The sequence below is a fragment of the Ambystoma mexicanum genome, chromosome 4p (assembly GCF_040938575.1).
Source record: "Ambystoma mexicanum isolate Mex_15411 chromosome 4p, UKY_AmexF1_1, whole genome shotgun sequence".
In the NCBI taxonomy this organism is placed as follows: Eukaryota; Metazoa; Chordata; class Amphibia; order Caudata; family Ambystomatidae; genus Ambystoma; species Ambystoma mexicanum.
The window spans coordinates 92,218,417-92,506,774 of NC_090927.1; the positions used below are offsets into that span (position 1 = coordinate 92,218,417).

At 44.6% G+C, this 288,358-nt stretch overlaps 1 protein-coding gene across 1 annotated transcript; it reads right to left on the reverse strand.

Moving 5' to 3' along the window:
* Positions 1-3,148: 3,148 nt before the first annotated feature.
* Positions 3,149-241,803, reverse strand: LOC138452784 (WAP four-disulfide core domain protein 3-like). The gene is made up of 7 exons (XM_069605125.1): positions 241,785-241,803; positions 241,493-241,636; positions 199,660-199,803; positions 140,049-140,195; positions 91,491-91,631; positions 12,967-13,113; positions 3,149-3,387 (listed from the first exon to the last, which is right to left on the reverse strand). The coding sequence occupies exons 1-7, from the start codon at positions 241,801-241,803 to the stop codon at positions 3,149-3,151; spliced, it is 981 nt and encodes a 326-aa protein (XP_069461226.1).
* Between the last annotated feature and the right edge of the window lie 46,555 nt (positions 241,804-288,358).

Consider the following 288,358-nt stretch of genomic DNA (forward strand, 5'->3'; position numbering starts at 1 on the left):
GGCACAGGCCCCTGTGGTGGGGGCCCAACCCTCTGCGTTGCCTTCGGTTCAGGGACTAGCCCCTTGCCTTATATGGCATGATTTCTAGTGTTACGTTCAAGGGGGATTCTGGGAGCAGGTCCATGGTCACTTTCGTTAGATCCCGGATCGCAGAAGTGGAGGCAGACTGGACCTGGCGTGGTGTGGTCTCGGGGGGATAGCACCCCACCTGGATGCTGGGAAGAATTGCTTGGCTCTGCGCTTGTTGTTGCCCTCCGGGGGGAGGCTGTTGACTGTGGGCTCTCTTGTGAAGATGCTAGGGGAAAGCAGCCCCTCCACTGGGAGAGTCTCGTGGGACTGTCTCACCCCGTTACTCGCTGCACCCTTGCAAGTGAGGGGGAGGTGTGGCACTAGGAGTGTTGTGAGGCTTCAGTTGGGGGTGTATTTACTTTGGCCTGTGCGGGGGGCACTGAGAGGTGTCAGGGCTGCCACAGAGGGGGGGTGTTCTCATCCGGGGGGTGAAGCCTCTCCTTCCAGGCCAGCAGTGCCCTGATCGTGTGGGCCCCCGGGCACTCCGAGGTGGTGGTGCAGGGAGAGGTTAGCGTGCAGGAGCCCCCCCAGGGGGTGTGTGCAGCAAGTGTTGCCTCAGGCGGCGGCAGGCTCAGGAGGGGGGCTACGCCGGCTCGCGCTCCTTTAAAGAATAAATCTTTATGGACTTCTTATTTAACAAAATGTTGCTGCTGCTACATTCAGATGGACTTCCACTCACTCCTTACTTAATCAGTCACAACGGGATGCGTTCATGAACATCCGACTACTCTCTTTGCTTTCGATCCGTTACTAAGGTAAGCCCGCAGTTGTATCTCCGATCCGGCCCTCGGCCGGAGAACGGGGAGGTCCCCCCCCACGACCGGGGTCACGCCAACAGGCCACAGGACCCCTGCGGGAGGCACCTCGGAAGGGGACGATGTCCTCAGTGTGCTCTCGGCACTTCCCGGCACCCCCTGCGGGAAAACGTGGGACACCTACCCTCTCCGGAGCGCTGCTTTACTCGGCAGGGTTGCTGGAGGCAAATGTAGCTGTAGCGGCCCTGATCGGACGCCGCCGCAGGACGCCCACCGACTCCACTGGGGTTTTCGGGGTGGGCAGTAAGGTGGAGACTGCTCAGGGGTGCTGCAGCGTGGGCTGCACTCTCAGCGGGGGGGATGGTGCCTCGGAGCTTGTACTGGCTCAGCCGACGCTCCAACTGCTGAGTATGTGGCCGGGCGGGGGAGGCACTCGCCGCCAGCCTTTTCTCCCGACTAAGTTCACTGATGCTCGCTGGAATTTCGCTGAGCTGGTGGGGGGCTGGGTCGTACTGCCTGGGCTGGCGTTGTTGTACACGGGGGGGGGGTCAAAAGTGGGGGCTCAGGTCACTTTTGGGGCCTGTGGGTTTGGAGCTCACATGGAGGTTCTCCTCATCCAGGCAGATGGTTTTTAAGTCTATTTTTTTATTTCTTTCTTGAATGGGGAGCCATTTATAAAGCTTTTTAGTTGCTGATATGTGCTCTCTTCTAGGTATGTTTAATACAGCTCTGAGCGCATTATTTTGTAGAACCTGTAGTTTATTGATTATAGATTTGTTGGCGCCTAAGTATAGGCCATTGCAGTAGTCCAATTCGGACTGTATAAGTGTTCTGGCTAGTATCAGGCAGCTATTAGGAGACAGTAGATGTCTGCAAGCCCTAATCAGCTTGCCCGTGTAGGCTGTGGATGAGGCAGTCATATTAACCTGTTTGGTTAGATTGGTATTGGCATTGAGGTAGAAACCAAAGGTTTTTACATCTTTGGCAATGGGTATGTTGTTCCCATCGATGTGGATGCTCTTGTAATTCGGACTGAGTTTCTGAAGGTTGTTGGGTGAACCGGCTAGGAGCAGCTCAGATTTGTCATAATTCAGGCAGAGGCCATGTGTGGACATCCATGCCTGAATGATAGAGTAGACATTGTTAATCCAATAGACATCTCTGTCGTAGGTGCCTGATAGTGTTAAGAGTATGTGGGTGTCATCTGCATAGTTCGTATAGGTAACACCCAGACGGTCCAATTTGTCGAATAAGGGCTTTGTAAAGATATTGCACAAAGCAGGCGATACGCAGGAGCCTTGTGGGACACCACAGATGATGGGGATTGGATCAGCCGCATCTGCAGGTGAGAAGACCCACATGGTTCGGTTCACGAGGAAATATTGAATCGATGGAGAAGTGTACTGTCAGTGAAAAGTGGTCGCATAAGATTTTATGGTCAACCAAATCAAAGGCTGCTGATAGGTCTCAGAGTAGTAGTATGGCAACTTTACCTTTGACTTTTATTTCATGGATCTGGCTTTTGAGGTCGACAAGGGCGGTTTCCGTTCCATGCCGGGGTCTAAAGCCAGATTGACGGTTCCTAGTAGTTGATTATTCTCAAGATATTCTTGAATTTGCAAGTATGCAACTCTAGGATTTTCAGTAAAAAATGGAGTGTGGTAATTGGTCTATAATAGTGGGTATAGACTGATCTAATGTTTGTTTCTTGAGTAATGGGAGAATCCAGGATTCTTTCAGATTGCTTGGGACTGAGCTGTTAGCGAACAAAGCTTTTATTAGTTTGGTTAAGAAAGGAGATAGATCTCTGGCTGCATTCTTTATAATCTGACCTGGGCAGCTGTCACCTTTACGGTTAGATAGTTTTAGAGATGCTATAATTTTGTGTACCTCAGGTATGGATACGTTGTTGAATTTGAATCCAGAGTTGAGGTGTACAGCTGAGAGAAAGATTGGGCTGGTGAGGGTGTCAGAGGTAAGTTGGAGACGTTTGTCAGCAATTTTGACCTTGACCCCTGTGATTTTGTTGGAGAGAGCACTTTGAATGCTAGTGCACCAGGGTTAATCCTTAGTGTAGGTGTCTTCCAGTGGATTTGGGTTTTCCAGTTCTTTTAGAATGTTAAACAATTATTTAGTACTGGATCCTGCCTGGTTTATTCTGTCGTTGAAGGTTTCTTTTTTGGTACTGAGTATCTCACTTTTATATGTGGCTGTGATGTTGGTTAGGTTACTTTTATTTTCTATTGAGGGGGTTATTTTCCAAAGTGTCTCAAGTTTTCTTTTTTCTGTTCGTAATAATTTAAGTTTAGGGGTGAACTAGGAGTTCAGATGTGCTCTAGGTTTGCCTTTGCGTAGTTTAGCGGGGCAGTGGTGTCTATGGCTTTGTACATAGAGTCATTGTAGGTGTCTACCATTAGATTCAGGTCGTTAGTGGCAGGAAGCGATTTGAGAACGGGGATTATCAGGGGTATTATAGCCTCAGCTGTGATGTTACGTTTGTTCCTGGTCAGACAAGGAGGTGCATTAGTGAGTTTTTTAGACTCTGGGTTGTTGACATTGATTTCTAGGGATAGGAGATGATGATCAATCCATACACGTTGTGAGGAGTCCTTGAGGGTAAAGTTACGATTAAGGTCCGCTACCCAATCAAGTGTCCTTTTTTTTTTCTCAACACATTTTATTATTTTCCCAAAACCATAATACAATACAATACAATACCAAAAACAATGTTCACATCAATGAATCATTTCACAACACAAACAAAACCCAATATCTCCAAACCCAACCCACCCTCCACACATCAAAAAATACTAAAATATAAAGAAAGAGGAGAAGAAGAAGGAAAAGAAAAAAGAATTATAAAACAAAAGGGGGGGTGGTTTTTTTTAACAACCTTTAACTCATCCTTTCAGAACCCTATAATAATTCCAAAAAATACAAAGCCTTTTTGTAACCCTCAAATCAATATCATACGATAACATTATAATTACAAGAAATACATCTCTCTTGCAGTCCTCAAATCAAACCACTTCTTATGACATATTCAAATACAAAAAAGGCCCCCAGATCTTCTGGAATTTTGAAACTTTCTTTTGCAGCATGTAATTTACTCGTTCAATGTTGCAAATTTTGTACATTCCTTCCATCCATTTGCGCCAGTTCATAAAGCCAGCTGACTTCCATGCACTTAGTATCACTCTCTTTGCCACTGTTGCTCCTCTCATAATCCAGGTGATTTGTCCATCATTCAAGTCTTCCAGCAGTACAGTTTCACCTAGGATCAATGTTTCAAAGTTGTATTCCATCTCTTCCCCCACAACAGCATTCATTACCTTCACGATCCCATTCCAGAAATCCTTCAATTTAACACAATCCCACAGCATATGCTCCAAAGTGCCTTGCCCCAATGCACATCGCCAGCAAATGTCAGGGTTCAATAAACCATGTTTGAAAAGATGAACAGGAGTCCAAAATATTCTGTGGAGTATCTTAATCTGACGATCTTGATCCCCAACATTCAGGGAGACTCTTGATATTTGCACATATACTTGTCCATTTTTGAGAAGTCATTTCCGTTTCCAAAACCCCTGACCATGTCATCAGGATCCCTTGAGAAGTCACTTAACAGAGTGTACATTCTAGAGGCTAAATGTGCCTTTCCAGATAAACTCTTGATACTGGAAACCAATTGGAAAGCATTTGCAGATGGCAGGGTCACCACTTTCCTCAATTTCCTGTAGTCACCATATACATTTTGGGCCAGGTTCTATTCCACCCTGAGCTCCCTTTATGTCTTCCATTTCTGATCCTTGAACAAATCCCCAATTTTCTTAATGCCTGCTGTGAACCAACTTCTGCAGAAAATCACTTTCTTCCCAATTCTAATTCTGGGATTCAGCCATATCGATGATTCTGCATTTGTACCAGAATCTATTCCGGCTACTTGTTCATTGGCTCTCCAAATTGTTCTCAAGAAATCTGTCGGAGCTGAGCCGTGGGCCCTCTTGCAAGTAATGGTTGATGGAATGGTCCACATATCCAACAGCCCTGCCCTCTCCGCCTCAGCACGAGCCCACTCATCCTCTGACACCAGGAACGGAAGGATGTGCCTCAAGGTGAACGCCTGGTGGTACTGCTCAAAATGCAGAATGTTCAAGCCCCCTTTCTCTTTTTTGAGATGTAGTTTCCAAAGTTTCAACCTTGGAATTTTCCCATTCCAAACAAATGACTGAAGCATACAATCCAATTTCGTCCATTCCATTTTTCGCACTGGCATCGTAATCATTCCTAACATATAAGTTATTTTCGGTGTCAGTCATTTTTATTGCATTTACCCTGCCCCCTAAGGACAGCTGAAGTGCAGACCAGCGATCAATCTCCTGGTTTATTTTCTGGATACAAAGATCCATGTTAGTTTTCATAAGATCCTTCAAATTCTTAGTTACCCAGACACCTAGATATTTCATTTTACTAGCACACCATCTGAACCCAAAAGTTCTTACCACTTCATAAGTTGTGGTGTCTGAGCATGGTAAGATCTCTGATTTCTGCCAATTAATTCTGTAGTTTGAGATTGCGCCAAAATCATCCAGGACCTTCATCAATTCCGCTATTGAGTTTGATGGATCTTGCACCACCACCAATAAATCATCTGCATATAACCAGAGCTTTTGGCAAGTTGTTCCATAGCAAACCCCTTTGATTCTTGGAGTGGATCTGATTGCTTCTGCCAAGGGTTCAATCGAGATCACAAACAACAATGGAGACAGCGGGCATCCTTGTCGTGTCCCCCGCTGTAATTCAAATTCTCCAGACAATCTGCCGTTGGTGTTAACCATTGCCAATGGTTTATTGTATAAGACCTTCACCCATCTCAAAAACTCCACTCCAAAATTCATTCTCTCCATTGTATATTGCAGAAACTTCCAGCACACCCTGTCAAAAGCCTTTTCGGCATCCAGGGAAATAGCGACTGACTCAATTTGCGACCTTTGACATTCCTATGTCGTCAGTAACAACCTCATGTTCGTAGCCGATATTCTACCTTTAACAAAACCAGCTTGGTCAGTATGGATCAACCTAGGGAGGATTTTCTCAAGTCTGGCTGCCAGAATTTTAGACAGGACTTTACCAACCGTTTTCATCAGGATAATGGGTATGTAACTCCCAGGGTCTAATTCAGGGCGATCTGGTTTGAGTAATAAAAAAAATGGATGCCTGGTGTAAAGTGGGAGGCAAAATACCTTGAGCCTTGCTTTCCACAAACATATCCCTCATTAACTCCAGAACTCCATCAGGCATCACATGATAAAATTCAGATGGGAACCCATCTGGTCCAGGACATTTCCCAATATTTAGCGACCATACAGCTTTCTTAACTTCCTAAATATTTTGTTTATTTCAACTGGATTTCTGGTCACCCCACAGGTTTTCCATATCGCTCCTATTGCCCTCTCAGAATCCCTCTTTCTTAATCTATGGGCCAATAGCCTACCACATTCCCCCCCCCCCCTCATAATACTTGCATTTTAATCTGAATAATGCAAATTCTGCTTTCTCACTAAGGATCTTATTCAGTTTATACTTCATGTTCATTAATTTAAGATGTTTCACACTATCAAAATGTCTCATGAGCTCTTTCTCCAAAACATCCACTGTGGAGTTCAATTCTTTCAGCTCTGCATCCCTTTTCTTTTTCTTGATCCCTGACACTCTCATAGCCTCCCCACGCATCACACACTTGAACGCTTCCCAACTGGTTCCCACCCCAACTTCCCCATTCAAGTTAGTGTTCAAATACTCTGAAGTTGCATCAACTAACTCCTTTCTCAACTCATCCTCTTCAAAATTCCTGTATTAAACCTCCAGACTTTGGTCTTATCTGATGAATACTCCAATGAAACTTCCATATTCACTGGAGCATGGTCAGATATTATTATACTCCCTATTTCAGATTTCTCCACCCTTCTTGTGAGAAACCCAGATGTTAAAGCATTGTCAATTGGAGTGTATATATGATGTGCATTTGAATAAAATGTGTACTCCCTCCCAGTGGAATTCTCCAACCTCCATACATCAGACAGGGCAAACTGATCCATCAACAATCTCAAAGCTTCTATATCCCTTTTCCTTCCATCTCTGACATTGTGATTATTTCTATCCAAATAGGGGTCCACCATCAGGTTAAAATCACCACCCAACAGAATGTTGCCACTTCCAAAATCCAAAGGTTTTCTCCCCTAAATCATTAAAAAATGCATCCCCGTTAACGTTTGGTGCGTAGATATTACACAAAGTCATCTCCATGTCCTGAATCTGGATCTTAACCAATAACCACCTCCCCATCTTGTCAGCTTTATAATTCAATAGACTCCCTTGAAAATATTTCTTAAACAGAATAGAGACCCCTCTAGAACTTGAACTGTAGGTGGAGTGGAAAGCCAAACCTGGCCAACTTCTCCCAAACGCAACTGCCTCAATCTCCGTACAATGTGTCTCTTGTAGGAAATGAACATCAGCCCTATAATGTTTTATATGCGCCATAACTTTTTTCCTCTTAATATTGTCCTTCAACCCATTTAAATTCCACGAGATCACTCGCATATAGTCTCCAACAGGACCGCTCAAATTCATACCGTCCGTTACAAAATCATTGGTCAAATATACACCCACATCTACACATCTCAAAAAGAAACCCCCCAACAAAATAACAGAAAGGACAAGAAATCTAGGAACTTCTAAATGAAAGTAATTGTTCAAAAAACAAACCCCAAAAGAAACCATAACACCACTCGGAGCTGCATCAAGTGTCCTACCTTTCTCATGAGTCGCTAGGGTGTTTATTTGTGTGAAGCCTTGTTCTGCACCGGCTAAAGAGGTGGCTGGAAGGTTGTTAGGGTCGTTATAGCCAAGGTTGAAGTCACCTAGGATAATATTTTGCACCATGGGTTTAGTATTCTCAGCTACTAGTGACGTAATGTCTTCGGGCGATCCCGGGGGACCTGGAGGCCTATATATTAGGTGGACAGTGACAGTATCTTTAGGGGACGTTTGGAGCTTAACTGAGAGGAGTACACAGGATGTTGGAGTAGAAAAGGTGGCTAATCGTATGTCTAGGGTAGATTTAAAGATGATGGCTAATCCTCCTCCGCAAGCGTTGGGTCTGTCAGCTCTGAGGATGGAACATTTATCGGGGATCGCTAAAGCTAGGGACAGGCAGGCTGCGTCATTAGCCAGGTTTCTGTTACGGCTAGAAAGTCAAAGTTGTTAGTCGAAATTATATCTGCGATTTCAATTGCAAGGGCAACAAGGGACCTGGCATTTAGTAGTGCTCCTGTTTTAGGGTGTTTTGAGTATCCTTCTGGGTGTGGCTGGGGTTGTGGTCCACTGAGTTCTTTGTCCTATTGATGTGTGAGTTTTTGCGCCTGTGACTGGGATGGTTGGAGGCAGTGTGCGGTTTACTAGTGGACTTGGTGTTCGGTTTGGCTGGTAGGTTGATGTTCATGGGAAGTCTGGTACCTGTTCTGTGGTTACGCTCTGCTGTGTCGGGGTTGGTAATAGGTGTGCCTACTTGTGGGTTAAATGAGGTAGGTTAGAGTATAGGTGTATCATGATTAGGGTTGGGTATGTAGTGGCATGTCGTTCGAGATCTTAGGTGGTGGTACCTGGTCATGCCAGAGATGGGATAGGAAAGGTTGTTTCCAGTGTTAGAATATGGCTGGGCATTCTCCGTTATGCGATGCTTGGTGCATGTTTTAGTATCATAAGTGATGTCATTAGTGCTAGTTGTGTGAGAATAGTTGCTGTCAAGTGGAAATGGTGGTATGGAAGGCAGGAATGGAGTGGGGCATGTGATGGAGTGATGCCGGGGGCAGACAGGTTTATTCAGTACATTTTTGTAGGCTACATAGTGGTTGCCAAGGCATGGAACACTTTCTTGAATAATGCAATAAGGTAACATGATTAAGATAAGGCAGATTAGCATAGTGACAACAGCAAGGTAGGCTATTCCAACAGTTAGGAGTAGGGCAGGCAACAGCAGGATAGGCTATTTCAGTATTGGAACACCGGGCTTGCAACAGCAGGATAGGCTATATCAGTATTGGAACACAGGGCTAGCAACAGCAGGATAGGCTATATCAGTATTGGAACACAGGGCTAGCAACAGCAGGATAGGCTATATCAGTATTGGAACACAGGGCAGGCAACAGCAGGATAGGCTATATCAGTATTGGAACACAGGGCTAGCAACAGCAGGATAGACTATATCAGTATTGGAACAGAGGGCTAGCAACAGCAGGACACGCTATATCAGTATTGGAACACAGGGCAGGCAACAGCAGGATAAGCTAGATCAGTATTGAAACACAGGGCTAGCAGCAGCAGGATAGGCTATATCAGTATTGGAACACAGGGCTAGCAACAGCAGGATAGGCTATATCAGTATTGGAACACAGGGCTAGCAACAGCGGGATACACTAATTCCAACAGTATATAATAGGGGTAGTAACAGCAGAGTGGGCTATTTTAGCATTGGAGCAGTGCATTTTCTGATGGTATAGTCTACTAATGTGAGGGCAAGCACAGAGAGTAGGATACATGTGGTAGGCTGGGTGACAGTTTTGGCACAATGGGGGAGTTGTAAAAGTTATAAACAGTATTCGTAATAGGCTATTTCAGAATTCATAGCATATTTAGAAGATTGCGTGTAATAGGTTGGAGCAAGTGATGGTAATACAGTAGATAAATGGAGACCCATGTACACTTGGGGAGATCAAGCATTTGAGAGATAGTACTACGGTGTACACAGGACGAAGAGTGGAGGAGAAGTAAGTCAGTACTTTGGCAGAAAGTTAGAGCAGGAGGCAAGTGGCGCCCACCGGCGAACAATGGCAAACAAGGCCTTTTTTTTGGCATTTGTCTTCTGGCTGGCGTTTCCGCCTGCCGGCGGATGTTGTTCCCTGAAAAAGGGCTTTGGTTGCCTAGCATTCGGGCATTGAGGCTGGAGCCTCACATTCGTGCCGCGCTGCGCCTGACATTGCAGGGCCAGGCGGAAGTATTGGCTGAAGTCAGGCAGGGACGCTTCGGAGCTGGGCACAGAACAATGGTAGTAATGACTACGTGTGGCCGATGCCTTGCTGCAGGAGGCTGTATCGAGTGAGGGGCTGCTCTCGGTGGCAGCTCCTGGATACTTGGTTGATGCGGGTTAGGGCTCCTGCCCTCTCCCTCAGGTGGTCACGGCTTGACTGGGGACCACATGGCAAACAAAGCCCATTTCTTTGGCCTTCGTCTTCTGGCCGGCGGTTCCGCCTGCCAGCGGATGTTGTTCCCTGAAAAAGGGATTTGGTTGCCTAGCAATCGGGCATTTAGGCTGGAGCCTCACCTTCGTGCTGCTTTGCACCCGACATTGCAGGGCCAGGCAGAGGTATGTGCACCCCCTGTTTGCACTCCTGGTGGGCACCATCAAACAGCTAGCATAGTTAACAGGGGTACAGTGTTCTATGCAGGTACGTTTTCAGTTATAATAAATGAAAAGCGGTTTGCAAGAGACTAAAAAGGTAACATAGCTTCTGAATATTTGGTGCTATTGGTCTGTTGCCTATAGTTAGGCACTAATGGTCACTACTAGACAGGTATATATTGTTAGGTGTTATTGGCAATACCAATACAGCATGCAAAGTCCATGATACACAGTTCAAAGTCTACTGCACTTCTACCTGCCAAGGTAAACACCACCCCCATGCTACTTCAGGGCCCTAGCCCCATACTTCCACCTTTACTTCCCTCTGCTGAACATGTCTTTATTAATCATGTTCCTCCTTCTTATGTTCTGTCACTCCCTCTCTTCTTTTGACCCTAATCTATAACGCCAATACCTCAGCCCCTCCCTTTTTCCATTCTCCATTGTCGCTCTAGAGGGCACCCAACCATTGCTTTCCCTCCCATTCCATCTACCCAATCTAATCCACCCTAAACATCTCCCTTCGGCTACCTCCCATCCGCACAGTCACCCTGGCCCTATTGAACTCACTCTGGCATTCTGCAACATTGAATCCATCTGACTTTACTTCCTCCTCCTTCAAGCAGATCTCTGTCCAACTGCTGGCTCCCATCCATCGAACTATCCTCATATACCCACTACTAGCTCACTTAACCTCTTCTCTGCCTTTAACCTTCTGCTTGAAACCCTCCCAACTAACGTCCCTGCTGTCATAATGGGTGACATAATTCTCTCTAGCATGGACCTGGATCACAAGCTACAACTGGACTCCACCCCTTATACCCACTTGTTATTCACCCTCCACAACCACACTACCTATACCCTAGTTAATATTGCCATCCTCCATACTTGACTCTCCAGATCTCTATATTGACATCTCCCCTTCTGCCCACACACTGATGAATTCCAACCTTTCCCTCCTCTATCACCAAACAGAAATGTAAACCTGACTCTATGGTCCCCTGCATGGGTCCCTTGCATGGGTCAAGATAAGCTCTCCCACCAAGCTCTCCCTCCTCCACTTGCCTGCTATACTGAGCTTAACTTTACTGAGTTAAACACCACACTGCCTATCACCTTCAACAATCACTGTCCTGCTCACTCCTTTAACCCTCAGCTTCCTCAATCATTAATCCCCTCAGGCACTGAACCACTGAGGACTACCATGCGCCCCAACTTATTAGCACAAAGATCTCTTCCCCACCAAATGTATGGCCTACAAAGAAACTCTTCTTACCTTCACTAATGCTCTTAACTCTGCCAAATTCTCTGAGTAAACAAATCTAATTTCCTCTCTCCTCCCTCATCTTCCCTAACTGTGCATGACCCCAGAGGCCCTGCTATTCCCTCCTAAGAGCTGCTTGTTAAATCCTCGTCTCTCTGCTCATGACTTTGCCCAAATAACATGGTATCCACTTTTGCCATTATTTATTAACCCTTTAGTAATTATTGTCTGTTTACAGGGAAGTAAAGTGAATGGTTCCCGAAGCTGACAAGCAAATATAGTGTACAGATGTCAGGAACGCATACAAGTCAGTGGCGTCACCAGATTGAATAAGCAATTTTTTGTGAACTGGAAGCAGAGTCCTAAAACCAGACTTGATGGTGGACTTAAGAGAATAAAGGTGTAGAATTGAAAGTACCCTACTGTGCAACAGACTTTCAGATAAGAAGTTCCTGTAATTCATGACCCAGTTGATTAGGAACGCAACTTGTTGGGCAGGCTGTATTTGGAATTGTATGTGATGTGTGAATTTTTTGAATTCTGTATATCAGTGCAGAGACATGTTTGATTTAGAACAACATCACTATAATGCCATAAGGCTCTTGCTTTGATTAAGATCATTTTGATGTTAGAAAGTACAAAGCACTTAAAGATTGAATTGATGAGTGTGAATGCAGTGTGACAGTGAGTTGTGAATTAGTATTTTTTTTTCTTTCTCACTATAATTGTTGTCGATATTGGTTTTATGAGACACAGATAGGGTAATTGCCTTGAAGTTGTCATAAGGTGACACACTGTCACTCATCAGAACACCTTAATATAACCACACAAGTGAATACTATTTTCTTTGCAGATGCTTCTTGTATATAGTGCATTTCTCCTCAAGATTCCAGGCACTCATAGACCAAGTCACATGATCTGTGTATACACTGAACAGTCCGAGAGGTGGACTGGCCTATGGGGAACTCTGGGTGAGATCCTGGCGAGCCTCTACACCTTAGGCCGCTTTTTAGTGGGTGCCTTGTTTTCCTACTCCTCTTACACTCTCCCTCCCATTCATCCCACCACTTCCTTCCATGTCACTCCCTTCCATGTCACCTCACCCCCCGGATCCCTTTCAATCAAAGCATTGGTTATACAGCTTACATTACAATGTTTCTATTAAATATCCATTTTGTGTCATGTGTAACTACTTTGTAATCCCTCTATAGGGGCAAATAGTCTTTGAAGTCACTATTTAGAGCCATTTTTGCCAGTTTTCTTTGGTGGAGAACCCCCACATCTCACTTAGAGGGTTTAACATTGCTCACTACATTCACATGCACAGTGTAATATGGGGCCACTTTGAAAAACATTTCCAAGGACCCATTTGGTTCTCAGTCCATCCCTGTGCAGTCCCCTTACTACTGCTACTGTACCTGGCATGATGAGATCAGTACATTCAATGCTACAGGATTTCCAACAGCACTTTTGCCCTTTTGCACACTCGAAATCACAGGTGCAGGAGGTATACACTGGAAAAACATCGCACAAGTTGTCTGGCTTGGGGCAGGTACCGGGTCTCTCTGGAAATAAGAATGCAGAAGGGTGATAATTAACAGCATCACTCGGTGAATCATTAGCTGCAACTTGAATAAAACAATCCATTCCTCTAACATATTTTTCAGTATCCTAAGCCTATGAGCTCGATAACAGCAGGGGCTATTAAAATACCCCTCACTTTTGCCATCAAGACATTCCACTGCTTTTATCTCCTCTTATGGGAGGTTGCTCAAGGCTTTGAGAATTTCTGAAATGTGTGTGGAAAAGGTTTAGGTTAGGAGAGGCCTTTTTGAGGTCTTGTGACATTCAAGACCTTAATGAGCAAAACGAAATACACGCCATGTTGCCTGTTCTGCAAGGATGGGGCCACCACAGAGTCACTATTCCATCTGGTAACAGAATGCAAAGCGCTATGCGAGAGCAAAACTAAGCACCTTGGCAAACTTGTCTTGGCAAGCGCAACCCTCAATGCCACAGAGTGGTGGACCTCCCTCTGTCAAGGTGAGCACATTCCCACTATCCTATCCAAAATTGAATTCCTGGAAGAAAACACTCCTAAACCTGAAACATGTGTGCTACCCATCGACGGACCACAAAAAGCTTAGCCAAACAGCCCAATTCCAAGGTAACCTCGCCAGTCCTATAAACAACATCTTTGGGTATCGCATATTGAAAGGTTTAATACAAACCGATCAATAAATAAAACATAAAATAATAATGAGCAAAATAATTTCAGTTTTATTGCTCTAAAAGGGGTAGAGAATTGAATTCCTGGGACAAACAGATATTTTTAGCAAAGGTTTCCATATCACAATGACGAGTTTGAGAATATGGCCACAATGCCGCTAGCAGATGTAGGCCACTATAGGACATTAATAGCAGATCTACAGCAGTTATCAAGGAATGAATCAGGGAAGTGATTACTTTCAGCCCGGAAGCACATCCTTAATCATACCAAACCCTCTGTACCATCATTTTGCATTTCACTTAAATTAAATAAAAGCTCCATCTCGCCCCCAGGAAGACCAGTAGTTTCTATCTGACCACTAAGTCAATATAAAGACACGTTTCTACAATGTTTGTGTGCTACAACTGAAACCTACTTGAAGGACACCCTACCACTGATTAACGTAGTGGAAGACATACCTTTCAAACCTCTTTAAATATCATGGTTACATTGGATGTTGGAGCCTTATATATATACATCCTCGCCGGGCACCAGAGATACAGCACAACAAGAATGCACTGCGAGCCACTTCCCTATATCCAGTATCCAGATTAAATGTGTCCTTGAATGCATGAGCAACACTTTCTGTTTTTATAAAATGCTCTACCAGCAGCATAGCATAAAGGAACAGCCATGGAGTCAGACTTTTCGTGTATTATTTCCATCATATTTATGGCATCAATTAAAAACAACAAAAAAGGTTGCAGGCGCCCCTTTCTAGGAAGAACATGGCATGATAACCTGTTCCTGTGTTTTTTTTTCTACTTTGAAAACCCGCAACCAGCGCTTTTTGCTCACTGTACTTTTCACAAAGGAGGTATACCATTTGCATATAAGTCTTGATTTTGATTTTTATTTATTTGCAACACCCACCTGACGAAATTAATCGTATTTGGGCGCAGGTGTAATAAATCAACCGTCATTGACTGCTATCAGTTCAGAAATTTTGCAGGCATATAACTAAACCTCATTGTTCCTAACGGAACAATGGGTCTTCAGAGCCTACCGGAATGTAATAAGCATGTTAAGTTCTGGAATGGCTCTGGGGAGCCTGTTCCAGAGTTTAGGGCCATAAACTCCGAATCTCCGTTCTCTTTTATTCCACTACCTTGATCGTGGCTCCTGTAGTAGCATCTTATCACACGAACGCAGTTGGTGACCTGGGATATATAACATAATTTTATCCGACAAGTAGCTAGGTGCTAATTGATTGACACATTTGAAAATAACGCAGAGGATTTTAAAATGTATACGCTCTTTCACTGCTAGCCAATTTAATGATCTCCTTAGACCAGAAAAAGGGGATGATTTTGTCACCCTAAACACCAATCTAACAGCCGCAGTTTGGGCTACTTGTAGTCTCCGTAATTGGGTAGCCGATATTCCGGTCAGCAAAGAATTCCCATAGTCCAAATGTGAATTAATGAAAATTCCCACTACTGTTGCCCGGTCTTTGTCTGCTACGAATGGTAGAATCTGTCCTAACATTCGTAGGGTGTAGAACACAGATTGTACGTTTGCACTAACCTGAACCCCACTTCCCATTGTGTTGCAACTGATGTTGCGAGCCACATAATGCCACCTCAGTCTTATTGCATTTAGCAGCAACAGGTTTGCACACATCGAAGCCTCCACCTCCTTTAGATAGTGTTCTACCAATTCAAAGGTATCCTCCAGTCTCTCAACCCAAAAGAATATCTGAGTATCATCAGCATAGGAATGGAATTTAACTTAATGTTTCCCGCCTAGAAGGGCAGCCCAGCACCAAAATATCAGGCAAGCCTCCTCTGAACAAGAGTACCAACAGCAACCCCATGCACGTGGTTCAGCCTTGTTGGGCATCATCAGTGAGGTGGAGCTGTGCCACTCTGAGAACATTGAGCAAGGGGTCCACGTCTGGATTCTACTGGTAACTTAGGGTGACACCCAAAGTTACTTAATATGCAAAACAAAGGGGGTTCTGGGAGTCTCTCTACCAGCACGAACACAGCCCATTGACCTGTTCTTGGGTGGAGGACCCCTTGGAGAGTCTTAACCAAGTCTTTAGCTCACTGTCTCTTTCACAGAGAAGAAATACCCCTGCATATCAGTCTTTGTCCTGCCCAGTGGCAGTGCAGCATTGAAATGCTAGGCAATTCTCCTCTGAACAAGAGTACCAACAGTAACCCCATACACATGTTTCAGCCCTATTGGGCATCATCAGTGAGATGTAGCTGTGCCTCTGCGAGAACAGTGAGCAAGGGGTCCACGTCTTGATTCCCCCTGGTAACTTAGGATGAGACCCAAAGTTACTTAAAATGCAAAACAAAGGGGGTTCTGGGAGTCTCTCTACCAACACAAACACAGGCCATTGACCTGTTCTTGGGTGGATGGCCCCTGGGAGAGTCTCAACCAAGTCTATAGCTCACTGTCCCTTTCACAGAGAAGAAATACCCCTGCATAGCAGTCTTTGTCCTGCCCTGGGGCAGTCCAGCACCAAAATATTAGGCAATTCTCCTCTGAACAAGAGTACCAACAGCAACCCCAGACACATATTTCAGCCTTGTTGGGCCTCATCAGTGAGGTGGAGCTGTGCCTCTCTGTCCACAGTGAGCAAGGGGTCCATGCCTGGGTTCCCCCAAGTAATTGGATTATAGCACCTGTTGTTGCTGGCCTGGTTTCCCTCACTGCTCTGCCTCCATTAGCCCAAATTGGTCCTGTCCCACGGCCCTCGTGACCATGACCTCCCGTTTTAGGGTGACCAACCCCAAGTTCCTTGCAAAAATACAAAGAAGGTAGCAGGCACCCCTCTCTTCGAAGAACATGGCATGATAACCTGTTCTATGTGTTGCCCCACTTTGAGAGTCCGCAGGCATCGCCTTTTCCTCATTCTACTTTTCACAAAGGAGGAATATCCATTTGCACATCAGTCTTTGTCCCGCCCTCAAGGGCAGTCCAGCACCGAAATGTCAGGCAAATCTCCTTTGAACAACTGAGTCAACCAAGCCTAAAATATGTGATCACTGCACCATGTCCAGGTGTCTGTCTTTCACATCTTCTGGTCCTTGACATCAGACACAAACAGGGCATTCTCACATGCAGTTTTTTTCATAAAATTGCATTATGCCAGCTCAAGTCTATCAGCACAATTTGCCCCATAGCCAACTGTTAAAGATATGCAAGGGTGGTTCCTCTTCAGCTAATTATTTGACAGATGCCATCCCTCTGAAACAAGAGTGCACGCAAACAGATATCTAAAGAAACATCAGAATTAGTATCTAACAGGGGGATCTGCAACTTTTGGATCTCCAGATGTTTGGACTGCAATCACCATCAGCCTTAGCCAGCATCGTCAATAGTTTGGGATCATGGCAGTTGTAGTCTAAAACATCTCGAGAGCAGTAGGTTGCAGACCCCAGAATGTACCCTAAGTAACATGTTTTTTGGTACTCAAAACATCACTGAGATTTCACAAATGTTGTTTTGTATTACTATATTTAAATTCCAACATGAATAGTGTTGAAAAGAAATAGACACCGACTTACATGATGTTTTAATACCTTTGATTGCCCATCATGACCAGAAGAGCCTTCGCAGCACTCTTGTGCTTTTAAACATAATTTCTATGACTTGCACTCCATTTTACTTGCTGCCCGCGCTCAGGTAGGTTTGAGCTGCTAATTTCTTTGCATTCTGCATGTTTAGTATTGTGATTCACTTGGTGCTCTTGGATTCTCGCACTTGTTGTTGTCGGCCTGGTTTCCCTCACTGCTCTGTCTCCATTAGCCCTGATTGGCCCTGTCCCACGGCCCTCGTGACCATGACCTCCCTTTTCTGTGGCTCCACAGGGCAACACTACCCAGGCAGCCATCTAAGGGCTACAGTGAAGGGCACCTCCCTCTGGGCAGCTCATTTTGCAGTTTGCCCCTGTTCGCCGGCGACATCTGCCGCAGACAACCTACAGCGAATGAGAAGGTAAGTGTGCTCTGAGCAGGGGGTACAGCCATTACTGTACTGCAGTAAACCCCTACCAGTCTTATTATCTTATTACCTAATTACCATATACCTACCTTTTCTAGCCCAATTGTGTAAGTTAGCCGTATCTCACCTCTAGCCTAATTGTGTAAGTTAGCCCTACCGCACATCTAGCCTAATTGTGTAAGTTAGCCCTACCTCGCATCTAGCCCAATTGTGTAAGTTAGCCCTACCTTGCATCTAACACAATTGTGTAAGTTAGCCCTACCTCGGATCTTGCCAAATTAGCCCTACTTCGCATATAGCCTAATTGTGTAAGTTTGCTCTACCTCGCATCTTGCCCAATTTTGTAAGTTATCGCTACCTCGTATCTAGCTTAATTGTGTAAGTTAGCTCTAACTCACATCCAGTACAATTGTGTAAGTTAGCCCTACCTCGCATCTAGCTCAATTGTGTAAGCAAGCCGTACCTGACATCTAGCCCAATGGTGTAAGTTAGCCCTACCTCACATCTAGCCCAATGGTGTAAGTTAGCCCTACCTCACATCTAGCCCAATTGTGTAAATTAGCCCTACCTTACATCTAGCCCAATGGTGTAAGTTAGCCCTGCCTTGCATCTTGCCCAATTGTGTAAGTTAGCCCTGCCTTGCATCTTGCCCAATTGTGTAAGTTAGCCCTACGTCACATCTAGCCTTATTATGTAAGTTAGCTCTACCTTGCATCTTACCCAATTGTTTGTTAGCCCTATCTCGCATCTAGTCTAATTGTGTAAATTAGCCCTACCTCGCATCTAGCCCAATTGTGTAAGTTAGCCCTACCTCCAAGGTCTAACTATCGCTCAATCTACACTAACAAGAGACCCCATATCCAAGCCTGCGTCTCTGTGGCATCTAACAACTGGGCCGAAGTCTTTAAAATCGGTATCCAGTTCAAATTTCGAATCAACAATTTTGAATGAACAATTTTGAATGTATTTTTGTCGAAATAAAAATGTCAAATAAAAATGTCGAATATATATATTTTTTATTTTATGTGTTTTTTTGGGTTTAGTTAGTAAAAAAGGGCAATAAAAAACACAGGGGGTTATTGGTGGAACCCCCCATTAAAACAAAATAAAACAAAAATAAACATTCAACATTTTTCTCCCGGCATTTTTCATTCGAGAAAAAGGCATTCGAAATTGTGACATTCGAAAATGTCAATATAAACCTTTACAATCTACAAGGAGCTGGCCAATACTGCTGCAGTCTCTACCTCTCTTGTCCCCTCCCAGGACCTCAGCAAGGCCCTGGATTCTCATTTCATCTCTAAAACACAGGACATCCTGTCCATCCTCTCATCCTTTCCTCCTCTTCCCTCTACCCTCTCTTCTACCTCTTGCCACCTCTTCTCCCTCTTTCTCTTATTTTCCTCTGTTCTCCCCTGACAAAGTTTCTAGACAAGTCCGACCTATGAAAGTCTTGTCAAAACAGGATCTTCCCTGTTCTTCCAACACCATAAAGGACCACATTGACACCCTTGCTCCTGCCCTGGCTGACTTCTGCAATCACTCCTTCGCCACTGGAGCCTTTCCTTCCCTCCTGAAACACTCTCTTGTGCACCCTCTTCTCAAGAAACCCTCAGCCGATCCCTCCTGCTCGGCTAACTATCGCCCAATCTCCATCACTCCTTTCCTGGGCAAACTCCTGGAAAAGCTGGCCATCTCCCTGCTTAATCTTCACACTGAATCTGTTGGTTGTCAGACCATCAGTCCAGCCAGAAGCGCCAGAGCAGCCAGAAGCACTGAAACTGCTCTCCTGAACATCCTTGAAGACCTAATCTCTAACCTTGATTCTAATCTCCCCTATGTCCTCATCTTACTCTATCTCTCCTCTGCTTTTGACACGGTCAACCATGCCATCCTGCTCAATCATCTCTGTGATAACTTGGTGATCACCAATCAGGCCCTGGCCAGGCTGACCCTGTTCCTCTCTGATCGACCCCCCCCAGGTCCAACTTGGGCCCTTCCTTTCCTCCATCTCACTCTCTACCTGTGGTGTCCCCCAGGGGTCTAGCCTCTTCCCCTGGCTGTTCAACCAATACATGGCACCTCTCGCCCACCGCATTGCCGCTCTCTTCTCCAACTTTCAGTGCTATGCAGATGACACTCCGCTCTTTTTCAGGCTCCACTCTGCCACCTCTTCTCCTTCTCGCATCTCTGACTGTCTGCTATCCAGGAGTGGTGTGCCGCCAATGATCTCTGCCTTAATGTCAGTAAGTCAGAGATTCCCCTCATCAGCACACTTGAACCCTCCTTTCCTGTCACTCTCTGGCTGGCCTACAATGGCCCTCTTCCTGCTCCTACCTGTGAGGCTACATTTCCCCTCCCCTGCACTTGCACAATCTCATAGTCACTGGCCTAGTAAGATCGTTGTCTCTGTCCTCCTGCAGTTCCCCCTTCCTTGCCTCATCGTGCCCTGAAACACTTGTGTATATGCACGTTACAAATGCCATATCATATCATACCTCGCATCTAGCGCAGTTGTCTAAGTTAGCCATGCCTCACATCAGTAAGTTAGCTCTACCTCACATTTAGCCCAATTGTGTAAGTTAGCCCTACCACCCATCTAGCCTAATGGTGTAACTTATCTCTACCTCACTGTGAGGAATACAACCACTCGCATGGCAGGTGTGCACTCGCCTGGGCTTTTTTGATTTTTTTAAAGAAACTGAATAATGGGAGAGCAACCTCAGAAAATGTGTGGGTCTAAACTGCAGACATTTTGCTATGCTCGCCGCACAACAAACACATAGTCACATGTACTCTGGGTGGACACAGCCTACAGGTGCGGTCCTCCTGTCATGTTCAGCCGGAATGTGATGGCCATGGGTACATCAAAGCATCTCAGGAAGGGGTAAGGCAACACCTTCCTCCTGCCATGGCCAGTCTAATTAAATATCAAAGACTCCATGGATCTGCCTGTCTATTTTCAAATGTTCTGCTGGTGGCAGCGCATACTGATGAGAGTTAATTGAAGCAGGCCTGCGGGAGGTCTGATCACAGAACTGACAAAAGGGGACAGGAAACCACCATCTCTTTGATATGCAATGTGTCAACTTGAAGCTAGCTCCCATCCCTCTGTATGAAGGGCAGTGAATGGAATGTCTGGGAAAACTGTTTACATTAGGCAACCCCTGCAAAGGGACCCTCTTTTCATAGGGGAGAAGTCTGTGAATTGATGGAGACAAGAAGTCTGTTCTCGCCACAAACTTCAAGGGAGACCTGGGCTGTAATCAGGAGCCACAGAGAACTCCATAAACCAGAGAGACACTTTGATCCACAACAGTCAGCCCTTACCTTTCCTTTTGCAAACCACTCTGGTTATGACCTCACGCATAACAGAAGATTGAGAGTGGAGAGCCAGGATTGATTAATTAAGGTATGCTTAGCCTGTACCAATCACTGGGGCCCATTTGGCTAGAAAATAGTATTGATCCCGTCTTCTGGCAGATCATCTGACGACTTTGAAAGGAGTAAGAAGAAGGGCTCATTTGGACCCTGGCTAAAGGTACAGTCTGCCTTACAGCTTCTGCCAGTGAAGGAAGGCCAGAATTTCCAAGGGGGAAGCAAGATCCCTCCCATAAACATCTCACAGGAAACAGAGGGAGATACTGACCTCAGAGGACCAACTAGTACCCAGCCAGCACACAATATGCCCTACTAGGTTCTGCCCAAAGCTTCCTAGGTGGGAAGTGCCAGAGAGTCTCTGACCAAAGGACAAGGCTGTTGCCTGCAAACACTCACCTCAGCTTTGGGCCGTCCACCTTAAAGGACGGCACGAGCCCTGCCAAGAAGCTAGGAGAAGTGTCACAACAAGCATCAACCATCGTCCATCTTTTATGCATATTTTTTTTGAGGCATTCAAGCCCTCGAACCGCGACTGGCTGCACCACTGACTGTTGTCACACTGCAGTCACTGAAGCCATCCGAGACGCCTCAACCAGCATTCCAGGTTCAACCAAGCAGCACAGAGAAGACGATTCTTGACCGTGAGTCACTGTGTAGGCCAGCCTGCAGCCATCTGTCCAGCCTCGCTTGCCTAACTGCCTGCCACCTGATACCCGCAGCTGTCTCCTGTCTTGAACTTTGTCACAGGAGCTACAAAGCATCCTGGAACCAACTCGATGCTGTCAAGCATCAAGATCATCTCAAGCACCTGGTACATTGTGGTTCTGCCCCCCTGGTCCTTCTCCGAAGGACCCTAGTGACAATTATGATCCCTTGCTCCCTGGTGCTGAAGTAAAATAACCTTAACAGTTAAGACTGATTGTTTTACCTACTACACTCCTGTCAGTATCCAGAGTGCATCCCTATCCTCTGTGAAACTGCTTGTCCTCTGTGTTCCTTTAGAGGGTGGGTTGTATTTTGTAGTGTGCTAGAACTGTCTGTTTTAATAATAAAGTAGATATATTTATATAACCTTGACTGGACAGTCCCTTTTATTACTGGATAATAATTGTATTTGCGCTGTGTTGCAAATAACCAACGATCCACAACCTTGCGGAGATAAGCCTGCCATTCTGCCCACATTACCAAATTGGTCAAGGAGGTTTATAATTTACTTGTGTTTTCAATCTGCTCGGATCCCTTCTGTTGTACTAGAGGTGTGGAGCTGATTGATGGTTTAGAAACCGATATTCATCCCTGGACCACTAGTGCCCCAGAAGTTGATTCGTCACAATCACATCTAGCCCAGTTGTGTAAGTTAGTCCTACCTCGCATCTAGCCTAATTTAGTAAGTTAGCTTTTCAATGGATGCTTTGAATCAAAAGGTTTCTATCAGAAGGAAGTATGCCACAGGAGCTAGACAAACTCCCAAAATGTATTCTGACTCGCTCTAAAATACATAACTTTATGCAGCATACCTCTACTGCAACAAACCACTGGACCTTTACAAACCATTATGGACTACACACATTAACAAGAAACCAAACCATCATAAAATGCACACAAACCCACAATCACTGCAAGTCTACAACTACTAACAAAGATAGCAAACCAGCACATAGTGACCAGTGTCACCAAACCGAAGCTACCAACAGCATATCAAAGCACTTGAGCTTTTCCCACTCCATCCTACTAACAATCCCTGCCTTTAATTCCAGATCTGCCAGAGCGCCAAGAGACCACCCATGTGGCAGGAGTGTGCCGTACAAGACCAATTAACATAAAGGTCTCACAATGTTATGGATCATTTGGTCAATTCATGTTATCAACCAAAGCAAGAAACTTTTAACAACAGCATGACCATAAAACGGTGAACTCGACTGTCTAAAGAAATACATGCAGAAAACCAAATGCCCATACACATGAATATAAGTGAGCACCAATCACATGTCAGGTGTAAGACACTCACTCAGTAATGCATATAATTCAAATGAATCATACTGAAGATAACTTTGGTTGGTCATTGGGTGATTGAATTGGTACCCCACTATATATGGACTACTGACTATGACCTACGACTTGCCAGCACTGAGCAGAGATGGACAGTGCCTCATATCACATATGCAGGGCCTGAATGAACAGACAGAATGGTTTCTTAGGTCAGATGAGCTTAGCCTGCATGCCCAGAATTTGTGACTTGTGCTTTTTGTGATTTCATACTGACTGAAAAACCTAGTGACAGCCCTCCCTTCATAAGATGATTGCATGAGGTTTCAAGTATGTCTTCTGTATTTTTATAATTAACCTTTCTGAATATGTGAATAATGGTATTCACCTTTCTTATATGTAGGAGTGGCCGTGTGGCACTTTCTTCAATTAAGGGAGGAAGCACTCAGAACTTACTTGGGGAAAGGCAGGGCAATGCTGGTGAGCAAAGCAGGGACTTTATTTCTTCTCCTTAGCCACACACGAAATTCAGGGAGGCCCACGGCATAGGTTCCAACACGTGTTTGGTATTCTTATATTCTCTTCGCCACAAACACGGTAACATCTTGCCTTTGCGGCCCAAACCACAGGCACAGCAGTGCACACTTGCGGGGAAACACCTTGCATAGCTCCCTAACCTTGATTCTCTTCACACAGCTCTTATATACTAGCGCATGTTGTACACCTGAGGATCCTGTCAGGGCCACACACGCAATCATTGCAAACATTTAACATCTGAGGTGCCTCTCGATACTAAAGGGAGTCTCTACCCCCACACACGACCAGGAAATATCCAGTGGACAGGCAAGCAAGCAGTCCCTGTGCCATTTCCGGCACATGTGTTTTACAACACAACACTGAAACAACTGTTGATGACAGAGTGTTCCAAATCTGTGAAACCCCCTCTTCACTTCTGCCCAGAAAGCTTCCACACTGGCTGGAGAAGTGGCACACTACCACATGCCATCCAGCACATGACCCCAGTGAGAACCACTGATACATGATATTTTTTCAGCTTTTTATGTGCGCATTTCACATCACTGTTATGAGGGAAATTCTCATTTCTGTGCTAATTCCCTTCAACCTTCGAGACCCCCAGCTCTTTTGCTGGACTTTAGGACTTTTAATATTAATCCTGGAGTGAGTAAGCCCTTGTTCTCACTCACATGTGTTTTGACATGATTTGGATTATGTGTTTACTTTGCTTTTGCAGTCTGACAAACTCCCTAGGCATCTACCTTTTGTATCGTGACACAGCACCTTCAGTGCAGTATCACAGAGAAATCCTTTAGAATTAATAAGGTTTAAATACCTTTTCTTGGGTGAACTACTGTTCCCAAGAATAGTAAAGTGAAAATCACTTTACTTACCGTTTCTGTAGGCCCAGCACACACCATCTTATGTTGAGCGCTGGGAGTTACATAGTAGCCCCTTTTCCTACATATTCATGTAACATTTTTTATGTTACCCTCACTACTTTAAATGCCTGCTGGCAGTGGTTTAATGTTCCTACCATTGTGCTTTTTTACCACAGGCTAAATCCTCAGCTGCAGTATAGCACCCAGGGGTGACCATTGTGTCAAAATGGCCTTGGTCTTCTTTTTTCACCGTTTTGTGTTTGTGAGGTCTTTCATGGGTTTTACTGTGTGCGTTGAGACGGGTTTGAGCCTTTTGTTCATTTTGCCTTTGGCGGGCTTCAGTACTGAAACCCGCCTCTAGTTCCAGTGTGTAAGGAAGGGCAGGACGTGAGGGAGGTTCCCGAAACTCCCCTGTGCTTCGTCTGTAGGAATGCCTGAATGCAGCTGTTAGGGAGAATTCTCATTTATGGCTAATTTCCCTTACCTAGTGAGTCCCTCGGCAGCTTTGCTGGATTTCTGGGGTTCATTTTTCCCACTTGGTAAGAGTGTGAACCTTTTTCCAACTCTTACATGTGTTTTGCCATGTGTATTTCTACTTTTTGTGTGATCTTGGGCTCTGGAGCCACACCACCCCACGAGCCCAACTTCTTGTGTGTGTTACACAGCACCTTCAGTGCAGTAAAACAGGGTTGTCTCTAAGACTTCCCACTGACTCCATTTTTCTGGGGCTGACTACTGTCCCCCAAAAACAGGTAAAGTTGCCATTTACTTTATGTAGTCATTTAACCTACATACCCAGTACACACCATCTTACATGGAGTATTGGAAAGGGTGAACTCTGATCCTTTTTTGTCTTTACCTCCTGGAGCCTTGCTTCGCTCCTTTAACACTAAGGGCCTCATGACACGGTAGGCAGTAACCATGGCGCTATTAGCGCCATGGTTGCCGACGGTATTTTACTGTGTCCGCCTTGGTGGATGGCGGAATTACCGCCCTGCTCCAAGGTGAGCGGGGGCGGTAATTCCCCATTCACCAAGGCCCTTCCCCATTCCCATTTTTGCCCCCATAGGGCATAATGGGAATGGGGAAGGCGCTAATTACGGTACCGCAAATTGCGGTACCGTAATTAGCACCAAGGTCCCTTTGCGGGTTTGTTTTTTAACGCCTGCTAAAAGCAGCCGTTAAAGTACCAACCCGCAAAGGGACCTCGTAATAAGGCGGTAAGGGTTAACGGTCACCAGTAGCATTACCGGTGACCGTTAACCCTTACCGCCTTCCGTGTAATGAGGCCATAAGACTTGGCTGGTGGCAGTGGTATCTACCCGAACTTTTCTACCGCGATTATACTATATAAACGTGGTACAGTTTTAGGCTATTGTATTAGCCTCGAACATAAACCTGCTTGACCAAATAATTTTTCGTTTGGCTCCTGTCGGGTTTAATCACCATTTCGTTTTGTTAATATACTTCTTGTGTTTTACTTTGCGCGGCAAACCATGTTTGCCTTCTTTGTTTGCCGTCCTTTGGCGGGCTTCTACGAAGAAGCCCTTCTTTGGTGTCTGGGTGTCTAGGTGGGCTGAATGTGAGGGAGGGGTCTGGTAACCCCCTGCACAGGGTCTCCTTGGAGACCCAAGTCGCACTTTGTGTCCATTGGCTGAGGTGGTTTTCCGGGCTGGACAACCCCCCTGCTGTTTGATTGTCAGCCAGGCTGTGTGAATGGGGGATTTTGGCATAAAAGGCAGGACTCTTGGGCTGGAAGTCAGAGTTGCCACTGGTACTACAAGAACCAAAGAGAAGTGGAGAAGAAGACAGCTGCTGCAACTCCCGAGTCCTGGTGAAGCCCTGCTGCAGTCCTGAGCTATCTACCCTTTAACGACAGAGAAGATCCAGTCAGGAGTCTTCTTCCCTTGAGCCTGGTGGGATCAACCAGCTCACCTTTCTACAGCCAGAGAATCCTCTCCTGGGTCGAAATTGCTGCACGGAGCTGTAGTGGTCCGTATAGCCATCAGAAGAGCCCTCTCCTGTTTTAAAGGAGTGCACCTTTTATTCACTGTTGCTTTGCTGCTGCTGGCCTCATCCCTGGGTAGTGCAGATCGCTCCAGGCATCGTCCGTCTTGTCTCCACGACTGAAGCTCCAGGAACCGTGAGTCTGCAGAAACTACCTGGAACAACTGTCCTGGAACCAGCTTTCTTCATTCGAATAAGGTACTGTGTCCATTTGGTCATTCTCTACATCTGACCTTGAGGAATCGGGGTGAACCCTTTTCCTTACCGAAGGCTTGCCCTTTCTTCCTTCCCTCTTATAACTTTTGCCTCCCTTTGACGATATCCAAGTACTCCTGGCAACGTTAATCTCAAACTGTTCTAATTGTGTGATCCTCGACAACAGAGCCCTGCTCCAGTTCACACTGGTGCAGGCCTATTGACTTCAACTCTCTCTGAGAATACATCCTGTGATTCATGTGCCTTGACAAATGTATTGCCTATGATGTTTATCCCCTTTGCCTTGGTTTTTATTCAATGTGCTAAATGTGTTTTGACTATGGTTAAAATTCTCTCCGCGGGTACGCTTTTCTTTTGTAAGACCGAACTGTCATTACTGTCAAAAAGTAAGCGCTTTTAACCCACGATAATGCCTTTTGGTTCACAGCACCGGTCTGTCAAATCCTAAAGTACTTACCTTGAATTGACCGGAACCAAAGGAATTGGTTAAATGTAGTATATTTTAGAGTGTGGTTTTGTGTAATAGAAGTCAAGTATTTTGTGAACAGATGGTTTAAAGATAAATGTACTTATATTTTTTAACCAGACATCTTGAGTCAATGCTTGCTTGAGTCACAGTAATTGTAGTCCTTTGTGTAATTCCTATTACTGCTCATTTGCTCTTGAGATAAGTCTGGCTGCTCCGCTACTGCTACCACTATAACTGTGTAGTACAGGCTTGTACCAAAGGTGAAATTGTACTGCATCTTGTAGACTTAATTGTCTGTAGTGTTCCCTAAGGGTACTGCAGAGGATTCTGCATAACACTGATGTACAGCTGTGGGATTTTTAAGTATAGAGATTATACTTAAACTGCTGCTATTAACTTGGGTCAAGTAACCACAAGGCTAAACACCACAGAATTCTATAATCTAAAAACTTGTGTCAAATATGGAATTCTACAGTGAAGAGAGTCTCTTAAACTACAATGCTGAGGTTTTGAGAACTATGTGTAGAGAAAGAAGTCTCTCTGGTAAAGGAATAAAATCTGAACTGGTTGCTAAGTTAGTGGAAAAACAAAGTCTGGGGAGTGGGTCAGAAGGGCCAAAGGAAATGATTGGTATATGAGACTAAACTTGATGTTTTGGATTGGTTAGCAATGTTTGAATACAATCATGGGATTCGGGGTATCTCAGGGAATCAGTTGATTCCTTGGCTTTTCTCTAGGACCCCCCTTGTTGCAAGTGATGTTGTAATGGAGTTGCGGGATGCGGATAAACAGGATTATGAGTGTGAGGAGCTAGTTTGATAGCTAGATTTGGGAAGGCCCCTTCCCAGTACCCTAAGAGTTTAGGACCCTCAAAAAGCATGATGGTATCCCTTGGGCTACCTGGGTGTGTGACTGTTTGAAAAACTTAGATGGTTGGGTTAAGGGTTACAAAGTGAACACTTATGAAGGTTTGAGGAATCTTGTTATGTTGGAGTCAATTTATGATGCCTGCTCTCCTGAGCTTAGACAGCACATGGCTGATTCAAAGGAGATAGATCCTAAGAAGTTAGCTAAGGCTGCTGACTTGTGGGTTGCCAACAGGGCTACTCACAAGGATTCTGGGGCAACTCAGAAGGAGGATGAGGAAAAGCAGCCAAAGAAAGATAACACAGAGAATTCCAATAATTCCAATCCAAAAGAGGGCCCCAAAAAGAACCAGGGTAAGCCACAAGGGAAACAGAATCAGGCTAGTGTACCATCTGGTGCTAAACTAGGTGGAGGTCAGAGCAAGCCTCCATTCAATAGGAAATTTGGTAAATGTTTTGTTTGTGAAGCTACTGACCATGCGAAACGGGATCCCAAATGTAAGGGTAAACCTTCAGGGGTCCGCACTGTCTCCTTAGCCTTCTCCGAGGTGGAAGAAGTACCTATGACAAGTGGAAACTTTCAGTTACTGGCTGATGAACCCATGAAAGTCTCAGCTAGTGTTTCTTTAGTGTCCTTGGGTCTTTGGAAACAACAGAATTTAGAAGTCTATAACTCAATCCCAGATAATACTAAAAAGTGTTATAAAGATAGTGTTCTTGTGAATTGTCAGGAGACTCCTGCCATCAGAGACACTGGATTTAAGGTAAGGGATTTTGATAAGGCACCCAAATACCTAACCAAGGTAGCTGGAGGCCCTGTGCAAATGGTTCCCCATTTAACAGCTCTCATCCAGTGCAATGACATGACTGTCAGAATACCTGTTAGTGTGCAGAGTGAAGTACCTGGGAGAGCTCTGCTGGGTAATGACCTGAAAACTCTTGGAGTTGTGTTTAGTACCCCCAGACCTCCCAGCAAGAGGAAGCAGGAGCTCACAAGGCCTACAAGGGAGATAACCTTGAGAGGCTCTCCTGGGGACTTGATAGAAGAAACTACCACCCCCAAGTCCACAGGACTGACTTACTGCTATTGCAAGACAAAAAGAGACGAAGGGGAAAACCAAGTCTGCCAGCAAGAAAACAGCAAGCACCCCTGTGCCCACACCGAGATTGTCCAAAGCTCCACCAGCTGAGGCTGAGTGTGAGGTCCAACCCTGTGTGGTTCAACCAGAAACTGAGGAATCAGATCTGGAAGAAGATCTTACTCTGGTTGGATCTTGACCCTGTTGAACATCCTGAGCTGAAGTCTTTACTGGCAAAAGGTGGACCCAACAGGGCAGACTTCAGCAGAGGACAAAGAGTGTGTTTTTATTTTATTTGGTTGGTTGTAAAACAACCTTTCAAATAATTCATAGAAAAGAAAAGGATACAATCACATAATATATATAATGCATACATTGTTCACAAACAGTATTAACAATTAAAAGTGAAATAAACAAAGATCAAAGTACCTATTAAATACAAAAATAAGCTTTGGGTATTTTTTCTTAAAGCTCCACTAAAACTAAAAATTCTTCAAGATTTATCACACAAGACAAAATATGTTCTGTATCATTTGTCATTGTAGTCAGTAGCTTAATTACTGACTAGTTTCAATATTGACCAATGATAATATGTTTTCTAAGTATTGTACTACAGCAATTCTAATTGCCAGTTTCCTGCTAGTAAAGAATGCAAACCAAACTTTGTCTTCAGTCATTGGAGTATATACAGATAATAGACCTTAAAAGTAGTGTTTTCTTATTGAGGTTAGTTCTGGGCAGATGACAACCAGATGCGCTAGTGTTTCTAGATGTTTCTCATTAAGACAAAATCGACAATGACTTGAATATTTTGGAAGGTGACCCCTTCTTACCAATATTTCTGCCGTTGGTAATAGGTTCAATCTAAATCGCATGTACTGTTGTCTAATATGAGAGGAAGGGCATTTTAACAAATAATCGTCCATGAAACAAACAGTTGGCCGTTGAAATCTTTGTAGGTGCAACATTTAGCTCTATTACAAATCCAGTCATGCTGAAACATTTTGTTCTAACTTGATGGGTCCGACTTGATGGTCGTGCAGTTATAAAATGCCTCCGTCCCCAAGTACCGCTCGAGCAGAATATAAACACTGCCCGAGCAATCTTTGAGGCCACAGGAAGGAGTGTTGTCGTCAGCCTGGTATTGAGAACGCCGGAAGGACCCCTGAGTACTGTAAGGCAAAAGGTTATAATCAGGAATATACTCTACAATGGCAATGGGCAATTGATAGAAAGAGTTAAACAAGATGCAGTGACACCAGCTTACCTAATAGAGATGGAATGTAGGTAGAAAACCTACGCAAGGAAATCCACGGCAAGCTGGAATGATGTAATAGGCACTCCTTCCCAGTACCTCGTGGAGTGTGGCAAGATCTGTAGCAAGGCTTGAAGCAATCCGAAGGTTGCAAAACAGAAGGGCAATCCAAGAGCAAGTCCAGAGTATAACAGGGGTCGGATGTCCAGAAAATCAGAGAGCAGGCCAAAATCCAAGGGTAATCCAATAGCAAATCCGAAAAGAGTTCCAAGGTCGAAGCAAACAAGAGCAAGGGTAATGCGTGACAGTCCTCCGTAGAAGTTGAAGTAGCTGTGAAGCAAAGAGTCTTGTTTGCCGCTTCTTTTGAAGGGGCGAGTGGTATCACGTGACGTATCACGTGACTGCTCGCGTACGTTGCATGGAGCGCAACGTGGCCAGCGATTGGAGCTGCCGGCACTTCCTGGTATTCTGACGTTGCCGGCTGTGCAAGAGGCGCCATGGCAGACGCCAACGCGGAAAAGGGCGAAACGAGGCAGATCCGCCCAACATGGTATTCCGCCTGCCGTGTTTTCCCTGCTGGTGGTGTGAATGGGAAATACTACGGCGAGAGGCGCCTGAGGAGGAGAGGTGTGAAGAGGGAAAGGTCGTGTGAGAGGGCGTGACAGAGCCCCCCCTCAAAGGCCCACGACCGCGTGGGCTAGAAGGATGCTCTCGATGAAACTTGGCCACCAGGCGAGAAGCGTGAACATCTCGAGCAGCAACCCAGGAGCGATCTTCAGGGCCATAACCCCGCCAATCCACCAGATATTGTAGCCCACCCCTGTGTATACGGGAACCCAGTATTCCCTGGACCTCAAAAACATCAGGGGAAGAGACAGAGACCGGAGCAGGAGGGGCAACTAATCGGGTAGGACCAGGGCAGGGCTTAAGCAGGGAGACATGGAAAACTGGGTGGATTCGCCAAGCAGGAGGAACCGCCAGACGCATAGCCACCGGATTCAGAACCTTGGCCACCTTCTAAGGACCCACAAAGCGAGGGAGAATTTTGCGACAACCAGGAATGTGTAAATGACGAGTGGAGAGCCAAACCCTGTCCCCCACCTTGTACGCAGGAGCATCCGCCCTCTTCCTGTCAGCTGTGGATTTCATGGAAGATTGGGCCTCACGCAAATGGATCAAAGTCTGGGCATGTACTGACACTAAATCCCTAGCGCAGGCCGAGGCAGCGGGGGTATCAGAAGAGGAGTAATCTGGCAGAGGAAGAGTACGAGGATGTTGGCCATAGAGAGCGAAGAATGGCGAAAAACCAGTAGCAGAATGCAAAGAGTTGTTATAAGCAAATTCGGCAAGATGCAATAAATTAAGCCAAGTGTCCTGATATTGTAACGTTAGGCAACGTAGGTATTGCTCCAATGACTGGTTAACCCTCTCAGTCTGCCCGTCACTCTCTGGATGGTAAGCAGAGGAATAATGAGCATCAATTCCCAACAGAGAGGTGAGAGCCCGCCAGAAACGAGAGGTGAACTGTGTGCCTCGATCGGACACCAAAACATGAGGCAGGCCAAAGAGACAGAAGACAGACTTAAAGAAATGCCTGGCCAAAACCGGGGCTGAGGGTACTCCCTTACATGGTACAAAACGAGCCATTTTGGTATAGGAGTCGACAACAACCCATATAGTATCGAAACCCTGTGTGCATGGCAAATCAGTAATTAAGTCCATTGAGACCGTGTGCCAGGGACGTGGAGGAACCGGGAGAGGAAGAAGACCCAAAGGCCGGCCCCTACGTGACTTGCCCTGAGCACAGATTGGACAGGTATTGACATAATTCTGTACGTCTCGTTTCATAGCCGGCCACCAACACCATCGTTTGAGTAATTCCAGGGTACGATGCTGCCCGGGGTGACCATTAATGGCAGCATCATGAGACCATTCCAACGCCAAATTCCTGGTGGTTTCACTCGTGGGAAGAAAAAGCTTCCCATGTACAAAGGGCAGCCCATCCTGCATAACGGGATCCCATTCTGTTAGTGACTGTGGATATCGGGAGACCCATTGTCGTATGGTGGACTGCAATGAAGGTGATGGTGTGCAAACACAAACTACGTGAGACACACTCAACAAGGTTTCAGAGAAGGATGGTAGAACTTCCCCCCCAGGAGAACGAGACAGGGCGTCTGCTTTCCCATGCCCTACACCAGGTCTATGTTTGACCACGAAGTCGAACGCAGCAAAGAAAAGATGCCAACGTACTTGTCGACTATTGGTACATTTCAAGGAGGCAAGGTCTTGGAGATTCTTATGGTCTGAGAACACCACCGTCTGGTGTTTTGCTCCTAGAAGGTGATGTCTCCAGGTCTGTAAGGCGTCCTTAATGGCCAATAGTTCTTTTTCTGTGACTGTGTAGTGTAATTCACTTGTTGTGAACTTGCGAGAGTGAAATGCCACCGGATGTAGCCGACCAGTGGCAGGACATGGCTGGGACAGTACAGCTCCAAGTGCATAAGAGGATGCGTCTGCCTCAAGGACAAACGGGAGTTCAGGGTCAGGGTGTTGTAACACCGGAGCAGTAGTGAACATACTTTTCAGAGAATCGAAAGCATTTTGTTGTTTTTCGGACCAGACATAGGGGACTGAAGGACTAGTGAGCGCAGTGAGTGGTGCTACAATAGAAGAAAACCCAGCTATGAACCGTCGGTAAAAGTTGGCAAAACCCAAAAATGACTAATTGCTTGAGTGTGGTCGGAATTGGCCAATCGTTTATTGCCCGAACTTTGGACTGATTCATGGAGAGGCCTCCAGGAGAGATATGGAACCCCAAGAACTCAACCTGACTGGTATGGAAAATACACTTTTCAGGTTTAGCAAATAGTGCATTGGCTTGCAAACGTAACAACACTTCCTTGACATGTTTGATGTGTTCATCGAGAGAGGAAGAGAAGACCAATATGTCATCTAAATACACTACTACGTATGTGTTCAGGATATCGCCAAATATGTCATCCATGAAGCGCTGGAACGTAGCAGGAGCATTACAGAGACCAAACGGCATAACTGTATACTCAAACAGCCCTTGTCGTGAGCAGAAAGCCGTCTTCCATTCGTCTCCCTCTTGTATGCGTATGAGATTGTATGCACCCCGTAGATCCAATTTGGTGTAAATTGTGGCATGAGTAAGTTTGTCCAACAACGGGGTAATAAGAGGAATAGGATAGCGGTTTTTTACTGTGATGGCGTTCAAACGCCTGTAATCAATGCAGGGACGGAGATCCCCTTCCTTCTTTGCCACAAAGAAGATGGGACTTGCAGCTGGAGAGGTTGATGGGCGAATATGACCTAGACGCAGAGCCTGCTGTATGTAATCCTGAAGGACTCGCTCCTCTGTTTGGGTTAAGGAGTATATCCGCCCCTTTGGGATAGGGGCGTCTGGGATTAAATCAATGGGGCAGTCGTAAGATCGATGTGGAGGAAGGCCTTCTGCAGAGCCTTTGTCAAACACTGCCCGAAATCCATAATACTCAGGAGGTATGTTATTTGTGACCGCCCCTATCATGTGTGTGTCTGGGGAATCGGACCTGTCTTCTATGTCTAATGAAGCGACTATCCCTAGGATGTCTGCGGGACTGGAAACCTGAGGTGTCTCAAGCAGGCAGTAGTATTGACACGTTTCGGATTCAAAGAGTACCTGACCTGTACCCCAGTTAATCAAAGGATTATGCCTCTTTAGCCAAGGAATGCCCAGGATAACACCAAACTGAGGCGTAGCTATGAGGTCAAAAGACATGGTCTCTCTATGGACTTCCTGTATGACTAATTCCAAAGGGGCTGTCTGGTGTAAGATCGGTCCAGAGGTTAATGACGTCCCATCTACTGCATGAACTGGTTCGGGGTGTTTCTTTTGGACCAGAGGTAAGTTTAGAGCATTGGCTAGCGCTATGTCTATAAAGCAACCAGTAGCACCAGAGTCGATCACTATTTGTATTGCATGGGAAACTCCTGCAGCTAGGTTTAAGGAAGCTTGCACCACCACAGGTCGAACGGGACCAAAAGCAAGATCAGAGGTATTAGGTATAGGACTCGCCCCAACCCCTGATCTCAAGGGCGAGTCTTCGGAAAACCCGGAGCTTTGTTTCTTGGTCGACGGGGACACTCCTTTACAAAGTGCCCATTGAGTCCGCAGTAGTAGCAAGCGTTGTCTGCCCTCCTGCGCTCCCGTTCGGCATGTGTAATAGGACTGCGTACCCCGCCGATCTGCATGGGTTCAGGTAAGGTGCTAGATGAGGTTGAAGGTGAGCTCTGGGATATCCCTGCTTCCCCCTTACGTTCTGCCCGCCTGGCGTCGATTTGCAAGGTTAAATCTACCAGATCAAGATAAAGTGAGGGAAGGGAGGGCACTACAGACAAAGCATCCTTCATGGAACCACACAGACCCCGATAATAGATCACTGCCTTCTTATTCTCTGGCCATGAAGTCTCGGTGGCGAGTTGATTAAACTTGGTAATATACTCAATGAGAGTAGGTCGACCTTGAGTGAGATATAAGAGCTCCATGTCTCTGGATTGGGCTTTATATCTAGTGTCAAAAACCTTAGCCATTTCTTGAGTCAATAATTCGAAATCGTACAGAGCGGGATGATTGCTCTCCAAAAACGGATTAGCCCATGTGGCTGCTACACCCGAAAAATGGGAGAGTAGAAAAGCCGCTTTAGAGACTGGATCAGAGAAAGCTTGAGGACGGCATAAGAAATGTAGTTTGCACTGATTTATAAAAGTGCGATATTTCAAAGGATCTCCCTGGTACCTCTCAGGGGCTGCTAGAGGAAATGGAGTCTGAACCACCACAGACGGGACTGGCAAAGTAAGTGGAGTGATGGGGGTGTTTTGGGATGAGGCAGCATCGCCGAACTCAGCGTCAGCAGGTAAGGGATGTCGGGTGCTTTGCATGGCATCAAGACGATGGTTCAGTGCAGTGGTGGTAGAGGCTAAATCAGTGCGGAGGGCAGTGGTAGCAACTGCCATATCTGTCCTAAGCGATGTCACTGCTTGCATTAAAGCAGTCACAGGGTCCACGGCTGAAACATCCATAACTGGACGACCATAAGGCTTCACAGTCTGTTCTAACTTGATGGGTCCGACTTGATGGTCGTGCAGTTATAAAATGCCTCCGTCCCCAAGTACCGCTCGAGCAGAATATAAACACTGCCCGAGCAATCTTTGAGGCCACAGGAAGGAGTGTTGTCGTCAGCCTGGTATTGAGAACGCCGGAAGGACCCCTGAGTACTGTAAGGCAAAAGGTTATAATCAGGAATATACTCTACAATGGCAATGGGCAATTGATAGAAAGAGTTAAACAAGATGCAGTGACACCAGCTTACCTAATAGAGATGGAATGTAGGTAGAAAACCTACGCAAGGAAATCCACGACAAGCTGGAATGATGTAATAGGCACTCCTTCCCAGTACCTCGTGGAGTGTGGCAAGATCTGTAGCAAGGCTTGAAGCAATCCGAAGGTTGCAAAACAGAAGGGCAATCCAAGAGCAAGTCCAGAGTATAACAGGGGTCGGATGTCCAGAAAATCAGAGAGCACGCCAAAATCCAAGGGTAATCCAATAGCAAATCCGAAAAGAGTTCCAAGGTCGAAGCAAACAAGAGCAAGGGTAATGCATGACAGTCCTCCGTAGAAGTTGAAGTAGCTGTGAAGCAAAGAGTCTTGTTTGCCGGCTTCTTTTGAAGGGACGAGTGTTATCACGTGACGTATCACGTGACTGCTCGCGTACGTTGCATGGAGCGCAACGTGGCCAGCGATTGGAGCTGCCGGCACTTCCTGGTATTCTGACGTTGCCGGCTGTGCAAGAGGCGCCATGGCAGACGCCAACGCGGAAAAGGGCGAAACGAGGCAGATCCGCCCAACATGGTATTCCGCCTGCCGTGTTTTCCCTGCTGGTGGTGTGAATGGGAAATATTACGGCGAGAGGCGCCTGAGGAGGAGAGGTGTGAAGAGGGAAAGGTCGTGTGAGAGGGCGTGACACATTTTCATGTTCGCACGATTTGGATTTGTGAGCAATAGCTTAATTTATATGCACGTCTGACAGTACATTTAATACATGGTTTCGCCACTGAGCAGGAAAGAAATGGTCCTAGTTGATTAGATGATGAGCAAGAGCACACAAGATGTTCTTTGTTCCGAGGCCTAATAAACATTTGCGAAACAAGTTGCACATTTTCCATAACAGTTGAGCAGATAGGGATATAAGACCTAGTTCAAAACGGATTATGGGTAATGGAGTGCACTTTAGCAATTTCAACACAGATTTCCAGAACCTGCCCTCACATACATCACAGAATGTGTGTTTTAAAGGTAATTTGGTTTCAGCTCCATATAGCAAGATCGGTACCACCTTATTTTGTTAAAACATCATAGTATGTTTGCATGAAAATTTCCCAAATTTAGATGTCAGAATGTTTGCTTGAGACTTCAAGTTTTGCAATTTTGAATTCAACTTTGAAATATAAGACACATCTGAGCGTACATTGTACACCATTAAACCCAGGTACTTGTATTCAGAAACATTCATTAATGGCACAGTCTGCAAGTGCCAACTATAACTTTTTTGAGAAATGGACTTATTGCGATGACAGGCAACTATTTGGGTTTTTTCTAGATTGATTAGAGATTGTTATCTATAGAATACCTTGATAATTCATTCAGTACATTTTGCAATCCACTGGGTGTTTGGGATAACAAAATCAAATCATCTGCATATAACATCCATGCAATTCTTTGTCCACCCATTTTTGGCGCATCATTTATAGAGTTCATTAGATGCTCGCCCAGATCAAGAACAAACAGGTTAAACAAAAAGGAGGCCGAAATGAAAACCTGTTTAAGGCCTTGTTCGGTCAAAATGAATGCATATAATAAACCTTCTATCGTGAGTCTGATTTGTAGAGTTGTACTGGTATGCAGCTGCTTGATGATGGAAATTAGCGAGGAGGGACAGCCATACTGAACCAATTTGTCATATAGCATCTCGCGATTAACAGAGTCAAATGCCACCTGGAAGTCAACAAGTGCGAGATATAGTGGTTGTTTCCGGATGGCAAATTGGGATCTCAGAATATTCAGCGTCATGATGTTTGGGGATGTTCCCAATCCTGAGATTAGACCTGTTTGAAATGGGTCTCTTTTCCCTAGATCTGTTGCCCACCTATTTAAGTCCCTGAGAACAATTCGGTTGAATGTTTTCCCCGGGGAATCCAACAAGGCAAATGGCCTGTAATTTGCTGGTTTGATATATCCCCCTTTTTATAAATCGGGAGTATAATCTGTTTCCATGACTTCGGGATTTTTTGTGTTTGAATGATATTAGAAAACATAGTATACAATATTTCCGACCATAATTTAGGATGTTGTTTCAGAGTGTAGTTTGATAAACCATTGCGTCCTGCAGCGCGTGATTGACTTGCTCCATTTATATAATATTCAATATCTTCTCTATCAAAGTCCAATGTAAATGTATCAACAGAACACTCTGCATTAGTATTGTTTTTGCATGTTGGGTGTTTGAATAGATCTGTGTAATACTTGATCCAGGCTTGCTCATTAACATTTTTAGATTGATATTTGAGTTGGTGTCCAGTTGTGGATTAAGAATTGCCCAAATTTGAGCTGTGTTCTGATATCTGAGTTGGTGTCCAGCAGTGGATTGATTAAGAATTGCCCACATTTGAGCTGTGTTCTTCCCAGCTAAAGCCCTTAGCATAGAAACACCATCATTCTGGTGTATTGAAGCTTTGTAACGTTGTAACCAGTTTTTATGCCTAATACTGAGTGATAGTTTCATGCTCTTTCGTTTATTAAAAAGATAAATGGTTTTGGCTGCTTGTACCGGTTTGTTATATGCGTGTAACGTTTGTAACTTAGAAACTAAACATTTGTTCACCTTGGGTTGGAATAGTTGCATGAGATCATGGTACACAATTTCATCATGCTGCTCCTTAGTTGCTTTGGTTACCTCCAGAGCATAGAAATGATTAAACCTTTTCAAGGAATTTTCAGACCATCGTAGTCTGTTACCTCCACTATTTACTGTGACCATACTTGCTGAACAGTTGTCTCTTAGATTTGGCAGGAACTCATTTATCTGCCAATTCATAAGTAGACAATTGTGGTATCTCAGAGTTGTCAGCTGAGTGGAAATTTTACTTACATCAGCGATCGTTTCTTGACTAACATACATATAGTCCGATTGCTGTCGACGTTCCTCTATGCCATGTTGGTCTTGGAGGTATATCATCTGCAAATGTTCCATTCGGCATTTGGAGATTTTGTGACTTGATGAAATAATTCCATGCCTTGAGTCTAGAATTATGTGCAGACTTCCCCAAGCAATTCAACTCTCCCGCAAAGATGACGGATGAGACAGGGCTGTCAAGACATGCTAAATCCAAAAGATGAGCCACATCTCTCATGAAGATGGTTTCGGAAATACCAAGGGGCTTCCAGTAAGCATTGATCAAAGCATAAGTTACAGTGCCTAATTTTAGTTTTACCATTTGTAGAAAGGGATTTGGGGATATCCAGTTCTCAGATGTGAATGATACATTTTGTTTTATGGCTATTAATAGCCCAGAAGTTGGCCGACCAGAGCTCAATTTTTGGGCCAAATTTAGATATATATCGTATTTATCCCAGGTTGGGACTGTTGTTAACCATGTTTCTTGAAACAAGACGATGTCACTATTATCCAGATTTTTATTTCGATTGTTTATTAAATGCTGGAAACCCCTTGTGTTCCAACTAACAAGAGAGATGTTGGCTCTTCATGTGGAATGGCCTAGTTCATGCATGTCTTGACAGTTGCATGCTGTATTTCCATTGTGTTCCCAAACAGTTTGTTTAGCACTGTTTAAACCATTGTTCTCTAAGGAAGGTGCACATACTGAAATGCGTGATGGATGAGTTGGTGCTCTGACTTGAGCTGTTATATTATTTACATTTATAATAAATCCCAACTCATACAATTTGTTTTTTGCAAGCCAGATGGTATTTAGAACAATCCTTAAATTTATCCATAATTTAACTGATGACAAAGACTGTGGGTTCTCAAATTCAACCAGTTGAATATCAACAGAGTTTATATCTTCTAACTCAGGTATCTCAGAGAACATTGTTAAAATAGATTTCCGATTTAAATCATACTGGATACATGGGGGTGGCCGACACAAGATGACTAATGAGTACAAAGCAGGTCGTTTAGCATTCATGTTTGAGATTTTTTTTGTCAGTTGTGGTCCAGATGATGCAATCGTGGTAGTTGAAGCTGGAATGATGTAATAGGCACTCCTTCCCAGTACCTCGTGGAGTGTGGCAAGATCTGTAGCAAGGCTTGAAGCAATCCGAAGGTTGCAAAACAGAAGGGCAATCCAAGAGCAAGTCCAGAGTATAACAGGGGTCGGATGTCCAGAAAATCAGAGAGCACGCCAAAATCCAAGGGTAATCCAATAGCAAATCCGAAAAGAGTTCCAAGGTCGAAGCAAACAAGAGCAAGGGTAATGCGTGACAGTCCTCCGTAGAAGTTGAAGTAGCTGTGAAGCAAAGAGTCTTGTTTGCCGGCTTCTTTTGAAGGGGCGAGTGGTATCACGTGACGTATCACGTGACTGCTCGCGTACGTTGCATGGAGCGCAACGTGGCCAGCGATTGGAGCTGCCGGCACTTCCTGGTATTCTGACGTTGCCGGCTGTGCAAGAGGCACCATGGCAGACGCCAACGCGGAAAAGGGCGAAACGAGGCAGATCCGCCCAACATGGTATTCCGCCTGCCGTGTTTTCCCTGCTGGTGGTGTGAATGGGAAATACTACGGCGAGAGGCGCCTGAGGAGGAGAGGTGTGAAGAGGGAAAGGTCGTGTGAGAGGGCGTGACAGAGCCCCCCCTCAAAGGCCCACGACCGCGTGGGCTGGAAGGATGCTCTCGATGAAACTTGGCGAGAAGCGTGAACATCTCGAGCAGCAACCCAGGAGCGATCTTCAGGGCCATAACCCCGCCAATCCACCAGATATTGTAGCCCACCCCTGTGTATACAGGAACCCAGTATTCCCTGGACCTCAAAAACATCAGGGGAAGAGACAGAGACCGGAGCAGGAGGGGCAACTAATCGGGTAGGACCAGGGCAGGGCTTAAGCAGGGAGACATGGAAAACTGGGTGGATTCGCCAAGCAGGAGGAACCGCCAGACGCATAGCCACCGGATTCAGAACTTTGGCCACCTTGTAAGGACCCACAAAGCGAGGGAGAAGTTTGCGACAACCAGGAATGTGTAAATGACGAGTGGAGAGCCAAACCCTGTCCCCCACCTTGTACGCAGGAGCATCCGCCCTCTTCCTGTCAGCTGTGGATTTCATGGAAGATTGGGCCTCACGCAAATGGATCAAAGTCTGGGCATGTACTGACACTAAATCCCTAGCGCAGGCCGAGGCAGCGGGGGTATCAGAAGAGGAGTAATCTGGCAGAGGAAGAGTACGAGGATGTTGGCCATAGAGAGCGAAGAATGGCGAAAAACCAGTAGCAGAATGCAAAGAGTTGTTATAAGCAAATTCGCCAAGATGCAATAAATTAAGCCAAGTGTCCTGATATTGTAACGTTAGGCAACGTAGGTATTGCTCCAATGACTGGTTAACCCTCTCAGTCTGCCCGTCACTCTCTGGATGGTAAGCAGAGGAATAATGAGCATCAATTCCCAACAGAGAGGTGAGGGCCCGCCAGAAACGAGAGGTGAACTGTGTGCCTCGATCGGACACCAAAACATGAGGCAGGCCAAAGAGACAGAAGACAGACTTAAAGAAATGCCTGGCCAAAACCGGGGCTGAGGGTACTCCCTTACATGGTACAAAACGAGCCATTTTGGTATAGGAGTCGACAACAACCCATATAGTATCGAAACCCTGTGTGCGTGGCAAATCAGTAATTAAGTCCATTGAGACCGTGTGCCAGGGACGTGGAGGAACCGGGAGAGGAAGAAGAAGACCCAAAGGCCGGCCCCTACGTGACTTGCCCTGAGCACAGATTGGACAGGTATTGACATAATTCTGTACGTCTCGTTTCATAGCCGGCCACCAACACCATCGTTTGAGTAATTCCAGGGTACGATGCTGCCCGGGGTGACCATTAATGGCAGCATCATGAGACCATTCCAACGCCAAATTCCTGGTTTCACTCGTGGGAAGAAAAAGCTTCCCATGTACAAAGGGCAGCCCATCCTGCATAACGGGATCCCATTCTGTTAGTGACTGTGGATATCGGGAGACCCATTGTCGTATGGTGGACTGCAATGAAGGTGATGGTGTGCAAACACAAACTACGTGAGACACACTCAACAAGGTTTCAGGGAAGGATGGTAGAACTTCCCCCCCAGGAGAACGAGACAGGGCGTCTGCTTTCCCATGCCCTACACCAGGTCTATGTTTGACCACGAAGTCGAACGCGGCAAAGAAAAGATGCCAACGTACTTGTCGACTATTGGTACATTTCAAGGAGGCAAGGTCTTGGAGATTCTTATGGTCTGAGAACACCACCGTCTGGTGTTTTGCTCCTAGAAGGTGATGTCTCCAGGTCTGTAAGGCGTCCTTAATGGCCAATAGTTCTTTTTCTGTGACTGTGTAGTGTAATTCACTTGTTGTGAACTTGCGAGAGTGAAATGCCACCGGATGTAGCCGACCAGTGGCAGGACATGGCTGGGACAGTACAGCTCCAAGTGCATAAGAGGATGCGTCTGCCTCAAGGACAAACGGGAGTTCAGGGTCAGGGTGTTGTAACACCGGAGCAGTAGTGAACATAGTTTTCAGAGAATCGAAAGCATTTTGTTGTTTTTCGGACCAGACATAGGGGACTGAAGGACTAGTGAGCGCAGTGAGTGGTGCTACAATAGAAGAAAACCCAGCTATGAACCGTCGGTAAAAGTTGGCAAAACCCAAAAATGACTAATTGCTTGAGTGTGGTCGGAATTGGCCAATCGTTTATTGCCCGAACTTTGGACTGATTCATGGAGAGGCCTCCAGGAGAGATATGGAACCCCAAGAACTCAACCTGACTGGTATGGAAAATACACTTTTCAGGTTTAGCAAATAGTGCATTGGCTTGCAAACGTAACAACACTTCCTTGACATGCTTGATGTGTTCATCGAGAGAGGAAGAGAAGACCAATATGTCATCTAAATACACTACTACGTATGTGTTCAGGATATCGCCAAATATGTCATCCATGAAGCGCTGGAACGTAGCAGGAGCATTACAGAGACCAAACGGCATAACTGTATACTCAAACAGCCCTTGTCGTGAGCAGAAAGCCGTCTTCCATTCGTCTCCCTCTCGTATGCGTATGAGATTGTATGCACCCCGTAGATCCAATTTGGTGTAAATTGTGGCATGAGTAAGTTTGTCCAACAACGGGGTAATAAGAGGAATAGGATAGCGGTTTTTTACTGTGATGGCGTTCAAACGCCTGTAATCAATGCAGGGACGGAGATCCCCTTCCTTCTTTGCCACAAAGAAGATGGGACTTGCAGCTGGAGAGGTTGATGGGCGAATATGACCTAGACGCAGAGCCTGCTGTATGTAATCCTGAAGGACTCGCTCCTCTGTTTGGGTTAAGGAGTATATCCGCCCCTTTGGGATAGGGGCGTCTGGGATTAAATCAATGGGGCAGTCGTAAGATCGATGTGGAGGAAGGCCTTCTGCAGAGCCTTTGTCAAACACTGCCCGAAATCCATAATACTCAGGAGGTATGTTATTTGTGACCGCCCCTATCATGTGTGTGTCTGGGGAATCGGACCTGTCTTCTATGTCTAATGAAGCGACTATCCCTAGGATGTCTGCGGGACTGGAAACCTGAGGTGTCTCAAGCAGACAGTAGTATTGACACGTTTCGGATTCAAAGAGTACCTGACCTGTACCCCAGTTAATCAAAGGATTATGCCTCTTTAGCCAAGGAATGCCCAGGATAACACCAAACTGAGGCGTAGCTATGAGGTCAAAAGACATGGTCTCTCTATGGACTTCCTGTATGACTAATTCCAAAGGGGCTGTCTGGTGTAAGATCGGTCCAGAGGTTAATGACGTCCCATCTACTGCATGAACTGGTTCGGGGTGTTTCTTTTGGACCAGAGGTAAGTTTAGAGCATTGGCTAGCGCTATGTCTATAAAGCAACCAGTAGCACCAGAGTCGATCACTATTTGTATTGCATGGGAAACTCCTGCAGCTAGGTTTAAGGAAGCTTGCACCACCACAGGTCGAACGGGACCAAAAGCAAGATCAGAGGTATTAGGTATAGGACTCGCCCCAACCCCTGATCTCAAGGGCGAGTCTTCGGAAAACCCGGAGCTTTGTTTCTTGGTCGACGGGGACACTCCTTTACAAAGTGCCCATTGAGTCCGCAGTAGTAGCAAGCGTTGTCTGCCCTCCTGCGCTCCCGTTCGGCATGTGTAATAGGACTGCGTACCCCGCCGATCTGCATGGGTTCAGGTAAGGTGCTAGATGAGGTTGAAGGTGAGCTCTGGGATATCCCTGCTTCCCCCTTACGTTCTGCCCGCCTGGCGTCGATTTGCAAGGTTAAATCTACCAGATCAAGATAAAGTGAGGGAAGGGAGGGCACTACAGACAAAGCATCCTTCATGGAACCACACAGACCCCGATAATAGATCACTGCCTTCTTATTCTCTGGCCATGAAGTCTCGGTGGCGAGTTGATTAAACTTGGTAATATACTCAATGAGAGTAGATCGACCTTGAGTGAGATCTAAGAGCTCCATGTCTCTGGATTGGGCTTTATATCTAGTGTCAAAAACCTTAGCCATTTCTTGAGTCAATAATTCGAAATCGTACAGAGCGGGATGATTGCTCTCCAAAGACGGATTAGCCCATGTGGCTGCTACACCCGACAAATGGGAGAGTAGAAAAGCCGCTTTAGAGACTGGATCAGAGAAAGCTTGAAAACGGCATAAGAAATGTAGTTTGCACTGATTTATAAAAGTGCGATATTTCAAAGGATCTCCCTGGTACCTCTCAGGGGCTGCTAGAGGAAATGGAGTCTGAACCACCAGAGACGGGACTGGCAAAGTAAGTGGAGTGATGGGGGTGTTTTGGGATGAGGCAGCATCGCCGAACTCAGCGTCAGCAGGTAAGGGATGTCGGGTGCTTTGCATGGCATCAAGACGATGGTTCAGTGCAGTGGTGGCAGAGGCTAAATCAGTGCGGAGGGCAGTGGTAGCAACTGCCATATCTGTCCTAAGCGATGTCACTGCTTGCATTAAAGCAGTCACAGGGTCCCCGGCTGAAACATCCATAACTGGACGACCATAAGGCTTCACAGTCTGTTCTAACTTGATGGGTCCGACTTGATGGTCGTGCAGTTATAAAATGCCTCCATCCCCAAGTACCGCTCGAGCAGAATATAAACACTGCCCGAGCAATCTTTGAGGCCACAGGAAGGAGTGTTGTCGTCAGCCTGGTATTGAGAACGCCGGAAGGACCCCTGAGTACTGTAAGGCAAAAGGTTATAATCAGGAATATACTCTACAATGGCAATGGGCAATTGATAGAAAGAGTTAAACAAGATGCAGTGACACCAGCTTACCTAATAGAGATGGAATGTAGGTAGAAAACCTACGCAAGGAAATCCACGGCAAGCTGGAATGATGTAATAGGCCCTCCTTCCCAGTACCTCGTGGAGTGTGGCAAGATCTGTAGCAAGGCTTGAAGCAATCCGAAGGTTGCAAAACAGAAGGGCAATCCAAGAGCAAGTCCAGAGTATAACAGGGGTCGGATGTCCAGAAAATCAGAGAGCACGCCAAAATCCAAGGGTAATCCAATAGCAAATCCGAAAAGAGTTCCAAGGTCGAAGCAAACAAGAGCAAGGGTAATGCGTGACAGTCCTCCGTAGAAGTTGAAGTAGCTGTGAAGCAAAGAGTCTTGTTTGCCGGCTTCTTTTGAAGGGGCGAGTGGTATCACGTGACGTATCACGTGACTGCTCGCGTACGTTGCATGGAGCGCAACGTGGCCAGCGATTGGAGCTGCCGGCACTTCCTGGTATTCTGACGTTGCCGGCTGTGCAAGAGGCGCCATGGCAGACGCCAACGCGGAAAAGGGCGAAACGAGGCAGATCCGCCCAACATGGTATTCCGCCTGCCGTGTTTTCCCTGCTGGTGGTGTGAATGGGAAATACTACGGCGAGAGGCGCCTGAGGAGGAGAGGTGTGAAGAGGGAAAGGTCGTGTGAGAGGGCGTGACACATTTTCATGTTCGCACGATTTGGATTTGTGAGCAATAACTTAATTTATATGCACGTCTGACAGTACATTTAATACATGGTTTCGCCACTGAGCAGGAAAGAAATGGTCCTAGTTGATTAGATGATGAGCAAGAGCACACAAGATGTTCTTTGTTCCGAGGCCTAATAAACATTTGCGAAACAAGTTGCACATTTTCCATAACAGTTGAGCAGATAGGGATATAAGACCTAGTTCAAAACGGATTATGGGTAATGGAGTGCACTTTAGCAATTTCAACACAGATTTCCAGAACCTACCCTCACATACATCACAGAATGTGTGTTTTAAAGGTAATTTGGTTTCAGCTCCATATAGCAAGATCGGTACCACCTTATTTTGTTAAAACATCATAGTATGTTTGCATGAAAATTTCCCAAATTTAGATGTCAGAATGTTTGCTTGAGACTTCAAGTTTTGCAATTTTGAATTCAACTTTGAAATATAAGACACATCTGAGAGTACATTGTACACCATTAAACCCAGGTACTTGTATTCAGAAACATTCATTAATGGCACAGTCTGCAAGTGCCAACTATAACTTTTTTGAGAAATGGACTTATTGCGATGACAGGCAACTATTTGGGTTTTTTCTAGATTGATTAGAGATTGTTATCTATAGAATACCTTGATAATTCATTCAGTACATTTTGCAATCCACTGGGTGTTTGGGATAACAAAATCAAATCATCTGCATATAACATCCATGCAATTCTTTGTCCACCCATTTTTGGCGCATCATTTATAGAGTTCATTAGATGCTCGCCCAGATCAAGAACAAACAGGTTAAACAAAAAGGAGGCCGAAATGAAAACCTGTTTAAGGCCTTGTTCGGTCAAAATGAATGCATATAATAAACCTTCTATCGTGAGTCTGATTTGTAGAGTTGTACTGGTATGCAGCTGCTTGATGATGGAAATTAGCGAGGAGGGTCAGCCATACTGAACCAATTTGTCATATAGCATCTCGCGATTAACAGAGTCAAATGCCACCTGGAAGTCAACAAGTGCGAGATATAGTGGTTGTTTCCGGATGGCAAATTGGGATCTCAGAATATTCAGCGTCATGATGTTTGGGGATGTTCCCAATCCTGAGATTAGACCTGTTTGAAATGGGTCTCTTTTCCCTAGATCTGTTGCCCACCTATTTAAGTACCTGAGAACAATTCGGTTGAATGTTTTCCCCGGGGAATCCAACAAGGCAAATGGCCTGTAATTTGCTGGTTTGATATATCCCCCTTTTTATAAATCGGGAGTATAATCTGTTTCCATGACTTCGGGATTTTTTGTGTTTGAATGATATTAGAAAACATAGTATACAATATTTCCGACCATAATTTAGGATGTTGTTTCAGAGTGTAGTTTGATAAACCATTGCGTCCTGCAGCGCGTGATTGACTTGCTCCATTTATATAATATTCAATATCTTCTCTATCAAAGTCCAATGTAAATGTATCAACAGAACACTCTGCATTAGTATTGTTTTTGCATGTTGGATGTTTGAATAGATCTGTGTAATACTTGATCCAGGCTTGCTCATTAACATTTTTAGATTGATATTTGAGTTGGTGTCCAGTTGTGGATTAAGAATTGCCCAAATTTGAGCTGTGTTCTGATATCTGAGTTGGTGTCCAGCAGTGGATTGATTAAGAATTGCCCACATTTGAGCTGTGTTCTTCCCAGCTAAAGCCCTTAGCATAGAAACACCATCATTCTGGTGTATTGAAGCTTTGTAACGTTGTAACCAGTTTTTATGCCTAATACTGAGTGATAGTTTCATGCTCTTTCGTTTATTAAAAAGATAAATGGTTTTGGCTGCTTGTACCGGTTTGTTATATGCGTGTAACGTTTGTAACTTAGAAACTAAACATTTGTTCACCTTGGGTTGGAATAGTTGCATGAGATCATGGTACACAATTTCATCATGCTGCTCCTTAGTTGCTTTGGTTACCTCCAGAGCATAGAAATGATTAAACCTTTTCAAGGAATTTTCAGACCATCGTAGTCTGTTACCTCCACTATTTACTGTGACCATACTTGCTGAACAGTTGTCTCTTAGATTTGGCAGGAACTCATTTATCTGCCAATTCATAAGTAGACAATTGTGGTATCTCAGAGTTGTCAGCTGAGTGGAAATTTTACTTACATCAGCGATCGTTTCTTGACTAACATACATATAGTCCGATTGCTGTCGACGTTCCTCTATGCCATGTTGGTCTTGGAGGTATATCATCTGCAAATGTTCCATTCGGCATTTGGAGATTTTGTGACTTGATGAAATAATTCCATGCCTTGAGTCTAGAATTATGTGCAGACTTCCCCAAGCAATTCAACTGTCCCGCAAAGATGACGGATGAGACAGGGCTGTCAAGACATGCTAAATCCAAAAGATGAGCCACATCTCTCATGAAGATGGTTTCGGAAATACCAAGGGGCTTCCAGTAAGCATTGATCAAAGCATAAGTTACAGTGCCTAATTTTAGTTTTACCATTTGTAGAAAGGGATTTGGGGATATCCAGTTCTCAGATGTGAATGATACATTTTGTTTTATGGCTATTAATAGCCCAGAAGTTGGCCGACCAGAGCTCAATTTTTGGGCCAAATTTAGATATATATCGTATTTATCCCAGGTTGGGACTGTTGTTAACCATGTTTCTTGAAACAAGACGATGTCACTATTATCCAGATTTTTATTTCGATTGTTTATTAAATGCTGGAAACCCCTTGTGTTCCAACTAACAAGAGAGATGTTGGCTCTTCATGTGGAATGGCCTAGTTCATGCATGTCTTGACAGTTGCATGCTGTATTTCCATTGTGTTCCCAAACAGTTTGTTTAGCACTGTTTAAACCATTGTTCTCTAAGGAAGGTGCACATACTGAAATGCGTGATGGATGAGTTGGTGCTCTGACTTGAGCTGTTATATTATTTACATTTATAATAAATCCCAACTCATACAATTTGTTTTTTGCAAGCCAGATGGTATTTAGAACAATCCTTAAATGTATCCATAATTTAACTGATGACAAAGACTGTGGGTTCTCAAATTCAACCAGTTGAATATCAACAGAGTTTATATCTTCTAACTCAGGTATCTCAGAGAACATTGTTAAAATAGATTTCCGATTTAAATCATACTGGATACATGGGGGTGGCCGACACAAGATGACTAATGAGTACAAAGCAGGTCGTTTAGCATTCATGTTTGAGATTTTTTTTGTCAGTTGTGGTCCAGATGATGCAATCGTGGTAGTTGAAGAGATTTCTTGAATTTTTGAGTCAGTGGATTTTGCAATTGCTGTTTCAATTAGACTATAGATTTCCGGAGCTAATGTTGAGATTATACTTGAGGTGGATTATTCAGAGGTAAAGTTTGTTATGCTCTGTACTGGTGTCATTAGTTTGGGGACTATATCAGATTGTTGCTTCACTTCATCTGTTGGAATTGTGGACGCTTGGGGTAAGGTGCAACTACTAGAAAGGTCCGGTTTCCTAAGTGCTACATGCGCGCAAGCCGTTTTTGATGGTTGCGAGTAAGATTCTTGCTTTTGGAAGCTTTGTCTAGGTTCACAATGAGTGAGATTTTTGCGATGGTTGTGCTGACATGTAGGCATGAACAGCATGTCTAATCTCTTTTCTGTGCAGTTCAAGCATTTGTAAAGAGGAGGCAAATGGATTAACGAGGAAGCCGTTTTGATGTTTGCATGTCGAGTCAAGAGACGTCTTGACAGAAGATGTTTCGGAGTCCTTCAATTCGGTGATCATTTCAATCGATTCATCAACCAGTTCTTGCATGGTTGTGTTGGGAACACCACTGTTCTGGATGTTATTTAGTGTTTTTTTTAAATTTATTTTTATTTACTTGATTCAATTTACAAGACATGTTTACAAGAAAATTAGCTTTTTTTGTCTTTTCTCATCTTTCATGTGTCCAATCCCACTAAAAGTTCCTTAACGTTAAACAAGGTATTTAAAACAAAGTATTTAAAAAGAAAGAAAGACGGACAGGGGCGGGTGATACACCTCGATTTTTTGGTCTCTGGTTCTCTGTCAAATCTCATTCACAGTCTTGAAGTTTCAAGTTCAAAAAGAATTGGGAGACCGCAATCACATATGAAGTGTTATCCCCCTCTATTAATCTGTTCCACCAATCCTCTTCTCCACATATTGTCGACTCTTTGAATATATGTCCCAGATGCGTGTTTCTCAAATTTGTACATGACAATAAAGGATGTCGAAGTGTCTCAATTTGGTCTTTCTTTTTACAGAAGCAGCAACCGTTATCCAGCGATATTCTTCTTATCGCTCTGATCTCGTTTGTTGGCAAGAGATTCATTCGAAATATCAAGAAGATTTTTCTCAAAACCTTATTTGGGAACATTTTTTAGATAGTTTGGTGGATCATTTACGCTCCTTGTCGTTGGTGGCTGATGTCTTATTAATTTGCTTCTCTTTTCCAAGGATGTCGTCTGTATACAGTCTTGTTCCCACAGTTTTTGTTTAACTTTGTTTGGATTTTGGATTAGTTCTTCCTCAGAGCTGTTTATATTGTCCAGAGTTTTTAGATTTTCTTTCACCCAGGTCGTCAGCAAATAGCGTTTTTGATCTTTGAGTTCTGTGTGGATAATGGTCATTACATTTGGGCAGTTGCTGATTATGATCTGCCTGTATAGCATTATTCTATTTCTGGTCACCATCCACTCCAATGATTGCAAACACAATTCTTGGCGAATGGTTGCTGCCGGCGTTGACACTGGTAAATTCAGGGCGCTTCGCCAGAAGATACCTTCTATGCGCTTCCAGAAATCTTGCGGTATCATCAACATAGCATCTGCCCCATAAATTAAGGAGGGAACCATCTTGCCCTTATAGAATTGTATCAGGGGGATTGCAGTAAATTGACAGAATCTTCCGTCTATCGATTTGGCCTGGCTTGCCAACTTCCTCGCTCTTCCCAAAAGATGATTTTGCATTGGGCACGCTTGTTTATTATTGCTTAGGATTACCCCCAGGTATTTAAATTCCTTCACTTGTTCTATCTTCTCCCCCTCCAGGGTCCATCTGAAATTCTCAGTGCGAGTATTTTGTTTCTCCATAGTCATGACTTTACTTTTGGCCTTATTGATTTCCAGGTTGTTGTTCTTTATATAAGATACCAGTTCATTTAATTGGCGCTGAAGGCCAATTAGAGTATAATCCAGTAAAATAAGATCATCCTCATAAAGCAGTCTTCATGCAGCTTTTTGTTCTGCCAACTGTCGGTGGAAATGAGCGGATCTCCGTTTCACATTCTTTGATGTCCCAAAGGTATGAGTTGAAAAGAGTCAGAGCAAGGGGGCACCCTTGCTTTACTCCTCTAGCCGTAGGAATGTGTTCCGATAGCAGCCCTTCTCGATTTAGTCGTACCCTGATAGAGGTGTCTTGATGAAGTGCCCTGATAGGTTCCAGAAGACCTTCCGGCATCTTCTTGCTCAGAGTTTTTCCCATAGATGTTCACAGTTGACCTGGTCAAAAGCCTGGACCAGGTCAACAAAGGCCAGATGAATTTTTGGGCTTCCTTCGTGAATCTTACTTTTTAAGGCGCTGAACAGTAAGATGTTTGGAGCCGTTCCTGCGTCCTTCACGAACCCAGATTGAAGTGGGTCTTCATTACAAGAAGATCTTGCCCATTTTTGAAAGTGTTCCAGAAGTAATGAACCAAACACCTTTCCAACCACATCAAGAAGTGCTATTGGGTGGTAATTCTTTGGGACCTCTCTTGGTCTGTATTTATAAATTGGCACAATGATTGCGGTTGTCCATGAGGTTGGTATTGTCATGATTCCTGCCACTCATGTCCCCAGCCATCCAAGATGTCAGGCTGGAGCCAGGCCAGAATCACCTACATGGCCCCCAGGGGCCTCTCCATCCCTCCAAAGACCCACTTGGAGTCAGACTTGGCGCTTGTGGCACCAGACTCACTCACTCTGAAAAGATAACATTGGGGATTGGACTTGTAGTGCATTGATGGGGACAAGATGGATACCCCCCACATATTTAGGTTCCCAGAACTGCATGTGCGGTCTAATCTTTTGGGTGTGGTTCATCCCAGAGGCACCTGGGATACCCAGAGACTATTTAAGCCACATCCAGGCTGAGAAACATGCTTTGCGTTTTCTGCACCTGCAGCGTGACACTCACTGTGTTCGGATCGGTCTCCAGTAGGCCTGCATCTTTCTTCTGCGCTCAGCTCCTGCAAGAACAAGAACACCGTTAGGAACAGCCTTACCTTGCGGCGCTTCTGCCCATCAGTCATCGCTCCTTCTGTTCTGTAGGCATCTTTGGCGGTGTCATTCCCATTCCGGCACGCCGCTTCCTAGGGAAAAGAACAGAAAAAAGGCATTAGTAAGCATTATGCAAATCTTTGCTTATTTTTAAATACTGTACGAGCTTCAAATGCTTACCTGAATCCCAGCCACTCTGGGGGAACTCTGCCTCTGGAACTTCCCATCCATCTGTAAGAGGGAAAAGACACTCCAGGTTAGTGTAGAAACATCTAGAGGCGCTGCATACCACGCTTACCCTCCGCATTTGTTCTTCATAACCGGCATCCTCGCTGAAAACGTCACGGCACCTAAAAGAGACAGAAAAAGAACTCAGTTCAATGCAAATACGAAAGGGGTGCATTGCGCTCTCACTCACCTTCAGCGCTACTCATCTCAGCAGCACGCCGCCATCCCCGGACGCCGGCCATCATCAAAGGAAGGAAAGGAACGAAGTTAGAGAACTGTTCAAAAGACTCATTATACTTACCTGTCAGACTCTTGCCAGTGAAGTAACTAGGCAGCAACAAGCCCCTATCAATCAACGCGCCCCTGCGCTGAAGGCAGGATTGAGAGCACACTATCCAAGAAAACAAGGTGAGCTGTGGAAGGGGTTCAAGCACACAGAGACAATATGGATTTAAACTCTACCAATTCTGTGTTTCAGGACCACTCTCCAGTCGAATAGCTTCCAGGGAAGGGTACAAGGTCGCAAGAGGTCAGAACAGGCTGAGTGACGTCCCCGTGGATTCCCGGTGAGAGTTACAGAATGCAAAGCCTCATCAATATCCACCTGGGCTTCATGGAAACGTCAGAAACCCACCAGTTAGCCCACATGTTGGGGCAGCTACGTTCCGAAGTACATGCAGCCAGGCAGGAGACCAACACACTGAGGAGAGAGCTGACAGTAGCCAAAGAACGCACTGATGATTTAAGCCAGCAACTTCTCCAGTCACAAGAGGGCATGCACCGTTGCCGGGAAGCGTGCCCTCGATGCCAGCACCATCAGCCAATCCCGTTCAGCTAAACCTTCCTGGGGCAGTTCCCTTGGCCCCGCCCGAACGGTTTATGGGGGATCCCAAGAGGTTCATGAACCAGTGCCGCCTGCACTTCCTTTGTAGGCCATGGGCCTTTCCGAATGACCAATCACGGGTCGCTTTTGTGCTATCCTGCCTGAGTGGTAGTGCTGCGGACTGGTCTGTACCCTTTGTGGCCCAAGACGATCCTTTGCTGCATGACTTCAGGGGCTTTCAGCAGGAGATGGAAAAGCTGTTCACCCGTCGTACTCATGGGCAGGCATTAGACAACAAACTTCTGTCCCTACACCAAGGGAATCAAGACCTATTAACATACATAGCCACGTTCAATAGACTCGTAGTTGAAGCAGAATGGCCAGTGGAGAAGAGAACCACGTTATTTCATCAGGGGTTGCGGGGGGAGCTCAAGGATGTTCTCGCACAAGTAGTGAACCCCCCGAAAGACTGCTCAGAATTCATTGACCTTGTTGTTCAACTGGATCATAGGTTGCAGGACCGAAGAGCAGATCGAACCAGACCGGACCCTCACCCTATGTATGTGCGTTCAAAGGACAATACTGCCCGAACAACCGAAGGTTCAGGTGAACTAATGTAAATCGGGGGGGGGCGGGGTCAGATCCCCCTTGACTAAAGCGGAAAGGGATAAAAGGAGACAGCAGCAGTTATGTCTGTACTGTGGAAGGTCAGGTCATTTCCTTAAAGTGTGCCCTGTGAAGCCACCGAGGAGGACGGTAGGGGCCACCGACAAGGAAGATACCATCAAGGAATCGGAAAACTCCCCAGCCCGGCAAGTGTAGGGGTCCACTTGTCGAGTGAAGAAAGTGAACTACAGACCTCCCATTTTGCACTATCTGTGGTCTTCATCAATCACTAACAACCATCTCGGATGCACGCAATAAGAGCGTACATAGACAGTGGAGTCGTTGGGAATTACATTGACCAGGATCTTGCGGCAAAGATGGGGCTTCCATTATGCCCTAAATCAACCACCTACACTGTTACCACAGTCGAAGGCACGGAAATAGCTTCTGGTCCAGTATCCCAATGTACTGCAGCCTTAACCCTTCTAAGCCAGGATGGACACCAAGAATCTATTGTTTTCGACCTCATTAAGGCACCACAGTTCCGGTTAATTTTGGGAATGCCATGGTTGGTAGCTCACAATCCTTGAATCGATTGGCGAGCAAAAGAATTGGCCTTTCCCGAGACTTGCGCCCACACATGTTATCGCCAAGAGAAACAACCAATAGACACCAGAACCTCCACGCTTGCGACTGTGGCAATCGGCACCCTACCATGTGAATACCAGGACTTTCAAGATGTCTTTCAGAAAGAACAGGCTAATACCCTGCCACCGCATAGACCATACGATTGCCAAATCGACCTGATACCTGTCGCACAAATCCCTTGTGGGCAAATATACGCACTCACGGAACCAGAAAACCAGCACCTGAAGGCCTATCTTGACCAATACCTGGCCAACGGGTTCATCCGTCCCTCGAAGTCTCCAGCAGCCAGTCCTCTATTCTTCGTACTGAAAAAGGAGGGGTACTTGAGAACGTGCATCAACTATCGCGCACTGAACCAGATTACCGTAAAAAATCGCTACCCCCTGCCACTGATCCCTGAATTGCTTGATCAAGTCAAAGCTGCCCAAATCTACACAAAACTAGACCTGAGGGGGACATATCACCTTGTTCGCGTAAAACAGGGGGACGAATGGAAAACCTCTTTTCGCACCAAATACGGCTTGTACGAACATCAAGTAATGCCCTTTGGCCTTTGCAATGCGCCTGCTGCATTTCAATACTTCATGAACCATGCCCTACGGGAATTGATTGATGTCTGTGCTCCAGTGTACATCGACGATATCCTAGTATATTCCGCATCAAAGCAGGACCACGTTAAACACGTCCGATCCGTATTGGATAAACTCAACACCAGCTCTACGCCAAGCTCGAAAGGTGCTCATTCCATGTCTCCGAGGTGGAATTCCTGGGCTTTATTCTCAGCCCGAATGGAATCCGAATGGATGTACACAAGGTAGATGCTATCCTGAACTGGCCATCCCCAAATTCATTCAAGGGGGTTCAAAGTATGCTGAGTTTTGCAAACTTCTACCGCTGGTTAATCCCAGGATTTTCAGAAATCGTGCATCCCATCACGTCATTACTAAGGAAAAGCAACAAAAAGTTCCATTGGACAACAGAAGCTGAGGAGGCTTTCCAGGAACTCAAAGCAAGATTCACAACTGCCCCAATCTTGCGCCACCCTCGCTCTGATCTCCCATACCTGGTGGAAACGGACGCCTCAAGCATGGCTATGGGAGCTGTCCTCTCAAAAAAGGACCCTGAATCGGGCCAGTTACACCTTGTTGCCTTCTGGTTGCGTAAATTCACACCCCCTGAACTCAATTACACTATCACAGACAAAGAACTCTTGCCCATTAAGTCAGCCTTTAAGGCATGGAGGCACTACCTCTTGGGCGCCCGACACACAATCACCGTAATAACTGACCACCAGAACCTCCAGTACCTAAAAACGGCAAAGGCCCAATCCTCACGACAACTACGTTGGGCTCTTTTTTTTTGCTGAATATGACTACGTGATTACATTTCGACCAGGGGTGAAAACGGGAAGGCCGATGCCCATTCCTTTATGGGGGTGGAAGAGCAAGGGTATCAGACCCCTGACCCAATAGCAATCATCCCGAGTGACAAGCTCCTAGGAATCACAGCAACCATAACTCAGAAAAAATTACGTGAAGAAATCTAAAACCTGATGAGACCAGAGCAATTACAAGCGTGGAGTGCACAAGGAGAACATTACATGATAAAAGATCAGTTACCCTACTTCAGGAATCATTTATTCTTACCAAACCAAGAACTACGAGAATAAGTCATGTCCAGTTATCATGATTCCTTGATCAAGGGCCACCCCGGAATCGCTAAAACCCTAGCCAGGTTAAAATGAAATTATTGGTGGCCCACGTGGCATAAAGACATTATCCAATTCATCCTATCTTGTGGAGTGTGTGGTCAAGACAAGTCATCCAAGCAGAAACCGGCGGGCTATTACAAACATTGGAAATCCCACCAGCACCCTGGCACAAGTTGTCCCTCGATTTTATTACTGATTTACCACCCAGTCAAGGTTTTAACACTATTCTTGTGGTTGTGGACCTATTTTCAAAAATGGCACATTTCATTCCTCTTAAGGGGCTCCCAAATGCTTCCACTCTGGCAAAGGTATTTCTTGAAGGCATCGTACGGGGTCCATGGGTTTCCTTCAGTTTTGGTCTCAGACCGAGGTACTCAATTTGTATCCAACTTGTGGAGAAAATGCTGCTCTATGGCCCAGATCGACATCCGGCTATCCACCAGTCACCATCCCCAAACTGATGGTCAAACTGAGAGGACAAATCAGACGCTCGAGCAGTATCTGAGTTGCATGTTACACCAAGCTGAAGGAAGCTGGTTCGACCTATTATGGATCGCTGAATATGCTTATAATAATTCCCTACACACCAGCACTGAGCAGACACCCTTTTATACCATGTATGGCAGGCACCCACATACTTCTGAGTTGAACGTTCCTGCAACCCTGGAAATGCCAACAGTCAAAACATTGCACACAACCATTCTCAAACATTTAAAAGGGCAGCTGAACACCTACTTCAAGCTAATAAACGCAAAAAGAAGTTTGCTGATCAACACCGTGCAAAGGCCCCCAACTACCAAGTGGGAGACAAAGTCTGGCTGGCGTCTAAACACGTGTCCATTAAAGGAGCCCTAACTTTCCGTCAAAGATACCTGGGTCCATTCACCGTCACCTCCGTGATAAATCCTGTGGCGGTCAGACTAGCTTTGCTGTCAAACATGCGAATTTATTCTGTGTTCCACGTGTCTCTCCTTAAACCTGTTCAACCTGGGACCCGGGTAGCAACGCCACCGCAGCCAGTAGTAGTCGCCGGGGAGCCAGAATTGGAAGCCAAGGACATCCTAGATTCAAAGTACGTCAGATCCAATTTATACTACTTAGTAGACTGGAAGGGGTATGGTCCACAAGACAGGACATGGGAGCCTTGTGAGTACATCCATGCACCTCGCTTGCTTAGACGATTTCATCAAAACCATCCAACCAAACCAGGACCAGACAGAAGAGCCACCTTGAGAGAGGCCTTGGGGGGGTGGGGGGAGGGGGTTTGGGGGAGTGCTGTCATGATTCCTGCCCCTCATGTCCTCAGGTCTCCAAGATGTCAGGCTGGAGCCAGGCCACGATCACCTACATGGCCCTGACAGAAACAGCCTCCTGTTAGCTACCAGCTTCCACCCGCAGAGGACAATTGAAAGTGTACCGCTGAGTCAGTTCCTACGTTATCGTCGGAATATTTCAGAGGATTCAGAGTATACGAGACAATCTGTGGCGCTACGTCACAAATTCAGGGAAAGAGGCTATAAACAGGCCTCAATCTCTAGGATTGAAGACAAGGTGACAAATGTTCAGAGGGACACACTGCTCACGACCAAAACCAAGAATAAAGAGGACAGTCTGGTATATGTGACAACGCATTCTAATCAAATCAGACAGATCAGGAGTATCATCCATAAGAACTGGCCAATGTTACAAATGGACCCCGAAACTCAATCCCGCTTTCAAGAGCCTCCTATTTTCGCATACAGAAACAGTAAGGCTCTCAGGAACAGCCTAATTCGAGCCGAAGCGGGGGTAGACCCCTCAACAAGTATACAACATAAGGGTACACAACCCTGTTACAATTGCCAACACTGCAGTAATCTACTCCTGGGCAACACTATCTCTCATCCACACACTGGCAAATCCATCACACTTAAACATTCATGCACGTGCGATTCAACAAATGTGGTATGTGGGTATCACCATGAGGAAAGCTAAGTTGAAATGGACGGAACATAAATCAAACTTTCGCACGAAAAGTTTGAGATCTCTTGTGGTAATGCACTTTTTAGAAGCAAGGCACACAGTTGCCCAATTGAGATGCATTATTTTAGAACAAGTACAGGTAGGCCCAAGGGGCGGGGATGTACATAGACGCCTATTACAAAAAGAACTTTTTTGGATTGATCTGCTGGACTGCCTAGCCCCAAGGGGCATGAACTGCGAATTTGATTTGATGTGTTTTGTTTAATATTATACAATTATCTGTAATTATCTCCTGGACGCCTTGCATCTTTTAAGTTGTCTTTTTAAATGTCAAATTGCTTAGTTCTATGTCATGAGTGACCTTCATGTGCAATTTCATCTTGATTTTTTCTCTCCTTTCATTTTCCATGTGTTTTGTTGCACAATTGTATAACTGTTGCTGCATTTGTACATGCTGTAATGGCTGATGGTCAATTATAGGTATCAATGACTCACCACTATACTTAGCAAACCAGTCGGTCGACACACCGGTACTTCCTGGCGTTGTGCCTTTATCTGTCTGGTTTAGCACTGTGAACCACGTGTGTGAAGGAGGGCACCACGCAGTTCTCTAACTGCGGTGGTGCCCCCCCACACACACCCTACACACTTACACTTCATTGGGCCATGCACTCCCAGCATGCATTGGCCCCTTTTCTCTAGTTAGGCCCTTTGACCTGGGCTGATATCCATTTTCGACAGATGCCATTTACATCAGTGCTCCTCCGTGGGAGCAGGCGATGCTCTATACAGATACCCATCATTGCAAGGCTTGACTTGGTTTTACTTACCCGAGTCGATTTTTCTCTTTGTTTCTCTTTTCTTTCCGTGAAATGACTGATCCGGATTAGACGGTGCATTCTGCAGCGGCGTGTATGTTGACGATCATCACCACGACGACCTACTCGCGTTGCGAGTCTCACATGGATCGGGGGATAATAGTGTCATAAATGGCTTCGGCTTGCACCCAGAAGCGTTACACTATCTAAACTAGTAGTTTAGACTTGAGGTACGCTTAGAACACTTTTAATGTAATCCAATTCATCCCGTTCCTTATGTCCGCCCTATGCCCGATCCAATATGGAGTCTACCGCAGGACCGCGCATGCGCGTGGCTGCCTTGACGACCACTCAACAACTCGCAGTTGGGAGCCGACAGCCCGCCTGGCGGATATCGCATACACCGCGTCTGCATCATGAATGCAGGTAAGAATGGAATCCACTACCAACCTGCAGGAGCTGTATGCTCAGTCCTAATGTTACATATAATAGGTTCTTACCAGCTCACGGATCCGGGTGTGATACTCGATCCTTTCCATGAGACACTACTGATTCAGCTAAACCAGTGACTCTGAATTATACACTGTCATGAGGCGGATTCTCCCTCGCCACGGAATTCGACTGAAAAGTAAACTTGCATTTTTTGATTCTTTACAGAACACGTACTGTGCGAGCGACTGTCAATCTATCTACTCACACCCGGGGTGCCTTAGACTTGCCTCTGGACGTGGTGAGTCATGCTTTTGCTTTTCCTTCCTTCTTAAAAGTTTTGAACTCTAGGAGAATACAAACCTAGTAACTTACAAGCTGATATTATACACCTCTTGCTTCCCATACAGATTATATCACATGATTTAGAACTCTCTGCATTAAGGTTAGTGCCTATCTTTGGATGTTACATACAACCTTTACTTTTTTCGAATTCCCCATGAGCTAATTAGTTTCCTTACATTTCCATAGGAACACCCACTCTAGGAGAATACAAACCTAGTAACTTACAAGCTGATATTATACACCTCTTGCTTCCCATACAGATTATATCACATGATTTAGAACTCTCTGCATTAAGGTTAGTGCCTATCTTTGGATGTTACATACAACCTTTACTTTTTTCGAATTCCCCATGAGCTAATTAGTTTCCTTACATTTCCATAGGAACACCCACTTATGCACGAAGGAACTACACATTTCCTGCCCTGAAGATGGATTCAACAGAATCCGAAACGCGTTGGCACTTGATTACACCCAGGAGTGTTTAGGACAAAACACACTACCATTATTTATGAATGTGAATTATTTTGAATGTGTATCATTAGATGATATGTTACAACCCATCCACATTTTTGGATCTACATACACTGTATGCTAACTTGGAATCTAAATTACCATTTGTATTGTACATTTACATCAAAGGAAGGTTCCTTTGAAGTTTTTTGTTATCTGCTATTTGCTATTTGTTAATGTTGAGTTCGACCCTTAAACCAATTGTATGTTTAGACTTGGGTTTGAACTGATTTATCTCTTATTTTCATTTCATTTTTTTGTAATGAGTTTACTTACATATGCTTATATAAAAATATGTTATGCTCCTGTAGTATGAAGGTTCTCGGTGGTTCTTGAACTGACTTTACCAGGTGCACATCCTGCTTACTTAAATACATAGCCTATTTCAGCTATGAACATATACAAGTACTAAACTATCTCGCTCCTGAAGAGTTTTATATATACTATTGAGGGGGTATCTTCCACTTTCTAGGAGATTCCGACTCACAATTTGCTATTCAAATCATCAGGGGATTCTATCCCACTAAGAGTGCAATACGGGGCTATCGGTTGGCAACACCCGATGTATGTCTCTCTTTCTGTGCTCTGATCTCGAGTGGCCTCGGGATCCGCCCTGCTGCACCTGAAGTCCAATTAATTAAATACTCTGAATCTGCAGGAGTCATCACTTACATTTACACTGATCCCATGAACTGTCAGTAGTGCCTCCCACCCCATACCTCTTTCTTTTGACAAGATGGATGCCCCCACATATTTCGGTTCCCAGAACTGCATGTGCGGTCTAGTCTTTTGGGTGTGGTTCAGCCCAGAGGCACCAGGGATACCCAGAGACGATTTAAGCCACACCCAGGCTGAGAAACATGCTTTGCGTTTTCTGCACCTGCAGCGTGACACTCACCGTGTTCGGATCGGTCTCTAGTAAGCCTGCATCTTTCTTCTGCGCTCAGTTCCTACAAGAACAAGAACACCGTTAGGAACAGCCTTACCTTACAGCACTTCTGCCCGTTGGTCATCGCTCCTTCTGTTCTGCGGGCATCTTTGGCGGTGTCATTCCCATCCCGGCACGCTGCTTCCTAAGGAAAAGGGAAAAGAACAGAAAAAAGGCATTAGTAAGCATTCTGAAAATCTTCGCTTATTTTTAAATACTTACAAGCTTGAAACGCTTACCTGAATCCCAGCCAATCTGGGGGAACCCTGCATCCGGAACTTCTCATCCATCTGCAAGAGGGAAAAGACACTGCAGGTTAGTGTGGAAACATCTAGAGGCGCTGCATACCGCGCTTACCCACCGCATTTGTTCTTCATAACTGGCATCCATGCTGAAAACGTCACGGCACCTAAAAAAAGACACAGAAAAAGAACTCAGTTCAATGCAAATATGAAAGGGGTGCATTGCGCTCTCACTCACCTTCAGCGCTACGCATCTCAGCAGCACGCCGCCATCCCCAGATGCCGGCCATCATCTAAGGAAGGACTCATTATACTGACCTGTCGGACTCTTGCCAGTGATGTAACTAGGCAGCAACAAGCCTGCATCAATCAGCACGCCCCTGTGTTGAAGGCAGGATGGAGAGCATACTATCCAAGAAAACAAGGTGAGCTGTGGATCAAAGGGAAGGGTTGGATCCCAGGGAAGAAGGGGTTCAAGCACACAGAGACAATAGGGAGTTACACTCTACCAATCCTGTGTTTCAGGCCCACTCTCCAGTCGAATAGAATCCAGGGAAGGGTACGAGGTTGTAAGAGGTCAGTACAGGCTGAGTGACGTCCCCGTGGATACCAGGTGAGTGTTACAGGTATGGATCTAAATTTAGTGCAGTTCTTCTCGTGGATGAAATTTGCCCATTCTGCCTCTGTTCTTTCAAATCTGCGTTCGTAATACCATCCGGGCCGGGGGCCCTTGAGTTGTTTAATCGAACAAGTTTTCTCTTAATGTCCTCCAGATTCCACGTTGTCGCCCATGGCGTGTTTGGGACCTCTGAGTTTACTGAATTATGGCAGCCTACTTTCTCGAATAGGCTTGTGAAATGTTTCATCCAGACTTCTCCCACAAAATTATTTATTGAGTTTTTTTGGGTCCCTGACGTTATTCTGATCAGGGTCCAGAAGTCTCTTGTTTTTCTGCTGAAGACTGTCTTTAGCATTGCAGCTGCGTCTGCTTGGTCAATAGTCGCTCTTTGATGTCGTAGCCAGCTTTTATATGTCCTCACTGCGACTTTTACCTGATTTGCGGGCTCAGGGGTGTTTGCTTTACTTGCTTGTCATTTTAGTTTCCTTAATTTTTTTCTCTCTTCCACTATACATTTGCTGAATTCATGTATTAGGCCAAGTTTTTTTTTTATTTTCATAGATTTTTAGCAAAGGTTGATAGTCAATATTTATTTTGGCATTTTTCGAGCCCCTTTGCTGCTTTATCTTGCAAATAGTGATGTATGTGTCAGTCAATTCTGCCACTGCATTTGCAGACAGTCTCAGTTTTGTTCCCCCTTTACATGCCTCAATCTCGGCAACCATAGTTGGTCTGGTGCTCCTCATGTTAGTCCATTTTACCTTTAAAAGGTTGTGGTCACTATTAGTTGTTCTCACCACCTCATCACCAAAGTCGGCAACAATCTTCAACATCTCGTTTGAGACGAATATATGGTCTAAGTTAGCGCTCTGATTATTTCTTTCCCATGTCGGGATTGCTGGACCACAACTAGGTATTGATGTTTCTAGACTATGAAGGTCCAAGAAGAAATCGTTGCCATCCATAGATGTCCTCGGATCATATTTAGTGGGACTTTTTTCATCATTCCTTCATGAATTTTGAGTTTGAGGCAAACCGCGTTGAGGTCACCACATAGAATTATGAATTTCGGTGCCCATTCCAGGTATGGTCTTTCCATTATGTTATCAGGCAATTTCAGATAATCATCGTTCTTGAACGCTGCTGGATTCCAATATGTATTTATCAGAATCACGGTTTCATCCTTTAGTGTCTTTGTTATTTTCCAAGGTTAACTTAGCCCATTTCAAGGCGGATACTTGGAAGTGGATGTTTGATGTTACAGTTTTTATATATTTAATTCCCACTCCCGATCTGATGGCTGTCAGCAAACCTGATGATGGTCAGCCTCTTTCAGAGCGTATCGCTGGGGAAAGGTAAGTTTCGTAGCCTTCCAGAAATAGCTTTTTGATTAGCCGTGTCTCTTGGAGACATAAGATGTCAAAGTCCCCTAAGTTGACATTGCTTATTTCCAATAAGTGACTAAAGCCTCTGTTCCAACTTCCCATTACAATGGCATCGTTCCCCACGTCTTTGACCCCCACTCCTCGTACTTCCTCACTTCTGTCCGTCTCTTCTATGCATGGCTAGCTCATCTTTGTTAATGTTTTTGAAATCCATGACCATCTGGAAAGTTCACCTTTTTCCCCATCCTTGAGGTCGTTCGTAGTTATTTGTTCATTGTCCCTGTCTGGGTCTTCTTGTGCGAATGTAATTGTTAGGCTCTGAAGAGGTCCCTTTGGATATCTTGCATTATTTAATAGGTCCAAGTATGTAATTTCCTCCATTCCATCTGTAGTTGGTTGTACTCTTTTTACTCAACCTCTCTAAAGTGCCTGTCCGTTTCACATTCGTGGACTTGGCCTCTTTATGGATCGGGATTTTAGTTGTTCTAGCTAAAGGTTCGTTGGTACGGGCCGGAAGATTCTCTTGTTTTGACTGTGTGTTCTCTTGTGATTCCCATAGACTTTTTTCATGCTGTGCCTTATCACTTCTTGAACGGCACTTGCATAGGGCATATCCCATCATTTGGAAACTTTCCTGTTCCATTATTATCATTGCCCTAATTATTGGGGATGGGATATGCAAGTAAACAGTTTTTTTTTTACCTGTGGAAATAAATTCAACAAATCTTATATCGTCAGAGTTGGTCTGCCTCAGATTTGGGATGCACTTGATTAGAGCCATTATGTTTTTCATGTTCAAGATGAGATTGTCTCGGGTGTCACCCACACGTTCCAATTTGAAAGATCTTTCACTACCAATCTTTTTGCTATATGGGATTGGAGTGTCTTTCCCATTATCTGAATTGTTGTGTCTTTTCTTTCTTGGATCTCGTTCTTCACTTGGTTCCGGTAAGGCTTCAGTTCTTTCTTTCGGTTGTTGACAGATTTAACTTCCTCCCAGAACTGCGTTTTCATGCTTCTTTTTGTACGGGGTGATCTACTCCTATGTTTCATATCCAGAGAGTCCAATGCTTTCTCTCTGGAATCTGTCTGCCTTTTCTCTCTTCCTATTATAGACGTTTTGGCCGTTTTACTGTTCATGGAGGCCCTAGATAATTTCTCCAGCCTTTCTTTCAGGGTAAGAAATTGACTTGTTAGTTCTTTATCCACCTTTTCTTGTGTTTTTACTCTTGTCTCTTTAGTCGGGGTGCCCTGGTGCTGCGTCGTTTGTTAGGGTTCTGTGTCCAAGGTTTCTATTGAGTACACCGACAAGTCCATAAGATCAATACTGTCTTCCTGGACTTCAATCACCATTTGTTGATTGTTTAGAGGAGCATCTTGATCTATTTTTTCCAGATTAGGAGGCTCAGGGTCCCGCAAAACCACAGTTCTCTTTCTCGACTGTTCCTTGGTCTGAATTTCTTTGCTCTGGATGTTTTTTGCATTCTTCGTCATCTCTGAGTTCATTTGTTGGGCTTCTATTGTTACCACTCTATTTCCTACTTTTTTTGTATGCCTTTTTTCGTTTGCAAAGAGCGGGTATGTTACTTGTTCCTTTCTTAGTGGTTCATCGTATCTTTGCTCAGGGGTCTTTAGGGGTTTCCCCCCTTTGGGTCTTCATTTGGGGCTCCCTTTCGCCTCTGCATACAATTGGCGTCATACTCAGGACATCTTTTTCCAAAGTCAAAACCACACAGCCATTTGCCGGATGTTTCTTTATTGAGGCCTGCTGATTAAGCCCTTTGTTGGTTTTGTTGTTTTGGTTTGGGGTCCTTGTGTTCTTCTCGAACATTCAATGGTGCGCTGTGTTTCACCAGTCTGTTGACCTTCATCTCTGACTGACTTGTTCTGCGCTTTCTTTGATGTATCCTCAGTCTGAGATGCGACTGATTTTTTTTCTGAGTATGCTTCCCAGCTTGTGGTTCATGTTGTTGCCTAGTTTCTCCATTTAGCTGATTTGTTGAGGTGTTAGCCGTACAAGGCCCTCCTCCCCTTGCATCCAAAGCCGTGATATATCCTTCTACATGGCTCATTTTTGTGTAGAGCATGGCTACCAGAGTTGACTGGTCCTTTAAAGTATCGTGAATGGATTCATATAGCTTGCAGAATGGATTCATGGCAATTGTTTCTTTTTCGTTATCAGGGATCAAGGTTAAGGATTTTCTGTTTCGTATTGGTGTATCTTTCTCATTATTCACTGTTGACGATCTTCTGTTTCGTGGAGATGACCGTGACGGATGGCCTGTTGAGGCACTTGGTCTGCAGTCGTTGTTCTTCGATGGGTTTTCTAGCAGGAATTCCCCTTCCGTAATCTTTTTTATTGGTGTAATTTTTGGGTCACTTACCCCACGCAAGGACTTGCATAAGGTGTCCCTTATATTTTTTTCACCCCGAGATGGAGCTTTTTGTTCTAGTGTATTTTTCAGGTCCTTTTCCAGAGGCAGAGTCTCATATGATATATCTCTTTTGGTTGTTTCAACTTGAGACAAACATTTTCGTATATGATTATCCCGGTATTCTCGTTGGGCGTGTTATGGGCGGCCTCCTTATCACTGTCGTTTGCAACAGCTACCTGTGGGATGGAAGTACCCCCTATTGCCTGTTGCTTCTGGCTATTGGGGGAAATGTCTCTTGTTTTTTTTCCATCATGTTCTCCAGTTTTTGGTTTTTTTGCATGGGAGACTCCAAACTGGCATTCCCCCTCAGTATTTCAGGATCTTTGAAATATCAAATTCCTGTTTTTAGAGCTGGTCGTGGGGTGTCTGTTCTCATCCCTGTCCATACAAACCTTGATCCTTGAGGCGTGTGGTTTGTAGCTGAGACGTCACAGTCCAACAAGTCAGCATCCGACAGTTCATCTGCTTGGTGTATTTCTTTGGTCGACGGTTTTAGAAAAAACTGGCCACAGAGTTTGTAGAGCATAACTTTGTTTTTAGTCTAGGGGTGATTTTTCACACTACTCTTTTATTTTGTGCACTTACGGTCTTTTTCGGAGTCGATTTCCTCTTCACTGACGATATTTTAGTTCTGCTACCCCTTTGTTTTTGTAAGGGTTTTTTTTGAGATTTATTGCTGGAGATTTCGTGGTCGGTGTCACACTTCAGACCGAATGTGGTTCGTTGCAAGCAAGCGGGGAATGGTGTGATTTCTATCTCTGGTTTTATCCCCCATTTCAAGGTTCACTGTTTCCTCATTTTCTCCCTCTTGGAAGTTCTTCTTTCCATCTGATACAGATTCATCCAGCGGGATCTTTTTGTCGGGGGTCTTCAATTCAGGGCCTATCATTGCAGGATGAAACTCTATAGTAATATTTAATGATGATTTTAAACTTGAGTTTACTATAAGAGTTAACTGTGCTGGTTGGGGGGGTTTCCGTGTTAACATCGCTGTTTATTTCATTTTGACTACCATTAAGTCGGTCAACAGTACTTGCAGCTGGAGCTTCGACCCCTCCCACCACGACCTCCTCTTCGAAGCCAGCTAGGCTCTCCCACTGTGAGCACGCCTCGCCGGCCCCGGCTGACAGCGGGCCTCCCTGCATCCCTCCCCCGCCAAGTTGTCCTCCGCTCCCATGCCTGCACCCGGCTCTTCCCCTGCAGAGGTCCCGGGTACGGTCCCGCCCACCAGGAGAAGCGAAGATGGCAAAGATTGCAGCGGCCTTGGCGGCGCTGCCCCTGCTGGCTCGCCACCAGCTGCCGCCTCCACTCCTCCTCCCCCGTCAGGTAAGTGGGGCATTGAAGACTTGTAGGGAGCTGAGGGAGATTGGGGGTGCTCTTGAGCGTCAGAGACCGCCACATGTCTTATCTCGATCGCTGGTTTTTCTAGTTGACAGGGGGGTGGTATGGACATAGGAGAAACACATCAATGTTTGTGGTCGTTACTGGGCTCGTTACTAAGAGTTTAAAGTCAATTAGACCCATACCTGTAGTTTCCTGTAACCTCAACGACGTTGCAGATGTTACAGTAACAGTTTGACGCTGGCGAGATGAATTTTTCAACGGGCTCCTTAAATCCAAGCCAGAATCCTCTCGACTAAAGAGATTACTTCTCAAACGGCACCCTGAATCATCCATTCTTTCTTCTGGGGGGCGGAACGCCACCTCCCTCCACTTACTTCCACGGACTGCCACAGACTGCTTCCAACCTCAGCTTCCAAACTCCAAGTCCGCTCCACGGTATGAGGTGGTTTTTGTAGGTTTTCTCCACCCACAAGCACAGCACAGTAGCACTAAAGAGGAGACTGCCACAGACTGCTTCCAACCTCAGCTTCCAAACTCTGCGTCTGCTCCACGGTATGAGGTGGTTTTTGTAGGTTTTCTCCACCCACAAGCACAGCACAGTAGAGCTAGAGAGCAGACTGACACAGATTGCTTCCAACCTCAGCTTCCAAACTCTGCATCTGCTCCGCGGTATGAGGTGGGTTTTGTAGGTTGTCTCCACCCACAAGAGTTACACTCACCTGATATCCACAGGGACGCCACCCAGCCGGGTTACTTGCTGGTATGCTTCTCAGATTTGCCCAGATGTCGTCTGCGGGGAAGTTTCTGTCTGAAAATACAGGAGGACTGTGCTCAAGAGTGACCGCCGGGGTAAGTATCCTCCCTCCAACCTCAGCCCCTCTGGGGCCCTCTCCTCACCTGGTGGTAGAATTAGGGGTGCTCTCCGTCCTGCCTTCTTTGCAGGGGTGCGTTGTCTTTCATGGGCATGTGCGGTTCAGTTACTTCACTGATGCCGGCCCGTTTGATATTGTTCAGGTAGATCTTATTGCTGTTCTTTAGTTTTGTTGCTATCCTGCATGCCTTTCTTTGTTTAAAATGTCTCTTTTTCCTCCCTTTGGTATATGGAGCTTCAGCTTGACGAACTGGCTTGGTTGAGCCCCGCTGGTAAATGATGGCGTATTAAGAGAGATATGATGCGGTAAGTAAGCGCTATGCACAGCGCTGCAATGTCTTGCCTTTGCTAACCTATGTTTTCCTTCCTTGTAGGTCGAAGTGTTCTTCAGCGAGAGTGGAATGTCCGGAGTGGTGCCAGCCGTGAGGCGACCAGCCAGGTAAACCTTTTGAGCAGTCTGTAATTTACAAATGTCTCTACTTCTTTCTTTTATGTTGCCTCTATCTGCCTCTTTCAGGTCGTACTGTCTGGGAGGCGTGCAGATTCGAGGAAGCTGTTCTCAGTAGCTGTGAGTGGTTAAAGATTAAGAATGCAGGTAAGATGCTGCTGCCAGTGATGTTCCTGTTGTCTCCTTGCAGGTTCTGCTTCTCTGAGGTTCGAGGGAATAGCTGGACACGGTGAGCGTCACGCTGCAAGCTGCAAAGTAACGTAAAGCGTGTTGTCTTGCTCGGGTGTGGTTTAAATAGCCCCAACAAAATAGTGCAGGTAAAGTAGTCCCTAGGCTACCACACCCAAAACACTAGACCGCATAGCTTGGTTCCTAGGAACCAAGCTATGTGGATGCCTCCATGTTGGCTGACAACACAAATAAGTAGTTCCCAAGCACATGTTTCTCATGGTGTATGAGCCTGGCGCCATAGGCGCCAGGTGTGGCCCCAAGTGGGTTTTGGAAAAGGATGCCAGGCTCAAGAGGCCCGAGTCCCAACTCCACCTGGCCAATGGGTTTGCCAGAGGGGGTTTTGGGCGAGGGTCGTGACACAAGCACAGCACAGTAGAGCTAGAGAGCAGACTGCCACAGACTGCTTCCAACCTCAGCTTCCAAACTCTGTTATTTTTGCGTGCTTGTACTTGCAACTGGTATTTCTTAGAGATCGCCTTAGAAGTTAATGTGCTAGATTTTTTGGACAATCCTGTTTTCTTGTTCGATCGTTCAGAACGAGTTGCATGGACAGTGCTCAGCAGACTAACATTCTTTAAGTCTTTAGATTGACCAACTTCTCTTATCCCACTTTCGCAAGGTCCACTGATTTGGTGAGAGGTGACTTAGCCATGTATCTTTCAGTTTGCAAACCTTTTGTCTTTGACACATGATCATGTTCCTTCTGCTTTATTATTCCTTTACCCATCTTATCTACAGCTTTGTTAAGAGCCATTTCTTGACTATTCGTTGTCGTCTCACTTCATGTATGATCACACAGGTTATTGGTTGAGTTCAATTCAACCATTGTCAAATCCATGTTCACCACAGCTTTAGAGTTATTAATTTTTTTCACAGCCATTCGAGAGCAAATATTGATTTGCTTTAATATTGATTTGCTTTAATTTCCTTTGCTTTTTCAATTTTTTTCTCTCTTCTTTTTGAAAACAGGTTCTGTCTTTTCGTCGGCGTTGCCTCCGTGCTTCTCTCTTCCACTCTTTTTTTCTATTCGGAATAATGAATTGCAGGCATTTCTGTTGCGCCAAATCCTCTTGATTCTGATTTTGATCAGAGGGACAGGTTGGTTCTAGTTTATCCCGCAAGTGACCGCCTTGAAAATCCTCATTCACATTGGCAAATTGCCTAAACTCCTTCAGGATAGATTCAGATAGAGGAGTGTCATCCATTGGTAAGGAGTGGCTCTCATTGTGAGGGAGATCTGATTTCCTCTGATTTAGGAGATGTAATTGTACCAAAATCTCCTGGTATGTTTTTCTGTCCATTGCTTCGAGCTCACCTTTGGTGATTAAAGATCTTTGAATTGCTGAAAAATGTAAGCCCTGTTTCGTGATTTCCAACTTTAGGTCCTGTAGTGTCTGCTTAAGATCTATATTAACAGTGTGACAACAGCTAACCACGGCCCCATCCAGTTTTGTTACGTCTCTTATCAATTCAAGTAAGGATCCAGTTTGGGACTGAACTTCCCCCTTGAGTAATTCAAAGACAGAAACTAAAGAGTTTAAAACATAATTTATTGCATTCAAGGTATTATTAGTGGGGTACACCACGTCGTCCATAGATTCTACAGGTGCATTTCGAATGATCACATCCGAGTTTGTTGATCTTCCGTCCCCTTCATCAATGACTAGACAAGACTCTCGACTTAGTTCAGAGCGTGAGAGTTGCAGTTGTTCCATCATGTGATCCCTTGATTCCAAATCTAATTGAGTCGTGGATTTATTGTCCCGAAAATGTTGAGCAATTATTTTCTGTATTTTGGAGGTGGTGACAGTGAACTCGAGCCCCCTTTTCCAATTGTTCACTGCAAATTATTCAGCTCCTGAAGTGCCAACAGATCTTGAGGGAGTAGAATGATTATTTTCCATGTGAACTAGAGAAAATGGAAAATATGGATTCTCAACAGGTGGTGTAATGTTAGTTCTTATGTTTATGTGAGCACTTTGAGATTCATTGATGTGGATCCTGTTTGCAATTTCACTGTCATCCATTAAAGGGTTGCTGCGTAGTTTCATAATTCGGTTTTTGATGAAAGTCGGTTTTTCACTATTTCTCCTTAATGAGGGCTGGCGAGAATGGAGTTGGTTTCGTAGTTCTCCAACACTCCTATTCTCAAAGTACAATAATTTAAACACTTGGAAAAGTCACAAGGGAACCAGAGTAGGCAATGAGTGGCTGATAGATGAAACTCACATTGCAAATGACAAGCAACCAGCACTGGGCAATTTAGTGCCTTTGGTTCATGTGATTCAAAGTGGAAGAACCCACGGTCGTCACTAAAATTGGTAAAGACTACAGTTTGGTTGGTTCAAAGGCTAAATCTACTCCACTACTTAAATTCACTAGGTGAGCAATTAGAGGTTGATGAGATGTAGAGTTGTATTCCGGCGGCTCAAAGGCAAAGTGCCAGCAGTCACCGCTCAAGCACAATAGATGATCAATATGGTTAGTTTACAGCGAGCACAACAGTTATTCAATGCGAACAATTTAAACTTGGTGCAATTGTCAGAGTTGAGTATGTACTCGGGCGGCTGAAAGGCAGAACGCCAACAGTTACTGCGCGATCACAAAAGCAGCCAAAAAAGGTAAATAATATATATATATATTTTTAAATATGTAAAATTATATAAAATATGAGTCCATATGGTTCAAAAGTAGAACACTAAGAATCACTATGAGCGCGGCACAGTAAACAGTTCAAAGCCGGCTCAGCTATAACAACGGACCGGGGCTCTTGCAGCTCAAAGCAAAACGCTGACAGTCACTGCGCGAGCACAGCAGGGAAAAATACAACAATCGAGCCTCAGCCAGAATGCCTCATGAAACAGGGGTTCTATCAACAGGGACGCTGCCTCTAGCCGCCACTAGTTTAAGGCGCTTGTAGCTTATAGCCGCTTACCCTCGGCGTGGAGCATCATCACTGTCTGCAGCCCAAAATGAAACAGGCAGTATCCAGCAACTCCGAGGTACCCGTGGCCTCAGGTGTTATGCGCTTCCAGCTCTCATTCACTGTCTCTCGCCCACCACACTTTCTCCCCGGCCCACAGCTATACAAGAGCTCCAGCACTTCCTCAGCCTACTTCTGGTTAGAGGAAAGGACCACAAAGGCACGTCAAGCCTCACTGAGAGTAAACACGCAGTAAACACACAGCCGCTTCCAACGTTAAAGAGAGTGTCCTACTCTTGAAGGTCTTCTACTAAAGACAGCTTCTTAGCTCGATGGGAAAGAGCCTGGGAAGTACAGGCTACATTGGGAAGATGGCCTCTTCTACAGTGAACCGACTGAGTCAACCCCTGGAGACTGCAAAAGACTTGTAGTACCTCTATTGAACCGACTCCAGTTCCTACAGTTAGCCCATGAGATACCTTTGGCTGGTCATTTAAGTTTTAAGAAGACCAAGGAAAGGCTCTCACTTTACTTCTACTGGCCTAAGATGGGTTCAGAAGTAGACAAATTCTGTAGGAGCTGTCACACCTGCCAAACCTCTGGCAAGAGTGGAGCCAATAATGTGGTACCCTTGGTGCCTCTCCCAGTGGTGGGAGTTCCTTTTGAGAGGGCCAGGATTGACATTGTCGGTCCTCTTGATCCTCTCACATCTTGAGGTAACAGGATTATCCTGGTGGTAGTAGACCATGCTACTAGATATCTTGAAGCAATACCTATGAGGACTGTTACGGCTCAGGCTCTGGCTAAGGCCATACTTGGTATTTTTACCAGAGTAGATTTTCCTAAGGAAGTGATATCTGACAGGGGATCCAATTTTATGTCCCACTACATGCAAGCCATGGGGACAAACTGTGGAGTCACTTACAAGTTCTCTACTGCCTACCATCCACAAACAAATGGACTGGTGGAGAGATTTAACAGATCTATGAATAGCATGATTGGTGCTTTAGAAGAACCCCTTAAAAGAAAGTGGGACCTTCTACTGCCATGCCTTCTCTTTGCATATAGAGAATTCCCTCAGGAGGTAGTAGGTTACAGTCCCTTTGAATTTCTCTATGGCCATCCAGTAAGAGGTCCATTGGCCCTGATTAAGGAGGGGTTGGAGAGTGCTCCTTCCCCCAAGCCAGTCAGAGTGGTTGTCTATGTGATAGGTCTCCGGAGGAGAATGTAACACATGATGGCAGAGGCAAGTGATAACTTGAAAGCTGGTCAAGTTCTGGTCAACCATTGGCATGACAAGAAGGCTAACATGGTTGAGTTTACTCAAGACCAGCTTGTTCTTGTTTGGTACCTACAAGGCAGAGGGCCTTGCAGGACAAGTGGATAGGACCCTTAAAAGTTGAGGGTAAACTTGGAGAGGTGAACTATCTGGTGGGTTTAGGCAATCCGAAGGAGGCTCCCAGAGTCTTTCACACCAACTGTTTAAAGGCGTATGTCTCTAGACCTGAGATAGGAGCTTTGCTTCTAGCTTCAGCTGGGGAGGAAGAGCAGAGTAAACCTCTACCTGACCTCCTCAGAGGCATACCTTTAGATGAGAAAGTGGAAGGAGTTAATCTCTCTTCCAGTCTAACATCTGACCAGCAGGATGAGTGCAATTACTGTTGAATCAGTTTGCCTCCCTGTTCTCACTTTCATCAGGCTTGACCCCTTGGGACCAGCATGTCACGACCCTCGCCCATAACCCCCTCTGGCAAACCATTGGACAGGTGGAGTCAGGACTCGGGCCTCTAGAGCCTGACATCCTCTTCAAAAGCCTTCATGGGGCCAGTCCTGGCGCCTATGGCGCCAGGCTCATATACCATGAAAAACAATGTGGGAACTACTTTATTGTATTGTCAGCCAACATGGAGGCATCCACATAGCTTGGTTCTTAAGAACCAAGCTATGCGGTCTAGTGTTTTGGGTGTGGCAGCCTAGAGACTACTTTACCTGGACTATTTTGTTGGGTCTGCTGTCATGATGCCTACCCCCGGGGAACCAGATCAAGTCCAGCAGCCCCGGAAGCAGGCATCAAGTTATTCCAAGGAAGCCCAACAACCCCTGCTAGGGGCATTTTGGGTGCAGTCCTGGCGTCTATGGCACCAGGCTCATATGGAGAGTCAGTCCTGGCGCCAGGCTCATAGATTAACACTTACCTGATGCAGACCATGCTGCAAACTTACCTGATGCAGACCATGCTGCAAGAGCTCCAAGGCAAAAGAGGCTTGAAAGGGACTACTTTACCTTAGGACTATTTTTTACTCGGGTGGGGTCGGGGAGGAATACTTACCTGGGACTACTTTGGAGGCTATTTAAACCACGCCCGAAGAGCAGCACACGCTTCGCGTTATTCTGCATCCAGCAGCGTAACGCTCACCGTGCCTGCAAGTCTGCATGCCACGCCCGCCTCGAGTCGGCAGCTCCTAGAAAGAAGGACAAAGAAGGAGAAAAGGTTAGAACAAGAGCAATACTTTTGATCCTTACCTGAATTCCCGATCCACCGCGCCTTCGAGCTGGAAGAAAGAAGTTATTCTATGCGCGTCGCCTCGCCTGCTGCAGCGCGGCGCTGAACTCACCGGCCTTCGCAGCATCTTCTCTATCCACCGCATCCTTCAGCATGTTCCCGTCGCACTCCGGCATCTAAGAGAAACACAACAGCAGCAAGGTAAGCCAAGGGAATAAACAGAGACAATATTAGTTACCCCCCCATAGACTTACCTGATTTTACCACCGTGGGTACTATTCCTCTTCTCGGGTCGGCGCAGCCTCCACCGCATCCTCGCCGTACCCTGGCCCCCAAGGGGAACAAAAGAACAGCAAGGTGAAACAAAGGGACAAACAAGGGGAAACCTCCTCACCACAATAGACTTACCTAATTTTACCGCCGGAGGCATTATTCCCCGAGACTTCATACTTTCTCTCAGCACCTGAATAAGGGGAAAGCAACAGGTTACATACTGACATTATTTTATCGAACTGTGTTGGATAATACAAATCCTTACCTGAATATTATCGGTTGCCACGAGGAACTCTTCGCTAGGGTCAAGCTGCAACCTGCAAGGAATCGGACAAGAGTGAAAGTCAGACATTTGAACTCTTACGAACTAAATACTTACGGCGTCTTGCCGGAAATCTCAGAGTCAATATAGTTCTGCAACTCACCAAATCCTTCGAACCAGTGAAGCAACTGGTTATCTACGCGCCCCTGCGCTCAATGCAGGATGGAGAGCTCATCTTTCCAAACCATCAGGTGAGACTATAAGAGGGGACATCAAAGGTGATCAGTGGGGAGAACAGCAGGGGTGGTGGGTTTACGCTCAAGTCCACGGGTGGTTAATTCCCTTTCTCCATTTGCAGAAGAATACTCCTACGGCCAAGCAAACGAAGCTAGGTGGGCCAGTCCAGTCCGTCATCTCGGCACTACGCGTCACATTGGTGGAGACCGCAGCTGTCCAGTTCAGATCGACGCTGCTGTGGGAGCCATGTGAGTGTTACAGAACGCGAAGCCTACCCACAAAATCCCACCCGGGCGTTATGGATACCTCAGAAACTGACCAATTGGCCCAATTACTAGGGGAACTGAGGGCTGAAGTGCATTCCGCCCGTCAAGAAACCAATGCTCTTAGGAGAGAACTGATTTTGTCAAAGGAGCAAACTGATGACCTTGCTAGGCAACTACTGCAAAGCCAGGACCCGGGGGAAATCCAGCTCCTGTGTCATCGAGTAACCCTGTGCAAATAAACCAACCAGGAACTATTCCATTAGCTCCGTCCGAACGCTTTGCCGGGGACCCCAAAAGGTTCACTGTGTTTATGAACCAGTGCCACTTGCACTTTTTATGCAGACCTGGAGCCTTCCCAAACGATCAAGCCAAGGTAGCCTTTGTATTGTCATATCTCAGCGGCAGTCCAGCTGATTGGTCAATTCCACTAGTTACTCAGGATGACCCAATTTTTCGGGATTTTCAGGGCTTTCAAATGAGCATGGAAAGATTATTTGCTCTGCACTCCCATGGACAGGTCCTGGATAACGAACTTTTGTCCCTACGACAGGGTAACCAGGACCTTCTATCCTACATCGTGACCTTTAATAGGTTGATAGTGGAAACTGGATGGCCCAAGGTAAAACGAATCAAGATGTCTTGGTTCAAGTTGTGAACCCACCTCAAGACTGCGCTGAATATATAGACTTAGTGGTCCAGTTAGATCACAGACTTCAGAACAGAAAGGCTGATCGAGCCACGTTTGAGAATTGGGTGTTGGTCAAAACCCACACTAACCCCAAAGGAGCAGATGCTTCAGAACCCATGCAAATCAGAGGGGTTAAAGGATGCTTAACCCAGAAGGAAAGAGAAAGGAGACGGCAAATGCAATTGTGTCTCTATTGCGGAACTTCTGGGCATTTTCTACGGGAGTGCCCTGTAAAACCATCCAAGAAGGTGGTAGGAGCTGCTGATAAAAGCCATATGGAGTCAGACTCAGGAAACAACCAGGCCCGACAAGCGTAGAGGTCCGCTTGCCGAGCTTGAATGAGGATACTCAGACCTCGCATTTCATCATACCAATGGTCCTCGTAGATCCAAGGCAGCCATCGCGTATGCACACAGTAAGGCCATACATGGGTAGCGGGGCCATAGGAAACTATGTGGACTACGAATTGGCTTCCAGGATGAATCTACCTCTCTGCCGAAAAACCACCTCAGATTGTCATCACCACAGTCGATGTAACAGAAATTGCCTCTGGGCCAGTAACTCATTCCACCACAGAGATGACACTATTGGGTCAGGATGGGCATCGAGAGACTATTGTGTTTGATCTAATCAAAGCCCCACAGTTCCAAATAATACTGGGGATACCTTGGTTGGAAACACATAATCCTTGTATTGATTGGCGAGAGAAGAGAATAACCTTCCCGGATTGTGCACAAACCTGTTACCCAAAGAAAAACCTGAACGCAGGCCTGGCCACAGTAACCACATCAGTCGTGCAATTACCTCCAGAATATCAAGAATTCCAGGATGTCTTCCAAAAAGAACAGGCAAACACCTTACCACCTCACAGATAGTACGATTATCAAAACAATCTCATACCCGGTGCACAACCCCCTTGTAGCAGAATCTACGCCCTTACGGAACCTGAGAACCTTCACCTACGGCAATACCTAGACCAGTACCTTGCTAATGGCTTCATTCGCCCATCCAAGTCCCCTGCATCTTCAGCTTTGTTCTTCGTGCCCAAAAAGGAAGGTGACCTCAGAACGTGCATAGACTACCACGCATTGAACCAGATCACTGTTAAGAACCGATACCCATTGCCTCTGATCCCCCAAACTACTAGACCAAGTAAAGGACGCATGCATATACACTAAGTTGGATCTCCGGGGGGCATCCTATCTGGTACGTGTGAAAGAGGGCGATGAATGGAAGACTGCTTTTCGCACTAAGTACGGGTTATTCGAATAACAGGTGATGCCCTTCGGGTTGTGCAATGCACCAGCAGCCTTCCAATACTTTATGAACAATGTCCTTCGTGAACTCATTGACGTTTGTGTTGTCGTATATATCAATGATATTCTAGTGTACTCCTCTTCAGAATCTGACCATGTAAAGCACGTCCGAGCAGTCCTTGAGAAATTGCGCCAGCACAAACTATATGCAAAACTGGAAAAATGCCTTTTTCATGCCACAGAAGTCAAATTCCTTGGGTTTATCCTGAGTCCAAAAGGTGTCTGAATGGACTCACGAAAGGTGGATGCAATTCTTAAGTGGCCATCACCGAGTTCAGTTAAAGGAGTACAAAGCATGCTCGGCTTTGCCAATTTCTACCGCAGATTCATCCCGGATTTCTCACATCTTGTACATCCCATCACAGCACTCTTGCGAAAAAACAAACGCTTTATGTGGACTGAAGAAGCTGAAAATGCCTTCCAAGAGCTGAAAGCGAAATTCACGTCTGCACCTGTACTAAAGCACCCACGCCCTGAACTTCCATACATAGTGGAAACTGATGCATCCAGTTTAGCCATGGGAGCTGCCCTGTCCCAAAAGGACCCTGAAACTGGCCAGCTTCACCCAGTAGTTTTTTGGCCCAGAAAGTTCTCGGCACCCGAGTTAAACTATGCTGTTACCGACAAGGAGTTATTAGCCATAAAATCCGCCTTCAAGGCTTGCCGGCACTATCTTCTCAATGCCCGGCATACCATTACTGTGATCACTGATCACCGGAACTTGCAGTATTTAAAGACAGCCAAGGCCCAATCGTCACGCCAGCTCCGATGGGCATTATTCTTTGCTGAGTTCGATTTCATGATAACCTACCGAACAGGTTGCAAGAACGGTAAAGCAGACGCCTTATCCCGAATAGGGATGGGAGAGGCAGAAGTGAACCCAGAACTAGTACCTATAATTTCCGAACAAAGGATTCTTGGCATGACTACTCTACAGACACTAGAGGACATTCAGGTGAAGATCCAGCAACTCTTTGATTCCACAGCCCTGCAGGACTGGGTAAAGAAAGGCCCGGACTACTCTGTCACCAATGACCTGCCTTATTACCTAGGGCGGCTGTTTCTGCCACACAAGGAACTACAAGAGCTAGTCATTTCCCATTATCATGACACCCTAATGGAGGGGCACCCAGGTATCGCAAAGACTGAAGCTAAAATTAAAAGACAATTCTGGTGGCCCACCTGGTGAAAGGATATTAAATCATTTGTAATGTCTTGTGGCATTTGCGCCCAAAACAAAAGTCAGAAGAAAAAAACAGCTGGACTCTTACAACCTTTAGACATTCCACCTACACCATGGCACACCTTATCGTTAGACTTTATTACGGATCTACCCCCATGCAATGGATTTAACACCATTCTAGTCATTGTGGATCTTTTTTCCAAGATGGCCCACTTTATTCCTTTAAAGGGATTACCTTCAGCTTCAATCCTGGCCAAGGAGTTCCTCGAAAACATTGTTTGCATACATGGATTTCCGTCCATATTGGTCTCTGACCGCAACAGTCAATTCATTTCACATTTTTGGAGGAAATGTTGTCAATTGGCACAAATCGATGTGAGGTTATCGACCAGTCACCACCCCCAAACCAGTGGTCAAATGGAGAGGACCAATCAGACTCTTAAACAATACCTGCGTTGTATGTTACATCAGACAGAGTAATTGGAAAGATATTATTTGGATTGCCGAATATGCATACAATAATTCAATGCATTCTGGAACTGGACGAAGCCCCTTTTATACCTTATATGGGCACTATCCTTGAACCTCAGACCTTGACTCACCCCAACACTTAGAAATGCCCGCAGTGGACCATCTGCACACTACGTTTACACAAGCCTTTAAGGAAGCAACTGCACATTTAAAACAAGCGAAAGAAAAATACAAGAAAAATGCTGATCGGCATAGAAGCGATAGTCCACAATACCAGATAGGGGACCAAGTATGGTGGGCCACAAAAAACATACCTCTAAAGGGAATACAGACCTTTAACCCCAGATATTTGGGACCTTACTCTATTAAGGCCATTATCAACCCAGTGGCCGTCAAGTTGGACTTACCTGCTAATATGCGAATTCACCCCGTTTTTCATGTGTCACTTTTGAAACCAGTGTACCCAGGGACAAGACTAACCAAGCCACCAGATCCCATCCTTATAGACGGGGAACCCGAATTTGAGGTCAAGAACATCCTGGACTCCAAGTTGGTGACGTCAAAGCTTTTTTATGTAATCAACTGGAAAGGTTACGGACCACAGGAAAGGTCATGGGAACCTAGTGACCACGTTCATGCACCCCGATTGGTGCAATAATTCCACCGAATTTTCCCAGATAAACCAAAACCATGGAGAAGAACGACTTTAGGTGGGGCCTTGGGACGGGGAGTGCTGTCATGATGCCTACCCCCGGGGAACCATATCAAGTCCAGCATCCCCAGAAGCAGGCATCAAGTTATTCCAAGCAAGCCCAACAACCCCTGCTAGGGGCCATTTGGGTGCAGTCCTGGCGTCTATGGCGCCAGGCTCATATGGAGAGTCAGTCCTGGACCCATAGGCGCCAGGCTATTAGATTAACACTTACCTGATGCAGACCATGCTGCAAGAGCTCCAAGCCAAAAGAGGCTTGAAAGGGACTACTTTACCTTGGGACTATTTTTTTACTCGGGTGGGGTCGGGGAGGAATACTTACTTGGGACTACTTTGGAGGCTATTTAAACCACACCTGAAGAGCAGCACACGCTTCGCGTGATTCTGCATCCAGCAGCATAACGCTCACCGTGCCTGCAAGTCTGCATCCAGTCTTCTGCCACGCCCGCCTCGAGTCTGGAGCTCCTAGAAAGAAGGAGAAAGAAGGAGAAAAGGTTAGAACAAGAGCAATACCTTTGATCCTTACCTGAATTCCCCATCCACCGCGCCTTCGAGCTGGAAGAAAGAAGTTATTTTATGCGTGTCGCCTTGCCTGCAGCAGCGCCGCGCTGAACTCACCGGCATTCGCAGCATCTTCTCTATCCACCGCATCTTTTAGCATGTTCCCCTCGCACTCCGGTATCTAAGGGAAACACAAGAACAGCAAGGTGAGCCAAGGGAATAAACAGAGGCAATATTAGTTACCCCCCATAGACTCATCTGATTTTACCACCGTGGGTACTATTCCTCTTCTCGGGTCGGCGCAACCTCCACCGCATCCTCGCCGTACCCTGGCCCCCAAGGGGAACAAAAGAACAGCAAGGTGAAACAAAGGGACAAACAAGGGGAAACCTCCTCACCACAACAGACTTACCTAATTTTACCACCGGAGGCATTATTCCCCGAGACTTCATACTTTCTCTCAGCACCTGAATAAGGGAGAAAGCAACAGGTTACATACTGACATTATTTTATCGAACTGTGTTGGATAATACAAATCCTTACCTGAATATTATCGGTTGCCACGAGGAACTCTTCGCTAGGGTCAACTGCAACCTGCAAGGAATCGGACAAGAGTGAAAGTCAGACATTTTAACTCTTACTAAATACTTACGGCGTCTTGCCGGAAATCTCAGAGTCAATATAGTTCTGCAACTCACCAAATCCTTCGAACCAGTGAAGCAACTGGTTATCTACGCGCCCCTGCGCTCAATGCAGGATGGAGAGCTCATCTTTCCAAACCATCAGGTGAGACTATAAGAGGGGACATCAAAGGTGATCAGTGGGGAGAACAGCGGGGGTGGGGGGCTTATGCTCAACTCCACGGGTGGTTAATTCCCTTTCTCCATTTGCAGAAGAATACTCCTACGGGCCAAGCAAACTAAGCTAGGTGGGCCAGTCCAGTCCGTCATCTCGGTACTACGCGTCACATTGGTGGAGACCGCAGCTGTCCAGTTCAGATCGACGCCCCTGTGGGAGCCAGGTGAGCGTAACACTAGTTAAACCACACCCGAGAAAGACAACACGATTTGTGTTACTTAGCAGCTTGCAACGTGACGCTCACCGTGTCCAGCTATTCCCTTGAACCTCGAAGAAGCAGAACCTGCAAGGAGACAAAAGGAACATCATTAGCAGCAGCATCTTACCTGCAGTCTTCATCTTTAAACACTTGCAGCTACTGAGAACAGCTTCCTCAAATCTGCATGCCTCCCGGACAGAACGACTTGAAAGAGGAAGATAGAGGCAACATTAAAGAAAGCAGTAGAGACATTTACAAATTACGAATTGCTCAAAAGGCTTACCCGGCTGGTCGCCTCTCGGCTGGCACCACTCCAGACATTCCACTCACGCTGAAGAACACGGCGACCTACAAGGAAGGAAAACACAGGTTAGCAAAGGGAAGACTTTGCAGCATTGCGCATAGAGTTTACCGCATCATAGCGCTCTTAATGCGCCATCATTTACCAGCGGGGCTCAACCAAGCCAGTTCGCTGCACTGAAGCTCCGCACACCTAAGGGAGAAAAATAGACAGCTTAAACAAAGAAAGGCATGCAGGATAGCAACAAAACTAAAGAACACAAATAAGACCTACCTGAACAATATCAAATGGGTCGGCTTCAGTGAAGTAACTGGACAGCACTCACTCATGAAAGACAACGCACCCCTGCAAAGAAGGCAGGACAGAGAGCACGCATAATCCTACCACAAGGTGAGGAGAGGGCACTAGAGGGACTGAAATCATACGGGGTGGAGGGAGGATACTTACCCCAGTCGGTCAGTCTTGAACACAGTCCTCCTGTATTTTCAGGCAGAACCTTCCCTGCAGACCACATCAGGGCAAAGCTGAGGAGCATATCAACGAGTAACCCGTCTGGGTGGCATCCCTGTGGATATCAGGTGAGCGTAACGCTTGCATGATATACTCACTGGTGAGTGTTTGCCTTTGAAAACCAGGGGGTACAGAATGTCTGACAATGTCAGAACCCACATATGGAATGCGGTCAACAAGATGCTTGATCTCGGCATTATAGAACCCTCTGATAGTCCATGGTCTAGCCCAGTTGTGCTTGTACCAAAGGCGGATCCAAGGAGTTGAGATTTTGCGTGGACTAGAGAGCTCTAAATGTAGTCACAAAGACCGATGCCCATCCTTTACCTAGGACAGATGAGCTGGTGGATAAACTTGGTGCAGCCAAGTACCTCAGCTCATTTGAACTAATCTCAGGCTATTGGCAAATAGCTCTGTCAGACCATGCCAAGGAGAAAACTGCATTCTCCACCCCAGCAGACCCCTACCAGCTTAAGGTAATGTCCTTTGGACTAAAGAATGTACCTGCTACATTTCAGAGGATGGTCAATCAAGTTCTGAATGGGACAGAGGACTTCTGCATGACATACTTGGGTGACATTGCAGTGTTCAGCCATACATGGAACGAACATATTGATCACCTAGGGGATGTTTTGCAGGCTCCTGAACAGGCCCATCTGACCATAAAGGCAAGTAAATGTCAAATTGGTCAGAGTCAAGTGGTCTACCTTGGACATGAGGTAGGAGGAGGTGAAATAAGGCCATTGCTTAGCAAAGTACAGGTTGTACAAAACTGGGCCACCCCTACCACTCAAACCCAAGTGAGAGCCTTCCTAGGTCTCACTGGGTACTACAGGAACTTCATAGAGAACTATGGGTCCATAGCTTCTCCATTGAATGTTATCTCCTCTCCAACATTTCCTAAGAAGGTCAGATGGAATGAGGAGTGCACTCCAGCCTTTGAAGGCCTGAAGAAAGCCTTTTGTCAAGCTCCAGTCCTAAGAGCTCCTGACTACCACCAACCCTTCATTGTACAAACTAATGCTTCAATGCAGGTATACGTGCAGTCCTTACTCAAATGGATGAGAAAGGTAGGGAACATCCCATTTATTTTATCAGCAGGAAGTTAAAGGATCCTGAGACAAGGTGCACAACAATAGAACACAAATATTTTGCTATTGTATGGGCACTGAAGAAGTTTAGACCATACTTGTATGGATCTACTTTTATTACTTCCACCAACCCTTGAGACGGCTGATGCAAATGAAAGGGGAAAACCCTAAACTACTAAGATGGTCAATCTGCCTGCAAGGGTTTGATTTTACCATTGAGCACAGAGCAGGAAGTCACCACCAAAATTCTGATGGTCTCTCTAGGCTATTTATAACCAACTAGAGGTATGAGATCCATTCAGGAGTGGATTAAATCCTCCTATCCCTTAGTCTGGGGGGAGGGCGAGAGTTAGGGAGAATTCTCATTTATGGCTAATTTCCCTTACCTAGTGAGTCCCTCAGCAGCTTTGCTGGATTTCCAGGATTTATTTTTTCCACCTGGTTATTTCCCACTCTTACATGCGTTTTGCCATGTGTATTTCTACTTTTTGTGTGATCTTGGGCTCTGGAGCCACACCACTCCATGAGCCCAACATCTTGGGTGTGTTACACAGCACCTTCAGTACAGTAACACAGGGTTGTCTCTAAGACTTCCCACTGACTCCATTTTTCTGGGTCCGACTACTGTCCCCCAGAAACGGGTAAAGTTGCCATTTACTTTATGTAGTCTTTTAACCTACAGACCCCGTACACCCCATCTTACATGGAGTATTGGAAAGGGTTAACTCGGACCCCTTTTTGTCTGTACCTCCTGGAGCCATGTTTCGCTCCCTTAACACTAAGACATGGCTGGTGTCAGTGGTATCTACCCTAACTTTTCTACCACGATTATACTATATAAACGTGGTACTGTTTTAGGCTATTGTATTAGCCTTGAACATAAACCCGCTTGACCAAATGCTTTTTCGTTTGGCTCCGGTCGGGTTTAATCACATTTCTTTTTGTTAATATCCTTCTTCTGTTTTACTTTGCGCGGCAAACCATGTTGCCTTCTTTGTTTGCCGTCCTTTGGCGGGCTTCTACGAAGAAGCCCTCCTTTGGCGTCTGGGTGTCTACGTGGGCTGAATGTGAGGGAGGGGTTTAGTAACCCCCTGCACAGGGTCTCCTTGGAGACCTAAGTCACACTTTGTGTCCATTGGCTGAGCTGGTTGTCCGGGCTGAACAACCTCCCTGCTGTGTGATTGACAGCCAGGCTGTGTGAGTGGGGGATTTTGGCATAAAAGGCAGGACTCATGAGCTGGAAGTCAGAGTCGCCACTGGAACTACTAGAACCGACGAGAAGCGGAGAAGAAGACGGCTGATGCAACTCCCGAGTCCCGGTGAAGCCCTGCTGCAGTCCTGAGCTATCTACCCTTCAATGACAGAGAAGATCCAGTCCGGAGTCTTCTTCCCTTGAGCCTGGTGGGATCAACCAGCTCACCTTTCTACAGCCAGAGAATCCTCTCCTGGGTCGAAATTGCTGCATGAAGCTTTAGTGGTCCGGATAGCCATCAGAAGGGCCCTCTCCTGTTTTAAAGGAGCGCACCTTTTATTCACTGTTGCTTTGCTGCTGCTGGCCTCATCCCTGGGTAGTGCAGATCGCTCCAGTCATCCTCCTTATTGTCCCCACGACTGAAGCTTCAGGAACTGTGAGTCTGCAGGAACTACCAGGAACAACTGCCGTGGCAACAGCTTTCTTCATTCAACTAAGTTTCTGTGTCCATTTGGACGTTCTCTACGTCCGACCTTGAGGAATCGGGGTGAACCCTTTTCCTTACCTAAGGCTTGTCCTTTCTTCCTTCCCTCTTATAAGCCTCCCTTTGACGATATCCAAGTACTCCTGGCAACGTTAATCTCGAATTGTTCTAATCGTGTGATCCTCGACAACAGAGCCCTGCTCCATTTGACACTCGCGCAGGCCTATTGACCTTATCTGTCTCTTAGACTACGCCCTGTGCTTCATGTGCCTTGACAAAAGTATTGCCTATGATTTTTATCCCCTTTGCCTTGGATTTTATTCAATGTGCTAAATGTGTTTTGACTGTGGTTACAATTCTCCCCGCGGGTATGCTTTTCTTTTGTAAGACCGAACGGTCATTGCTGTCAAAAAGTGAGCGCTTCTTAACCCCCGGTAACACCTTTTGTTTCACAACACTGGTCTGTCAAATTCTAATGTACTTACCTTGAATTGACCTGAACCAAAATGATTGGTTGTATGTAGTATATTTTAGAGTGTGCTTTTGTTTAATAGAAGTCAAGTGTTTTGTGAACAGATGGTTTAAAAACTTATATTTTTTAACCAGAAACCTTGAGTCAGTGTTTCCTTAAGTCACAGTAATTGTAGTCCTTTGTGTAAATCATATTACTGCTCATTTGCTCTTGAGATAAGTCTGGCTGCTCCGCTACTGCTACCACTATAACTGTGTAGTACGGGTGTGTACCAAAGGTGAAATTGTACCGCCACTTGTAGACTTAATTGTCTGTAGTGTTCCCTAAGGGTACTGCAGAGGATTCTGCTTAACAGCACCCAGTCCTGACTGGCTGGCTGACTGTCCTTTTAGGACAGCCTCTCTGCTGTTTGAGTGACAGCTAGCCTGTGCATGAATGGGAGAAACCTGCCTATAAGGCGAGGGTTTGGGGACTAGAGGCAGAGTCGACCACTCAGAAGAACAGCCTGACAAATAAAGCATGTACGAAGCTTGCTGTATCCTCCTGGACCTTTGAATTGCCCGGTGAAGCCCTGCTGCTGTGTTGAAACTCCTTTTTCTGACCGACAAGAGAAGCTCCGGAAGGGACTACTTCTTCCCTTGGGTTAGTGGGACCAACTACCCCTGAGACAAACTCAATTGGACCATCTTCCCCGACTGGCTGTACTTCTTTGCTGCTGCAGGAACCCAGTGGCAGGGGGCGAGAAATCCATGGTCGAGTGCGATGTCTGCAATCCGGCCAGAAGCTCCAGGAGTCTCCTAAGGACTGTCAAGGGGTTTGACCCATGTTGAATCAATAGACTGGGTAGATGTGGGGATGAGCTGTCGCCGCCCATTATTCTATCCCAGAACAAACTAAATCAACAGACTGGGTAGATGTGGGGATGAGCTGTCGCCGCCCACATTCACGCCAGAATCCAGGAGAACTGCGCAGTTTGCGCACACCAAAATGGTCACCTAATCTGCCACCCACCAGTGCAAAGAAAGGTGGTTATGTTCAAAATCCATTTTTATTGATGTCAAAAAGTTGCTAAAATCATGGGCACAAGACAACTCTAAAGATGCAACCTTCTTGTGGGGGGTTCCACATCACCACTCTACTGTAAGGATGCCATCAAAACAATGTTAAGCAAGGATCCTATACTATCAAGCAAAAGACCACTCTATTGAAATGCATTAATTCAAGATAGATCCCAAAAATGGGTGCAGTACCAGCTTTGTCCACAAACCGGCGCTAGCGGTCTAAACTCTGACAGTAGGACTGTATCTCAGGAGGGCAAGAGGATCCAGCCTAACTGGGACTTCAAATCCTGTTGGTTAATTAACATTCTTAACCACCTGCTGTTCCCAGAGACCATCTGATTCAATTAACAGGCCAAGAGGCTGGGAAACCTTCTCACTCCAGAGACCCACACAACAGCCCAGGATATCACATGACCCTGGTGATTGGGAAGGAGGGGTTTTCCCTTCAGCCTGCCGGACACCACACAATTGACTCTTTCCCTTGAATGGAGTATGTTAATTTTGGGTGTGGACTGTAAACAGAGCTCTGCCTGGGAGCAGGGACATGTGAGCTGACCCACCCAGCTTTGAGGGGCGGGCCAGACTTGAGTGTGGATTCCTATTGCAGCAAATATATGTTTAAGTTAAATGCTTCTAAAATATTGTATTAAGCTCACAAAAATTTGCAATTTGGAGAACCTTAATCCAAGCAATGTACCTACAATTCAAGACTTGATTCAACTTTGTACCATGCTCTGAGGCGAAACCCCGCTATTTATTGATATTACAGACACCGGGTTTATGCTAGAAACCTAGTAAATTACTGGAATGTGTGTAGAAGGAGGGTGTACATTGGTGTAATTTTTGATACAGATGTAAAATTGGTAAACCAATTAAAAAACGAAATTAAGTTGTCATTTTTAATGCAAGCCCCCAGGAAGATCAGAGTCAGACAAGCATGGACCATAAGGAATCTGTAATAGGTACATGTAATTTCAACAAATTGTGTATCTGGCAAATATGTATTTGGATCAGAAATACGTTTGTGTGCACATTGACAAGGGGAGTGTCTTTCTGTAAGCCATAAAGATGACACACAACCCAGCTCCCCAATCAAGGAAGAGAGGAGGAACTCGCCAATGATAAGTTGAGAGAGTTGGGCATGCAGAATTAGCCGACCCACCCACTTTCTAAACACATAAAAAGAGACTGCTGGGACAGTTAGAGACACTCAATTCCCATTTTCTGCGGAACACGCTGACGGACGAATTCACATCCCGAACTCCAGAGTCCTAGACTGACTCCAGCAAGACAGAGATCAGAACTTAGAACTCTGACTCCAGAACTCAAAGCAAAGGCCTAATCCACAATCTGAGTTCTGTTCAGCAGGCCTCAAAACCAACCAAACTATTCAACAGCCGGGCAAGCTGTTTGAATTTTTGCCAAGAACTTCTGCCAGAACCAGAGACCCAGAAGGAAGAATTATCCAGAGACCAGACCCAGATCAGATCGCTGTGCAGTGCCGCTAGCAGAGCTGACCCAGATCCAGTGAGCAGAACCAGGCAGAGACCGTCCTTGGCGAGGGAACCGCAGTCCAATCCTGACCCGATCCGTGACGAAGTCGCATTCCTGTCCAAAATCTAGTGTGAGTACCCAGCTAGCACTGTGCCAAAACCAGTCTCTTAGTTTAAAATAATCTAATCCAAACTATTTTAGCCTATTAGAACTGCCTCCTAGAATCTTGTCATTCTGTCATCCTTAAACCTGAAAACTGTCATCTGTCATTCTGAGCTTTAAAATTTCAAATCTGAAAAACTACCTTTACTAAATCGGCCCTATCTCTGGAACGAGCGAGTTTTAACTGTCATCTTAAAGCTAAGATTCTAAGCTTTCCAACAAACCTAAAACCGACTTGCTACCCCTTATGGTGCCTCCGTAATTGCGCTCGATGCACGCGACTAAATGTGCCCCGATTTGACATTTTGCTTAATTTCAGCCACGTGTCAAAATATTTGTCCTTGCTTTCCTTTGCAAAAATTTGTTTGCAACCTGACAATCATTCATAGAGCATTGCTAAAGTGATCCTGAACTAATACAAAGTAGCTGTCACCCACCCTGAACCTCTAGAGGGAATTAAAATAATTTTAGCATATTTTTCACTTCTTTGCATACCACCTTTAAAGTACTTTGCCTGTGTTTAAAATCATCCCTGTTGCTCTAAGCTTGCTAGGGGGGAACTGAATTATATTTGATTGCATTCCTGAGAACTGTGTGCTTTTCTTCCATCTCTTTACATTGTATAAGGGGGGGGGGGTTAATTGCTACCAGGGGGAAAAGTGATTGCATTGTTTTGGTTGAAATCATATCAAGTTTATTTTCTGTACTGCATTTTCATTCATCATTGTATTGTCCTTGAAGCCATAAAAGCATTCTCAGTTACTTTATCCTCTCTATATCAACTTCTAAGCCATTAAAAAAGTGTACCACTATAATATTATCCATTGTTGATCAACATCATATTCTCAAGTGTGATATCAAATATTAATTTACTATAAAAGTGTGATAGATATATATTGTTTAATTTTCAAATAAACCTTTTAATTTGCAAAACAAACCTACTTCTTGGCTCAGTGGGGTCAGGGGAATTCTAAGAGAGGGGTGTTATATAAGGGTTGTCATCCTGAGTAAACGAACTGGACATAAAAATATATCAATAAGGGCTTCCATCAGCATCCCAGACTAGGCATTGACTTAGCTGTAGTGTTGAATGAAGTCCTTACAGGACCCTCTAGAAGCAAGACGACTAGAGCTCGAGTCCCCGCACCAGAGTGCAGGACTCAAGGAGTGAAGGAAGCCCAACCGGTGTCCATATCTGCGGTGGTGCTGTTTACTGAGCGCTGAAACCCTGTAGTGCCGCTGATCTAAAAAGAGCCCGTAGCTGCTGCTGCTGCCCTCCAAAGTGCTGCCTCAGGAGTCCTCCAGACATCTTCCTTGTTCCTACGACTGAGGCCCAGGAACCTAGGATCTGCATCACTGCAACCAGACAGAAGCCAGCTGGACCACTCTTCTTCTAACCAAGAGTAATGTTCGGACTTGGGGTACTTACCTCAGTGTCTGTTACTTTGCTCTTCTCAGTTGAAAATTGCAATAGCTATTTTTCTAGAGCCGATTTCAGCTCTACCCCCTGAAGTGCAACAGCATGGGACCCTACAGTGATTTTTCTTCAACAAACTCTAACTTTGTGCAAGACTTTGTTATCTAAGAAGTGCCTTAGCTCCATAGACTGTGCTCCAATTGACTTTGGCTGTCCTGTCTCCCTGCAGACTCTTTTAGTCCATTTGACTTTGATATGTACTGTCACTCAGAGGTGATAACTTGGCTTTAAACTATTATTGCTGGGAAAGGTTTTTGTCTAGACTTCATTGGAAGATTTAAGTGCTCACACGCTCTCAGAACCTGTTTAACCTTGTTCCTTCCCTTAACCTGTCCTATCTGCAAACCGCAGAATCCACAACATGTACTAGTGATGTACAAATGCCATCACTGTCCTAGTTTGTGAAGTCACCTCAGGGTGTAGGAAGCGTGCAAAAAGCATCTCTAAAGAGTATCTACTAGCTTTGTGTTGATTCTGGAAAAATTGTTTAAAGTATATTTGATTGTTATATACATTGCCCTTTTTAAAGAATGCTTATTTAAAAACTACTGTTAAATAAATAGCTATTTTAACTAAAACCTTGAGTGTGTTATTTGAATACTTGTATTTGCGAATTTCTTTGCTACAGCTCTACAGCTCACATTTACACCTCTTGAGATAAGCCTGGCTGCTCAGTCACACTACCCACTTGTGTAGCACAGGCTTTTACCAAAAGGTGGGTTACCTAATACCAAGAGGACAAGGGTTGTGTAGTCTCCCACAGGGATACTACATCAATTCTTGCCTAACAATCACACACAACCATGACCCCTCCATTCATGATGGCAAGTGCCTGTAACAATCGAGGTAAAGTGGATTGCGAGACACCCACCCTATGAAATAGGTGCTGTTGTCCTACCAGCACTCACCTGGCTGCCCATTAATGATCAAAGATATCGTCCCCTGGGGATAATGGACCCGTGTTGATGGCATTAGCCACTGCAGCGAGAACTGCATACACAAGCCTTCTGCATTAACCTCTATTGATTTGTCCAAAGATGCCTCCTCACGATGGGCCAGGTGGCTGGAACATTTTAATAACTACTTCAAAGCAGTGAGGGAAACTAATCTGGGCATGAAGAGCTCCCTACTGCACCACATCGAAGGTGATGATGACCACCACCTGTTCACCTCGCTACCAACACTGGCGATGTAGATGATTATGATGACCACCTGTCTGCACATTTCCAGCCACAAATAAATCCAGATTATGAAAGATTTATCCTTTGCCAATCCACCGAGAAACCTGGGGAATAATTTGATACATTTGACACCATAATTTGCCATCTTGCCAACTCAGGCAAACTGGTTGATTCCAATTATGAGATCTGCGCACAGTTAGCTCATCATGCTCCGTGATACACGCATCTCACTCCAGAAGATTCTGAAAATGGCACGTAACCATGATCTGGCTGTCCCCTGTGCCAGAATCTTGGATATGTTGTCTGACAGGCAAGTGGTGGGGTGCGCACATGTGGTGGACTCGGCACGAGTCATGAAGCAAAAGAGGAGTCACACACATCCAAATGGCACCCATCCGAAGGTGCCTGCAGATCACTCCCGAGAAGAGTAGAAGTTAAATTTGTTTGCATCACCAGGAGAGCATCTTGTATGACCGCTCCAAAGTATTTGCCTGACCTCCTGTGCAAATACATCCAAAGGATGTCTGACAGTAAACTTGCCCACAGAACCTTCAAACCTATGAGGTTTGGGGAAAGGATTCTGGAGCAGCAGGGTCTAAAATGTGGAACGCGACCCCCATAGGAACAGAGACTGCAACCAGGCCACCTGAAATTCTGGAAAGGAGTAAAAGGCCTCCTCTTTAGAAAAGAATTTCCAAAAGGCAGCTACCAATTGTCAGGAACAGTCCAATCTGTTACCAGGAACTGGCACCTACTTGATTGTGAAATATTAGGTCTACCAGGTGGGGAGTTTGCTGCTCTGCACATGAACGCTCTTCCAGGTGATCCATCCCAGCCAGTCCTTTGTTCCCCTTTACCCCAAACGTTTCTTTATGGACATGGAAGTATCTTTATAGCAGTGTCACTTTCTAAAACACTAAATAAACAAGCAAATAAATAAATAAATGAAATGTCCCAGTCTTGTGTTAGGTGGACTGGCAGTGCCAGAGTTTCTTTCTGGTATACAAATACCCACGAGTAGCAGTCCCAAATGCGAGCCAGACCTGGGCCGACTTGGCCAAAGTGAAAAAGATACTAACCTGCTCCTTCTTTTGGGTCTTCACACCTATATCCACAGACAAAGCAGCACTTCTGGCATTTTGGGCAGTCATGATCGGTTTTGCACTGTGGCGGGAATATCTGGATACAGTCATATAGGTCTGGACAGGTTCCATATTTCTCTGTAACAAAAAAAATCCATATTTTAAAATATTTTTATTTTGAAAATTAACAGCTTTAAAACAACAGCCTATCCATTGAAATGCTTGTCATTATACAATCGCAAAACAAAACCGTCCGTCGATACTGACATAATATAATAATGTAATACATGTGTCCTTTTTATAACCTTAACACAATTACTGCTTCTTGATTCCACCAATGAAGAGGCCAATGTCGCAAACGTCAGAATGTGTTTAGTTAGGCTGCTGGGCATTTATTAACCACACTTCTTCCATTTGAAGCTGGTGGTATTTCCTCTAGAAATGGAGGAATTACCGCGGGCCTGTTTACCACCTGTGGTAATTCCTCCAGTCCTCAGTGGAGTACCTTGGGACATAATTATGAGGAACAATAATACATCGTAAAATAGAGATTCTTACTCAGACTACGGCTGCAGTGTCAGTAAATGAGTTAATGGAATTTGTGTAACTTGTAATAAGGTGGACAAGAATAGATTATGTCCTGACCTTGAAGGGGTTCACAAAGAGCTTCTTCATTTCAGACATTGATAATATGGTGAGTTTCCACCTTGCACCAGTCATCTTTCCACTGCATTGAATTACACACCTGACATCTTTTATATATAGATTCATAGAAAACTGAAGAAACAAGGGCAGTCAGTTAATGGCATTAAGAGCTTTCGTGTACTAGACTTGACCAAAACTAAAATACGAGCTCAAAGATCTTGAAGACTTAAAAGTGCTGTGTACAGGATTACCGCATGGAAATTACCACCAAATACAGACATGATAAAAAGCAAATGCAGAGATTGGATCAGGAATTTGGAATCTGAATCCAGTTCAACGAGATCCACTTTTGAGTCACACAAACACCTCAATGACAAACCTTCAGCCAGAGTCAGCTACCTGCAATCAGTGCTCCCAATTGCTCCATTATTAACATTGTTTCCAAACATGCACTCTTCACTGCATACTTTCCTCTGACATACACGACCTCTAAGTCTAGCACTTTGGAAGTTGCCTTTGATATTTGGTGGGATGGATGTTCCTAAATGTAAGAAACGCATCTCAGCGTTCGTGGCTGGCCACAGCTATACAATGATTCATGATGTTACTGTTAAGGCAGACCATCATAGAATTCCGATTTGGAACCTAAAGCATGGATTACTACAGAGGACCACCTAGAACAGTGAAGGGCCTGCTCAATGACTTCTTACAGGATTTCTAAATGGAGGTCTCCTCGAAATTGGAGATAGACAAAACTTCTTTACCAAATCCCCAGTTGGGTCAACCATGCAATGAATGAAGGTCCATGAAAAGATGGTAGTTTGACAAGCCTTACTATCATTAAAAGTCCTGTGCTTCAAAAAGTGGTGATAGTGGTTTCTAATCAGGTGAGCCTGTCGGTCAACAGGTGGACTAAGTGAATCTATGACATCCATATGACAATGCATTACTTACCGTAAAAGCATTTCTGATTGTTGTATCTGCTTAGATTCACATGCTGTGCATAGGTCCGACATCCAGTGGTCACTGCGGAGTATTGCATTTTGTTTTTCGTAGTCGAAAAGGGGACGTCGACAAGGCGTGTCTGTAACACTATCCCTATAGTGACGTGCGTTGTACCCACAATCCCTCACGCGTCGAGGTCCCTCTGTGTATTTTTCTGCCCTGAGGGAGACTTCTAGACGTGAGTGAGTACAGAAAAGAGAGAAATATAGTAGAGGATGTCTATGTTCCTTCCATCTGAGCGGGGAGGAAGGACGGGCGCATGTGAATCTAAGCAGATACAACCATCAGAAATGCTTTTACGGTAAGTAATGCATTGTCTTCTGATGTTTGTTAATCTGCTTAGAATCACATGCTGTGCATAGACTAGCGAGCAGTACCCGGAGTTGGCGGTGGGTTATGAGAAGGAAAAGTAGAGAAAAGATGTCTTAATACTCTCTGTCCCACCTGGGAGTCAGATCTAGAGTGTGCATCTAGACAGTAGTGTTTTGTAAAGGTGTGCACAGAACTCCAGGTAGCCGCTTTGCAGATGGACTCAAGGGGAACATTTGCAATGAATGCTATGGAAGCCCCAGTGCCTCGAGTGGAATGTGCTCTTGGCTTGAAGGGTAGTTCTCTCTTAGCAAGAGTGTAACAGAGAGTGATGCATTGTACAATCCATCTAGATATAGTGGACTTAGAGACTGCATCTCCTTCTCTTCCTGCTGCCACCGAGACAAAGAACTGATTAGTCTTTCTCAGTGATCTGGTTCTTTCCATGTAGAACATGACAGCTCTGCGTACATCTAGTGTATGCAGACTTTTTTCTCCCAAGCTGGAAGGGTTTTGAAAGAACATTGGTAGTTCTATAGATTGGTTTACATGAAATTTTGAGATGAATTTTGGTGCAAACCTTTGGTGTGTGCGAAGAACCACCTTATCCTTGTGAACTGATACGAAGGGGTCTAGTACAGAAAGAGCCTGTAGTTCACTTACTCTCCTAATGGAGGTGATAGCTATTAGGAAAGCAGTCTTAAGAGTGAGGTATTTAAGAGTTGCCTTGTACATGGGTTCGAAAGGAGTGCCCATGAGTCTAGAAAGTACCACGTTTAAGTCCCATCCGGGAGCTGGGTTAGCTATCGGGGGGTGTATTCTCTTTACCCCTTCCATAAAGGCCTTGATAACTGGTATCTTCCACCACGACACTTTAAGTTGGGAAGTGGTGTATACAGAAAGTGCCGCTAGGTGGACATTAATGGAATTAAACACTAGACCTGAATCCAGTAAATGGGTCAAGTACAGAATAATGTTAGTGGCAGAGCAGTCAACCGGGTTGATGTTCTTACTTCTACACCAGATGACAAATCTTTTCCACTTGCTAGAATAGCAGTGGCGAGTATTAGGTTTTCTGGCTTCCCTGAGGATGTCCATACATCTCTGAGGGAGATGTAAATGTCCAAATTCTATGATCTCAGGAGCCAGGCTGCTAAGTTCATGGTCTGAGGGCATGGATGCAGTGTCCTGCTCTTGTCTTGTGACAGCATGTTGTACGGGCAGGGAAGTTTCATTGGGGGAGATAGGGACATCTCCATCAAGTGAGCGAACCATGGCTGCCGGGCCCACATTGGGGCTACTAGTATCATGGTAACCTGCTCTTGGTGCATCTTGTGCACCACTTTGTTGAGGAGGGGAGTCGGGGGAAAGGCGTAAACAAATTTCCCTGACCATTGAATCAACAGACCGTTCCCCTTGGACTGGTTCAGGGGGTACCTGGAGGCGTAACTTTGGCATTGTGAGTTCTCCAGGGTTGCGAACAGGTCTATTTCCGGGAAACCCCATTGCGTGAAGACGTCTAAGACGATGTTTTCGTGTAATTGCCATTCGTACTCTTTGGGTAGGGGGAAGTCTCTGCTGAGTTTGTCTGCTAGCAGATTGAGTTCCCCTGGTACATGTTGTGATAGTAGGAACATGTTGTGTTTGAGAGCCCACTTCCATATATTCTGGGACAGCTTGGACAGTCCTGGAGAGTGAGTGCCCCCTTGCTTGTTGAGATAGTGCATGGCTGTGGTGCTGTCTGTGAGGACCATCACTGTCTTTCCTTGTAAGTGTTCCTGAAAGGCTTTCAGTGCTTTGAACACTGCTAATAGTTCCAGCAGGTTTATATGCTTGGATGCTAAGCTCGGAGTCCACACTCCGTGAGCAGTCTGATGGGATAGGTGAGCCCCCCATACTGTAAGGGATGCGTCTGTGGTTAGAGTGGCTTCCACTGCGGGTGTGGCAAAAGTTTTCCCTAATAACAGGTTTTCTTTTGTCCACCACCGCAGCGAGAGAACCAAGGCCTGCGAGACCACCACCAGATCGTCCCATTGTCCGCTGGCCTGACACCACTGGCTGTAGAGCCACTCTTGCATTGGGCGCATGCGCAGGCGCGCGTGAGGTACCAAATAAATACATGACGCCATCATCCCTACCAAGCACATTGCTTTGCGTACCGTCACCTCTCGACCTGCCACATATTGGGGGATCTGAAACAGCATGTTTTGGACCCTCTCGTTGGAGAGGAAGACGAGGCCGTCCTTTGATCGAATTAGAGCCCCTAGGAATTGTTTGATTTGGCTGGGGTCTAAGCTGGACTTCTTTTCGTTGATGGAGAAGCCCAGTTGGGACAAAAGGTCTACGGTCCTTTGGGTATTGCAGAAGCATGTTTCGTAAGAATCCCCTGTTATGAGCCAGTCGTCGAGGTACGGGTAAACCGGGATGGATAATCTGCGCAGGTGGGCCGCTGCCACTGCCAGTACTTTCGTAAATACCCTTGGTGCAGATGCTATCCCAAAGGGTAGTACTCTGAACTGATAGTGTTTGGTCTCTATCTTGAACCTGAGGTATTTTCTGTGCGCTGGCAACATTAAAATATGAAAGTATGCATCTTTCATGTCTAGTGTTGTCATGTAATCCCCCTGTGATAACAGTGGGATTACTTCCTGCAAGGTCACCATACGAAACTTTTGGGGTTTGACAAAGTTGTTCGCTGGGCGCAGATCTAATACAGGGCGCATGGTTAAGTCCTTTTTGGGTACAAGGAAGTACACTGAATAAATATCTTCTGTTACCTGAGATAGGGGGACAGCCTCTATAGCTTCTTTTTTCAGTAGCTCTTCTACTTCTTGAAGAAGAATAGTGAGGTGTTCCGGTGTCATGCGTCGGTTCCGTGGGGGTCTGTATTTCGGGGAACCGTTGAATTCGATGCAGTATCCGTGGGCTATGGTGGATAATACCCAGCGGTCTGACGTTATTCCCTCCCATGCTGAAAGGAACGATGTTAGCCGGCCCCCGACCGGTGATGCATGGGAGGGGACCCGAATCTTTGGGTCATTTGTTGGTATTGGGCGTGGGGCCTTTTGGACTGGAGCCGCGCCCTCTTCCTTTGCCACAACGTTGGCCTCTTTGACTGAACTGGGTGCTTTGGTTAGAGGGCCAGTTGGTAGCAGAGTAAAATTGTTGTTGGCTTTGCTGCTGGCGTTGGCCACGAAAGGAGCGTCTATTGCCATAGCTGGGTCTGTTAGGTGGCCTAGAAATTTGGTCAAGAGTCTTGATGGTATCAAACTCCTTCTTCGCATGTTCTAGGGCCTCATCAACTGCTTTCCCAAACAGATGTGTTTGCTCTATGGGCTTATTTATTAGGGAAGCCTGAGTTTCTGGCTTAAATCCTGAATTGCGCAGCCAGACATGGCGTTTGAGAAGTATTCCCTGAACCTGGGAGCGGCCAGCTGTCTCTGCGGCATTTAAGGAGTTCTTTACGATGCCCTGGTTTACAAGAGTTCCCTCTGATATAGTAGCCAACAGGCGTGAACGCACGGGTTCTGGTGCGTCCTCTGCTTCGCTGCGCAGCTTGCTCCACTGTGCATCTGCGTAGCTAGCTAGTAGGGAATTGATATTCGCGATCCTGGTTGAGAAGGCGGCGGAGGTCGTTATTCTCTTCCCAAGTGCATAGAGCTTCTTGCCCTCTTTGTCAGGTGGTGCTTCACTAGTAGATAGTGGTACCCCCGCTCTCTTTCTTGTGTTAGTCACTACGAGAGAGTCCGGAATAGAATGTCCCCTGATGTACAAAGGGTCAGAAGACGAAGGGCTGAAGAGCTTTTCTATCCGAGGGTTGACCCCTCTGACTAAGGCCGGATTGGAAAGGGAAGGAGTTATTCTTCTCTTTATAGAAGCCAGGAGCGGAATGGACTGGCTGACCGGGGCTTTTTCTTTAATAACTTTTTCTACAAAGTCTATGGCCGGAAGAGTCTCCCCTGTGTCTATTTCAAAATGCGCTGCTGCCTCGCGCAATAGTGCATTAAGTGAAGGCTGGTCATCTATGGGGGAGGTGTTCCCAATAGGTGAGTCCTTGGGAGGAGAAGGATGAAAGACATCAGGGTCTGAGTGCACTGATGGGGAGTGCCAGGGCTGTGAGGTAGCTGTATCTTCTTCAAAAGCTCCTGCGCTAGTGTAAGGGTCTTCCTCAAACCTCTCCTCCTCAAGTTCTTCCTCTCCACCTAACCACTCCTCATCTTCCTGGAGGTATTGCTCCTCTTCAGTGAGGTCATATGCATCTGTAGAAGGGGGAAACAGCCTAGGAATCTTGACCCTAGGGTCATCCTGGGTCCATTCTCTTGGTCTTTTGGGTGTGGGTGGGTTTTGGCTACCCAAAAACCTCTCCATCTTTTCCATACAAGAATGGAGTCTTTCCAGGGTCTCATGGGGAACCCCTGAATAGTCTAGAGGGGGGAAATCAGTGTTTTCAACTTCAAAACGCTTCGAACGCTCCCACAACGTCGAAGAAAGGTTTCCGTCGCCCTCAGAAAAGCCCTCCGGTAGTTCAGAAGTGCCTTTAGATGGATGGGGCAGTTCCTGGCTACTCTTGTGCTTTTTCGGCGTTTCTATTTCCTTGGGTGCGGTATTCAACGTCTGTTTCGTCGTCCGCTTACGTTTGTCCTCGGAAACAATTCTCGCCAGACTCTCGACGACGAGTTCGTCAGTCGAGGGTTCTGGAGTCGGCGTTGCCTGCGTTGCGCGTTGTTTTTCGACGGCCGCTCTATGGAGCGTTACGTCGGATGTTTTTGGGGTAGCGCCCGTATTAGATGAAAGCCCAATCGCTGGTCGCGGCTGCGTTTGCGGGTGGGGCTTGAGACCCTTGCGGTCTGAGGTCGACGCCGGAGTGCCCTGCGTCCCTTTCGGCGCTGGTGGATCCTTCGTCCTGGACGAAGAAGAGCCGTGGGTTGTGTGCTTAGGCCTATGGGGTCTGTGTGCGTCCTTGTCGCCGGGGTGTTCATCCCCATAAGCAGGGCGTGAGCCGAGCCCGTCGGGGCCGTGGATGGACGTCGAGGAGCGCGAGCGCTCCTTCTGGGTGTTAATGACTTCCGTAACGGACGTCGAGTTATCACCCTCCTCGTCACTTTCTGTAACAGCGGCGGCGGGTGAGGAAACTGACTTCGACATAGCGTAGTCCGCCCACCTCTTAACTTTCCGTTCTTTAAGAGTTGTTGGTTTCAAGAGCTTACAGGCCGCGCAGCTGTCCTCTTTATGATCGAGGGGCAAGCAACGATTACAGAGCTTGTGTTTGTCCTTCCAAGTGTATTTGCCCCTACAGTGTGGGCAAAACTTAAAAGGTGTCCTCTCCATAGCTGAGGCAATAAAAACTGGTGATAACAACCCCAAGGGAAAGAAAGGGGAGAAAGAAAGACATTCTCGACGAGAAGGTAAAAGTTCGACACCCCCACTCTCCCTACTGTATGTTGGCCGGCGAGGCCTGGCCACGTGTTCGGCAGCGCCGAAGGATCTCCTCCGTCGAAAACTTGCTCGGCGGAGAAACAGCTTCACAGCTAACGTCGAGGGGAGGGATCTTTTAACAATAAGTATATATTAAGGACTGAGGTCCGTAGTAATTGTTTAGCAATGTCTCTCTAGGAGCTCCGCATAAGGCGACCATAAGCTGGGCGGAAAAAAACAATCTGAGGGACCTCGACGCGTGAGGGATTGTGGGTACAACGCACGTCACTATAGGGATAGTGTTACAGACACGCCTTGTCGACGTCCCCTTTTCGACTACGAAAAACAAAATGCAATACTCCGCAGTGACCACTGGATGTCGGACCTATGCACAGCATGTAATTCTAAGCAGATTAACAAACATCAGAAATAGATGTCACATATACACAATTTCTGCTGTGCAGCTCCTATTGAAACGTCAGCAGTTGATAGACAGCATTGCCACCTTTAATTAAAAGTCAATGTCATCAAAGAAAGACATGCTAAAAACAACCTGTATGTACTTTCCTTTACATGCCTACTGGCCTTAGGAAAATCAGATGAATAATTTACAGTTGTCAATTGACACAACTGACTTTAGTAGCACCAAAGGTACTACTCGGAGAGAGTATAACATACATCTAAATAATGTATAATCGTACAATTCCTTGGAACCGGCACCTTCCAGCACTCTTTGGCCGTGATGCACGGCATTGGCACAGCCCACATTCTGCGCAGTGCTGGGCCAGGTGCTTGAAGCCTTGCGGCGTCAAGTGCAATGCCATATCTCAGTGCCTACCACCCCACCCCAGGTCAATGTCATGAAGGCATAGTTCTATGCCATTGCCAAAATGCCAAATGTGATCGATGCCCTGAACTATACCCATGTTGCACTGTGGCCCTCCAGGCCCACGAAGCAGCGTGATGGTACCGCAAGCACTACCCCTCCCTGAATGTGCAGGTGACCTGGTACCCCAACCTGTACACACCCACTGCTGTGTCAGCTACTGTGGTTCCTCCCACAATGCCATGGTCCTGTGGAACAGCACACTGTCAGGATACATGGAGAGGCACAGAGGACAACAGACCTGGATAGGGGGTGAGTGGAAATGCCAGCACACATGCGCTGTGAAATGCCAGCACACATGCGCTGTGAAGAACATGCCAAAATGGGGGGCGGGGATGCAAAGGACTACACAGAGGGTGGCATGACAAGTGAATGCGAAATCCGTACTTGACCATCTCCCACACCAACGTCACAGTACAGGCCAGGGAGTATGCACATGTCGTACTTACCTGAATGGAGAATCTGATGTACACATACACAAGCTACTATAAACACCAACATGACTACAGGTACCACAATGCAACATGCCCTTACCAAGCATTGCTGACAAATGGCCACATCACCTCACAAAACAACAACCCTGTCAGTACCACAGCCATGTACCCATGTGCGCGGTGCCCACAATGGCAAGCCTGCTGCCCCAGATGATCAGGGAGTGCCCATGGGAAATCCAGAGTGCATGTGAAGCGGAATCAATGCATGACACAAGTGACACTGCATGTATAGTCATAGAATAGACACCTGCTGTGAAATGAAGGTCCATTTGCAGGCACAAGTAGTCCATTGACCTGCTAGTGTGCATGTTCACCCCCACACCTTACACCATGACTAATGCCTGTGCCTCCCCCCATGCAGGTAACTTCCGGATTCCCACAACTGACCTGGGTAATGACCCCTGTGCGTGATCCACAAACACTGCAGGATAATGCCTACAACCACGCTCACAGCAGGACCTGTGTGTGCAACGTGTGTGCCTTTCGGCCACCTGAAGCCAGGTCTTCGCTGCCTCGACCGTACCAGTGGAGCCCTGATGTACGCTCCAGAGAAAGTGGGGAAAATTGTGCATGAGTAGGCCATGCTGCACAATATCTGCCTAAAGAGAAATATTCTGCTACCCCCTGATGTGGGCATGCCACCCCCAGAGGAAGAGAAAGCAGTTCCTATAGCAGAGGCAAATGCACGCATTGTCAGAGATGACGTGAGGGATGGGAGAGTGACACACCAGGGACTGATAGACAATTTCCTTTGACACTATCACATGGCATGAGCCATGCACGACTGTGTGACACCACCTCAATCAATAAACACGACAATGACACAAACAGAATGTCCTCACGTTGATGAAATTCAACGGTTTTTATGGAATGAAGTGCCCCAACTATCGCCCCTCCCTGCTCCAACCACCAACTCCCAATCACACTATCCCTCCTTACCCCTCCAACCACCAACTCCCCATAACACTATCCCCCTCACCCCTCCAACCACCAACTCCCCAGCATGGCCACTCATGGAATTTAGTGTCTCAGAGTCCTTTACAACCGAGGCCTCTTCTCCCACTGCCAGCCCCGGTGGATTTTGGTTGCAGAATGTGCTCTTGCTGACACCTTGGTGTGCCCTGCTGTGACCCTTCTGTGGGAGTGGTTGATGTGGAAGGGATGGAGTCTGGCCCCAGGTTTTGTTGGCATTGCACCTCTGTGCTCTGCCGGATGGCCTCTGCCATTGCAGAGACACCTTCAGTCATCTCCCTGACCCTCTGGGCGTAGTGTCAGGGCGCCCATACTGGTGGTTGCCTCAGCTCTGTTCTGAGTGATGGCACGCACAGTCATGCGGATGGCCCTTGAATGCTGTCCCAAATGGCCTGACGGTGTTCGGAGTACATGTGGCCAATTGCCTCCATCTCCGTCTGTCTGCGCTCCATCTCCTCAAGCCTCTACAACAGCATGCTGCGAGTAGGGGTGCGCTGCGTGGGAGAGGGACTGTACACTGGTTGTGGTTTGAATTCAGGAGAGCCATAAGAGGGTGTGTCAGCATCCGGCTCAGGTGACTGTGAATGCTGGTGGGGTGAGGGGGTCCCCGGGATCTGGGGATGCTGGCGGCGCGGTGGTTCTCCACGGTCTGTGGACGCTGGTGGCATGGGTGACTCTTCAGGCTCTGTGGATGCTGCCAGCATGGGGGTCCCTCTGGGGTCTGTGGCCCTTCCGCATGTGGTGACACTGGGCTGGTGTCCTCCTGTGACTCCATAGTCGCCCTGCCAGCAGAAGTGGCCTCTGTGTCTAAGTCTCCAGCTGCGGCAGTGGGTGCACTGTGCCTTGTGCTGTTCCTGGTGGCCTGTGGTGCAGAGGTTGGCTTGGCCCTGCTGTGATGCGGTGTTACACGGTGGGACATCTGCCTATGTGTAGTGTGATTGGCCATATGCAGGGTGGTGGTGGTGGCAGACCTTGAGGGCCTGATTGCACTGTTCCCAGATAAGCCTGCTACCTCTTCCTCCTCTGATGCCTATGGCGATGCGCGAGTGCCTGCTGGGGACATAGGAAAAGTCATCAAGTATGGTTCGACCACGTGTGTTGGCATGCAAGACACATTTGCTATGGTACAGGGTGTGACCCCACACATATGGGCAAATGGGAATGGTTGGTCACGGGAGTTTGCATGTGGGCCCAGCATCATGGGGCTGCTTGTAGCAATGAGTGTGTGACACATGTCCAGTTGGTCTTTGGCCTGCATGTGGGGAGGGCAGAATGTCCATGCTGGGGCAGCTGACGTCTGGCATGCATGCTTTTGGCCCTTCATGCACCCACATAACCTCCCGGGTGTTACTGACATGGTGGGGGTGGTCACTTAGTCCATGGCACTGGCATGGCTCTATGGGGAGCAGCTGTGCAGCCAGCAAGGCTTCACTGTGATGCACAGTGATTGGCATGCTGGGCACAGGTCTGTGTGGGGGATGTGGACTTCCCCGTGGCTTGTCTGCTATTCCAAAATGGGGCAGGCCAACTGGGCCCGCGACAAGCTGGCATGACTACTGCACCGTGTTGTGGTCACTCACGCATTTCAATCCCGCTGGCACAGGGTGCGCCAGTATGGGTGTTGTGTGCATGGCATTTGGTTAGGTTACTTGCCATCCCTTCCCACTGCTGTGACACTCAGGGGTGCCCTTGGTGTCCTGCCTCATGGATGCTGTGGATGGTGGCTGTTGTGCCACCACGTCACTCTGCCCTGTTGGCATGCGCAGTTTCCAGGTCTGCTGACATGTGTCCCTGTCCCCCGGGGCATTTTATGCTGGGCTGTCATATGTGCATGCACATGTGTTGGGAGGGGTTGACTCACCTCCTGCCTCCGGCTGCTGGCACCCGCCTCTGCAATGCTGACTCCCTCTATTCCTTCTATGTCCAGCACCGTACTGCACTTTTCCTCCCAGGTGGTGAGGACCAGTGGTTCCGCAGTGTCTCCTCCAATAGCCAGGGACTCAAGGCAGTGTTGGGACAGCAGTCCCTGCACCCTGACCCTCAGGTCGTTCCACCGCTTGCAGCAGTCCTCTCCATCACAGGGTACACTTGCCACTGCTGTCACCCTCCGGCTGACAGCATGCCAGATGGCTGTGCTATGCTGCCCAGTGGTCTTCTGCTGCCGACTGTCATAAAGTTTGTTGCAGTGGTCAATGGCCTCATCTGTGAGGACCATCAGCTGCCGTCTTGCCTCTGATGCTCTCCTGAGACATTCTGGCTACTTTACAGGACCGGATGGCTGCAGGAAGTGGAAATATTTGATGGATTGTTTTTTTCAAAATGGCTGCCGCAATGCTTCCCGTTCTGGCAATGATGCAATTTCCACAGGCGCTGTGAGGAGATGATAGCGCTGTGTTCACCGGCAGTACTGCGAGGAGCGCAGTTTTTTTTCGCCATAGCCCCTATTTTGGCACAATTTCTTCCGGGCGCTAATAGTGCAACCACCAGAATCTAGGGGAACATTCACACCAGGTTGTGATGCAGTGCTAATAGCGCTGCATGACCCAGCATTAACGCTATTTCCACTCATCGAAATTGCACCAGATTACCGCAGGACTAGTGATGATGCCCACAGTGTCACAATAGGATTTTTCTTTGGTATAACAGATCTTATGCTATGGCAGTTAGGCAAGAATTAATGTAGTGACCCTGTGGCAGACTACACAACACTGTCTTCTTGGTATTAAGTAACCAACCTTTTGGTATAGGCCTGTACTGCACAAGTTGGTAGTGTGACTGAGCAGCCAGGCATATCTCATGTGAGCTGTAGAGCTGTAGCAATGAACTCCACAAATACAAGTAGCCCTTTCACTCAGGGTTTTAGTTATAAATAATGATTTATGTATTTAACAGTTGTTTTCAAATAAGCATTCTTTAAAAACGGCAATATATGTAACAATCAAATATACTTTAAAATACTTTTCCAGAATCAACACAAAGCTAGTAGATACTCTTTAGAGATGCTTTTACACACTTCCTACACCCTGAGGTGACTTCACTAACTAGGGAATCTTACAAAAATGTCAACCTGGGAATTGCGACGGATGAAAATGCCGACTTTCTTTTTAAACTCCACCTTACACCACATATATATGTGGGGGGTTAGAGTATAATATTAATATGGGGGTGGTGCGGGGGGTCTATATATGTGGTGTAAAGGGTGAAAACAAATGACGGCATTTTTGGCCGTCGGAATAATCACATAGGTCCCTAACTAGGACAGTAATGGCATTTATATACCATTAGTTCACTTTGTAGATTCTGAGGTTTTCAGAAAGGAATAGTTAACAAGGTCATACAGGTTCTCAGAGCATGTGAGCACTTAAATCTTCCAATGATGTCTATATAAAAACCTTTCCCAGCAATGCTAGTTTAAAACCAAGTTATCACCTCTCATGGACAGTAAATATCAAAGTCAAATGGGCTAGACAAGTCTCTAGGGAGCCAGGACAGCCAAAGTCAATTGGAGCACAGTCTATGGAGCTGAGGCACTTCTTAGATAACAAAGTCTTGCAGAAAGTTAGAGAGTTTGTTGAAGAAAAACCACTGTAGGGTCACATGCTGTTACACTTCAGGGGGTAGAGCTGAAATCAACTTAAGCAAAGTAGCTACTGCAAGTCTTAACTGAGAAGAGCAAAGCTAAGGACACTGAGGCAAGTACCCCAAGTCTGAACAGTACCTTTGGTTAGAAGAAGAGTGGTCAAGCTGGCTTCTGTCTGGTTGCAGTGATGCAGACCCTGGGTTCCTGGGTCTCAGTCATGGGGACAAGAGGGAGGACATCTGGAGGACTCCTGCGGCAGCAATTTGGAGGTTGGCACAGCTACTGGCTCCTTTCAGATCAGCGGCACTTCACGGCTCCAGCGCTCGGTAAACAGCACCACCGTGGATCTTGGACACTGGTTGGGCTTCCTTCACTCCTTGAGTCATGAACTCTGGCGAGGGGACTCGAGCTCTGGTCATTCTGCTACAGGAGGGTCCAGGGGAGACTCCTGGAGCTACTGGCGGGATTGCAGACGTTGACCTCGACTTCAGATTTCTCGACCCTGGCACTCGGTTCCTGCAGCAGCAAACAAGTACAGCCAGTTGGGGAAGGTGGTCCATTGGAGTTAGTATCTGGGTCAGTTGGTCCCATTAACGCAAGTGAAGAAGTCGCCTCTTCCAGAGCTTCTTTTGAAAAAGGAGTTCCAGCACAGCAGCAGGGCTTCACTGGGCAATTCAAAGGTCCAGGAGGATACAGCAAGCTTCGATCATGTTTTTTCGTCGGGTTGATCTTCCCAGTGGTCGACTCTGCCTCTAGTCACAAAACCCTCACCTTTTAAGCAGGTTTCATTAATTCATGCACAGCCTAGCTGTCAATCAAACAGCAGGGTGGGTGTCCTGAAAGGACAGCCAGCCAATCAGGACTGGGTGCATTCAAGCATTCCTAAAGACAAAGGACAGGGGAGTTTAATGAACCTCCCTCACTTCCTGCCCTTCCAGACACACTGGATCCTGAGGCGGATTTCAGTATCGAAGCCCACCAAAGGCAAAATAAAAAGAGGGCTCAAACCTGGCTTGGTGCGCAGAGTAAAACCCAGGAAAGACCTCACAAGTAGAAAATGGTGAAAAAAGAAGATTGGGGCCATTTTGACAAAATGGTCACCCATGGGTGCTATACTGCAGCTGATAATTCAGCCTGCGGTAAAAAAGCACAATGGTAGTGTGAAAGAGAGTCACCACACAGGAACATCTTTTTATGCTTGTTTATTAGAAGTACTGCTTTACAGTTACCCCCAGCACAGCCTCTCACCTTATACAGAAACGCATGGCTATTTCTGGAATCTATTCAATACTAAACACTTCATTACATTGTTACCTACATCACTCACTGACCTCACCTATGAACATTCTAATGCATATACTATATACATAAGCTACATTATAACACATCTCCCTTCCTTATCCAACGCAAACCCTCTTCACAATTGCAATTCTGTTCTTGTTCCAAACTTGATCACCACTTACTCTGACAGCACCGTTCATCACTGCTACCATCTGAACTGGATCAGAATACAACACATTTACTTCCCTTTTAATCAAACACTTTTTATCCTCAACCAATCTCCACATTCTACCCTCAACTCATTCTTACCTCTTCTCATATGTTCTCTCATCACATACTACCCTTTCTTCTCTTTCAACTTGTTCCTCGACTCATCAACCACACAATCCGACTCTCTTTCTCTTCCCAACCAAGATGGGCTTACCTCGGTATTAGTCTTACGCCCCCTCATCAGCTCAAATGGAAATACCTCTGTTGTAGCATGTGGAGACATCCTCAACACATAGAATTTTTCCTGGATTGCCACCTTTCTATCCATACCACAAGCACCAGCCATTCTAATTGCTTCCATGATGCACCTATTCATTCTCTCAACCAAACCATTTCCCTCAGGATGATACAATGCCGATCGCTTATGCTTCATACCAATTTTTTTGACATATCCCTTGAAACACGCACCAGTGAATTGAGTGCCATTGTCTGTCAAAATACTTCTAGGAATTCCCTCCCTCGCAAAATATATATTGCAAGAATTCCACAATGTCCTCCCCGCAAACTTCCTTAACCGCATTGAACTCACACCGCTGTGACAGTAAATCTACCAACACCAAAATGTACCTACTCTGGCCAAAACCCATCTCAACAGTATGTAGGCTATCTATTGTAACATCGTCCCACACTTTCTGTGGCACATCAGATTCAATAATTGGTTTCCCTTTTGCCACTACTCCCTTACAGCCCTTTACACACTGAACACAATCAATCAATTTCCTTTCAACCCCCCTATCAAAACCTGGCCACCAATATTCATTCTTTAATACCGCTTTAGTTTTAGATATCCCATTGTGTCCTCTGAGTGCCAAACCAATGATCCTCCCTTTAATTGATTCCGAACAACCGCAGGTTCCCACCGGAAAATTATCCCATCAACCAAACTTAATTCATCACGTACCTCCCAAAATGCTTTTTCACATTGCTGTACCTCTACTTTCTTGGGCCATCCAGCCTCTATATACACCTTTACTTTCGATAACGTCTCATCAATTTCTGTGGCACCCATCCACTCATTTTACTACAATGCCCTCATAGTTCACAAAGACTAATTCTGAAGGCTCGATCTCCTTGCATTCCTCTTGACGTTTATTCAATCTTGATAAACAGTCTGCCAAAATGTGTTTCCCACATATCACATGTATTTCAAACCTATGACATTGCATTCATGTAACCCATCCTGCAACTCGTCTTGACACCTTATCAAGACCTTTGTGTTCAAAGGATGATTCATTTGCAAGACAAAATCCGTGCCCCACACAAAATTCCGGAATTTTTCAACAGTCCAATAACACCCTATTGCCTCTTTCTCCAACACTTAATATCTCTTTTCAGTGCCCCTCAGTTCTCTTGATGTATTGTCAATTATCTCCTCCTCCCAGTCATCATTCACCTGGCACAATACTGCACCTGCAACCACATCACTGGCATTGACCGTAATCACATTTCACCTGCTGGTATCAAACTTTCCCAACAGACCTGCAAGATGAATCGCCTCTTTTATCTTGTTAAATTCTCTATCACACGTTTCACTCCATATGAACTCTTCTCCTTTCTTATGCAATCTTCTCATCTCACCAAACCATATCAGCAAAATTCCTTACAGTTGGTAGAATTTTAACATCCCTAAAAATGAACGTTACTCTCCTTTAGATTTTGGTCTTTCCACATCCTTTATAGCTCTGACTATAGAACTCTTCGGCCTTATTCCCTGCGCCGATATCGCATGGCCCAAATACTCAACTTTATTTGTTCGAAACACACACTTCTCTTCTCTCTACGTTATGTCCTTTGACCCTAGAATTTCAAGTACTTTGTCTAACACTTTGCCACACTCAACTTCATATTCCCTGCATACCAAAATATCATCCTGGAAACGGAATACCAAATTCATTTCATAAAAAATGTGACCATTATCTTTTGGAACACATATGACGCCGATACCAGCCCGAATGGCACCCTGTGGAATTGACACACCCCTTTGAGAGTTATAAATGCAGTTAACTTTCTGCAACTCTCTTCCAATTCTACCTGGTGGTATGCAGAGGCCATGTGTAATTTCGAGAACACACGGCCATCGCCAATCACAGCAAGCTTCTCCCCATATTGGGTAAAGGATGGCGTTTAATTAACACGCATCTATTCAGTTGGCGTAGATCCACACCCAGGCGTAAATCGCCAGACGGCTTCCTGACCACAACTAGACGAGACGTCCACTCCACGCCACCCTCTGTCTCAATGATGCCCATATGTAACAATTCACTCAGTACCTTCTGTACACCCTTTCCCAGCACTAGTGGCACAGGCCGCAGTTTTGCAGCAACTGGGATGCTCCCCTTTTTTAAAACAATTTGGTGTTGCATACCATTTACTTTACCCACACCTTTCGTAAACACATTTTTGAATCTATCAGCAAATGTTGAATTGACATGCAGTACTTGATCCTCCTTAATCTGACCAATAATCTTCACTGCTCTCTCCACCCAAGTAGAGCCATTCCCTTCTTGGTAATGTATACCTTCTCTTTTGGGCACATCTCACTTTGAGCTAAAATTGTGCCTAAAAATACCCAGTAAGTCGATTCTATCCTGGTTGTAACCCCCAGGATTGATGTCTAGTTCCAGTAAATTTTGGACATCCCCGTCCATCTCCTGTTCAAATACTAACTTGGACATCAAAGATATCTTTGAACCAGAATCTGCCATCATTGAAATCATTTTCCCATTTACTCATTCACTTGCAAAAGGTGTTCACATTCATCCTCATCTGCACCCTGAACCACATTAATAACATTTTCCACACTACATCTTTCCTCATCATCTGATGACCTGTAGGAATCCTCATCATTAACATATAAAACCATTCGTTGACTGAATTGAACGTTTTTGCAACAATTTGCAAAATGGCCATGTCTTTTGCACTGAGCGCACAATGCCCTTATCCCTGGACACGCCAACAATCTGGCAAAATGTGCACTGCTGGCATATCTAAAGCATAAATGCTCAGGATCATCCTTTCTTTCTCCTCTCCACTTATTATTCTTGTGATCATTGTTCTCCTTCGCTACAAGTTTTTCTCTCCCTTTTCTCTTATGTTTGGACTCTGCCATATTCATAACTTCGACATTAACTTCATTGTGTTCTTTTTCTGTAACACAGGCCAACGAGTGTTCAACCGTTTTTGCTATATCCAGGAAGACTTCTTCCAACGAGGGCTCATCCTTCAGCCATAATTCTTGCTTTATCTTGTTGCTACTACAGTGCATCATAAACTGATCCCGAATGTGTTTGTCAAAGGTGTCTCTAAATTTACATGACGGAGCCAAATGTCTCAGGGCAGCCACATATTCCTCAACGCTTTCTCCTTGTTCTTGGATGTGTACACCAACATAGTACCTTTCCAAAATTGTGCTGAATTTGGGGTTGAAGTGTAGATCTAATTGCCCTAGGGTGTTGTCCAGATCACTCGTATCACCATCTCCTTCATCTGGCAAGGGCGGCAAGGTGTCATAAATTTGTTGTCCCTCATACCCTAGAAAGTGCATTAATAACGACACCTTTCTGTCTATGGAATATGAGTTTCCACATGCAGCCCTGATATAATGAACAAATCCCTTCTTCCATTGAGCCCACTTTACTTTAGCTGGGCCCGGAAATACCATGAAGACAGGTGGTCTAGGTAATCCTGTCATTGCCATTCTGTGTACAGTAGTACTGCAGATTTTGTTGCTGGTTTATTTTGGTTTGTTTGAATAGAACTTTGTTTTATGCCTTCCTCACTTTATATTGCTTAACTCTGCTTAGTTATGTGCTTATGAGCTTTGTATCTCCATGATGTGCCTCACTTTTCGCTTCGATACAGACTGAAAACGCTCTTGAACAAACGTGCAATATCGTGCATGCACAGTGGAGGTTTGTATAGTTTTACTTGGTCAGGCAGTCTTGTGCGCATGCGTGTCTTTCGGGGGTTTCTTTCGGGGACGCGGTCTCGCGCGGATGCAATGCTTTTGTATGTGGCAACAGTTCGGAGCTCGTGCTTCCGGGGGCTACCACTGGGGATCGGGCAGCTGGATGGGAAGCCCCCAACACTGGAGAGACAGCGATATGCTCGGAGAGGAATGCGCAAGCACAGGTACTCTGTCTGAAGCCCTAGGCTCTTTTCCGTTGGCTGCTACTATGCCTGGGGAAAAGTGGAGCAGCTGCCCCAGTGGCGATTGCGACGACTACACAGTGGAGCGGCTTGGTGGACTGCAGTCCGTCTTATGCAGGCCACAGTGGTTGCAGGGGGGGTCTGTGTCCTCATCAACTAATCCTCGTCGCCAAATGTTAAAGAGAGTCACCACACAGGAACGTCTTTTCATGAGTGTTTGATTAGAAGTACTGCTGCACAGACCCCCAGCACAGCCTCTGACCATACACAGAACAAACAGCTGTTGTTGGAATCTATTCAATACTGAACACTCCATTAGATTGTTACCTACATCACTCACTGACCTCACCTATAAAGACTCTAATGCACATAATATATACATAAGCTACATTATAACACATCTCCCTTCTTTATCCAAGACACACACTATATACATAAGCTACATTATAACACATATCCCTTCTTTATGCAAGACACACACTATATACATAAACTACATTATAACACATCTCCCTTCTTTATCCAAGACACACACTATATAAATGAGCTACATTATAACAGGTAGGAAACTGCCATTTAAAGTAGTGAGGATAACAAACTTAACTCCCCAGCACTCCACATACAATGGTGTGTGCTGGGCCCACAAAGAGAAAAGGTAAATAAAGTTAATTTCGCTTTACTATTCTTGGGAACTGCAGTTCACACAAGAAAAGATATCGAAACCGTATGAGAAATCTAAAGGCTTTCACCGGGACACTGCACCGAAGGTGCTGTGTGTCACCATGAAAAAGCAGATGCCTATGGAGTTTGTCAGACTACAAAAACAAAGGAAACACATATTCCAAATCAAGTCAAAACACATGAGAGAGTGAGAAAATGTGAATTGAAGGCATGCAAGAGCGGAACTGGATGGGACCCAGACTGTGAGCAAAGTAGGGATCGGTCGGTCACAACCCTTATATGTAAACCGGAGTGATTCCTAAGCCACCCTGCTGAGTGATCTCCAAGGGCCTAACTCATTTACTGATGCTGCATGCAGTAATTAGCAGATAACAGGAAAGGACTGCATGATTGTAAGTTGTACAAACATGTCAGGTATTCCCTTTATTGGAGTGCCATAGGACTCTGCAAGGTTCGGTATCCAAACTCGTACTTGGACTCTTAATTGCCAAAGTGTTCAAAGCATAACCGTATATGTACCCCCCCCCCCCCAAGTACTCCACCAAGGTATAACCATATATCTGCTTGCCGTGCGCCATGTTGCACCATTGCTCATATTCCCAGAATGCAATGTACCGAGCTCCACTGTGCATGTCACTACTCAAGAAGAGTCCCCATCACTATTAAAGAATGTTCGCTTTCACTGATCACGCTTCTAACGTTTTGGCATAGCTAATCGTGTTTTATGCTCTCACCTTTCAGTCGGAAGCGGCTTCATCAGGTGGATGTCTCGCCTGCTCTGAGGGGAGATGGGAGGATAGTTGCCTTGAAGACACTGTGCTATTTTGCGGATAACACTAACAAGCGCTGCTGAAGGCAGCAAGAAGGGTATTGTCTCAGTCAGTAATAAAGTGCAAAGGCATGACCTTGCCAAAAACTAAGACCACCCCTTCCATTGGCAGCCATGTAATCCTGGGAGTATAAGATACCTGGAGCCAGGAGGCGCCGCAGTTTCGTATAGGCATTAGTCTTTTGTTTGCTCACTGCTTTGACTAATAAAGTGTTTATTAATCCACAGGTTAAGAGAGAGTTAAGGTGATCAGATTTAAGAACTCACATTTTAAAGATGTCCACCTGACGTGCCCCTGTTCTGCAGCGTAGGACCAGAATGATGACATTACAGGTGACATCACTATTTACATCATACATGACATCACTGATGACTTCACTGTTGGCGTCACTAATTACCTAACTGATATCACTGGTTTGATTAATTACATTTTGAATTATGCCAACTCAGTTTGGTTAAATAACATATATGTACATGTTTCATACTTACACAGTACATGGTATTCTGCTCTTGTTTCTTTAAATGGAGTTTACGGTACCCAATTGTAACTGATGACAGACATTATTACCAAGAAGAATAGTATATTTGTAATAATGTGTGTTTTCTTAATTAATATTTACCTTCTATCATAATGTATTTTCTACAGATGTAATTATGTAATATAAGCAATATATTTTCAGGTATATATGAACCCAAATTTAAACAAGGGCACCTACTACCTTTTATATTTGATTATTTTGAATTAAACTTTTCATTTAGGAAAGCATGTGTTCATGTAATGCTTTTGCAGTAAAGGGAATTGTACATTTCAATGTGAACGTTTACTATTTTCATATCACTTACTATTAAAAATGTTTCTACTTCTATATATTTTTCTTTTACTGCTACATATTCTTATTATATTATGTTTGGACTACCCGATCTAGATTAACCTGAATCTGGTACTTTCCCTGCACTGAAGTATTGTAATTCTTTACTTATAAATGAAATTCAAACCGTTGGTATAATGGCACATATCTTTGTTTTCCATTGTAAAAGTTGAAAAGTCCTACAAATGATTCATCCACACAATCATATCATACTTCTATATCAGTGTCTTGTTACATTTATTATTATTATAATAATGATCCACATATAATCATATCATACATCTATATCAGTGTCTTGTTACATTTATTATTATTATAATAATGATCCACATATAATCATATCATACTTCTATATCAGTGTCTTGTTGCTATTATAATTATTATAATGTTACACACATAATCATATCATAAATATATATCAGTGTCTTGTTGCTATTATTATTATAATGCTCCACACATAATATCATACTTCTATATCAGTGTCTTGTTGCTATTATTATTATAATGCTCCACACATAATATCATACTTCTATATCAGTGTCTTGTTGCTATTATTATTATTATTATGTTCCACACATAATCATATCATACTTCTATATCAGTGTCGTGTTGCTATTATTATTATTATAATGTTCCACACATAATCATATCATACTTCTATATCAGTGTCTTGTTGCTTAATATTATTATTATGATTATAATGTTCCACATATAATCATATCATACTTCTATATCAGTGTCTTGTTGCTATTATTATTATTATGTTCCACACATAATCATATCATACTTCTATATCAGTGTCGTGTTGCTTATTATTATTATGATTATAATGTTCCACACATAATCATATCATACTTCTATATCAGTGTCGTGTTGCTTATTATTATTATGATTATAATGTTCCACATATAATCATATCATACTTCTATATCAGTGTCTTGTTGCTATTATTATTATTATGTTCCACACATAATCATATCATACTTCTATATCAGTGTCTTGTTGCTATTATTATTATTATTATGTTCCACACATAATCATATCATACTTCTATATCAGTGTCTTGTTGCTATTATTATTATAATGTTCCACACATAATCATATCATACTTCTATATCAGTGTCGTGTTGCTATTATTATTAGCATTATTAGCATTATTATTATTATTATGTTCCACACATAATCATATCATACTTCTATATCAGTGTCTTGTTGCTTAATATTATTATTATGATTATAATGTTCCACATATAATCATATCATACTTCTATATCAGTGTCGTGTTGCTATTATTATTAGCATTATTAGCATTATTATTATTATTATGTTCCACACATAATCATATCATACTTCTATATCAGTGTCTTGTTGCTATTATTATTATTATGTTCCACACATAATCATATCATACTTCTATATCAGTGTCTTGTTGCTATAATTATTATTATGTTCCACACATAATCATATCATACTTCTATATCAGTGTCTTGTTGCTATTATTATTATTATTATGTTCCACACATAATCATATCATACTTCTATATCAGTGTCTTGTTGCTATTATTATTATTATGTTCCACACATAATCATATCATACTTCTATATCAGTGTCTTGTTGCTATTATTATTATTATGTTCCACACATAATCATATCATACTTCTATATCAGTGTCTTGTTGCTATTATTATTATTATGTTCCACATATAATCATATCATACTTCTATATCAGTGTCTTGTTGCTATTATTATTATTATGTTCCACACATAATCATATCATACTTCTATATCAGTGTCTTGTTGCTATTATTATTATTATGTTCCACACATAATCATATCATACTTCTATATCATTGTCGTGTTGCTATTATTATGATTATAATGTTCCACATATAATCATATCATACTTCTATATCAGTGTCTTGTTGCTATTATTATTATTATGTTCCACACATAATCATATCATACTTCTATATCAGTGTCTTGTTGCTATTATTATTATTATGTTCCACATATAATCATATCATACTTCTATATCAGTGTCTTGTTGCTATTATTATTATTATGTTCCACACATAATCATATCATACTTCTATATCAGTGTCTTGTTGCTATTATTATTATTATGTTCCACACATAATCATATCATACTTCTATATCAGTGTCGTGTTGCTATTATTATTATTATAATGTTCCACACATAATCATATCATACTTCTATATCAGTGTCTTGTTGCTTAATATTATTATTATGATTATAATGTTCCACATATAATCATATCATACTTCTATATCAGTGTCTTGTTGCTATTATTATTATTATATTCCACACATAATCATATCATACTTCTATATCAGTGTCTTGTTGCTATAATTATTATTATGTTCCACACATAATCATATCATACTTCTATATCAGTGTCTTGTTGCTATTATTATTATTATTATTATGTTCCACACATAATCATATCATACTTCTATATCAGTGTCTTGTTGCTATTATTATTATGTTCCACACATAATCATATCATACTTCTATATCAGTGTCTTGTTGCTATTATTATTATTATAATGTTCCACACATAATCATATCATACTTCTATATCAGTGTCTTGTTGCTTAATATTATTATTATGATTATAATGTTCCACACATAATCATATCATACTTCTATATCAGTGTCTTGTTGATATTATTATTATTATGTTCCACACATAATCATATCATACTTCTATATCAGTGTCTTGTTGCTATTATTATTATTATGTTCCACACATAATCATATCATACTTCTATATCAGTGTCGTGTTGCTATTATTATTATTATAATGTTCCACACATAATCATATCATACTTCTATATCAGTGTCTTGTTGCTTAATATTATTATTATGATTATAATGTTCCACACATAATCATATCATACTTCTATATCAGTGTCTTGTTGCTATTATTATTATTATGTTCCACACATAATCATATCATACTTCTATATCAGTGTCGTGTTGCTATTATTATTATTATAATGTTCCACACATAATCATATCATACTTCTATATCAGTGTCTTGTTGCTTAATATTATTATTATGATTATAATGTTCCACATATAATCATATCATACTTCTATATCAGTGTCTTGTTGATATTATTATTATTATTATGTTCCACACATAATCATATCATACTTCTATATCAGTGTCTTGTTGCTATTATTATTATTATTATGTTCCACACATAATCATATCATACTTCTATATCAGTGTCGTGTTACTATTATTATTATTATAATGTTCCACACATAATCATATCATACTTCTATATCAGTGTCTTGTTGCTTAATATTATTATGATTATAATGTTCCACATATAATCATATCATACTTCTATATCAGTGTCTTGTTGCTATTATTATTATTATTATGTTCCACACATAATCATATCATACTTCTATATCAGTGTCTTGTTGCTATAATTATTATTATGATAGTTAATGAGGGTGGATCCGGCTTTGAGAAGCAATAGAGCACTTTACAGAGGTGTACAACAATACAGATACACAATGGCGCACTTTTCAGAGTTAACAACAGAACAGATATACAGTGGGGGGTAGGATAGAGAGGGACACAGGGGAGGGGTACAGCAGTACAGGGTGGTGGAGAGGGGTGGATGGCGTCTAGCAAGTCAGGTTACGCGTGGGCGACGTGATAGCTTAGGTGTTGAGGAGGAGAGAATCCTTGAAGAGGTGGGTCTTGAGTTTTTTTCTGAATTTTGGGAACATGGGGGCGAGTCTGTTGCTGATGGGGAGGAGGTTCCATAGTCTTGTGCCGTAGGCAGAGAAGGCATGTTTTCACTGCACTATGACCAGATCAAGTCCTCTGCTTAAAGTTCTCACTCTCACTGAACAAAAACAACAGCCCCAGATATGTGTAGTCATCAATGATGCTATTTGTGATTTCCTGGCCGTTAGTCTTAGCAGTGCATGCTTTTGCAATGTTTGTTGCTGTTGGTGGTGGCGCAAGTACTGGTTGGACAGCTTATCATAACTGGTGAATTTCTTTGGTTTTTGGATTTTACCTTGTAACCATAACGTCCCTTAAACAAACATTTTTTTCAATAAATGGCATAGGTTTTTATTAGTGCAACTTAACCATAGTGTCCCTTTAACAAAGTTTTTTTCCGTGAATTTAATAGGTTTTTTATTAGTGCAACTTAACCATAATACATGTTACACTGTAAATAAGCTATTAATAATTCCTCTTTTAACATATATGAAAGAACTATACACCTCCTTTACCAAACATATTTTTTGCAGTGCATACTGATTTGAGTCGTTTTCAGCAGCTCATGCTTGGGATGCAACTCATGGTTGAATTGCCTAGGGCATGAGGCTCGACCATGACCTCAGCTCCACCAAACCACCCCTGTTATCCACTGCACCTAGCCTGCATCCTAGTTCATTGTCCACTATACCCTCATAATGTGACCAATGGCCAGTGTTCATGGCTTGCAGCCATGGCCCATCTCTACAATCCATGGGGCATGGGCTTTGGCCGTGACGCATTCCCCAATAGGCTTGTGGGATGTTTTTACCCATGCATCCAAGCCCTACCATAAAACTGTGCAGTACTGGCATGGAAAACATCATGATGGCCAGAACTCCCCAGAGAGTGCACAGGGAAAACATGAAGAATAGGCTGCCACCCATGTTTGCCTATGTTGTGAGCACAGGAGGGCACTGCCTAAAACCACCATTGGGCTACACACACAGTAGCATGAAACCATTGGGAATGGCAATGCTGATTGCCAAAAAGCAACTCAGAACTGTGGGGAATTCAAAAATGGTTGCGATACCGGTACTCACCACTATCAGAAAGCCGGTGTTTTAAAACCACCAGACTTTTGTGTAAAACTGAACAAATGAAACAAAACCAGGCCAAGGAAATACTTGCTAAGAGGTGGATACAATGTAAAACTATATTCTGAAATGACTTGAAGGAAGTAATTATATAATGTATATGTAAAAATTGTAAGTTTGATTTAAACTGGGAACAAAAAGTGACATTTAGCTGAAACCTGGCTTAATGAAACTGGATTCTGCCTGACAACTACCCCCGACAGGAGAAACCTGCTCAGCCACTCTTCCCAGGCCTGGTTGCATGCTGCTTCCCCACCAAAAGGAGTTGACACCTCTCTGATTAGATTAGGGTGGAGCACCTGGGAACTGGAAGGGACAGAACAATGCAACTTCCTTGACTCAGGTGTAACGCTCACCTGACTCCCACGGAGGCGCTGGCCTGGTTCGCGCTGCTGTGACCTCTTCTAAGGTGATGCGCAGGGTTCGGAAGACGGACTGGACCGGGCCCCCAAATCTGGCTTGTCTGGCTCGCAGAAGTATCCTTCTGTAGGTGAAAATAGGGGATTAACTGTCTGCGGGGTAATGCAATCAGCCTCCCACTTTCCCCTCACCCTCCTTGAAACCCTTCTGTGATTCCTCGTAGCGTCTCACGTTAGGGTCTGGAAGGACGAGCTCTCCATCCTGCTTCTGATGCAGGGGTGCGTTACTTCGCTGGATTTTTCGGATTGGTGAGAACCAAACCTGCTTGGCTTCCAGGTAAGTTTTTTGATAAGAGGTTCCCCTTGTGTCCATGCATTAATGTACTAATGCTAGGGTATTTTTCCCCATAGGGGCCGGGGTACGGAATGCCGGGGAACAGGCACCGACCCGAGATGAGAGGTGAAATCCTTGTAGAAATCAGGTAAGTCTTTAATGAGCGTTTTTTTGGTAATGTCTTTTCATTCGCTCATTAACGCTGATGTCTTTTTTTCCCCTAAGGGGTTGGGGTCCGGAAATGCCAGGATGCGGCGCGGACCCGAAATGAAGAGGGAATGAATCAACAGGTAAGTCTTAACATGGATATTTAGCTTTCCTTATTCCCTTCTCTCTCTCACCTTTTGTTCTGGTCTTTTTCTCCCTAGGCGCTGGGGCGTGACTGCGAATCCGGATGATCGCTGCTGAACACGATCCACATAGTTTCCAATAGCCCCACTATCGATGTATTCCTTTATTGCATGCAACCGCTTAGGATGTTCTGGATCTACGAGAACCATTGGCACAATGAAATGCGAGGTCTGAGAGTTAGTTTTCAAGCTCGGCAAGCGGACCCCTACACTTGTCGTGCAGAGTCGTTTCCCGGAACAGAGTCTTCATGGTTTTTATCAGCGGCTCCTACCGCCTTTCGGGCGGTTTTGCCGGGCAATGTCGTAGAAAGTGTCCAGAATTCCCACAATAAAGACATAATTTTAACTGCCGCCTCCTTTCACGTTCCTTTTGAGTTAAGAGTCCTTTAACCCCTCCAATTTGCATACGCTCAGAGACATCAACTCCCTTGGGATTAGCATGGGTCTTGACCAACACCCGGGTCTCAAACCTGGACCGATCTGCTTTTCTGTTTTGAAGTCTGTGATCCAATTGGACCACTAAGTCTATATACTCTGTGCATTCTTGGGGCGGATTTACAACTTGGGCCAAGACATCTTTAAGTTCTCCGCGTAGGCCTCGATAAAACAACGTGACTCTTATCCTCTGGCCATCCCGTTTCCACAATTAGTCTATTAAAGGTTGCAATATAAGATAGGAGGTCCTGATTGCCCTGTTGCAGGGATAGAAGTTCGTCATCCAGAGCCTGCCCCTGAGAGTGTCGAGCAAATAACCTTTCCATGCTTGCTTGAAACCTTTGAAAATCACGGAGAATCGGGTCATCTTGAGTAACCAGTGGAACTGACCAATCGGCAGTGCAGCCGCTGAGATATGACAATACAAAGGCTACCTTGGTCTGATCATTAGGGAAGGCCCCAGGTCTGCATAGGAAGAGCAAACGACACTGATTCATAAATACGGCGAATCGTTTGGGGTCCCCAGCAAAGCGTTCGGGTTCCAGGTAGATTAATCTGCACAGGGTTACTGGAAACCACAGGAGCGGGGTTCCCTCCGGAACCGGGTAGAGGAGTTTGCCCAGCTTGACCTTGCAAAAGCTGTCTGGCCAGGTCATCAGTTCTTTCCTTTGATATTATTAATTCCCTCCTGAGGGCATTAGTCTCTTGACGAGCGGCATGTACTTCGGCCCATAATTCCCCCAGTAATTGGGCCAACTGATCAGTCTCAGAACTTTCCATAGCGCCTGGGTGGGAATTTGTAGGAAGGCTTCACGTTCTGTAATGCTCACCTGACTCCCACGGAGGCGCTGGCCTGGTTCGCGCTGCTGTGACCTCTTCTAAGGTGATGCGCAGGGTTCGGAAGACAGACTGGACCGGGCCCCCAAATCTGGCTTGTCTGGCTCGCAGAAGTATCCTTCTGTAGGCGAAAATAGGGGATTAACTGTCTGCGGGGTAATGCAATCAGCCTCCACCTTTCCCCTCTCACCCTCCTCGAAACCCTTCTGTGATTCCTCGTAGCGTCTCACCTTAGGGTCTGGAAGGACGAGCTCTCCATCCTGCTTCTGATGCAGGGGCGTGTTGGTATCCAGTTACTTCACTGGATTTTCGGATTGGTGAGAACCAAACTTGCTTGGCTTCCAGGTAAGTTTTTTGATAAGAGGTTCCCCTTGTGTCCATGCATTAATGTACTAATGCTAGTGTCTTTTTCCCCATAGGGGCCGGGGTACGGAATGCCGGGGAACAGGCACCGACCCGAGATGAAATCCTTGTAGAAATCAGGTAAGTCTTTAATGACCGTTTTTTTGGTAATGTCTTTTCATTCGCTCATTAACGCTGATGTCTTTTTTCCCCCTAAGGGGCCGGGGTCCGGAAATGCCAGGATGCGGCGCGGACCCGAAATGAAGAGGGAATGAATCAACAGGTAAGCCTTAACATGGAGATATAGCTTTCCTTATTCCCTTCTCTCTCTCACCTTTTGTTCTGGTCTTTTTCTCCCTAGGCGCTGGGGTGTGACTGCGAATCCGGATGATCGCTGCTGAACATGGAGGCGCCCTGTAAAGGTGAGTGGAATGCGGCGCTGCAGCCATCGACGCGATGAGCTTTTAAATACAAGTCTTCTTTTTCAGGATTGTCGGCGAGATGTCTCCGGGATGCGGATTAAGCAGGTAAGGACTTTTCCTTCTTCTGTTCTCTTCTTCTCTTCCTTTGCAGGTGATCCAGGATGCTGGCAGGCATGGCAGAAGTCAGGATGCAGGAGCAGACACGGTGAGCGTCCAGCTGCTAGATGCAGAACAACGCGAAGCATGTGTGGCTGTTCGGGTGGGGTTTAAATAGCCTTGGAAGAAGTTCCAGGTATGTATCCTTCCTCCAATCAGGTATGTATCCTTCCCCAACCACGTCCGGATGGTAAATTAGTCCCACAGGTAAAGTAGTTCCTTTCAGGACTCAAGGAGGCCGGGATCCTGCAGCATGGTCTGCATCAGGTAAGTGCACCCAAGCACTTCCATAATGAGCCTGGCGCCTATGGCGCCAGGGCTGATGTCTTTTATGAGCCTGGCGCCATAGGCACCAGGACACTGTCCAAAGGGCCCCTATATGGGGTTGCTGGATGTCCGCTTTCGGGGAGGCAGGGCTTGAACCGGCTCCCCGGGAGCGGGCATCATGACATCAGGCAAATGTTATATTGGGGGCGTCGTAAAATAGCTTCCTCTTGGGAGAAACTGGGGGGCAGCTGTGCCTCTGAACAAGCTGGCTTGGGGGAAGTGGATAAACCAGTTATTCCACCACGTGATGTGGGAAGCCACACCCCTTTTTGACCAGAGCATAATTTTAAAAAGATAGATAACTCATAGTGCGGACTTGTCAGAATTATATAAGTAATATCATTATTCTTGTGATTTTTCTGTGCACGTTTTAAGAGGTGTTAGGACCCTGTGGTGTATTCTGGGGGGTTGCTAGCGGAAAATAGGGTCTCACTCCAAATGTCTGCATGTTAAAAATCTGACACTTTATCATCTGTAACCCATATCCCTGGTGCACATTTGTGTAAAATCTGAAAAGGTTTAGAGGTCGTTATCTGGATGAAAAGGGGAAAATTCTGTCATCAGTGGACACAACATCGTACAAAGACAGGGATTGGATGGTTTGGTGCTACAGAAAATATGTTAATTGGACCTATAACATTAGAAAAATGGTACATAGATAAATATGTATTTGGGTCAGAAATAGATTTGTGTGCAAATTGACCAGGGGTGGATCCTCTGACCCATAAACAGACCTCAACATGATGACAATCCATTTCCTTCCCCCAATCATGGGAGAGGCGAGAATTGGGCCAATGACAAGTAGAGAGGGGCAGGCTTAGCTAGGCCCATGCACAGACCCATTTTCAAAACACATAAAAAGAGACTGCTGGGACAGGTAGAGGCATTCAATTCCATTTGCTGCGGAGCACGCTGACCGACGACTTCACATCCAGAGATCCAGACTTCAAATCCATCAATCTCCAGAACCTGTAGCAGAAATTAACTCCAGAATTTGCAGCAGAGAGGCCTGAATCCACCAGCTGAATCCTCTTCAGCAGGCCTCAAAACCAACCAAACTATTCAACAGCCGGGCAAGCTGTTTGAATTTTTGCTAAGAATTTTTGCAAGAACCTGTAGCAGTATCCAGAAAGCAATGCTGTATCCGGAACCCGAGAGAACCACAAACCAGACCGTTGTGAGCAGAACCGGTGCCTGATTGACCCGCCGAGCAGACAGAACCGCAGCCGGACGTGTTGACCAGATCCGTGACGAGGCCTAGTTCAAATTTATATTGCGAGTACCTAGCAGAACTGTGCAGAACCAATCTCTTAGTTAAAATAATCTAATCCAAACTATTTTAACCTAATTAGAACAGCTTCCTAGAAATCGTGTCATCTGTCATTTGTAATTCTGCACAACTGTCACTTGTCAATTCTGCAGCTGCAAGCTGTCACCTGTCATTTTGAGTTTACTTTAAATCCGAAAATCTACCTTTATTAAATCGTCCGTATCTCTGGAACCGTTTGTGCTAGGAACGAAATGTAACTTTCATCTGAAAGCTTAGAATCTTCCTACTCCTTATACTTTTTCGCCATCACGATTTACGCACTCGCGCAATTTACCGCGATTTGCGATTTTGGCTCAATTTCTCCACTTGTCAAAATAGCAGCTCCATTCTTTCTTTTGTTAAAATCTGTTTGCAACTTGGTAATAACTCATAGAGCATTGCTAAAGTGAGTCTGAACTAATACCAACACGCATCTCCCACTCACCCTGAATCTCTAGAGGGAATTAAAATCAGTTGGCACATTTTCCCATCCATTGCCATCACATTTAAAAAGCATTTTGGGCCTGTGTTTCAAACTCCTACCTGTTTCCTCTAAGCTTGCTGGGGGGGGGGATCGAATTTCGTATTGTATTTGATTGCATTCCTGAAGACTGTGTGCTCTCATTCCATTTCTTACATTGCATAGGGGGGGTGAATTGTCAAGGAAAAGTGATTACATTGTCTTTTGTTGAAGCCATATCAAGTTATCTTCTGTACTGCATTTTATTCCACGTTGCATTTCCTTGAAACCATCAAGCATTGTCAGCTACCTCATCCTCTACACTACTCCTAAGTAACCAAATCAGTGTACCCCTGTAACATTATCCATTGTTGATCACGGTCATATTCTGAAGTGTGATATCAGTTATCAATTTATTTATAAAGTGTGATAGATATATATTGTTGAATTGCCCAGATAAACCTTTTAAATTTGCAAAACAAACCTACTTCTTGGCTCAGTGGGGTCAGGGGGATTCTAAGAGGGGGTTGTTATACAAGGGTTGTCATCGAGAGTACTGAACTGGACATAAAAATACATCAATAAGGGTTTTCCTCAGCATCCCAGACTAGGCATTGACTTAGCTGTAGTGTTGATTGAATATCGCTTACAGGCAACTCAGTCAGAGTAGACATTTGTCCTTGCCGAGGGCCAGGCATGACCAGGCACCAAAGTTATATATCACTATTTTTTAACTTACATTTTGACAGGTTGGAAAGAATTTAAAACAGGACAGATTTGCAAAACATAATGTTGGGTCCTTGCTGATGCTCCTGACGCATGTTTGCTGCAATCCTTGTCCAGCAGTTCGGTGTGTAGCCGCAAGCAGAACTTATTTTCCTATTCAAACATAGGGCTTCAGCCATGCCGCATGGGCCAATAAGCAAATCAGAGTACACATTTCTTCTATCCAAGAGCCAGGACCACTGCCCAGGCACCAAAGTTATATCACTATGTTTGTCCTTACATTTTCACACTAGAAAAAATTAAACACAGGACAGATTTGCAAAAATATGCTTTCAGGTTGTTGCTGATGCTTCTCGTGCAAGTTCGCTGCAATCCCGTCCAGCACTTCAGACTGTTGCCGCAAGCAAAATTCATTTTCCCATTCAGCCTGTCCCGATTTAGAAAAACATTACCACATAGCGAGTACCTGGTGGCCATGCCCACTTTAACCCCATTGCTGGTCCCTGTTGGCCATGGCATCTGGCCATGGCCACTGGTTGTACCTCAGTCGCAAAGGTATATGAATATTTTTTGTATGTAGATTAGGACACTTTTCAAAAAATAAAACATTTGCGAAACCATGCATTTGGTCTTTGCCAATCCTCCTCGCACAGGTTTGCTACAAATCCATCTATGTTTTATAGCACCAGATGTATAAGCCGCTCAAACCTTTTGGCACCCCCCCCACTCCATTTTGAAGTTTTGAAACAGCAACAAACATTGCAAAAGCATTCAATGCACCGTCCAAAAGTATACTGCAAATTTTCATTCTGTTTCTTCGAATTGCGCCAAAGTTATAAACCATCAAAATTCTGCTCTTCACCTCCCATATAATGAAGAAATATGCATGGATGCCCTCAAACCTTTGTCAAGTTTGAGAACATCTCAGCAATGCCCCCAAACATCTGAGATGTTTGTGGACTTCAGAGAAGAAAAACACCCGATTACTGGATTTTTCTGGGCATATCCCATGACATCTTCTTAACGCCTCAACTCCCCAGAGATTGTTTCATTAGCTTGACAAGTTTAATGTTGTGTTTTTTTATATGTTCTTACCGCAATATCTGCAAACTACAGGCACAGTTCACAAATCCAACATGGGGTCCATTTCAAACATTTGGAGACACCTCATGTTTTTACTTAACTGATCAGCAGGTGCGTTCAACATCTGCGAATGTTTCGCAGCTCCCCGATTGGCCCAGATGCAGATATCACACATGTATTTGCCCCTACTTTTTGGCCATTTAAAAAAAATCTACTGAACGGAGTTACACAAACTTTACAAAAGCACGCTTTCGTTTGGTGCAGTCCCGTCCAGTCGTTTGGGCTGTGTGCGTGAGCAAATTCTTTTAAAATGAAAGTCTATCCGGATTTCAAATGTTTTGGAACCCCCTATAACTTTACCTCCCCTTGATGAAACCGCACAAAACTTTGCATATATTTTCTTTTCAAATTTGGCAAACAGCGTCGGACAAAAACTGCTTTTCTCATGGGTTGAGCAACTTAACCATAACTACATGGCCACTACTGCAGGCCCTGTAATATATTCAATAAAAAAAAAAAAACTTTAGTTAATGATCACTTGAGGTGAGAAACTTATTGCAATACAGCCCCTGAAATTCAATGCACTGGGAATTCTGGACCGGCTTAATTGATCTCTCTTATAATAGTATATCTCCCATAATTCCATTTTCTATGGCATTGGAAATCCCTTCTCTTATAATACGTATGTCCCCTTGGGCTTTGCAAAGGGAATGCGCCGAGTTAAGCCTGTCCCGAGTTCCCGAATGCATTGAATTTCAGGGGTTTTGTTGTGATGTTTCTTACCTTAACAGATCATTACTAAAGGATTTTCATTTAATTTCAAGGATATTGTTATTCCATAGATTTCTTCTGCACCACTGGCCATGGCCTTTGGCCGTGCCCACAGTACATTTTAAAATAATACCAGACCACTAAAACACTTGAAACCTATTGATCAGAGACATTCATCAATCACAAATTGATTTTGACCTGTTTTGATAGTGCCATTGGTGTGTATAAACGATTGCAGGCTTCAAGAACTCACCATGTTTTAGGTAATGCGCAGTGCGATTACATTATTTGCCCTGGAACACACACTTTGGTTAACCAGCATGATACAAGCCCCTTGTTTCATGGCTGGTCTCCTGGCGACTGTTGTGATACATCGCGCGACTCCAACTAACCGCTTTTAAGCAGCACGGAAAAGGGAAACAAATGACTGGCTGCAAGAACCAAATATGCCCAGGTCCTTTTGCCCCTGTAGCGAAAATCTAAAGCTGGCCCCCTTGAATGAACGCACAGTAAGTAAACATATATTGTGATTCTGCACCTCCAGCTCTGCAAAGAAGTAAATGTCTATTTTGCATACTGCATGTTATTAAAGTCACTCTTTATTTTGAATGTGTTCTTACAATTCTAGTTGTTTCCACACAGAATATTTACCATTTTTGTAATAAGGGGTCATAACCGTTTTAATTGCTTTTATTTGTTTTATTTATCTAAGACTCTACTGCTTATTTACTGAAGAAAAACGTCTTTCCCTGCTCAATGGAAATGTTAGAATTTCAAACAGCATTCTAGAAAACTCAATTAAAAAAAGACAATCTACTTGACATTCCTGCATGTAAATCACCTGTAAAGAGGGAAATGTATGTTTAACATGCATTCCCTTTAGTGGTGTTTCTATTACATTAGTGTGTAAAAGTGCATATTTGTCTATTTTCAATGTATAACTTAAATGGGGAAATATCGGATGGTAGTTAATAACCCTTTCCCCTGATTCTTCTGCGATTCAGGCCATTAACAGAACTCTGCTTGGTGATGTAACCAGCAAATTACTCCAATTACCTTATTTTTCTAGGTATGTACACAGCGAGATATCCTTTTGACTCCCAGAATACGTCTTCTGTGTTTGATCATTGCACAGAAAAGGAGGCGGAGGGGGGGTGGGGGGGGTTCTCCCAGTATACAAACCAAAGGACCAAATCTATGAAATCTATAATTACAGAAGAACATACACTTCTGAAATATGCATTAATTTCTCTTGGATGTATAATATATATATATATATATATATATATATATATATATATATATACACACACACACTCCAACCCCTCATTATTTACAAATAAAAAGGGACAGGGATTTCATTGATTACTCTTCAGAGTATACCCCTCCTCTGAATTATATTTCCCCTTGGCATTATACTTAACTAGGAATTTCTTCTTGGCTGTCACATAGATAGATAGTCACACTCTTAAGGAAGGGTTTAAATCTCCCCCCTCTAGGAATAGGTGAGCATCACTGGGCAAGATGGGATCAGCTTCCCTCTCCAACCTGGTTCCCTTTTTTTTCTAGTGGGCATGTCCACTGTCTTTTCCACTGAAGAAGGCCTGGGTATTTAACTCCAGCTAGTTCTCACTTACAGTGCTCTACTTATAATCCAGAATGGGTCCAAAGAAAAACAGCCTACTCCATTCTCATTTCTGTTGTCATTAATTCTCTGTTCCCTCCTTCTGTCAGTCTGTCAGTCAGTGAGTGTGCCAGTGAGTGTCCAGAATCTATGAGTTTTAACTTGTATAGATAAAAGAACCACTCCCTCTAAAGGTGTTTATCATATCTCGAATCTAATTAGTCTGTGATTGGAAAGTGTTTTCCGAAAAGGGACACCACACTAAACCACCACCTGCATACTCATTGAACATATTAATTAAGAGGGAAGTCTAATGGGAGTGATTTATAAACCCAGTTTCCCTCCCATTTGATGTGATATCATTTTGAATATTTCTATATTAAACAATTGTCATTTTCGGAAACATGTTCCTCACATATGATCATGTTACTAGTCATTTCCTCAGATCACTCTCACCTATTATAGGTTTTCTTGTTTTACTCTCTGCTACTGTTGTACAAAAATAATATTTCCATCTTAGAGTATCTGGCTCTCTGGCACGGATGCTAGGATATAAGAATCACTAACATGCACTGTTTCAGCCAAAAAATACCTGCATTGGCCTAATTTACCTAATTAACATAATATCAAAACATATAATTTTACATTCAGCTGATTGAGCTATTCACCCTAAATTCGTTTTTAAAAAATGTACTTCCTGTGAATTTCATTCAAATATTACAAGCATATATGGAATACATATGTATTTTATAAAGGCAGATGTTTTTTCTTATTTTAACAAATATAGAGGGGCTGATTCATGGGTTTATGCGCCAAAAAACGAACGGGAATTTGTGTGCCTTTCTGCCTACGAATCCTCATTTGTTAAACAGAGATTTGCGGGCAGAATAGCACACAAATTCCAGTTTTTCGGCAAACAAATTCCATGAATCAGCCCCTAAATGTCATCTATAGTGCCAGTGATAACAGAACTACTGGTATCATATAATGTTAGTTCTTTTGCCCCTGAGAGCTGTGCATTTATGACTCCTGTAAATGCTGGTTGTCATGGTGCAAGTTCTTTGAGGTTTAGTTTCCAACAGCCACATGTTCATACATCCCTCCTCCCCTCAGTGGTTCCAGCCACTTTCCATCACTTTAGTCACACTCTCTAGAGCATATTTCTTGTACATTTAATGATGTATTTATTGTGGCCTAATCGCAGAGGCAGATGGCAGTTGTAAATGGGGAGTATTTGTTTTTATCACCCAGGCCTGTTTCTGAAGACAAGGCAACAGTTAGCATCATAATAGTTATGGTGGAGCTTCAAAGCCACTGATCACCCTTTTCTCATGGGAATGCACACCATCCCCTCCCTATTGCTGTACTGCTGTAGCTGTGAGGAAGGAATGCCATTTGGCTGTCCATGCTTCAGTTAGTTTCATTAAAGAATTCAGATTTTACGGTCATTTTATTTTCCTCTTGCTTATACGTTTTCACAAAACAGGGCAACATTATACCATTTCTATTTGCAATTGAATACTTATATCTTTAACATCTTTGTATGTTTCATTTATACAAAGCTGATTCTCAGTCCTGTGAAGGAAAATATAAACAATGCAGGGCCCAATTCGGTTTTCACTTTCCTATAAACTGTTGTGCTTTTCATCCCAGATTGTTTTTCCAGTTAAGAAATTATTGCTGGATTCTTCCATGTAACTGAAAATATTTCTTTTTGTGCTGGTCATTTACTTTGGACATATACTCTTGTTATAGGTGGGCTGCTAACATCGAACATTTCCTTGAATGTGACTTCTTCAGATGCTGTACACAGACCACAGCTTACATCTTTTGTTTTTAATTTTGTGCTTTTCTCTGCGCCCTTTTCTTTGGTGTAGATTTTCCTACAATACAATCTATTCTCCTGTACACACAGGGTCATCTAACAGTTTTTGGGGGATAGGGCACAGACTGCCTTGCCGACCCCCCGAAACCTATGCCCCCCCCTAAACCCATGTCCCCTTCCACCTCCCAACACTTGTGTATAGGCACCATACAAATGGCCAATAAATAAATAAATAAAACACCCATGCCTTCTTCAAATCTGCAAAATGAAGGGATTAAATTCCTAGAGTCAAATTCAACAGATACTCGCCTAGGCTTTAAATGGATTATGTAATTGTTAATAAAACATAAATATTACACATATCTTTGACCCATTTCCCCAAGAGGATGCTATGCTAAAGACTGTTTCACTTTGTTTAAACTAGAACACCTAATGAAAAATAGAGTAACACACTCTCTACTTGGAACCCACTGCTTCTTGCTCCCTGTGTCTTACACTCCTCCATGTGTACCCCCTCTCTCATTCCGACCCACTCTCTGTGCACTGCTGGAGATACCAGCCTACTCCAGGGGGCCTCAAAATATATCCTCACAAGTTCCTCCTTGTCCAAAGGAACCCAGTATCAAGACGTAGCCCAATGGCCACACTGCACTACATGAAGCAATAATGAGCAGAGCTGTACTAGGATTCGACCAGAGGTTTCGATCCCGAGGATCCTCTCACTCCCAATGTACTCTAGCCACGCAACCACTGTGTGGTCTTACCTTATCAAGTTCTCCACGCTGAGGATATGTGGAAATAACCATGGCAGACAAGTCCAAAGCAAATAAATATAGGGATAAATATAGGGACGAATATCATGGAATGTGCAAATCTACAGACAGCAAGGAATGCCAGAGGATGTGAAGCCCTGGTGCAAGGCAATGCCAGCCCAGACTGTAACTGGTAGAGTCCATGACACCAGTTAATACACTCCCTTTATTGGCATTAGATGTTATCTCTACTGATGCACAGTAATGAGCATTAGAGAAACTGAGGAAGAGGAACGTCCAATAACCCTGGTATTGTGTCTACATTCTCATCTAAAACCCATTGCATTCACATCTTTTGTTTGGTCTGTTAGGCTGTGGCACTTGCACCATCTATAAGCCGCAAGTATTGCATTAGAGTGCAGATAGAAAGAAATAGCAAATGAGGATGGACACAAAGCCTGTAGGTGTTGTTTTGTTATTTGACCCCCCATTGACTGCTCATGGCCATGCTTATCCCTATGACCACTCCCACCCATTTCCTGCCTGTCCCCTCCCAAAACACTGCCTCACAGGACATTTTAGATGTTTCTTTAATAAAGATTTACCGTAAACACTGCTCGAAGTGCCTACCAGTTTTCTTTTCAAAGCAGTCTTCTGAGAGTGAATGACTTAATTGGAGCAGTAAACACGTTGGCAGCAGTAAACGCTCTACTGGTCTAATAAAAATGTCTTAAACAGGTCTGCCTTCAACCACTCTATAAGCAGTATGTGTTTTGTGTCCTTCACTGAAGTCCTTTTAAAACAAGCATTCACAAAGCCAAACGTTTTGGCTTGTGTCTCAGTATTAGGCATTTGCCAGGTACTGCTATTAGAGGCACAGGTATTTGCAAAATTTTTAACCCGCTACCTACACAAAATCTCAAGCTTTTGGCATTGCCAATACTTGTTTACGATATAGGAAAGCCTCCAAGTGCTATTCTGGAAGTGTTGTCTAAGTTCATATGTTTTTGAATTCCTGCAACTACACCTTTTTGTTATCTTTGCATACAGGACTGAGTGAAGGCTGTGTGCAATGCAATTATCAACGTTCCTATTTACTCTCCTCCCTTACGCTGTGGGATATATTTGCCCAAAAAGAATGAAACTGCATTTAGCCACGTTGGGCCTAAAAAGAAATGTAGGCCATTGAAAACAAGCCGAGATGAATGTCAAACTGAAATGGCAGTATTTAATTTGCATCTGCCACATATCCCTACGCTGTTTCAAATAAAGAGAAATCCACTTCCTGATTGGGCCTTGCATGCGATTGATAAAGCCAGGAAAAGTAAAGGCATTTTCTACATGGAAGCATTGGCATTTGCAAACACAGATGGTGATGTGGGTACATTGGGCAGCTGAAATAATAAACACATGGAGTTAACAAAAGGAACATATCACGATGAAAAAATGAACCAGTGCCGGCAAGACACAATTATATTAAAAAGGCCTCATGTGCCTGAGGAAATGTAACCTTCACAAAGATAAGTGTCTGTTTCTAGAGGCATGACTTAAGTTCCTGTTCTTTGAGATAAACAATAAGATGGCCATTAGCCCTGAGAGAAGAAAGGCTGATGGGATAATTTCAGGCTAAAATCAACAACAGAGCAAGCGAGACTAGAGCAAATGCTCCAAGAAGAAGATAAACTTAGCTGTGAAATGAAAAGCAGGATCTGCATATATGTTTGAAGATTCCCATTAGTTTAAACAGACAATCATATTTTTTAATTTTCTCAAGATTCATAAATCAGACCGTAATGGTACAAGTATCACTACACAACAGCTGAAGAGACCTATTTATTGAAGTAACCCATAACAAGATTCAACCTTGGGCACACGAGTCACAACCTAAAATGTGTTTTTAACTTCCCAGAAAATGTTACAAAGCAGATTTGGAAATGTGATAACCTAATAATGTAGACATCTAGGTAGAACATTTGATGTTCATAACTATTATAATTTTTGTGTAAACTGCAAATAATTGCTGTTTGCACCTGCAACCTCCTGCCAAGACGGGAGTTTGTTCACATAGTTTGGAGAATTAACCCTTTTCTGTTATGGGGATAGTCACACTTTGTTTCGTATTGCCTTTGCCAGAAGAAAATTACTGCAAGTCTTTTGTAACCTGAGCCATGCAGCTGGCACCATGCACCAGCCATCTATGTCCTTTTGAAACTTTTAAGTATTTGATTTGTTTAGGAAGACTAAAATGGACCAAATTGCAAACCTGATGTAAAGAAGCATGGAGCCACTGAGCCACGGCCCACAGATGTTGGTGACTCCAGTAGAGCAGGAAGCAGCTGGTGTCAATAAGAATCCAGGAGCATTTCAGAGCCAGTGAGACACAGGACAAAGATTCTGGTGACTCCACTCACACAGGAAGGAGTTGGTGTCAATAAGCACCCAGGAGCACCATGGAGCCAGTGAGCCACGGCCCACAGATGCCCGTGACTCCAGTAGCGCAGAAAAAAGCTATAGTCAATAAGCATACAGGAGCACCGCAGAGCCAGTGAGCTATGGCCCATGGATGCCGGTGACTAGAGAAGCGCAGGAAGGCGCTGGTGTCAATAAACATCCAGAAGCAACGCGGAGCCAGTGAGCCATGTGTCCGGATACTGCTGTAGAGCAGGACGGAGCTGGTGTCAATAAGCATCCAGGAGCACCGTAGAGCCAGTGAGCCATGTTGCCGGTGAGCCCAGACATGCCAAAAGGAAGACCTGGGGCCTCATTAAGAGTTTGGAGGTAGCCATGGTGCTATTAGAAACATGGCTGCCTCCAAACCAGGCTCCATTACCGGGTTCCTGCAATGGGGACTTACCGGGTCATTCCGACATAGGAGGACCAGGTAATTCCTCCTTGCAGGAACCATTCCCCATTCCCATTTGAGCCCCCATAGGGCTCAATGGGAATGGGGAGGGAGGTAATAACAGGCACATAACAAGCGGCCCGTTATTACCTCCCTCTTCCCCTCGCGGGACTCGGAAAAGACGTCTGGTTTTACAAGACGTCTGATCCGGGTCCTGCAAAGGGAACCTTGTAATCGGCGCTCCCATAATGAAGGGGGCCGGCCCCCTTCATTCCGGGAGATCCAGGGTCATAATGAGGCCCCTGAACTTCTTTTACCAGTTGTGCAGAGAGGAGCATGAATCCACATTACAAGAAAAGGGACTTGTTTGTGAGTTTAGTGCCCCAAGGATCATGTGAGGTGCTGCTTTGTAGGGTTAAAGCCCCATCACATGAATTCATTTAGCTTATTTTATGGGGCGGTTTAGTGCTTCCCAGTGCACTTCACAACCTTGGAAAATAAGTGATGCTTCACATTCTTTTTATTGGCCGGCACGAATTGCAGTGAGGGCTGTCCTACAGCATATTTCGTGTTATATTGTGCCTGCTATGTATGCTTCGTGCAGCAGCACATGCAGAACTAATGCGGGGAGCACAAACAAACAGTGTCAGAGCTCAGAATCATGAGCAGCACGTTATACAAGTGGCGAGGAGGCACAAGGAGCAAGCATTCGCCAGATTCCATTTGAGGAATCCCGTTATGGCAATTCAAGGGCATGCAGAAAGCCAAGACTGTCACTGAATAACCCGTTTTGTTTGGGGCTGGTTACTGCTTATCTCCAGCATCCGGTGCATCCGGGCCTCTGTCTTTCCACTGACCACGACAGGATCTGTGGTGCTGCTTTGCTGCTGGCCCGGCCTGCTGCTTCAGCCCCTCGTGCTTGGCTTGTTGCATGTGCGGTCTCGGTCTTGCAGGGAAACTGATAGCAAGTGCTGAGGCTGAGCAGATCCTCAGCCATATTGAACATGAGCTGGCAGACAGCCACACCCAAAAGGACCCACCATGGCCAGCTTCCAAGCCGCACACAGTGAACTTGTGTCCCAAACCCAGCACTTGATTGGTTGCTGGGGGCTGCGGGCAGGGAGGGGAAACAGTGCCAGCCGGTCACCCGGCTGGGCACCGGACTCCCCCACCCCCAAGCTCCTGTCCCCTCCAAGTTGCACAACAGGTGGGCCCTCCCCAGGATGGGGGCATGTGCCCTGTTTGCCCCCCCAATAAAGACATCACTGTGTAAACGCTTATCCTCTTTTGTTCTCCTGGTTATATCTCCGACCTCCTCCTAACCTAAATACACATCCCCTCCTCCATCCACCCTTCTCACTTCTCCTGATGTTCCTCCTCACCTTACCCTCCTTTCTTCTTCTGATGTTCCTCCTCTTCACTTTCTCCTCACCTCTCCCAAGGTTCCTTCTTATCAGCTCTTTGTCACTCTTCCAGTTGTGCCTCCTCACCCCCTGCTACTGTCATCATTCACTTGACCACCTCACTGACGAGGCCCAACCACGCTGAAACACGTGTCTGGGGTTGTTGTTGGTACTTTGTTCAGAAGAGAATTGCCAGGCATTTCGTTGCTGGACTGCCCTTGGGCAGGACAAAGACTGATATGTAGTGGACATTTCTCTTCTGTGAAAGGATGGTGAGCTAAAGACTCTGGTTGAGACTCTAACCTGGGATATAGGCCGGTAGTAGAGAAACTCCCAGAACTCCCCTTGTTTATACATAAAAGTTTCAAACATCCCCTCCAAATGGTACTCTCCCTTTACTCGACTATGCGAGTGGGCGAGTAGACTTTGTGAGCCCTGAATGAGTATCTGTAAAATGTAAAAGGTTAGCTGCATGAATGAACACAATAACTAGATATGATAAAAAAGGCTCTGAAAACAGTTTGGCCAGCTGTCTCCTGCCAGTGGTGATATATAAGGAAATCTATGGAGGCTCACTACAGTGTATGGGTTTGTAGTAAATCTTTAGATTTACAGACAAGATGGAATTATAGTTAACTACTTTGTGTAAACATCTAGTTCGATTTGTGTATTCATTATGTAAGAGGAACAGAAGTAAGACACAAAGTACAGTAGCTGCCGTAGCAGGCAGAGAACTGTGCAAACTACATGAAATATTGAAGATTACTGCCCCCTCAATTTCACGGTATCTGGTATAAAGCAACAGGGTGATAAGATAGAATGTCAAGGAGTATGGGATCAGCTCATTGGTTGAGCACCAGTTGCACCGGTTAATGCAAAGATTAATGCAACCAGAAGGTCACAGAACTAGGTTTGCCATCAAAAGCATTTAGCCGTGTGATCATGTACATTTTCAAGTGTTCACTCATCAATGCGATACATCATCCCCAACAAAATGAAATTAACACTGTGAGATTTAGATACAATAACCAAAACTTTAATGTAAAGCATGGAGACAATACAGTAATTGTGCATTATGTAACAACTTCAATTTTTAGAAATGGAATTGCACGACTGTCTTAAAAAATAAATAAAGTTAACACATACAAGTCTTTGCCAGACATGATATAGTTAGCTCAATACAAGTATCACCCTGATTACTTCTGGTTTGCAATTTTTTGGAAAAAAAAAAAAATAATAATCTTGCCTCGTTTTCTCCCATTCTTTCTTTCTCTCTCGTTCTCATTCTTACTCTCTTTCTCTCACTCTCTTGTTTGCTCTCTCTCTCGCGCTCTCTCCATTACCCCATTGAAACTTGCTGAAAGCATAGAAAAGAGGGTGAAGAGAGCCCTGAGGCAAGAGAGGCATGCAGGGTAAGCTGTGCTTTCATTGGACAGGGTAACATAAATAGCTAGCTTTGCTACACAAGTTTCAACTTAATTAGCAAACCTACAGAATTGCATCGCAAATTGCTATACGATACAGCTTATTTTATGCCTTGCAAAGACTTTTTATATTTCTTTCACTGTCTCTACCTCCTGCTCTATCTTGCCTTCACTTTCTCTTTCCATGGCGCTTTCTCACTCTTGTCTTTCAACAAATCCCCATTTCAATCCCACTAATTCTTTTGTACCTCTATGGACCCGCTCTCCCTCGCTCTCTCTTGCGAACACACACGCACACACGCACATACACCCATTCTCACCTATGCTTATTCCCTCTTTCTGCATGACCAGTCACACACACATTCACACACAGGTGCACCTGCTGTTTCGCTATTTCTCTGTGTGTTTCCAGTCACACAGATACACACGCTCCCATTCCCTCTTATGCTCATTCCTTTTTCTGCATGACCAGTCACACACACATTCACACACAGGTGTAACCGCTGTTTCTCTATTTCACTCTGTGTGTTTCAAAACACTCCTCTCGTTTTTGCTCTCTCTCACACACACAGATACACACACTCCCATTTTCTCTTATGCTTAGTCCCTCTTTCTGCATGACAAGTCACACACACATTCAAACACAGGCACACCTGCTATTTCTCTATTTCTCTGTATGGTTCCAATCACACAGATACAAGCGCTCCCATTGCCTCCTATGCTTATTCCCTCTTTCTGCATGACCAGTCACACACACATTCACACACAGGTGCACTTGCTGTTTCTCTGTGTATGTTTCCAGTCACCCCCCTCTCTTTTACTTTCTCTTTCTCACCATCATTCTCCATCTCTACTTCTATCTCCATACACTCAACACACAAACTACAAAATGCACATGTACCCTCACACTGTACCCACATTCTCTGACTACACAGAGAGCCACACACCGGTTTTATGGTGCCTTTAAGAGAAATGGTGCTGAGACGTCAGCATGTCTTCTAAATAAAAGGGGCGTCACAATACGTGTGCAGTTCAGAGCAAGAGCAGACCCTGATACACAAGCACCGCTTCCTGGGTGTCATTATGGGAGAGGAAAGGTCAAGTCTAGTGGCCCGTGTGCATGAAAGCACACTAACTTGCTCACTATGCATGCATTCAAACAGCGTGCATACACCCATTAGTCTGCATGCATTCACACAGTATGCATAGCGGCTCACAGTGCAAACATTAGACCTCCATCCACACAATGCACATAAATCCTCATAATGCACATATATGCCCAAACTGTGAATGCACCTGCAGTGTGCCTAGACCACATTACTGCACATAAACCCACATAAGGCACACACACATTGCCCCTAACCCTTTGCATACATCTACCCACTGCGTATGCACCCAGACTGTGAAAGCCCTCACACTCTGAACATACACACATATACACCGACATGCCTCACAACTCAATGGATACACAATTGACAAAACTTCTGGGTTTTCCAACGGTTGCTTAAGAATGTCTTCAAACACACCCTCTCGGAAGAAGACTTTATGAACCAACCACACTTTCTTAACTGTGTCAAATCCACCTTTTCAGAAGGGGCCTGTTAGGGAGAATTCTCTCTCTCTTTAGGCTGAATTTCCTAACCTAGTGAGTCCCCCAGCAGCGTTGCTGGATTTCCGGAGTTTGTTTCTTTTCTCCTGCCAAGAGTGAGACTCTTTTTCCTCCCACTCTTGGACATGATTTATGGTATTCCTTTGACTGGTAATGTGTTTTATGGGCTATGGGGCCCTTTACTCTATAGGGTCTCATGCGTCTTTCCTATGTGTGTTACACAGCACCCTCCGTGCAGTAACACAGGGGTGTCATAGTGACACCCCACCATAGACTCCATACCCTGGGACTGACTACTGTCTCCCAGGGCATGTAAAGTCAGCATTGGCTTTACTAGTCCCAAATTATTAACAGAAACCAGTACAAACCATCATATTGTGGACGTACTGGTCGGGGCAATTCGATTGCCCCGGGGTCTGTTAGTTGAGGGGGCACGTTTCCGTCCCCCCTGATCGAGTTTTGGCTGGTGGCAGTGGAAGCTACTTTTTATGTTCGACCGCAAATATTTTCCTATTTTCCATTGTTCGAGGCTACCATCTTTAATTATTTATTTCTCATAGCCTCGAACATACCGCCGCTTTATTTAATTAATATTAATTCTCCGGTTGGTATTTTTTGCCAAGACTTGATTAAAAAATGGCGTGTGTGTTCTCTTCTGTGACTCCAACCCAAGTCGAGCCCTTTGTTCCACTTTTTGGCGGGCTTCTCCACAGAAGCCTCCAAAAGTGGTGCAACTCTGTCTGGGTACCACAGGGGATGTTGGAGGGGGTTTAGGCACCCTGGACTGAGTTACCTTGATAACTCAAGTCGCACTCTTGTGTGATTGGCCCAAGTAGTGAGCCGGCCGGCTCACCACTTAGCATGTTTGAATGACAGCTAGGCTGAGTGAATGGGGGTTTTCTGCATAAAAGCAGGGCTTTGGGGACTGGAACTTCAGAAGTCGCCACAGGACCTGAGAATCCGACGAGGGAGAAGCTGAGCCGACCTACCACGACAACACCACCGGTAGAGCCCTGCAGAACCGACTCACCACTTCCCGATGACAGAGAAGATCTCCCGGCTGGAGAGGCTTCTTCCCCTGACTGGTGAGCACAACCAGTTTCCCTTTCTTTCTTCGCACCCCAGCCCGGTTTGTGGTCGAACTGCCTGTGCCAAGCAACCCGGCAGCCGGAGAGCCACTCACCACTGAACCGCAAATCACCGGACCGCTCCTTGTACCTGAGAAACTCTGTGGCTGGTTTCTTCCCTGGCAGTGCAACGGACTCCTGTCTTCCTCCACGACGAGATCCTCTCTACCCCCGGACGAAGCACCGACTTGCATCCGCTGCCAGGAACAACTGCCCCCGCTGGAGCGTTCTCACCACTTTAAGGTACCGTGTCCGCCAGGCCTCCCTTTCTAAAGATTGCTACAAGGTAATAATAACCCCTTAACCTTCTGGACTGGGCTGGCCGCCTTGACCCTCTAACTGGTCCCTTTCTTTGGTCCAACTCCTTTTTGAACCTTTACAAGACTTTTGTGCACTGCAACCGTGTGACCTTGGACACATTTCGTTTGGATCTTCTGAAAGTGGATCCGGCCTCTTGAACTCTAACTTCACGGTTTTACTTAGAGTGCCATCTACGTTAAGCACTCACCGCTGTCTGAAAATAAGTGGGGCTTTACTTAAGACTTGTCTAATATTCTTTTAAGGGAGTGTATTTCTTTTAGTGACCGTGTTTTTGAATTGCTTACTATTAGTGTCTGTGTGTTTTTCTAGATGTGGTTTTAAATAAATAATTATATCTCTTTTACACCAAGCCCTGGTCAGTGTTTACTTGTTCTACGGTGTTCCCTTGACCTATTGTGAATACTCTGTATACTGCCTAACTCTTCTTGAGGGAAGTCTGACTGCTCAGCCACAGCTTCCAAGTGAATCTGTGTGGTACAGACTGCTACCAAGTGGGTTTACTGCCAAACACCTGTAGTCCTAAATCTTTTGCAGTGGTCCCAGAGGGAACTGCGCAGGTTTCTGCCTAACAGGGCCCCCCACATATCTTACCGATTTGAAGCTACCCCGTCTGAGGAGGAAAGATCTTGCAGACAGGTGACCATAAAAAACACAACTTTATCACTTCCATAGAAAGCAGCAGAAAAAAGATCAGTGGCTAATTATTAACACAATGCCACTTTCTGATGGCCATGACTATTAGGGGTTGGAAAGGGTTAATCTATATGTTTGGTCCGCTCTGTCACCTCTTACATGGAGATGGACGATCACGTGGTCCAAATTCTAAATAAATACTCATTGCCTTGAAGTTGTCATAAGGTGACAAACTGTTACTCATCAGATCACTTAATATATAACCACAAAAGGCAATACTGCTTTCTTTGCAGATGCCTCTTGTATTGAGTGCATTTCTCCTCAAGATTCAAGGCACTCATAGACCAAGTCACATGATCTGAGTATACAATGTACAGTCAGAGTGGTGGACTGGCCTATGGGGAACTCTGGTGAGATCCTGGTGAGCCTCTACCCCATGGGCCTCTTTTCAGTGGGTGCCTTGTTTTGTTTTCCTGCTCCTCTTACACTCTCTCTCCCCGTCATCCCACCTCTTTCTCACATGTCTCCTCATCTCCACAAACCTTTCAAAGCATTGTTTATAAAGCTTACATTACAATATTTCTATTCAATATCCATTTTGTGTCATGTGTAACACATTTTAATTTCTCTATGGGGCAAATAGTCTTCAAAATCTTATGTAGAGGGGTTCACCTTGCTCACTACATTCACTTGCACAGTGTAATATGGGGCCATTTTGAAAAACATTTCCATGGTCACTTTTTGTTCTCAGTCCAACCCAGTGCTGTCCCCTTACTGCTACTGTACCTGGCATGATGACATCAGTACATTCAATGCTACAGGGTCTCCGACAGCACTTCTGTCCTTTTGGACACTCACAATCACAGGTGCAGGAGGTTTTCACTGGAATAATGTCGCACAAGTTTTCTGGCTTGGGGCAGGTACCGGGTCTCTCTGAAAATAACAATGCAAAAGGGTGATAATTAACAGCATTGCCAAGAGAATCATCGGCTGCAACCTGAATGAAACAATCCATTTCTCTAACCTATTTTTCAGTATCCTAAGCCTATGAGCTCCATAACAGCAGGGGCTATTAAAATACCCTTCCCTTGTGCCATCAAGACAGTCCACTGCTTTTGTCGTCTCTTCTGGGCGGTTGCTCAAGGCTTTGAGAATTTCCAAAATGTGTGTGGAATAGATTTAGGCTAGGAGAGGCCTTTTGGGGTTTTGTGGAGTGCAAGACCTTAATGAGTGAAACAATTTCAGTTTTGTTGCTCTAAAAGGGGTAGAGAATTGTATTCCTGGGACAAACAGACATTTTTAGCAAAGGATTCCATATCCAAATGACAAGTTTGCGAATATGGCCACAATGCTGCTACATGTTTTTACGCCATTATAGGAAAAGAATAGCAGATCTACAGCAGGCATCAAGGAATGAATCAGGAAAGTGATCACTTTCAGCCTGGAAGCACATCCTTGATCATACCAAACCCTCTGTACCATCATTTTGCATTCCACTTAAATTATATAGAAACTCCATCTCACCACCAGGAAGACCAGTTGTTTCTCTCTGTGAATTGCTGCAGGAACCACATAGTCAACATAATGACACTTTTCTACAAAGTTTTTGCCCTGACACCCTACCACTGATTAACTTAGTGGAAGACACACCAATCATCCCTCTTTAAATATAATGGTTACATTGGATGTTGAAGCCTTATATATACTTCCCCACCGGGCTCCAGAGATACAGCACAATAAGAATGCCTGAGCCTAATTCTGTTCATGTTCTTTTTTGTCTAGCTCCCAGCCTCTACCGCATCCGCGAAGCCCAAGAGTACGTACAGGCAATTTATGCCCCCACGGTTTTACATCCTCACTTTCACAAACAAGACTGGGTGGCGTGGTGAAGTGGTGGTGAAGGGTTCCTCCCATACCTCACTTCTCCACTTACTACCTACCCTACCACATTTCTGTGTTCTTCATAGTGATCGAAAATACAAGAGGAGAGAAAGAAATATCATTGAAGCAGTGACTCTGAGGAGAAGCCCGAACACGAAAAGGGCAAACACGACTTTTTCTGAAGCTGTTTTGCTGTTTTGTGCTAATTGGACTAAATTGGATTGAAATGGTCCAAATCCTGCACTAGCACTTGCTGTGCATAAAGACTTGTATCTGGCGAATTTAACTACACAGCACACCAGGGAGGCGGTGCATTGGTGGTGCCCTGAAATTGCTGCCTACACCTTTAACAGAAGCCTGTGGGGAAGACACACCCACCAGGAAGCAGTGTATTTAACCGGCCCCCACCAGCCATTGCGGCGAGAAGCCAGAACGCGAAAAGGGCAAACGCGACTTCTTTTGAAGCTGTTTTGCTGTTGTGCTGGGGTGCTTGGGTGAGTGGAGCAGAGGCATTCCATTTGGTGAATCTAAGTATACGGCACACACGGGAGATCTTGCAACGTGCACCTTTATTGGGACTTATCGCAGCCTGTGGAGGCGCGAGAGACTGTTGGAGGCTATCTCCTTTGATCTCGCATCCGCGCATCCATTAACGGGAGCCTTCTGTTTGGCTGCTCTCCCCCACTAAACATTGCAACAGCTTTGGGCTTATCGATAACTCGGAGGGAAGGTGTGGAAACACGGTCTTGTGGGCGGAGTGGAGCCAAGACCTGTGTTGTTCCCGCAAAGACCATGACAACGAAAAATAACCCATCAACTCAAGTAAGCAAAAAGTCTTTCACTGTGTGTTCAAAGCTTCTAAGGTCTCCTACAACAAACAATGTTTAAATGATTTGCAGTTCAATGATGATGGCAGAGAAAGTGAAATTGATATGCGGAAAACTAATGTGGGGGAGGCATGTACGAGTGTGCACAAAATTGGGGAAGTGAACATCGTAGAATGCACGAGTAGGCATGACGACATGTTTGTACAGACGCCAACCATGACTTCGAATCAAAATAACATTGACCATGATATAGATTGTTTTATTATGGAACCTAATGAGATTAATGGAAAGGCACACCACGCTTGCGCCAGGCCCCCTAAAGATATCTGTGCCAATGATGGAACGCGTGGATGTAAATATTATTCTTGTTCCGAATTCCCCTTTGAATGCAAGATAACAGTGGAAAACTCTGCACAGCCAGCTGCCATTCCACAATTATGCGTCCTGGCTGAAAAGGCTGTACATCAGAATAACGGTACCATTATAAATGGTATATATGATCAGGAGCACTGCTGTGACCAAGAGATCTGCAAATGCAGGACCAAGGACAGTATACTTTAAATGAGGAAAGTGCCAGATCAAAAGGATGCAAATTGTGCTGAAGCTACAACATCAACCTGCCAAACGAAAATTCCAATGGAGATAAGTGTTCTACCCATGAGAGAGGCTAATCAACGCATCATGGGTGCTGACATCGTAATAGAAGAGACGATTGTGCACAACAACAACCCAAATAACGTAAATGAAAGAAGGAACTCTTTGAGTGTAGCAGATAAATTGTTAAAAGATCTCACAAAAATTAATTTTGACTTCAATAATCGGACCCTCAATCATCCGAAGGACTTCTTAAGATTAGGCAATGACGATATCTCCGAGAAGGCGGATTTACAGGAGGTAGGTAAGATTTGATCAAAGATGCGATGATGAAGTGAATGATCCTCTTCAAGAAAGCATAAATAAATGTGTGCTCAGCCCTGTACACAAAAGGAAAAGATCTGGAAATAGCCTTTCAGGAGAAGTAGTGTGCTCACAGGGTAGAAGACAACACTTCGCACTCGCCCATAAGATTTATGCCATCGATAAAAAAGCAACGGTTGAAAGTTAAAGAGCCATTGGCGAACGCAGAGCAGGGCAGCATTTCTGATTCATCGGATCTTTCTACTTCCTGCACTGAGGATTCATCTTTAATGGAGTGTCCCTTCCCCAAAATAAGGCGTACCCAATGGAAAAAGAAAACCATTGACTTGAAAGATAAAGAAGCAGAGGGTGACAGGAAATCATTGAGTTTACAGGCAGTAATTATGTCCGCTATGAACATTTCGCTGTCCCCGTATATGAAATTATATGAACAGATGGATGGAAATATCAAGGATTTGACATTGACAGCACTGCTTAACACCAAAATATCTAACATGGAACATAAAATACGAACAATCCCAAGAAACTTGAAACAAGATAAAACTCACTACGACAACTTTTTGAAGTTGATCTTGGATGCTAACCAAAACTCAAGTGAAGATAAAAGATTGTTGGCAGAAGTTGCACGCGAAGCGCTAAAACTTCTAAAAAATTCTCAAGTAGAAGTTACGCAAGAGAATCCGACCAATGGTCACAAGATAGATTGCAGCATCAATGTTGACAAAGAGATAAATAAACCAAAAAATGATTCTGGTAATAATGAGAGGGTAGAGAAACAGAATGGGCAGTTGTAACAAGAGAAGGAAAAAAAAGATAACCACACAACTTCAAAATAATAAAGAGGATAAATGGCAAGGGTGTCTCCCGATGTCGGTCGAGTCCTTTGCGGCTCCCAGAGAAGCACGAGTAATTCTAGTTGATAGCCTCCAAGAAAAGAAACTGGAGCCAACAGGAAGTGGGAAGTCTACAGAAGTAGATGAGGCTGCTGATGTCGTTAACTTGAGTAAAAATTGAAATGCTAATGTTAGGGAGAATTCTCTGTAAAGGCTAATTTCCCAAACCTAGTGAGTCCCCCAACAGCTTTGCCGGATTTTTGGGGTTTATTTTTTCTCCTGCTAAGAGTGAGACTCTTTTCCTCAAACTCTTAGACATGATTTGAGGTGTTCCTTTGAATTTGTATGTGTTTTATGGGCTATGGGGTCCTTTACCCCATAGGGCTTTATGTGTTTTGCTATGTGGGTTACACAGCACCCTCCGTGCAGTAACCCAGGGGTGTCGTAGCGACCCCCAAACATACACTCCATACCCTGGGACTGACTACTGTCTCCCAGGGCATGTAAAGTCACCATTGGCTTTACTAGTCTCAAATTGTGAACAGAACCAGTACAAACCATCATATTGTGGACATACTGGTCGGGGCAATTCGATTGCCCTGGGGTCTGTTGTTCGAGGGGGCACTGTCCAGTCCCCCCCGACCGAGTATTGGCTAGTGGCAGTGGATACTACTTTTCATATTCGACCGCGAATATATTCCTATGGGATTTTCCCATTGTTTGAGGCTACCACTTTAAAATAGCCTCGAACATACCGCCGGTTTATTAAATTAATATAAATTCACTGGTTGGTATTTTTTCCCGAAACTTGGTTCCAAAATGGCGTTTGTGTTCGCTTCTGTGACTCCAACCCAAGTCGAGCCCTTTGTTCCACTTTTTGGCGGGCTTCTCCACAGAAGCCTCCAAAAGTGGTGCCACTCTGACTGGGTACCACAGGGGGTGTGGGAGGGGGTTTAGGCACCCTGGACTGAGTTGCCTCGACAACTCAAGTCGCACTCTTGTGTGATTGGCCCAAGTGGTGAGCCGCCCGGCTCACCACTTAGCATGTTTGAGTGACAGCTAGGCTGAATGAATGGGGGTTTTCTGCATAAAAGCAAAGCTTTGGGGACTGGAACTTCAGAAGTCGCCACTGGACCTAAAGAATCCGAGGAGGGAGAAACCGAGCTGACCTGCAACAACGACACCACCGGTGGAGCCCTGCTGAACCGTCTCACCACTTTTCCCGACGACAGAGGAGATCTCCAGCCCGGAGAGTCTTCTTCCTTTGACTGGTGGGGATAACCAGTTTGCCCGTCTTTTCACCTTCCTGGACCATCTCGTGGCCGCCTTGCCCGTGCCAAGCACCCCTGCAACCGGAATACCACGGTTTACCACTACCGCAAAGAAAAGGCTGGTACCACTAACCGGGAAACTCCGCGGTTGGTTTCTTCCCTGGCAGTGCAACGACCTTCAGCTTTCCTCCACGTCGAGACCTCTTCCTCTAGACGAAACACCGACTTGCACCCGCTGCCAGGAACAACTGCCCCCGCTGGAGCGTTCTTCCCATTTTCAGGTACTGTGTCCCGCCTGGCTTCCCTTGCGACAGATCGTTCGGGGTGACAGTAAATCCTCAACTTTCTAACCTGGGTTAGCCTGGGGCCTGTTAACTAACATTTCCTGACTTGATCTCAATCTTTTGTGAACTATTTACAAAGACTCTTGGGCATAAACGCTGTGTGATCCTGGACACATTTCGCTTGCTCTCTCTAAGAGTGGGCCTGGCATTTGAACTTCCTTGCTCTCCAGTAGACTTTGCCTAACCTGCCTCACTGTGGTTCTTTGAAAGGTATTGAAATTGTGTGCTTTCATAACTTTGCCTTTTCCCTCCCTTTTTCTATAACTTATTAGAGTGCCATCTTATGTTAAGCGATCACCTCTGTCTGAAAATAAGTGGTGTTTCTCACTAAGATTTGTCTAATAAGTAATTAGGGTTGTATATATATAATAGTGACTGTGTTGAATTTACTTACCTCTTTTTGTGCTAGTGTAATTTACAAGTGTGTCTTTAAATAAATAATTATATACTTTTACACCAAAGCTCTGGTCAGTGTTTGCTTGTGCTACTGTATCTCTGTACCTATTGTGTATACTCTATATACTGCCTAACTCATCTTGAGAGAAGTCTGACTGCTCAGCCACAGCTACCAGGTAAATCTGTGTGGTACGGGCTGCTACCAATTGGGTTTACTGCCAACCACCTGTAGTCCTAAATCTTTTGCAGTGGTCCCTAAGGGAACTGCACAGGTTTCTGCCTAACAGCTAAATGCTCCGATGTTCCACAATTGGATGAAATAATTGAAGTGCAAGCTGGTTCAAATGAAAAGGCTGCCCCGCCAAAAACCATTATAGATGAAGTGCAAGTTGGACAAAATAGAAAGGCTACCCCTCTAAAAATTATTACAGATGATAGCACAAATAAAGATCAAAACATCAACGAGCCAAGAGCTGAGAATAGAATAAATGGGGAGAAAGATACCACAACAGAATCTGAGGCTCCTCACAAAAATAATATACAAGTTCCTAAAGGAATGTTTGATATATTCGCAAAAGATAAAAACAAACAAAATACGAAAGGAGTGCCCCAAAAAAAGAAAACGAAAAATCTAAAAAAAGGAAAAATAACAAATGGCACAAGAGGGTTCTTAAGGAACCTCAAGACAGTAACAGTAAATGTTTCTGCCAATGGTTGTGGCCCGGGGCAAAACCAAGTGGATGTGACTAGTGAAAAAGAAAAGCAAAAAGGAAGTTCTACTGAAAATAATAATGAAGAAATAAAAGCACCGAGCATATCTAATAGAGAGACTGACCTAGAAAGGATGGCGGAAGTTATAGACATCGAGACACTTATGAATTTATCAACGTATGAAGAGGTGCGAGATGATATACAAAAGGGAAGTGAGCAGGAAATCGTGGAGAAGGTACCTATTGCAAACCAGAACATGGCTGGTCACGAGGAGCTAATAATGAAAATATGTGCTCCAGTAACAGGACGGTTTTGCGAATTGGTCAATCAATCAAAAACGGACCCTAATACTAAGCAGGATAATACAGCGAGCCCCTTCCAGACATTGGATGAAAAAAGACAAAAAGCTATACTAAAGATGAGTGAGCAAGAGAATGGTACCCTTGCGGCGCACCTGGTCTCATATAGAACTTATGTGAATGATGAAAAGGATTCGAACCAGGGAAATTTACATTGTGAAAAAAAAAAATCGAGAGTGGGAATGCTACACAGAACATGAATCAGTATAAAGAGAGAGAACTCTGCTAAGGCTCAAAGTAGCAACGACAGACAAAATGCTTATAAAAGCAAAGCACTCAAAGAAAAGGCAAAATACTGCCTAAGCCTGGAAAGAATACTTAAAATTAATGACGGTCTAATAATGAATCGAAAGAATGTGTTGAGCCTGTTTCATCATGTGCCTATACTTCGGACTATTGAATCTAGCGACATCCAAGTGGTAGAATTTAAGGATGACATTGCATTGGACAAGGTACACTTATATGTAAACTCAAGATTAGTTTGCAAAACTCTGTTGCAGGGAGGGACAGCTTTGCTACCTTGCGGATTTGACATTGTGGAAGTGGATACATCAAAAATGATGACAGAAGCAATTGGTGCATCATCTATTAAAAAACCCACGTCCAATACACTACAGAAGAACAATCAGGACAAAATGCAAACTAGATTACAAACAATTCAATCTGACTCGCCAAGAACATCGTGACACACAAGAAGCGAAAGAAGCTGATCAAATTAGAGTAAAAAACTTACAACAGCTGAGGAAAATAAATGAAAAAGAGATGCCGCGCCAAGACTATCTTGGCACTCAAGAACTGAAACAAGCTGATCAAATCAGAATTACAGTAAAAAACTCACAGAATAAATGAAAAAGAAAAATCAATCCAATAACACGGAGTGGAATTGGCGGGCTGCCACTTTAGCGAACAACAATGAAAACTAATGCCTGAAGAACTTAAAAGAAGAACAACTTGTCGTCAGCTCCTGGAATACAAGAGGTTTCACCCATTTGTTTAACAGCAATGGGAAATGGACCTGTGAGATGGATCTGATCTGTTTGCAAGAAACTTGGTTGGTTACGTGTCCTTTAGCTGAAAATTGCAATCAACCCGGCTATCAAAAGAAACAAAGGTAGACCAAGTGCTGGCCTGCTTATACTCATCAAAAAACATCTGGCTATAGATTGCAAGAGTCTAAGAACGTATCATCATACATCCAAGTAGCTACCATCATAAAGAATGATGGCACAGAAAACAAACCTACACCACTCTCTATTTTAAACCTCTATTGGAATCACCGTGAAGCTGGCACTGTTTCTTTTGTCGACCAAGTCATTGACTTAATCTATGAATTACTGATTGCTGACAACTCTGCTCATATTATTGTTTGTGGAGATCTCAATATGAACTGCATAGAACTAAGTAAAAATTAGTTACCAGCGAAACAAAATCTGGGTGAAAAATGGTCCGAAGAATTAACCCTCCGGAATTTTTTAAGGTTAAATGGAAATGTAGAGGGAGACATACCAGCCAAACCAACCTGGCAAAGGAATAATCAAAAATCGACACTGGATTATATCTTTGCATCAGATAACCTAAACATCATTGATCTGAAAGTACACAAAATGCAAGCTAGCGACGATGATATGGTCGTATCCCGCTTTAAGATGATCAAGCAAACTCTTTTGCCAACATGGAATCATAATAGAATGCTAAACTTCGGAAGAAATAGATTGAAATTGAACGCAAAGCAGGTGAGCGAAATAAAAAATGAATATGAAAATCATATCGACCGTTTGGGTGTTGATTACATCCCATTGTTGGAACAATATAAGATCGGAAACAATCCAAACAATACTCGGAGTTATAAGCTAAAACATGCTTATAATACAGAAATTGTTGGCAGAAAGAGGGAAATGCGCAAGGCTTTACGACAAATTAACAATCTCCCTAAATCAGATCAGTTAGAGAGGAAGAAGAAAATCAGACAAAGGTATAAGAATTGGATCATAGCACATCGATCCATGACGGAACAACATGATGCAGAAATAATGATGAATGTCTGAAAGAGAGGAATTCATCTGACTTCTGGACAGTAATGAATAATGAATGCAGTGTACAGCAGGCCCCACAAAAAAACATGCTGACCGAAAAAAAATGGATTGAGCACTTCTCCACGCTGTTTGCAAAAAAGGGCAATACCATCGATCCTTCTATGCCATCTCTACGACATTGGGATATTAATTTTGACCAAGATGACATTTTGACAAATATCAAAAAACTCTCAAACTCCCGCATGCCTGGACCGGATGGTATTACAAATGCGATGCTTAAAGCCAGCCCCTAGCTCCTGGAAGAAGGCTATTGTCATGCCTATTTTCAAGAAAGGCAACAGATCTAATCCAATGGACTGTCGTCCAATTGCCTTACTTGATGTTATAGGTAAAGTATACGCAACCCAACTTCAGCAAAAACTAAAGGAATGGCTAGCTCTAACTAACCATCTAGATGTTAGACAAAGCGGATTCGAAAGAGAAGGAGTGGGATGCTGTTTAAACCTCATACTAATTAACTTATTGAAAATGGAGGCAATACGGAAGGGCTCAAAAGTATATCTTGCTTTTGTCGATCTGTCCCGTGCTTTTGACAGTGTTGACAGAGAAAAGCTCGGGACAAAACTAAAAAACTGGAAATGCCCTGAAAGTTTGCTTGCTGCCATTAAAGACCTACACACAAACACTGAAATTAATATCCGATTAGATGCAAATGGCACCTTGTCAAAACCTATCTTAACCTTTTGTGGAGTCAAGCAAGGGTGTCCTTTAGCAGCCATAATATTCAATGCATCCATCTCTGATATTGGCGAGGTTTTTGGAAAAATTCAGGGGTTTGCACCAAAAATAGATGACTCCGCCCTGAATTGGATTCTCTATGCTGACGATTTAGTATTAATGCACCTTACACCAATTGGGTTAGACTGAAAATTGCAAGCTTTGGAGCAATATGTTAAAGACAACGGTTTGTACATAAATCCAAGCAAATCAGTTGTTCTTACTTTACAAGATCTTAAAAAAGGTACAGCTAATGCAAAAAACTTTAGATGGCACTTGGACGGCGCGCCCCTGCAACACATGAATCAGTTAAAATATCTGGGCATGTGGCTGAATTCAAATATAAATGATCACATCTGGATAGAAAAAACAAAATCCAAATGTTGCCAGCTTAGTGCCCAAGCTGCAGCACTTGATAAAAAATATGGTAAATTCTCTTTGGTTCCCATAATAAAGTTTTATAAACAAAAGGCAGTGCCATCTTTAATCTTTGGTGCAGACCACTTTTGGATGTCCAGCGACAATGTGGGATAGCCTTGAAAATATTTTTTGTTCAAGAATTCTGAAAGTAGGGAAGGGCATTCCAGCGGCAGTAGTACGATACGAATTGGGACTAATATCCATTAATGCAAAGATCATTTGGAACACCTTGGCAATTTTTCGGAAAATGATTTTGCCCAATGGTACACCGCAAATGAAAATTCTCCACGATCAAGAGAACAAACAATCGAATTCAGTTTTTTCAGCATGGTTAAAACAATGCCACCAAATTTTGGCTGATATAAACAGTGATAAGACCACCCTTGTTGAAAATCCAGATGCCGTAAAGAAGAAATTGTGGGAACATGATTGGATAAACACTGGTATGAGCAGAGCAAAATATTCGCTAATGGAAAACGTTCCTCTGGAAGGAAAAGCCTACAACTCTCTGTACAAATACCTTGAAAAATGTCCAAATAAACAAAAAAGAATACTCCTCATGAAATTCAGATTGAACCAATTCAAAACAAAAGAAGTGATTATGCTTTGACCTAAATATAAGAGGCTCGATCCAAAGTGTAGGTTTTGTAACCATCATGAAGAAAATATTAAGCATCTCATTCTTACCTGTAACGCTTTTAAAACAATAAGAAAGACACTATTTGAAGCAATTGTTGCAGAAAAAGCTCACCACACAATGGAAGAATGGTGGGAAGAATGCTTAATGGAAGCAAACAAAAAGTTTACCTATGCCTTGATACTTCTCCTAAAAGAAATCGAAGAAGAACTTACTAAATCCAGCGTGTAATGGGGACTGAAATCTGTACTTCTTTAGGCTTCCATCTATTCAAATAGTGTCTGACTGATTTTATTTTTCATATAATTTGAGCGATGGTTTCGTCATTTATGATGCGTTTGTCTGTAATTGTGTAAATGTGTGAATTTTACTTTATGATTTGTCTTTTTAAAGGTTTGTATAAACCAATGCAAAAATAATAAATAAATATATAATAATAAGAATGCAGTGCAAGCCACTTTCCTATATCCAGTATCCAGAATTGTATTCTAACTTAAACGTATGAGCAACGCTTACTCTGTTTTTATAAAATGCTCAGCAGCATAGCATAAAAGAACAGCCATGGAGACAGAGTTTTCCCATATTATTTCCATCATATTTATGGCATCATTCAAAAACAAATATCTATTCATTGTAAGACCTTTGAAGGCAGTAGGTTTTATTAACTTATTTTGAATGACCTATGTTCAATGTTTTGTTTCGTTGTGTGGGTCATCCCATGCTCTCTCTCCATTCCCCATGCCTGCCATGCCCCTCGCCCTCCACACCCACAACGCAGGCCTACCCCATGCATATATGTCTTTATAGTCGACCAAACTGATTCAACACGCCTAAAATATGTGATCACTGCACACTGTTAGTGTCTGTCCTGCCCATTTTCGAGACCTTGACATCAGACACAAATAGTTGTCAAGAACTCATGGTAGCAACAGTAAAGACAGACACAAGTGAATATGTTTTAAGGGTGTTTCTTTTAACATGTGCATGTTGGAAAAATGCCTAATCTAAGATGGGAGCAAGCTTCGACCATCAAATGAAAAATAAGGCTGTCCTTGTGTAGTCTGTTCAAAATGAAAGGGCCTATACTACAAAACCTATTGCCAGTCCTTACAACTAATATAGAGTGTGTGTCGGATAAGAGGTACAATAAATAAAAGTGCTCACAAATAATAGTCAGGATGTGCTCGCTAGGGGTCTCCCTTCCCCGTGTTTTGAGCATGGTATAAGGTGGCAATTCTGAGCACAGCTCACACTCTAACTTTCCCCAGCACGAGTTGACAGTTCGGCTTTTCAAGCTTTCAGGCTCTTCCGATTGTTGAGTCTCTTGGCACAAAAAGTCTCTTTCCTTCTCAGACCTGATGTATTGTACTAACTTAAAGTTCCTTTCAAAGGATCGCTGGGGTGATAATGATTCACCCTTGGGTCCCCTCTTCTGGGCGCAGACCTCTCTCGATTTTCTCACAACAACTTAAAGTTCCATTTACACAGCAGTAGTGGGGTGATAATGATTTCCCCTCTTGGTCCCCCTCTTCTGGGCGTAGACCCTTCTTGATTCTTAGCCCCCCTCGGTGAGGTACAACTTGACTTCTCCTTCACTGGGTCCCCCTCTTCTGGGCGCAGACCCTGCTTGAATATCAGCTTCCTTCCCGTTGGGTTCACTCTGGGTTGTATTCAGAGACGTTTTTCATGCTTCCTTTCACATGTAGTTGGGGTGATGACTTCTAACCCCCCTGGATCCTCCTCTGTCGGATTGAGACCCCTCTCGAGTGGTTGCCTTCCACGGCTGGGTTGACTACGGCCTTCTCACTCAGCGTTACTTATAGCATTAGCAAGTCGGAATTTTCTTTTTTTTTTTAAAAAAAAATGTAGTTTTATTGAAGTTTTCAAAACAAACCAAAGTCAGTACAAGTGGATTATTTGGAACATGAAGCAACCACTTACATTTAACAAATACCAGCCCCCACCAGCGACTTTTGCATAGAAAATTCAGAAAAATGTTTCTCCCCACCTGCCTCCCTCCCACCTTTAGAACAGTGTTTTCTCTTGCTTCAGATGTCTTGAAAAAATCTAATATTCGTGATAAGTACATAGTGTTCTCGATTTGTAATCAATATTAAGCATGGTTGCCTCCTTGATGTAACTTTAAAACAACCACACTGGTCTCTTCTGGTGGGATGGTTCTCGTGCTTACAGTAGTTGAGGGGAGGACAGATGGTCCGTCCCATCTCTTTGAACGTCGTCAGGTCAAAGGCATGTATTCATTCACAACATCTCCCCACATTAGATCATATTGCATAGATTTCACATGCAAGGCTACAGTGATTCTTTCCATTACACAGATGTTGGTGGCCACATTAAGCCACTCTCCCTTTGTCGGCACCATCTTTGATTTCCACCTCAAAACCAGAGCGGCTTGCGCCGCCAACAGGAGCAGGGCAGCCAGACCCATTATCCTTCTGTATTCATCCTCGCACTTCTCAAACCCAAATAGAACTAAGAGAGGGTCAGCCACCCACTGGATCCCATCAAGATCTCTGATCCAACCTAAAACCTCGTCCCATAAAATTTTAATACGAGGACAGCTCCACCACATGTGCCAATAATTTGCATTCTCCCCACATTCACACCAACAGAGGGGGCTCAATGACTAGAACATCTGGGACAGTCTGTGCAGGTCATATTGCCATCTGTGTAATAGTTTGATTGGATGAAGTTTATACTGACTGGCTATCAAGGTCTGAGAGGCAGCCTTGCATATTTTCGCTCACATGCCTGGATCTATTTCATCTCCAAAATCTCTCTCCCATCTACTCTTCAAGCATAGGGTTCACCCCTTCCCGGCTTCAATTAGTTCTCTGTATGTGGCAGAGATCAGGCCTTTCATTTCAGTTCCGGAGTTCAGCAATTTTTCGAATGGAGTGAGGTCTCTACTGATCTCCTCCCTCCATTTATCCCTGCTAAGAATACCCTTGAGCTGCAACAATTGGAGGACAGAAAGGAGGCCCAACCCCAGTGCTCCCTCCAGTTCCGAAATTGTGATAAAGGAACCGTCCCTCCATAGTTGGCCCACTCTCTCCAATCCTGCTTTGTACCAAGACTGAAATCTTTCTAAATCAGGGATGTCCTCCCTGATGCCTGGGGCCAAATGTGGCTCAGAGGCGACGGCCATGTAGTAATCTCATGCATGCCACCCCTTTCCCTCTAAATGTCCCATATGGTCCCCAGTATTGGATGATCCCTTAATCATATTAGTAGTTTGTTCCTCTGGACCCAAAGCCATTTGGTGACCGTTGCTGGAGCTAGGTAGTAGTTGTCTACATCAACCCAGTGTGGCTCTCTGTGGTTTCTCAAGTGAGGGATCAGGATTCTTAACTGGGCTGCCTCGTAATATTTATTCAGGTCTGGCAGGCCAACCTCTCCCTTCTCTTTGGCCAGTGTAAGGGTCTCATATGCTACCCAAGCCCTTTTCACCTGCCATAGGAACCGCAGCATAACCCTTTTAACCTCATCGAAGAAGTGTTTCGGCATTCAAATCGGGAGCATCTGAAATGGGTAGAGGAATCGGTGGGAGACATATCATATTTACTGCATTGAGTCTCCCTAGTCATGATATTGTAAGTTTCTCCCACCTCGCCAAATCGGCGTGGAATCTCGAGAGGAGGGAGGGGAAATTGGCATCATACAACTTGTTGAGGTCTCTCATAATGTTTATTCCAAGATATTTCAGAGGGCCTTTCTCGATAGTAAGACCCAGGGGAGAGAACCTGTTTGTGTCCTCTTGTGTGAGTTCATGCAGAGGGAATAGAATGGACTTGGCTCTATTTATTTTAAAGCCAGAGAGCTCACCATATTCTTCAAATAGATGGACCGCTCTGGTATAGATGACGTGGGATTCTTAATGTGTAGGAGTAGATTGTCTGCATATAGGGCCACTTTGTATTCTTTCCCACATATTCAGAGTCCATCAACCCGGCGATCATTCCTTAAGTTCCGTGCTATGGGCTCCAGGGAGAGGGCGAACAGTATTGGCTAGAGGGGACATCCCGGTCGTGTTTCTCTACCCAAACCGAACCAGCTGGAGTATTCCCCATTTACAAACCCTGAAGCTTTGGGGGACGAGTATACCGCCTGGATCCCTTTCCTACATTTTGGGCCGATTCCCACCTTTCTCAAGACCACCATCAGAAAGCCCCATTCGACCCTGTCAAAGGCCTTCTCTGCGTCCACCGAAAGGAGGGCAGGATCGTCGGACATTGCTCGCGACTCATTAACCAAGTGTACGGTCTTCCGCATGGAGTCTGCTCCCTGTCTTCCCTGGTCGGCACGTATCAGACGAGGCATAAGCATTTCCAACCTTGCGGCAAGGACTTGGGTATAAATCTTTGCATCTATGTTTAACAGAGATATGGGACAATACGAACCACACTGCCTGGGGTCCCGGCCCTCTTTGGGAATCACTGAGATGAGAGCTTGAAAAAAGGATTCGGTGAGCCATTACCGTTATCAAGAATCTTGTTAAAGAGTTCCATCATGAAGCGGAGGATTGGGGTGAGGAAGAACTTTTAAAACCCGGCACTGAACCCATCCTCACCCGGGGCATTCCCCAACGATAGCTTCTTCACTGCACCCGTAATTTTGTCTGCCGTTATAGGGGCCTCTACATTGAGAGATTCATCAAGGGAAAGTTTCGGCATCTCGACGGATGCTAGGTTCCGACCATTTAGGGTCAACATCCAATTTATACAGAGCCTCATAAAAGGTTGGAAAGCTTCTGGGATAGATCCCTCCACTGCCCCATGAGGATTACCCTCTACCACTATAGTCGAGACCCTCCTCTCGGCTCGTTGTTCCCTTAGTCTGGAGGCTAACAACCCGTCCACCTTTTCCCCTTTTTCATAAAACTTCTGTTTCAGAATTTGCAATTTTCAAACTACTTCTCCCTCCTCAATTCAGTTGGAGCTCGTCTCTTTTCTGTTTTGCCTGTAGTATTTTGTCCACTCTCCGATCCTCGGCCTTCCTTGCCTCCTTGTCTAGGTGGGTTATCTCTTTCCTAAGTTTGCCTTCAACCAGTGTCCTCTCCCTCTTCCTCGTGGCACCCTCTCTGATTAAAATACCTCAACACGTCGCTTTGCCTGCTTCCCACACTATCATTTTGGAATCTTCTCCCGTATTATTTGTCTTAAAATATTCCTCAATCTTGCTTTCCATCTCCGTCCTAAAGACGGGGTCTCTCCAATGAGATTCATTACACCTCCATCGTCATCCTTTGCTAGGGAGACTATCCTAATTCAGGTCTTCCGTGACCAGCTCATGGTCCGACCAGGTGACCGGCACTATCTCTGATCACATTTCCGCGTCCCTTAGTTCATCGGACAGGAATATATAGTCAATCCTAGTGAACGTGTTGTGGGGGCAGAATAGGTAGAAGGTGCAGCCCAATTCTTCAGGGTGGAGCCTTCGCCATGCGTCTCGTAGCCTGTAGAGAATCTATCATGCCCATGACCTCCGCCCGACCACCCTCGTCTGGGATCTGTGCACTGGGGTTGCTTGCCTTCCTATCCAGTCTGGGGTCAGCACATAAGTTAAAGCCCCCTCTAAGGAGAACATGCCCCATGGCATCCATCATCATTTTGGGATCGATCTACTGAGGAACCCGGACTGTCCTGAGTTGGGGGAGTATACTGTGCCAAACGTGATGGAAACCTTCCTTATGAGACCTACCTCCAGGAGCGCTCATCCTTCCACATCAGCCCATATCTTGGTGACCTTGCAGTCCAGTCCTTTTCTAACAAGTATTCCAACTCCCGCCTTCCTCAGAGGCACAAACCCCCATTATTCCGTCCCTATTTGCATGGTCAATATCTTTCGATCTTCCTCGCAGGCTTACTTAGTTTTTTGTAGGAACAGGACATCGAGTCCTGCTCTACTAAATTCCCTGCATACCAACGACCTTTTGGTCAGTGAGTTCAGACCTTTGACATTTAATGTCCCTACCCTGAGGAGACCTCTCCTCTGCGAGTCCAAATTATCCACCATTTATTTTGGTATCTATCAAGTGACCCCTCCACAAGGGCCTGCAACCAGATGCCTAGTGGGTCACCAGCTTTTTCACAAATCTATAGCTTAATGAAGTTCCTGTTGTCACCCACCCACCTCCCCACCCTCCTCCCCCTTCCTCCCCCTCCCATCCCACCCTCTCCCCATGTCAGCATCCGATTAGATATAGTTGGTTTCACTGCTGGACCACCAGTGGAGACCGTTACCTCACGGTCCCGTGCTTGACACAACCACAATAACATTGAGCCCCTTTCTCCCCCCCCTCTTCCCTCCCAAAATCGAAACTTTAACTTCAGACACATGCGTACCTGTGACAGGGCCCAGTGGCTTCTCGGCAGGCAAAATCAGGACCAACCGCCTCCCGAAAACCATTGACTTCTCAGTATCCAGGGTCTATGCAATCTCCCACTTCTGAAGCCAAGGGACGGGTGCCTTACGTGAAAGTGTGCCCTTGCAGTGCCCCTGTGTGTGGAAGCACCGCTGACCTCTGAGCTGTACGTCACTACTTCCAGGAGCTCTCATGCCTCCGTGTCCAGGGAGGCATTCCCCCTCCGATATTTTCTGGACCGGGTATACGCTGGCACCTTGGGCCTTGCCTCATTTTGTTCCCGTTCTTCTCCTAGGCTTCCCAAGTGTTTGGTTATGGAATTCTTGATGTCTTTTTCAGTTCTCAGCCTTTCTTTCTGTCGTCCACTTCAAAAGTAAGGGAAAATGGGTATCCCCATCTGTAGTGGACCCCCTTTTCCTTCAGCCATTTCGTGAGGGGAATGCACATTCACCTCAGGGCAAGGGTCAGAGACGACAGATCCTGGAAGATCGTTATTCTTGCTGCCTCAAGGGTGATGGAGTTGCTGTGTCTGGCCTTTTCTAGGATCCTGGCCTTGTCTTGGTAGTTGTGAAAGTGGAACAGGAACGTCCTTGGACCGCCAGCAGCTCCCCCTGCTCTGTGTATCTTCTCGACCTTTGGCTCGTCCACAGCTTCATCTTTCAATAGGCGCTTCATAACTGTTCTTTTCAGGTCTCATTCTGTTTCCCCGTCTTTCTCAGGGATGCCAAAGAACCGAAGGTTGTTCCGTCGTTCACGGTTTTCCAAATCATCCATCTTGAGACGGAATTCTCCTTCCCTTCTATTTCGGAAAACCTTTGGTCAAATTTAGTCTCAAGATTGTTGACGGAGGTTTAGTTATTTTCTACTCCTTTGAGTCTCTCCTCCATTTTATCCATTCTTTGGGTGATTTTGTCAATCTCCCCCCCCCCCCAGTGTTTGCTCCCATATTTTTAATTTCCTCGGACAAAGCAGCCATGTCTCCTTTGGTAGCTGCAGCTTCCACCCCTGAGGTTGCCATATATGATTCTTGGTGTGTTCTCGGTTCAGGGCGTAAGCGGGGAGTACCTATATGGTGCCATCTTCTGTCGTATTTCCATAAATCCTCGCAACTGGAACCTTAGGGAAATGTCACAATCTTTCTTTCAGGACCTGTCTCTCACCGTGTTTCTAACTGTCCGAAGTTATCCTATCATGGGTGAGGGGCCAGGTAAGGGTGTTCAGTGCTTTTCAACAGAGTGTGGTTTAGACCACACATGTTTTCATAGGTTTGTGTACTGAAGGTGGGCACACACCCCTCACAGGTTTACGAGAGGAGCTGTCTCCCACATCACAGTTTTGTGTCTGTGTGTACTTCAAGAGGTTTGCGTACTGTGGTTGGAAGGAGGGCACATGCCCCGATATCGGGGGCCCAACCCTTCCACCAGGAGACAGACCGATAGGCGTGATCGGTTTGCTGTTATTGGTTCGATTTGTATGAAGTGGGGCAGTCGGGGTTGATCGTATATGGACGTGGTCACCTCTGACTCCTCTATGTTGGATGTCCAGTTTGTAGGGGGGAGGGACCGATTCTAATCCTCCGCTAGGTGCATGTCTTCCGAAGTGTACCCTGTTGGTGCCTGTCGGCAGTTTTGACTGCTAGCCGTAGAATGAGTTGAGTACTGTCGGCGGGATGTCAATTTATTCTTCTATGCTTGGGCACACCCCTGGTTAAGTCCACTGGATTCTGGTCAAGAACTAGAGGTGGGCACAAGCCTCAATACCGGGGTCTTCACCCTCACACAGATCAGACTGGCCGCGGAAAGCAGATGGTTAGTAAGTTTACTTTGGCTAAGGTGTTAGAGGCGACAGTCCGTGATGGAAGGGGGGCTTCATTGCACAGGCGGTGATTGTCCTTGGATGAGGTCTGTGAGCGTGGACCTTGTGGTGACTGCTCACTCTATGGAGTGTCAGGGGGGTCGCTTCACTAGGAATCCAGCTTTCAAGTGTCTGAAGGAGGGCACACGCCCCAAAGTTGGGGGCCCAACCCTTCAGCACTACAGGATCGTATGTACACTTTAATCACATCCGCTGTGGTCTGTTGGGAGGGGGTTGCGGTTCCTTCTTGTCCCTCTTGTTTTCCGCTATGTGGACCCTGGTTTCCCATTTATGTTCCTTGGATGGGTGTGGGGCAGCTCCACCTCTTCAATGCCCACTGGATTTCGTAGAGCTGTGGAACACGGTGGGGGCACGGTAGAGTTCACGTGTGCCGACAGTCTATTGACTTGATATAAGGCACAGAGCACAAATCCATGTGTATGCGCGTGTCTCAGGCCAAGTGCTCTGGCATTCCCTGGATGTGCTGTTGGGGATGGCGGGCTCTCCCCTTATGGCTTGGGGTTGCGTGTGTGGGCAGACTTCGGTGTGCACAGTAATGGAGCCGGAGCCCGCGCATGTGGTATGGCACTGCACACGCTCCCGCAGCTCCTGTCTCCTATCTGAGAAGTGATGGTGAGGCGATCACTGTACCTGTGTACCTTAGAACCGAGGGCACCAGGGGGGAGTCGGAGTCTCTCCACCGGCGTGGAATCGGAACGGGGAAGTGGGACCTGGAAAGCCCTTGAAGGTTGTGTATCAGTGCTCGCCTCTCTTGGGCCCTCACCTCTTGTTTGTATGCAGGGCACCCGAGGTTACGCCTGGACGTCCAGCTCGGGCCAGGGGTAACAGCAGGAGAGGTCAATTCCATTTGTTCGTTTCAGGGACGATCACAGTCATTTTCAAGTTCCCACTACAGCAGGTGCCCCAGAGATGTCCTTGGCAATTTGCGCAATTCATGGGCTGGATCCGCTTTCAGTTTTGGCCCCTATGGGTGACTCCATTCAATGCGACGGACAGGGGTCTCAGTTTGGGACGTATACCGTCCGATTTTCTCCGCTCTTTCGCTCTCAGTGGGGGGGGGGTCCAGGCACCTCAGACCACGGTTTATTTGGGGTGGGGGGATCTCCTAGTAGGGGCTCAGACCACTGTTGGGACCACTGGGTAAGGAGCTCACACGAAGGAGGACTTCATCTGTGCGCACCCCTGTGGCCAGTCCTTAATGTCCTTTTATATATTGTTCAACATGGACATCCCTCTGCCAGGTTCACTTGTCAAAACACAGTTTCTTGGGTGTTTTAAACTTCTCCCCTCGTTATTGGCATCCCTCCTCTGGGTTCACTCTTGCCATTTCACAATTAATTTTCCTCTCTCTACTTTGCTGGTCAAAGACTTTCAACTGTACAGAGGATTTTACGAGACCCCTGTATAACAACTTTGACCCCCTTTGGTTAAAGCCCTCCTAAGGCCTTCTGGTATCGGTAGTTTCACAAGTGCAGGATTTACCAGAGTCTTTTTAGTGAACAACCATGGGGTGCTGAACCCCTTTTGCAGCTGGTTCTCCCTTGCTGTTAAAATGTTCTTTTAACTTCCCTTCCTTAGCCACTTTGCAACTTTCATTCAACACAGTTTGGTTTCTTATCGGCTCCTTCGACTCACCGACTTTTATGAACTCTGTCGGTTCTTTGGTATCCGGAGTCAAGGACGGTACCACGGTAGCAGGTGCCCACCTCTGTCCTGCTTATCTGAGTAGGCAGGCTCCATGTACCGTTGACATCTGCCGCTACACACGTTAGCTATTGTCTGTGGTCTTACAGTTCTTTGCCAGGAGGTTTCACGGGTCTGGATCGGAAAGGGCAAGATCGCTTCTTTTCTTGTCGCCCCTTCGGTTCTCGCCGCCTTTCTCCTCCTCTTGAATTGCAAGCATTCTGCCTTGCTCGTACTTGGTTCTTGTGCTCCACCTTTTATCCCTGTGCGGAAAGGAAAGAGCCGTCAGGTGTGTGTGAGGTGCTGATCAGTTGCCTGACTTTGCCTGACCCCTGGGTTAGGACATGTCAAGAAAGCAGTTTTATAAGTCTGTTGACATTCGGGGGTTAAGATAGTGTTTGTGTCGGAAAGGGGAGATGTTAGTGTGTCTAATTGCCCTAAGGGGTAGGATGGGGAAAAGGTGCTATATGGAATGACAACCCTTCTGCCGAGGACTTTGATAAACTCAGAAGGGTGAGGTTGATAGGGTTTGTGAGACGGGAATGACCGGGATTATCGTTATGAAGTGAACAGGGGGATTGTGGGAATGGTAATGTTTTGAATGAGAAACTGGGGAGTGTGGGAAATAGTAATCAGAGGGACAGGAACGAGAAGGACTGGGAGTATTCGGGTATGCAACAGAAAAAACAGGGATACTGGGAGATGTAGTTTCCCATGACACTGAGGTTTGGGTTCTGAAAGGGCTCACCATAGACATAGGGGTTGTTTGATCTCGATAATAGAAAAAGACTGTGGGGAAAGGAGTTTAATTTGGAATAGCCTATAAAGGCCTCCAGGACTTCATCCTCCTCTCTGGGGTAATACCGCGTCTCACCTGGGCCATTTCCCCAAGCACTGCTCCATGTTCCCCTACCATCTGTTGTTCGTCTACCCCTCGGGTTGGAATCTGAGAGGGCTACTTCTTCTCTGGCCTCCCGAGGTCTACCTGGGAGAAAAACCTCAGGTTTCTCACATAGGGCATTCTCAACTGCAGTTTGTTTCATAAAATGGCTCTAGAAATTCTCTCTCACATTATGCCAGCTCAAGTCCATGGGCCTCATTACGACCCTGGTGCTAAGGGATTACCGGTACTGGTAAGGGTACCGGTAATCCCTTAGCGCCGGATTATGAGGTCCCTTTGCGGGGTCCCACCTTAACGGCTGGTTTTACCAGCCGTTAAGGAATGGACCCGCAAAGGGACCTTGGTGCTAATTATGGTTCCGCAATTTGAGGTACCGTAATTACCGCCTTCCCCATTCCCATTATGCCCTATGGGGCAAAAATGGGAATGGGTAAGGGCCATGGTGAAATGGGGAAGTACCGCCCCGCCAACCTTGGAATGGGGTGGTACTTCCCCATTTCACCATGGCGGACTCGTTACAATACCGGCAGCAACCATGGTGCTAATAGCGCCATGGTTTAGCGCCGATGTTGTAATGAGGGTCCATGAGCACTATTTACCCTATAGCCAACTGTTAAGGATATGTAAGGACTGTTCCTCTACAGCTAATTATTTTACAGATGCCAGAACCCTGAAACCAGATTTCACACAAACGGATATCAAAAGAAACATCTGAATTAGTATCTAACAGGGGGATTTGCAACCTTTTGATCTCCAGATTTTTTGGACTGCAACCCCCATCAGCCCTCGTCAGCATAGTCAATAGATTGGGGTCATGGGAGTTGTAGTCTAAAACATCTCCAGAGCCGTAGGTATCAGAGCCCTGAATGTACCCTAAGTAACATGTTTTTGGGTACTCAAAACATCACTGAGATTTCACAAAGTTTGTTTTGCATTACTACATTTATTTTCCAACATGAATAGGGTGGGGGAAAACAAACAGACACCGACTTCTTATGCAACTCTTATTACTCAATGTTTTAAAACCTTTGATTGCCCATCGTGATCGGAAGGGCCTTGCAGCACTCTTGTGCTTTTAAACATAATTTCAGAGACTTGCACTCCATTCTACCTGCTGCCTGCGCTCAGGTCGGTTTGAGCTGCTAATGTCGTTGCATTTCCCATGTTTAGCATTGTGAGTCACTTAGGCTCTTGGATTCTCGCCATTGTTGTTGCCGGCCTGGTTTCCCTAACTGCTTTGCCTTCTTTAGCCCTGATTGGCCCTGTCCCACGGCCCCCGTGACCATGACCTCCCTTTTCTGTCGCTCCTCAGGGCAACACTGCCCAGGCAGCCAAATAAGAGCTACAGCTTATTTCCCTGTTGGCCCGTGTTCGCCAGTGATGTCTGCCGCAGACAGCCTACAGCGAATGAGAAGGTAAGTGTGCTCTGGGCTGGGAGTACAGCCATTACTGTACTGCAGTAAAACCCCACCACTCTAATTACCTTGTTATCTAATTACCTAATTACCATATACCTACTTACGTCCAGTCCAATTGTGCGAGTTAGCCCTTCCGCGCATTCAGCCTAATTGTGTTAGTTAGCCCTACATCACATCTAGCTTAATTGTGTTAGTAAGCCCTGCATCACATCTAGAGAAAATGTGTGTTAGCCCTTCCTCACAGCTAGCCTAATTGTGAAAGTTAGCCCAACCTCACACTAAGTCTAATAACGCAAGTTAGCTCTACCTCGCATTTAACACAATTGTGTAAGTAAGCTCTACCTTGCATCTAGCCCAATTGTGAAAGTTAGCCCTACCTTACATCTTGCCAAATTGTGTAAGTTAGCCCTACCTCACAACTAGCCTAATTGTGTAAAATAGCTCTACCTAACATCTAGCCTAATTGTGTAAGTTAGCCTTACCTTGCATTTAGCCCAATTGTGTAAGTTAGCCTGCCTCACATCCAGCCCAATTGTGTAAGTTAGCCCTACCTCACATCTTGTCCAATTGTGTAAGTTAGCCCTACCTCACATCTAGCCTAATTGTGTAAATCAGCCTTACCTCGCATCTAGCCTAATTGTGTAAGTTAGCCATACCTCACATCTAGCCTAATTATGTAAGTTAGCTCTACCTTACAACTTGCCCGATTGTTTAATTTAGCCCTACCTCTCATCTAGCCTAATTGTGTAAATTAGCCCTACCTTGCATGTAGCCTAATTGTGTAAGTTAGCCCTACCTCGCATCTAGCCTAATTGTGTAACAATGCACGTCGGAAGCGGCCAGTTCTCAGTTCTGTGATTGTGATTGTGAGCCTTGAACGTGGTGCGGCTTGACGTGTTTGTTCGTGAGGTTCTTTCCTCTATTGCGAGGTGAGAGAGCAGAGGAGCCGCGAGCGAGGAGTTGAGGTAGCGAAGCGAGTCAGCGCTCTACACCCGCCAGTAAGTCAGCGCTTGACATCGTCAACCCGCCACCTGCAACCCGCCGACACTGGCTTAACATCCGCCCATACCCCGCTGCCACCCGGCAGTTTCTGCTAGCATCTGGATTCCATTCCATTCGTGGCGGAATATTGTGGCTTAAGCGGCGTGGAGTGTCCCCTCGACTCTGACTCTCCCACAAACCTTTTGGGTGAGTTTGATCACTGGCACGGGACGTGGATGGTTGGTATTGCTGGTGTTGGGGTATTGGCAGTATTGGCGGAGGCTACCTACCCCCGTCTGCATACAGCCCAGAAGTGGGGTGTTAGCAGCAGCATATAAGAAGCACGATTGCTGCGGCGTGTTAAGTCCGGTCGTGCAGTAATCACATCTTAATATACGCATGAGCTTGGGGAGACTGCGGGGGAGTAAAATCTCCTTTGATCCCACTAGCAAGATAGTATACTTCTATGCGCTGGCGTTCTATTCATGATCTGATCACCCACCCGTAATACTGAGTGGATAGGTTTCGTACTAATTACTCACCTGTGAACTTGACTATATAGACTCTAGCGTCCACTCTCTCTGAGTTAATATGCCGCCAAAAGTTGCGCAGTGCTAAAACGTCTTACAATTTGAGGAAAGGTAAGACAAATAATTCTAAGATGGCTGCCAATAACGTGACTGGGGGGGACAGTTTGAACTCCCCAGCCAAGGTTAGAGGCACTATTCCGGCATTATTTGAAAAAATCCCACAAGTACGCACCACTGAACATATTGAGGAGACACACCCTATAATGCATAATGGCAGTCGTCCCTTGGATTTGACGAATTTTGACTACATAGATAATAATTCATTACTAGACTTGTGTTTGTCCATAAAGAAATCAATGCCCCCCCTCCCAAACACTGATGTGTCAGGGAACTTCAAGAAGGGGCCTATTCAGAAAGCTGCCAGTATGATAGTTGAGGCGCAGGTATTGCAGCCAGAAAATACCCCCTTGAGGACTCCCTGTAATGGCCGACTGTCTGAATCACCTAACCTTTTGATTGACATCGAGCAGCCTGGGAAGCACGATGCTGATCGATCCAATGAATTATCGCTGCTGAATTCTGCTGCGATTGCCGATCTGCAGACGTCTTTATCTTCCTTACAATTTGCGTTAAAAATCCTCTTAAAACTTTGTGGGAGAATACTCGTAAATACAGTTTTGCAGCTGAATCTACCTGGTCCAGGTTCAGGTTCAGTTCATGAAGAAGAGCCTGAAGAAATTAAGGAGCCTGAAATATTGATAATTCCAACTAAAACAGAGGGGAGCGAGTCCCCTACAAAAGAAGAACCTATCCATTTGACCAAAAAACAGTGCATAATGGCAAAGAGAGCGGCTTTAAGAAACGTCCCGGTGGAGGTGGCTTCCCCACTTCCCAATACAGCAAATCCTCAGCAGAAATCTAAAAAGGCTAAAAAAAGGGCGCTGAAAAGAAAGAAACTTCAAGGAAAGGGCCCGGGAACTCTCACGAGCTGGATACTGCCGGAGAAGTCCAAAGAAATATCAGTGAGTAATGATAGTCAAGACTCTATTCTTATAGACAGTCCTACTGCTATGGATAATCAATTCTCCACTCCGCAAAGGAATAGTCTAAACAGTACTTATGAAAGCACGAACTCGGAGAGGGAACAACCAATCCCAGCCAGAGATGCAATTAGAGAAGAAAACAGGATCTGTATCGTGAAGAACTTGAATCAGAAATGTGGTGGCAAGTGGCTACCACGAGAGGCTATGCTTGAAAAACTTCAGTTAATACCTCAATTAAGAGTTATTAGGTCAGAGGATTTTTCATTTGTGGAACCATTGTGTAGCACCAATCCGAATGTAACGGCACTGCATTGTACAGTTTTGGCTTCCGCACAGCTGATTCGTAAATATAGAGGCAATTTGGCGCATGTGGGGTTGGGGGTGGATGTTAATCCTAATGATGAAGATCCGTTGATTAAGGATAAATCTAAGTCTACTAAAATTAATGGTAAAATTAAACTCCCCCTAATTACCGGGAAACAAGTACAAATGAGCGATATCCAGAACACGCTTAAGTGGCTAGCCGAGGCTTTGCCCCTGGCTATAAACAAACCCTGAACTTGCTCATTGTTGTTCTGGAATACTAGGGGTTTTAAACATTTTACTGCAACTAATGGGTCACTACCTTTTATTATGAATTATTCTTTTTTTATGTTACAAGAAACCAGGCTGATTGCACCGATTGTGATAGATGGTTACAAATTATACCACACTCCTGCCAAAAAAGGGCAAATGGGAAGACCATTTGGTGGACTGATGATTGGGGTAGCAAAGGCTATAACATCTAGAGAAATACCCACCGAACTAGAGGACAACATCAATGCGGTGGAGGTGGTTATATTAATTAAGGACAACTGGGTTAAGCTACTGTTGGTTAACCTATATAACCCCCATGATGCATCGGTGAGCGACCAAATTCAAGATAGGCTGCATGATTTGCTGAGTGATTGGAAGAGTGAATGTAAAAGCAATCTCATTGTCGTTGCAGGTGATTTTAATTGTCTTATCAAGGGAGAAGGAGGTACGAATAACAATAAATCTCTATATCCATACCCTCTTATGCATCATAACAACATTGATGAGGAAGGAAATAAGTGGTTATGTTTTATGAAGAGTTGGGATTTGGAATGTCTAAATGGAAGAACTATAAGTGACCGCCCGGGTCACTTTACATGGGGAGTGGGTGTGGTGCATCGTACCCTCGATTATTGCTTTACTAATGCAGAGGTGGCATCCCTGGTTAATGACATGAGAGTTGTAGATAATGACTGGAGTGATCATAATGGTTTCAGTCTAACCCTGAACAGTTGTTTTGAATCACCTCTAAAAACGACGATGGGAAGTTTATTTGTTAATCATGCTATTTCTGAGAAAAACATTTCTAGAGCTTGCCGGGATTGTGGTGATTGGGATAATAATCATAATGTGTTTGCTAAATTATCTATGGAGGATCTGGAAGGGTGGATTTATAACTTCACTGGTAAATATGTAACCAAAAAATCATTATTGGTTATTAGAGAACAGGGTGCGACTGAGACCATGCTAAACTCATACTTAGAAGGGAGATACGTAAAATCAGAGCTAACACAAAATCCCTTATTACTACACATGCTAGGACTAAAGAGATAACAAACTGGTATAGGTCATGGTTGAAACAACGGAAAAGATCGAAAAAACTGGCATGTTGGCAAAAGACTGAGGATTATTTGCTCAAGAAATTCCCGTAATATCTGGGCACGTTTGGGGGATGCGAGGGGTAGCAGGGAAACTCCTCAAATAAATTCGATCGATGCGGAGGAATGGGTAAATATTCTTGAGAAACGTAATGGCACTAGGGTTGATCATTTCGAAACATCTGGTATACCTATACAAGCCCCGGTGCCCTTTCCGGTGAACCTAGAAGAGCTTATAGATAAGATCTCCAAACTCAAAGCTTCACGGGCACCTGGTCCGAACAGGCTTTCTAATCTTCTTATAAATAAAAACCCAGTCTTCTGGGCTAACCTCCTAAAAATTCTCTTTGAAAAGGTGCTACAAGAGGGGAGAATACCTGAGACTTGGCAAAAAGCTATTCTAGTGCCCGTATTTAAAAAAGGAAATAGATCTGATCCGGGAAACTACCGTCTGCTCTCGATGTTCGATTGTTCAGGTAAACTATTCGCCTCTTAACTCTTACAGAGATTGCAGATTTGGGCAGAAAATTCAGGTATCCTGGACCGCTTTCAAAGCGGATTTAGAATGGGATACTCGACCACGCATAATTTACTAATTATGAATAGTCTCAGAGATAAAGCCCTGTCAGCTAATAACCCTCCTCTGTATGCCTTATATATTGATTTTAAGGCGGCTTTCGATACTGTTAATAGAGAGAAATTATGGAGGAAGCTGAGGGGAATGGCATGCCCTGAAGGATTGCTCCATTATCTACAATTCCTGCACCAGAATACTTCTGTTCAGCTGAGGCTAGATGGAAGTGGATCTATTACCAGGGCGATAAAACAAATTAGAGGGGTGAAGCAGGGATGCGTCACTGCTCCCACATTGTATAATTTTTTTGTTTCTGATATCCCTGAATAATTATGCGTGGTGCGTAATTGTCCCCCAAAGTTGGTACCCAATATTGCTTAGTTATGGCCTATGCGGATGATGTGGTCATTTTTTAACCACACTTTTAGCAGAATCCTCCGCTCGGCTGAGAGGCTCTGGGAATATGCGAAAGTGAATGAACTCACGATAAACCTTACGAAAACAGAATTGATTCTGTATAGTCATGGTAAGGTGAGCCGCCCGAGAATGATGCTGAGAGGTATGGTAATTCAATATACTCATTGTTACAAATATTTGGGAGTGGAATTTGACTCTAGTGGAAATTTTCAATCCTGTGTGCAAAATCGTAAAATAAAAGCGGCCCAATTAACCGCTCTGATATGCAAGTTCTCTCATAATCAGAGTGGATATTCTATCTGGGCGGCTCGCCAACTCTACATCCAATGCTTGGTTCCTATGGTGATTTATGGATTGGAAGCCTTGGTCGATCTTAATCTTGATTGGCTCCAAATATTGGAAGGTAAATTCTGGCGTAAGCTTTTGGGTCTACCACAGGGAGTACCGATGGCGATATTGAGATTAGAATTAGGCCTACTCTCACTAAAAGCACTAGTCTTAAAGAAAAGAGCTGACCTCTTCATTAAGATGCATATGAACATTACCAATCAACTATTGATGACGGTGAAAGAGGACATAACTGGGAACAAACAGATTAAGCTTGTGAGAGAAATGACCACTCTATTTGACACCCAACTGGGGTGATAACTTTGAATACTCGAAATCCCAAATGGGGGTGGGATTAAATATTTGGGACTGCCAAAACAACTTTAAACATCTGGAAAGCCTACACAGTTATAGGTTTATATCCCATTTACTTTACACCTATAGAAGGGCACAAGGATATTTGAACCTATGCCCTTCGGATAATTTAAGACGCTTTATACTACTCTTGCGTATTAACCATTTACCTGTGTTAACTGTGATAGGACCTGAACGGGCCATTCCCAAACCAGAGCGATTCTGTAGGATGTGTAAGAACAAAGCCTCACCTGAAACAGTGAGACACGTCCTTATGTTATGTCCCAGACTGAATCTAATTTATATAAAGCACTATAGTCGTTATGTCCATAATTTAGACCACATCAAGTTGAAAGATTTTTGGTATATGTGTATTAATATCTTGAATGCAAGTTTACATCTGGCTCTATATAGAGTATGGCATATGGTTAAAGGCATGGTCTAGTAAAAATGTTTATTGTCCCAACGGGTCGGCAATGTTTTTTAAGCCTAAGTGGCTCGATTTTAGAAAACTTTCCTATGGACCTTACCCGAGTTTTCGTCCATTAAACGCACGCGAAAACAAGCACCAGGGAGCCGCCATTTTCTGATAATCCTATCACTTGCCGCATCGCCCTGGCTGACCTGCTTTTGCGGCACTAAATCAATTCCCCGCCCCCGAGCTTGACATGATCAAAATATACATATTCCCCGCCTCTCTCCGTGACGTTACTGTGCTGCGTAGGCAAACGCGCCCAGTCGCCTTCTGCGCGACTCCACACAGAACCCGGAAACCAACACAGATCAACTCACAACACAGCGCGCCACAATTCGGAATATGAAACTGTACTTTACAATGAAACAGCAACACGGTACATTTGATAAAGTACATTTAGTTGACATTAAATGTTTAGAGAATATTTAGCAATTGCCATATAAACTCCGGAAGGCATTTATTTTCTTTTATCTGTATCCGCAATAAATAACTGTCCCGTTTCATCTTGAGTCACGCGGTGTTCCTTTATGGTACACAGGGTGTTCATTTTCGTAAAAAGAATCACTTTGGAAGCGTGGTGAACCGCAAGGCTGTTCCATCAAATAGGCACTAGTCCAGCCTAAAGGTTGTTATGTTGCTTCTAGCTACTAGTACAGCGTAAGGGCATCTGGGCCCTTGGCGATCGTCCCATAATATGGTGATCGTGCTCCAGTTGTTGACACGAAGCTGCAGGTGTCTGCTGAAGAATCCATCCGCCGGTGTCTCAAACAGATGGCAGTGGCAGAAAGGGATTAAATACCTGTTATGAAAACAAAAAAATGATATTACTCATTTTATTTATTACGGCCGATCAGAAACTATTTGCTTGCAAGGATAGTTCAATGGAGTATGTTTGTCTATAAAATCAATGCGAAAAGTAACGAGATGAATCGAGGCAAACACACAATGATAAACGACAGTTAGTCTACATGCGTGAGGAATGATATGATATATGATATGGCATTTGTAACGCGCCTGTACTCGTGTTTCTAGGCGTGACGAGGCAGGTGGGGAACAAGGGCAGACGGACAACGTTCCTACTAGGCCAGGTGTCTTTCTGATCGCGCATGGGGAAGGGCTGTACATGGTTAGTTGAATACAAATTAAATAATAGGGCCAGCTGGTGGCAAGTGCAAGGTAAATGCCGGGAGAAGGGCTGAAGGATACAGAGACAGTCCCGTAGTGCAGGTAGGCAGTGCAGGAAAAAGTGGCTGGGCCAAGGACCGAGATCGGTGAGAGCAGTAGACCTGCATGCCCATGTGCCCACTACGAACACGTGTTACTTGCTTTTCCTAGCTCTTCAGTCATTCATTTATTCATGCATCCATTCATTAAATCTTCATTCCGGTATAAAAGCGTGTAAAGATTTACTTACATTATATTTGAAATTTCCATTGTGTCTCTTCGTAATGCAGTCTGTAAAACGGACCGTGCTCTTGACAACGATTTTTCGTATACTGAACTAAACAGAAACTCTAGTTTCTGAATTTTCTGCCTTATCGTCTCTTACGTTATTGCACACTCCCTTCAAATGTAGTTCTTTCGGCATGGTTACTGTCTCAAGGTAAAAAAACAATAGACCCTTATACTTCCAGTGCGACTTGTGGGCCTCATCTGGGCGCTGTCCTTCGCATTCTTTATTTGCAACATCACGTAGTATAGGCATCTATGAGAACTTGAAGTTTAGAATCCGGCTATGTAGAGTGCCTCAATGTGCAAATGGGAACTGGCTTCTCTCCCAAATGCCATGGCCCGCTTGGCTGGCGCGTTCTAAGTGCCCCAATTTTGTCGCCGTTGTCTGCGAGCTTTGCAGCCCAAATTGAGACATTTAATTATTGGCGGAAGGTCAGGGAAAGTATAAAGTACCACAGGAGTTGAGTTAAAAGTGAGATTTATTGTTTGTTTTATTATTTGCAATACGCAAGCCTCCCCTCCATTAACAGTGCGCAGCATTTACATTTACATGAGATGAGACATGAGAAAAATATATACATACACATATGTGAGGTGAATAGAGAGAATTCAAAGATGACACCCAGCTTGTTCGCCACCCATGATGGTGAAGTTAGGGGTGAGGTTTACAGGTACACTGTACAATAACATTTATTTACAAAAAGACAATCGTATTGCAATTATTTAAACCGGGATTTGTACTTCGCAATCAGCTGTGCATCGGGTGGGCATGGCACAGTCGCAATGTTTGGTGGCAATGGATCACTGCTCTGTACAGAAACGTCCAAAGGCCTTATTGTTGCTTCTCTAACACAGCAACAAGAAGGCCTTTCACAAAGTCGAACTGCATTTCATCATAGACTGGTTTGATCACCCATTGCTTACTTTGTTTTGAAAACACCTTAGTGTAGCGAGGCATCCTTACTTTGCCCCTAGTTCATTTGCTGTCCAACGGTGAACGTTGGTACAGTGGTGCATCAGTGACCGCCATTTTTCAAGTAGTATTTCCACTGACCCCTCACAAGTTTTTGAGCTCCAACAAAGATGGTTGGTGATAGAATGTGACCACTGCAAAATACTTTCAAAACCTTTTTTTTTTCCTGCAGCCGAGATTTTCTTATTGATAGATTTAGCAAGATGCCATACGTCAAATTGATGTTTAATAGGTGGGAACTGCTCTCTCATTGTCTTGGCAATTGAAACTGTCTATCCGTGGCTATGAGGTCGATGTGCATCCCCCTCGATTGTAGATATTCCACTGATTTTATAAATCCTAGTTTCTCCATGGCCACTGACGATGTACATTGTGTTACCTGCACGACCACCGAACTCACAATTTTCTTACTATCCATGTCCTGAAAGTGGTAGGTGCAGTACTTGGCAGAAAATCCAGGGCTATCGCACTGTCCATCGCCGGCTAGCCTGAATCGTTTGCCTTCGAATGTACTTGCTAGAGACAATTGTTCAATTTTCCAAGCATCACTAATGGCCGGAAACAGATAATCACGTTGGTATGTGTAGTACAGCGCTTTAGAAATGAAATGGAGTCCCACAAACTGAAAGAAAGCCTCTAACTTTCTAAAACTGGAGCCACTAAAAAGTGATGCTGCTGCACACAGTAGATTGCCTGCTGGCATTTTCCCCAGCATTGGTTGTGCAGACCATGAGAACCTATGATTTAATCTACAGACGGCATTTATTTTGACGAGTCACATTAATCAATGGCTTCCCACATACATTCCCTCTAATGGAACGCACACATTTCAGCATACTTATAATTTCCATCAAACAACTGTCGAATACAATGTATTTGCTCTCTTTCATTAGACTGTCATCCTGCGTCAACGTTGTTTTGGCCTGTGACGTTGTGGAGATTTCAACACATTGGAAAGTAATATCGCTGCTATCAAGTTCTGAAGCGTCTATGGATGCTGCGGCTGGTTCATTCTCTCTCATTTCAACATCTGCTACTTCATCATTGATGGGAGAACACAACAATGTCGACATGTTTTTTGGTGGCAAATTTTTGGCGGGTGTAGATTGTGTAAATTGATCTGCAACTACTTCAGAGCTATCTTCAATACATTCAATAACATCTTCTTGTGGTGGTCTGGTCGCACTGTAGCTGTGGTCCAATGCAACTTTGCTGTAGTCTCCAAACACAGTTAATTCATGTTCTGGCCATTGGACATAGAACATCTCAGGCCTGAACACGCCTCGCCTCAATTAATAGTTCCTCCATAGTGTACATGGTCTGGCAAGCCACATCTCTCATTCGCTTCACTGTCTGTGTGTATAGTTCTGACGCCCACGGGTAACTGGAGGAGAAATTGGAAAAGGGATGTTCAGTTTAAACACAAGATGGAGTGTAGTAGAATTGACTGGAAAAAAACATAAAATAGTCCCCACCACAAAAAAATGTTTTAAGTTATTAACTGTTTGTAACTAACCTTTTTTTGTTTTTTTTCCTTTGCAACTTTTTTGACTCGACCTTCAACATTTGCACGCTGTAGCTCTGATTCGTTTCCGCATGTCCTCCCTTCCTCTTGCGCTGCAAGGACTATATTTTCTGTATCCGCATAGACAGCACGGAATGAGGCTCCATCGTCTCCCTGAAACATAGTACTTTCATTACTAAGTATCAAAATATTGTTAGCATAAAACACATGTGAGGACGAACACACAGGTACATCTTAATAGCCAAATACGATTTAAACATTGTGTGCAACAATCAAAGGACAAGTATTCGACCAGTGATGATCTATTTCGATGGAACTGTCAGTATCCATACCTCTGGCTCTGCATGGACTGCCATGAATGGTTGTATTGGAGAGGAGGCATCCGCATCTCCCTGAAACACAGTACTTGCATTAGTATGCTTTTCAATATTGGAAACACAACACACACTTGGGGTCGACGGCACAGGTACATATAAAGAGATAACCACAAATGATGCATTGTCCAAAAGAATCAAGGAAAATCCAAATATGATCACATTTCATCGACTTATTTCAACGATTCCTTTACATCTGCATCATCTAAATGAGATGTTGTGATTGTGGTGGAAGCTCCGTCGTCTCCCTGAAACACAGCACTTGGATTAGTATGGTTTTCAATATTGGAAACATAACACACACTTGTGTTCGAACGAACAGGTACATATAAGGAGATAACCGCGAAAGATGCATTGTCCAAACGAATCAAGGAAAATCCAAATATGATCACATTTCATCGACTTATTTCAACGATTCCTTTACATCTGCATCATCTAAATTAGATGTTTTGATTGTTGTGGAAGCTCCGTCGTCTCCCTGAAACACAGCACTTGCGTTAATAGGGAAGAAAGTATAGCAAATGGAATCACATTATACGATCACGCATGATGGAGCTGTCATTATCCATACCTTGTGCTGCTGAAGAATATCTATGGATGTTGCAAATGTAGTGCGCACTTCCGAAAGCTGTTGCGCCGATTCGTATACTTGAATGTCAGACTCTGCATCAAGTGCAGGGGTTGACGCTCCATCAACTGCCTGAAACATAGTACTTGCATTAGTGAGGATTACAATTGCGACAACATAAAATACACCTGGGGTCGACAGCACAGGTACATATCAACGGCTAACCATGAATGAAACATTGTGTAGAACAATCAAACGACAAGAATTCCAGCTCTGATGATGACGCTCGATGGAGCTGTCAGTATCCATACCTCCTGCTGGTGAGGAACATCTAGAAACGTTGTAGATGTGGCGGACGCTTCAGCATCTCCCTGAAAGACAGTACTTGCATTAGTATGGATAACACTAATTATAACTGAAAACAAACACCAGTGGAGGATAACTAAGGTGTATATTAATTGGAAAGCAGTAACCAAACATTCTGTAAAATAATTACATGATAGAATAAAACTATTACTAGGCATGCATAAAACAGGTCTGTAGCGGATTAGCCTAGTAAGATTACCTGATACGCGCTAGAAGTGGTTGATAACTGCGATCACGTCAAGGATGTAGAATGTTCTTGCTTCAGATTCAAGGGATAGTCAAGAAGTTGTAAAGGTCAATTAATGATTGATAATGAAATGCCAATATTAAAAATAGCCATGTAAGTCAACAGAATACTTGAAAAATGCTCAATACAGCACAGTTCCCTGTCCATATATATATATATATATATATATATATATATATATATATATATATATATATTGCGTTTGTGGGTTATGAAATGGAAAAAGAATATATTGATAAATGTCATTATTCAAAAAAGTATACACTCATATCAATATCGAAATTATTACAAGGGATAGAACACCTACAATATCTATTAATCCATTCGGCTACACATTACCGCAAGGCCTAAAGCTAAATCCGGACACTTGACTCACCGGTGGTGGAATGTGGACAAATAGAGTGGGAATAGGGTTTTCGCGCAATTTCCGTGTCGTGCGCCGTTTATTCTTCTTTGTTACCCAAGAAGTTGTGTACATGTCCAAGGAAAAGTGCCGGCTGCAGATGCGGTATCGATCACCCCTCTTGTCCTCTAAGACTTGTTGGACTCTACTCTCCAGCTCATCCAGTGGATATCCGCAATGTCTGACCCATTCTCTTATTCGATCAACAGTTTTCGGGAATACATGCATGGTAGTTCCTTCAGATTTCGCATGGGTCTTCGAAGGGCAACCGCTAATCGAACAGGCAGGCATTGTTGATGAATCTGAAAAGTAAATATCGACATTAATATAGAATCTTCAAGAGTAAAGATTTGATACAAAAGTAAATGAATCATACAATGATCAATGCAAGGTTTGTTTTGGTCGCAGGAACTATACCAGTTCATTATGTGCTGCTTAGTATTTGCATAAGTTGCAGAAATGTATAATTGATGTGACTGAAATCTGAACATGTGACTCGTCCCTTGGATGTTCTGTCTTGCACGAGAAGGAAACATGCTAACATTATTGACTGGACCCCCGAAGGATGCAATTCAATCACAATAGTCACAGATGAAAATAAATAGATCTATTGATAGCATAGCAATGGAAACTGAAGTTAATACCAATGAGACCAATGAAGATAGCACTATTTTGTACTCTACTGGAAGGCCTTACCTTGACCAACAAACAGTTGGGTTCAGCAAGCAGAGCAGTATGTTGCGGGAGAATAGGTGGATGGCCACAGGTAGCGCACTGATGGGTATGCTCGAAGCGGTCGGTCACAGAGTTCACGGATAGCACGACGACAAGCAGATTAGCATAGATCTCAGTGGTTCCCAGGTAGCACGTTCAAGAGTTGACTTGCAAAGCACAAAGATGTTCTCATGAGACATATTGAGTGGTTTTTAAAGTATCCGAAACTGGGGTGTGTTTGTGAATGAATCACGTATGTATGTTGTGGTATTAGGGGGGCGGCCTGCCTCAGGGGAGGCCTGCCTGGAGACACGGGGTCTGAGGAGGCCATGTGACCGATGGCCCCTTGGCGTGGGACACCTTTTGAAGTGTACATGTAGTTTGGCACCTTGTCCTTTCGCGCCCCTGACAGCCACCCATGCCAGCGGGCATCCCCGGGTGTGAACCGCCTTTATATCAATATACAGTATATCGCCTTTATATCAATGATAGTATATCGTTGCTTATCAATAACAAATGCCACATACCGGAGATTCTTGTGAGCACAGACCCACACTTCAACCGGTGTATTATAGTGGCCAAGACCCTAGGGCCTGTATAATTCAATGGTTATTGTTAGTATAGATATATGTGTGACTTTTATAGAGACATAACCTACTGAAAGACTTTGAACAAGTGTTATTTATTGCATGCATTATCGCGAATATGTTATGTTAGCTTAGATAGATAGTGACCACCCTGCACAGGTGTCTGACGTCCATCCTTGAATGGAGACACACTTGATTCATTTAAAAAATCGAGACAAACGTTGTTAAAATATATGTGGTCTTTTATTTTGTATCTTATTTTCATGACACAAAAATAGAAGACTTTAAAGATTATACAGGTCAGGTTGCAGCACAGCGAGAGAAAATCCCCTGTACTGACCGCTGTCACTCGGGAACGTTTCTCTAATGGCACGAACGGCACAGGCGGGTATCACTCTTCGAACGCGGTGTCCAAGCCTCCCGTGAAGCCACCATGTAAAGGAACGATAGGCCACCAGTCTGTACCACCTGTGAAATGAAACAAACTGTTTTTAAATGACCCAGATAAGTTTAATAAACGTTTGTTGTCAATGACAATTCTTGTAACTAATGGCATTTTACACGGACAAATGCTATCTAGGCAATGCACACTATTGAATGAATTACATGCGTTACAATGATATGTAGATGTAATTTTGGATATAGTAGAAGAACATGAAGTAGGAGTGGCATGACAAGCAGAGTATACTTACTCGTTACTCGGATTACGAGGACGAACAGTTGCTCGAAGTTCGTGCATAAGCACCATCATTATTCTCAACACGGCCCGTGTGAGGCATGCTGCCCTGAAGTCTGGCAGCTCTGTGATGCATTGCGGTCGTGGCTCCCCTTCCGAAATGTAGGCCAGGCATCCCGAGTTTTCTCGGCAGCAGCAGTTCTCCTCCTCGGTTGGCATTAGCTCGCACCGATTGCATGTGCACCAGGTGGAGACGCCGTCCATTCGACTAGGCCCAGGCTCTTCATCTGTTGATTCGTCCTGCCAACTGCCGTCCGAATCCCCATCGTTTTCGCGTGCTTCCCTTTCCAGTAGTTCCTCCTCGGTATACTCGGGCTCGTACATGTAGGGCATTATTGTAGCCATTGTGTGTTGAACAAACTAAAATAATTTATAGCGGTGGTACTGGTATCTGTTCACACGGGCTACAAGCGGCAAAGGTAGCTGACCAGAGCACTGAAACGAGTCACAGAATACTCAAAGTAACACAGAGAGAGGAATGGAATCGAAAATCGGCTGCTGTGTGTTGTGAAACGGTCCGTTTATACCTATTGAGGAGAGAGGCGTCCAGCCATTTCCATGGCGACACGTCATTAGCTGAAGCGCAGCGAGAGACGTGCTTTGGCGTTGGGAAATGGGCGGTACGAGTCTGCTGATGACAGGCGCAGGGGCGGGGGAATTGATTTAGTGCCGCAAAAGCAGGTCCGCCAGGGCGATCGGGGAAAAGATAGGATTATCAGAAAAAGGCGGCTCCCTGGTGCTTGTTTTCGCGTGCGTTTAATGGACGAAAACTCGGGTAAGGTCCATAGGAAAGTTTTCTAAAATCGAGCCACTTAGGCTTAAAAAAACATTGCCAACCCGTTGGGACAATAAACATTTTTACTAGACCATGCCTTTAAGGGAAAACTTGAAGAATAGTAACTCCCCCACTCAAAGCCTGCTAAGGAACTACTGGTGATTGGTGATTGATGCTCAGTAACCCTTGCGTATATGGCTGGGGACAATATGGCTTTGGGGGATAGACTGTATGAGGGAACGATTAAGGGAGTGATTGATTAATGGTTGGATTGAGATATTACATTTTATTCTGTTACGGTACCTTTCTATCTATTATTTCATATAGCATAGGTATATGTGGAATTAAAGGTAGTGAACACTTCTATATTGTATTTATTAGTATGAAAAATGAAATGAGTTATCTGATGAAGTTATGTGAAAGAATAGAGGATGATGAAATCTGAAATTTGAAATTTGTATATGATGTTATTTATTGTATTGTGTAATTGGTCAATTTTATTGAATCATGTGTAAAGTTTTTGTTTATTAAACTATATCACATTAAAATAAAATAATAAATAAATAAATTAGCCTTACCTTACATGTAGCCTAATTGTGTAAGTTAGCCCTACCTCCCATCTAGCCTAATTGTGTAAGTTAGCCCTACCTCGCATCTAGCCTAATTGTGTAAGTCAGCCCTATCTTGCATGTAGCCTAATTGTGTAAGTTAGCCCTACCTTACATCTAGCATAATTGTGTAAAGTAGCTTTTCAAAAGATGCTTTGAATCAAAGTGTTTCTTTCGGAAGAACGTATGCCTCAGGAGCTAGACGAACTTTCCAGGTACAGTATATGTTTTGAAACTATACATACTTGTAAAAACACTAGCAAACTCCCAAAATGTATTCTGACTCGCCCTAAAACACAGAACTTTATACAGTATACCGCTACCACAACAAAACACTAGACCTTTACAAATTACACACATTACCAAGAAACAAAACCATCCATAAAATACACACAAACCCACAATCACTGCAAGTCTACAACTACTAATAAAGATTGCAAACCAGCACATAGTGACCGGTGTCACCAAACTGAAGCTACCAACAGCACATCAAAGCAAAAGCGCTTTTCCCACTCCATCCCACTTAAAACACCCCCACCTTCCATTTCAGATCCGCCAGGGTGCCAAGAGACCATGCAAGTGGCAGGAGTGTGCCGTACAAGACCAATTAACATCAACCGTGCTGGGCTCTCGTAATGAACTGAAGAAAAAAGACCTAGGGTTATACCAGCATCCCTCATGATTTGGGGCAAGAAGCGATGGAGTGGCTCTTGTTACGAGAAGGCAACATAAGATCAGTCAAAGAATTCATAATGTCCTTGCTGATGTTCATTTCAACTAACTTGTATTTCAAATACAAGAATGAGTACTACATACAAACGTCAGGCACAGCCATGGGTGCAACTATGGCACTGTCTTACGCAAACCGCTTTATGTACCAATTTGAAATGTCACATATCCTACAAAAAACAGAGTGGAAAGACAAAATAAAATTGTGGATACGATACATCGACGATATTTTCTGCATATGGCAAGACACGAGAGAGTCGCTAGATGAGTTTCTTCAGTACATCAACAGTATAGACCATCAAATACAATTCATGTTCGAGATAGGGAATCCTGGAATTGATTACCTGGACATTCAAGTCAATGTACATAATCAACAGATTAAAACATCATTATTCACCAAACCAACAGATAGAAACAATTGACTACATCGGATGAGCTTTCATCCACAAAACACACTACGGAATTTTCCCTATGGTCAGATGTTGCGTCTCAAAAGGATAATCAGTGATCAACTTGAGTTCGAACAAGAGTTAATTAGATTGAGTAAGAAGCTTGAAGATCGGGGATACCATGAAGAGGATATACTAACAGCAACAGAGAAGGTAGCAACAAAAACAAGAGCCAGCATCCTTATGCCAAAAAGCAAACCAACATCATCATCATTGGTATACGTATCAAGATTTTCTACTCAGAGTACACAAATTAAGAGATGCATAAATAAACATTGGCAAATACTGACTAAAGATGAAAGAACCAAAGATCTTTTTTCTGCTCCACCAATATTTGCGTACCAAAGATGAAACAACCTGAGAGACCTACTTGTTAACACACGAGAAGCCACACCCAGAAGAAGCACAGTAACAAAAAGAACTGGAACTTACCCATGCTTAAACTGTGGGAATTGTAACAGCATAATAAAAGGAGGTACAGTGGTACATCACTACACAGGAGAAAAGATTACACTAAAATGCCAAGCAACCTGCAACACAGAAAATTGTGTATATTGTATATGTTGCCATTGTGGTATATATTACGTTGGTGAAACAGGACGAAAACTACATATACGTATTAATGAACACAAATCATGTATACGCAACAATAATACCAACTCAGCAGTGGCAAAACATTTCAATGAGAAAAAGCATAACATCTCACAACTCAGATTCCAGGTACTTGAACTAATTGACAAAACCTCTAGAGACCTTAAAAAAAAGAAGAGGCAACAGAGAGAAGCATACTGGATTGATCAACTAGAAGCGTTATCACCAAGAGGAATTAACGATGAATTCGACCTCAATTGTTTTCTTTAAAGACTTTGCATATTGCCTAGCACCATTTAACTGCAACATGTATTGTTACTCTCAATGAATTCTGTTTTTACAAGTACTGCACTCTGTTTCATGTATTCACACAGTTAGACTGGTATCTTTTGTCAATCATGTACCGGAAGGGTGCTCCGCATCTCAGCAACAATTAATATTGCACACACTTACATTTCGTATGAGTGATAGAGATTGGACTGCTCAGATATATAAAAAAAACTTTTTCAAGTATCTCCTGTCTTTGAGCAGATCCTCACCTACTAGTATTACTCAGTCACACAGGCACCGACTAGCATACCATGCAACACCATAACTTTATTACACACTCCATAACATTCACGCATCATACACGTACCTCGTCACTCATTTATTGATAGTAATTGCAGCATATTTTGCACATATACAAATTACAACTACAATTAGTTTTTAGGTACCGGACACCCACCATCTAGTTGATTAACAGATTACAGAGACAGAGCACAGCAATTTGCATTAAGCACCAGAGAGATGCCCACACCAATATGGCCGTCGGGCTTGACTGCGAGTGGCCATTTTAGATATACACGTTGCCTAGACAACGCTTTACTTTTCTGTGACACCCGGGACTGGTAGCAGCTCGGAGGGAAAGGCACGAAAGGAACGCTTTACTGATAAAGCTCTTTAGGTAAGCACTATGAAATAACAGGAACCAAGAGCAGCAGTGCTCCTTATCAGCACGAACACGTTAAAACACGCGTTCGACTCAAACTATTTAACCTTTTTTCAGCGTTACACAAACGCATCCGACAACGCTGACCAGCCCCGCTAATCGCGCCTGGGATACAGAAGCACGGGCAGGTTAGTGCACGCATACGACATAAGGAAGAACAGATATGTAACACTTGGTGAGAGCCGACAATGTTTACTTTAACTACCAGCGTGAATAAATACAGATTGACTAGACGAAATGTATAATGATCCTTAACTACGGAGAAGATTGGGTAGATGGTTCTCTATGCTGTAATAACACGTGGAACGTTTCATCATTATCAAGTTTCATTATTACATTATGAGTGCGCAAGGAATAAGTTAAATATGGATCTTGCATACATTTATAGGTATTTTTACACAAGTCACTAACAGCGGCATATGTTGTTTTCTCTTTCTCTTTACGTGTTATTTGTCAATCGTTTTTGTCCACTGTGTGTACCCTGTATTTTTCAACGTTCTTGCAATACGTCTATTGAAAAATGAATGTATAATTTTTGATTTTTTTGATTATGGTAGAACAATTTAAGTGATCCTGAATAACTCTGAAGAAGGAAACTAGGTTTTCCGAAATGCATTAGCCACAGGGTTATCGTTTGCCTAAAAAACAGCAAATTACAAATTAGTGATTCTTAACCAATGACAAGCTTTTATTAATTCACATAGTAGTGGATTAAAGAGAAAAAATTCAAAATCATTTTCAACTGTGCTCGACTCTTAATTATATATTTTTTGACAAATTATAATATAACGCATTTAACCATTTGTGGTAATTACAGGTGTGAGGCCCGCACCGATGGCTAATCAGCCTAGGTCCTTTTGCTTCAGTTTATGACCTACGACTTCCCAGCACTGAGCAGAGATGGACACAGTGCCTCATATCACATATGCAGGGCCTAAATGAACAGATGGAATGGTTTCAGATGAGTTTAGCCTGCATGCCCAAAATTTCTGACTTGTGCTTTTTTGATTTCATACTGACTGCAAAACCTAGTGACAGCCCTCCCTTCATAAGATGCATGTAGGAGGTTTCAAGTAGGTCGTTTTAAGTTTTTTTTTTTAATTAACCTTTCTAAATATGTGAATAACGATATTCACCTTAATCAGGTGTAGGAGTGGCAGTGTGGCACTTTCTTCAACTAAGGGAGGCAGTACTCCTCGAAACAGAGTAGCGCTTTGGAAGTTGCAGAACTTTTATGAAAAAGGGGGAGTCAGACTCCCAAACTTTGAGGCCTATTACATTGCGAGCCAATTACAGTTTGTGACCAAATGGCTCTCCGATGAAGTAACTCCAGAATTTAGATTGTTTGGGCAAGAATGTGCCCCGTTTTATCTAAACGAAGTAATCTGGTTGCCCGAGGTTGTCACAAAGAAGTACCCGGGGATGGTGAGGCTGGGGTGGAAGATGTGGAGACGAGCCTGCAAAATGATGGGAGACCCACTCCCGTGCTCTCCGCAGGTGCCGCTAGTTGCCTTGGCAGGCGAAGATGGACAACTGAGAGGGATTATCCGGACCTACTGGGAACCTGTGGGGCTGGTGACATTGGGGGACATGTGGCAGGAGGGCGCCATCAAGGGGTTTGTAGAACTCAGCGAGGAGGCGGGATTACATGGGGGCCAATATGTCACATATCACAGATTGGGGAGGAGAATTCGGGAACTATGGCCCGAGACTACCCTGGCAAATGAACCGGATGTTATTATGGGAGTGATATATGATACAGCGGAGGGGGGACATGAGACCTCTAGGCTATATGAGATGGTGATGTCGAAGGTTGGAAAGGAATTGACACATTTACGATCGGAGTGGGAGAGTGAGGTGGGGACCCAGATGGAAGATGGGATGTGGGAGCGGGCTCTAGGATATCACAAGAGGGTGTCTAGGAATGCTAGATTACAGCAAATACAGTTATACGTCACGCACAGGGCGTATATGACCCCGCTGAGGATATCCAAATTCCGGAACGCCGGAAGACAGGCGTGCCCTAAGTGTAACGAAGAGAATGCGGACATGACGCATATGTTCTGGGCATGCCCAGTGATTGAGAGGTTCTGGGGGGAGGTGGCGCGCAAGTTGGGGGAGAGAGGGGTCACGCTTGCTGTAGACACCGCCTGGGCATGTTTGTTGGGTGGGTCTCCCAGACCTCGGAAGCAGAAGCATGTGGGCAAACTAAAAGACTTAGCGTATGTGCTAGCCAAACGAAGAATAGCCATGGGCTGGAAAAAATGTCACAAGCCACGGGTGGAGGTGTGGTGGAGTGACCTGCAGAAATGGGCGGAGGCGGAAACAGCGGTGTGGCAGGAGGCGAGTTGTATGGCTTGGGAGAAAGAATTGGGCTCCCTGATGGCATGGAAGACACTGATATCCTGCATATTTGGGACAGGGGTGGATTCGGAGGAATTGGATGGTAACGATGCCCAATCATGTGTGACAGATACAGAAAACGACATGGGAACAGGCTCGCGGAGGGGGGGGGATCAGGGGAGAGTGCGCATTAATGATTGAATGTTAAAGGTGATACTGTTAATTGCACTGCGGTTTGGTGTGTATTGTTGTTTGTTTTGAAAAATTAATAAAAATAAAATTTAAAAAAAAAAAAAAGAAAAAAAGGGAGGCAGTACTCAGAACTTACTTGGGGGTTGGGGGTAGGCAAAGCGATGCTGGCGACAAAAGCAGGAACTTTTTTTCTTCTCCTTACCCACAGAGGAGATTCCGGGAGGCCCAGGGCGTATGTTCCAACACGTGTTTGGTATTCTTATTTTCTCTTCCACACAAACAAAGTATTGTCTTCCCATTGTGGCTCGAAGCTGTGCAGACTTGCGGGAAAGGACCTTAAGGTGCTGCGAGCTACACAGGCAGGCAGGTAGGTCCAGGCACTATTCACAGCACGCATCCCTGAGTGCAGCAGAACGGGACCCTTTTCTCGGGTGCATGGCTCCCTAACCTTGATTCCATTCACGAAGCTGTTGTGTACTAGCACATTTTGGCCATCTGAGGCTCCTGTCAGGGCCACAAACATGCACCCAATCATTATGAGGCATCAGAGGTACCTCTCGATAAAATATGAAGTCTTTGCCCCCCTGCGTGAGGCAAGCAAGCAGTCCCTGTGCCATTCCTGGCACATGTTTTTTACAACACAACACTAAAACAACTGTCGATAAAAGAGTGGTCCAAATCTATGATGTCCCCTCTTCCAGGGGCGTTGCTAGGGGGGGGGGGCTAAGGGGGATATAAGCCCCTGATCTTTTGGTTGTAGCCCCGGATAGAATCTCAGGAGCTACAGCCAAAAAACGAGCTAGCCCCCAGTCCCAACAGTTCCGACATCAGCGTAGCCTCGGGTCTTTTCCAGACCTAGCAACTCCCCTGCCCTCTTCACTTCTGCACAGAAAGCTTCCACACTGGCTGGAGACATGCTCTGGTGACACACTGCCACATGCCATCCAGCACATGACGCCATTGAGAACCACTGATACATGATATTTGTTCTGCTTTTTATGTGCACATACAGTGAGTAAAACTCAGCACACAACCATGATGACTCCATGCATGATGGCAAGGTGCCTGTAACAATCGAGTTACAGTGGATCGCAAAACACCCACCCTATGAAATAGGTGCTGTTGTCCTGCCAGGACTCACTTGACTGCCCAGTAATGCACATAAGATATCATCCCCTGGGGATAATGCACCCGTGGTGATGGCATTGGCAACTGCAGCGACACCTGCCTAAACAAGCCTTCCACCACTAACCTCTTTTGGACCAGATGGGCCAGGTGGCTGGAACATTTGAATAACTACTTCAAAGCAGTGAGAGAAAATGATCTGGGCATTAATAGATCCCTACTGCACTGCATCGAAGGTGATGATGACCACCACCCGTTCACCTTGCTACCAACACTGGTGATGTAGATGATTATGATGACCGCCTGTCTGCACATTTCCAGCCACAAATAAATCCAGATTATGAAAGACTTATCCTTTGCCAATCCACTGAGAAACCTGGGGAATAATTTGATACATTTCACACCATAGTTTGCCATCTCGCCAAGCCAGGCAAAGTGGTTAATGCCAATTTGGGTAATACCAGTGATTCAGGGTGTGAATGGTGGAATCACGAACTGATGAAAAAATCTGTTGCCAACAACAAAGACTTCAGCGATGACGAGGTCTTCTTTGAATACGAGATGCGCCAAGAGTCCGAAAGAGAGGACAAAGGTGCCGCAGTGCAAGGTTCACATCAACAGCCTACAGGTGGCGTCAGTAATTGATACCGGAACATTGGCTAACGTACTAACCATGTCAAAATTTGACCTGAGGTATGTATCTTTGCATCAGGCAAAAAACACTGCTTAAGGCAGCGTGAAATCACACATGGCTAAAGCATCATCAATGATGCATGGGGCAACCATCATTCAAGAAAGTTCTCATTCCAGAAGTCAGCAAATACATGCTCCTCAGATTCAAAGCAGCTGAATTGCTGGACTTCATTCATGCTACATGAGTATGATCTGCTTCAAATTCGACCTGACTATCAAATATCAAACTCTATTCTCTGGTATAGGATGCCTGAAAAGCAAGCGTATCAAACCACATGTGTACTCCACTGTTGAGCCTGTCGGCCTTTGACATAGACCCCCTTACACCAGACATTCACGGTATAAGAACTAGATAAGTTGAAAAATGCCATGGTAATTGAGAAAGTCTCTAGACTCAACCCATATGTTTCACCAAACGTCATCATGCAAAAAAGCCAAACAACGCCATTCGAAGAGATTATGCCAACAATCGACAACGTCATATCAGAGCTGGGTGGTTTTCATCTTTCTCTAAACTCAATCGGACGTCTGGTTAACACCAGCAAATATTTTTTATTTTTTTAGCTTTTATTTTATTGGTTTTTTCAAACCTTTAAAATGACAACATATATACATGCAACATAAAAACATACAAACAATCATCAGTTATGAACTTTCAAGCGGAGTCCTCATACACTTTTATCCGGCATGTCTTGCAATTCCAGGTTTTGCAGACATATTCACTCTATTGGGGTCCTCATCAGGCAGTTTTCAATTGACTCCAAGAGACGTGTTAGCGGGAGTATCAATTTGAAATCTGTTCCTTGGTGCATCTGTTTCCACCAGTCATTTGCGATTTACACTCCATGAACCCAAATGAATCGTTCTTTCGGATCTTAGTTTAGTACAGAATAGCACCAAGTGTTTGAGAGATTCGTTAGCTTGCAGGGAAAATCTACATTCAGGATTTAGATGCTCGTTGCTCTTCCATAAGCGGAGGCGATCGATGGTTTTAAACAAGTTTAGTCTGAACAACAAGAGCATCCTTCGTGCTTGCGGATCTGAAAACAGTGTAACATATAGCGCTGCTGAGTGTTATAGGCATGTATCGCTAATGGCGCATCACGCATTAATTTGGCAGCAGATCTCTCAGTACATGTTTGTTCCCAGTCAGCGCACCAGATTTTAAGTTTTGCCGCATCCGGTTTTTCATGGAGCATATCAACTTTAATATCGTAATTCTGTAATAACACTTCACATCTGTTCGACCACATTGAAATGACGTTAGAATTACTAGCTGAAACGTCATAGAAGATGTCAAATTGAGGGATTTGCGCCCAAGTTCATCTTTTACGATATAAATTTAGCAGGCTCCAACTAATCCTGGCATGGATCGATGTTAACGATAATTCATATCTTATGCATGCGGTCTTCACGCCGTTCGGGAGGGCTAGTACTTTCGACCAAAAGCAGTTTTCTAGTGAGTCCCAAGTTTTGAAGGAGCATCCAAGGGCATTTTCTGCCCCATATGTCAACACAGGGATTACCTTTTGATGGTAAAAGGCCAAGACAGGTTTTATCGAGAATTTACCATATCTTTTGTGGATAATGAATGCCTGGCTTGCAAGTTGTTTGCATTTCCTTTTTATATCCGCCTGCCAAGGTCCATCGTTTATTGATGAATTTATAAGCATTCCCAGATATTTAACGCTAGAGGATATTTGCAGGGATTCTTGCCAAGAGTCCAGTTTGCGGTGCGCCTGTGCACCACCCATCCGCCGTTTAGGTTTCGTAGAACCAATATTTCACATTTTTTTGTGTTGATCGATAAATGATTGGATGTAACATACTGTTGAACAGCGTTTAATCTTCTTTGTAACCCAATGGGTGTTACATCCAAAATGATCAAGTCGTCAGCATAGAGAAGTCAACTTAAATGTGATTTGGCCACTTTCGGCGGGAATGATTTTGTTGCAGCTATTGATTCGCCTACGTCTGATATAAAAAGGCCGAATAGTGCTGCGGCTAGCGGGCACCCCTGTTTCACTCCTTTAGAGGTGTTCATTGTTTTGGATAGTAGCCCAGTTTGATCCAGTCTTACTCGAATTAAGGTGTTTGTGTGTAGTTCTTTTATTGCAGCCAGTAGATCAAAAGGGCATCCCCAATGCTCCAATTTTTCCCACAGGATCGTTCTGTCGATAGTGTCGAATGCATATGAAGTCTATGAAAGCTAAATAGACCTTCGTATTCGATTTTATCGCTTCCATTTTGATGATGTTTAACAAAAGTAAATTCAGCGAACATCCCACCTGCTTTACAAAACCTGACTGTCGATTGTCCACATGGTTCGATGTTAGAGACCAAGCTAACAGTTTTTGTTGCAACATAGTGGCGTAGATCTTGCCTAGGACGTCCAACAGAGCAATTGGTCGATAATTTTTCGGGTTTGCTCTATCGCCTTTTTTGAATACAGGTACAATGATCACGGTCTTCCAGGATTTCGGAGTCTTGCCAATTATATTTATTCTCTTAAACAACGTTTCACAGATCTCTGCCCATAACTCTGGATGTAGTTTAATAGTAAAGTTTGTCAGGCCGTCTGGGCCAGGTGCACGCAAGTTTTTCGAGTAGGACAAGGCCCACTGTTTGGACATTTTTTGACAGGGCCGTCAATTGACTCGGTTGCTTTATATAGACACTCAAAATGGGTTATCCAGTCCAGTTCGGACACGATACAAGCTTGTAAAGCTTTTTGTGGGGAATGCAGATTGTTGATTAGCTTCCAAAAGTCTCTTGTGTTTTTATTTTTTTAGAATCATCAACATCTGTTCTGCATCGTTTTGAGACATCACGTGCTTGTGAGCTTTTAACCCATTTTTTTATCTTTGCTTGACCGCCTTTATGTCGCGCTTGCATGATAGAACATTTGAGTTTTTCAGCCTTCTGATTTCTCGGCGCATCCAGCGCTTGTGGTTCAACAGTTCCAGGTCAAAGCAATGTTGGCGTTCAATGGCCATGTGCTTAAGATCGTTTTCTTAATTTTAAATCGTGTCAAGAGATGGTCGTATTCAACATTTGGGCTAAGATTACAGTTTTGATTTACCAGATGTTCCAAGTCATGTGTGTCCAGTTTTAACCTCACTCTATTGGATTCCACTTGTATTTTATAGGACCATAATTCCATATCTTGGTTCGACGTAGTTATAAATTCTGTTACTAACATGTTATGGTCACTTTCGGTTTTTTTAACAATTTTCAGCGATGTTATCCGTGGATGTAAGGCTCAGACACAAACATGTAGTCAATAGTTGACGACAAACCATCACGATGCCGCGTATGGTGTTTCCATTTAGTAATTGTACATTGCGTATAGACATCTCTTCGGACCATGAATTGGCCAAAGCTGTTTTTTTCCGCAGCAGATGGTTCAAACAGATCAATATTTAGGTCACCACAGATGATTATATTCGGCCAACCAGACGTTTCCAATAGTTGGTCAAGTATTTCCATAGTTTGATCAATAAAATCCTGTTTACCAGCACTTCTATGGTGCCAGTACAGGTTTACTACACTTAACTGTTCAGTAGGCTTATTTACTTGATCTTGCTTTCTCATAGAGGTTACCTGGATGAATGGGGAGTAATTAATTGAACTCACAATCCTCCAACCCGAGGCTTTTCTAACCATGGTGGCCATACCTGACATTGGGCGTCCTTTTAATGATTTTAAAGCAGGGTTTAAGGCCACCTCAAATTCATTCACGACTGGGATTTCACTTAACCAAGTCTCTTGGAGACATGCAATATCTAACGAGACAAGCCAGTTTGATCTTAACAAATGTGAAAAGCCTCGGGTATTCCAGGAAGCCAATCTACACACATTTTGGGATGCGTCAGCCTGGCATTATTGATGATTTTTGCCACACAAGGCTGCAGGCAACCATTGCCACTCGTGCTTTCCTCTGCTTGAACTCTGAGGTGTATCACTAGCTACACTAGGGGCATCGGGACCAACGTTGCCATGTATGGTAATTCGTATGGTGTCTTTTTGTCGCTTTGTCTCCACGACATTCGATGGCAACTCATAGCAGGATTTTTCCAGTTGTTGCTGAGTATTTTCCACCAAGTATTCTGTTTGATTTGGTAGACAAGGGACCATTTTTAAGTCTAGTTCTACCGGTTCCTTAGGTTTTAGCGTACTCACAGCAGATTTCTTAGGTAGTGCTTTAACACTGCGTGACTCATCGTCTCCATGGAGAACTTTTATAAGATGGTTCAGTAAATTTGAAAACGTCAAATCCTAAGGAGAACAGGGCGATGTTAGCATCCAGTATTGTTGATGCAATTATGGGTGATGAAACGTGAAGCACCACCTGTCATTCCGTTTTTCATCATAAAACTCCACAATCTTTAAGTCATTTGAATTTATAGCACGTAAGGCTGGCACAAGGTGCAAAAGCCTAATCGTGTTACTTCGATTCAATATGAAGTTGTCATAGCATTCTAATCTTTCAATGACAAGTTTGTAGGTGGAGGACATCGAGCTCGAACTACGCGACAATGTAGGCTGAGGTATCCGAAGGTCATTCAGAAGAGTCTTTAAATTTTGTTTAGGTCGCTCACGAATGTCTATCCTTCCACTGGTTAGGGTTCTTACGGACTCACTATGTGGCATTGCAGCCTCCGGCTTGTCGGGAACATGTGAGTTACGCCAAGTGTTTTCAAGGGAGACGATCCGTGACTCCATGGTACAGTGCATCCTTTTTTCCTGTAGAGTCATAAACACTGGGCTGTCCAACGGTTTCAATTGCGCTTGATTACCATCCTTTTCGACAATGATTTGACAGGTTCTTCTGGGTGTGGACAAATTATCTTGAGTCATTTGCATAATGAACTTTGTGCCAATACTTGCATTTGAGGTCAATGTACCTGTTTTTCCTATGTGGGGCTCAGTTCTGGTGCTCTTTTCCATTTCATCAATATTAATTTGAGTGTCTTTCACCGCATCCCTCAGGATAGGGTCAACCTCCACGTCAGGATTTTCGTCTGCCACCTCATCATAAGTAGATAAATTCAGCAGATCAATAGGTAGTTCATGCTCCAGATCTACCACAATCGCTGCATCAGGCGTTAAGGAAGTTTCTTTAGCGGGCAGTGCTTTGTGCATTTTGACGTTTGTTGAGGAGGCTGCCTTTAGGCATTTGTTAATGTTACTTGCCACATTCTGGACCACATTTATATTACGGAGAAATTTCCTAGCCCCCTGTAGTGTCTTATTTTTCATTCCCTTTTGATTTTTAGATTTCTTCATCTGTTTTAATGAACATTTAGGTGGGGGCTTGGGTATCAGTGCATTCGTTTGTAGTACCTCATTAAAGATTGGATAAACGGCTACTGGGTCTACTACAGGTCGTGTAGACAAAGTAGCATTGATATCTTCTGGACACAAGTTCCCTGTGAGGAGGATGGTACCTGGGAATCATGTAATGCTTGATTCACGTTCTCCCTCGCCTGTTCAAATGCAGTATGAAACCATAGGATCTTCAGAGGTTGCAATCAATGTTGTCATAATTTCTGTAACGTGCATAAGCACATTCCCAGTTGTGAATGTTAGGCTTGGCATGATTGCCACACTTGGAGTTAAAGGTGTGGCAAGAATTTTTGTAGGAAGACCATTCGGGCCAGACAATCCAGCGAGCCCAACATCATGAGCTTTGGTCACTTTTTGAAGCTCTTGAGGATTTTGCTATTTTTCACTTGAACCATAATCATTTAAGGGCTTGTAACACCAATTGGAAGAAGAATCTTCTATAATGAGGGTGTTTTGATGTTTTTGAAGGTTTGGCATAGACCCATTATGTTTGAATAACGCTAGAGCCTCTCTCGCTACCTCTGCCAAAAGTTTTTTATCAGTTGTGTTGTTTTTCCTTTGCTCGTTTATCAAGCTAAGGGATCCGTCCAGTCTTTTGAATCCCTCATGTTGTTCATTGTAAGACCGCACAGAGTACTTGTTCGATCTAAATCAATTTTGAATGCATTAGCGCCACGACTGTTGTCAGATCTTTAGTTGCTTCGTGTATAGTTTCATACAGTTTCATAAACGGAGCCATAGAGATCGCCATCGATGAGATTATTAGGGTTTGTAGCTCAGCAGGTGGCGTAAGAGGGATCCCTACGGCGCTAGGCACTTGGGCTTGAGAATAATTTGTTGTTGTGGAATTTTCTCTAATGTGACGTATTTTAGGGTATGGACGCTCCATCATTGAGGAGTCTTGAGAGTCATCGGACAAACATCCATTGTTGGTGGGCAACTGTGAGGTGTGAGTAAGAGGCATATGAACGTTATTAGAATACTGTTGTAGGGTTGTCAACCTTTTCTGAGAGGTTAGCACAGAGTCCAATACGTCATGTTTATATTGACTATTTGGAGTTTGATGGTTTGTTTTAGAATGTTTACAACACACTTTTGTCCATATGTCTTCATTAGAACCGCTTAATTGAGAAATTTGCCTTTTCATAGGGTGTTTGTCTAATTTTGTCGGGGATGAAAAGGAGCCTTTATTGACCCTCTCAAGACATTCTTTATTCATTGACACTAAGTTTTCCAAAACCTTGTTTACAGCACTCAGGGAATTTCTCCTATTGTCAGTAGGTGTTGCACTCGTATCTGCTTGCGATGTAAACACAGGTCTATCAGATTGAGTGTTCTGTTGGCGCGGGGCAGGCGCCTGACCTAAACTCAGAGCTAAAGGGATCGAGTGGGCAGGCATATCATCAAGAGGAGACGCACAGTACACACTGCGTGTCGTGTAAACAGGAGAGCTGGCACTTATAGGTTCAAGCTGGTCGGGGCTATTAGTGACTTGCAGCGGACCAGGCAAGTCGGCGGATGTCACGGATGCCCCGTCTCCCCAGCTGTCCATTTCACATACACTTGTGCCGTCATGCGCACAGCTGGTCCCATCGGATGCGCGCAGACTCCCAGGCGCCGCGTCCGAACCACCCTCCAAAATGGAACCAGCAACATCCTCAGCAGCAGCGTCCTCACGGGCATCGTCTGAGTCACAACTCGGCGCCCTCCACAAGGCGCCGCCCCCACCTTCGACGATCGTCACGCATAACAGCAAATTCGTCCGAAGATCAGCATCAGGTGAGTCAGTTGGTTTAACGCTGGAATTTTTAACGGATCTGCGTTTCTTTCCCTCACAACCAGTGATGGCAGTAGATAGCAGTTCAACTTGGGGAGCGGCTCGTAGTGTAGTGTTAATATTCACACATTCAACAGGCATATTAGCATGTGGGCGTGGGCATACCGTACCGTAAGTTTCGGAAACAGGCATCACAACATCAGAAACGTCAGAAATGGGTGCACAGTTTTTAAGTATGCGTGTACAGTCCGTAGAGTTAGAAAGTTCAGCAGAAATAATTACAAGCTGGTCAGTGGCTGAGTCTGGGTTTGATGTACATGAGAAGTAACGAGTTACTTTGTTAGTAGGAGGGTGTTGATCTAATGCACTGGAGGCGACTCCACTTATACCCTCACGTCAGTTTTTGTGCCCTAGTCTTTAAGGCAGATGGAATGGTGTCCGACATCGTTGAGAGGCTCCTGCTCCCCAACTCGCCACAGCCAAACAGCAGGAGTTCCAGCCCTTCTCTCCTCAGGGCTTAACGCTACAAGGGCAGTGGAGGCGGCCACTTATAGTCAGCTGCTCAAGTATCAGCTGAAAATGTTAAAGGCACACGCACCTCCTCACTCGAGGTAGCATAGATGCTGCAGCAGGTAGGAAGTACAAAGAAAGCGAGTCAGCGAGTCAGCGAGTTCAAATACTCACCACAACCAAACAGCAGGAGTCTCAGCGCTTCTCTCCTCAGGGCTAAACACCAGCTAATGCAAGACAAAGCTTCCACGTCGATAACCAGGCTCTCCACACGTCTGACTTAGGTGATTCAAAAGACTGAGCTTCGGCACATTGTCTACAGCCGGCATGTTTCAGAATGCAATAAAAAGCATCTTGTACCTATGCTTCCTGTGTACCATTTATCAGTGAACATTACACATGAACAAGGCAGCTTTCTAGGTATGGACAATTACTGCAGAGGTTTCATCACCCTGTTGGCCACAATCATAGAGCTGCGGATAAACCTCATCACATCCAAAACACAATGGGAGTAGACCAAGATACACCAAACATCTTTCCAAAACACCAAAGATGCCCTGTCTCAGGAGACCACCATGGCCTGCTTCAACATCAAGAGGAAGACCAAATAGCTTGTGGGCACTATCCCCTGCAGGTTATGAGCAGTCCTGACCCGATTCACAACTGATGTCTTGATCTCCTCTGACCTCCCCCTCTCCATCCCTCTGACCACTCCTCTCTCCTGCAGCGATCACTCCTTCCTCTCCTCTCATCTCTACCTCTCTTACCTCCAAGCCAAGCCTACCCCAACACTGCCACCCACCTTCTCGGACATCAGGCCCATGAAGCGTGTGTCAGTTGAGGCTTTTGCCGCCACTTTCTCCCCCCCCCCTCCACCTTTGGCTGTCTCACACCCTGACACAGCCCTGTCTCTGCTCTACTCTTCAATTTCTTATCCGCTTGATGCTCTTGCCATTGTCATGAGGATCCATTTGAAGTCCAAAGCCAAGTGCAATTCCTGGTATGGCTCTGACCTAGCTACACTTAAACGTAAGTGTAGGGCGACTGAGAGAAAATGAAGAACTTCCTGTTCATCCTCTGACAAACTGGCCTGTTGCCTGCTACAAAGGCAATACCGACTCTCTGTCCTCACCAAGAAGACAGTCCGCATTCAAGCTTGTGTCTCTGTGGCATCTAACAACTCGGCCGAACTCTTTAAAATCTGCATGGAACTGGCCAACCCTGCTGCAGTCTCTACCCCTCCTGTTGCCTTCCAGGTTCTTTGCAATGGCCTTGCCTCTCACTTCATTTATAAAACCCAGGACATCCTGTCCACCCTCTCCACCCACAGCCCTACTCTCACCTCCCCATCTGTGCTTGCTGACCCTCCTTTAGCCCCACCCCGCCATCCTTCTCGTCCTTTCCTCTTTTCACCCTTGACGAGGTCACCAGACAAGTCCGATCTATGAAAGCCTTGTCAAAACAGGTTCATCCCTGTTCCTCTAAAACCATCAAGGACCACATTGACACCCTTGCTCCGGCCCTTGCTGATTTTTGCAACCACTCCTTTGCCTCGGGATCCTTCCCCTCCCCTCTGAAGCACTCCTTTGTGCATCCTCTTCTCAAGAAACCCACAGCTGATCCTTCTTGTCCAGCTAACTATCGCCCAATTTCCATTACTCCCTTTCTTGGCAAGCTCCTGGAAAAGTTGGCCATTTCTCAGCTTAACCTTCATTCCAATTCTGTTGGCTGTCTCCATGACCACCAGTCTGGCTTCAGAGCTGCCAGAAGCACGGAAACTGCTCTCCTGAATATCCGTGAAGATCTGCACTCCAACCTTGACTCTAACATTCCCTCTGTCCTCTTCCTCCTTGATCTCTCTTTTGCCTTTGACACAGTCAACCATACCATCCTGCTCAACCGTCTCCGTGAAAACCTGGTTATCAGTGATCAGGCTCTGGCCTGGCTGACCTCTTTCCTCTCAGATCGACCCTCCCAGGTCCAACTTGGGTCCTTCCTTTCACCTATCTTCCTCTCTACCTGTGGTGTTCCCCAGGGGTCTAACCTCTCTCCCCGGCTTTTCAACCAATACCTGGCAACTCTCGCCGACTGCATTGCCACTTTCTGCTCAAATTTCCAGTGCTACGCTGACAGCACAACTCATTTTCAGGCTGCCCTCTACCACCTCCTCTCCCTCTCTCATCTCCGATTGCCTAACTGCCATTCAAGATTGGTGGGCCGGCAATGATCTATGTCTGAATGCCAGCAAGACGGAGATCCTCCTCATCGGCACACCTTCACCATCCTTTCCCCTCACTCTCTGGCTGGCCTCCCATGGCCCTCCTCCTACCCCCACCTGCGAGGCTAAGAACCTCGTGGTCATCTTTGACTCCACCCTTTCCTTCTCCGCCCACATCTCTGAGGTCTCTAAAAAGTCAAATTTCCAACTGCACCTCCGCAGAGGTACTCTGCCTTTCCTCTCCTTCCCCCAGAAGCTCATGGTATCCCAAGCTCTGGTTCTCTCTAGCTTGGACTATTTTAACAGCCTCTTTCTAAATCTACCCGCCTCTACTCTCCGCCCTCTACAACTAATCCAGAACAGGACTGCAAGACTTAACCTTGGCCTCAAGTCCTGAGGAGAACCGTCTCCGGTTCTGGAAGCAGCTAAAGACATTCCTCTTTTCTTCTGCCTTCATTCCCCTTCTCCCCTGCTGATATGTTCTCTCTTGGCACTGTGCACCTGGCCACTCTCTGTCCTTCGGGCCCAGCAACCTGCTCACCCTGCCAACCTCCTGCACTGCCTCCGGGCCACCTCTTGCACTGGGGTCTGTATCTGTACACATACAGCCCCCCCTTTTTCTTCCTGCACTTATCAGACGTACCCTGTCTGCTGCCTTAAACCTAGCTGCATTACCACTGTTTGTTGCCTTTATTATTATTTATCTGTTTCTCCTCTGCTTCGCACTTTCCACTTCTCCCTCCCTCCATGCACTTTTCCCCTCCCCCTCTCCAATGCACTTGCATGTTCTCAATGTCACTGGGCCCTAGTAAGATCGCTGTTTTGTTCTCCCCTGTTCCCCTCCCTTGCCTTGTCGTGCTCTGAAACACTTGCGTACGAGCACGATAGAAATAAAATATCAATCAATCAAGAAGACGGGATTGAGTCAGGTGGAACATAAGATAGCGAACGCACAGTCTTGGACAACTCTTTAGAGTGGTTAAAAGATGCTTCTATGCGTCATTAGAAATAGGACTGTGTGGCTGTACAAATAGCTTCATGGTAAGCAGCATAGATGTGCTGAAGGGACTTTTTTGTAGCGGAATCACAGCCAAGATGCCATTTACGCTGTATTTGCTGGGATTGAAGGCAGTGAGCACATAGATTGTCGAAGAACCAGGGCTCAGAAGGACGAGCTCTTACTTTAAAATGTTTAAAAGAAGCGAGACAATCACCCACCACCCCAAAAGTTGAAGACAGAGTACCTAAATCCACTGAGCTGGTGTCAGCATGGTGCACTTTGATTTGTTCGACAATGTCCTCCTTATATTCAGAGAGCCTTTGAGTTTTACTGTCTACTGGGTCACTGACTCTAAGACTAAAATCCCTGGCAATCAAAAGAAGTGCGTGCCAAAGGTGAAGATCAGCTGCAAGGTCAAGAAAAGCATTTCAAGACATTGGATCAAAGCCGGGTGGGCGATGTCCACTTTCGATAATCTGACGCCGATGTGGGACAATTGCCAGTGCCATAATCCCGAAAGTGGAGAAGATTCTCGAAGTACAAAGGGACCCGAACGATTTGGAGACCAATAAAGGACACACATTTAGTGGAACCAAATACTATTTTGTCATCACGAGAAATGTTTCTGGAGCTTGAATCTGCCGACCGCGATAAAGAGTCGAGTCATGAAATGAGGCATTAAGTGACCAGTGGTAGGTACAATTCTTACCCCTTTTTTGTTTAAAAAACAAAACTTGATTTCAAACTCTGCAGTTCTCCATCTGACAGGAGCTCTTTGGTAATCACTGATAGTTTCAAATATTAATTGTAGATTCTGTCAAATTAACCATAAAGAAAGAAAAATTATAAGAATATAGAAGTGTTGCTACCTTCTGAAGAATGACCTGCACCGAATAGCCAGGTGGACAGAAGCGTGTGCAATTTGGGGCTGACACAACAGCCATTCATTCAAGCTGTGTGAAAGTGATATATCTTGGGTAAAATTATATAATTGAGTAGAATGCTAGGATTTTGTAAACAAGTCGTGGAGGTAAATGATAGGCTTTTCATGGTGGGACAAGGGTTATGTGGAATTCCATTCTAGATTAAACAGTTGGATGAATATATGTAATACTGATCACATTTATAAAGAATTACGTTTTTAATGATTGGACAATAAATGTGAACTTCCATATTCTTGGAAATGCCTCGGATGGCCTGTAAGTGTGTTTCCATTGACCTTATTTCAGGTAGTTAGAAAGTTTTTTCCCGGTAACAGTAGATCTAGTCTACTACATCCAATGGCATTATGAAGAAGAGTAAAATGCCCTCTGATGTGATTTCCTGTGATGTCATTGGGCGTTTGATGTCTATTCTGATACCCCTGTCATTTTGTTGAATTGATGTCTCTGGGCCTGTTGGGAAATACAAAATAGAAAACCATACAATAAAGATGGTGGGTGGAGATGAGCTAAAACACTGAATTATGGCAGCTGTAGTCAAAGTACCAAAGTGTTCAGAAAAGATGGCGAGAGTCTCCAAAAAGAGAGTGACAGAAGGAAAGCAGGGGCAGTACATCCTGGAAATTGTAGTCAAAGTAGGCAAGTGTCCAATAAAGACCGTAAAAAAGAATTAACACATACTAGAAAACATAGTCACAGTACTACAGCGCCCGTACAGACTCTGAGAAAAGGCAGCATATTCTTCAATCAATTTCCCGCCTACAGCAAAAATATATGCTCTACAATGGGCAGCTGCATTATAAAATTAAGGGCTGCAGTACAAGTTTGGCGATATTTTGCACATAAATCCGCCAAAATATCTCCTAACAGAATTACTGTTACTACCACTTGGTCCTAGGGATTTACCGCAGGATTACAAGTGGTGGTAGGGTGGTGTAAACCCCATTTCTGGAGTCTATAGGACTCCATGAGGATTGGTGCAGAATTAACGCTGGTGGAAATTCTTTGAGCAGTAATTGTGCTGATTTTGGCGATAAGGTGGCATATTTCCCTACAGTTTATAGCTGGAGGAAAATCCTCCACCTCCCCGCCAAAGCTGTATTACAGCTTTGCGGTAATGCTGCGATAATGGAATTACCGCCACATTACTGCTGTTTTTAGCGTATCTCGATACTGGACTATTGCCAACAGGCCCTCACCGGTCTTCCCAAAAAGTAAATCAAGAGAATTCAGAACAGAGCAGCACCTCTAATGTGTTTATGGAAGAACCATGAGCATTTAACCGGAGCATTCATACGCCTCCACTGCCTCTCCAGGAGCACTCATACGCCTCCACTGCCTCGCCTGGAGCACTCATACGCCTCCACTGCCTCGCCTGGAGCACTCATACATCTCTACTGCCTCGCCTGGAGCACTCATACGTCTACACTGCCTTCCCGTCCCAAGAAGAGTAGAAGTTAAATTCTTTTGCATCACCAGGAGAGCATCATGTATGACCGCTCCAAAGTATTTGCCTGACCTCCTATGCAAATACATCCAAAGGAGTAGGTCTGACAGTAAACTTGCGCACAGAACCTTCAAACCTAGGTGGTTTGGGGAAAGGAGTCTGAAACAGCAGGGTCTAAGATGTGGAATGTGATCCCCCAGGCACACAGACTGCAACCAGGCCACATGAAATTCAGGAAAGGAGTAAACACCCTCCTCTTTAGAAAAGAATTCCCAAAAGGCAGCTACCAATTTGTCAGGAACACTCCAATCAATCTCTTTCCAGGATCTGGCGCCTACTTGATTAATCAATGTTAAATAGAAGGTCTACCAAGTGGGGAGTTTGCTCTCCTGTACATGAACACTCTTCCAGGTGATCCATCCCAGCTAGTCCTTTGTTCCCCTTTACCCCAAACGTTTCTGCAGGCACACTGAAGTATCAATGGCAGTGTAACTTTCTAAAACACTAAATAAATAAACAAGCAAATAAATAATTAAATAAAATGGCCCATTCTTGTTTTAGGTGGACTGACAGCGCCAGAGTTACTTTCTGGTATACAAATACCCACAAGTAGCACTCCCGAATGCGAGCCAGACCTGGGCCAAATCGGCCAAAGTAAAAATGATACTAACCCGTTCCTTCTTTTGGGTCCAAGCACTTAAATCCACAGATATCGCAGCACTTCTGGCATGATGGGCAGTCATAATCGGATTTGCACTGTGGCGGGGGTCTCACCGCGGTACATCCTAATAGGACTGGACAGGTTCCATATTTCTCTGTAACAAATAAATCCATATTTTAAAATATTTTTATTTTGAAAATGAACAGCTTTAAAATAACAGCCTATCCATTGAAATGCTCGTCATTATACAATTGCAAAACAAAATCGTCCATCGATACTGACATAATATAATAATGTAATACAAGTGTCCTTTTTATAACCTTAACACAATTACTGCTTCTTGATTCCACCAATGAAGAGGCCAATGTCGCAAACGTCAGAATGTGTTTAGTTAGGCTGCTGGCATTTATTAACCACACCTCTTCCATTTCAAGCTGGTGGTACTTCCCCTAGAAATGGAGGAATTACCGCTGCAATGTTTACCACCTGTGCTAATTCCTCCGGTCCCCAGTGGAGTACCTTGGGACTTAATTTTTGGGAATAACAATAACTCGTAAAATAGAGATTCTTACTCCAAATAGGACTGTGGTGTCAGTAAACGAGTTAATGGAATGTGTGTAACTCGTTATGAGGCTGACAGTAGAAAAGATTATTTTCTGACCTTGAAGTGGTTCACAAAGAGCTTTGTCATTTCATCCACCAATACTATTGTGATTTTCGACCATACTCAAATAAATCTTTCCACTGCATTGAATTACACACCTGACATCTTTTACATATAGATTCATCCATTTTGAAAACTGAAGAACCAAGGGCATTAAGAGCTTTCGTGTACTTGACTTGACCAAAACTAAAATACGAGCTCATAGATCTTGAAGACTTAAAGTGCTGAGGACACGAATACCGCATGGAAATTACCAGCAAATGCAGACATGATAAAAAGCATGAAATGTAGAGATTGGATCAGGAATTTGGAAGAGTGAAATCTGAATCCATTTCAGGAAGAGACACTTGGGAGACACACAAAGACCTCAATGACAAACCTCTCAGCCAGAGTCAGCTACCTGCAATCAGTGCTCCCAGTTGCTCCATTATTAACATTGTTTCCAAACATGCACTTTTCACTGCATACTTTCCTCTGACATACACAACCTCTAAGTCTTGCACTTTGGAAGTTGCCTTTGATATTTGGTGGGATGGATGTTCCTAAATGTAAGAAACGCATCTCAGCGTTCGTGGCTGGCCACAGCTATACAATGATTCAAGATGTTACTGTTAAGGCAGAACCATCATAGAATTCCTATTTAGGACCTAAAACATGGATTGCTACAGAGGACCACCTTAAACAGCTCAATTAGGTCTTACATGATTTCTGAATGGGGGTCTCCTGGAAATTGGAGATAGACACGTACTTCTTTACTTATTTACCAAACCCCCATTTGGGTCAACCATGCAATGAAGGTCCTTAAAACGATGGAAGTTTGACCAAAGTAGTATTTGTTGGACATCAATTAGGACTCTGATTGTGGCAGATTTCTTTCTGATAATGGAAACCACCTGGAAATGTTCAGTAATTTAATTGAAAGTCTGTCTGTATAAAAAGTAAGTCTAGTAAAAAGCCTTACCATCATTAAAAGGTCTGTGCTGCAAAAAAGTGGTGTTAGTGGTTTCTAATCAGGTGAGTCCGTCGGCCTAGAGGTGGAGTAAGTGAATCAATGGCATACATGTATAGGCACCTATGCATACATTCTGCTGTGCAGCTCCTAGTGACGCGCCAGCAGCTGATAGACAGCATTGCCACCTTTCAGTAAAAGCCAATGTCATCAAAGAAAGACATGCTAAAAACAGCCTGTATGTACTTTCCTTTACATGCCTGCTGGCCTTAGGAAAATCCATTAATGATGTACAGTCGTCAACTGACACAACTGGCTTTAGAAGCGTCAAAGCCACTGCTCAGATAAAGTATCACACACATCTAAATAAGCCCAAACCCAGGCTTCTGCATTATGGGGTTCATTTTAAACGTGTAGGCCATGGTCCAAATATATTGGCAGTTTTTTATCTCTGTCATATCTAACGGCAGTTCGTTAGCAGCCTCAAAGTTAAACACTATGTCCAGCGGTAACCCTTAAAAGTGCTAGCAAGGGAATTAGCGCCGCCAATACTGCCAACTGTAAAAGCAGCCATCGTTTTCACAGCTGGTCACACAAGGCACAAACATAGCTGCATCAAAAGTCCATGTTCAGCGCTAATACCGCCGAAAACATGGCACAGTTACGTCCAGCTTCCTTCCAGCTGGAGCTAAATGAACACAGGTGCCTGAAATGAAGCCACAGGTGATCCCAATCCACCCCAGGAGGCTACATAAGGCACACCCGTACCCCAAACACTGTTTCCAACACCATGCTGCCACTAGCCACTGTGAGCTGGGACAGGCAGCTGCTCATGCTGCAGGCAGAACTAGAAAGGCAGGACAACCAGGTCAGGGCCCAGGGAGCAGAAGGGGAGGAGGGGGGAGGTGGATAAGGAGAGTCCTAGCAAGGCATGCACAATCCCCAGGGTTAGGCCCTCACCTTGGACCCTCACCGACAGCTATTTGGTCACCCTGTACCACCTTAACAGGGAGACCATAACAGAGCTGCTCACCACAATACAGGACGACAAAGGAAGCAGGATTAACATCCAGACAGCTGTGCCCCCACTGGTGAAGCTAGTGTCCTTCTTACAATTCCTTGGTACTGGCACCTTCCAGCACTCTGTGGTCATGATACACGTCATGGCACAGCCCACATTCTGTGCAGTGCTGGGCCAGCTGCTTGAAGCCTTCCGGCGTCAAGTGCAATGCCACATCTCACTGCCTACCACCCGACCCCAGGTCAGTGTCATGAAGGCACAGTTCTATGCCATTGCCAAATGCCAAATGTGATCACTGCCCTGGACTGTACCCATGTTGCACTGGTGGCCCCCCCAGGCAGGGCTGGACTGGGAACCAAAAGAGGCCCTGGAAATAATTTTCAAAGTGGCCCCATAGTACACATTTTCAGCAAGTCCAACCCTTTTCCTTTGAGAAAATGTGGAAATCCAATACATAACCATAAAGAAGAGGCCCAGGGTGGAGAGGCCTAGTGGGCAATCTCCAGAGTTCCCTATAGGCCACTCCACCTCTTCCAGCAGGCCTTTGCAGGCTGTAGGTAATTCCCCCCTCTCATCCTCTTTATTTTAAGCCACCTATTTGGCATCCCTTTAAGCTGGTCAGATAGAACAGTGAGCTAAGCGCTCACCCTTGATATCTGTGTGCATCCTGCTGTGGCAGGTTCGAATCCCGGCAGGATCAACCCAACCTTTCATCCTTCCAAGGTCTATAAGTTAAGTACCACTCTGTGGGATAATAATGTCTTCTGGTATTTCAGCGCTCCGAGAGCTATGGGTGTGTAGCGCTATATAAGCAATGCGTTACTGTTATCATGTCAGGTACACGTGTGTAATGATGAGTGGGAACAGTGGATTTCTCTGGCACTTCTCACTCGGAAGGGCCCGTTACAGCATAAAACTTGCTTTTAAACTTATCAATAGAATAGTCTGCAATGTGTGCGATTGGTTACCATAAAAAAAACGTGTTCACCTTTGTTGCACAACTGCACTTTTTATTCACGTCCTGCCTAACTGGGAAGATCGCTTGGGAGCAAGGCGCTTACCTTTGGAAAGGGATGATTTTGTGCAACATGGGTGAGAGCGCAAAGATGCTAGGAGAAGCGCTACATAAATTACTAACAATATTAAAAAACAAGATAGATTGCAGTATTAAACAATGACTAAAAGATTTTTCTTGTGAGGTTTGAAATAATCAGCCAGTCTTGGCTCTTAGGCTCACATCATATGCATTCTGGTCATTGTAGGCACAACTTTATAATGTCGAAAACTAGAAATATACAGGAAGGCTAAATGGCACACACTCAAGAACATAGGACTTAAGAGCGATAACAGTATGTTATGTGTGAAAAGAGTGCAGCGTTTTATCTACGCTACTAGCTTAAGAGGGCTTTCCCATTTGTAGTTTGGACTATTGGGTCGCTTGCGCCACCTATAAGTCGAAACTATTGGATTGGAGTACAGCTAGGGAGGAATTACTTAATTGGAGCAGTAAACACGCTACTGGTGTAATAAAAATGTCTTACCAGGCCTGCCTTCAGCCACTCGGTTTATAAGCACTCTGTGTGTCCTTCACTGGCGCCCTGTTAAAAACAAGCATTGTGCATAGGTTTGAAGCTTTTGCCAGGCGCTGCTATTAGATGCCCACGTGCTCGAGCCATTTTGCACCTGCTACCAACAAAGGGTTGTTAATACCACTACGGCGGTACCTGGCAAGGGCCTTTCCCATGCCTACACAAAAGGCCAACCTGTTGGCATTGCCAATGCTTGCTTAAAAGGTTGCTGGAAAGACCCTCTTTACACTGTTGCTAATGCCCCTGGAGTATCTCTTGCTCAGAAGTCGTGGTGTAGAGACGGCATATCGGCACAGAGGTCAGCTTCCATTGAAAGGAATAGGCAGGAATGTGTCCTGTCTGGGATTCCTTTTCATGAGAAAGAAGGACTCTTGGAGGCTAAGTGGTGGCAATCTGCATCCTCAAGAATATGGGTGGTTAATGGACTGTCCTGGCTCCTTGCTTTTGGATATAAGATGGGGCAAAATGAGTATCAAACAGGGAAAAGGAGTGCTTTCACAAATGTGCATGGGTGCTGCTTTCGACAGAGTGGTTTCCCACGCTGGCAGCTTGGCACTGGGCATGGGGGTCCGGTTTCATAGCACAGTACCCTACGCTACATAGAGCCACCTGGCCAGTTCTTCACAGCATCAGGCTGCCCCCTGCCCTTGCTGCAGTGATGCCCCAGACAGACAATGGCGGGCCACATTAGGAGCATTATGATTGAAACTCCTCTGAGATCACCAAGTACACCGGACTACCTGCTCCCATTCCCAAACCCTGACTTTACCAGCAATCCATGGACAGATGTCTGGCCTGCTGGCTGCCCTTCTTGTTTTATGATGGAGAAAATAAAGCAACAATCACACTTCCTTTGCTTGCCATGTTTTTATAATGATATATATTTTAGAAGGTTGGTTATGTGATTTGTGTATGTTTTAATGTAATCTATAAAAAGAAATATATAATGTTAGGCCTGGGATGACACTGCTTTAAAACATATCAGTATTCACTGGAGATGGTGGTTAGAGATGTGGTTAAGTGCCTAAATTGCAGACTCAGATCAAATCCCGGCTTCACCACTTACCCAAAGTGCCTGTGCCTGGGATTGCACCCTTAGTGCTATATTATCTGCAAACTACCTTGGAAAGAGCATACAGAATGAGTGAGGTGGGGAGTGTTCTATTTAAGTAATAATGCTGCATACTGATGTTTGTACTGAGTGGTAATGGCCAGAAGAAAAGGGTATTATAGTGATTAGCATCATGTGCTAAACGCCCCGGGTGGTGATCTTCACGGATATTCAGGAGAGCAGTTTCCGTGCTTCTTGCAGCTCTGAAGCCAGACTGGTGGTCATGGAGACAGCCAACAGAATCGGAATGAAGGTTAAGCTGAGAAATGGCCACCTTTTCCAGGAGCTTGCCAAGAAAGGGAGTAATGGAAATTGGGCGATAGTTAGCTGGACAAGCAGGATCAGCTGTGGGTTTCTTGAGAAGAGGATGCACAAGGAAGTGCTTCAGAGGGAAGGTGAAGGATCCTGAGGCAAAGGAGTGGTTGCAAAAATCAGCAAGGGCCAAAGCGAGGGTGTCAATGTTGTCCTTGATGGTTTTAGAGGAACAGAGATTAACCTGTTTTGATGAGGCTTTCATAGATCGGACTTGTCTAGCGACCTCGTCAGGGGAGAAAAGAGGAAAGAACGAGAAGGTTGGGGGGGTGGCTAAAGGAGGGTCAGCAAGCACAGATGGAGATGGGAGACGAGGGGTGAGAGTGTGGAGAGGGTGGATAAGATGCCCATTGCTTTTTTAAATGAAGTGAGAGGCAAGGGCATTGCAAAGAGCCTGGGAGGCAACAGGAGGGGTAGAGACTGCAGCAGGGTTGGCCAGTTCCTTGCAGATTTTAAATAGTTCAGCCGAGTTGTTAGATGCTGCAGACACAAGCTTGAATGTGGGCTCTCTTCTTGGTGAGGACAGAGAGTCGGTATTGCCTTTGTAAGAGGATGAACAGGAAGCCCTCCATTACCTCTCAGCCACCCTACACGTACGTTTAAGTGTAGCTAGGTCAGAGTCATACCAGGAATTGCACTTGGATTTGGACTTCAAACGGATCCTCATGACAGGGGCAAGAGCACCAAGAGTATCAGAAATTGAAGAGTAGAGCAGAGACAGGGCTGTGTCAGGATGTGAGACAGCCAGAGGTGGAGAGGGGGAGGGAGAAGGTGGCGTAAAAAGCCTCAACTGACACACGCTTCATGGGCCAGATGTCTGAGAACATAGGTGGCAGTGTTGGGGTAGGCTTGGCTTGGGGAGAAGAGAGGGAGAGATGAGAGGAGAGGAGGGGGTGATCACTCCAGGAGAGAGGAGTGGTCAGAGGGATGGAGAGGGGGAGGTCAGAGGAGAACAAGACATTGAGTGGGTGCCCTGCAGAGTGAGTCGGGCCAGAGGGGAAGATGGACAGGGAGAGGGAGTCACAGAGGTCAGGAAGAGCACATAGGTGGAACAAGGAGAGACTAAATGTATATTGAGGTCACTGAGGAGGAGGATTTGAGTGGTAGAGGCCAGGAGGCAGGAGGAGAGGTCCGCCCACTCAGAGAGAAATTAGATGATTTGACCAGGAGTCCGGTAGATGATAGCCACAGTAAGAGAATGCGTAGGCGAGAGAGAAAGCCTACAGACAAGGCATTCAAAAGAGGAGTAGGTCTGAGTGGGAATGATAGAGGCAAGAATCCGCTCAGGAAAGATCAGGGCTACCCCCCCCCCCCCACTGGACCGGGAGGATCTGGGTGTGGAGAGGATATTGTAGCCATCAGGGAGGAGAGTGTCAAAGCTTGTGAAAGAGCTGGTCGTGAACCATGTCTCAGTAAGACCAAGGACATCAAAGTCTAGTTCTTCAAGGAGGTGACAGATGTCAAAGGAGTGTTTGACAGCAGAGCGAAGGTTGAGAGTGGCAATATGAAGAAGGTTGCTAGCCTTAAAGATCTTCCAGGGAGGGGTACAGATCAGAGGTACGCCCTGCGGAGGAGAAGGAGCCCTAGAAGGTGCAGAGGAGGAAGAGAGAGAGGGCAAGGTAGCCAAGGGGGGAGAGGAGGGGACAGCAGGAGATGAGAGGAAATTGATGAGGTGAGGGAAGTGCCTATCAAAGAGGAGGAGATTGGCCTGAGGTCCTTGGACCATGACAGTGCCTTTTAGGTAGAGATTAATGATGACTTTAGAGGAGCCGAAGGAAGCCATGAGAACTTCCGAGCAAGTGCCACCATTAATGGGAGAGGAGTAGATAGGACAGAACACAGAGATCATATGAGGAGTCCATAGATCTGACGAAGGAATGACAAAGAGGATGTCGGTGAGGGTCTGTCTGGAGGAAGCATTGGAGTAGGTGTCGGTGATAGGAAGACCAGGATTAGAGGCCAAGATATCCTTTTTGAACTTCTTCCTACGAGACTTAGTGAGAAGGGAAGGATAGTCAATGGAGAAGCAGTTGGAAAAGATAGGAGAAAAAGAAAGCGCCGTTGGGGTGGAAGTGAGGAGAGGATGGAGAAACTGGGGGGGCTAAGGCAGGTAGGTGTGGGACAAAAGAGAGTGGTGTTGTCACTGGGCTGGCAAATTACAGAAAAGCATCAGTATACAAGCAAAATACAGAGAATTTCACAATGGGCAGCAGGATTTGACTTTTTAGCACAAAGCAAAAACAGCAGTATTTTTTTTTTTTTTGTGTTTAATCACTTTGGATTTTTACAAAAACGAACGAAAAAGGACCGAAGGTCCGACTCAATAAATTCTAATTCAGTGTCTGGTTCTGGAAGATCAAGGGTCACGTTATGGGCGAGAAACAGAGGGAATCAACCAACCTGTGCCAAAGTAGAGCAAGCGACTGCTGTTGAAGCGTTCGGCATGCTAGCGAGCTATTCCCCGCTAGTACAGAGACAAATAAATGGCGGCCTGACTAGGGGCTGTCTGCCGGAGGAGCGGCGGCCTACTGGGCCTCTAAGGGGCGCATCAAGTTGATGGTGTGTTGTATGATGTTTACCGTGGCTAGGGCCCAGCCTGGTTTGTCACCTGCGATCAGTTTGTTCCAACAATTTTCCTCGTCTAGCAGTGCAAAGTCGGAAATTAGGTTCTTCAAGTAAATACGACGAATTTCTCGTGTCATAGGGCAGTTTAGCAAAAGATGGCGAATCGTTTCTTTTTCTGTGGGGGATTTACAGTGACGGCATCGGTTTGTGTTTGATAAACCTCTTATTGCCAGAATCTCGTTTGTCTCTAAGAGATTTAAACGAATTTTCAAAAAATAGAGGCGAGCTGCTCTACTTGGAAATAGTTTGAGGTAGGTTTGCAGCGTGTCCTGTTTCTTAAAAAAAGGAGGAAGGTGACTGGTAAGTTTGTATTTGTTTGCTGTTTCTGAAGTTTTAATCCAATCCCACTCTTTGATTTTTTTAGAGGTTTTTACAGGGTTGGTTATCAGCTCTTCCTTACAGCTTTCTGCTGAACGTAGGAGGGCGAGGATATTTGATTCCCATTTCAGGAGAGAGTTGGATGATTTCAGTTCGAGTTCCTGGTTTATCAGATGATAAGCGTATGGGGTCCCTGGCATGATGCATTTCCTGTAGAGTAGGACACTGTTCAGCGCGACCACGGTGCCCAGAGATAAAAGACCAAGTTCTCTCCTGAGCGGTGCTATCGGTGTCGATTTCGGGAGGCCGAGGATTTTCCTCCAGAATTGGGCTTCCAATTTTGGCCATAGCTCCGCCGGTAGGTTGGGCATGGCGTCTGCTCCATAAGTTATCGAGGGAATCACCTTTTTTTTGTAAAAGTCTCTCACTGGGATTATAGAGTAACGGCCAAATTTAAGATCGATTGCCATTCCCTGAATGGATAAGTTCTTGACTTTGTCAATGAGGGATTCTTGCATTGCTTTGTATTTCGCAGAACTGTCCAGCGTGACTCCCAGGTACTTAAAGCTGTTGACTGATTCAATTTGAATGGGGCCGAGACGAAGGTTCGTTTTTTCCACTCTCTTTGATGTTTTGTGGAGCCTCATCGATTTGGTTTTGGACACGTTGATTTCTAGATTGTTTTCAGCCATGTATCTTTGGAGGTTATTCAATTGACGTTGCAGACCTATGGGAGTGTGGTCCAGTAGGATCAGGTCGTCAGCGTACAATAGGTGGCTAATCTGGTCACCCCCCAGTTTTGGTGGGAAAGATCGAATTTGTTTTTCAGAGTCTTGAAAGTCCCCTAGATAAGTCCAAAACAGCGCGGGGGCAAGTGGACAGCCTTGCTTGACACCTCTCAATGTTTTTATCTCTCCCGAGAGGGACCCTTGTTGGTTCAACCTTACTCTCATTGACGTGTCTGAGTATAAAGCTTTGATCGGGTTCAAGATCTCGGCTGGGCATTTCCAGGTTGTTAATTTCTGCCATAGTCTAGACCGATCCACTTTATCGAAGGCCTGTGTTAGGTCAATAAATGTGATGTATAGGTTGGGTTTGCCTTCAAGGATCTTGTTTTTCAGTGCGTTCAAGATCAAGATGTTTGCGTTCGTGCCCAGGTTCTTCTTAAATCCTGTTTGGAGATTATCTTGACAGGGGGCGTTAGTTGCCCACCTTAGAAAGTGTTTCAGAAGAAGGGATCCAAATAGTTTGCCTATTGAGTCCAAGAGCGCTATGGGGCGAAAGTTAGTGGGGTCGGCTCTATTGCCCTTTTTATAAATTGGTACAATATTCGCCCGGGTCCATGATGGAGGAATTGATCTCGAAGCTGCACAGCGAGCAAAAATAATACTTAGAAGTTGAGACCACTTCTCCGGATGGGTTTTGAGGTCGAGATTTGTTATCCCATCTGGGCCAGGGGCACGGGATGGTTTTAGTTTTCTTATCTGTGTTTGGATGTCGTCCTGGTCACTAATGTTTCAGGTGTTTTAACCTCGGTTGGCTCCAGTTCTTTGAATAAGGCTTCAAAGTGTTCCTCCCATGCAGCGGCCGCGATGCCATTTATTTGATCAGGTAGAGCGCCTGGAGTGGCTGAATGAATGAGCGTCCAGAAGTCTCTGGCGTGGTTGCCGTTTATGGCCCTGAGGATGTTTTCCGCATCTTGTTGAAGGAGGTTATCTCGATAGACTCTCAGCCAGGTTTTGTAAGTTTTTACCGCAGTTGAAACGATAGATGTTGCTAGCGGTTGTTCCAGTTTCCGGGCGAGTCTTTTTATTCTCCTTAGCTCTCTCTTTTTTTCTTGAATTGATTTGTCAAATGTGTGCGACCGCTGTGGGTGGCTTTCACTGTTCTTTCCACGAGGGATTCTGAAAGCTGTCAACAGAGGAGTATAGTTAGTCGGAGACAAATGGTTTAGTGGAATTAAGTCTTTGTACGCTGTTGTTAACAAGTTTATGGCTTTTTCGGTCATTTTCAGTCTTGTGCCTTGCGATGTTAGCTCGACGTTGTTTGGCATCGCGGCCTTATTTGGCACTGTCAAGTACCAGGTGGTTTCTAGAAGGTTATGGTCACTCTCCTCAGTTCTTTTCACGTTGAATGAAGTAACCAGGTTTAGTAGTGGCCAAGAGACGAAGATGTGGTCAATTGTTGATTTGGAATTGGCTCTTTCCCACGTTGGGGGCCTCTTTGAATCGGGGAAGAAGTGGTCAAGGTTGTGGAATGCTCTAGAATCCATTAACTTTAGCCATTCTGATGCCCTTTGATCTGTAAAGAGGTCTTTCGATCTGACAGAAGAGGGTTATCTGGATTGTGACACTTGATGTTGAGGTCCCCACATATAAGTATGTGATCGAGTTGATGGTTTAGGTGAATCCAGTCAATGTCGCATTCCATTTCTTTGATGAATTTTAGAGTATTTGTCGTGGCCGGGTTCCAGTATATAGTGATGATGACCATCGACTTTGTGTGGACTGAAGTGCTCTCTGTGGCAAACGACCAGTTTAGCTTTATCATCAGCATGTCGTGGGTCTCTTTCAATTTTACTATGTTCGTTATGCCTCGACCGCTTCGAATCGCGACAAGTAGGCCGGCAGTTGGTCGGCCTGTTGCGCCTTTTTTTGCTGCGACAATATTTGTCACAAACCCATCGATGACAGGTGGTTGGAGGAGCCAGGTCTCTTGAAGGCAAATGATGTCATATTCGCACCAATCAATAGAGCTCTGAGTGGTTAGATGGTGGAAGCCTCTAGTGTTCCATGAGCATAGTTTTATTTGGTCAGGAGACCGTCTGTGAGGCTCCTTGGACGTGTCGACGTTGGTGAGGCACGTTGGTGGCTATTTTTGGCGCTGGGACTTCAAGGCCTTAGGCAGCCATGACCACATCGTCTCTAGGGTCGAGGCTGGAGTGGTTTTGACCACGTTTGAGTATGACATGATTTGAACCTTCTTTTGGGTTTTTCTTGGGTCTGTCGTTAGCCGTTTATCCTGGGTGTCTCTTTGGAGTGTTGAAGAGGGCAGCGTTTTCTGGAGGGGGTCGCCTGATGTTATCGAGTAGCCTCTTCGTTTGGTGGGTAGTTTCGGAAGCTCTTTCTGAACGGTTGGATTTGTAGTTTTTTTCCGTTTTTCGATGTCTCGGACGCTTTTCGTGAGCCGGTGTTGATGTTGGTAAACGTTTTTTGAGTCAGTTTTCCCCTTTTTACAGGACATGGTGGGGTCTAGTGTCGCATGTTTAGGAGTTTTTATTTCCCTTGTCGATTCGGTTAGCTCATAGCCCATAATTAGCAGGTCTTCAACTGCTGCTCTTAGGATTTTATTTGTAGCTGAGGATGAAATGTAAAGATGGGAAATCGCCTTATGGTGCCTGTGGCTTGGGTCAACTATCCGGATGTCCGCGGATTTCACCGCTCGCAGGTTAGGGATGTAGCTGAAGAGGTCGAGGACTGATCGTCTATTTAGAGTTACTCTATCTTGGTTTTCTTGAATTTGCTCCAACTTCAGAATCCATCTAATGTGGGGGGCTTTTTGCGGTGAGGCTTTGATTGTTTTGTTGGTTGTGGGGGGAGGTCTGTTGGAGGGTCTTTGTGGACGAGGGGAATATCGTCTTTCATCACGGAGGGAGTATTTAGTTTCTTCGTGGCGATCGTTCCGATTCTGCGGGCGATAGGAGCGCGATCGATCTTCACGATTTTTGTGGGCGGATCTGTTCTTTGAATTAAGCCTTGTATGTTGGGAATAGTGTTTCCTTACTTCATCCTGTTTCCTGGCGGAGGACCTTCTGCGATTCGTCGTGATTGGCGATGAGAGCTCAGCTCCCGAGTCTACTACGTTGATACTGGTTTGGTGATGGGGATGTGGCATAATTGTATCAGACGTGGGGTTTTCTTTCATTGAGAGAGATGTAGATTTCTCTGTTAGATGTTGTGTGAGGTTCATCAACTCTTCATGATTTAGGAACTCCTGGACCCCTCTGGGTGAGGGGTTAAGAGGGTCATTTTTTTCAGGGGGCGATCTTTGTTTATCCTTCGGTGTTAACGTTGAGGTCGATTGGTTTGCTAAAGTTTTTATCAAAGGTGGAAGTTTCGCCCTGTTGGGTGCTTGAATTTGAAATATTGGTTCTAAGTTTAAGGTGCTCATGGGATTTGTGGTACCCTCTAGGGGATCTTTTGTAGTTTTTTCTGTCGTTGATTGTAAGTTAAGGGTCGTTGTTAAGTCTATGAATACAGCGGTTTGAGTCGCTTTCGATTCACGTGATATATGGGGTGGCCCCATAGTCGCTTCTGTTGCAGCGTCGATTCCTATATCGTTGGCTAGAATAGGATGTTGTGGTTTAAGATAGTCCCCCTGTTTTTGATTCCGCTCAAGGGCCATTATGTACCCTTCAACGAATGTCAATTTAGTTGACATGGCCGCCTGTATTGAGATTTGATCTTTCAAGGTGTCTCCGATGGTCTCATAAAGTTTAGTAAAAGGGGCGAGGGCGATTGTCAAGGCCGACATTAGCGTGCACATATCTAGTTTTTTTGGTGGAGGGTCATTAGAGGTGATCGGGCCTTGAGAGAGGGAACTGCTACTCAGTGGAGTTGGTGGGTGTGAGGACAAGGTTCCTGTATTTAACGCTCTATGGGAATGGTCTAGTGAGTGTCTTCTTTGGTTGTTGTAAGTATTGAGATTGGAGTAAAAAGTATCCAGAGATCTCTCAAATTGTAGGTTGAGTTTAGGCGTTTGAGGGGGCTTCTTACTCCGAGAGTGACCGGGAGGAGAGCTCGTTGTTCTGATGTGGTCGTCACGGCCCAAGGGAGAGGGCTTTGTCACTAAATCCTTTCCAGGTGTTGGCTCTTCGACGTGGCAGGATAGGTCGAGCTTTTCTGGAGCTTCCTCTGATAGGTTTGGGTGAGACGAAAGGGTTGTGTCAGTAGTGATTGGACATTGGGAGACCGTCGAGTGGTTTGAAGGCATCTCATTGGACGCTCCTACCGGCTGCAAGGGCACCGGGAGTATTAGGTTAGTCTCTTTGAGAGACAGAGGGGCAGTGACAACCTCTATTGGACCCGGAGATTCTGTGATGGTATCAGTAGTATTTAGCGTCCACGGTGTTAACAACTTGGTTATAGCGGCTCCTTCCGTTATGGTGGGGCCTAAGTGTAGGGGGACAGATTTTGCAACAACGGGTGCTACTGTGGCTAGTGACTCTGATTGCCCATTTTCATTAGTTGGGGGTGGCGTTGGGGGGGCTGCCTCTTTGGATTGGGACTGAGTGAGGGTGTTAGGTAAAAGGTTCAGTCTACGTTGTTTGTTTGAGGGGGGGCTTTCAGTGGTCGCTTCTAGGATTTCCTCGTCGGTCAAATCTTGACGCAGGCCTTGGAAGGCATTTGAATGCTTGCGAAAAAAGTCCGTTAAAAGTTTCAGTGGTTGTTGAAGTTGTTTTGAGCCCTTTTTCAAGTTGTTGGATGAGTTCAAGTTGGAGGTCTTGTTTGTTTTTTCAAGGTTGCCGTTGGCTCCTGACTTTGCAGATGAATTGGGCCCCTTCTTTTTCTGTTTCTGTTTTATATCCTGTTTTTTTTTATTATTTTTTTTGAAGTAGTACCAGCAGGTCGTGGTCTTGTTTTCTGATTTGTTTCAGTAAAAGTTTCGTCCACGGCCGTAGGTGTTGAAGGTAGGGATTCCACGTCAAGTAAGAATTGCAAATCTTCGCCGTTGTTTGGAGGGTTCTTTGCGTCTTTGTGGATCTGAGCTAATACCGTTAATACGGTAGGGGGCCGGGCTAGTTGTAAGTCAATCTCCCGGGAGGCCGGGATGCACACAGGGTTGTGTTTCGTTGCTGCCACTGAGCTGCTCTGGGGGCCCCCGTCCAGCACGACCGCCTCCACGAGGACCCCACTCCTCGGCTGAGTTGAGGCGGACCCCGACCGTAACTGTGCGGCCACCGCGATGCCACCCGTCGCCCCGTCCAGAGGACTCCACGCCGTCCCCCCTCCGGGGGACGGCGGAGCCTCCGACGCAAACGAGGAAGGGCGCAGGCGGACAGACTCCGCCGAAGCTTCCGAGGGCTAGCGCGAACTCGCTGTACTCGCCGGACCGTCAGCCCGGCTGCCGACTTCGACCTCGCCATGAGGAGAGAAGACCCCAGGCAAAGACGTCCCCGAAACACCGGGTAGGTCCATTGTTCGTCGATCATTAATTTGTATAGTTGGGGTGATGGTCGATACAGGAGTTATGTCGCTCGCTCTCGTTGATGAGGTTTTCAGCCTGGTGTCTTGAATCAAGGGGGGCTGAGGCAAAATTGTATCGAAGGGGAAGTTTGATGTAGCTTGTGCTGTGTTTTTTCTGGCACTAGCGTTAGAGCTGGCGCTTCTTAACCGGCGGCCCAAGTCGTCTTCAAGGTCCGTTTGTGCCGGCGGCAGAGTGGTCGTCTTTGCCTGCTTGCCTGGCATGACTGCCACTCGCCGCCACTCCGCGTCCGCTCCGCGGAGGTAATGCGCTTTTGTAGAGAGAGCAGGTATCTGGAAACGCCTCCCAGTAGGAGTAGGCAATGAAGAGAGACCGAAGTGGAAAAGGAGTAGCAGACTGCAGGACTGCCACTCGCCGCCACTCCGCCAAACAGCAGTATTTGATTTTGTAGCATAAAGCAAGATTTGACTTTTTAGCACAAAGCAAACACAGCAAGATTTGACTTTTTAGCACAAAGCAAACACAACAAGATTTGACTTTTTAGCACAAAGCAAACACAGCAAGATTTGACTTTTTAGCACAAAGCAAACACAGCAAGATTTGACTTTTCAATCTTGGATTCAGATGTTAGCAAAGGGTTTTAAGAAGCACTGTAAATCAGGATGACAACATGGGAGTAACAAGCAGAAAGAACACTGATAGTCAAAGGTGGTAGGAGTGAGTCCATAAGGAGGGAACTAACGCATAGTTCTGGAGGAGGTAAAGTCAAGGCAGTCCGGATTTCTTAGAGGACTGAGGTGGCAGCATCATTGTGGTTAAGGTACAGGAAGGACCCCAATTAGCGTTCTGGAAGTGGACAGGGAGCAGACAGGGGCTTTAGAAGTGGGCCTTTGCTGAGAGGGCTGGCTAAAGCCTGCCGGTCCCTGATTGGATGCAAGAAGACACTCAGCAACCAATGGGAGCGCTGCACAGGGATAGGTGGTTCAGCACAGACTGCCTACACAACAAAGAAAACCATGGCGCCCATCTTGGTAGGGCCAAAAAACAGTCAAATAAGCAGGCAATAGTGGGAAAACTTGTGCTGTCAAATTAGCAAGGCAGCTCCAGGTATTAAAAAGCTCAACAAATGGCAGCACAGTGAAAATGCCAAATAAAACAGTCATTTCCAACAATTTTATACAAACTTTGTTGTTTTTTTTCTTCCTTCTTTTTCAAATTTCGATTTTACAGGTTCAATAATTCCCCTGGAGGCGCAGTAATGCACAGAAAGTGCACCTACCTAATGTAATGGTCAGCAGCCAGCCACAAACTCCACATGTGCCGGAAAACAACAGATGGCCTGGAGGGTGGAAACAGGACCTCACTCTCAGTGAAAAGGCATATTCACTGGCATTGGGAATCCCTTCTCCTCTAATACATTTGTCCTCTTGGACTTTGCAAAGGGAATAAGCTGAGTTAAGCATGTCCGGACTGCTTGAATTTTAGGGGTTTTGTTGCAATATGTTTCTTACCTTAACATATCATTACTAAAGTATTTTCATTGAATTTCAAAGATATTGTTATTCCATAGATTTTTTCTCCACCACTGGCCTTGGCCTTCAGCCATGCCCATTGTCCATTTTAAAACAATACCAGACCATTAAAACACTTGAAACCCATTGATCAGAGAAATTCATCAATCACAAATTGATTTTGACATGTTTTGATAGTGGTATTGGAATGCATAAAAGATTGCAGGCTTCAGGAACTCACAATGTTTTAGGTATTTAGGTAATATGCAGTATGATAACATTACTTGCCCTGGAAAACACACTTTGGTTAAGCAGTGTACTACAAGACCCTTGTTTCATGGCTGGTCTACTGGCGACTGTTGTGATACATCACATGACTACAACTAACCACATTTAAGCAATACAGAAAAGGTTAAAACATTACTGGCTGCAAGGACAACATATGCCCAGGTACTTTTGTCCACGTAGCAAAAATCAAAATGTGGCACCCTTGAATAAACGCACAGTAAGTGAACATATATCTAAAAGTGAAATATACAGTGAATTGTGATTCTGGAACTCCAGCCCTGCAAAGAAGCAAACATCTATTTTGCATGCTCCATGATATTAAGTTCACTCTTCATTTTGAATTTGCTCATATAATTCTAGTTGTTTCCACACAGAATATTTAGCATTTTTGTAATAAGGGGTCATAACATTATTGATGGTTTTTATTTGTTTTATTTATCTAAGTCTCTCTACTTCTTATTCACTGAAAAAAGAACATCTTCTCCCACTCATTGGACATGTTAGAATTTCAAACAGCATTCTAGAAAACTCAAATAAAAAGACAAGCTACTAAGTGATATAGATTCCCTGCATGTAAATCACTTGTAAAGAGGAAAAATGTATGATTAATGTGCATTCCCTTCAGTGGTGTTTCTATTGTATTAGTGTGTAAAAGTGCACATGTGTCTATTTCAATGGATAACTTAAAGGGGGGAAATCAGGTGGTAGTTAATAACACTTTCCTCTGATTCTTTAGCAGATCAGGCCAGTAACAGAACTCTGCTTGGTGATGTAACCAGGAAATTACTCCAATTAACTTATTTTTCTAGGTATGTACACAGCGAGATATCTTTTTGGCTCCCAGAATACGTCTTCTGTGTTTGATCATTACACAGAAAAGGAGGCAGGTGATATTCCAGCATACACACCAAACGACCAATTCTATCAAATCTATAATTCCAGAAGAACATACACTTCTGAAATATGTATTAATTTCTCAAGATGCACAGTCAATATATATATACTCCCACCCCTCAGTACTTACAAATAAGTAAGTATTGTGGTCTGGGAGTAATTTCTAGAGAGGCCTGTTCAAACTATAAGACCCTTCACTTTTATCAAAATGACAGAACAGGAGATTCTGGTGGTCATTGAAGGGCTTAAGCCCACATCTTTTAAGGGGGACATATTTCCTACCACACCTTTTAAAGAATTTGTAAATTCCTTTACACCCTGGGTGACAGAACTTGTTAATCTCTCTTTTGACAAGGCTGTTGTTCCTACTGGTATCAACTTCCTACTAGCATCAACAAGGCCTGGATTACACCACTTTTAAAGAAGGATAACTTAGACCCCCTGATACCAGAGAACTATCGCCCTATCACTAATGTTCCTTTTATACTTAAAGCTTTAGATAAAATAGCCTATAAACAGTTCCAAACATTTGTTTAAGCTAATAACATCTTGGCAAATGAACAGTCCGTTTTCAGAACCAACCATGGAACCGAGACAGTTATTTTGGATCTCAAGGCCAGTATAACGGAAATTATAGAGGAAGGAAGCTCTGCTCTTCTGCTCCTGTTGGAATTGTCCTCGGCGTTCGACTTTGTCGATCATAACCTTCTAGCAGAGAGACTCCAGAAAATAGGCCTTTGCTCTCCAGAAGCAGTGCTATGGCTAAAATAATTTCTTGGACCTAGAAGTGCCTGTGTAGGCAAGGGATCCTCACAGTCTTAGAAAGTCCCTGTTGCCTGTGATGTCCCCCAGGGATCATGTCTGTCCCCACTACTTTTTAATATATATATTAAATGTTTATGTGATTTGCTAAAATCCATGGGCATACAATTCGCTAACTATGCCGATGACACCCAGATAGTTATTAAGCTATCTTGGGTCTGTAAAGATGATCTGGCTACAATTAACAGGATTCATTTCATGAGGCAATCCAGAAATGGATGGCCCTACATTCCCTTGCCCTTAATGACAAGAAAACAGAGTTATTGGTCATCAGCACACGTTATAGGCTGAAAGAAATCTGGACGATTGTTATAAGGCCTTTGAAATAGGTGGTAACAACATTCTAGTATCTGAACATGTAAAGACCCTCAGAGTGTTCTTTGATGCTCACCCAACTTTTAGGAAGCATGTGTCATATCTTAAACCGTCATGTGCCTTCTTTACACACCTCCTATGGCAAATACGTCCTTATTTGTCAGAAGCTAATTGAGTGTCAATTGCAGCAGCTATAATTAACACCAAGTTAGACTACTGCAATAGCCTTCTTACAGGAACTACCAAAGGTAACATCAGGCGCCTTCAGACTATACAAAATGGAGCAGTCCGGGATGTTTGTGGGTTGAGTCATCAATCCCACATTACAGAACATTGAAAAAAAACTACAGTGGCTCTCTATAGAGCAGAGACTAAACTTTAAAGGGCTAGTTATAGTCTTTAAATGTCTCTCAGGCAATGCTCCGGAATATCTAAAAACTAGTTTAAAAATAGCCATACCAAAACGTGCTCTGCGATCTAATAGTCAGATGCTACCGACTCAGCCACGCATAATCATGAAGAAACTAGGCGGAGCTAGCTTTGACACATGGGGCCCAAAAAATTGGAATGCGATTCCGCTTTACCTAAAACAATGTGTAACGTTGCAGCAGTTTAGAAAATGTCTTAAGACATTCCTCTTCTAAGCCTAAGGTCACCCATAAGCACTTCTGAGTAACCTGCTATATGAAAGGACTTTGCTAGTCACTTTATTTATAGTGACCTTTCAACCCCCCCTTACACTGAGATGATTTGTTTCTTTGTTGTCTGTCCTTATGAGTGCCCTGAGACCTGCGGGTGAGTGATGCGCTATATAAAAACCTATTTAGTTAGTTAGTTAATAAAAAGGGGCCAGGATTTGATCTATTCCTCTTCAGAGTATACCCTCCTCTAAATTATATTTCCGCTTGGCATTATACTTACGTAGGAATTTCTTCTTGGTTGTCACATAGATAGGTAGTCACACCCTTAAGGGTGGGTTTAAATCTCCCTCCTCTAGGAATAGGTGGGTATTGCTGGGCAAGATGGTATCAGCTTCCCTCTACAGCCCGGTCCCCTTCTTTTTGTATTGAGCATGTCCGCTGTCTTTTCCACTGAAGCAGGCCTGGGTCTTTAACTCCAGGTAGGCCTCACTTACAGTGTTCTACTTATAATCTAAAATAGGTCCAAAGTAAAGCAATCTACTACATTCTGATGTCTGTTTTCATCAATTCTCCGTTCTCTCCTTCTGTCAGTCTGTCAGTCAGTGGGTGTGCCAGTCAGTGTCCAGAATCTATGGGTTTTAACTTGTATAGATAATAGAAACACTCCCTTTAGAGGTGTTTATCATATCTCTAGTCTAATTAGTCAGTGGCTGTGATTGGAGAGTGTTCCAAAAGTGACACCCCAGTAAACCACCACCTGCATACTCATTGAGCAAATTAATTAAGAGGGAAGTCTAGTGGGCGTGATTTATAAACTTCCCTCCCATTTGATGTGATATCATCTTGTATATTTCTACATTGAACAATTGTAATTTTCTGAAAACATCATGTTCCTCACATATGATCAGGTTACAAATCATTTCATTAGATTACTCTCAAATATTATAGGTTTTCTTGTTTTGCCCTCTGATACTTTTGTACAAAAATAATATTTCCATTTTATGGTATCTGGCCCGCTGGTACGGATGCTAGGATATATGAATCACTATTGTGTACTTTTTATGCAAAATAATATCCACATTTGCCTAATTTACCTAATTATCACAATATCAAAAAATATAATTTTACATTCAGCTGATTGAGCTATTCACCCAGAATTCTTTTTTTAAAAAAATTACTTTCTGCAACCTTCATTCAAATGTTACAAGCATATATGTGAATACATTTGTATTTTCAAAAGGCAGATATTTTTTTCTTATTTAACAAATATTAAATGTCATCTGCAGTTCCAGTGATAACAGAACTACTGGTATCATATAATGTTAGTTCTTTTGCACTTGAGAGCTGTGTGCCATTTATGACTCTTGTGAATGCTGGTGCAAGTTCTTTGAGGTTTAGTTACTCATGGCCAAATGTTCATACATCCCTGCTCCCTGAATGATTCTAACCACTTTCTATCATTTTAGTCACACTCTCTAGAGCCTATTTCGTGTACATTTAATGATGTATTTATTGTGGCCTAATATCAGAGGCAGATGGCAGTTGTAAGTTTGTATTTGTTTTTATCACCCAGGCCTGTTTCCGAAGACAAGGCAACAATCCGCATCATAATATTTATGGTGGAGCTTCAAAGCCAGCGATCACACTTTTCTCATGGGAAGGCAATCTACCCCCTCCCTATTGTTGTACTGCTGTAGCTGCAAGTAAGGAATGCCATTTGACTGTCCAGGCCTCAGTTTCATTCACAAATGCAGACTTAACAGTAATTTTATTTTCCTCTTGCTTATACATTTTCACAAAACAGGTCAACATTATACCATTTCTGTTTGCAATCAAAGATTATGGGCCTCATTACAAGTTTGGAGGTAGCCATGCCGTTTTTAGCGGCATGGCTACCCCCAAACCGGGTACCGGGTCTGGGTTCCAGAAATAGGGAATTACTGGGCCATTCCGACCTTGGAGGGCCCAGTAATTCCCTTTCACGGGACCCGGACCCGGTACATCCCCATTCCCATTTGAGTCCCCATAGGGCTCAATGGGAACGGGGAGGATGCTAACAACGTGCCTGTTAATTACCGGCCCATTGTTAGCATCCTGGTCTGCTAGTGGGTCCCGTTAAGGACGTCTGGTCTGACCAGACGTCCTTAGCGGCACCCGCCAGCAGACCTCGTAATGAGGCGGTAGAGTGAAAATGTCACCGGCAGCTCTACCAGCGCCGTTTTCACTCTACCGCACTCCTTGTAATGAGGCCCTATATCTTTAATGTATATGTATGCTTCATTATAAAAATCTGATTGCAACTAAAAATATTTATTTTTGTGCCTGTCATTTACTTTGAACATATAGGTGGGCTGCTAACATCGAACATTTCCTTGTGGGGCACGGTTGCAGCCCTCCCTGGAGTTAGATCACCCCCTTCTGGTTTCGTCCCCTGCGGATCAGCTATGGGTGGCGACAATCGGTGGCACTGCTCCTGCGTGGATATGAGAAAACGTGGATGCACTGATAGATGACTGTGGTATCGCCCAAACCCTTCGACCCAAGGTGTGATTTCTGTGGGAACGTACCGGCCCATAAGGCTCACCTGGTACGTTTGAATGATGAGCTCTCCATCCTGCTACTTCTGGCAGGGGCACTTGTTGATGGAATCGAGTTCCTTCACTGGTTCCTCAGTAATAGTCCAGTCCAGCTGCGACTAAGTTCCTCTTTCTGCTTTCTCTCAATGTCTCTTGTCTTTGTCCTCTTTCTTCTTCCTCTCAATGTCTTGATGTTATTGCTCTCAGTGTTGTTTTTCACTAAATAACGTTCCTCGCTGTTTTCTCCCAAATAGGTGTAAATGCGGCCTAACAATGGCTGTGGAGGTGCGCAACGTGACTGAGCGGAAGATGGATGTGACCGCGATGTCCAGCAGCAGGTGAGTGATGGCTTTAGGGAAGGCTCAAGGTTTTAATGGGCGCACACCCTTAACGTAATGTCTGTTAAGTGTCTAACCTTGTGTTTAGCCTTTTTTTTGCAGGTGTTGCAAGTTCGGATGACGTGCATCGCGCCGTGGTGCCTAGATGATGCGGTCTGCATTCCGAGATGTTTGCCGATGAGCAGCGTTGCCAGGAAGAAGATGTCTGTGCTCTGAGATGTTTGCAGGTGAGCCGCGGGCCCAGGAAGAAGATGTTTGCACTCCGAGATGTTTGCAGGTGAGCCGCGGTGTCAGGAAGAAGCGTACAGTTGAGAGCAGGATCCTCCAGATGGTAAGTACGGATGAAGATGGCAGGATCTCTCCAGGTAAGATGAATCCCATGCAGAGGTGCAGAACAATGCGAAGCGTGTGCCTTGGGGTTGGGCTGGCTTTTATAGCGGAGCTCTTAATGCCACGCCCCCCTAGCACAGTCCTGCATGCCACACCCTAGCAGTTGCACGTGCAGATGCAGATGGAGACCACACCCGGACTAGTTACACACAAAGGAGAGTTCTTGAGAGTATTCCTGCCCATAATAAAAGAGTTCCTGTTCCATTCCAAGCACTTCTACCCATAATGAAAATGTCTTGTTTAAGTTCTTCTATGAGCCTGGCACCAAAGGAGCAAGGACTGAATCCAACCAGGCCCCCCATGTATAAATGTTCCAAAGGGACGTGCGTGAACCATGATGCCCCCTGCTCTCTCCACTTGATGGTGCCGCTCCTGTGATCCTGGGAAAGTGACCATGACAAGACCACAGTTTGCATTTCTTTTTGTTGTTGTTCCACGCTTTTCTCTGCACCCTTTTCTTTGGTGTAGATTTTCCTACAATACAATCTATTCCCCTGTACACAAAGGGACATCTTAACAGTTTGGGGCACGGTGCACAGACTGCCTTGGGCACCCCCCCGAAACCTATGTTCCCCCCGAGACCCATGTCCCCTTCCAACTCCCAAGACTAGTGTATAGGCACCATACAAATGCCCAATACATAAATAAATAAAACACCCATGCCATCTTCAAATCTTCAACAGGTACTCATCTAGGCTTTAAATGGATTATCTAGTTGTTAATGAAGTATTAATATTACACACCTCTTTGACCTCTTTCCCCTAGAGGATGCTATGTTAAAGACCTTTTCACTTTGTTTAAACTAGAACACCCTTTGAAAAATAGAGTAATACACTCTTGGTACCCACTGCTTCCTGCTCCCTGTGTCTTACACTCCTCCACGTGTTCCCCCACTCTCATTCTGGACCACTCGCTATGCACTGCTGGAGATACCAGCCTACTCCAGGGGGCCTCAAGATATATCCTCACAGGAACCTCCTTGCCCAAAGGGAACCAGCATCAAAATGTCGCCCAATGTCCACACCACGCTTCATGAAGCAATAATTGGCAGAGATGTACTAGGATTCGACAGAGGTTTTGATCCTCAGGATCCTCCAACTACCAGAGTACTCTGCTACCACTGTGCAGTCTTACCTTATCAAGGCCTCCTCACTGAGGATGTGTGGAAATAACTATGGCAGTCAAGTCCAACGCAAATAAATATAGGGACTAACATCATGAAAGTGCAAATCTACATCAAGCAACGCCAGAGGATGTGAAGCCCTGGTGCAAGGAAATGCCATCCAGACTGTAACTGGTGGAGTCCATGACACCAGTTAATACATTGGGCCTCATTATGACCCTGCCGGTCCAGAAAGAACGGTGGTGGTAAAACTGCTGCCACCGTTCTTTCCGCACCGGCTGATTAAGAGTCCTGCAGGTGGGAGGTGTCACTCCCACCAGGTCTGATCTCGCGGGTTTAACAACACCCGCTTGCAGGCGGACTTGGAAACACTGGCTCTGTCATAGACTGAACCGGTGTTTCCATTGTCATCATTATGGAGTCCTATGGGACTGCATGGGAATGGGGATTTACACAATTCCGCCTCTGGAATACCCAGGTCACCGGGGTCATAATGCCCCGGTGATTCCAGGAATCACAGAGGTGGAATGGTAATACGGGTCCGGCGGTAACCTGCCATTATTTCCGGCTTGGTTACCGCCAGACTCGTAATGAGGCCAACTCCCTTTATTGGCATTAGAGGTTATGTCTTGTGATGCACAGTAATGAGCATTAAAGAAACTGAGGAAGAGGAATGTGTTGCATTAGAGTGCAAATAAGAAGAAATAGCAAGTGAGGAGGGACACAAAGCTTGTAGGTGTTGTTTGGTTATTTGACCGCCCATTGACTGCCCATGGCCATGCTTATCCCTATGACGACTCCCACGCATTTCCTGCCTGTCCCCTCCCAAAACACTGCCTCGCAGGACATTTTTGAGCTTGCTTTAATAAAGACTTACCATAAACTCTCTGGTCAAAGTGCCTACCAGTTTTCTTTTCAAAGCAGTCTTCTGAGAGTTAATGAATTAATTGGAGCAGTAAAAAAGTTGGCAGCAGTAAACGCTCTACTGGTCTAATAAAAATGTCCTAAACAGGTCTGCCTTCAGCCACTCTATAAGCAGTATGCATGTCCTTCACTGAAGTCCTGTTAAAACAAGCATTGAAAAAGCCAACAGTGTTGGCTTGTGTCTCAGTATTAGGCATTTGCCAGGTACTGATATTAGAGGCCCAGGTATTCATAAAATTTTGAACCCGCTACCTACATAAATTCTCAAACTTTTGGCATTGCCAATGCTTGTTTTCAATATAAGAAAGCCTCCAAGTGATGTTCTGGAAATGTTGGCTTCATATGTTTTTGAAGTCCTGCAACTACACCTTTGTGTTATCTTTGCATACAGGACTGAGTGAAGGCTGTGTGCAATGCAATTATCAACGTTCCTATTTACTCTCCTCCATTACGCTGTGGGATATATTTTGCCCAAAATGAAGGAAACTGTATTTAGCCATGTTGGGCCTAAAAGAAAAAAAGGTTATTGAAATTGAAAACAAGCCGAGATGAATGTCAAACTGAAATGGCAGTATTTAATTTGCATCTGCCACATATCCCTACGCTGTTTCAAATAAAGAGAAATCCACTTTCTGATTGGGCCTTGCATGTGATTGATAAAGCCAAGAAAAGTAAAGGCATTTTCTACACGGAAAGCATGGCATTTGCAAACACAGATGGGGATGTGCGTGCAATGGGCAGTTGAAATAATAAACACATGGAGTTAACAAAAGGAACATATCATGATGAGAAAATGAACCAGTGCCCGCAAGACGCAATTATATTAAAAAGGCCTCATGTGCCCGAGGAAATGTAACCTTCACAAAGATAAGTGTCTGTTTCTAGAGGCATGACTTAAGTGCCTGTTCTTTGAGATAAACAATAAGATGGCCATTAGCCCTAAGAGAAGAAAGGCTGATGGGATGATTTCAGGCTAAAATCAACAACAGAGCAACCGAGTCTAGAGCAAATGCTCCAAGAAGAAGATAAACTTAGCTGTGAAATGAAAAGCAGGATCTGCATATATGTTGAATATTCCCATTAGTTTAAACAGACAATCATAGGTTTTAATTTTCTCAAGAATCACCAGGTCTTTCTGATTTAATAGTTGGTCAGTTGAATTTGTGCTGGGATTGGTTTGGTGGAAAGAAGATGGGTGATGATCTACGACTTGTGACATGGAATGTAATGGGTTGAATAATGTGAAGAAGAGAGTGAAAGTGTTGCATTATTTGCATGAGTTAAAGGCGGATATGTGTTTCTTACAGGAGACACATTTAATGAAAGATGAGATTGAAAGGCTGAGGTAGGCTGGGTGGGGAAGGTTTATGGTGCTTCATTCAATTCGAGATCAAGAGGAGTTGCGTTACTGATTAGGAGGAACACTCCTATAAAGGTTTTGAAAGAGATGTCGGATAGGGATGGGCGGATGGTGATTCTGTTAATAGATGTACAGGGCCAACTGGTATCTCTATGTAATATGTACGCGCCGTCACTGGATCATGGAACTTTTTTTTTTAGAAAAGTAGCGCAGGCCTTACAAGACATGGGTTCGCGGGACATTATCTTGGGTGGTGACTTTAATGTTGTATTTAACTCCAGTATGAACAGGATTTGGAATTCGGCTAAGTGGGGTGCTGACAGGCAGCACTTGGCTTTGGATGATTTCGTTTTGGAACATGATCTAAAAGATGGTTGGAGGTTGGAGCATCCGACCTCTCGTGAGTATACTTTTTTTTCAGGAGCACATTCGGTGTATTCTAGGCTGGACATGTTTCTAACGGCCGGCAAGATGACAGAATCTTATAAGAAGAGCGAAATTGGCAGTATATTGTTGTCTGATCATGCGCATGTGACTCTGCAGCTACGGTTGAGATATGCCCTAAAGAGGCGTAATTCCTAGAGGTTGAATGTTGCCTTATTGCACAGAGATGACGTGGTGGATACGTTGCAGAGGAAGATAGATTGTTTTGTGGCGAGTAATCATACGGGGGAAGTTCGTCCAAGTATGGTTTGGGAGGCTCTGAAGTGTACAATGAGAGGGCACTTGAATGCTGTTTCTAGTGGACTTAAGAGGCAGGCTGATGACAGGGAGGCATTGCTGGGGGTAAAGTTGAATGCTCTATCCAAGAGAGTTATGGCGGGCCAGGTTGGGGCTGAAGTGATGGAAGAATTGAAAAAGACGAGAAGAGAGCTGAAGTCAATGATAGATGAACGTGCAGACCAATGTCACTTTTATCTTAAATGTGCTTACTACGAGAAGGGTGAGAAGTGTGATAGGTGGTTGGCTTATAGACTGAGGAAGAGGGATGCTGAAAGGGCAATACTGGCGATTCGTGATGGGAATGGTAAGATTACATATCATCCTGGTGAAATAAATAAGGTTTTTCAAGACTTTTATGTGAATCTGTACAAGAATGAACCTGAAGTGACCGGGAGGGGTGAAGCTTTGATGGAAAGATTGGATCTCTCGAGGATAGGTGACCGTGATTCAGTACTACTGGAGGCGGATGTTACAGTTAAGGAAATTGAGAAGGCTATTAGTAAGATAAATGTGGAGAAATCCCCCGGCCCTGATGGGTTTCCAGCTGAATTTTATCGATTGCTCCCTCAATCGGCACTTCGGCTCTTAAGAGACATGTATTTGGAGTCATTTGATAATGGTGTCCTACCAGATTCTACTAGGCATGCTATGATTTCTGTTTTTTGGAAGAAAGGAAAGGATGATACTCTGCCCACAAGTTACAGACCTATTAGTCTTTTAAATGTTGATAACAAAGTTCTGGCAAAATTATTGGCAATTCGGAATGAAAATCTGCTCCCGACACTGATTCATGTTGACCAATCTTGATTTGTAAAAGGTAGGAAGACCTCTAGTAACATTAGGAAGGTATTGAATACTATTTCAAAATCGGAGGGATGTCAGGGAGATTGTGCTATGTTGTCGTTGGATGCTGAGAAAGCTTTCGACAGAATAAATTGGCATTTTCTTTTTTCGGTTTTGTCAAGGATGGGTTTCGGCACAAAATTTGTTTCTTGGATTAGGCTGCTGTATGCTGCTCCCACGGCTGAGGTTAACACTAATGGTTTGCGATCTGGGAGGTTTGTGCTAGAGAGAGGAACTAGACAAGGGTGCCCTCTGTCGCCGCTATTATTTGTGATTTCCATAGAACCATTAGCTGAGGCGATTAGGGAGGCGGATGAGGTGGTGGGACCTTCGAGTTGGGGTTTGAAACAAAAAATGTGACTTTTTGCGGATGATATGCTGTTGGCTCTGGATGATCTGGAGAGGTCTGTCCCGGCACTTATAGAGATTATGGCTGATTTTCAGCTGTGCTCAGGATTTAAGATTAATTGGACTAAATCGGAGGTTATGCCTTTGACACCTTTTGTGGACAAGAGATTTCTGGTGGGCCTGGGATTTCATTGGTGTCCTGATAAGATGCGGTACTTGGGGGTGTGGTTATCTCCCGTGGTTAGAGACTTGATCTCGGAAAATACGAAATCAGTATGCAGTGGGTTGAGGGTTGAGCTGGACAGATGGGGTTTATTGAATCTCTCGCTGTGGGGCAAGGTGAACGCCCTGAAAATGATCTCAGCCCCAAGGATTAATTATGTTCTGGGTATGCTTCCTTTGGTGTTACCATCTTCATTTTGGGAGGATTTGGACAGGATGCTTCAAGAATTTTTGTGGGATAAGAAGCCTCCAAAATTATAGTTGTGGAAATTACAACTGCCATTAAATGAGGGTGGTTTAGGGGTTCCTAATTTCAGGGCCTACCACTTGGCCTTCATGTCTGATTTTTTGGTTCCGTTCGTGGATGAATTGCAGGATGTGTGGGTGGAGGCTGAGACTAGCTTTGTTGGACCGTTGACTCCGCGGGCGGTCTTGACTTCGGTTTCAAAAAAGAAGTGTGGGAAAGATCCGCTGATTGAGAATTTGAGGAGCGCATGGAAAGGTATTTGTGAATGTTTGGGTGTGGACGCATTTAGAGAACCTGGTGCGTCGTTGTGGTTTAATCCTGCTATTCGGATCAATGGTAATGTGGTTTTTTGGGGGGATTGGTTTTTGGGTGGAGTGCGGTGGGTGGCTGATCTGTTTGAGAATGGTATTTGGATGTCTGCAAGGGAATTGCAGCAGCACTTTGACATAGAGAATTTTAAGATCTCAGATTATATGAAGCTGAAACGGGCAATTGGGGTTGTGGACTTTGACAGTAAAATTGATCTGTGTTTGTTTACCAGGAAACCGATTGGGAGGGAAGGTGGCCTGGCCAGTCGAGTCTATAAAGAGATTGTGTCGCACTACAATGGTAATGACTTGCTGAGAGAGAAGTGGGGTAGGAGAATTGGTTCGGATATTTCTGAGGATTCGTGGCACAGGATGTGTGAAAATGTTATGTTCTTTGGGGCTCACGGAGAGGTCGAGACAGATAAAGATTCTTAATCGGGTTTTTTGGACACCGGAGAGAATGGTGAGTAGGGGGATGTCGGAGAGCTCGGATTGTTGGAGGTGTATTCATGTGGCAGGTACGTTGGAGCACATGCTGTGGGACTGCAGGTTGGTGAGGTTGTTCTGGGGTGAGGCTGGTCGGGTGTGCAATGTGGTGATTGAGGGTTTACCTGCTTTGGATTTCAAAATGGTGATATTGGGGGGTGAGTCTCTGGAGGATCTTACTCAGAATCAGAAGAAGTGGTTGTTCCGAGGGGCAATGATCGGTAAGAAAATTGTTTTGCGGAACTGGAAGTCGGTATTGACTCTGAATATTGAGACATGGTTGACTGAAATGCATGACTTGGCGGCTATGGAGAGGACACTTTACAGAAGGGAAGGGAAATTGGTTTTATTTGAGAAAATTTGGGGTAAATTTCTTCAGCTATACTAGACTTGGTGTTGTACTTATGTAAATAGGCGCTTGGGGGAGGTGACTGGGGATGTGGTGAATTAGGCTGGGGGCTATGTGTGGTTATATGCTTCAATGTAATTAGTTGTTTTAAAAAAATGTGTTTTGATGGTTTCAAGTACTTTTAATGTCTTATGGAGTGTATTGTAATGTATGTGATTTTATAGTTTTGTAAAGAAAGTTTTAAAAACATTTTTTAAAAAAAATGCAAACATCAGGTCGGTATCCGGACCTATGTTAGAAAATGCATTCGGAGACCGGCATTAAATGAAGACGCCCAAAACGTATGACATTACTTTATTGGTATACAAAGTGGGTCTTGAGTGAAATACATCTAGATCTTTTAATTATTGGAAACAGCAACAAATAATAAATATTTTTCAGATTTAATTATAAAAAAAAAAAAAGAATCATAAGTCGGACGACCGTAATGGTTCAAGTATTACTACAATACAGCTGAACAGAGGTATTTATTGAAGTAACCCTTATCAAAATTCGACCTTGGGGACAAGAGTCACAACCTAAAATGTGTTTTTGACTTTCCAGAAAATGTTACAAAGCAGAGATTTGGGGATGAGATAACTTAATAAAGTAGACATCTGGGTAGAACATTTCATGTTCATAACTATTAAACTTTTTGTATAAACTGCAAATAATTGCTGTTTGCACCTGCAACCTCCTGGCAAGACGGGAGTTTGTTCACATAGTTTGGAGAATTAACCCTTTCTGTTATGGAGACAGTCACACTTTCTTTTATATTGCCTTGGCTAAAAGAAAATGACAGCAAGTCTTTTTTAACCATGCAGATGGCACCACGCACCATCCTATGTCCTTTTAAAACTCTGTCAAGTATTTGATTTTTTTAGGAAGACTAAAATAAACCAAATTCCAAACTTGTTGTAAAGGAAGCATGGAGCCACGGGCCACAGATGCCGGTGACTCCAGTAGCGCAGGAAGGAGCTGGTGCAAATAAGCACCCCTGAGCACTGTGGAGCCAGTGAGCCACGGCCCACAGATGCCAGTTACACCAATAGCGCAGCAAGGAGCTGGTGTCAATAAGCACCCAGGAGCACCATGGCCCACAGATGCTGGTTGCTCTGGTAGCGCAGGAAGGAGTTGGTGTCAATAAGCACCCAGGAGCACCGTTGAGCCACGGCCCACAGATACCAGCGACTCCAGTAGTGCAGGAAGGCGCTGGTGTCAACATACAAGAGCATCACAGAGCCATGTTGCCGGTGATTCCTGTAGAGCAGGACGGAGCTGGTGTCTATAAGCATCCAGGAGCACCGTAGAGCCAGTGAGCCATGTTGCCGGTGAGCCCAGACATGCCAAAAGGAAGAGCTGAACTTCTTTTACCAGTTATGCAGAGAGGAGATGCTATGGTTTTACACAGCACAAATCCACATTACAAGAAAAGTGTTGCTTGCATTCTTGAAGACTTTGAGATGTTTGTGAGTTTAGTGCCACAAGGATGTTAGGTGCTGCTTTGTAGGGTTAAAGCCCCATCACATGAATTAATTTAGCTTATTTTATGGGGCAGTTGCCAGTGCACTTCACAGCCTTGGGAAATAAGTGATGCTTCACATTCCTTTTATTGGCCGGCACAAATTGCAGCGAGAGCTGACCCTACAGTGCCCCATAGTGAAATGAATATAGCGTATTTCATGTTAAATGGTGCCTCCTATGTATGCTTCGTGCAGCAGCACATGCGCAACTAATGCGGGGAGCACAAACAGTGTCAGAGCTCAGAATCATGAGCAGCACGTTATACAAGTGGCGAGGAGGCACAAGGAGCAAGCATTCGCCAGATTCCATTTGGGGAATCCCGTTATGGCAATTCAAGGGCATGCAGAAAGTCAAGACTGTCACTGACTTACCCTTTTTGTTTGGGGCTGGCTACTGCTTATCTCCAGCATCCGGTCCATCCGGGCCTCTGTCTCTCACTGACCACCACAGGATCTGTGGTGCTGCTTTGCTGATGGCCCGGCCTGCTGCTTCAGACCCTAGGGCTCTGCTTGTTGTTGCACGTGCAGACTCGGTCCTGCAGGGATTCTGATAGCAGATGTTGTGGCTGAGCAGATCCTCAGCCATATTAAACACGAGCTGGCTGACAACCCCAGGTTAGGGAGAATTCTCATAAATGTGCTAATTTCCCTTACCTTTTGAGACCCCCAGCAACTTTGCTGGATTTCTAGGACTCTTTCATGTATTTTGATGTGCGTTTTACTTTGGTGTTCTTTGGGTATGGAGTTTTAGACAACTCCATAGGCATCATCTTTTTTCTTGTGTGTCATACACCACTTTAGTGCAGTGGCACAGGGATGTCATTCAGACTGCCAAAGGTTTAAATACCTTCTCCGGGACTGACTACTGTCTCCCAGTGAATGTAAAGTTAAATTGACTTTGCTAGTCTTTTTTAAATTGCCATGTTTTTCAAGATGGCGTCTGAGCCCCCGCTGTAAAAACAGGTTCTTATTGACTTTTTCGCCATTTCTTTTTGGAAAGGTCCTTCTAGTGTTTGTCTCTGCACACCAAACCAGGTTTGGGCCCTTTGTTAATTTGCCTTTGGCGGGCTTCAGTACTGAAGCCCCCCCTTTGGCGCCTGAGTGTCTGGGGTGGACAGGATGTAAGGGAGGTGCCCGAAACTCCCTGTGCTTAGTCTCCTAGGAGACCTGAATGCACTCTGGCGTGATTGGCTGGCTGACTGTCCGGCAAGGACAGCCACCCTGCTGGGTGAGTGACAGCTAGGCTGGAATGAATGGGAGAAAACAGTTTAAACGCAGGTCTCTGGGACTTGGAAGGCAGAGTCGACCACTGGAACGAAAGAACCAAAGACGAGCTGAAGGAAGACGACTGCTGCAACTCCTGTACCGTTGGTTTGCCCGGTGAAGACCCTCTGTAGGTCTGAATAGCCTGAAACTCCCTCGACAAAGAAGCCCCTTCAAGGACGACTTCTTCCCTTGAGCTGGTGGGAACAACCAACTCGCAAGCCACCTGGAACCATCTCTATACTGGTCGAATTTTCTTCAGAGTGCTGTTGAAAAGGATACCAGTTTGTGGACTTTAAGGCACTTGCACCTTAAACTGTCTTTTTTGCCAAGCTTGTGGATCCTTCCCCCATGCAGTGCAGGAACCTCCCGACATCCCCCCTCTTGTCCCCATGACTGAGGCTCAGGAACAGCAAGATCTGCAAGAACTGCCAGGTACATTTGCCTCAGCTACAGCTTTTCTTCATACAAAGGTACTGTGCAAACACAGTTGAGAAATCCTCTCTGCCGCAGTGAAAGTTTGTGAAACTTTCCCATCTTTGGAGTCTTGTTCGCTCCTAATCAGACATATAACTCTTTTTCGTGCAAACTACTTCTAATAACATTGGCAAAGACTTAACCGTTTACTACCAGAACTATACTATCCTATCCAACACACTGATACATTGACTGACTCTGGCCCAGGCCTATTGAATTGAATTGCCTCTTTTAGTGACTGAAACTATTTTCCCTGTCTAAGAAAGTATTTGCGTTTAATTCTTATAACCTTTGGCTTTTTACCCCCTTTTTAAAGTTACTGAAGTGCCATTTTGCTCCCACTTCAGGGCAGCCTAACTTGTTCAGAAACTTATTGGTTTGGTACTGTAGTGTATTATAGTGTGATATTGAGCTGCTTATAAATTTTTATTGGTTTACCAAGAAACCTTGAGTGTTTGTTTGAACCACTGTGATTGCAAGTCCTTTGTGTAACACCTTGTACTGCTCACATCCCTCTTGAGATAAGCCTGGCTGCTCAGCCGTGCTACCACAAAAACTGTGTATTACAGACTTCTACCAAAGGTGAGATTGTGCTTACACCTGTAGTCTTAATTGTGTGTAGAGTTCCCAAAGGATACTGCATGTAATTCTGCCTAACACCCCATCCAATTGGACCCACCATGGCCGGCTTCCAAGCTGCACACAGTGAACTTGTGCCCCCACCCCAGCACTTGATTGGTTGCTGGGGGCTACGGGCAGGGAGGGGAAACAGTGCCAGCAGGACTCCAGGCTGGGCACCAGACTCCCCCCTCAATATCCAGCACCCCCCTCCAAGCTGTAGAGCAGGTGGGCCCTCACCAGGATGGGGTGGATGGGGGCACGTGCCCTGTTTGCCCACTCAATAAAGACATCACTGTGTTAATGCTTGTCCTCTTTCGTTCTCTTGGTGATATCTCTGACCTCCTCCTAATCTAAATATACATCCCCTCCTCCTTCCACCCTTCTCACTTCTCCTGATATTCCTCCTCACCATCCCCTCCACTCTTCTTCCGATGTTCCTCCTCATCACCTTCCCCAAAGTTACTTATCAGCTCTTCGTCACTCTTCCAGTTGTGCCTCCTCACCCCCTGCTACTGTCATCTCTCACTTCTCTTGATATTCTTCCTCTCACCTCCTCATGAATTCTCTCAACCTCCTCTACCTCTGATTTCCAAGATTACTCTCTCCCTCCTGTGCCAGCTCCTCTTCTGCACCAGCCGAATATGTACTCTTTCAGTCTGTCCCAAACTCTCTCTTGCTCCACCTCCAAACACCCATACCTTTTTCCAATGCCCCGGCCTAGCCCCGTCTTGTGGAATTGCCCTTGCCCAACAGGTGGCAGGCGTGTGGACGCTTCACTGTCTCCCAGATAGGGTTCATCCTGCCATCTTCCCTCTGAACTATCTTCTGCCCTTCGACAGGCAGGTGCGGCTGGGGCTGCCACTCTCCTGAAGTAGGACACGTTGTGCGTTGTTGCTGAGTGGCCTTCTCCCTCTGCTGTGATCAGGTTGCCTTTCTTTTGTGTCACTGTTAGCAACGCATCCTCTTTTCGCCCTTTCTGTTGTCTTATGAGCACTTGATACCCTGGCTCCAGTGTTGACTCTTGGGCCCTTCTTTGCGCATCAGCTGTGTCCTTCATTTTCTTTTTCCCTTCCGTGTCGTTTCTTTTGGCCTGTTGTTCCAGCGACGTTGGGAGCTCTGGTCTTGGGTCCTCAGGTAGTCTTGTCATGACTGGTCTCCTGAACAGCAAGTCAGCCGGATACGCCCCTGTAGTACTTTGAGGGGTGTGTCGATACTCCCTTAATAGTTGGTAAAGGGCTTGTTCAAAGGGTTTATTCAATATGTTAGCTATTTGTAGGGTCTGTTTAATGCTGGCCACGAACCTTTCAACAATGGCCACCTGGGGGTTATTTTCCTATGTTGGAGGCCCATGTATTTTGCGAAGTTCTGGAAGTCCAAACTAATGAATTGTGGGCCGTTGTCAGACTTTATTATTCTCGGGACTCCATATACGGATAGCATGCGGTCCAGTACTGGGATGATGCAGGTAGCGGCTGTGCTTTCGACCAGTTACGCTTCTGGGAAGCGTGAATGTTCATCAATCAGTACCAGTACGTATGTGCCATTCATGAGTGGGCAAACATGTCCACCGCATATTCGTCATGAGGATGGGGCTATGTTGGGTGGCCATTTCGTTGTTAAGCATCCAGACATATCCCTTCTTTCTCTGGTCATCCTCGGATGATGGGGTGTCGCTGGTCAAGGGCGACTGCATCTCGATGTATCTGACAAATCGTCTTTGCTGGCTGCACCTCAATGCGTCCCCTGGTCGCCTGTCCGCTCTGGTATAGGTGCTTCTCCATTCTCTGTCCTCTCTGCATTGCGTTCTGGGGTCATTGTCTGATCTCATGTCTGGCAGGCTTTGGCAGGAGCTCCTTCTGCGTTCTTGAGTTCTCTGCCTGCTTGGCGTGGGTACCGGCACATTTTTGCATACTGCCCTGAAGTGGTCCATAACCTCCACAGGCGGCACATTGTTGGCCTACCTCTGGGCATTCTCCTGTATGTGGGTATTCATACCCGCACCTGTAGCAGGTGGCCTCTAGTTGCTTGCTGCCTTGGCTAGCAAAAGTGGCCAGTCAGTTCATTTGGTCCTAATATGTTGCGGGCTGTTGTATGGCTATTTTGCCAAGTGTCACGACCTTATCCCCATCGTATGGCAACGGGTCCCTAAAGACTCTATTTGGCCCCCCTCTGATTCCTTGGAGCCAGTCCTGGCGCTGTTGGCATTGGAGGCACACGCAAGGATGGGGTTTCAATGGGCAATGGACAAGCATGGCCGCCCCCTTGTGGACTAATGGGGAACCGCAACTAGCGGGCTAGCATCCAAGGCAGGGCCCGCCCCAGAATGACCTGGGATACCTGCTGGCTATTTAAACCATGCCCGATTTGAGGCATGTACTTCGCGTTATTCTGCTCTTGCAGCGTGACGTTCACTGGGTCCTACTCAGCATCCTGGCCTGCACGGGCGAGAGAAGACAAGAACCATCGCCATCCTTACCTGCCCAGCAGCATCCTCCATCAACCGAAGTCATCCAACATCCATTGTCTTCCTCCGGCATCATCTCTGGAAAGCAGAGGGTGAACAAGACATCGAGTAAGCTATTTACCAGTCCGCCTGGGAGCCCATCGTCCCCAGTGCATCGTCCATCGGCTTTGGGTCCATGGGCCCATCCTTCCTGGATTTTTTCATGACCTGCAAGACAAACAATAGCACAGGTTAGCCAATTGCAAGGACGCTCGCAGCGCCGCTCGGTGCATCCATCCCACCTCCTCGAACACAGCTCCAGCATTTGTTCTCAGCCTTCAACATCTGCAAGAAAAGGGGAGAAGGTTATTTGATGCCTTAACCAATATAGACATTGCTCTCATCTTAAAGACTTACCTGAAAAGTGGAGTTGCAGCCGGTCTGGACTCCGGCCCACAACAGTGAAGAAACTCAGCGGAACAGTGCCATTGACAATGCACCTCTGCCCAGCGCGGCAGGATGGAGAGCGCATCTTTATAGAAATCAAGAACTGATACTCGAGAGCACGAACTTCAGTGAAGGCGCGGTGTCCCAGAGAGCGTTCTGGCCAGTCGAGGGGCGTCGCCGTGGATACAAGGTAAGCATTACACCAAGGCTGTCCAACTGTGATTCCACAGCTGCTTCTATCGTGGCTAGGGACAGAATTTCCTCAAGTGTTCTCTGTTTTTGCAGTAATTGCATCCCGCTATAAACTGTGATCACAACGCTTCCTCGTTAAGAGCATCGGTGGAATTCACAGTATTTAAGTTTGATGCGGAGGCACATCACAAAGTTATCAAGGGACTCACACTTTTCTTGTCTGGTGGTGTGGAATATATGTCGCTTGTAATCGATGTTAGTATGGGGGGAAAAGTAGTCCGATAGCTTGCAATGTAATTCTCCGTAGGTAGTGGTGTCCAGGTTTAGTAGTTCTGCAATGTCTCTGACTGCATTTTTTAGTCTGGCGTCGTCCGCGAGGCCTGTGGTCCCCACGTAAAATTTGAGGTCCCTTAGCCATGTGGCCCAAGGGGGCCCAGGTTGGTGGCATCTCTCAAGTCAAATGGAGTGGGCATGTGCAATACTTGGGTTGTCCCTCCTGCCGCCGGGGCCTGATTGGCATTTCCATCTGCTGCCCCTGTCTGGTCTCGACGAGGATGTTGAAGGTGCTGATGAGGCCGATGATGCCACCGGATCTGACATGATGCAGGGGTTAGGGGCTACTTCTGGCATGGCGTGAGGGTCTTTCAGCGGTATTGTCGAATTATTTGTGGTGGTGTGACCGCTGTGGGTTTTGCCCTTCTCCAGGTTGCGTGTGTGTCCTTTGGTTGTGGTGCCTTTATCTTGTTGGGTCACCCCTGCCTTTTGGGGCACAGACTGTGCTTTATTGTCTCTGTGCGAATGCTTCCCACTACACGCACCTTCAGGGGAAGCTAGTTTCATCAGCTGCTTATCTACACGGCTTACGTTCTGTGCCTTTTAACTGCAGGCTTACTGTGCTGCCTTCTCATCTGGGGCGGTTCTCTTACGTTTTGTGTCTTTCACCTGCAGGCTTACTGTGCTGGCTTTCCGGCTGGGGCGGCTCTCAGCTGGGTGTCCCTCCCACTTCATGGGCGGCCACTGCCTTCCTCCAGGCTTTCCTCGTGGTCTCTGGGTTCCTTGCGCCATCGGGGACCACAGGGCATCTGCCTCAGCATGGTCCTGGACACCGCTGCTGCAGGCGGCAGTGTGGCTACGCTGCCTTGCCTCCTCGGGCTGTTCAGCGGGCTGCTGGTGGTCGCAGGGCCTTCTTAGACCTGGGCGGCGTGAAGGGGCAGCCTCGGGGAGGTATGCCGACGTGCTCAAGCTGTCCGGCGACAGACCTCCTGACACGCCGGGTCGACGGTTACCTTCTCGTCGCCATTGTGGAACTCCCAGTCACACCGCTCGTTCACTCACTCATGCGTTCAATGATATGCGGGACACAATGGAAACACATCTTACTTTAATAACTGCGTGCCAACAACTGTTGTCCCTCACATTCGCCCCCCTCCCTCGCCCAACATCACTTCCTGCCCCTGGGACCGCAATGGCAGACCTCCCCCTAACGATGTGGAGGGGCTGCTGATCAGGATGTTGCAGCACATCCTGACAACATGATTGGCTGTTTTTGGTACTGTAGTCTTCCCACCATGTTCCTGAGCCGGCCTTCCCTGGCAAACATTCACTCCTTAAGCAATAAAGATGGCTCGATGCCAGCTTGGCTTCAGAACGCAGAGAGGATCGGGTGCTTTGGGACTACGCGCTCTGTAGTCTTGTGCTGGTTCTCCTGCTCACGAAGAAAGTCCAGCAACGAGGAGAATCCGAGTGGGACTATTTGGTCATGCAAGGTTGCCTTTTCATGCAATCACTGCCCTGCGGTTCCATATTAGAGCTCCTTCCTTTTCTGGATGGGGCGTATGCACACGTCATAATGTTGGAGCCAGGTTTTCAGTTCAACTGCAATTCCCGCAGGGAGGGTGTTATGCCCAAAAAGGGAACCTTAAGAGGGCAGTGCCTGCATGTGGCAAGTCATGAGGGCATGATGGGTAGGCATGGCACCCTCCCCACACTTCCTCTAAGTGCTGAATTACACCGTGGATAGCAGTCGTTGACGCCTGTGGCCACTCTACCCATTCACCGCCAATGTCAGCAAAGGAACTTACAGCCTGCATACTGACCCCTCAGGCCCCCCGCCACCCTCCCGTCTCCTGATTTCACACTTCTTAACATGTCAGATTTTTCACTGTGTTTTTGGTTGCTGGTAATTTTTTTTATACATCTGGGATACATCAAGAAAATCAATACATTGAGAACAGACATTGAGAACGGTGTCTTTTTGGCTCCTCTATCAGTGCCTTGGTGTCCTGGCACTTACTTCAGTGCTCTACATGGGATTCCATGGTGAGAGCAGTGCAGTGTCTTCACCGCTCGAGGCTCTCCAGGCCAACTACCATGCACTGTGGTCCCCATTGTGTGTGAAGATTCCATGCTGTTGATGCGCTGCACTCATGACCTCCGTCTCATGCCCTCCAGGGCAACGGCATGATAGCGACATGCTTCATGAGTGTCCATGCCATGTCAGAGCATCATTAACCCGTTTACAGATTTCAGGAAGTTCTTTTCTGGCTCCAAGGGTTCACTGCTCTACAATCAGCAGCAGCAGATTTGATTATTTATTTATTTATTTGCATTTTTTAAAGCGCTCACACAGCCCGTGGGCATCGAGGTGCTGTTACAGGAATTGTTTTTTTTTTAGTTGCGTAATTGTTTTTTTGTTTTTTTTTTGTCTCAGTTGAGTATTTATAACACGCTTAAATAGCCAGAGGTTTCTAAAGGTAGACCCGGAGACCGAATCTCTGCTGCTTCGTGTAGTCTTGCTTCCAAGGTGAGCACGTTGCCGCTGAGCTATCCTCCCGGATGATTGCTTAACCCCTCACTTGTTTCGTTAAGCACCACCACATTAACATAAATTGTATTTATGTATGTGCATGCATGTCTTAGGACATATGTTTATGATATTCACGCTGTGGACGGTGTAAAACCATACTGTTTCTGTTTTTTCTATCTTGAGACCTAGAGAGGTTGCTGCCGTATGATGATTGGCTCAGCATGTGACCCTCACTCCCGCCCTCTATAACTCACCAGTTGGCTACAATGTGGCACTGCACTCGCTCATCGATACCTTGCTTATTGCATAAGTAAATGGGCAGCTTTTGCCGAAATAACTCATTGACATTTCTTTAAAATTATTTTGGGGGGGAGGGGTGTACCCCTCCCAAACCCACCATCCTCTTTATGTGCCCTTTCCCACCCCCCCCCCAAAAAATGTCTAAAGGTTTTTTAGGCAAAAACTCAGATTAAAAACACCCATCGTAAAAACAGGTGTCGATGGAAGGACATTGTTCCAATTGCACACGACACACTATTCTATCCCACCATGTGAGGCAAAACACTTTTTACATTTCTTTCACTGTCTCTACCTCCTGCTCTATCTTACCTTCACTCTCTCTTTCCATCCTTCTCTCTTTCTGTGGAGCTTTTTTCACTGTTGTCTTTCAACAACTCCCCATTTCAATTATGTGGTGTGTGTTCTCTCTCTCTCTCTCCCTCTTTCCCTCTCTCCCTCTCTCTCTCCCTCTCTCTCTCCCTCTCTCCCTCTTTCTGCATGACCAGTCACACACACATTCACACAGAGGTGCACTTGCTGTTTCTCTGTGTGTGTTTCCAGTCACCCCCTCTCTTTTGCTTTCTCTTTCTCACCATCTTTCTCCATCTCTACTTCTATCTCCATACACTCAACACACAAACTACAAAATGCACATGTACCCTCACACTGTACACACAGTCTCTGACTGCAAAGAGAACCACAAAACATACACACAGCTGTGTTAAATTGCCTTTAAGAGAAACGGTGCTGAGACCTCAGCATGTCTTCTAAATAAAGGGGGCATCACGCTACGTGTCCAGTTCAGGCACAAGCGGACCCCGATACACAAGCACCGCTTCCTGGGTGTCATTATGGGAGAGGCAAGGTCAAGTCTAGTGGCCAGTGTGCATGAAAGCACACAATAACCTGCCCACTATGCATGCAATCAAACAGCGTGCATACACCCATTAGTCGGCATGCATTCACACAGTATGCATAGCGGCTCACAGTGCAAACATTAGACCTCCATCCACACAATGCACATAAATCCTCATAATGCACATATATGCCAAACTGTGAAAGGCACCTGCAGTGTGCCTAGACCCCCTTACTGCACTTAATGCACACACACATTCCGCCTAACCCTTTGCATACATCTACCCACTGCGTATGCACCCACAGACTGTGAAAGCCCTCACACTCTGAACATACACACATATACACCGACATGCCTCACAACTCAATGGCTACACAATAGACAAAACTCCTGGGTTTTCCAAAGGTTGCTTAAGAATATCTTCAAACGCACCCTCTCGGAAGAAGACTTTATGAACCAACCTCACTTTCTTAACTGTGTCAAATCCACCTTTTCAGAAGGGCCCCCCCCCCACATATCTTACCGATTTGAAGCTACCCCGTCTGCAGAGGAAAGATATTGCAGACAGGTGACCATAAAAAACACAACTTTATCACTTCCAGAGAAAGCAACAGAGAAATGATCAGTGGATATTTATTAACCCAATTCCACTTTCTGATGGCCATGACTATCAGGGGTTGGAAAGGGTTAAATCTATATGTTTAGTTCACTCTGTCACCTCTTACATGGAGATGGACTATCTTGTGGTCCAAATGCTAAACAAATACTCATTGCCTTGAAGTTGTCATAAGGTGACACACTGTTACTCATCAGATCACCTTAATATATAACCATAAAAGCCAATAATATTTTCTTTGTAGATGCTTCTTGTATTGAGTGCATTTCTCCTCAAGATTCCAGGCACTCATGGACCAAGTCACATGATCTGTGTATACACTGTACAGTCCGAGAGGTGGACTGGCCTATGGGGAACTCTGGTGAGATCCTGGTGAGCCTCGGCCTCTTTTCAGTGGGTGCCTTGTTTTCCTGCTCCTCTTACACTCTCTCTCCCAGTCATCTCACCCCTTCCTTCCATGTCACCTCATCCCCACAAACCTTTCAAGCAAAGCATTGGCTATAAAGCTTACATTACAATATTTCTATTCTATATCCGTTTTGTGTCATGAGTAACTACTTTTTAATCCCTCTATAGAGGCAAAAAGTCTTCTAAGTCCCTATTTAGAGCAATTCTTGCCAATTTTCTTTGGTGGAGAACCCCCAAATCTTATGTAGAGGGGTTCACCTTGATCACTACATTCACTTGAACAGTGTAATATGGGGCCACTTTGAAAAACATTTCCATGGTCAATTTTGGTTCTCAGTCCACCCCAGTACTGTCCCCTTACTGCTACTGTACCTGGCTCGACATCAGTACATTCAATGCTACAGGGTCTCCGACAGCACTTCTGCCCTTTTGGACACTCACAATCACAGGTGCAGGAGGTTTTCACTGGAATAATGTCGCACAAGTTGTCTGGCTTGGGGCAGGTACCGGGTCTCTCTGGAAATAAGAATGCAAAAGGGTGATAATTAACAGCATTGCCAAGAGAATCATCGGCTGCAACTTGAATCTAACAATCCATTTCTCTAACCTATTTTTCAGTAGCCTAAGTCTATTAGCTTGATAACAGCAGGGGCTATTAAAATACCCCTCACTTTTGCCATCATCCTCTCCTGGGAGGTTGTTCAAGTTTTTGAAAATTTCCAAAATGTGTCTGGAAAGGATTTAGGCTAGGAGGGGCCTGGCCATTTGGAGGTCTTGTGGAGTTCAAGACATTAATGAGCTAAACATTTGCTCTAAAAGGGGTAGAACATTTTATTCCTGAGACATACAGACCTTTTGAGCAAAGGTTTCCACATCCCAATGAAGAGTTTGAGAATATGGCCACAATGCTGCTAGCAGATGTAGGCCACTATAGTAAATTAATAGCAGATCTTCCATGTGATTACAGAGTTTTACATTTTAAGGTAGCAGGTTTTATTAACTTTTTTGAATGACCTATTTTCAATGTTTTCTTTAATTCATTTTTATTGTGCAATTAATTTCATCCATTTAAAACTTTAAGCAATTTTTTTAACGTAACAAATATAGAAGATTTCACAATTTCATTACTATACACTTCTTCACCTAGAACATTAACTTATAAAATTCACAACACATTTTCCATCTATATCATCAATAGATCTCCACATTTCCATTACCTTACTTAATTATGACAGCAGCGATGACCCCACTTGACAGCCTTTATTAAATTTTCCTTCCACCCACATCTACGTCCCCTTCGTCAAATATCAAATGCTGCTGTGCTTGCTACAACCGATGTTGCCCCATGTATACAGGACCGAAATTGGCCTCCGGAGAGCAATCATTAGAACATTTTTCATTTCCCCTAATACATAGGTGTTTCAAGGAGTTACAGCCTGTTAAATGTTTTGTTTCGTTGTGTGGGTCATCCCATGCTCTCTCTCCATTCCCCATGCCTGTCCATGTCCCTCGCCCCTCCACATCCACAACGCAGGCCCACCCCATGCATATATGTCTTTATAGTCGACCAAACTGATTCAACACGCCTAAAATATGTGATCACTGCACACTATTACAGTGTCTGTCCTGCCCATTTTCTAGTCCTTTACATCAGACACAAATAAGTGTAAGGAACTCATGGTAGCAATAGTAAAGACAGACAGAAGTGAATATGTTTCAAGGGTGTTTATTTTTACCATGTGCTTTTTACCAAAATCTAAGATGGGAGCAAGCTTCGACCATCAAATGAAAAATAAGGGTGTCCTTGTGGAGTCTGGTCAAAATAAAAGGGCCTATACTACAAAACCTATTCCCAGGCCTTAGAACTAATTTAGAAAGCGTGTGGGACAAGGGTTACAATAAAGAAAAGAAGTGTTCACAAATAATAGCCAGGATGTGCTAGTTAGGGGTCTCCCTTCCCCGCGTTTTGAGCATAGTATAAGGTGGCACTTCTGAGCACAGCACACACTCGAACTTTCCCCAGCACGAGTTGACAGTTCGGTTTTTCAAGCTATCAGGCTCTTCCGATTGTTGAGTCTCTTGGCACAAAAATGCTCTTTCCTTCTCAGACCTGATGTATTGTTCAAACTTAAATTTCCTTTCAAACGATCGTTGGGGTGATAATGGTTCACCCTTGGGTCCCCATGTTCCGGGCTCAGACCTCTCTCGATTCTTAGCATCCCTCGGTCGGATTCAACTTGACTTGTCTTTCACTGGGTCCCCCTCTTCTGGGCGCAGACCCTGCTTGAATATCAGCTTCTCTCCTGTCAGGTTCACTCTGGCTTGTATTCAGAGATATTTTTCACGCTTCCTTTTAAATGTAGTTGGGGTGATGACTTCACAACCCCTGCATCCCCCTCTGTCGGGGTCAGACCCCTCTCAAGGGGTTACCTTCCTCCGCCGGGTTCACAACGGCCTTCTCACTCAACATTACTTATAGCATTCGCACGTCTTAATGTCCTTTTATATACTGTTCAAAATGGACATCCCTCTGCCGGGTTCACTTTTGTCAAAACATTGTTTCTTGGGTCTTTTAAACTTTTCCCCTTGTTAGTGGCATCCCTCCGCCGGGTTCACTCTTGCCATTTCACAATTCCTTTTGTTCTCTCCACTTTGCCAGTCAAAGACGTTCGACTGCACAGATGATTTTACAAGAACCCTGTAAGATCACTTTGACCGCCTTTCGTAAAAGCCCTCCTAAGGCCTTCTGGTATGGGTAGTTTCACAAGTGTGTGATTTACAAGAGTCTTTCTAGTGAACACTCACGGGGTGCTGGACCTCTCTTGCAGCTGGTTCTCCCTTGCCGTTAAAGTGTTCTTTGAACTTCCTTTCTTCAGCCACTTTGCAACTTTCATTCAACATAGTTTGTTTTTTTATCGGCTCTCCCCTCGACTCACCGACTGTGATGAACTGCAAGGCTTCTTTGGTATCCTGAGTCAAGGACAGTATCACAGTAGCAGGCGACTCCCTCTGTCCTGCTTATCTGCGTAGGCTGGCTCCATGTACTTTTGACATCTGCCGCTACACACATTAGCTATTACCCGTGGTCTTACCGTTCTTTGCCAGGCGGTTCCGCAGGTCTGGATCGGAAAGGGCAAGGTTTGCTTCTCTCCTGGTCGCCCCTTCGATTGTCGCCGCCTTTCTCCTCCTCCTCTTGAATTGCTGTGCTGGTTTAACTGTCTCTTTGTGCATTCTGCCTTGCTCGTACTGTGCTCTCATGCTCCACCTTTTATCCCTGTGGGGAATGGAAAGAGCCGTCAGGTGTGTGAGGTGCTGGTCAATTGCCTGACTTTGCCTGACCCTTGGGTTAGGACATGTCAGGTAAACAATTTTAGTAGTCCGTTGTCGTTCGGGGGGTAAAATAGTGTTTGTGTCAGAAAGGGGAGAGGTTAGTGTGTCTATTTGTCCTACGGGGTAGGATGGGGAAAAGGTGCTATATGGAATGACAACCCTCGTGCCAAGGGTTTTGATACATTCAGAAGGGTGAGGTTGATAGGGTTTGTGAGACAGACGGGAATGACCAGGATTATTGTTATGAAGTGAACAGGGGGGATTGTGGGAATGATAATGTTTTGCCTGAGCAACTGGGGAGTGTGGGAAATAATAATCAGAAACACAGGAAGAAGGACTGGGAGTATTCGGGTATGCAACAGAAAAACAGGGATCCTGGGAGATGTAGTTTCCCACAGCACTGAGGTTTGGGTTCCGAAAGGGCTCACCATAGACAGAGGGGTTGTTAGATCAATAAGGAAGAATGACTGTGGGGAAACAGATAAGGCCTCAAGGACTTCATCCTCCTCCCTGGTGTAATACTGCGTCTCACCTGGGTAATTTGAAACCAGATTTCACGCAAACAGATATCTAAAGAAACATCTGAATTAGTATCTAACAGGGGGATCTGCAACCTTTGGATCGCCAGATGTTTTGGACTGCAACCCCCATCAGCCCTAGCCAGCATAGTCAATAGTTTGGGATCATGGGAGTTGTAGTACAAAACATGTCCAGAGCCGTAGGTAGCAGACCCCTGAATGTACACTAAGTAACATGTTTTTGGGTACTCAAAACATCAGAGATTTCACAAAGTTTGTTTTGCTTTACTACATTTATTTTCCAACATGAATAGTGTGGAGTAAGCAAATAAACACCAACTTCTTGTGCAATTATTATTGTACAATGTTTTAAAACCTTTGAATTGCCCTTCGTGACCAGATGGGCCTTGCAGCACTCTTGTGATTTTAAACATCATTTCAGAGACTTGCGCTCCATTTTACCCGCTGCCCTCCCTCAAGTAGGTTTGAATTGCTAACATATTTGCATTTTGTATGTTTAGCATTTAGATTCACTTGTGGTCTTGGATTCTCACATTTGTTGGTGCCGGCCTGGCTTCCCTCAGTGCTTTGCCTCCATTAGCCCTGATTGGCCCTGTCCCACGGCCCTTTGTGACCATGACCTCCCTTTTCTGTGGGTCCCGCAGGGCAGTACTGCCTGGGCAGTCAACTAAGGGCTACAGCGAAGGGCACCTCCCTCTGGGCAGCTCATTTTTTTTATTTGTTTATGGTTAAAACAAACCTTTACAAAAATAGACATATATCATAAAGTTACATGTATCAAATAGTCAATATGCAAAATATAAAATACATAACAAAACATACCAAACAACAATCAATCTCATCTACAACCATAAAAAATTAATAAAGTGCTGGCTGAAATCTCCTTTTCAATTATTCTTAAAAATGCCACTAGTGCAAACATTAATATTCTGTCTTGTCCTTGCATTAACTGGTTCCAAAGTGACTCCATGCAGTCTTCATAATTAACATTTACAAATCTCTTCAGGAGTTTAGTTCTAACATCTCAAAAATGTGAACATTCTAAGATCAGATGTTTCAGAGTTTCATTAGACTCTACACAGTTTGGAAATAGACATGTTGGCACAACATTATTGTCTCGAGAATTTCTCCAATACTTAGTTCTTTCCATGATATGAAACGGATTTAATCTAAATCTAAGATAATTCATTCTATCATTATTACATGGAAATATTGCAAGGTACGCACAACAGCCATCTCTTTTACTTCGAAATTTAGCATACTCTTTATAAGCACTCAATGCACTTATTTTCTCTGTGGTTTTACACCAATCCAATTCAAAATGTTTACGTTTCACACAACCCGGATGAATATACAGATCATCATGATTCACTCCCAAATCATTCAAGATTTTAACCATTCTCGGATTGTAAGATGTAAAGGAACTAGAGGAACAACCTTGTGTAAATTCAAATAAGTCTTGGTATAGTGAATTACGAGGTGAATTAACTATTTTGCTATAGTTTGAGAGTGCACACCAAGCCCATCTAGTTGATAAAGAAATAAAACCCATCTCATACCGAATAATACAATTTGGGATTGTAGAAGATATATGTAAGGTGGCTTTCATCAGACTACCCTGCATTGAGCAAAGCTGTTTTTGCAAGTCGCACACACAAATATCCAAGGCATATAAAAGTACCGGTTCCACCTTTAAGGTAAGAAATTCTAAAAGTGGCATCACATAACATTTATAATATTTTGCAAAAAAAGAATTTCATTTGGCTTCGTAAAGGTCTTGCATTTAGCTGCAAATACTCAACCCACGATGTTATTGTTGTCACATTACATAAACGATATCCAAGATAATTAATTTCTTGCAATTGATGTACAGTTTCACCATCAATATTCCAGCCAAATTTCTTAAGTTTTTTGCCAGCTTTGAATATCAGAATGTTTGTTTTTTTGAAGGATTCGGTTTGAGATTATGCTGATAGGCAAATTCAGAAAACAGATTTAATTTTGATTGGAGGCCAGTTGGTGTCAAGTCAAATAGAATGATGTAGTCGGCGAAGGCCAGCCAATGCCACCTTAATGAACATAGCCTTGCTGCAAAAGGTTCAGATGCTTTCCAAATTTCATCCATATCATATAGATAGATGTTAAAACAATAATGCTGCAAAGTTGCACCCTTGCTTAACCCCTAAGAATGATTGAACTAACTCTGTGATTGCCCCACTTTGGGTGATCCAAATTTTATAGGATGTATTTGAGTGAAATGTTACATTCCAATAGATAAGATAAGATGTTCCGGGATACCTAATTTATGCATCTTTGCCCATAAACATTACGGACCACTGTATCGAAAGCTGAAGACATATCAATTGACGCAATATATAATATACCAGGTTCTTTCTTTTTCTAGGCCATCTAGCAAATGCACCATAATTGTCACATTTAAGGTAGTACACATCCTCCGTCTAAAACCAACTTGAGATTTATAATAGATCTTGTATGTATCCAGATGGTTATCTAGCTGTGCAATAACTAGAATTGAGAAAACTTTGGCTGCAGCATCCGTTAAGGAGATTGGTCTGTAGTTCTCCGGCAAACTAGGATCCCCCTTTTTTATAAATTGAGATCAGAATAGAAATGACCCAGGACTCGGGGATAATCCCCAAGGTTATGGTATTATCAAACTTAATTTTTAATATCATGCCCCAAAATATAGGATTGACATTGTAGACACAAGATGGAATACCATCTGGTCCTGCTGCTCGAGAATTTGATCATTTAGTAATAGCCCACATGATATCAGAAGCGGTCCAAACAAATTGCTTTGACGGAGGAAACTGTACTTCAAAGTCTTGTATTGGAGCAAACGTATCGGTAGTGCATATTTACCCCTTAATATAAGCTATCCATATTTCTGCCCGAATCATAGTCTTAGCTTGTTGTTCAAGTGATTTGCCATTCTTAATCGCAGACCAGAAAGCACAAGTATTATAACTGGAGATTGATTTGATCATTTCGCAGTTTTGTTTGTTATATTGCTCGATGTGTACTCCTTTAATTTTGTACTTATATGATTGAATAATTCACTTTTTAGGTATAAACATTGAGCAATATTTAGATGCTCTAAGCCAAGCTTTCTTATGTCTCTATTTTTTAGTCATTTGATATGTTTGATTTTAGAATCAAAAATATGCTTATAATTAGTAATCAAAGGTTTTTGCTTATCTCAGAAATAATCAAGAGCATTGATAGTTAGAACAGTAACAATCTGATCAAGATAGTAGATCGGATATAGTTCTGGGGTACTAAAATCAATACTACGTTTAAGATTTGCAGATACTCATTCAGCTAGCTGCTTGCAAAGCAGTGGGTTCCATCTTAAGGATATACTACCCCTTTTATTCTCAATTTCATGAAAACGTTGGTCTATATTCAGTGTATTTAAATCGATAAACATCGAGAGATGATGGGTGCATGATCGCTATACATTATTTCCCCTATTTTGGCAATCTCTATGATCATTAGCAATAGGTTTGGAAATACAAAAGAAAGTCAATCATAGATCTAGCATTACCTCTTTTCCAAGTATGGGTTGGGGATAATTGACTAAATTTCACTAAGGACATCTCCCATTCATTAAAATAAGCACTCAATTCAGCACCCCTCTTGATACTAGTCATTCTAGCGTTCGGTTAGGGCAAGCATAACATTCCTCCATAAGGTCTTCCCTCAACACCTTTAGTAGCAAATGAGCAATAGGTACAATAGTCAGGAATAATTAATGGATCTAATTTCATCATTTCCTGAAAGAGAATAATAGGTGGGAGTTCGTTCTCATCAAAAGTTGATAACCATATTGGAATATTACAAAAACCACAAGAGTTCCATGAGTATATGGTAAGTACGGACTTCACATTGATTTATGAGGTGGATAGTTGAGGGTTCGCCGCAAAAAAAATTCAGTGATGATTCAATCCATGCAATTTCATTATTATTACGTGCGATTGACAATAATTTGGAGATACATAGTTTTTCATTCTTTGCATTAGCAGTCATATCCTCCTTGTTTACATTCCCTGGGAGCCGAGTGGTCTGATTAGAATATAGAAACTCCTCAGCTATATTTACGTCATTAAAGGTAAATAATGAAAATCCCATATGAGCTAGTTCCTTTCTATAGGACCATATTAGCTTCAATACTTGTTCAGAAAATAAGTGACATGTCATCCGCTAATTATTCGTTGGAGCAAGCGACATCTTATCAATATCATTAGAAGCCAAAATTCTTAAGGGAAGAATTGCATACAGGAGATCAAGTACCTGCGATTAATTTGCGAGCTTGCTAGGATTTCCTTTTGGCCTTCCAAACCCATCATATTAACACCTTTCTTATGAGTTTTATTTACCTGTTCTTATTGGACACTAGCAATATTATTAGATTTCTCCATCATGCTGGTACCTTGAAAGAGCATTGCTGAATTATTGACACTAGTAGGTGTTTCATCCAGATTTAAAGCGTTCTTCAGATTGGCTAACACCTCGTTGTGGCATTTAACTAGGGGTTGAGCAGCTCTTTGCTGCTCAGTTATCACAGTCCCTATTGCTACAGGGTTTAATAGTTGGTTAACAATTTCCAGTGATACAGTACCTTCTTTTAGAGCCTTCTCTTGAAATTCTCAGTCGTACCTCTTTGATTGTGTCACATTATGTTCCATATTTGGAACTGATAACTCAGTTCTATGCTCGCCTACTTCATTTGTTACATTTAGTGTAACATAGTTTGAGTTCTGCATTCCCATTTTCCCTGAGATTGAACAGATGGAACTGGACCGTTAGCCTCGAAGCTTATAAGGGGAATATGAGTTACGTTTGACATCTCATGGGCTAGATGTTTACATTTCCCAACTCCTGTAAGCACAATAGTATTATTAGGAATGTTCTCCTGAATTTTTGGATCAGGTCTTATTGGGAGACTACAAGTTTCAGAGTATAGCAATGGTAAGCCCTTTTCGGTGTTAATCAAAACAGAGCAATGAACACCCAGTTTAATTGTATCACTCAGTGGATTAGATGTCAGTAAAGACCTGTTAGAGGTACATGTCCTCCCATCACTCTGAAAATAATTCGGTAAGATTGTTTTGACTTTCGCTGCATCCACTTCCGATTCATTCACAGTAATGGGAGCCTTTGTAGATTCACACTTAGTTTGTGTATTGATACACTCTGCGTATATCTCCGCCATAGCTACATCATCATCTCTGCAATTTATTAGCTTTGATTTACCATCCTTTCACGCTGGCCTCCCATCACCTTTTGTTCCAAAATGTACCTGACTTTAGCAACGCCAATCACATCCTCCCCACCACTGTCAGAAGCAGCCGATATCTTTTTTATTTTTTATTTTTTTCATTGGCAGATCTCCTTTTTTTCTGCATGTTTTATAATACGTTTTTGGTTTTTTCGATATCGTTTGGAGGTATATCCTGAATAGTACATGACATAATCCTCAGACAGTTCCCCATTCATTTGTTGTTCGATAATGTTAGTTAGTACTGTAGGGGCTATCTGCAAGAACCTCCCTCTTTGGGGTCAACTCGTTAGCAGTGGAATGGCATAGGTCTTTCCTAAGATCGGCTAGAGTAGAGTTGATAGTCTGCATCTCAATTAGCAAAGTATCCATCACTTTCAATGGTATGGTCCCATCTTCACACATATTGGTGATACATGCCTCATTCGACTGGGTGGCTTGCTCATGAGTAATTTTTGGTTTTATAACTTTCGCAATATTTAACCCATACTGTGCCCCTTCACGTGCAAATATAAAGCCTTCTAATCTATTTAGCTTAGACATAATATCAGTCATGATATGTTTTATGTCACGTAATTTAAGATGGGTAATATCATGTCCTTTGTCAAGTAAATTCAAAATCTTAACTATTACAGAAAAGGTATATGGTTCCTGTTTTTTCAGCGTAGATGGTGATAATACATTCCTGCTATTGGCCTGAGGAGAAAGTGATCCTACCTCTAGATCATGTGTATAGTCGTTAACAGGTTCAGTGCACTTCAGTGTTTTATTTACATCATAAACGGGCTGAGTTGAATTGGGCAGGTTGTTAAATTTCAATACCCATAACCAGATTCACTAGTGTCCCTTACCTTAGGTATCAGTGGGGTTAGTAGACAAATAGATAGTCTAATGCAGGAATCAAGGTCAGCCATCGCATTAATATCAAAATCAACAATTGAAGGAGATTTATTTGATATAGGCAAGGACGGATTGTTTTTATCCAAATCCATCTCTACAGTTGCTATATTACCAATCGGATCCTGATACATTGCAGGGCCATTAGCGATTTTAAGCATTTGGTCAATGGACTTTGCATCTGTTGCGGGATTGTCTACATTCGTTGGCAAATATTCAGATTCACGATAAGGCTACCTGTAGCATTATCTGGCACACACTGGGGAGTCCCATAGTAGTACACTTCCTGCATCTTAGGCCACTTGCCATAGCAACGGGTAAATCTATACTGATTCTTCCTCTCCAGTAAAACAGTGTTTTTAGCACCACAAAGAGGTAGTCACCTCCAGCAGTCACATACACCGTACTGAGATAGCAGTAACATTCAGGAAGGCGTTAGGCGTAATAGTAAGTCTCAATGTATCAAGACTGAAAGAGAAAAGATGAGGGTGTTGCTATCAATACTAACAATAAATATTTATCTAGGTATTAAAAAGGCAGCCTATTATTCATTACAAAACCGACCCACATTAAGGCTTCATTATAACATTAAACTTTCAAGTCGGTGAACCACTAAAGACCCAACCCTCTAGTTCAACGGCTAAATGGATAGAGTAAATAATAAGCTATGTTCATACAGCGTTACTGTTCTTACCATCGTATTCTGTGCCGGTTTCCCAGCATTCTTACTGTAGAAATAGTATTTAAGCCAAACACCATTGTATACGTTTGCCCGCTCTCCCACCCTAACAGCCAAACAGCACTTGCTGGCACTTCCGTGGTGCTCATTTCCCCATTTGCCCCTATTCGCCAGTGACACCTGCTGTAAACAACCTACAGTGTATGAGAAGTTAAGTGTGCTCTGGGCGTGGAGTACAGTCATTACTGTACTACAGTAAAACCCCACCACTCTAATTACCTTATTACCAAATTACCATGTACCTACTTACTTCTAGCCCAATTGTGCGAGTTAGCCCTTCCTTGCATCTAACCGAATTGTGTAAGTTAACCGTACCTCGCATCTAGCCTAATTGTGTAAGTTAGCCCTATATCACATCTAGCCTAATTGTGTTAGTATGCGCTGTATCACATCTAGACTAATTGTGTAAGTTAGCCCTGCCTAGCATCATTAAGTTAGCCCTACCTCCTTTCTAGCCTAATTGTGTAAGTTAGCTCTACCTCACATCTAGCCCAATTGTGTTAGTCAGCCTTACCTCACATCTAGCCTAATTATGTAAGTTAGCTCTACCTCGCATCTTGCCCAATTGTTTAATTTAGCCCTACCTCACATCTAGCCTAATTGTGTAAATTAGCCCTACCTTGCATCTAGCGTAATTGTGTAAATTAGCCCTACCTCGCATATAGCCTAATTGTGTAAGTTAGCTTTTCAATAGATGCTTTGAATCAAAGTGTTTCTTTCAGAAGGACGTATGCCTCAGGAGCTAGATGAACTTTCCAGGTACAGTATATCTTTTGAAACTATGCATACTTGTTAAACCACTAACAAACTCCCAAAATGTCTTCTGACTCACCCTAAAACACAGAACTTTATACAGCATACCTCTACCACAACATAACACTAGACCTTTACAAACCACCATGAACTACACACATTAACATGAAACCAACCCATTCATAAAATACACACAAACCCACAATCACTGCAAGTCTACAACTACTAACAAAGATCACAAACCAGCACATAGTGACCGGTGCTGTCACCAAACTGAAACTACCAACAGTACATCAAAGCACAAGTGTTTTTCCTACTCCATCCCACTAGCAATCCCCCCTTCCATTTCCGATCCGCCAGAGCGCCAAGAGACCACGCAAGTGGCAGGTGTGCGCCATACATGACCGATTAACCTCAACATTAACAAAAAGGTCTCACAATGTTATGGATCATTTGGTCAATTCATGTTATCAACCACAGCAAGGAACTGTTAAGAACAGCATGAGCATAAGACAGTGAATTCGAATGTCCTTGTCTCAAGAAAATACCTGCCGAAAACCATATGCCCATACACATGAACATAAGTGAGCACCAATCAGGTATAAGACACTCACTCAGTAATGCATATAATTCAAATGACTCATACTGAAGATGACTTTGGTGGGTCATTGGGTGATTGAATTGGTCCCCCACAATATATGGACTAGTGACTAAGACCTTCGACTTCCCAGCACTGAAAGAGATGGACACAGTGCCTCATATCACATATGCAGGGCCTGAATGAACAGATGGAATGGTTTCAGATGAGCTTAGCCTGCATGCCCAAAATTTCTGACTTGTGCTTTTGTGATTTCATACTGACTGCAAACCCAGTGACAGCCCTCCCTTCATAAGATACACGTAGGAGGTTTCAAGTAGGTCTTCTGTATTTTTATAATTAACCTTTCTGAATATGTGAATAACGATATTCACCTTTCTCGGGTGCAGGAGTGGCTGTGTTGCACTTTCTTAAATTAAGGGAGGCAGTACTCAAAACTTACTTGGGGAGGAGCCGGGGGGGTAAGCAAAGCGATGCGGGCGACAAAGGTAGGGACTTTATTTCTTCTCCTTACCCACAGAAGAGATTCCGGGAGGCTAGGGCATAAATTCCAACATGTTTAGTATTCTTATTTTCTCTTCCGCAAAAACAAACTATTGTCTTCCCATTGTGGCCAGAAGCAGTGCAGACTTGCGGGAAAGGACCTTAAGGTGCTGTGAGCTACACAGGCAGGCAGGGAGCTTCAGGCACTATTTACAGCACGCAGCACCGAGTGCAGCAGACCTGGACCTTTGTCTCAGGTTCATGGCTCCCTTACCTCTTCACGCAGCTGTTGTGTACTAGCGCATGTTGGGCACCTGAGGCTCCTGTCAGAGTCACAAACACGCACCTAAGCATTATGAGGCATCTGAGGCCCCTCTCGATACAATAAGGAGTCTCTGCCCCCACACGCGAGCTGGAAATATCCAGTGGACAGGCAAGCAAAAGATATCGTCCCCTGGGGATAATGCACCCGTGTTGATGGCATTAGCCACTGCAGCGAGACCTCACTGCACAAACTTTTTGCCACTAGCCTCTTTTGGACCAGATGGGCAAAGCAGTGAAAGAAAATGATCTGGGCATTAATAGATCCCAACTGCACCGCATCGAAGGTGATGATGACCACCACTTGTTCACCTCGCTACCAACACTGGTGATCTATATGATTATGATGACCGCCTGTCTGCACATTTCCAGCCACAAATAAATCCAGATTATGAAAGACTTATCCTTTGCCAATCCACCCAGAAACCTGGGGAATAATTTGATACATTTCACACCATAGTTTGCCATCTCGCCAACTCAGGCAAACTGGTTGATGCCAATTATGAGATCTGCACACAATCAGTGCATCATGCTCCGTGATCCACACATCTCACTCCAGAAGATTCTGGAAATGGCACGTAACCATGATCTGGCTGACTCCAGTGCCAGAATCTTTGAGAAGTCATCTGAGAGGCAAGAGGTGGGGCGCGCACAAGTGGTGGACCCGGCACAAGTCACACATCCAAATGTCACCCATCAGAGGGTGCCCGCATTTCGCTCCCTGAACGAGGGATAGATAACTCTAGCTTTCACAAAATCTGCTCCCACTGTGGCAGAAAATCTGGCCAAAAGATGCTCCTACTAAAACTGTAACAAAATCAATCACTTTTTCAGAGTATGCAAGTACCAACCAGTTGTAAAGAAGTGAAACACCCAGTGAATCAACCTGGGAATAGTGGAATCAGGCAGTTATGAAAAAATCTGTGGCCAGCAACCAAGACTTCAGTGATGATAAGGTCTTCTTTGAATACGAGATGCACCAAGAGTCCCGAAGAGAGGACAAAGGTGCCGCAGTGCAATGTTCACATCAACAGCCTACAGGTGGCGTCAGTAATTATTACCGGAACTTTGGTTAACATACTAACCATGTCAAAATTTGACCTCATCCAACCCCAGCCTTGCCTACAACGAAAGTAGGTATTTATCTTTGCATCATGCAAAAAACACTGCTTAAGGCAGCGTGAAATCGCACATGGATAAAACATTGTTAAGCGACTTCAATTCAGCACTCCAACTAAGTCAGTGGCTAGTCTGGGATGCCCAAGGGAAGCCCTTATTTATATATTTTTATGAAAAGTTCATAGATCTGGATGATAAACCCTTGTATAACGCCCCTCTCTTTGAATCCCCCTGACCTCACTGAGCCAAGAAGTAGGTTTGTTTTGCAAATTAAAAGATGTATTTTACAAATTAAACTATATATATATTATATATTTATATCACACTTTTATAATAAATTAATATTTCATAGCACACTTATGAATATGACAGTGATTAACAATGGATATTACACTAGCACACTTTTTTAATTACTTAGGAGTGGGTATAGAGAGGATAAAGTAGCCGAGAATGCTTTTATGGGTTCAAGGAAATGCAATGATGGAAAAGAATGCAGCACAGAAATAACTGAGATGGTTTCCACAAGAGATAATATGACCACTTTTTCTTTTGACAATTCACTCCCCCCCTATGCAATATGAGGAGATGGAAGGAGAGCACACAATATTCACGAATACAATCAAATGCAATACCAATTCAGTTCCCCCCTAGCAAGCTTAGAGCAACAGGGATGATTTTATGGCAAAAATACTTTAAATGTGATTTGCAAAGAAGTGAAAATATGCTAAAAATTATTTTAATTCCCTATAGGAGATTCAGGGTAGGTTCCGGTCTCGGCACTGGACAGCGGTCTGGTCTGGGTTCTGGATAGAGCTCTGCTTTCTGGGTGTTTCTGGCACAGGGTTCTAGGCCAGAATCAAACAGCTTGCCTGGCTGTTGAATAGTTTGGTTAGGTTGCTGGATTCTGAGGCCTCTGAAGGATTCAGCTAGTGGACTAGGCCTCTCTGCTTCAAGTTCTAGCTTGGTTCTGGATCTGGAGTCGTCCGTCAAAGTGCTTCGCAAGAAATCAGTTTGAAGTGGAAAGTGAATCTCCTGACCTGGGTCTCAATGACTCCTTTCATGTCTTTAGAAAGTGGGTGGGAAGGCTAACTTTCTATGCCCAACCCTCTGAGGATCCTGATAGGCGATAGGATTTTCTGTGCTCTCACTGGAGAACAGAGTTGTGAGTCATCCAGTGCTACCATTTTACAATCTATTGAAGAAACGCCCCTTTGCTTTTACTGAGAAAATCAATTGTACCTAAAACACGTATTTCCCAGGTACACAAGTTGTTGAAAATACATGTACACATGATGGATGAATTAAGACAAGTCTCTGATCAAGCCCCATGTTCCTGCGAGCTTGGGTTCAGAAATGACAACATATTGCGCTTTTCATTAGCTTTCGCAACATTGGTTTTTCCTCAAAATTTACACAGAGGTACACCCCCTCCCTGAGCACATTACAATAAGTTTTCAATTCTCTAGTGTAAGCACAGTGTCTGCAATATTAATAATAGTGGGGTTCAGTCTTAGAGCGTCACACAGAGTGGAGTTTAGTCTCAAATTGTAGGTACATTTTTCATATTAAGAATCTCCAAATTGTACATTTCCGTCAGCTTAATACAATATTTTATAAGTAAATTGATAAAACATACATTTGGTGCAATATGAAATCCACAACCCAGTCTGTCCCGCCTTTAGCTGGCTGAGTCAGATGTCACATGCTTTCCTGCCAGAGCAACTGTTGACAATTACACCTAAAATCAGCATATCCTGTTCAATTGAAAGAGGCTATTGTTGCTTTCTTCCAGGCTGCAGGAAGCTCTCCTCCCCTCCTAATTTACATGTCAAGGCGATATCCTGTACTGTTGGTGGTAAGAGCAGGTGTGAAGACTTCCCATGAACAGAGGCCTCTTGAACTGTTAATTGAATCAGACTGCCTTCTAGTATAGGGCCTGGGAACAGTAGGTGTTGAGAATTCTCATTTATCAGCAAGCCTTTGAAGTCCCAGCTAGCTCAGGATGCTGTTTAGCTTCTGAAATACAGGTCCCCAGAGTTTAGACCACTAGCGCCGGTTAGTGTCGGCCGGTACTGCACCCATTTTGGGGAGCTGTCTTGAATTAATCTATTTCAAAAAGGGGATTTTACTTGATAGTATATGATCCTCGCTTAGCATGGCATTGATGTGGATCTGCAGTAGAGTAAAGTAGAACACTCAACCAGAGTTGGATTTTTGTTTGCTGGTTTCGGTTTTTAGCAATTTTTGACCTTAATAAAAACAGATTTTGAACAGAACCATCTTTCTTTGCACTGGTTTTTGCTCTGTGTGTAGCCAAAGGATAGGGCCTGGCAATGGTCTCTTGTATTAACATTGACAGATGCAAAAGTGGATGGTAACGTATTTTTCAAGTTTTCCCTGTGAATTTTCTGGTGAGTTCTGGCCATCATGATGTTTTCAATGCCAGTAATGCACAGTTCTGTGGTAGGGCTTGGATGTGTGGTAAAAACATCCCACAAGCCCCCCTCTTGCGATGGCCATTCTGATCTTTCACCGATGGAACTCGCAAGATCTGGGATGTACGCCTCATCTTCTTCCGATTCCGCCGATGGCAAAGTTCAGCATCTTTTCCTCCATCAGGGTGGATCGATCAGTTCTCCTTGCCGGTCCCGAAGGGAGTATTGGGCGGTACCCCGGGCCCCTCGGATCTTTGCCCCGGTCCCTGGGTCGTCCTCCTTGGTCAGTCTCCATGGTTTCTCTCTCCTAGGATGACAAAGCAAAGCAGCAGAAACATATTCGTACACATTTCCCCACCGCTATTAATGGTGGGGCGAACATATACATTTTATAAATCAGGAGACATTTGCATTCAAGAATCGTGGAATTGTATAGGCTATATGTGGGATATTTTAGGGTTGGACTTGACTTTAATCTGGAGCAGCCCCCTCTGAGATTGCAGAGGACTCCTCCAGTTGCTGCAGTGTGTGCCTGGGATGGCAACACTTTAGCTGATTTATATGGACCCACTTGTCTTCCCCTTCCACCAAACTACCCTTGGGGATGCAGATCTTGTAGGCAACTGGGGAGATCTTGTCTACAATTTCAAAAGGGCCCTTCCATGTAGGCAGAAATGTTCCCCGTTTGGCCTGTTTCCTTTGGAAATTGTATAGATAGACCCGGTCTCCCACATTCTATTCTTTGCTAGTAGTCTTCAAATCATAGTGAGTCTTCATACTCTCGGCTGATCTTTCTAGGTTTCGCTGAGCATAGGCAAAAGCATGTTGAAGGTGTTTCCTCAAATTCTCCACATACTCATGAGCTGTGGAGGCATTGATTAATGTCTGCTCTTGGGTCCTGTAGAGCAAATGCTGGGGAAGCAACATCTTGCGTCCAGTCATCAGCTCAAACTGTGACATTTTAGTTGCAGATGAAGGGGTGGATCTGATGGCCATTAGCACAAGAGGTAATCGGATATCCCAACCTGGCCCAGAATCTGCCACAAACCTTTTTAAGATGCTCACAATGGTTCTGTTGTGTCTCTCCACTGCACCAGAAGAGGCTGGCCGGTCAGCAACATGTAGTTTCCTTTTAACCCCCAGTATCTCCCACATCTTTGTCATTACTTCGCTGGTGAAATGGCTACCTCTGTATGACTCAATCCTTTGGGGTAGACCAAAAAGTGAAAAGATGTGGTTGATCATCAGGGCAGCTGCTGTTTCTGCCTTGCAGTTTGGGGCCGGGAGACATTCCACCCTTTTAGTAAATAAGCATGTCACCGTCAACATGTACTTATTCCCCCTAGAGGAGCGAATCATGGGCCCTATATAGTCGACTTGCAAATCTGACCATGGGAGTGTCATCCCCCTCTTTTGGAGAGACGCACAGTGTGTGAGGGATGTTGGCTGAAATTGTGCACACACAAGACACCCCTTCAAGTATTGGTCGAGGTCCTGCCCCATGTGTGGCCAGTATGCAACCTCTCTTAAGATCTCAAGTGTTGTGTGAAACCCCCTATGACCGGCGGTGGCCGCATCATGGGCGTGACTTAACATCAGGCTTCGGAATGAGGTAGGAACCACCCACTGATCATGGCCAGCTTGGAATTTCCTTACCAACAAACCGTCTTGGATTCGGAACATTTTTGGACATTTCATCAACACTCTGAGGTCCCCTTTCCCAATGTAATTGGTATCCGTCAGGGGAAAGTTTTCAGGGTCCTCAATGTGTTGGTAAAACTTACCAATTATTGGATCCCCCTTCTGAGCCGTAATCAAATCAGCATCTGGGGACTCCTTACTCGATTGGGCAGTTGAAAGATCATTGTGAGCATTTGTCTGGGACCTAGTGATAGCAGTGACCTGGATTTCCCCCAACAGGGACTCAATCTCTATTACATCCCCTGGGATGGCCCGGTTTTGGCCAGCTGATCAGCTAAGTCATTTCCAGTTTTGTCTGGTCCCTCTACTTTGGAATGACCCTTGATCTTTTTCCAGTAGATGGTCATCCCGTTCGAGGTGACCAGATCATCAATATTTTGGATTAACTTCCCATGTTTCAAGGGTTTGTTATTAGCACATAACATGCCTCTGGTTTTCCAATTAACCAGGCGCTCCACTAACCCGTTCCGTACATAATCTGAATCTGTGATTATGACCAGTTCGTGGAGTTGATGTTGGACAGCAGTGAGGATGGCTTGACACACAGCCATCAACTCTGCCTCCAGACTACTTCAGGGACCAATTTTGTATCCAGCGGAGGGTTCTCGGGACTCATTCACCCATGCATTCCCTACGCCGGCCACAAGTTCTTTTTCCCCGTTGTTGTCAACATGGTAAGAGCATCCATCCACATAGACAGTGGGCATTCCCTCACACGTGTCTTCTTCAAAGACTTGGGTGGGGAATTAAGGTATGCCTCCATGTTGTCCTTGATTTTTAGACTTTCGTCCTCAAGACAGTTTTCTCTGGCACAATCATGCAAGTCAGCCAGACCTTGCGCGAGGGAACTCTTCTTGTTTTGGCCATATCTGATCTCCACAGGAAAGCCTTGCATTGACAGAATCCAGGATGTAATTCGGGAATTACTCACATTTCTGGCCCGGATTCTGTCACTTTGGAGATATTGCAGAGGCTGGTGTGGAGTCTCCACTATGATGTGTTCCCCCTGGATAAACGGCCTGTAATTCCTTCAATGCCCACACCGTTGCCAGGAGTGCCTTCTCACAGTCGTTGGATTTTTCCTCCACAGAGTTTTGCTCGCATAGGAGATTACTTTATTGACCTTGTCATGCTTTTGATATAATACTGCAGTCAAGCATGTATTAGAGAACCCTGTCTCCAGGAAGAACTCCTTGTTTCTGACAGGGTAAGCTAGGCAGGGCGCTTGTGAGGGGCTTCTTTTAAGCTGTCTTACTGCCTTGGATTGTTCTGGACGCCATTCCCACTTGACCCCCCCTTCAAGAGATGAATCAGGGGTCTGGTGATCTCTGCGTAGCCCTCAATGAACTTTCTGCTGTACTTAGTCAGTCCAAAGAGGCTCCTTAGTTCCCACAGAGTTGTGGGGTCTTTCAATTTCTGAAGTGCTTCCACTTTCTTTTCCTGGGGACAAAGACCCTGAGGAGTAAGCTCATGCCCCAAGAAATTAACACGGGTTCTACACCACTGTGCCTTCTGAAAGGAAAGTTTTGCTCCGGCAGCCCTCAACTGGGTCAGAACATAACGGATCTCCGCTATGTGTTCCTCCACAGATGAACTTTTGATGAGGACATCATCTACATAAGCCAGGTTACCCCTCGCACCCAGGTCGGGCATGGCCTTATGTAGGAAAATGTTGAAGTCATTGCCGGAGTTGAGGTATCCGAAGGGAGTCCAGGTCCATGTGTACTACTGGCCCCCAAAGGTAAAAGCCAGCTTGTATTGGTCCTCCCTACTGACAGGCACAGTCCAGTATCCATTGGTCAGGTCTATTGTGGTGAATACCTGTGACCCCTGGATCTGGGCCAGCCCTTGGTCAATGTAGGGAAGAGGCCATCGGGAAGTATAGACCCGTTTGTTGAGCTCCCTAAGGTCGGCGCAGAGTCTCCACTGGCCGTTTGGCATCAATATTCCCAGCACCGGATTATTGAAGGTGCTGTGTACTGGATGGATTAATCCCAGGGACTCAAGGTTTTTAATTATTTCAGTAAGGCACTCCATTGATGAGAGAGGCAAGCGATATTGCTTCACAAATACTGGAGTCATGCCAGGGTCCGTGGGAATTGTTGTTGTGTGGATGTCGGTGCGACCACAGTCATATGAGTCCACCGCAAAGAGATCTTGGAAATCCAAGAAAACTTGTTTCAACTTTTGCTTCTGCTCCAGAGTCACACAGGCATCAGCTAGGTTTTCTTCAACCATCTGCCTGAAGCCTGATAAGACTTCTGGTTTCGCTATCTCAGCGGCCTCCTCCAGCTGGGTGGAGAAGTCCCTGGTCAGAGTGCTGATTTGGACTGGAGGCTTCAGGTGGGAAAGGCAGCCCTCATGGACCTGGAAAATCACCTCATCCCTCCAGAAGCAACAAGTCAAATCTTCCTTACCATAAGGGCAGGAGGTTTACACCAGGAGGTTCCCCCCATGCCTGGTAAAGATCCTGTCTGGTGTTGTATTGTCATCACGGTCACTGTCAAAACAGTCCTTGGGGATTGGTCCTAACAGTTCATTTCCTAAATCAATGGAGAAATGTCGGTCATCAACCGCCATTCCAATAATGGTGCCTGCGGTTAGAGTAATACTCTTTAAGTCGCTGTTATCCACCTCTATTGGAATGGTGTCATGTTCTATGTTGACTAATGGTGTTGGGTTTACCCCCAACCCTTGCTGTTGGAGAGAAGCATTTAGATGAATATAAACATCAGGGTTTTTCAATTTTTGTCCTCTTTTAACTTTCACTTCCAGGGAGAATTGTCGGGTCCTTTCTGGGATGGTGACTTCCTCTTTGAGCTGAATTTCAACTGCATAAGGTAGCAATTGAGCTGACCTAAATGCTTTTTCTGGATCATCAAAGCCCATGGGATTATCTGCTAATCGGGACCAAACTTTGAAGTTTATTAGGTCCAAACTAATGGCAAAGCGATTGAGAATGTCACTGCCTAAGTAAAAGGCAGCAGTGACGTCTCGCACGACCCAACAATTATGGTCTATGCTCTTGTTGCCAATGGAGATTTTGAGCATACACCTGCTTGGCAGGAGATGTTTGGTATTGGGTATTTCCAGATCCATTTCCCATGTGTCTATCAGTTTGAATGTGGGAATGGCTGGATCTTTTGGGAGTTGGCGGAACACGGCTTCGCTGATGAAGCTCTTACCGTTGTTCAAACACACTCGGGCAAGAACAGAGTCCTTCCCATCATTTAACTGAACAGGGATGAACAACTGCTCTCCAATTTGCTGAATATCAGCCAGGCTCTGAGCTGATTTCACATCTTTCTGGACTATTGGAGTGGGAATGTCTGATTGTGGATTAGTAAAGAATTTCAGAGTGTTTCCTTCCAGTGTGGAATACCACCTTAAACTGGAAGGAAGGTTGATTTTCAGAAATAGAGAGGACCCCCCGTCACCAGTCTGTTGTCCTACTGCTATTACTGGCACGTCTGGAATTTGGTTGTTCTGGAATTGAAATTCTACTTGGTCAGATTTTTGTTCAACCCTGTGGCATGTGCCGTTTAAACTAACATGGTTGACACTCTGTTTTCATTTTATTGGCCAGATAGTCTGGTTCCAGAGGACCTTGTTTACGCAATCTATTAGGGGTGACAACCTTCTCAGGAGGTCATTCCCTAGTAAACAAGGGGTGACCTCGGGAGTCACTACTATGACCGGGTGTTTCACCTTGTGTCGCCCAATTTTAATGTCCAAATCTGCCGTCCCCTCGACGGGAATTTCCTTCCTGTCAAAGTTCTGAAGATGTCCAGGAAGAGAGGTTAGAGGAATACAGTAATTCTCCCCGCTTCCTGCATTTAGTTCATCAAAGGCCCTTCTGGACAGAAGAATAGCTTGGGATCCAGTGTCCACCAGTGACAAAATTGTACCCTGCCCCTGCACTTGTACCGGGGCATAGTATCTTCCCTCCTTCTCCTCAAGGGGGCACAGATAATGCACATTTCTGGACAACTGGTGGGCTAATTTTTACATTTTGGACATTGCAAGAGAAGAGATCTGGGCAGAATTCTGTGGAGAGTCATGGGAATCTGCTAGAAAAAGTTGGCACCTGGAAATCAGAGCCACTGTGCGTTCCCCTGGTTCCGGTTCTGGGCGCCCCCCCCTTTTTGGAGGCAGTCACCAGGATGGGTTTGAACCAGGGGATTTTGATGCAGGTTCTGGGATGAGATGATGGGTGGCGCTAGCTCAGTCCACACATCTCCCCAGTCGGGATGTGAATCCCTTGGGACCCATCTTTCTTTGGGAGGAGTTCCCCCATCTCTGAAGGAGAAGATCCTTTTCCCAGGATTCTCTGAGGATCCCTCTCCCTCAAATTGGAAGATCTGTGCCTCCTCCACAAACTGGGTCTGTTTGGGTCCTTTGTTTCTCCTACCTCCTCTCTGCGCCTTGGGTGGCAGATATTCAGGGGTAGGAGATTTTGTTTCCGATTCCTGGGTTTCCAGGGGCTGTTAACAAGTGGGGAAGGAAGCTACCTCCAAGGCTTTACACCCCCCTTCCCCTTGTGCCTCCTCCCTGGGAACTGGTGGGTTATCGGGGTGCTGCCCTCGTCATTGTTCTGGAGCACCAGGCCCAGAGTTTGGGGCATTCTGCAGCGGCATGCTCACCCGAAGGTTCTGTTGAGCCCTCTGCATGTGACCCAGATCCCGTGCCATATTTTGGACCTGGCGCTCTAACTGTGAAACCCGCTCAGGCTGATACAGGGTTGTATTTTCTCCCCTGGGCTGATCCCGGGAAGGGTAGCTATCCCTTCTCTGGTAGTACCCCGGGTTGGGAAGATTTGGGTACCCCTCCACCCTTGGCCTCCCCTCTCCCGGATTAGGTGGTCTGGGCTCAGGGAATTGGGGAAAGAAGGATGGATGATGTGGGGCTGGAAATTGGGTGGATACCTGGGAAAAAAGTTCTGCCCAGGGTTTGGTGAATTTCTGCCCTCCTGGGGGAAGTTAGGAGGGAAGTTCCCTGGGTTGGGTGCCTGGTTGGATCCCCCCCCTTGGGCTGGAGGAGTCCACACATAACCCAGGATGGGTCGGTTTCCCGTATGGGGGCTTACATAGTCAGGGGAGCGAGGGACCCCATTTGTGGGACTACCTCCTTGACTCCCTGTCTGTGACTGGGCTGAGAATTATTCAGTGCAGACAGGTTTTTAGGGCCCCCCATCTCCAAATCTAAAATGGGGGCGAGCTTTACCTCTGCCACCTTGGCAGCAGCAGGGGTGCTGATCGGTTTGGGGCTTTTCTGGGCGTTATTTTTATTTTCTATGGGCTTCTGCACCTCACAGATCCGGGTAGCCTGTTCAATGACCCAGTCTAGTGACCTTTTCTCGTGAAAATCTCTCACTAGCTGGGTCATTATGTATTTGGGTAAAGCATGGAAAAACGTATTTACAAAGACTTTGCTGTCTGTGCGCACCCTTCTGGTAGTCTGCGCAAAGGCATGCTTCAATTCCTGCACAAATTCTAGTGGGGCCTGTTCCTCCCCACATTGCAAATTGTAGGCTGCCTTGCGAGCCTCTTGGGGATTCCGGTGAACAGAAAATTGTTTCAAGATGGCCGCCCTATATGTGGACCATCTTGAATGGTTTTGGTCCTCCAGCAAAGAAACTGGAGTATTCTGGGGATAATGTCCACTTTACATACTGAATGCAGCTACTGCTGTCCTTCAAATGGAAAGTCTCCATCATTTGCTCGTAAAGCTACAAGTGTTCTCAAACAGAATACTTGGCGTTCTTGTGATAAGGGTTGATGACACTCCTTATTGCCTTAATCTGTTTTACAGGGTCCTTAAGCAAGGCCCTTTTTGCCTTATTGGCCTTTTTGGTTCGGGTAACCCTGGTCCATTCATCCTCTGACTCAGAAGCACTGCTCCCAGAGGTGCCCGTCTGATCTTCCAGGTTTTCCTGGATTCTGCAAGCCTGGGAACGGCTGGCAGAATGTGGGGACCTGGTCTCCTGTGTCCTGTGACGCTCAGAGGAGTCTACAGATCCCTCCTTGCTGCCAGGATTTGATGAGTGCCCCCCCACTGACCTAACTGGGCAGAGGTTTTTATGTTCCCCACTAAATTGCACTGTACATAGGTGCCCATACCCAGATGCCCGCCCATCCATTCCTGGGTGGTACTGGCCTATGAGCCCCATACTTTTGGCTGGAAGGAAATCTGCCATCCCTGTGGCCCTGTGCTCATGTGCGCCAGGGGGGTGGCAGAGTCCAGGGACTTGGAGAGGTGAAGGCCTCTGGTACTAGGGCTCCTGGGGTTATGCTGTGGAGCTTCCCTTCCCAGCGAACCTCATCTCTATCAGCCCCTGCTCCCTGTTGCCATGCAAGAGCCTGTGCTTTCAGTTCCTCAGTCAAGGCCTTACTAGACTATCAGTCTTTCCTGCATGGCTACCTGTTGCTGGAGCCTATCATTGTCCTGAAAGAGAGCCTCATTCTCTCTCTGTGTTTCCTGGTTAGTCTTGGAGTACTGGGCCAGTCTTTGCTGCAGGAGGGTTACCTCCTGAGTCCCATCCCTACTGGCCTGCTCCTTTCTTGCCAGGGCATCTTCCACCCTCCTGGTGTGCCCCAACAGGTTTTGATGCTCTTTTTGGAGGTCACCCAGTCCCTGGAGGGCCAGGTGATTTTCTTCCATTTTTCTTTTTAAGTGGCAGACTTCCTGGCCTAAGGTGTCCCTTTCCTGACTAAGAGCCTGCATCTGTGCCGCCAGGTCGTCCCTCTGCCTTTTAAGGGCACCAGCTTTCTGGCGCTCTTCCTCAAATTCTGTCTGGGTATCCAGGTCTTTCAGAATCAGTTTGTTGTTCTCTGCCTTCTCCCTATCTAGGTGGCTTTGCAGGGTGACTACCTGCTCTGCGCATGCCCTATTGAAGTCCAGTTGTTGCTCCAGCTTTTTCTGGCCCTGCAGTAGGGCGTCCAAACCTTCTTGGTACTCCTTCTGCAAGGCCAGAAATCTGGTATACTGATCAGACTTTTCCTGTTGCAGGATACCCATATCCTCTTTTATTTTAATGATATACTGCCTACTATCATTTTCTGACTCCTGGCTCCTCTGCAGCCTCTGCTCGGAAGAGACCAGGTCAGATTGGGCCTTCTCTAATGCCATCTGTTGCCTATTTGCCAGATCTTGGCCTTCAGCACATTTGTCCTGTATGGCTCCCATATATAAATACAAATATGCCGCTATCCTAACAATCTTGTTGTGCTCATCTTTGGCTTAGGGGACATGTATAGTTCGCTCAGGGTCACGTGTAAGGGACCCTGATCTTTCCAGCTGTCTAACCCAGTCGCATTGACCTGTTGTGTGATCGCCTGCAACCACACATTCTGGTCCTGTTCAGACCATTCGCCTCTCATAAACTGTTTAAGTAAGAAGTGCTCTCTAGCTATCTTTATATCTACCAATGTCGTCATTCTGGAAATTGATTTCCTTCCTGACTTACAGAAGTTTGTAATTTAATTTTGCAAAACAGACCGTCTCCTTAGAGCGTCCTTCTTTTGAGGGGTGATTTTACAGTATAACACAGTGTGGTGATCCAACAGGATTTATGTATCCTGTCAGTTAGCACACTGTATTAAGCTGCACAAGTGGTAAATCTAATCCAGACGTCCCGGCTTGAGCCCCCACTCTGTTCAGCGACTTCAATTCAGCACTCCAACTAAGTCAGTGCCTAGTCTGGGATGCCCAAGGGAAGCCCTTATTTATATATTTTTATGACAAATTCATAGATTTGGATGATAAACCCTTGTATAACACCCCTCTCTTTGAATCCCCCTGACCTCACTTAGCCAAGAAGTAGGTTTGTTTTGCAAATTAAAAGATTTATTTTACAAATTAAACAATATATATATCACACTTTTATAATAAATTAATATTTGATAGCACACTTATGAATATACCAGTAATCAACAATGGATAATATTACACTAGCACACTTTATTAATTACTTAGGAGTGGGTATAGAGAGGATAAAGTAGCTGAGAATGCTTTTATGGGTTCAAGGAAATGCAATGATGGAAAAGAATGCAGCACAGAAATAACTGAGATGGTTTCCACAAGAGATAATATGATCACTTTTTCTTTTGACAATTCACTCCCCCCCCTATGCAATATGAGGAGATGGAAGGAGAGCACACCATTTTTCAGGAATACAATCAAATGCAATACCAATTCAGTTCCCCCTAGCAAGCTTAGAGCAACAGGGATGATTTTAAAACACAGGCAAAAATACTTTAAATGTGATTTGCAAAGAAGTGAAAATATGCTAAAAATGATTTTAATTCCCTATAGGAGATTCAGGGTAGGTGATAGCTACTTAAGATTGGTTCAGGTCAACCCTATCAGTGATTCATGAGGGATTATCAGGTTGAAAACGGATTTCCGCAATGGAAGCAAAAGACAGCTATTTTTGACGGGTGAAGAAGTTTGAGTTAAATTTGCAATTCGCGGCACTTTTTCCGAGTGAGTAAAGCGCGATTACGGAAAAACTATAAGGAGTAGAAAGTCATGTTGGAAACCGATGATCTTAGCTTTACAATGAAAGTTAAATCTCGTTCCTAGCATGTATGGTTCAAAAGATACGGACGATTTTGCAGAGGTAGATTTTCAGAAATGAAATAATGATTCAGAATGGCAAATGACACTTTCACAGCTTTAAAGTCACAGAATGAACACACGATTTCTAATGCAGTTCTAGGCAGGTTGAATTGGATGGGATAAGCTTATTTTAAACTAATAGATGACTATGCACAGTTCTTGCTGGGCACTCACACTATAAATTTGAAATAGGCCGTCAAGATCTGGTCAGGTTGGCTGCGGTTCTCTCTCCACGGGACGGTCTCTGGCACTGGTTCTGCTCACAGCGATCTGGTCTGGTCTGGTCTCGGTTCTGGATACAGCTCTGCTTACTGGGTGTTTCTGGCACAGGGTTCTAGGCCAGAATCAAACAGCTTGCCCGGCTGTTGAATAGTTTGGTTAGGTTGCTGGATTCTGAGGCCTCTAAAGGATTCAGCTAGTGGACTAGGCCTCTCTGCTTCAAGTTCTAGCTTGGTTCTGGATCTGGAGTCGTCCATCAAAGTGCTTCGCAAGAAATCAGTTTGAAGTGGAAAGTGAATCTCCCTACCTGGGTCTCAATGACTCCTTTTATGTATTTAGAAAGTGAGTGGGAAGGCTAACTTTCTATGCCCAACCCTCTGAGGATCCTGATGGCTATAGGATTGTCTGTGCTCTCACTGGAGAACAGAGTTGTGAGTCATCCAGTGCTACCATTTTACAATCTATTGAAGAAACGCCCCTTTGCTTTTACTGAGAAAATCAATTTTACCCAAAACATATATTTCCCAGATACACAAGTTGTTGAAAATACATGTACAAATGATGGATGAATTAAGACAGGTCTCTGATCAAGCCCCATGTTCCTGCGAGCTTGGGTTCAGAAATGACATTTTGCCCTTTTTAGTAGCTTTTGCAACATTGGTTTTTCCTCAAAATTTACACAGAGGTACACCCCCCTCCCTGAGCACATTACAATAAGTTTTCAATTCTCTAGTGTAAGCACAGTGTCTGCAATATTAATAATAGTGGGGTTTGGTCTTAGAGCGTCACACAGAGTGGAGTTTAGGCTCAAATTGTAGGTACATTTTTCATATTAAGAATCTCCAAATTGTACATTTCTGTCAACTTAATACAATATTTCATAAGCAAATTGATAAAACATACATTTGGTGCAATATGAAATCCACAACCCAGTCTGGCCCGCCTCTAGCTGGCTGAGTCAGATGTCACATGCTTTCCTGCCAGAGCAACTGTCGACAATTACACCTCAAATCAGCATATCCTGTTCAATTGAAAGAGGCTATTGTTGCTTTCTTCCAGGCTGCAGGAAGCTCTCCTCCCCTCCTAATTTACATGTCAAGGCGATATCCTGTACTGTTGGTGGTAAGAGCAGGTGTGAAGACTTCCCATGAACAGAGGCCTCTTGAACTGTTAATTGAATCAGACTGCCTTCTAGTATAGGGCCTGGGATTAGTAGGTGTTGAGAATTCTCATTATAGCAAGCCTTTGAAGTCCCAGCTAGCTCAGGATGCTGTTTAGCTTCTGAAATACAGGCCCCCAGTCAGAGTTTAGACCGCTAGTGCCAGATAGTGTCGAGCGCCGGTACTGCACCCATTTTTGGGAGCTGTCTTGCATTAATCCATTTCAAAAAGGGGATTTTACTTGATAGTATATGATCCTCGCTTAACATGGCATTGATGTGGATCTTGCAGTAGAGTAAAGTAGAACACTCAACCAGAGTTGGATTTTTGTTTGGTGGTTTCATGCCCATGATCTTAGCAATTTTTGACCTTAATAAAAACAGATTTTGAACAGAACCATCTTTCTTTGCACTGGTTTTTGCTCTGTGTGCAGCCAACGATAGGGCCTGGCAATGGTCTCTTGTATTAACATTGACAGAGGCAAAAGTGGATGGCAACCTATTTTTCATGTTTTCCCTGTGCATTTTCTGGTGAGTTCTGGCCATCATGATGTTTTCAATGCCAGTAATGCACAGTTCTGTGGTAGGGCTTGGATGTGTGGTAAAAACATCCCACAACATCAATCACACATGTTGCAACCATCATTCAAGAAACTGTTTTCATTCCAGAAGTGGGCAAAGCCATGCTCCTCAGCTGCAAAGCAGCTGAATTGCTGGACTTCATTCATGCAACATGACTCTGTTCTGATTCAAATTCGACCCGCTTATCAAATATCAAATTCTATTCTCTGGTATAGGATGCCTGAAAAGCAAGCATATCAAACCACATTTGGACTCCACTGTTGTGCCAGTCTGCTGGCAAACTCTGGCGGTCTTATAAATGATTTACAAGTGACAGCTAAGTGAATAGAAACAATCTAAAGAAAACCGAAAGAAACAATTCCCATAATTTGACAAACACGTGACTTACATATAAAATTCGCCGTATTCGAAACATCTGGATAATCGATATCAACAAATTGATTAAACATAATACGTCGTGGCAACCGAGGCGACTCCAGTGGGTTCATTCACTGTACCTGCTATATGCCGAACACCAATATGTCATAGATATACACAAATTTCCAAAGGATTATATGCACAGGCCATTGTGGAACTTCAAACTTTTAACCACATGCTCAGACATTTCTTGTAGAAACAGTTACAGCCTAAAACACGTCCATGGAGAACAGAAACGGCGCTGAACTACAACTCCCAGGAGGTTCAGAGTCCTTTCTGAAGCTCACACGTGACCGTGTACACGTGACGCTGGGACATAAACAAAAATCATCCAAGATGGCGCGATAACGGTACGCGCAACGAGAGGCGGTCACCACGATTAGATAGAGGTAAGTGTTCGCAAGTAGCGTTTCAATATCTGCTTAGATTGTAACAACTAGGGTAGGATTCCCGCATAGCCAACAATAATGCATGTGAACTATGATGAAAATAACGGACAAGATATCTCCCGCACTACTAATAGAAGCTAGATGATATCTTGACTTAGAACACAGAGAAGGAGCACCAGACTAACCTTACCAAGCTAGGATGAAGCCGTCGAACACTGGTGACAGCAAACGTGCTTAACAGTAGGCTGTAAAAATGTTACACTATTGACCTGACACCGATGCTCTCATTTTAGTGAGAACAATCCGGGAGAGAAGAGAGGACTCAACACCTTCCTCCCCGAACAGAAAGTCGGAGACAGAGATCGGGATTAATACACGATCTAGTACCTCGACAGATATAGGTAAAGATAACATCTCGTAACCTATAGTTTAAAAGGTTTTTAAATAAGTACTTCGAGACTGATAAACGGTCCCACGTGCCTTTTCTTGTCTTTGTCCTTATAGGATCAGGGATCTTTCCACTATACCCACTCTGGACAACGGAAGATACCCCTAAACTCTTCAAAAAATTGAATACAATTTGAGAATACTAAAATCAGAAAAGTATTCGTCCTGATGAAAGCGGCCACCCAAGAATCCCGCTGAAACCGGTTGACTGTTGGTTTAAGAGTACTGGTTGATAACCCAGACTCCAATACCCCTATATATAGAGAAAGGGGTTGCACAAAGAAATTACTGAAGTTATCACTATATACTCTATCGCCACTATAACTTAGTGGGGAGGTAATAGGGTCTTTGAATTCCTATAGTGACTGTCAGTGAGGACCTTTGTTATTTTAACGATAACACACGCGTTGTGGGGGCGGAAAGATTAAAAACAAAATACCGACCTCCATTTTTGCGTGCACTTGTAGATATTAGGAAATTGTTTTAGAGAGGATAGGGTCAGGATCTCAACATCTTTTGTAGTCGGCTCAGCAGCACTCACTAGGGCCATCCTACATCGGATACGAGATCTTTTACATGTAGGGTCATTTAACTTTGTGCTAGGGACTCAGCGTTAGGAATAACTTTTGTAATTACCTAGCCTTCTGTTACACATGTGTTATAATTCCTTTGACATAGGCCTGTTCCCTTCAACCTGACAGCCAAGGTATAAGAAGAACTAGATGAGTTGAAGAATGCCGCGGTAATCGAGAAAGTCTCCAGATTCAACCCATATGTTTCAACAATTGCCAGCATGCAAAAAAGCCAAACAAGGCCATTCAAAGAGATTATACCAACGATTGTCAACATCACCACAGACCTGAGTGGTTTTGCTCCCTCTCTAAACTCAAAGAAATAACATCAGCTAATGCAAGACAAAGCATTCAGGGCGATAACCTGGTTCTCCACACTTGTCTGACTTAGGTGATTCAAAAGACCGAGCTGCGGTACATTGTCGACAGCCAGCACGTTTCAGAATACAATAAAAAGCCCAATAGCCGTTTTTGATGGATTCCTTAACATTATTGATGACATCGTAGTATATTCCGTCAGTGAAAAAAATGCACCTATGTTGCCTTTATACCATTTATCACTGTCTCCATAACAACAGGGCCGCTCTACACTGTGAGAAGAGTGAATATTTCGAACCTACACTTGAGTTTTTCAGATACATCTTTGATTGGCAAGGCATGTGATCCCCAGAAAGTCAGTGACATTAAGACCACCCCTTGCCAAACTCAGTCTTTGAATAAGGCAGATTTCTAGGTATGGCCAATTAATGCAGAGGTTTCATCACCCTGTTGGCCACACTCATAGAGCCTCATCACATCCAAAACACAATGGGAGTAGACCAAGATACACCAAACACCTTTCCAAAACACCAAAGATCCCTGTCTCAGGAGACCACCATGGCCTGCTTCAAGATCAAGAGGAAGACCAAATAGCATGTGGGCACCATCCCCTGCAGATTATGAGCCGTCCCGACCCAGATTCACACCTTAGGTCACATGTAACGGTGGCATATGCCTGCCACTTAATTACACCAATAGAACAGAAGTCTTCCCATATCGAAAATGAATCTATTGCTGTACTCTGGGGTATCCGGTATCGCCACCTTTATACCTAGGGGCACTGCGTTATGGTGCCCCTAGGTATAAAGGTATTTACTCACCAACCACAAGCTACTACTTCCTATCCTTTGTGAGTCTACTCTTCCTCCATGTATTTAGAAGTAGTTACTACAGCTATAAAGCTATGAACTAATCCTCTAGTTAAAGCCCGGAGTCCAAAATCTTGCTGGCTACCTCTCAAAACATTCATGTGAGGCCACAGTGTGAATGAGAGTGCAAATATGCAGAGTGCACAGAGGAACTCATGTATTTGATCATTGATGCAAATGCCCCCAAGGCAATCCAGCCAGATAAGATACTATTTGAGACAAAGTGATGTATCCCTAGAGGCTGCCCTCTGGTCCACCAAGTCAGGAGACTGGAGAAATCTTCTGCGACACCACGAACACCAAACCCTAGGTTTTCAGGCATGCCTACCGGGCAGAATGAACATTCACTGAGACACTGAGAACTATGTAATCATTCGAAAGACTCCTGCTATGAGGAGCGTTGCTATGGTGCCTGGCATCCTAATGGCTCATGAAGACCCTCAAGGGCTCATCAAAACCAAGGCCAGGCTGAAGGAATGAGTGTGGTCTCCCATTATTAACTGACATTTGGAGATGTTGGTATCAACCTGCATCAGGTGTAAGCAGCAGATTGAGGAACCCTCTCTCCACCAATCAACACACACAGGGGAGGAGCACCAAACCATGTATCAAAATGAGAGCAAATGTTTCCTCCCTGGCAAGAGACAAACACATTCCTGGTTCTTATCGATGTTATGTTCTGTTATATTACCATTATTTATAAAGCGTGACGTTCACCACAAAAGGCATTGTGGCGCTACTCAACAAAACTGAGGGAAGCCAAACTAAGAGATAGTTTTTCAGCACCTGACAGAAAGTAAAATGATTAGATATAACCCTAAGCACACAGGGGAGAGAGTTCCACAAAGAAGCAGCTGCAACAGAAAAAGAACATCCGCCAATCCCGCAAAATTTGAACCTAGGAATGGGGACAAGGCAGGCAGAGCGCTTTGCTCGCTCAGGAACATGAGAGCAAAATATTATCTGGAGATATTCGGCACCAAGACCATAAAAGCCACGATGCACTAAGCATAATGCTTTAAATTGAATGCGCTGGGCTACAGGAATTTCCGCAACACAGGGGACATTTGAGTGCAACTTGCATAGAAGTAGCGACTCATTCTGCTGAATCTTGAAGAACCTGGAGATGTCACAATTGGTTGGTAGGATGAGCCAGAAACAAAGAATTACAATAATCGATAGAAAATTTAACCAAAGCGAAACCACAGGAGCACAAAGCTGCACAGGGATAAATGGAAGGACCCCGTGGATCAATGTTAGATGAAAATGGCCCCAATGACACAATGCATCCACTTCAGGCTCCTTTGACAATGAGTCAGATATTTTCATTCCCAAATCCTTAACTACAGGAACCGGGGAAGGAAAGGAATTTAGGGAAGATGACCAAAATGCAGGGTTCCAGAAGGAAGACGCATAGGGAAGGCCGGCCCACTGTCCCATTTCAGTTTTGTCAGCATTCAACTTGAGCCAGTGGTTGCCCATCCATTCTGGCACAGCCTCCAGACAACTCCTGAACCTGACTGCCGCCTCGGGAAGGTACAAGTCAAGGCGAACCAGTATCCGAGTGCCATCTGCATGTGAACAGCAAAGAAAGCCGTGGGAGAAGATCAGTTTGGTCAGAGGTTGAATATACGCGTTGAACAATTCTAGGGAACCGGCAGATGCTTGAGGAACACCACAAGTGAGCCATAGGCTTAGAGCAAAAAGGTGGAGGAGAAAGAGTTTGACAGTGATCCGAAAGAAAAGAGGAAAACCAGGAAAATACTGTACCAGAGAGTCTAGCCCCCATGAGGCGATTGAGCAAGATATATTGGTCGACAGTGGCAAAGGTGACAGAGCGTTCAAGGAAAAGCAGCGCCCCAACGCCATCTTGATCAAACATCTGTACCAGATGGTCCACAATGGAAACCAGTACACTCTTGGTTCAGCGTCCTGGTCAAACACCAGACCGTGAGGGATGGAAAAACTTTGATTTTTCAAGGGATGAGCTAAGCAGTGGACAAACAAAACATTTTAAGAGCTTCAATAAAAATGGGAGAGGAGAGATGGGGTGAAAGTTGGTGGGAACAAGAGGGTCCAAAGACGGTTCTTCAGCAAGGGGATGACTGTAGCATGTTTAAGGGAAGTTGGAATCTGCACAGTTTGAAAAGGAAGCATTCACTGCTTCCATGAGCAAAGGGGCAATCTGTGGCAAAATACCCTTAAGAATACCAAGTGGGATGGGGTCCATAGGGGACATGGGTTTCAATGTAGAGACAGCCACTATGATATCCTCAACAGAAAAAAAGGGAACATTGACCATAAATTGGTAGAGGCCGAAATGATCGCTGTAATAGATGGAAGTTGCAACCTGAATCCAGACAAAAGGATGCCTGAACATTTTTTAATCGATCTTCTCCACAAAATAAACAGAGTCACAAAGACGCTGAGAAGACGGATGGAGTCAGGTGGAACCGAAGATAGGGAACGCAGTCTTGGACAACTCTTCAGAGCGGTTAATAGATGCTTCTATGCGTCATGAGAAATAGGCCCGTTTCACTGTACAAATTCTTACTTTAAAATGTTTAAGAGGAGCCAGACAATCACCCACCACCGCAAAAGTTGAAGATAGAGTACCAAAATCCATTAACCTGGTGTCAGCATGGTGCACCTTGATCTGTTCGACAATGTCCTCCTTATACAATGAGCGCCTTTGAGTTTTACTGTCTACTCGGTCATTGACTCTAAGACTAAAATCACTGGCAATCAAAAGAAGTGCGTGCCAAAGGTGAAGATCAGCCGTGAGGTCAAGAAAAGCATTGCAAGACATTGGATCGAAGCAGGGAGGGCGATGTTCACTTTCGATAATCTGAAGCCGCACAAGGGGTCAGGAACGAGTTGGAGACCAATAAAGAACACCCATTAAGTAGGACCAAATTCAATTTTGTCATCACGAGAAATATTTCAGGAGCTTGAATCTGCCGACCGCGATAAATAGTGGAGTTGTGAAATGAGGCATTAAGTGACCAGTGGTAGGTACAATTCTCACCCTTTTTTTGTTTAAAAATTAAAACTTGATTGTAAAGTGTGCAATTCTCTATCTGACAGGGGCTCTTTGGTAATCACTGATAGTTTCAAATATTTATTGGAGATTTCATTATGTCAAATGAACCATAAAGAAAGAAAAATTCTAAGAATGTAGAAGTGCTGCTACCTCCTGAAGAATGTCCTGCACTGAATAGCCAAGTGAGCAGAAATGTGTGCAATTTGGTGCTGACACAACAGCCATTCAAGCTGTGTGAAAGTCATACATGTTGTATAAAATTATATAATTGAGTAGTGCTGGGATTTTGTAAACACACCCCACAACTTGTGGTGGTAAATGATAGGTTTTTCACGGTGTGACAAGGGTTATGTGGAATTTTATTCTAGATGAAAGAGTTGGATGAATGTATGTATTATTGATCACATTTATAAAGTATTTCGTTTTTAATGATTGGACAATACATGTGTACTTTTATGGTCTTTAAAATGCCTCAGATGGTCTGTAAGTGCGTTTCCACTGATCTTATTTCAGGTAGTTAGAACGTTTTCCCCAGTACCAGTCTATGTTCTCTATTACATCCTATGACATTGCGAAGAAGAGTAAAATGCCCTTTGATGTAATTTCCTGTGATATCATTTGGTGTTTGATGTCTGTTCCGGTACCGCTGTCATTTTGTTGAATTGATTTCTCTGGGCCTGTTGGGAAATACAAAATAGAAAACCATACAATAAAGATGGTGGGAGGAGATAAGCTAAAACACTGAATTATGGGAATGTTAGTCAAAGTACCAAAGTGTCCAGAAAAGATGGTGAGAGTCTCCAAAAAGAGTGTGACGGAAGGAAAGCAGAGGCAGTACATTCTGGAAATTGTAGTGAAAGTAGGCAAGTGTCTAATAAAGACCGTTAAGAAAAGGAATGCCTTCTAGAAAACATACTCACAGTACTACAGCGCCCATACAGACTCTGAGAAAAGGCAGCATCATCTTCAATCAATTTCCCGCCTTCAGCAAAAATATATGCTCTACAATGGGCAGCTGCATTATAACACTAAGGGCCGCAGTACAAATTTGGCGGTATTTTGCACGTAAATCCGCCATAATACCTCCAAATGGAAATGACCATTGTCGCCACTTGATCCTACGGATTTACCGCAGGATTACAAGTGGTGGTATGGTGGTGTAAATCCCCATTTGTGGAGTCTATAGGACTCCATGAGGATTAGTGAAGAATTAACACTGGTGGAACCTCTTCGAGTGGTAATTGTGCCGGTTGTGACGATAAGGTGGCAGATTTCCCCACAGTTTATTGCTGGAGTAAAATCCTACACCTCCCCACCAAGCCTGTAGTACGGCTTTGCAGTAATGCTGCGGTAATGGAATTACTGCCACGTTACTTCTGTTTTTACCGCAGCTCCATACTTATAATGAGGCCCTAAATGTTCGGTGCAAAACTCTCCCAGCACTGGAGATGAGCCATGTAATCCAAACGTTGTTACAGGCTTTGATTCTTTCCAAACTGGACCATTGCAACAAGCCCTCAACAGTAAGCCAAGAGAATGCAGCTCATGCAAAATAGGGCAGGACCTCTAATGTGTTGCTGGAAGAACCATGAGCATATAAGCAGAGCACTCATAAATCTAGACTGCCTCGCCTGTCAACACTGCCTCGCCCAGAGCACTTAGAAGTCTACACTGCCTTGCCTGGAGCACTCATACGTCTACACTGCCTCGCCTGGAGCACTCATACGTCTACACTGCCTCGCCTGGAGCACTCATACGTCTACACCGCCTAGCCCAGAACACTCATCGGTCTACACTGCCTTGCCCGGAGCACTCATAAGTCTACACTGCCTCACCTGGAGCACTCATACGGCTCCGCTGCCTCGCCGTCCCGAGAAGAGTAGAGGTTAAATTCGTTACCATCACCAGGAGAGCATCTTTTATGACCGCTCCAAAATATTTGCCTGACCGCCTGTGCAAATACATCCAAAGGAGTAGGTCTGACACTAAACTTGCCCACAGAACCTTCAAACCTAGGAGGTTTGGAGAAAAGAGTCTGGAGCAGCAGGGTCTAAGATGTGGAATGCGATCCCGCAGGAACAGAGACTGCAACCAGGCCTCCTGAAATTCAAGAATGGAGTAAACGCCCTCCTCATTAGAAAATAATTCCCAAAAGGCAGCTACCAATTATCAGGAACACTCCAATCTCTTACCAGGAACTGGCGCCTTCTTGATTCATCAATGTTAAATAGTAGGTCTAGAAGGTGGGGAGTTTGCTCTCCTGTACATGAACACTCTTCCAGGTGATCCATCCCAGCCAGTCCTTTGTTCCCCTTTACCCCAAATGTTTCTGCAGGCACACTGAAGTATCAATGGCAGTGTCTTTTTCTAAAACAGTAAATAAACAAGCAAATAAATAAATAACTAAATAAAATGGGCCAGTCTTGTGTTAGGTGGACTGACACTGCCAGAGTTTCTTCCTGGTATACAAATACCCACAAGTATCAGTCCCTAATGCGAGCCAGACCTGGGCTAAATTGGCCAAAGTACAAAAGATACTAACCTGGTCCTTCTTTTGGGTCCAAGCACTTAAATCCACAGTTATAGCAGCACTTCTGGCATGCTGGGCAGTCATAATCGGTTTTGCACTCTGGCGGGGGTATCTCCATGGTACATCTATATGGATCTGGACAGGTTCCATATTTCTCTGTAACAAATAAATCCATATTTTAAAATCTATTACAGCTTTAAAACAACAGCCTATTGATTGAAATGCTGGTCATTATACAGTTGCAAAACAAAACCGTCCGTCGATACTGTCATAATATAACAACATAATACATGTGTCCCTTTTATAACCTTAACACAATTACTACTTCTTGATTACACCAATGAAGAGGCCAATGTCGCAAACATCAGAATGTGTTTAGTTAGGCTGCTGGGCATTTGTTAACCACGCTTCTTCCATTTAAAGCTGGTGGTATTTCCTCTAGAAATGGAGGAATTACCGCTTGCATGTTTACCACCTGTGGTAATTCCTCCAGTCCCCAGTGGAGTACCTTGGGACATAATTATGGGGAATAACAATGACTCGGAAATTGGAGATTCTTACTTCAAATACGACTGCAGTGTCAGTAAACGATTTTGTTGGAATTTGTGTAAATCGTAATGAGGCGGACTGTAGAATAGATTATTTCCTGACTTTGAAGTGGTTCACAAAGAACTTCTGCATTTCAGACATCGATCATATGGTGAGTTTCCACCGTGCACCAGTAATCTTTCCGCTGCGTTGAATTACACACCTGACATCTTTTACATTATTTTTATTTATTTATTTGTTTATTTTTGGGTTGTCATAAACCTTTACAAAACTTCACAACCTTATTTCAGTGAAACCAAATATAGCAAGTTATAAATACACATTTCAATAAAACACAATAGAATTTCATACCTGAACTTAAAATATATATCTATATTTCATTTCGTAGCATAAACTAAATTATTATTTTTTTTTTAAACACAATTTATTGGCATTTCATTGAACTTGTTACAGTAAACAGTAAGCAGTAGGGCGTAGCATAAAGATAAATATAGAAAAAGCAGAGCATTTGGGGTTGTAGGCGTTTTGTTGCACTGTGATGTTTCATGCACCGCCCCGAGTTAGGGTTTGTGAGTTCTTTTAATCCGGGTACCCTCTGAATGCTGAAGTCTAGTCCTTTGCTCTCCCTTACAGTGTTCACTTCGCCCTATTTGGAGAGATTTTCTCTCCTTTTCGTTACCTTTAACCTTTAACCCCCAACATAATATCCCTTTCGCCCCTCCCCCCCAACTGTGAGTTGCTCCGAAGTGTTTCGTTCTGGTTGGCCCTGCCAGTCCTGTGCCATGGCATTGACGTGAGGTCTCTCTGCCCAGTTGTCCAAGCCCACTGTGGGTAGTACACCCTGGCCTTGTGGGTGTTTGGTCGTTTGGTGCTTGTCCGACCCATTTCGTGTAGGTGTCTGTGGCCCCCTTAGGCGTACTAATCTATGAGGTCGCTGAATCTAGCTGCTCTGGAGGGGTTGGAAGTTTGTTTTTTGGCCATAGCCGCCAGTTCCAGTCTGCATGTTTTCGCCAGTAGTTCTGTGCGGTCAGATTCCAGCGGGTAATTAGTGTTTTTCCCACTGTGAATAGGAGTAACCCCACAAGTCTATGGGTTAGGGGGTCTTTGTGCCAATCATCTGCCCCAGCCCCCAGCAGCATCTCCCGGGGCGTGAAAGCGACTGCGGCCCCATCGATTTTCTCTGTCTGTGGACCATGCAGATACCACAAACACCAGCCCCGGCCCCCTGCGAGGTGGAAACTGAGCACCACTTGAATGCTTTCTCCCACCTACGCACCTTCTACCAAATGACGATACCAAACAATAATGGACGCAACCACTCCCTCGCGCATTCCTGGACCGAGGACTTGGGCACCCAGATTGAGGTCTCGGATATCCTGTAAAGATATGTAGCCATACCCCTAATCTCTGTCAACCTCAAAAACAGAGAGATCCAACACAAAATTATACAACGTTTATACTATACCCCCACAACACTATATCAAATTGGAGTTGCACACACAAACAAATGCTGGAGGGAATACGGGTCCCTAAGCACGACAGGCCACATTTTATGGCACTGCCCCAAAGCATAAACTAAATTTATCCCCAAATACACTAAACATCGTAAAAGTACAATCCATTTCTACTATACATAAAGCAAGGAACTTCACTGTTTCAGTTACAAATTATATTTTGTAAATAGGCCACCAAAGTACCTCAACACCCATTAACATAGATCACAAACAGTCTTCAGAAAAGTAACAACTCGTATAGTCAGAACTGAGGTATTGTCATGTAGCATTCTATACCAAATTCGATCTCTGTCTACACAAGCAATTACAGGCATACATTGTACAAAATAGTTAGTTCTATGATTTAGCAGACTAGGGCAAGTAAGCAGGATGTGTTGTAACGTTTCTTCCACGCCCTCCTGTTTACAAAATCTGCACCATTTCCAGTCATCAGCTATTTTATTTCTAATACTAAGAATTTGATTGATATGCATAACGTTAATCCTAAATCTCATGAACTCATTTCGTATACTCCTGGATGGTTACTTCATCAGGTATCTTTCCATTTCCGGATAAAATTTCCTAAATGAATGTGCCCGATTGTATAGCTTAGAGTTAGCTACTTTACTCATAGTCATAGACCAATCATTCCCTCGTGTAATTAGCTTCAACTTATTAGGTTTATTTAGCAGTGAACGGGTGGCCATTCCCAAATCCCCTAACGTTTTCTCAACCTCCATTTTCAGTTTATTCATGAATGAACAAGATGGATCCCTACCTGCACATGTACATAAGTCGTTTCCGCAGGTCAACATACACTTCCTCCATAATAAAAGTCTTTTTCCGATTACCATTGAGTGTAGTGACTGAAGACCAAATTCGTATCGTATTATCTCAATTGGCACACATTTAGGTAGAAAAAACAAGATGTCCCTCCATAAAATACCTTCCAAGACCTTCAGATATTCCATAAAAGTTGAGGCGAAAAGTTCTAAGCCGTAGATCAACCTCAGTACTACTTTCATAGTGTAGAATTCCTTTAGTGGGTTCATTGAAAACTTTCCAAATTTTCTTTCAGTCGCAAGGCCACTTCTGTTTTTACCTTCAATTGATTTTTAATTAGTGAAGCTGAACCAGTACCAGAAAAGCAGTACCCAAGATACTTAAATGCACTTTGAGATTTGATATGATTCCCTTCACAGTACCAGGTGTAGGTACCTTGCCATTTGTTGAGTTTTCGCATGCAAATGATTGTCGTTTTGGTTGCATTGTTCTTCAAATGGAGTTGAGATATACATTTCTCAAACTCTTTAATAAGCCGTTGCAGCCCCACTTTTGTGTTGTCTAGTAATAGAAAGTCGTCCGTCCGCAGACGCAAGCCAAGGTATGCAGACATTGCTCAGTTTAGGCGATACCAAACCCTTATTAGCAAATGCCGCTTCAGCTCCACTAACATACAGGTTAAAAATTGTAGGTGCAAACATGCAGCCTTGACGAAGGCCATTCATGGTCTCAATCTCAGTTGACAGTCCACCCTCAGAGTCTAATTGTATTACCAACCGTGTATCCGTATACAATGCAATTACAATTTCTAGAAGATGATTCGGCATTTCTAATGCATTTAATTTTTTCCAGAAGGTTGGCCTGTCAACCAGATCGAAGGCCATACTGAGGTCCATCGATGCCACAAAAGTAGGTCTCGCTCCTTTTAAAATTGATTTACTTTGCAGACATCTGAGAATAAGCCCCCCACAGTCAGTACCACACTTTTTGTTTAACCCTATTTGTTTACAGTCCAACATTTGGTTGTTCAACCAACACCATTGAAGCAAACATTTTGGATTCAGGATCCGCAATTGCTATTGGTCTGTAGCTTTTGAGGGACATACGAGATCTCTTTTTAAAAATTGGCAGGAAGATTGAAACCCTCCAGGATTGAGGAATAGTTTTAGATAGCAATATATCCTTAAACAAAATGCTTAAAATTCTATCCAATACTGAGGGTTAGATTTCAAATTGTTGTTAGTGAGATGGTTGGGGCCGGGAGCGCCTGAATTCTTAGATTTAATTATTAGACCTCTAACCGTCTCCACTGAGCATTGTATTGGCCAATCCAGATGTGCCTCACCTGCCTCCAAATAAGTCTGATCCCCAGCTTTATATATATTCACAGTGCCCCAGCCAGACCTCCTCAGGGAGTGGGTTCACCACTATTTCTTCTTGTGTTCAATCTATGCTGTTAATAAGGTGCCAGAAGTTGGATGAAGTCGTACCCCTCAGAGCCATCAGCATTTCCCCCCCCCCCATCTAGTTGAGCTGTCCTACTCCGATGATTGATCAGCCAATTCTTATAGGACTGTTTGATTTTTGAAATTCTTTTCTATGTTTCAGGATCTTGGATGCCTTGATTTTGGAGTCTACGCACCTCTTTTTGCAAATGTGCATTCTGTTCGTGGACCTCGTGGTCTGAGCAAGGATTATGGGATTTGTTGGTGCCTCCCCTTATTAGCATCTGTCCCTCCATGCTCCAAATCTGGTTGCTAATATTTCATTAGAAATTTTTCACAGAATATATGAGCATGCAATGACTCAGCAGCACACTGTCATATTCACGTATCATGGTGGCTGTAAACCTCTGTGTTTTCTTATAGGACAACTTAATTCTGTTCCCTTTGGGGTTTATCAGAATACCGTCATTGTACACACTAAATTTATCCTGCTGGACCTTATTTTCAATCTCCATAGCTAACATACAATGATCGCTGGCTGAAACTTCTTTTACTTCGAACTTCACACGATAATTACTCAGTTTTGCCGAGAGAAAAATGTAGTCAATTATAGATGTACAGCCCCTTGCTTTCCAGGTAAAGTGACCATTGTACATCAGTTCCAGACCCCATAAATCGCCAGAGGATACCCCTTAATTTGGAATTGCCTCCCCTCAGAGATGATGTATCCCTGTTGGAATACAAATCATCCCCAACAACCCTGTCCACCAAACAGTCGGCATTTAGATCACCCACGATTATTATTTGGCCCCCTAAATTATCTTGGACCCAACAGTCAATGTCATGTCCCAAGCTAATTAACACATTCTCCAACTGCAGCTTGGTGAGCACGTTTGCGTTCCAGTAAACATTGACTATCAACAAAGGGTAAACACTCTCTGAACAACGTTAATAATAATGCTGACCCTAAATCTTTAGTGGAAATTTTCAACACTGCCATGTCCCAAGCCTTGGACTCCACCGCCCCTCTAAAAATGCGCAAAGCCAGACATAATTCCCACCTTAATGCATGGTTCACACCTCAATTTAAAGAGTTAAGACTACAGAAAAGTAAACCGCAAACTATCTGGCACCACTCCCCGACTACTGTCAATAAGGCTAAATTAACAGAACTCTCCAAACACTACAAAAAAGTAATAACCAATACAAAAAAAAATATATTCAATGATAGAATTGCAAAAGCTAGTTCCAATACTAAGGAACTCTTCTCTATCCTCTGCGAAATGGAAGCCCCAACTCCACCGGCAGACACTATCCCTAAGGACAAGCCATGGTGCACTTCAATTCAAAAAGCCCTCCTAAACAAAATCACTACTCTCCAACAGAAAATAGCAATTAAAAAAGCCTCTCTGCCCCCCTCTGAGCAACAACCATCCCCTGACACAGGGCATAACACAACTACACCATTTACCTTTAAAGAAATCTCTATTCTTGATATGGAAAAAATCATTCTGTCTCTAAAAGCATCTAACTGCAAGGGCGACAGCTGCCCAGCACAAATTATAAAGGATGCGGCTAGAGACCTTGCCCCATTCATCTCCAAGCTCAAAACCAATGCAGTACCCAATAACCTCAAAGAATCCTGGTTCCTCCCCCTGCTTAAAAAACAATCACTAGACCCTACCATCCCCACTAACTATAGACCGATTACCACTGTCCCCTTTCTACTTAGAATTATTGACAGAGTAGCCTATATTCAAATTCAGGAATATCTAGAAGCTAATCACCTACTAGGATCACGACAGTCTGGCTTCCGCCCACTCCACGGTATGGAAACTGCCCTGCTAGACCTCAAGACTCAAATTGACGAGTTGAAGGACAAGGGACAAACAGCTATGCTACTTCTCCTGGACCTCTCTGCAGCGTTCGACCTAGTGGATCACGCAGTCTTATGCAATCATCTTAGGTCGGTGGCGCACTTTTCAGGGGAAGCCATAGCCTGGGTCCAATTCTTCCTGGCCAATAGGACAATGCAAGTCTTCTCCCCACTAACGGCTGCTGACCCAACTCAAATCTCCTGTGGAGTACCCCAAGGATCCTGTGTCTCACCCACTATGTACAACATCTTTACTGAGCCTACTAAGCCTTTGTTCGACAAATTGGACAGACTGGGTATCACCTACACAAATTATGCAGATGATACCCAGATCCTCTTTCCCCTTTTCGGGCAACTTTTTGGAGGACACAGCCTTAGTAAACAGAGTTTACCTCCTCATTCAGGCATGGATGGCATCTCATGGCCGCTGCCTGAATGACGATAAAACAGATACTAATCCTAGGCTCTGAAACCAACATAAAAAGAACTTAGCCCTAGCTAGACCATTCCTCTCCATTCCTCTCCACCTCGAGTTGCATCACCCTGGCCAATGCCCTTGTAATGTCGAGATTAGACTACTGCAACGCTCTCTACTCACGCGCCAACAAAAATATCATCGACAAAATACAAAGAATGCAAAATAATGCCCTAAGAGCAGCCCTGAATATCCCTAGGAGAGAACACATTTCAGATGCTAGAAGAGAAGTTCATTGGCTAAAAATATCTGACAGGATCCTCCGAAAAACAGCCTCCCTTACCTCCAAATGCTTAAACAACTTAGCCCCACCCTACCTTGCTGAAAGGATAAATAGAAGATCGTCCACACGTCCAACGAGAGCATCCAATGCCCATACCCTTGAAACTCCTAGATTTAAACGTGTCACAGCTGGAGGATCTAGCTTCCCAGTTATTGCAGCACAAACTTGGAATGCATTACCGCATGACCTCAGAAAGGAACAACCATATCCTAAATTTAGACTCAATGTTATTAAATGGCTACGAACGAATGACTGTTAGATTACTTTGTCGGTACCTTACACTCCTGTCTCTGCTGCATGCCTTTTACCGTGATTCCTTCCGTCTGCCACTGTAACTATCCCGGCAGCAACTATTTTCCAACTGTTTTGTATATTATATACTTCTCTGTACACATTCTGTAACTAAGCTTAAGTTGTCTTGACCTCTACTGCGCCCGGCTACCTAATGGGTTTGGCGCGCAATACCAAATAAACAAACAAACTAACCATCCCCCACCCCCACATGGAAAATCAATACTAGGAACGATTGAATGTTACTCCATCCCCCGGTTTTTACAATAGACTAGGTGTCTTCGGAATCCAGAATTAAGCCTCCTTTTAGACGACCCTTCAGCCCACTCAATGCACATATTTCCTCCACTGTGAATCCCTCCCAACCCAACTTTGCCGTAGCCCAGGTTTCCTGGAGTAGAATAAAGTTGTAAATTAAAAGCTCATTCATAAGATTCTCATTGTTCCATAGATGGTAGCAGCCTCTGGAGTTCCAACTTAACAATCGCATATTGTGACTGCATGTTAGAGTGGTTTTCCTAGCTGTGTCAATGTATTGATCTCAACCCGTAGGGATAAAGCCAGCTATCTCTAGTCCTGTTTGTCCGAAGCATCTTCGTGTCTAGAGTTGGCTGGTTCATCATTTTGTTCCTGAGGATTCCCATTTGTTTTATAGCGCCCACCCCCTCTTGGCTCAAATTGAGGTGTAGGTGATTTAAATGGGAAGAGATCAAAGCCTCTTCGCTGAAGTGTTTCTGACTCTTTCATAAGCAGCGATCTAACCAGAGGGCAGGGTATGACTAATCTTACAAAGTCAAATCTATACGTGTGGATATAGTCAATCAATTGTAGATCCGCCGAAGATATTAAGCTCAACTCTGGAATTGATGCAAAAAGAGAAAGGATATAAGGCCTGTTCAATGATTGATTCCTACCTTCCCTAAACAGTGAGCACATTATCAGACCCGGTTGTTCAGGGTAAACTGGATTTCTTAACTCATTCAACGTTCCCCATGCCTATTTCCCTCGTTTCTCCCCCTCTCTCAGTATTTAAACTGTGAGACTCAAATTTGGTTCCATTAACTGCAGCATGTGCACTGGTGATTTTATAACCATCAGTTAAATTGTGTTGTCTCGTGTAATAGCAAATCACTCTTTCTCCTTTAGTTGTTGATTCTCCATCATAACCCCTGAACAGCTCTTAACAACTCTTCTACATTCATTTGGGGCTCTATGGGAGATTGGTTTATTGTCTTGTTAGGCTCTTTAGGCACTGTATGAAAGGGCCCCTTTAAATCCAGGCCACAATTCAGATCTGCTACCATGGTCATATTGGTGAAAGGGTTTGTGTTACATATGCCCTTATCCTCATGGCATAGTCCTTTATTGACTGTATGGCACTAGTGATCTTTGTTCCAGAGACAGATAATCAGCCGCCACCCTCTCAGCCTCCTCAGCCCCACTAGCACCAAATCTGTTGTTTACGGTCTCACCATCACCGATACTCCATCCTGATTAGTGTTCCTTACCTATATTGTTAGCCGGGTTTTTAAATATTTCAAAGATCCAGATTCAGGACTGAAATCTCTGCACTGGCTCCCAGTGGCTCCGAGGATTAAGTTCAAAACCCTCTGCATTGTCCACAAGGCATTCTGGGGCCCGAATACCTTCAACTCTCTCTTCCTAAATATCTTCCTTCTCGACATCTTTGCTCATCCTCCTCCAACTCCCTCAGGGTCAGTCGCTTCTCCCAGCAACAAGTTGGTGTTAGATCTCTCTCTTTGGCAGGGGCCTCCCTCTGGAACAGCCTTCCTGCCTCCCTGAATTTTGAGGAGCACCATCTCCGGTTCCGAAAGCACCTCAAAACCTTCCTCTTTGCTTCTGCCTTCTCTCTCCCTCTCCCCTGTTGAATTCCTGGATGAAACTGCACTGGTTACCTGGCCACCCTTTCTGATCTCGGGCCCAGGCCCCGCCAATTGCACACCTGCGCCGCCTCCCTTGCAAGGGATACTGTTATTCTGTATCGCTACAGTCCCCCTACCAGCACTTATGTCTGCTCTTACCTTGCACTTGCCACCATCTGGCTGTTTTATTATTTTATTGATCTACTATCCCATGTACTGCACTTTTCCCCCTCCCTTCCCCCACACACATTTACCTTTCCCCCTTCCCATGCACTTGCGCGATCTGACTGACACCTGGCCTAGTAAAATCGTTGTCTGTCTTCCCCCTTGTTTCCCCTCCCTTGCCTCGTCGTGCCTCAAAACACTTGTGTATAGGTGCGGTATAAATATCATATATCATAACATATCATGTCATTTAGACCAATTTCCAAATTCTTCAACTGTTTGACAATATTTGAAGGATCTTTTTTCCTTTTTCATTATTTCATACATACCCTCCTCCCCTTCAAAGTATTCACTCTGAGTAGACTGTTCAGAAGAATTTAGCCTCGGGCGCATTTGTTAAGTCTACTCTTATCATTGGAGGGTCTGGTAGGGCGAGCACTCTGAGCCTTCATGCCCATACGTTCACCTCAATCAAATGTACAAATCCAACATCCCTCAAAAATGTTGGGGATGTTTTGTTTTCTTAATTATTTTTTTTGTTTTATTTTTTTTTGTGCCTGTTTTTTGGCCCCTTTATTAGTTATTTTACAGGGCCATTCCCCAGGCACTGATGC

What these genes read in the sequence shown, in the direction of transcription:
- LOC138452784 (XM_069605125.1), bottom strand. An exon ending in ATGTACTGATGTCGAGCCAG is followed by an intron (nt 199,804 to 241,492) that starts GTACAGTAGCAG and finishes TATTTGTTACAG; the next exon opens with AGAAATATGGAACCTGTCCA. An exon ending in AGACCCAAAAGAAGGAGCAG is followed by an intron (nt 13,114 to 91,490) that starts GTTAGTATCTTT and finishes TCTTATTTCCAG; the next exon opens with AGAGACCCGGTACCTGCCCC.